Here is a 284,366-nt window from a genome sequence, read left to right as displayed (position 1 = left end):
ACACCAACCAGATTATTACAGGTATCTTCTCTTATGTAATGTTTACTACTCTCTTGCTATCTCCTTGATGATTAAAAAGAATCAGGCATTTTATCAGAATAATAATTATAACTTAACGTGTGCGAAATGTGTTCAGGCTTTTATAATCGACAAAAAGATTTATTCAAACAGCAAGAGCTTAACTAGATTATCCTTTATTTGTATTGTTGGATATTTTGATACTTTTTTTGGATAAAATTATGGTCAAATTTTATATATATTTGTTGAGCTTTTTTAAAGGAGTCTCGAGATCATGCTCAGTTTTTTTAGTTTATACCAGACGACATAATTAATAATCAAACTTTTCAAAGGTCGCTGCACTTAAATTGTGAGTATTCGAATTAAGTTCGACAAACTTTGACAGGAAATGTTCAACAAATTCGACCAAAACTCTGTTCAACAAAGTTTGACAACAAGAAATGTTTGACAAATTCGACAAAAATTCCGTTCAACAAAGTTCGACAGTTGAAAACAAAACCAATTCTTTCAACGGTCACACTCTCTAAGAGAAAACGCAAGTTCAGATTTATTATTTTATAGTAAGTGAGGACAGCGATAAATTCGAATTTCCCACTGTAAATTTTTTGTTCAATATACCGTGAAGTCTGGTAACTTGCATCAGTGGAGGCTAACATGCATAGCCCTCCAATGAATGACCTGTCTGGTCCTTAAAATACAAAGTTAAATCAAAACAAAAATGGTAGAGTAGAGCTGAGAGCGAAGCTGCGTAGTTCATTTGTTTTTAAATTTTGCTGCTTTAATTGGTCAGTCATTTGAGGGCTATGCATGTCAGCCTCCACTGATGCAAGTTACCCGATCTCATGGTAAGAGCAGTGCGTCACAAACAGCCATATAAACAAAACTCAACATTCTCACAAAAGTTGTCTTTTTGATTTCCCAAACATTCGTCTCAAGCGTTCCCTTCCACAATAATTTATGTAATTGCAATTGCGGTCAGTCCACAGTCGGGTTCAACATATACACGTGTTTTTATTTACGTGACCGAAGTGCCTACTAAAACAATCCGGGGGTAAATAGCGAAGCAACACAGCATATTATTCGTAAGTATCTTTTGGCATTGACAATCAAATACAATATATTATACTATATTTCCTTAATTCAAAAATCAAAAATTCATTTTTCATTCGCGAAAAATAAAAATAAAAGAATAATGAATTATATTACATACTTAGACGCCCCCGTCTTTTACTCTCATTTAATTTCCAATCTCGGCACGTGCAAACGCCGTCCGCCCATAAGCCACCCAATCAGCTTAAATCACTTTAATTTTAATTGTCCTTAACATTCAAAAAATATATTTAAAATTATGAGTTATAATAATTACAAAAACAAAAAGTTTGATACTTCATTAGTGAAATATTCAATAAATTCCTGGTTTCAATTTTCAGTGGGCGTTCTTCTAGGGGTTCGTTTATCGCGCAATTTTTGCGTCACACAAACTTCTCGGCGCTCGTAATAATTATACATTGCCAAATTTGGTTCTCCATTGTCGAGTCAGGATCGATGGTGACGTCACCTAAGCATAAAAAAAGGATTTCGTCAGTTTTATGCATAATTAATTTGCGAGATTCTATTCGCCGCGCGAGCGCACTTTTCGTAACTAGTCCGAGTACTTTCTTTTACCGCGGGATGATGGTAATTTTCATCTTCGTTATTTTTAAAATGAAGCACAACCGAAAAAAAACGAAACTTCAGAAAGTTGCGTATTTCCAGTGAGTAAACGACTCTGACAATTAACAAAATTGATGATGATGATTTTTTTTCGGTCAGGCCAATGTCTCGTATTGGGGGTTCTAGTCTTGAGCCCAAAGCCTACGCAGGATTGCAGCGTTTGGGTAAACGAGACAAAACTCTGAAAAAGCTGGTGTTTTGACGCGCTTCCGTGCTCTCGAAATATCGCGGTTTGAGACGCACTGAAGAGTAGGGGTTTGTAATTTCAAATTTTTGCAGCGGCTTGGTAGCACATGCCGGACTCAGAATCGCTGACAAATAACTTTGGTGGTTCAAGCCGGGCTAAAATCTACTATTTTGAAAAAGTTGTCGCAAGGCATTTTGAGCATTCTCCATGTTGCAGCTTGTATCTGGGTTTTGTCTGATTTTGCAATTTTCTTTTGCCTGTTCCTCCTGGTAAAATTGAGCTAAAAAACTCAAATTTTGTACACAATTTCAGAATATCATAATGATTAAAAAAATATACAATAAGACATTTTAGTACATTATCTATGAAAATTAAGCCATTTCAGTCCAAAACGTTTTAAAAAGGTTATCGGCACCACCTGTCAGGCACCATCTTGAAATAGCCTCATTTTGGGAAAAACAATTAATGAATTATGATCTGCATCTGAAAGTGAGTTACTGTACAAAATTTCAGCCAATAACTCTAAATTGTTCAGTTTTTATGGACATTTTTATATACAGATTTTGCATTTTTTGGGTGCTGCTGAGGCTGCAGCCGCTCTGGTTGCAGGGAAATTTTTTCGAGGCTGGTTTCTTTTTAATTGGACTTTTTATCATTTGTTTTTGCTCCCTTTTAGAGCTTTAACACATGTTTGTTAAAGATTTTTCAAAAGTTTTATTTTTACATAAATAAGTGTTAATATAAACAAAAATGTTTTTCTCTTTCTCTTTCTGACCAATCTTGCTCCACATTCGTGCCAATTCAATATAAAAAAGCTTGTAAATTAAAATAAACCAGCTGCGCTGGAAAGTCAGCCCAAAATGCTTAGAAGGCTTAGAATGATTAATAGGAAGTACAGATAAGAAATCTGGCTTTGTTAAAATCTGAGCAGCTTGAAAGAACGTATCTATTTGCTTGAAACGTTCAGAAGAAAACAGAGCATAGTGCATAGTGGAATCCGTATCCAATGCAGAAGTCGGTGAAAAAGATTTATTCCGGATAGAAGAAATAGTCTACAAGTAGTATATAACTTTTAACATTATTCGAAGGAAAAAAATTTCTTTGATATACTCACTTTCTCCATCTATGCTTTCTCTATAATTAGCTCTCTTTATTTACAATGCAAAAGCATCTTTTATTACCTATTGGATATGACGCAAAAAAGAATCTTTTTTCTCTTCTTTTTTTCTTATTATTAATTATAAGGCTTCTTTTTATGTTATGTGTTTTTTTTCTTTTCTTATTTTATCTTGCTAAGAAAAAATTATTTTCGCGCGCTAAATAATCCCGAAATCCTGTTTCCCGAAAATAATCCGAAATCGGAATTAAAAATGAAAGTCTTAACGACGACGACGACCAGCGGGAAAAAAATCGTCGAACCGATTTGAAGAGTCACCGGGGCTGACTAATTAATGAGTAAGCAAACGATTTCACTCTTATTTAGAAGCAAAACTTTTGATGCTGGGCCTTCATGCCCTTGGGCTTCTTGTGAGCTTTTAAACTCAAAATTCACTTTTCGGAAAGTGTAAAAAACAGGTAAAAAAGGGGTATCAAATTAGGTATTTTTAGACGTTTTTGATATACAGTTTTTGAGAAAATTCCTTGAAAGTGCCAATTTTGATAAAAACTAGTCTTGTTTTAAACAAAAACTACTTTCAAAGGTGTTTTTAATAATTATTAATGTCATAAAACTCGTTAAATAAGTCAATTTATAAGAGATTTTCTAATTGATTGCATTAATTTAATACCTCTTTTTTACGTGTTTTTTACACTTTCCGAAAAGTGAATTTTGAGTTTAAAAGGTCATAAGTAGAGAACTAGTTGGTCAAATTTAAAAAGTGATAGCTCAAATTTTAAGTTAGGATATCTACTTTTTAAATACCAAAACTCCGAGCACTTTGGGACATTTGTTCGGCCTCAAGACGCCGAGAAAGGTCCGAACTTTTTCGTGGGTCACCCGGTATTAAACTGTAAGAGTAGTATGGTTGAAAGTAACGGCCGGAATCTTTGAGTCAAGAAACTTGGAATTAGTTTTTTGTAATTTGAAATGTTAAGGTGTTTTGACATTAGCAGATGCTAAGGAGGCGCAACCATGGTTTGCGCCGACGGGCGAAAATTTCAATATTTTTCACCACTATTTTAGCTAAAAGACACTTTGTTTTGACAAATTTCTTTTAAGAAGTACTTTTTCAAACCACTCTGATGAGCTGTGAGAGCCACTAATCTACTTCCCTCACCTAGCTCAATGTTACAAACCAAAAGGGCAAGGCGATGATGCCCAAGTAATGCCAATATGAAATGTAAATATATCACATAAGATAAATTATGAGTTGTCGGCTGTAAGGCCGAAAAATTTTTGAAATCTTCAAACGTAAAACTATGAAATTAGAATTCCTACATTTTCTCTTGAGTTTCCCCAAAAAAATTGGAACCCCCCCCCCTAAACCCTCAAAAAAAGTTTGGAACCCCTCCCCTAAACCCTCGAAAAAAATTTCAAACCCCCCCCCCCCCCCTAGAATCCTCCACCCCCCTAGTAGATACTTTATGACCGCTCCCTAGCTTTCATCATCAGGTAGGTCCATTCAGCATCTAGCTTGTTCATTTTTCAGGAAGCTTATAGTCAGGTAAAAATTTAGTGGGAGAAGAAAATTTGGCTCCTCGGAGACGGTAAAGGCCCTGAATTTGGACTTATCTTCTTAGCTCTAACCCTATTTTTATCAGGGGGGGATGTTTTCCACCAGGCTGGTACTCTTTTGCTAATAGCTCACTGAAAAAAAATTTTAACACTCTGAAAGTTTTTGACTTTTAATATAATCCTATTAGCAGCATGTATACCAAATTTTACAATTATACACCGACCAGATCAGGTTTTATGACTTTTTTGTGCAGGCAGATCATAAAATCCAGCTAAAACCCTGTAAAATCCCCAAATCTTAAATTTAGCATAACTTTTGATCTAGGCATCCAACTGACTTCAAATTTTGACAGATTTTAGGTATCAATAATAAATATTAAAAAATATTTTAAAAATTTTCATAAACTGCTGACATCATCAAAAATGACGTCATTGTTTTTTGAAAAAATTTACTCATTTTCTGCATAGATTTTAAACGTCAATTTTATTAGTATGATAAAAACCGGCAAATATGTTAAAGATATTTATTTTGGCTTTTAGAAACTCCATTCGTTTAACTTTAATTGCTATTTTATTGAATAATACTTTTTCATTGGTCAGCGATAATTGTGAAACTTTGTGATGACGTCATCAACCCAAATTTTTTTCTATGAATTCCTTTTATGGTAGAGAACATTTCTGCCAAATTTCAAGTACACATCTTTTCTAGATCAAAAGTTATGCAAGGCTGGTGGAAAACACCCCCCCCCCCTTTAGAATACAAAATCCGAAAAAGCCTGATAATAATAGGGTTAAAACAAGCCTCTAATTTTTTGTCTCAAGTCTTTTTCTTTCTTTTTTCTAAAAAGGTTGCAAATATTCTGAAAAAAATCCTGCAAAACTTGTAAGTAATCGGAAGAGTCGATATTTTACCTGAATAGCCTGAATGTAGGACTTTTAGACAGTGTTTCGATTGTTTTAACACGGTCGAAATTTCATTCAAACAAAATAAGTGCTTCTTTCTTAGGATGTACAGTTTTTCTTTGAATTAAGGTATTTTTTTACAATCAAGGTCATAATATTTGAGAAAAAAGGAAATTCCCACGAAATCTTATAGCCACAAACAATTTGGAAGCGCTCTAACTAGAGTTTTAACGCTAGCCTTGAGATCCAAAATGTTCAAGAATAGTCCATTAAGGTCCCAAATTAGAATATTCAATTACATTTAACAAAACTTAAAAGCGACTTTGTCGCCAAAACTTCAAATTTCAAGAAACGAAGAAATAACCAAATTCTCAATATATTTTGACGCAGATATTAGGGGAGTACAAATTTCCCAGAGGGGTACAAATTTCCTGGAAAAAAAGGACCGGGAGTATTTATTTCCTGGGAAATAAGTACTCCGGGAGAACTTTTTCCGGGGAAGTACTTATTTTCTGTTACAGGTTTTAAAACTTAAGACTCCGGATTTTTTGCGTGTTTTGCGTCTTTTTTAGTTTCCAAGGCCTGGAGATCTATGGTTTTGGTAGGTCGCCGAAGTTTTGAAAATAGCTTTTCCATGTGATAGAGCTACTCAAACTGAGCGATAAAAAGCCTCCCTAGCTGGACTGTTTTGTAGTGATTGATAGACAGAGACAGTTTTACCACGATTCTGTTGATCTAGGAAAGTTGAGATGTATTTCTGCTAAGTTTGAAGGGCTTTATCATTTTGAAGACACCCAAAAAACTCATTGAATTTCAGACCTTGCAATTTAGATTGAAACCCAAAATGCGCGAAACTGCTGTTTCTCGAACTTGGTAACATTCAGGTTTTAATTTGGCATCCTCTAAATACACAAGTTGCAAAATTAAAGTCTGAAGACAAATCACGCTTTTACTCGAATTTTTTATGTGCTTGTTACATGACATATGTTTTTTATTGGTTCGAAGTTATTGACACTGATAAAGTTATCAGACGTAAGTTGTAAAGCAAGTAACATGGCAATAAAATCACGTGAACTTTTTTGAGTGATCACATATTTTGAGTGCCTTGATATAATTTTGCAACCCGTGTATTGCCATAAGTTGACCAATTTACTTAGTAAAGCTTGTTCCAGGGCGTCTACGAGACTTTGAAAACCACCTTGGAAACTATCAATTTTCTGGGGAAAAACCTTTGAAACCTTGAAAACTCGTTAAAAACCTTCAAAAACACTTCTTCATATTCAGTCTATTTATTTATCATGCACCCTTTTATGGATAGGGCAGTGGCTAGTCTAGGTGTTTTTCTCGAATGGAGAAGTATAATATAAGTTATTTTTTGCCCAGCAAAAAACACAAGTGGTCGAAAAGATCTGACTTTGTCGGGGCCTGTGTGCGCAATTAACAATTGACGAGAAAAGATTTGACTTTCTCGGGGCCTATATGCGCAATTAACAATTGACGAGTCCGGGCTAAAAATCGAATTATCTGACTTACTATTGTGTGCATGTGTAAGAAAAAACCACATATAATTGATACCTCCGAGTGATATGGTCAAATCTTTATTTATTTAACTCAAAAATCAGTACCTTATCGGCCCTTTTACGCCGGCCCTTATTGGCGTTATTTTTGGGCCCGTGGCGTAAAAAGGGCCAAGATTTTGCAATTTTTACCTAAAAGTGGCATTAATCTTTTACCATTCTTTCTCAATTTAAAGGATTTTAGGCATGATTAACGAATGAAAACTATCCATTTTTTTACTCTATATCCAAAACTTCACGAAAATCAATGATTTTCTACAGTTTAATACTGAAAGATGACAATTTAATTCAAAATTTTAGTTAATACTTACTGTTTTGAAGCCTGAATAGCGGTTTTTACAAGCTTTGGCGTTATTTACGGCCCTAATTGGCGTAAGCCCAAAATTAGGCTGTGGCGGAATAAGGGCCGATAAGGTAATTAATTCTTTGTTGCTCCCCCGACTCAAGTTGCTCTAAATATCGGAAAATTCACTCCTGTCTTGGATTTAATCCATGATCCATGCTCCTGTAAATTAAGTTGTATAGCGACTCTGCAACGGAAAAAATGTTGACACTATCAAGGGCATTTACGTTTACGTTTACGTTTACGGACATTTCTTTTTCTTATTTTTTTATTTTTCATCCACTGGCCACGGCCCACTACCACTAGGTGAAATCTCTAACTCAACAGTTAAGACATCTCAATCTTTATATTTTACAGGTTCCTTTCAAAGTATGAAAGTCATATTGCACAAGTGGCCATGTCCTCCTCCGAAGCTACCCTGGCTGCTGTGGACAGTTTGTTTGAATTTAACAACCAGTCCATGCTTAAAGATGATATCGATTTGTATGAAAGTGATGAGGAGACGATCATTATGGCTTCCAGTTAATCTTAATTCTTTTATGTCGTTCATTTTCTATGCTCTTGAAATTCATTCAATTTTGTTAACTATAGAAAGTTTTACATTTGTCGAAATTAATATTTGCGCCATTTTTAACTTATTAATATATATAAATATAAATATTTTCAAAGCTTGTCGCTCATCTTTTTTAAGAAAATCTATGGAAATGTATTGACAATATTTTATTTTATCTTCATAGTTTCAAATATTACGTATTATATATTTATTTCTGTTAACTAGAATAGTTCTGATAACATGTTGGTGTTGAGGCGGAATGAAATAATAATGAACGGGAATTTTTCCAACAAACCGAACCCGACTTTCCAAATCAGCCATTTGGTGGTTGTTGTATTTTGTTTACAGGTCAATTAGAATTGACAAGTTTTGTTTTTAAAACCCTTCTCAATTTGGGGAGGTCGTTGGGGACATCTGCAAATTAGACTATAATAGGGGTTTCTTGAGATAAAAATCTGTCCTTTTTTAGAGCAGAGTGAAAAGATACAGGTCTTTTAAAAAATCATATCCAAGTTAGGCCATAATCGGCTAGCATTTGCAGATGCTCTGACTGTTAAAAGAATGCAACTTTGAACACAATGTAGTTTATTAATTAAATACCTGAAATACCATTGCTAAGGTATAATCTGAAAATAGGCCTTAGGGTGTTAACGAAAATGCCTTTATTTGAAACCTTAATTTGGAAGGATCGTTCTCAAAGCTTTCCAATTTGTCAATGAAAGGATTTCTTGGCTCGTTTATTGACTTTTTGTTTGAAAATATTTCGCGGATAAGGCCTTTCCAAATTTCTATTGAGACTTAAGGGGTCTGACCATAGTGGGTTTTTAATATTTGCCACTTACAAAATAAAAAGTTCTACTTGATGTAGCCAACAAAACTGTGGCATGTTATACATATTCTGTTAGGCCAATTATCCGTGAGTCTGAAAATTTATTTATATTTATATTTATAAAGGCAATTCTTTGTTGAAAGTGTTAAAGAACCTAAAACATAACTTTTATGTTCAAATACTAAAATCAATTTTCCGACTATGGTCAGAGCCCTTAATTTCACGAATGATACCCAAAACTGCGAAATCCGCGAAATTTTACCCCATTAAATTATTCTGGCCTGTAAAATACACAAATAGTTGCCAATTTTTTCCCCTGAGATGTTAAATTGAATTTTAACCTATAAACTACCACTTTATAAACCTACCTTTAGATCTTTGTGTACAATCTTTGTACAGCTAGACCTAGACCGTCTCCTTCTTTGCACTATAGAAATCAATGGAAATAAAGTGCTTGTAAAAACACTTATCCGAATAATAGTGGATGGTCTAAAACACGAAAAGCTCTTCTGTTTTCCTTTCCATATACCTCGTTATTGTTGATAATGATTTAACGTATTTATTTCTATCGTATGTTATGCTAGTATTAATGTTTTTCCCAATAGTTGTAACGTGCATTTCAAAATTTACTTTCCTCGTGTTGATCCATTGACTTTAAAGCCCCGAAGGTGCTAGACCCGAAACTCCTGGATGGGAAATGAAGCCAAAACGCGTGACCCGCGTGCTTTTCACAAAAACGCCTTGTAAATTAGACTACTAGTAAACCACGTCGTTGTATTTTGCTGCAGCTTAAGCTTGCAATGGGATTCACTACTATGTCTATGTGTTCACTCATGGAGGTAATAAGAAATAGATGGAGATTGAACTCCTTTTATTTCATTGTACCTATCATCGGAAGCAAACGGCTCCTTGATGGGGCCCCTTGATTGCAATGGGAAAAAGTGATCAATTTTGTGTGCACTCATGGGAATATTTAAGTTCATAAAATACTGAATAAAAAGATTTTGGATTTTTAACAACTCAATATTGTGAGATAATTATATGGTTGGTTACATTTAGCTTAGATTTGCAAGGGACGAGCGGGCGATAAATACGATGGCCCAGAAGGCTCAAAACACGCACTTCTAGTTTTTACGCACTTCCAGTTCTTATAAAATTTGTGAACTAGAACTGCCTAGGGTCAATGGCCCAGAAGGCTCAAGTGACACTGCGCATTATCTGGCACCCGAGGTAGAAATTTTCTTCCGACACGCTAAAGCTCTGAAGGTCGGGAAAATTTATATTGGCCCGCTCCTTTAGAGCTTTAGCGTGGGCGGCCGCCAATACGCCATCGGAATATCAGATAACACTGCGCACTTCTGACTTTTTGTCAGGGCGGGAAATTTCCAAGCGAGCGGCCCGCGCGATGAAATTTTTTTCGGACTTTAAAATGAATGCCATTGGACCACCCTAGTGCATGAAAACTAGAAAGTGTGTGAGTGTGTTTTGAGTCTTCTGCTGTTAACGCCAAAATAACTCGAAAATCCGAGAATCTACAGGAAGGAAAATAACTCGATTCGAAAATTTAGAAGAAACGAAACCGAGTTAAAAAAAGAGAAATAATTCGAAAATTTAAATGAGTTAAGATACCATCAGAGATAACTCTTTTAAAGTCACGGAAAAATAACGAGCTACAAAATTGAGAATGACGTCATATGGAAGGTAACAAAATGACGTCAAAATTTCCGAAATATGACGTCATAGCTCGGTTTTTTCGTAACTCGTTTTTTTTAACTCGAGAAAAATAACTCGGGATTTCCGAGCCTCTTCGCTATTATCATCAACTCATTTATTACAATTCGGTATCTATTTTGCTGACCAGAACGGCTATCTTTCGAGGGGGGCTTTTGCGTCTCTAAAACATTTTTAGAAATGCGCAGTGCCGTCACAAAAAAACTCGGAAGTGCGCAGTGTCTTGTGAGCCTTCTGGGCCATGACCCTAGACAGTTCTAGTTCACAAATTTTATAAGAACTGGAAGTGCGTGGTGAGCCTTAGGGGCCATCGTAGATAAATAATAACCCCGCTTTTTTGTAATCGCCCTGATGTAAACAAGAATTTCTATTGGTTGAAAAGTATCGTACGACTACGTTTGGGCTATTTTGAAATGTTTTCAATGAACCTCGGGGTTATTAATCCCAAATCACCCTCTAAACCATGTTATTACTAGTACTAATAGCTTTGTTGATCAAAATAAGAAAAAGCTTGCCGTAACAATCACAAAATCCTGTATTTCTAAGGGTCCCCTCTCATAAAATCATCGATAAATTTCAAAAAGAATTCTATATTACGATTAGGTAACCTTTTAATTAATCATCCATCAGAATTTGAAAGCCTCCTCCCTTCTAGACCCTTCCTCCCTTCACGTCGTAATTTTCAAGGAAAATGTGCTGAAACTCTCAAAATTTGCACAGTGTTCGCCCAAAAATACATGGATATGAAATCATAGAACTATTGTAACCTTACTTTGAGAAAATTATTTACATTTAAAGGGACATAACAGTACTTGCGAAATTTGTAAACAAACTGTATGCAGCGGATACAAAATCAAAATAACAGTACTTGCGAAATTTGTAAACAAACTGTATGCAGCGGATACAAAATCAAAACAAATGTCACATGTCAAAATAAAAAATCAAACCAAATATGGCTAATTTTGATTGTTCAATTGTTTTACAAGTTTGTTTTGGACACGTGATTTTAATTGTTCTTTTTAATGACACGTGGTTCGCGCAATGTTTACATTTTACTACTGTAATGTCCCTTTAAGCTTCCAATAATGGTACATAAAAAAAGCCGCGCTTTGAATAGATTTATTATAATTATAAAAGATGTCAACGACCATTTAAGGTCATTACTGAGACGTTTTCTCTCCATCTTTATTACCTTCATGGTTCACTGAACCACTCTCTCCCGTGGCAATTTCTATTTTTTATAAGAACTCTTTATAAAGCACTATTCCCGCGTTCCTGTATATAAGACAGACGCTTGCTGGTCTAACCATTGAGTTTAAAGCCCGAAGGGCTAGAGTTCAATCTCTAACCTTTCTCAGACAAGAAAAAGTGAAGCCTTAAAAAAAATGCGCCGTATTGAATCAGATTGAATCTAGCAATTCCTTTGATTACGATTGATATTTTTTTCGAAATTTAGCGGTAAATTTTAGTTTTAATCTGTGGCGAGCCGCTCAAGGAATTCTCGAGTAGTTATTTTATATGTGACGTCATAATTTCAGTTTTTATGACGTCATCACAAAAATGAAAACTCGAGTTTTTTGCGTGCCTTTAGCTTTTCGAGTTATTTGGTATTTTTTAACTCGGTTTTTTTTCGTGCCTTTAGCTTTTCGAGTTATTTGGTGTTTTTTAACTCGGGTTTTGTTGTGCCTTTAACTTGTCGAGTTATTTGTTGATATATTTATTTAAGCGAGACCCGGAAAACCCGAGTTATTTTTTCCGAGTTACGGAAAACCCGAGTTATGACGTCATTTGCAGAAAATTATGACGTCACACTCAAATTTATAACTCGGTTTTTTTTCCTTCCATTAAATTTTCGAGTTATTTCATGAATTTTAACTCGGTTTTTTTTCCTTCCGTTAAATTTTCGAGTTATTTCAAGAATTTTAACTCGGTTTTTTTTTCTTCCTTTAAATTTTCGAGTTATTTCCAGATTTTAACTCGGTTTTTTTTTTGTTCTATTAATTTTTCGAGTTATTTCAAGATTTTTAACTCGTTTTTTTTTCCTTCTTTTAAGATTTCGAGTTATTTTTCTTCCTTGTTGAAATTTTCGAGTTATTTCCTTAGAGATTTTAACACAAATCTGCCCCTCTCTTCAGGTAACAAGCCCATATAAACAAGTCGAGTTTTCCATAAATCGAATATCTACTATAAAAATATAATGTAAATAACTCAAAAACTTTGAGGCACGAAAAAAACCCGAGTTAAAATTTATCAAATAACTCGAAAAATTAAAGATTAAAGGCACGAAAAAAAACGGAGTTAATTTTTTTCAAATGACTCGATAAATTAAAGTCACAAAAAAAACCGAGTTAAAAAACACGAAATAACTCAAAAAGTTAAAAGCTAAAAAAAAATCGAGTTATCATTTTTGTGATGACGTCATAATGACGTCACAAAACTAAAATTATGACGTCATACGTAAAATAACTTGGAAAAAAATAACTCGGGAATTCCAGGCCCCCGAGCTGAGGGGTATTTGCCGCCCGACTTTCGACTATCGGATCCTTTAGCGGGACTAAAAACCGTACCTCTTGTCGGGTAGAATTTAACCGGAATTTAAATACTGTAACTGTAACTTCCAGGGCGAAAATTTTTTTTGAATAGAGAGAAAAGGGATCCGGGATCCAGACTACAAAAGCTAGTACACGTTTTTTTTCATAAGAACAACATCCAAAGCGGGTTGCATGGGGGGCGGGGCACTCCTGAGCGACCTACCGTACGTGACGACGTGGGGCCAGGATCCCTTTTCCCCAAGCTAAGCTGCTTTCCAAAGTGCATTGTAGGTGTAAAATTGGGAAAATCTAACCACTTTCAAAAATTTTCAAGATTTGGCTGTTTTCGAAATGTTCTTAACTTGTTGTAATATTCTCTTTAAAAAAGCGTGTGCTAAACACGGAGGAGAGTCTCTCTTCTCTGATTACAATAATTAAAACTTTTTAACTTTCACGACGGAGAGTGTCGTGATGTTTTTAAAAATAGATGATGTTATTCGCTGTATCTTGAATTGATAATCCTTTTGTTTTAAATGTTTGCATTTTGGCCAAACGTACTTAAATAAATCACATAGAGTCTGTAGGCATTTGACTTTCGGAAGTTCGGCCAAGGACATATTGGTTTTATCATAATGTTTTCGTGTTCATTTTGGGCGCGCCGATCATTCTTGATAGAAATAGTTCACATTCTTTGCGAAAACAAAAGTAAACTTTTCAAGCAAAGATTTTTGAAATATTTCTGTACGTTTCAAACATTTGGAATTCTTCTTATAATAAAATATGGTATGTTATTTCTTCATTTTACAACGGGTATAGAACTGTCAATGCGTCCTAAAAAATATGTTATTTTCTAAAACCTTTCTAAAAAAGACATCGGTTCCTTGATTCCTACTTTTTTAGTATATTTAATCGAAAGACTCTACTTTTTAGAATTTCTACATTGATGTTCATGAATTTTTAATGCTGTTCACACGATTTCTCTCTCCTTTCCATAGAAAAAAAGTAGCAATTTTAGTAAATGTACTGTAGATGAATCTTTAACAACCATAAACAAAGTCTAAAATCGAACCAAAATCTGATCACAAAACATGGCGGATGATAAATTGAGAGAACATTCAGTTAGAGATCTCAACCAGAAATGAAAGAGTATCAGCAAGTACTGACCCTGAATCCATGGCTTCTGATGCTGAGGGTGTTTGGAGTCCAGACATAGAACAAAGTTTTCAAGAAGCATTAGCAATCTACCCACCATGTGGTAGAAGAAAAATTATACTGTCAGACGAAGGGAAAATGTACGGTAAGTGAGTCACAACGATTTTGTTATTTTAGTGTTTTTCTTCTATAATCTTTTTTTCATGTCTTCTTAAAAAAGAAGACAAGACAAGTATTTGATAAATGTAATCTTAATAACTGAAATATTTTTGAATTAGTAGGAGCAATTAAAAGTCTTTATGACAGTTAGATTCCTTGCATTGTACTAAGTTTTGTCAAATTCTTTCAAAACTTGCAAGTGGTTATAAAAACAAAAGGAATTTGATCCATTTTATTTTTTTTGTATTAAGTTATGCTTGGCTTTTAAGGAATTCTTCATATATAAATGAACTTATAAAACCTTGATTTATTGTGTGTATTCTCATTTTGTTTACTCACTTTAGAAAATTTTACACAAATATTTTTTTAGCTTTTGGTGGGGTTGAATCACATAACCCACCTAGGACAGTCTGGCATATCTTTGCAATTGCCTGGGGTGTAACTAACCCATTTTAAATGTGCAAAACATAGGCAAAACATGCTAATTTGACCTTTAAATAGAAAATGTACCTTAAATACAAACTCAAATCAAAACAAAAATGGTAGAGTAGAGCTGTGAGCGGAGCTGCGTAGTTCATTTGTTTTGAAATTTTGCTGCTTTGATTGGTCAGTCATTTGAGTTACCCGAATTCACGGTATCTTATGTAAAATATTCTCCAAATATTTAAGAAAAAAAACCATTTACCCAGTGGAATTTTACATGGTATTAGCTACTTACATTTTCTAGCCATTGCATCAGATTGCATTTCAACCAATTGCAGTTTCAAACAGGGGGGGGGTCGGTAGTAAAATCTCAGACATATATGAGTAGTAAAAGGATCTTTACGAATTTTTACATACCACCACCCAGACTCTTGGAAGAAGTATTTTACTACCCTGGTAGTAAAAGTCTTTGGGACAATTTGTCATGGAGACCACCTATTTTTTGGTTGCTTTTCGGACTGATTTTACAAAAAAAATTAAAGTCTTTTTTACATTGACAAAAAAATTCGAGAATTTATTGTTTGCAGCAAACAACTTTCTAGACAGGAAACCCACCTATCGCTTCACTGCGTAAACCTCCAAAATGTCGAATTCCTTGTTCAGCAGCTATTTCCCTCATCACTTTGTCAGTCAGGAACAGTCGCCTTATTAGGAGACACCTCCTGATTAGGAGACCCGTCTCCTAATCAGGAGGTTCACGTTTCTTAATCAGGAGACGGGTGTAATTATCTCGTGAAAGAGCAAACATAGATGATGCGATAGCGTTCCCTTCTTCTTTGAAGGGAATAGATTTTGGATTGCTTGAGACACTCCCGTTAATTGTTTGAGGTGCCTTTTATCCTTCTTAGAAAGGATTTTTGAATGTCTCTCTGAAAGAGACCAACAGTATTTGGACTCCATAGAACGGATGACCGTGATGAAAACGTTTGCAGTATCCATGAAGTTAAACTTTTTGCTTTTTGAATGGTTGAAATTACTTGTTCTTTAAAACAAGCAATCGTTACTTATCAGGATTCCCAAATCTTTTATAACATTTTTGCTTTCAATGATATTGCCTGATGGTGATGTATAGTTTTTTTGGTCCTTGATAAATTGATTTTGACCATATCTCAACAGTTCAAATTTTATGTCGTTAAGTTTCATATTATTGTTGTCTGTCCATTTGTAAATTTTCTCTAAGTCAGATTGCAGTAAGGCAACATCTTCAATTGTCTTGACTTGTTTTGTTGCACGGGTGTCATCAGCAAAGGACTTCACAAAGCTGTTTAAGAGATCTTTGTCAATATCGCCAATGAGTATAAGTAAGATCAAAGGACCAAGGACACTTCCTTGAGGGACTCCTGATAAGACATCCTGTGGTTTTGAGGAAACCATTGTAGGAAACTTTGGCTATTCTTGTTTTCATTAGAAAACTGAAAGTCCATCATCACGATAAATATCAAAGTTCTTTATGTTGTACGTTTCGCTTAACTTATAATGAAGGTAAATGCTGACAAGCTTGCACACTTCCGCACCTTCGAACTCGCTCGTCATAATCAAACAGGCTACCTTTTTTTTTCCTTTTCTTTTCCTTTCTTTGTCCATGCCTTACAATTAATTTATTGGCCTTTTTTCAACTTTTTTGAAAAGTAATGTTTTTGCATTTAGACCATAACTTTTGATCTAGTTGACCTGATTTGACGAATGACTTCTCATAATTTGAGTTTATCCTTCCTCTTTCCAATGCAAAAATATTGATTCTTTGTTCATAGAACTCAAGAAAATTCACTTCATTTACTTTACTACTTTTTCTGGGACTCCCGGTACACAGTACAGAAAATGAGCCTTCAGGCCTGATGTTACTTAAATATTTGATAAATAGATAGTACACATCTCAAATGATGTACCGATAATGGACCTAAGACCTTTTGCTACTGAAATTTAAATTGAATGATAGATGTAGATTTCTAGCTGAAATCAGTAATATAACGGTTTGTGTAAACCGCAGGTTACAGGTCGGAGGTTACAGGTTACAGCTTACAGGTTACAGGTCAACAAAGTGCAGACCGGAAAAAAGATAATAAGATCATAACATATAACATCAATACATAACGCATTAAATTACAAAAAAGTAATTTTAGTTATTATAAAATGACAATTGAATAGAATAACAACATAGTGACACTTACTTACAAAAATAATGACAAAATCATAAAATATGATGCCTAACAAGACAAAAGCACGAAAAATATTTATGATGCAAAATGTGATGTGGATGGTGTGAATGGATAAAAAATGGCACCAAACAGAAGCTTGCAAGGTCCCTAAGAGAGTGGTTTTAGAAGGATGGAACTAATTAATTATTCAGTTATTATTTTAATGTCTTAATGACAATTTTTGACAAAAATATTAACAGAATCATAAAATCTTATACAAGAAAAGACAAAAACACGACAGAATACAGAATGTGATGTTTGTGTGAATGGATATAAAACGGAACCAATCAGAAGCTTGTGAGGTCCCTAAGAGATTGGTTTTAGAAGAATGAAACTAATTAATCATTCAATTGTTATTTTAATGACTTAATGACAATTTTTGACAAAAATATTGATAGAATCACAAAATATCATGTCTTACAAGAGAAAAACACCAAAAATATTCAGCATACCAAATGTGATGATAACAATTATGGCTGGATATAAAATTACACCAATCAGAAGCTCGTGAGTTCTCTGAGAAGGTAGTTTTAGAGCGATGTGTTTTAATATATGTAACCATCATATTACATTAAAAACATTACAATATGTAATATACCTGTTATACGTATAATATGGTTTCAAATATTTTCTGGTCTGCGTTATACACGGCGCAAACTGCGAAAGATCGATAAAAGCACATGGTTAAATTTTGATGTGTGAAATGGTTTTATATGAATGAAATTGCTTGAGAATTATGTTTTTGATAATTCTTGTGTTTTCCAAACATTTTCCTCTGCAATGACATTGATTAGAGTCAACCTGTCATCACTGACCTGTAACCTGTAACCTGAGATTTACACAAACCAGTGATATAACACTGGTAATAAATTTGTTGGCAATTTGTTGAATTCACTCAAAATAGTTGAAAAGGCTGATTCACAAAAATAATTCCTGTAAATTAAAGGGACATAAAAGTAGTAAAATGTAAACATTGCGCGAACCACATGTCATTAAAGAGAACAATTTAAAAATCACATGTCCAAAACAAACTTGTAAAACAATTGAACAATCAAAATTAGCCATATTTGGTTTGATTTTTTATTTTGACATGTGACATTTGTTTTGATTTTGTATCCGCTGCATACAGTTTGTTTACAAATTTCGCAAGTACTGTGTCCATTTACAGTAAAGGTTATGCTTTGATTGAAAGGTCTGACAATACTGAGCCGGCAATATTTCAGAAACACTCATGTATGTGCACTATCTCAGCATTAGTATGCACAGACGTATGTAAAAACAATTGCAACAAGATTAGAAAATGTTTTTGAAAGTATAAAATATATTTAATAAAGACACATTTCTCACACCAAGGTGCCTCTATATTGTTGATACTCTTTCGAATCTTTTTATGCATATTGTATATTAGATAGAACATTTTCTATATTTAGATCAAAACCTTTGATTGTAAGTTTGCGTGAAATTACTTTGTTAATTTTTTTCTAATTTTCTCAAGCCTAATTTTGATTCGAATATTCTGCTTGGTTTTAGCTTAACCAACAGGGATCAAATTAATGTATCACATTTTGCAATTTGCGATGCGTTTTTGGATTACTTACAAGCTAAAAGTTGAAAAGTGATCCATTTTAGGATGCCTAATTATGCTTACCAAAAAATTGCGATGCACTTTCTATCCCTTATCTTGATGCCTGACCAAGTTTTTAATTGAGAAATGTTATATTATCTTTTAGGACGTAATGAACTTATTGCACGATATATCAAACTTAGGACGGGCAAAACCAGAAGTCGAAAGCAGGTATGTAAGAAAACACAGATAATTTTTAGCCATGATTGATTTCAAAATAGCCAGAATTTGCAATATTCATCATTAATTAATTAACAAGCAGTTAGTTATATATGTAAGTCACAGGTCAACAGTTCAAGGACTGTTAGTGTAAAACACAGGTCACAGGTCACAGGTCACGGGTCAGTGTTGACAGGTCAGCTTCAATTACTGTAAAACACAAAGAAAATGTTTGAAAAACAGTTGTTAATGTCAAAAATATAATTCCAAAGGTATTTTATTGATCTAGAACTATTTTAAAGCTAAAAATCTACCCAAGTGCTTACCACGTGATTTTGCGTTTTATGCCGTGTATAACACGGACCTGTAATACTTGTATTATATATTACATCTATATCACACATGTAAACAAAATATCTTTTCAATGTTATACGCATGTTACGTATGTTATATAAAAAGAATAAAGAAATATTTGAATATCGATCTCACCTTTGCTTTAAACAGCCCCCTATCAGGAAAATAGCTATTTCACAATCACTATGTTATATCTCATTTTATCTCCTGCATCACCTTGGGTATGATAACAAGAATTGATGAAAATAGTGTCAATGAGAGTATATTTTATAAATGTTTCAACATTTTTATCCCCTGCTTTGTATTTTTGATAAAATGACGTCACTATTTTCATCTCTCTAAATCAGCTCTCTTGGAGTATTTCTTGTTTTCAAAACCTGTCAATCTATATCCACTTGCAATGTCAGCATCCTATTATGCATGAAGAATATTTTATTGTTAATTGGTGTAAAAAACCTCATACTTTTGAGATAACATCATTATTTACATAATTTAAGTGTCATTTGTTGTCAATATTTGGGGTTGATGATTTGTCATTTAAGTCTCCTAAATAACATATTTTGATATTACATTTGCATTACATATAATATTTTCAGGAGCTTATGTTATGAGTTGTATGTTAAGAGTGCGTTACAGTTTTCCGGTCTGTAATTTGTATGACCTGTGACCCATGACCTGTGACCTGTGACCTGCGTTTTACACTAACCGGTTCAAGGATCAGTGCTGACAGTGCTTTAACTACTGTAAAACACAAAGAAAACACTTGTTATTGTCAACAATATCCTTCTGCAAGTATTTTAATGATCTGTAACTTGTTGAAAGGTCAAAATCTATCTATGTGTCCACCACATAGTGGTGGAGTAGAGTATGGAAAGGGGCTCAATCCCATTTCTATCTTGGCATCCCCCGACTTTCAAAAGTGTCCATCCCAAGGTTTTTTAACTCAATTCTTTAAGATGTCAACTGGATTTTTACTCCTTATCTCCAATTTTGAATATTTTTTGCCAATTCCGAAATTCTGCGAAACTTTTTTGCTGAATTCAGTTTTTCTGCACTAAAATTGCCCAATTTTCCATCTCCAACTACCTTAAGACATGAACATATAAAAGACTGGATGTCTATCTTCTATTGTGTCTTTGAAGCAAGCGTAGTTGCCGCCTGTATTTCAAAATTGGTATAAAAAATCAGACAATATTCCGTCACAATTTTGTTTCTTAAAATTACTTAGGTAAAAGGATTGATAAAGCTTAAACATTAACTGTAATTCACAAAAGAATTATTCTAAATATTTTCATGAGTTTGCAGTATATTTTTTCAACATTTTTCAACGCAGAAATGCTGAATTTCAACTGCATGTATATTTTTTAATCACTTTTGTCACTCCAATAACTTTTTTTATGATATGAAAAAAATAATATGCCAAAGTTGAGAGCCTGTGTCATAAGATTATCATAATTTGAATCCCATACTCTCTAAAATTTTTGGGTCCAAATTTAAAGATATTAGATAGTAATTAATCTTGACAAGCTGGACGATGATTTTGCCTCTGTTATCTTTGTTATGATAGAGATAAATGACTTGAGAAGAGTAGAACAGCAGAAACTTTTGTTGAAGTTTAGGCATTGTAAGCGAGGTATTCCCAAGAGGTATATCATCAAAACTTATTGTTACATTTTATGACTTTAACGAGGTGGGAACGAAGCTAGCAGTGTTATCTTCGAAAATACAAAGGAGATGAATGTCCAGTCGTTTAAATGTTCATGCTTAAGAGTTAAGAGAACTAATTTTCGTGGGAACTAACTAGTTTTCGCGATTTTGAGTGTCTAAAGTGCAATTTTTTCTAAAAATGCTAAAAACTTCTAGGAATATGCAAAAAGTGGGTGTCAATCGTGAAGATTTAGTTCCGCAAATTGTGCCAATTTAGTACCCTCACATCGCGAAAATAAGTTCCGCAAGAAATTAGTTCCCTAAGTTAAGGTAGAGGGCTTTTTTCACATGTACAGAAAATTTTACTTAAGATTTCCAAGAATGGGGTAAGGTATTGTTTGAAGGCCTTAATAAGTGAACTTTGCTTACATTCATGCTATGTAATGTCGAGGAAGTTCCCAAAAGACAGCCTTACAAACGAATTTACATGATCAAACTTCTGAAAGTTCTTCAAAATTTTCGTTGAATTCTGCCACTTCGTTTGAAAAAAGGGCCAATTTCCCTCCAACCCTAACTAATAAAACTCCATCTGGTGGTAGGTATTTCAAAAATTTAGATTTGTTTGCCTAGCGATTTTTTCAATATATGGCAATACTTTTAAAAGTTCTGCCAAGTTTCTTCACATGTTTTTATAGAACCTGGAGAAATTAAAACTTTTGCCAATATAGTAACTCTGTTCTACTCTTTCAAACCATGCTTTTTTAAACTCAAAGTTCTCATCTCCTTTCTTTTTATTAGGTTTCAAGCCATATTCAAGTTCTTGCTCGCCGTAAGGCCAGGGACATACAAGTAGGTTTAAAGCATGTAATTTATTTATTAAATCAGTGCCAGAAATTTTATATTTATCTCAAAATTCATCCATTATCATTCATTTATATCAAGGCTCGTCTTTCCAAAAGGATTTTGGTCACCTCATCTTGTTCAAGCCAGTTTGAATGAATTTTAAATAACTAATTCCTTTTTTTGCATTATTAAGTTTTGGCAGAAAATTTTCCAGTTTTTTAGATTAGGTGCCACTTTTTGTGGTGGTTGACAGTTGATAGTAAATGCTCTATACAATTCAATGTAAAATCAAATCTGAAAACTGTATTTTTCAGGACTCTCAATCAAAAGACAAGGCACTTCAAGCAATGGCCAACCTAACTTCTTCACAGATAGTATCTGGAAACAGTTACATCCATCCAAATTGCTGGAGCCAGCGGTCAAGAGAGAACTCAATTTGAGCCCACAAAATGTAATACTTTTTGGATCTTTGAAAAAGTGAATGTTGAAAAATTGCAAAAATTCGGGTGTTCCTAAAAGGTAGGAAGTAGCCCAATTGGGCTACTTATTGGGGTACCCCTTTTTGTCCTAAATTTTACAAACTGATGCTTAGTTCATGATAAAATGATACTAAAACCTTCGATTGATCATTTACAAAAATCAGATTTAAGACTGCCATAAAACTTAGGTCGCAATAGTTATTTTCCCAAAGGTACTGAAATCTACAATTTTTTATCATGCCATGGTCAGAGACCATGTTGTCTTCCTTCTTCATATACTCGAAAAAATAGAGACCAGAATAATATTTCTGAAAAACGCAGAACAATGTAATATGTTCTGTTCGATAAAATGAAGGATGTCGCGAAAATATAATTTCCTTTTATTTTAATTTTAATTTTATAAGAGTCTCTAAATTTGGTGTTAAAAGTTATCAGTTTGCAATTTGATCATTTTGATCTTTTATCCTCTCTTTTCGATCTTTTGTGTTTTAATTTATTATGTACACAAGAACATATTGACTTACTTCAATAATCTGAGTAATGTTATTAAATTTGAAGTTGCTACCCATATACCCTGTCACAAAGCTCTATTTCATACACCATGTGCTTTGACCACATGGTAACATGTATCTTTGAATATCTTCTGCATCATGCAATAGTAATTGAATTATTTTTCAGATTCTTAACTCATGGCCTAGCAGATGACTTTCCTACACAAATTTTCCGTTATTTAATTCTGGTCTGTTGTAAATAAAATGGGTACCCCAATAAGTAGCCCAATTCGGGTACCCTACCTTTTAGGAACACCCAAAAAATTCTGAAAAAAAAACACGAAAAATGAAAAGATTTACTAAATAAATTCTCAAATTTTAGTCTGGATACCAACTTTTTGGTATTTAGGTACCCCGTGGTTTAAGTTTTTTGGGTATACCACCACGTCACTAAACATCATGATGTCCATGATGACCCCCCCTGATTCACGAACCAAAGTTTAGATTTTTAGATTGACAGCTAGACATATGTTAAGATTGTGAGCAGGAGCAAGGTTTTTAAGGGACGACAAAATCGACAATCCAACAAGTCTAGGTTAGCCAATGTTAACGATATTGATATAATCTCTTTTTAGATTTTGATAATGATAACAACTATTTTTTTATCAGTATTGGCCATCTCCTCAAAATGGTGTACCTCCTCCACCTGCACCGCCCATTGGATATCCGTTCACAACTGCAAGTGCTTTTTATGCCAGTACCATAACACAAGCTTCAACCACTTCCCACGCGCAAGGCATCAATTCCGACAGACATTCTTCCTCTCGTACTTTAAGTAATCCAACTTCACCAACTATTCATGATGGACCAGTATGTAATTTTTATTTATGGGATCCTTCTACAAAAATTAATTTTTCATTATTACATCACAAAAGGGCTGACTAAGCTGATTCGGATGTTACTTGAAAATAAAGACTTTGAACGATTTTAAAAATTTTAAACTGAAAATTAATTTTTGAAGTGATTTGCTTCATGTTATAAATTCATAGATTGCACCCCCACTTTTTTAATAGGGGGTGCCAAAAAATTTGGGAGCCTTTGTAGGGGGGGGGTACCAGGTGGGGATCAAATAAGAATGGGGGGGGCTGGAAATGTTGATCAACTCAATCATATACAAATTGTCACGGTCTGTTTTCAAGTAAAAATATGTACCATCAAAATACAAAAGTGTATCATGTTATTAAAAAACGCTAATTATATTTTTATATTGCTCAGATTTTCTGCATAAAAAGGAGGGTAAGGTTTCATTAAGATGGGGTATGGATATAGCTATAGGGGGATGAAATAAAGCTAGGGGGTTCTTACCCCTCTGTAGCCTAAATCTAGACTGATCCATTTAGAAATATTTTGCGTAATGGACTGTTCCATTAAATTTCCATACGAACTTTTCCATAGAAAAAAGAAGATTCTTAGAAATGTGTGGATAACCCCTGGAAAATGGCAAAATTTGCAAAAGAACCTTTGGAAAAATCATTTTCATACCTTGAAAAAGTGAGGGTGGATGAACTAATGTCAGTCTTTTATCCCTGGAAATCTCAGAATAACCTTTATATGAAAAATACTTTTTATACCCCTGGAAGTACTTTATACCCCTGGAAGTACTTTATACCCCTGGAAGTACTTTATACCCCTGGAAGTACTTTATACCCCTGGAAATGTTCGTCCATCCCCTGTTTGGATATATGGTGGAATGGCCCAATATGTTTAAAGGGACATAACAGTTCTTGCCAAATTTGTAAACAAACTGTATGCAGCGGATACAAAATCAAAACAAATGTCACATGTCAAAATCAAAAATCAAATCAAATATGGCTAATTTTGATAGTTCAATTGTTCAATTGTTCTACTACAAGTTTGTTTTGGACACGTGATTTTCATTGTTCTCTTTAATGACACGTGGTTCGCGCAATGTTTTACTACTTTTATGTCCCTTTAACGTGCACTGATATTTAAAAAGAAACAATTTTTTGTCGGATGCTGTTTTGAACAAATACCTGAAATTTCTTATTTTCTTTTAGCCGCCACCATTACCACACAGTTCCAGTCTGCAACCCAACAACACGACCTCTAGCCCACCATGGCAGACAAGACATTCCCAAAACCAAATGCCACTTCGCTTACTTGATTTTTCTGCATATATCGAAATTGACAAAACGGAAAGCGTAAGTATCTTATATATCTTATCATCTCCAAACTAATGACTCAAAGAAAAACATTAAATGAACTATTGAATGGCCTATTTACCTTAAGTTCATTACTCTTCTCTTTTTTAGTACCACAAGCATGTCTTTGTAAATTTGAATAACTATCGCATATTTGAAGATCCTGGAATCGAATCAATTGATATTCGACAAATTTATGACAAGTTTCCTGAAAAGAAAGGTGGTTTGAAAGAACTTTACGAAAAGGGACCTCAAAATCTCTTCTTCTTGGTCAAGTTTTGGGTAAGACTACTAAATTTTCTTAGGGTTAGAGCTTTACAAGATCTCTTAATAAAAGTGTTTTTTGACTTTTTTTTACAATCCACACAACATCCGCCTAAAATGTAGCAATAATCTTTCTTTGTAATTAATTTCTATTTCCTCAGCAGTAGTGTGGAATATAGTCCTTTCCTTTCTTTCCAAGGCTGATTTGAATACGAATATATCGGATGATGCAGCTGCTGCGTACAGAGTATCCAGCACGTAAGTCACCTTTCTTTAAACACATAATGCTCAACGTGATCTGTACAAGACCATAAAGAAGATAGAAAGAACCTCACTTACACGCTTTTTTAAAGAAATTTTGGCTTAACCTGAGATTCTTTTAAATTTTTATTATTTCAAGCAATAGAGCTATTGTTATGGGGCTAAAATCTGAGCATAGCTTCAGCCAGGTTTCTAGCTCCCCCCAACAAAGTAAGGTCCCCCCAACAATTTAGCTCCCCCCAAAAATTGCCTTGTGCTAGGTCCCCTAACACTTCAGGTCCCAAGATAAACTAAAACAAAAACATTGTGTTTGTTCTCCCGTCCCCGTAGAGAGAAGTCAATAAAAAATATATGCGAGTACAGTACTGATAAATGAAAACTAAATTTTACTTGTATTAATATTTATGTTTACAAATCTTTTGCTTTTTATATTTGATTTAATAGTAAGATAAGACATCTTTTGAAATTAGCTGAACAGCCCCCAGAGTCTCAGTCAGATCATCTAGGCTCCCCCCAACAATCTAGGTCCCCCCAAATATTTTGGTAATTTTAGCCCCCAGGCTCTTTAAAGGACAAAATCTGATCTCTGAGCCCTAATGCTCAAAGCTTCTATATCTTAAAACTCTTCACCTACTTTTTTTACCCTAGATATGAATCAACAGAAAATATGACGATCACTTGTTCTACCAAGGTTTGCTCTTTCGGTAAGCAAGTTGTGGAGAAAGTGGAAACGGAGTTCTCATCTTACGAAAATGGCCGCTACGTTTACAGAATTCATCGGTCAGCCATGTGCGAATACATGATCAATTTTATCCACAAGCTCAAACATTTACCAGAGAAATTCATGATGAATTCAGTCCTCGAAAACTTCACAATTTTACAAGTATGTGTTTTATTTATTGTCTTCGTCTTGTTTTGTAATCCCTCTTGGTTTGAACGTTTTCTTGACCCATTAGTCGGAAGTATTCCTGCAATTATGTTGATACGATATCGAAGTCAGATGTAAAAACGGAATGCGGTATACGTTAGAGTTTTTAAAAGTGAAACCTTTAAACCTCAAACGGTTTTCCCCTTACGTCTCTAATGGTCTCTATAACAGAAACGATTATTCCAGTGCGCCATGGCCATTGAATTATGAGAGCTTGACAGTAAACAGTTTTAGCAAAACTACAAAAGGATCTTAGGATCCAAAGTTCCAAAATGGTCCAGTAGGGCTTGAAATATAGCCTAGAAACCAATAAATCCCTCCCAGATCGAAATAATCGATGAAATCAAGTTGAAGGCATGGAATTGACATTCTTGCTCGAAAAATGGTAAATTAGCCAAAAGTGCCAATATATTATGACACTGATTGTAGATATAACGTTTCTGTAATGCCAACAAATCTGTTGTTCGAGTTATCAAAGCTATTTTGGATCAAGTTGATTGAGAAAGTGATTTCCGTAGATCCTCCGGTACAGAATTAAAAATTAGGTGACCGGCAGTTGCTTTACTTGCTGATGGGGAAAAGATTTTGAATGTTTTTTATCCATTTCAGGTGGTAACAAATCGACAAACTCAAGAGACGTTACTTTGTTTGGCTTTTGTTTTTGAAGTTTCTTCAAATGAACATGGTGCACAGCATAATGTTTTCAAATTAGTCAAAGATTAAATCTTAAATAGCTCTATTTTTAACTTTTACCATTATAAATCAGAATCAGTGTTGTGAAAAGTTGTTATTTTTTCTACGCGAGTAAATTTTACGCAAACATATATTTTTGGAAAAAGAAACTGTATAGATAATTAGTACCTACTTTTGTAAATATCTAGTGATGGAATATGTATTTTTCTCGTTATATTTTCCTCATTTTAAAAGAGGGTTAATGCTTTATTGATAAAATTTTATATTGAGTACGATTTTAGAGGTGCAAGTAATTCCGATCTCTTCTCTATGTTGGCTATTATTGAAGGTGCCTTAAGAGAAGAAATTTTAACAGGAAAATAAATCGACAGATGGGCCATTTCTTCAATTTCGGTGCAATTTGATGAAATGATTTTTGACGAATGACTTTTTATTTGTGGAGAGCAATAAGAGTTTTTTTCTATTTTTGCTATATTTGGTTGAGTTAGAGGAGGTTTAACGTCCATTAAGGTATATAAGTTATTATGACATAAAAGGCAAGCTACGGAAAATCCATTGTAGAGAATACACTTTTTCTAAATTTGAAAATTCATTTTCGTGGATAGGAGTTCCCGTATTTTTCCATAGTTTTCATAAATTTTTCGATAGACCCTTCCTGATAACACCAACAACAAATAAGAACGGGATGCTGATCTATTTTTTTAATGACTTTATCTTAGTGTTTTAGCTAAGTATAAAATTTTGTATCAGTTAGTTTTCAAAGAGAAATTTGTTAAAAGATGTACATTTGGAAAACTGAATTACTTGTTTTTAGAACTAAAGTTTTGTAGGAAAAAATTTGTCTACAACCTTAAAAATGATACGAATGAATCCAGACTTGAATTCAGATCTACGACGCTTAGAATAGTTCGAACCTGGAGATGAACTTTCAAGGGACTTCCAATCTCGTACTTAAAGCCAGGATCTCTGGCTGTCGCTCAAATTCGCCTGAAAAATAATTTAGGTATTTTTATCACTCATAAATATAAAGGTTGTCTGCTACATAAAGACCAATTTTTATTGAACTTTGACACAGTACCAAATTTTACTAGAAACTAAAAAAGATTTTCAATTATTTGTCTACTTTCAGTTCACTTTTGGAAAATCTTTCAATTTTTCGTTCTGACAGGGTCCCAAATTTACCACCGTCAAAGTCAGTGCTAATAGGTATGCAGGTATCTCGGCTCCACTTTGAAAGTGAATAACGGGCCATGATATATGTACTGACTTTAGACGATCCTATCGTCTACACATTATCACTGAAAGAAGGGAATAATTCAGGAGGCGGGATAAATTTGAAAACGATTTTAGTTTGGGGCGGAGTAAACAGTTGCAGAGGTGTCTACAACTTCCAAAACTCTGCCGCCACTATTTTTTGCGTAAACCGCCCTGACTCTGCGCATATCTTTCCCGCGTTTACTAGCGAGATTATGTATCGGAGATATTCTACGACTACGGTTGCGGGGCTGCCCGTACGGGTCGTCACCAAAGGCGACATGTCGTTGTCTACTTTGCTCTATACGGGAAAAACACCAAAACACCGTATTATAAGCAAGGTCGACATAATACCGTACACCAAATATCGAACTTGCTTTCACCCGCCATTACTTGCCTTACTCGCCACTTTAGCCGTAGCCGTAGAGAATTCCAGATACATAATCTCGCTACTGACCCTATCTAAACGGACGATAGCATCGTCTAGTACTGACTTTTAAAGGAGGCGCCACCGTAGTTCACGACGACGGGAAAATATTTTAACCAATTTCTGGTATATGAACAATAAAAACAATAACTCTTCTTTTCAACGATTTTCTTTTCTTTGTTTCAGGCTTCTGTTGTCGAACCATATCTTGTCAATTGTTAAAATTTCACCCTCTCACCTCTGTACTTTATCATCTCAGATATTTTTTCATCATTTAGTTCTTACAAGAACTCCACGGCACGCGATTTAAAAGGCTAACAAGACGACTTGAAGTCGAAAATTTCTCCTAGAATTTGAACTACATAGAAAAAACAAGAAGTAGAGACCGTCTGTCGAGAGTTATTGATTTGATTCTTATAAAGTATATGCTTATAAGAAAAATAAATAAGCTCATATTGTGCGCCATTCCTTGTTTACTTTGTAAGAACTAATATATCACCGTCTATTAAGAGTTATTGATTCGATTCTTAAAAGTATATGCTTATAAGAAAAATAAATATGCTCATATTGTGCGCCATCCCTTGTTTACTTTAGTAAGTTCGTCCACGGGTACTTACTTAAGTACTTTCGTTTTCTAATTTTTTTTCCGATTCCGCCATACCATGCCTATCGTAATACTTTCGCTAGGGCGAAATTAAAAAAAGCGACTGTATGGTTAGCTCAAAATTAGGCCTTTAAAATTTGGAGCCTTACAACAGTGCAGAGTGCACTTTTTCTCATCTTTTCTCATTTCTACCCTTACAGTTACAGTGTACTTTGAGAAGCTTGGAAAAAGGACCCTTAACCCTTGGAGGGTGGCCTATCCGAAATTAGAGTTTGGACACTATCCATCCGCGCCGGGACCTGGAAATCCCAATTTGAGTTATTTTGCACGTGACGTCATAATTTTAGTTTTTATGACGTCACCACAAAAATGACAACTTGAGTTTTTTCTTGAGCTTTACACTTCGAGTTATTTCGTGTTTTATTTTACTTTAGTTATTTGATCGATTTGATAGATTTTAACTTGGGTTTTTTTCTTGCCTCAATTCAAAGTTTTTGAGTTTTATACTTATAGTAAGTAGGTATTCAATTTTTTATGGAAAATTCGACTTTTATATGTGAAGCAATTCATAGAATTTCTGTCCAACTATCTTCTTCCTTCAGGAGATTTGGGTGACAAGGGCAGTATGTATATGCATTTCGTCCTTATTAGGCGAGACCAATTTGATTAGTTAGTTGTTTACGGGCCCGACTAATCCTGAAATTCCAAAAATCGAAATAAAAATAAAATTGATTCTAGAACGTAGTAGTACATTTTTATTTTCTTTGCTTTTAAGACTGCCGAATTTTCTTTTTCAAAATTTTTGGTAGTTTTCCCAGTGTTTTGAGAATTTTATGTTCAATTTTTTCATTTTTTCATCCATGAATTTTCGAGCTTTCAGGGTCTCTGTATTTCTGTAGTACTAGTAGTTTTTGCTGCCTTTTTAGTAGATTTTATAGGCGAAGTTCTACATTTATTTATTAAATTATTTTATTTTTTTCGCCGACCGACCGACTCTTTTTTTTGGGTAGCTTGGCCCGTTAAACAACAAATTAAATTGTTAATTTAATTGGCCTCGCCTTCCTTTAGAACTCGTCAGGCGGCAGATCGAATTGCCTAGCATCTCACGCTATAATATAAAACTAATTGTGGCGCAGACTAAAAGTTGGACCCACGAGGAATTTTGGACCCACGAGGAATTCTCAACTCACGGACCCACAAGCAATTTTGACCCACGAACCCAGCCACAAGCATTGATAACCCACGAACCCACGGGTCCCACGAGACATTTCGACCAACGACCATAATCGACCAATCTACAGAGGCCAAGTTCTCACCAGAGAAAATATTGATATCGATATTTATTCAATATTCGAGCTGTATATGTGGTATGTGAAACTCACGGTAAAAAAAACGAGTTAAAAACACCAACTCGAAAAGTTAAAACCTCAAAAAAAACTCATATAATTATGATGACGTCATAATGACGTCACAAAACTGAAAAATGATATCACATGCAAAACAACTCGGAAAAAAAAACTCATAAAAAAATAACTCGGGAATTCCAGGTCCCGTCCGCGCCAAATGAAAGTACGGAGCTCATCAATGCTCCGGATAGGGACTGATATTTAGATTAGCGAATCACTTTTTCTTCAGTTGCCAAAATTGTTTCCTTTTGGTAGGCTGGGGCTGGGGCTGTCGTGGGTCAATTAATCAACAAATTGAAATTTTACATTGTACTGCTTGCTACAAACCACCCTTGTTCATCCTACTGTACTCGGCTTGCGATATTTCAACGAGTGTAAACATTGTCTATGGCTACTGATTATCTACTTAGGGACCATCAAAGAGATGGGAAAGCACAACAAGTAAGAAGCCTTTTTCCAAAATTTTCATTGTTAAGTTTTGTCGTCTGCCTTTCTCCAAGCCATGTCAACCGAACCCTATCGAACTGATTTTCGTAATCGAATCATCGAATTCCATGAAACAAAATTGAACGATACAGAACGATAGGTGTTCGATTGCGGTTGCGGAACCTGATCGAACAGTAATCGGACTTTATCGGACGGAAAATCTCCATTTCAATTAAAGTTCGATTACTTATCGAAGTTCGATTAAGTTCGATCAGTGTTTTTGTAGCTCAAATGGTTCCAGTTATTGTTAGCGCAGCAGCTCTAGCCTAATAAACGATCCCCAGAAATCATTGGATTAGCACAAACAAAGGAGTTGTTCATAGACCTTTTCGCCTTTCCATCCGCCATCTTGAAATGTATGCATACAGGAACGAAAAAGCCGTGGTTGGATTTATTTGGAAAATATGCAAAACATCATATGCAAGTTTACACAGGCAGTCAGGCACATCCTGGCAAATGAACGGGGTATTTTTCACTTGCGACCATTGGCAAATGAACGGGGTCGAAAACGAAAGTGACGTAATAGCGCCGAATACCCAGTTTAATTGAACCGGGTTGGAAATATTTTGCTTCATTTCAAAGAACTGCATAGATGAAATTTTTTTTCCATGGGCCAATTTTGTCTTCGAAGATTGAAGAAACTTTTAACGAAAAAATAAAGTTCCCAGTTTTCTTCCTTTTTTCCCTTTTTCAGTTTGAAGTTCATTTTTATTCATTTTCACGCTTTTAGCCTGAGATGTCCTATCTCATTTACACTGGGTGACGAATACCCCATGCAAATGCTCACCCCGTTCATTTGCCAGGATGTGCCTGACTGACAGGACCCTGCCGACGCACCGGACTGTCCGGTGTATTTGTCCAGTGGCAAAAAGTATCCTTTCGCTACTGTACACCGGATGCAATAACCAGACGATCTCAATCGAACAGAATCAACGAACAAACCAGTCAAACCAAATCGAACGCAATCGAATCTCAATCGAACGTCAAAATTCTGGGTAATATTCGATTGGTTCGATTGTTGTTCGACTGGTTCGATCGTTGATTCCGTTCAATTGAGATCGTCTGGCTTTATTCTTGCAGCTTCCCAACATCCAAGAAAATTGCGGTACTGTAATATTCGATTGAGATTCGATTGCGTTTGACAATCGAATTTCAATCGGTCGATTGCCTTCAATTTGGTTCAACTGGTTCGATCGTCGATTCTGTTCGATTGAGATCGTCTGGCAATAAGTCTGGTGTCAGTCCGGTGTTGCATACAGGGAATTTTGGACGCCGGACATTTATGAAACAAAAAATTAAGAAACACCGGATGCACCGGACTGGTCATGTCCGGTGTTTTGATTGTCCGGTGGGAAAAAATATCCTTCTCCAACACCGGACATCCGACTTCCTTAAGTCCGGTGTAGAAATGGTCCATTGGGAAAAAAAATTGACATTGCATATTCTGTTTTCATGCCATTAAAAAATTCCACCAAGACGGAGTACACGTACATCAAACTTTCAAAACACGCAAACTGAAAGCAGTAATTATGACGTCACAAATTCAGCAGGTTCAGATCAATGTTTTGATTCGGTTCTATTTCCAGGAGAATAATTTACCGTCAGTCGAATAATTTACCGTCAGTCGAATAAGGATTATTTTTGTACCTTCGCGGGTGATTTTTCAGCTTGAGTTCATGTCTAATGTTATGGTTTTTTGAAGTGCTTATCAGTTAGACACACTAGCGTCCCGCCAAAATGCGTATCAAAGATTAATGCTGCAAAAGTGCAACATCATTTACTTGACTCGCAAGCAAAAAAATGCGCCGCAAAACTTCTAAGGGGATTTATGAAAAAATAACCCGGCGCTTTTAATGAAATTAATATTTTCGAAAACTATGAGAAATTGCCTAAAATTTGAGAAGATGAAATGATTTGAGCCAAGCCAACCTTGAAAACTAATTTGAAGATCAACTTCCCAAGAAAAAGATCTACGGGGGAGACGAAACCCACCTAGATCCAAGCACTGCCAGGTAGGCTATTTCCCAGAAATTTTGCCAGACCTCAAACATTGACCCATCTAAATGTCTGAAATTATTTTTACTTTATTGTGTAAACAAGGCCTTTAAAAATCGAAGTGCTGTCTCGGGAATTGAATGACAAAATTTTGTTGGTTGATATTCTGCACGTTCGAAATTGGTCATTTTGTCTCATTTTAAGTTTTCAAGTCTTAATTTTAATCGTCTTGGGAACTTGAACTTGATTCAGGTAACTCTCATCCTTGTTGCTTCAAATACATCCTGTAGATACTGATGTTGTTTTTTCTGAAAGCTTTATTTCCTAGTGTGACTAACTGCTTGTTCTAAGAGATGAGCGAATTTGATTATTTCTATTTTTCAAAAAAAGCAAATTTAATCTTTCTTCTACAAGAAAGATTACACTTTAATATAATGCCAATTATTCAAGTAAGTTTTATCTTGATACTTTCTAATTGCATATGTTTTGCATACTTTCAAAGGGAATTTAACCACGGCAATTCGGCCACCATAATTTTTGCATACAATTCAAAATGGCAGATGGAAAGGCAAAAAAGTCTATGCGCTCCATCCGACGCGAGAATAATTTGTGAACGAAAACCGTAAATCAAACACAAATTGAACACCAATCAAAAACTAATCGACATAATCAAACTTCACCAGATTCTCTCGGTTCAATGACTGTTCAATTTGCTAAGTAATGGAACACCTATCGTTCGATAAATTTGATTGAGTTAGATTAGTTTGGCAATTGAACAGTTCAATTGACATCACCTGGCTTTCTTTAGAGAAAGGAATAACAGGAAGGTCAGATAGCTTTTAGACCACAGTTTGACAGATAGAATAAGATTGTGGTTTGCTATTGTTGTTTCTGTCTGTCTTCAGTCGTTCATGTTCCTTCATCGCATGTACTGTACTGGTGATTGGCAGAGCAGTCAGGCAGTGTTTGTAAAAGCCATAGTAAATAAGGTTATCCTTTATTTGCCGCTGTAAATTTTTGACAAATATACTGTCAATTGCTCTAACTTGGGACTATCTGACAAAACATGGGACAACAATTTGGCCACCATTTCACCGAACCTCCAAAGTCATTTGATTTGAGTTAATGAACGGCGTATTAAAAAATACGCGATTTCTCTTTTGCACCAAGTAGGCTTTTAAATCGAAATATGAAAAAAACTCGTAGTGGAACACATGGGAATGTTTGGAACGAAGAAGACCATTTTAGTGGCAAAACAATGGAGCTCGGCGCTCGCGCGGCAGGTTACACACTTGTTATTTGTTAACCCCATCAGGCGATAGGCGGTTAGGTGACGAGCGAAATTCTCCAATCAGCGTCCGGTCATTTTGAATGAAAACAAAAAAGTTAAAATAAAAAGGGCGCGCTATCAGTGAAAGTTATCGTGACATATTATGACAGAAAGTATGATTGATGCAGCTATCAAAACAAATTTGTTGTCAAAGAGATTTAACAGTAAATGAAAATACAGGCCAGATATGTTTTGACCAATCATCCCAAGTTAGAGCAGTTGACGGTATACAAGTACTGTGAGATCGGGTAAAGGCAAACATGCATAGCCCTCAAATGAATGACCTGTCTGGTCATTAAAATACAAAGTAAAATCAAAAGAAAAATGGTAGAGTAGAGCAGCAAGCGGAGCTGCGTAGTTCATTTGTTTTTAAATTTTGCTGCTTTGAATGGTCAGTCATTTGATGATTATGAAAGTTTCCCTCCACTGATGCAAGTTACCCGACTTCACTGTTGTACTTCATTGATGTAAGTGACATTTAAGGTGGTGTCTTAGGTAGAAATCTAGGAAAACTCTTTTTTACCTTTTCTAGAAATAATTTTCAAAGTGAAAAGAAATCTTTTTCCTTTTGTAAGAGTAATCAAAGAACTAAGACATTTAATAATCTTTCCCTCTGGGTGTAGATACCTTACCTTTGAACCTTGTTAGTAGCTTCTATGTGATATTTACACACATCCGTCGTCCCTTTCAGGACCAATGTATGTTTCATGTTGATATTGCTGTTTGATTCTGATCTTCTCATTATGATGTATATACCTAGGCATGGGCAGGCTAGTTCTAAAGCTCTAAAGAAGCATCTAATAACATGAAAACCAGATTATGATTCTTCAATGGGAATCAAAACTATAAAGTACACTCACTAACATCAATTTTTCAGAAATTAATAAAGGCACTGTCATCACTGACAATCAAACAAAGGATTTTCTGTCAAGAACCTTGTCAGGCTAGCTATGAAGCTCTAAAACAGCATCTTAAAACATGAAAACCAAAACTTTAAAGTGCACTTACAAACATCAATTTGTCAGATCTAACAAAATTAATAATGGCACTGTCATTATCGACAATCAAACAAACTATTTTCTGTCAAGAGTCTTGTTAACATTCCAACAACTTCAATCGAAATGATCTGCCGCAGCTAAGGGATCTTCTCAAAAATATAATCGATTTTCGATTATTAAGTTCGATTAATGATTCGACTATTTAATCGAATAGCTGCCGTCGTTTAGTCGAATAGCTTGACTATTTAATCTCCTATATTCGATTATTTAATCTCCTTTATTCGATTATTTAATCCTTGTATTCGATTAATTAATCCTTTTTCGCTTATATCTTAGGGATCCTCTCAAAAATACCGAATTTCGGTAAAATGGTTTTCGGTTAAATTCGGCTGTTTGTTTTGGACAATTTTCCTACCCATCGCAAGTGAAAGAGGATAAAAAATGCTAAAAAATGATATATAAAAAAGTACAGGTTGTAATCCAATTTTTATCGATATTTTTGCCTTTAAGTTATATCTTTTTTCAAATGCTGTACTGTAACGTCAATTTTAACTTCACGTTTCAATGGAAGCGCAATTTCGAAAAAGAAATCCCTTTATTTTACAAATCACCGACACATATCTACTCATTCTCTTTAGCATTTTTTACCTCCAAAATAAATAAAACTTACTGGTTATCCTTGGGAGTTTTTGATATCCAAAAATGACTCACCATTAATAAAAACAAAGTTTAGATAAATAAAGTCTCCCATCGAAAACTGAAATTTCGAAGGGGAGGAGGAAAGTCTGTAGTGAAAACTGAAGCAAACAAAGCATTCCATTTCCATACATACATACGTCTTACAACCATATCTCAATGTAATAAATTTTATAACTTTCTGTTTTCAAAGTCTTTTCAAAATATGAATAAAATCACAATATTTTAGGTTTAATTTTTAGAAAATGTTTTCTTCTCAAAACCAAACTCACAAATGAATTCAATGTTTTGATTGCAACATTTTCGAATTTTTCGAATACGTGACGCAATTTGATTGGCAAAAAATAGAACTCGCGCGAAAAACAATGCAACGACTTTATTTTTTAGATGACAAAAAGTGCAATCATCTGCGCGATGATTCGATCTCTTATCTAGCCATTAAAAAAAACCTGGATGTAAAATTCGAATCCATTTTTGCAAACAGAATAATAGAGCATGACGTAACTTGTAAGAAAAAAATGTTGCATTGACCAATCAAAACGCCATGATTGACGTTTGCGAACAGAACAATAGAGTAAAAGATTGTTTTCTTCCTGCTTTTATATATGACATAATGACGTATTCTTGATCTTGTGAGCGCTCTCCCTTTTATCCTTTTATCTTTTTTTTTGTTTTGCCCTTTTTGATTTGAACATGAACACAACGATGGAGTGCTATTTTCGAATCGAAAAACAATAACAAAGAGATAAGAAGCAACTGTGTTGAGAGGTTGATTACAGAGGAAAGTGTGTGGAAATTAAAAAGATAAAAAAAGATGGAAGTACTTTATCGTGGAGAGATCGTGGAATTGTTATCCAAACATTAAGAAACTTAAAGATGATGCGATAATGTGATTCACAAAAGGATTATTCTATCATTTCATAATTTATGATGCCCCTTGGTAGATCAAAAATCCTTAAAGGTAAGAAGAATGATGCAGTCATTGGTTGATTTGACTACGGCTTTTTGAAAATATTTTTTTATCTGTCTTTCAAATCCACAGTAGACAAAGGCTTGTTTGCACTGTTTTCGATCTACGTAAGAAAAAATAACCGATATTCGACTATGTTTTGCAAAAAATTCGATTATATTTTCGAATCAAAAGGATTTAATTAATCGAATAATAAGATTAAATAGTCGAACCGAGGGGACTAAATAATCGAACTGAGGGGACTAAATAATCGAACTGAGGTGACTAAATAATCGAATTTCGATTGTTAAATAATCGAAGTACTTCGATTATTTAAGCGAATTTTTCGCTTAAATTCGATTATTTAAGCGAATTTATTTTTGAGAAGATCCCTAAGTTCTACCATTTTAGTGCACTGTCCGAGGAATGAGCCAAGAATGCTTGCAGAACGCTCACAGAATGCCGGCACGGGTGAAAATCTTTTAATTAGTCAATTATTTTTTCAAGCGAAGGGTACGCGAAACAATTCTAGCTTTACGATAGTGCCGGGGATCAGTGGATCTAGTATTCGATTATCATTATCCCTGATTATCCCTTTATTTTCATTTCTCGAACTTAAAGTTGTATTTTTTACTGCTCTATTCACATAATGAATTGAAACATCTTCTATGTGGCGTTTTTTTGCAAATTTCAAGAAACTGATTTTTGTCCCGCTAAGTGCTTGTTTGCAGCATTGGGTTCAAAGTCCAAATATGCATTTCCCATAACTTCTTTATGAACAGTTAGGGCTATACTGATGAATGGCTGGTCTGAAATCCTTTACTAATATTTGTCCAGTTCAGTTTTGAATCTCTTTTTGCCACATCCTGAAATATGACATTTTCTTTCTTGTCTGGTATTGTGAATTGTGATGACATGTAATTGTCCCAGTATTTTGGACCAAGTTTTCTATTATACAGCAGGGCTCGGTTGTTCAAAAGTGGATTATCAACCGTTTAGATTAACTTTTATATTCTTGACTTAGTTTACACATACACATAATAGTCTTTGTATTTCTAATTTCTAAAGCGACCATAGCATAAAGGAAGAGCATCCAGCTACGATGCGCAAGGTTGTGGGTTCGATCCCCGGCCAAGTCATACCAAAGATTCCCAAAATTGTACTTGATGCTTCTCTGCTTGATGCTCAGCAACTAAAGAGACGGATCTGTAATGTTTATTATGTTTCTAATATATATTTGAGATCTAGTCTAAAATAAAAGATAACAAAGTTGGATGTTACACATGCACACCGCTTGCGCTGGAGTGAGTGAACAGCTGGAAATGTATACGTGCAGTTATTCTATAAAACGAAAATCTAGGCAAAATAAAAAAAACTAGGAGAAAAAAACTAGAAATACGTTTTGTAAGCTGCATCGTATGATCAAAGTGAATGTTTCGAGGAGTATATGTATCTCCGTGTCTATAGTATAGATTTGCTTTCTATGTGTTTTGTCTTCAATCTTCAAGTGCTCATTACGTAGTCGTTGTATCGAGCTGGTGGTCGACGTGCCCTGTTTGGCCGTCCGATTGGAGGTTGCGCAGCTAGAGTAGAATGCCGACTTGTTGGTTTTCTTCAACGTTTGGCTGTTCGATTTGTTATTGAGCTTGTGGTGCTTGTTGTTCTGTTGTTTCCTCGTCTAACTCCCATGCATTGGCATCTTTGTCGGCCTGTCGCAGGTTCTTGTAGCCTGGTTTCTCTCGTTGTGTAAATTGTTTCCATTTATGGGCATCTCTGGTGAACGTCTTATGTCCTCTTGTTGCTGTTATCTGGTGTCCTGTGATGGATGTTACTGTGTAAGGTTCCGGATCATACGGAGGCTTGGTCTTTGTGCTGCGTTGCTTTAGGAGGACGTGATCATTGATTTTAATGTTGTGTGGCTTGACGTAACTCTTGCTGTCCTTCGCTTCCGTTTGTTTTCTCTTTGCCTCTTGGTCGTGTTGCTTTGCTTCTTTTACGTTCCCTCTTTGGTCTGTCTTTGGACCCCTTGGTAGTCGGCTTTGGAATTTGCGTCCAAAGAGCTGCTCTGCAGGTGCTTGGCCGGTCGTTGGGTGTGGTGTTGCGCGATAAAGTTGGAGCATCTTGTTTATCTCCGCCCTCGGGTTCTCCTTCTCTATGAGTGCTGTGTGCCAAACCTTGCGACAAATTTTCATGAACGCTTCTGCCAGTCCGTTGGCTACCTCTGCACTGTAGGTTGGTTTGTGGTCAATTCCTGCCCATCTGAAGTACTCTTGTAGGAGGTGGTTTTCGTTGCCATTGAATGGTGGTCCATTGTCAGTCTTGAGGCGTTTGCAGTATCCGTGTCTTGCAAAAATCGCATCGAATGCTTCAATGTTCTGTTCTGCGCCTGTTCCCTTGACGACGGCAACTTCAGGGTATCGGGACAGCTCGTCAATGACCACTAGCAGGTGGAATCCGTCAGGAGTTGGTCCCCAGTGGTCTGCCGAGAGCTTCTGCCATAGTTCTTCCGGTGGTGTAGATGCTGTGTTTGGGTCCCTGTGCTTGGTGTTGGTTGCGGCCTGGCATGCAAGACAACCTCTCACAACTTCTTCGATTCGTTTGTCCATGGATGGGAACCATATTCTTGTTTGAATAAACCTCTTCATCCTTGTTGCTCCCGGGTGTCCCTCGTGTGCAATGTCTAGTATCTTCATTCGATCGTTTGGGTGATCATCTGTTTCCTGTTTGTTTGGCAGCACGATCTGGTCTCCACGGTAGACAAGGCCGTCAACAATGCAAAGCTCTGAGTAGATAGTTTTGTTGATGGGTGTTTCTCGTGGCGGAATCTTCTCACCTTCTTTTAGTGCCCTGGTTATTCTCTGGTATTCTGGATCGTCTTGTGCTTCCTCTTTTATTGTTGCAATGTCGATGGCATTCGGAGAATTGTGTAGATTGATGATCTTTCTTACGTAAATTGTGTTCCCCACGTCGAATCCTTGGGATGTCTGCTCTTGTTTGGTCAGGTGGTCAATGCTATTTGGATGACGGCTGCCATAATCGCAGGGCATTTCTTTTCCTTTGAGGTATCGTAGTTGGTAGCACAGGTCTTGTACTCTGTCCCTGTGTTTTGAGATGCGTTTCGATGTCAGCTTCTGTTGGTTGTTGTAGATGGGAAGCAGTGGTTCGTGATCTGTCCATGCGGTAAAAGAGCTCCCAACCACGTAGTACCGAAATTGTTCAAACCCCCATTGTAAACCAAGGCTCTCCCTCTCAATTGTGCTGTAGTTTCTGTTCTTGTTGTGTTAGTGCACGGCTAACATGGTCGATTTGTACCCAGGTTTTGGTTCCTGTCTCCCGTGTCTTCTCTTGGTAGATGCTGCATTGGGTGCCAACTTCTGATGTGTCTGCCACTATGTGTGTCTTTCTTTGTGGGTTGTACGACTGTAGTGTTGCTGGGTTGTTCAGTATAGTCATTAGTTTTTGATATGCTTGTTCTTGTTCTATTCCCCATATGAATTTCTGATCCTTCTTGAGAAGTCGTCGAAATGGTGCGGTAACCTCTTCATAGCTGAGGTTTAGCGAATTGTCATACGTGAATTTTGCATTGTACTGACAAGCCATGAGCAGAGATCTCACATCTTCTGTGTTGTTCGGCCTTCCTCCTTCTTGGATGTTTCTGATCTTGTCTTGGTCCGCTGTGACACCGTTGGAGTGAAAGTCTCTTTCAAACCACTTGACTCGGGTTAGGCAGAAGTGAGATTTTGAGAGTTTGAGTATGATTCCAGCTTCGGCACATCTACTCAGCACTTGTTTCAGGTTGGTGTAGTGATCGTCGTAGTCCTTGCCATATACCAGTATGTTGTCATGGAGGGTGACGGCGCCTTTGAGTCCAGCGAAGCATTTTCTGACTTCGTTGTGGAATGTGCCACTTGATGCTGTCGGCCCGAAGTAGAGACGTTCCATTCGATGGAGGCCTTCATGGGTCTGGAAGATGCTCTTTTTCTTTGTGGCTTCGTCTAGTGGAAGTTGGTGGAATCCCCAACCCATGTCCATCTCACTGAACACGGTGGCTTCCTTCAATTCGTGACGTATCTCTTGGGGTGTTTGAACGTGGAATTTGGTCCGTTGCATTCCCGGGTTTCTGGGTGTGTTGTCGATGTTCATACGTATCTGCCCATGTTTCTTGGCTGTGATGACCACGTTCATTACGCAGTCGTAGCTGTTGCGTGGATCGACATCTGTTATGGCACCCTGTTCCCGAAGGAACTGGAGTAGCTTGCTTACGTCTTCTTGATAGTGGAATGGGATGTTTCTGAAAGGTTGTTGTTTTGGCTTGAAGTCTTTGGCGTACTCGAGGTGTATGGGTTCGTTCTTTAGACACCCAACCTTGTTGTCGTCGAAGACTAGATCTCTGAACTTTTCGACGAGTGTCTGCGCTTTAACTTGCTCTTGTGGAACGGCTGTGGTGTTTGGTGGGTGTGTTTCAGCATCTACTTCAAGGTTTCGTCTTATCTTGTATGGGATTCGTCTGATAGGTGTCCCTGTTGATTCTCTGCCGTCTTTGTTGAAAGTGATGATACCAAGTTTCTCTGCATCTGTGTCTCCAAGAAGAGGTTCTGGTTGGAAACCATCGATGCCATAGACTTTGCTGTACACATGGGCTCCTTTGTTGTTGTGTATTGTTGTGTTGACCATCCCCTTCACATCTAGGAGGTTGTTTCCACCCCATGGTCTGAAGTTGAGGTCTGACTCTTCTTGCTCACCCATCAAGGGGGAGTAGTGTTGCGGAGTTATGATGGTGAATTCGCTGCCGGTGTCAGCGTACAGCTTTTGTTCGATCCCTCCAATCTTCACGTCCACCCACTTGTTTGGTGTTGTGGTGGAGACCTTGTTGATGGTGGCTGACTCCATGGTTGTTGCTGTATGTGTTTTCTTCTCTTGTACTGACTTCTCTGGCTTCTTTTCCTCTCTGTGCTGACCCTCTTGATTGTCTTGGGGCAAGCAGGTGTCTTTGCAAAATGGTTTTTTCCTTGGCATACAAAACAGGACTTCCCATTGGCTGGGCAGCGCTCAGGTTGGTGTTCAGAGTTGCATCTGTTGCACTGTTGTTTCTAGTTTCTGTTGCTGTATCGTCCTGCTTTCTTTAGCTTCATGATCTGGAGTGTCTGCATCATCTTCTCAATGTCGTCTACAGTCATATTTTCGTTGACTGACTCTGGCTTGACTCTTTTGATTGTCTCTTTGTGTAGGTTTCGTGCATCTTCTTTGCCTGTTTCCTTGGCCTGACCCCATCTTGATAGTTTTTCTATGTCTGGATCTTCAGCCAAGGCTTTCTCTCTGAGTGATGCGTCATTCATCCCGAAGATTGCTGCGTCTTTTATGGCTTCTTCCGTTGTGTATGTTTTCTTTGCGAAATCCAGTGTTTTAGCTTTTCTTTCGAGGTCTCTGATAAACTCGCTCCAGCTCCTACTTCCTTGTTGTGTGCTGAGGAGTTGTCCTGTTGTCCATTTTGGACAAGTAAAGTCGCAGCTTGTCAATCAGGTCTTTGTTCAGGGGGGGCACGCAGTTACTACAAGACAGTATGACACTTACTACCGCGGTGGTACTGTATTCAGAAGTTATGAAAACAGTTACTACAGTGTAGTAACTGCTGCTTGGGGGTGGTGCCGAACACTAAAACTAGCACTTTTGGTGTAGTAAGTGCTTATATTTTAATTCTTTTTAAAGAACTTTCAAAATTTTTCACAAAAAATGATTTTTTTTGTGAAAAAATTCTTTGTTAAAAAAATATTTTTGTTATAAATGGACGAAAAAAATTTTTTCTCAGACCCAACTTTGAAATTATGCTTTCCCTAATTATCATTAAAATGTTCTCAACAGCTGTTAATCAAGTAAATTAAAAGAAAATTTAGCACAAAAATGGCTTTAAGTTGAAAAATAATCGCAATTTAGGGTAATTTCGAGCATGTTTTTGATGATATCACTCAAAAACAGGGGTGGTACCTGGAAATCTTTTCTGAAAACAGTTACTACGAAGATGTAGTAACTGCAAAGGGTGGTGGTCCTGAAAAAAAGTGTTGAAAAAGCACTTACTACACATCATGTCTTGTAGTAACTGCGTGCCCCCCCCCTGCTTTGTACGTTTGTTCTTGTTCTGCTTCTCCTTGTTGGGGGGTGTGCGCCCTGGCGTTGAGATGGGACTTTTCAAGGCGAATGAGCTCAACAATTTCTGGTCCACCCCATGTTTTAAGCAGTATTATCTTTTCTGTGTCGCTGGTGATGCCAATATATGACATTCTGTTGTCAGCATCTTCCAGCCATTCGTCGAAGATGTTGAGTTTCTTCATTTTGTCAGTTCCCATAGCACATTGTCGGATTGGACCTAGTGCTGCTGGATCATTGCGCGGAGCACTGACAGCTTGATTGACGTTCCCTCCTAACAGTGTTGTCAAAAGTTGATTAAATTGTTCGGCACTGAAGTTCATGATTGTATTGAGATAAAGAAAAGAACGGTCTCACCTATGATGTCTGGGACAAACCCGGTGTGAAAAGAGCTTGGTGAGAACCAGTTTCTCGTCCTTGAACAGGTCTGTATTTCGCCAGACGACAAACGTAGGTGGGACGTCAGAGAAAGGAAACAAAGGAAAGATCTCACCTGCACGGTCCAGGGCTAACCCGGTGTGACTTCGCTTGGTGAGACGGTTGGCTGTCTCAAGTTCTTTTGTCTTAGATCTTGAGTCTGTCTTGACCAGTTGATTGAGTGGGTGGTTGTTGCCAGTTTGAACCACAATTCGTTTGTGTGAAGCTGAGGAATTAACTCGTGGAGTTTGATTTCTGATGTTTGGATCAGACCATACATGTGTCTGTTGGAAACCAGTGATGTATGGTAACCAAGTTTCTGTGTCCGAGTATCAATTTGTTTCAGGTATCATTCAATATATTGCATGTATCATGTATCTGTGGCACTTCGTCGCCAGTGTAATGTTTATTATTTTACTTACTTACTTTGTATTTCAATTTTTTTTCAAGTATATTTTTCTAAATTCAGTTTATTTACTTCTTTTTTAACCTTTCTTCACGTTCTTCAAATCGAGAATAAACGCTTTTTTTATAAGAATACACTTTATATATTCTTATAAATTATATTATAACTTAAATTATAGTTCTACTTTATATGTCCATGATGAAAATGGCCAAAAAATTAAGAATATCGTAAGAATATTGTCATCGTGAAAATTTTCAAATTTGTTTTATGAATATTTTTAATGACTTCAATAACACCATTTGAATATCTAATAGTTTGTTTAAAATGTGCCGCAATATCTTTTCTAATGTATATTGCAACACCACCGCCAAATTTTCCAAATTTCGTATCCGTCAATGCTTAGCTCTGCATTTGTATGCTCTCTAAGCCAAGTTTTAGTTAAAATCATCAATAAAAAAAATTGTTTTCAATCAACTTATCTTCGATATATGGCACTGCTGATTTGTGGGTTCAATCCTTGGACATTGAGGTTGGGTCCTGGGTTGAATTCATGTTTCACATTGACTTGTTGTGAACTATCTGTTGGATTGCTGTTTGATTTTTGTCGTGATATCTTTTTTTTTAATTTGGAAAATTGCTCGTGTGATCTATTGTTGCGTTCTTAGGATGGCCATTGTTGTAGTTTTGCTGTTTTGTTTTGGTTGCTTTTACATGAACTGGGTTGAATTTTCATTTTCTTCCTTTGATCCCATGTATATACTTTCCTCTTACATAGAAGGGACATGTTATTTTCTTTCGATTGGTTAGTTGGGATTGGTCATTCGATCTATTTCTGGACTGTTCATCGATTTTTTTATTTCCCAAAATTGCTCAGCCCTTTTCACCACGCCCCTGGATAGGGGCCTCTGAAAAACTCTTCTTGGTGACCTTTAATACTATACCTTTTCCATTACATATTCTTCAACACGATAACATTGTATTAGATTAATTCCTACGCTTTTGAATTTTTAGTTTAACTGTTTTTATTAAACAAAAGTTTTATACACCAAAATTTAAGTCAGGCTTGCTATTGTATGAAAAAAAGAATCAACAGAAAATTCCCATTCGTAAATTCAAAATTCTCTACAAATCTGTATATAGATCAACAAGGGGGAGTGACACCCTCCCAAAAAACTGAAGAAAGGGATCAGTAGTTTTCCTAAAAAATGCGGAGTAGCAAATGAGGGGGGATCGTTCAAAAAAGGGGACTGATATGTATATTTTTTCATCTACATTACTGTACACCTAGAAAGACAAAACAAGGGGACTGATGCTAATAAGGGGATAACGAGGAGGGAATCCTCAGATCGCACTATACGCTATATATTTTTTAAAATTTAACCCACATAGGAATATTATGCTGATTGACCCCTAAAATGCCTATTTTTGCTGCTTGTCAAGCAGAGACAAACTTAGTTTCAATATCTTTTGATTGGATTTTTGAAAAATCATTTCTTCAGTGTTGGCGATCTAAGATTGAAATTTCATTTTTGTGAAAATTGTTATTATAGCGCTATTCTACAAGAGGTTAATTTTATTCTGCTTCATTTTTCTTTACTTTTTTGAACGAATTTTGAAAAACAAATAACAGGCAAAAATATTTACATTAAATATCTTCCCAACTATACCAAGCTTTTTATTATACGAAAATTGCTTGAAAAGTTTGGTCACAAATAAAACACTGCACATCTTTTTGACACAGACTTTGAGATGGACACTTTATTCTAATTCTAAAATTTACCAGAAAGCACTACAAATACATTGAAAGTCGGCAATGTTTTAAAAGTATCCTGTACCCCTTACGTGAATTTTACATTTTTCAATTCTCATGCCACTGAGCTTGGTGGCCACTTGAGAAAATGGACAGGGGCATCAATCACAAGGTTTTAAGATGTGTATACTATTGAAATATAGTAGACAAAACAGACGGCTAAAATAGGACAATGGTCCACCTCGATTATGTTTTCTCAGTGCAGTTTCAATTTGCATATCTTATGCAAAAAAATATGTACAGCATCATCATTCGATGAGGTTTTTTCTCTATCCAACATCAGTGCCTTGACTTCTCCATTCCAAATCCTGCGAAGTAATTGTTATTGTTCTTCTTCTCTCAAAAAAATATATAAACTTAAGGGTGTATATATTTGACTAAAATCTATTTTTCTTCTTTTAGATAATTGATTCATGGAATAACTTCGCCAGAAACTTGAAAAATGCCGCCAACCTTTATTACACAGAGAAAAAAGTAAGTTTTTAAATTCAGGTTAAACTTCAGTATTATTCAAAACTCTTAACCTTGGAGCTGTGCTACTAATTATGAGTTTAAGGAGATAGCTCAATATTTTTCCAATTACATAGAGGGAAACTTGACTGAAACTTTTATAAATTGAGACAAGGGTGTAATTATTTTATGAAACACCGATCTCTGATGGAATACTTCATTTTTTACTGCATCCAAGAAACGTTTTGATGACATGTTATGCACAACTTGCATTCTATTAAGTATTAGTCTGAAAAATGGTACTTCAACTTACATTTTGTATTAAGAATTTTCATTTTTTTGACGACTTCAAAATTTCATATCATGTTGATTGCTTTTCAAATAGAAAAGAAAAGCACTTTTTAAAGCTCTAACTGTATTGAACATGCTGACACCAGTGAAAATCATACATATATATTGAGAGTTATCAAAGTTTGAATCTTGTAATATTTTCACGTTTTAGGATGAATACTATTCGTTTGCTCACGATTACCTTCAAAAACTGCGTCGAAAACTTCCATTGAAGAGAGTTGTTTTGGCTTTCATGCCCTTCCTTTGCTATCTTGTCGTATATTCCAATTACAACCGAATTCGTCAGATGACTGGACTAGAAGAAACAAGGAAGCCCAGTGTTACTTTTTTACCCTGGTTGGAATATTTCGTATTCCGCTGCTACCCGCACAGATTGTTGTCAAAGTTTGCATCACCAATTTTGGATTTTCTTGCTGCTATTCCTTACCTTATTCACTTTCCACTGCCCTTCCTTTTTGCTGTCTACCTATTGACCAAAGACGAGCGACAGAAAAGCCTTCTGCCTTTCCTTTGGTGTGCAGGTTGGGTTAATCTGGTGGCTGTCTTTATTCAGTTTGTTTGTCCGACAGCACCACCTTGGTTCGTTGACAGTGTTGTTTATGATCACAATGGTAAATTCTTACAATCCGGCTTCAATGAGGCTGGTTTCGCTAGGCTAGATGCATTGATTGGACACAGTATATTTCATGGAATATATTCCAAATCACCATTGAAATTTGGTGCTTTTCCGTCACTTCACGTGGCATGGCCAGCTATTATTTTGGTCAATGAACCGTGGATCGGTAAACGCTTTGCATGGTTTCATGTCATTTGGATTGCTTGGGCCGCATTATACTCCAACCACCATTATGGAGTTGACGCCCTCGGTGGAATCATCCTTGTTTTCATCGTTAACTTTTCTATGATCAAAATATGGAGTCCCTTTCATTCAGCAACTCGTTTTCAACGATGGCTTTGTGAATCGAGAACGAAATCTTCAATCAGTAATGTTTAACTTTATTTAGTTTTTTTATGAGTTCAACTTTTCCGCTTTTCTTTTGAAATCTTCTTTTGAAGAACTACTAAGCAATTTCTTCCTTTGTGAATTTTTAACGAACTAATAGATCAAGTTACGGTGCCGAAAGAAGGCTTCTAATACTGCTAATACAAATCGTATGGATAAGAACATTTGAACACGACCCTCCTTTAAACGTTTTATCTCTTCTACCTCAAATCCTTCATTTACCAGTGGATACCCCTTAAAACCCACAATAAAAAGTGGTACCCTCTATCTCATTGTTTAGTTGGAGTGTAAGGCTGAAACTTTTTGTGTTGAAAGTACGTTGTCTATGATTGTCTTCCCTAGCAGTGATGTTTTGTAGAAAACAGTTTTCAGTTTTTCACGAGGAAGTGAAAAAGTGCAGTTTTAGCTATTTACCCCTTAAAACCTACAAAATGGTTTTTCTCGAATAACTTTTTACAAAAAAGTTCTTTTGACCTCAAATTTTGAACAGTGATTCACTGTAAAGTTACTAATGTTATGAATATACCATTAGTACCTAATGATCTCAAAATATGTGTTAAATCAAAATACCCCTTAAAACCTACAAAAATAAGGCTAAAAACCACAAAGTCCGACCCTTGCTAACGGGATACTCAAGCTGATGGATACAAATTTGGTGTTGCTTCGTGATTCAATGGTTCAAAACTTGCTAGAAATTCATTCCCACAACAATATTTTCATTTTTCAGGATTTCATGCCCATATGCAATTGTGTGTGGTTTTTTCGTCAAAAACGGCTACGAAAGGCCAAAACCTACATTCGCTTCATTTTTGACCTATGGTTCTAATGTTTTTCTAATCTCCATCAAATTTGTGACTTTTGGTATGCAACATGACCAGTTTTGAGAAAGTCGATTTTCAGATTTTATGGATCATCACCATAAAAGTGCTTTAAAGTAGAATTTTAAGGGCCTGTCATTTTCGTTGGGTCATTCACGAAGATGAAAATGATTTTTTCATACCTACCATAAGCATAGGTATCTAAAAAGTATAGGTTTTATGACCTTAAATTCAATTGTGTAATTTCTAGGTCCAAAAAACCTGATTTTTTGAAGGGATTTTTGATAAAATTTTGAATAACTTCGAATTTTAAGATACTTTAGCATCTTTAAAATCCTTAAAATTTGGTATTTTATGAAAGAACATTTATAAGAGGTTGTAAAAAAGTGAAACATACCACATAAAATTAAATCTGGTAGTTATGAAAGCCAAAAATGCAACATTGTGGGTTTTAAGGGGTATGTGGTTTTAAGGGGTATCCACTGGTACTTACGCAATGTAAAATATTGAAACATGGCTTTCCTATTTGAACCACTTAAAGAGTCGACAAATTTAATCATGTATAATTATTATTAGGCTAAATATTTTTCTATGTAGTTATCTTTCTACCAAGAATTGTAAGATACGATTTTTAGAATATAATGTACGATCAACTACACCATTACCTATTCGGTTTCGTTTGACGTCTATTGTATTCCAACTCACGTCACAGTTAATTTCTACGTCAGATGGTCTTAACGTTTAAAACAAAGAATAAAGGTTCGGGAAGGCAAATAAATGACATTAATGTCAACAAAATCTATATTTGTTGAAAAGGCTCCCTCCCAGCGGTTTGCAATGTATGAAGAAATGAAAGTAAAGTGAAATATTTTGCTGATAGACTTTATATGTGCTGTACTTAAAAAAGCACAGTCGATATTGGCATGTACAGTACCATTCAATTAGGACTATAACTTAAACGCCTATTGTCATAAGAGGATCTGTCGAAGGACTGTAAGGAGGACAGCTATATGAGTAAGTATCGAGGACGGCCTTTACTCCTCACCTTATACCGTCCGGGACGATCGCCTGATCTTAGTGCATCTCCTCGGAGAAAAGGGGTTGCATTGCAAGTAGTGCTGTGTGTACATTAGGCTGCGCGTATCCCTTGTGATGTGTTTTGGAATATATCAAAATAGAGGGGATGCGTGCAGCTTATTTGTACATGTAGGTGGTAGATTAGGTAGCCACTAGGCAGGTAAATTGGTTAAAGGGAGTAGGCCACCAAAACTAACCACGTAATACGTCCCAAAATAAACTTACTTAGCTTCTGTCGCTATACGATTGCAATCTACCCTACCAATCGATAACCCTACAAAATGTCATAAGGATCCTGGAGTCTAATTGTCACTGACCTCGATGTAAAGTACAAACTTTTTTCCTTATTACTTTTCTTAGTAAAATTGATCCACTTTTTGATTGCGTGAATCTTGGCTATTTTGTGCGTGAATTCGTGAAGTCCAGATGACGTTATATTTTTTTAACGGAAGCACTCGAAAAAAGCCACATTTTGACCTCCATATTTCTATTTTTAGTAACAGAGAGGGGTCAAATCCCGGATTTTTTCGGGTGTGTTTCCGCTAGAAAAATGACTTAAACTTACGCATATCAAGAATACATGAATTTTTCCTTTTTTCCACCGATTATTTGCAGTTTCCCACTGCTTTGGTGTGTTTTTCGGACAAATATGACGGTCTCAGGCAAAAATCATAGAGACCTGTTGTATATTTTTGGAAAGCTCTCAAAATAAATGAAACTGGGTTCCAATAAATACCGTCGTTTTGTATAAGTTTCTCATTTCCGATCCCGGAATAACCATGAGACTTGAAAGGGTTTGTTTCTAATGGAAAATCTTCTGTTTAACTTTTACGAAACACTCTAACTTTCTAAAGCGTATTTCAAAGTTACCTGAAGTCCTAGTCTTTATGCACTAGAAAAGTGGCAAAGGAAATGGGAAACTTTTATACAGAACGACAGTAAAAATAGTCTGAATAGTGTGTGGTGTGGAGAGCAGCCCCCGAGAGAAATTGGTCCACCGCCTTTAGAATTTTAAGTGTGTGGGCGGGGCGGGGCGGGCGGCCGCCGAACCACTATCCTCTATCAGCTTTGCTGCTTTGATTCGCGAAGTATCTTTATAAAGCTCAGTTGTGAACTTTACGTTTCCGACTATGACAGCAGTAGCTTGATTAAGGCATGGGGAGCTCAAGCATTTTTGAACTTAGATCACGAACCGTAAAGTTTTGAAAAGTGGCTTTTGTGTAACAAGGGCTGTACTGAAAAATCTTCAAATTAAACCAAGACTGCCAGAAACAAGAAATGGTGGCAAGCAGGAATAATAATCATTTATAAGGACTTTATAATCATTATAAAGACTTATGTAAGAGGCCAAAATGGAAGCAGAACCAAACTTGAAGCAGCTAATCGCCTCGATGAATTCTATTGTATTTAACAATAGAAGTTATTTACACGCACTTGAAGTGAGAAATTATTATGAAAGATCAAATAACGAATCAGGGGGTAATCATATATTTCTTAAAAATCAGAAATGAGACTAATATAATTTTTATAAGAACTTACAGTGAGCGTAAGTTTTGTGGATTGAAGAGAGAAGTTTAAGTCTTTTAAGCAATGTAAAGGCGTTATGTAATTAAAGATTCGGATTTAGGTTCTGCTTCCAGTTTGGTTTAGGTTTTGAATATCACGGAACCAAGATGGAAGCACTTGTGAAAACATTAAGAAAATTAAAACAATTAAAATTATTTTCGTTTTGATTTAATTTGAAGTGTTTTGGATGTCAATATCCCTCAGTATCTCCCTAACACATCTCATAGTATTCTAATTTAGAATCTGCTTCCATTTTGGTTCATGTGTTGAATATAGCAGAACCAAAATGGAAGCACTAGTAAAATCATAAGAAAAACTGATTCTATGTTATCTACTCATTTACATATTTTCATTTCGAAGTGTTTTGGGAGTCTAACGGTGTAATTCTTCTTTAGAAAGGTATTCCGAATTGCGATTTAGATCTGCTTCAATTTTGGTTCTGCTATATTCAACACCCGAACCAAAATGGAAGCAGATTCTAGATACGAATCTGGGACCTGTTTTAGGGAGATATTGAGATCCAACTACTTTGAAATAAAAATGAAAGGAGTTTATAAAACATAAAACCAGTTATCTTTATGTTTTTACGACTGCTTCCATTTTGGTTCTGCTATATTCAACACCCGAACCAAAATGGAAGCACATTCTAGATAAGAGTCTGGGAACTGTTTTACTTTAGGGAGATATTGAGATCCAAAGACTTTGAAATAAAAATGAAGGAGTTTATAAAACATAAAACCAGTTTTCCTTATGTTTTTACGACTGCTTCCATTTTGGTTCTGCCATATTCATCACCCGAACCAAAATGGAAGCACATTCTAGATAAGAGTCTGGGAACTGTTTTAGGGAGATATTGAGATCCAAAGACTTTGAAATAAAAATAAAGGAGTTTATAAAACATAAAACCAGTTTTCCTTATGTTTTTACAACTGCTTCCATTTTGGTTCTGCTACATTCAACACCTGAGCCAAAACGGAAGCAGATTCTAAATCTGAGATATTAACCAAGCAGATTAGCTGTAACAGTTCTTATAAAAAGATAAGATTTTCAACAGCTGATCTTTCGGCATTGTTAAAGTTACGTAAAGTTAGGAACATCTTTTATTAATAAGTTAAAACCTTTAAACAAGATCATAAAAAAGAGAAAGAGAAAAATGAATGTTTAAAACATAACCCCCCGTCCTATTCATCTTGCTTCGACTTTGGTTCTGTTTCCATTTTGGCCTCTTACAAGACTTATAAAACTGGAAATTTGATTGTAGTTATCTTTCTACCAGGCTGCCAGGAATTTTTATAATATAATATGTTATATTATACTACACTAGCCGTCATCCGGTGTCGCACCCACCGAGTAGATAGAGTGGTGCTTACGCCACGATAAAGCCCTTTGGATGGTGTGATGAGGGTAAAAATAAGCTTGAATTCTAAGCCAAAAGAACGAAATATTACCACTGATTGAAGCTCGAGAAATCGCATGTTTAATGTTTGGTGACGTGCGTCATTTGGGCCCTAAATGACAGTCTAGCAAAAAGTTAATTCTTCTTTCAGAAAAAAACTATAATTAGTTTACCTTTATTCTTGCAGTTTCCCAACATCCACAAAGCTCTCAAACAACATCATAAGTGAAATGAAATTACTTTCGATTTCCCGCTGAAATTAGGCGGCAATCACAAATATATCATCCATCGCTTTGCGTCGCCCGGTCAGAGGACCTCTTTGGTCTTTTTTAACATTAGTTCGGATAGAATAAAAACATACCGTAACCTGATCAACACCACCAAACCTTCTGTCTTACGTTTACTCTTTCCTTCCCAACAACTTCCGTTTTTGCTTATGTTGGTTTTAAAATCCGCCACAAGTAAGTAAAGTAAGTAAGTAATAGTTTATTTCATGTTGACGAAAAGGTTGCAACAAAGGCTAATAAAAGTCAACGCTACTTTACAATAGTAATGAACCTCTTATAGCTTTATCTGAATAAATCTGGTTGAAAACCTTCTGTCAGGTTTCATTCTGTACGTTTTTTATCCATGTGGTGAACCGGTTTCCCCGATTTCCCGATACTGTAATTAAAAATTGGAACTTTCCTGTGGGCGCGATTGGGCGTACCGCCATTGCAAAATATTTTTCGTGAAAATTTACTTTATTCTACCCAATAGGCTACCCTGCTCCAGGGAGGGGCGCTTATTCGAATATTGTTATTGATTAAATAAGATATTGAGTAGATACTTGTGTCTTAAAAAGAAAGAAAGCGATTAAGAATAAAATGATAGAAATTGTCTATTGGATTTTTCCAATTTATCTTTTATTCATCCTTTTTTGAACAATCAACACTTTGAAACAGTTAAGTTTAAGCAGATTCCGAATTTGTTGATATACGAATTTCTGAAATAAAAAAATAAGCGCCCCGCTCGAATAAGCGCCCCGCTTGAACAGTGCGTCTCAAACCGCAATATTTCGAGAGCACGGAAGCGCGTCAAAACACCAGCTTTTTTAGAGTTTTGTCTCGTTTACCCAAACGCTGCAATCCTGCGTAGGCTTTGGGCTCAAGACTAGAACCCCCAATACGAGACATTGGCCTGACCGAAAAAAAATCATCATCATCAATTTTGTTAATTGTCAGAGTCGTTTACTCACTGGAAATACGCAACTTTCTGAAGTTTCGTTTTTTTTCGGTTGTGCTTCATTTTAAAAATAACGAAGATGAAAAGTTACCATCAATCCCGCGAGTAAAAGAAAGTACTCCGACTAGTCTACGAAAAGTGCGCTCGCGCGGCGAATAGAATATCTCGCAAATTAATATATGCATAAAACTGACGAAATCCTTTCTTTTTTATGCTTAGGTGACGTCACCATCGATCCTGACTCGACAATGGAGAACCAAATTTGGCAATGTATAATTATTAGGAGCGGCCGAGAAAGTTTGCGTGAAGCAAAAATTGCGCGATAAACGAAGCCCTAGAAGAACGCCCACTGAAAATTGAAACCAGGAATTTATTGAATAATTCACTAATGAAGTATCAAACTTTTTGTTTTTTGTAATTATTATAAACTCATAATTTTTAAATACTATTTTTTGAATGTCAAAGGACAATTAAAGTGAATTTAAGCTGATTGGGTGGATATTGGGCGGACGGGCGTTTTGCACGTGCCGAGATTGGAAATTAAATGAGAGTAAAAGACAGGGGCGTCTTAGTATGTAATATTAATTCATTATTCTTTTATTTTTATTTTTCGCGAATGAAAAATGAATTTTTGATTTTTGAATTAAGGAAATATAGTATAATATATTGTATTTGATTGTATTTGAACGAATAATCTGCTGTGTTGCTTCGCTATTTACCCCCGGATTGTTTTAGTAGGCACTTCGGTCACGTAAATAAAAACACGTGTATGATATGTTGAAGCCGACTGTGGACTGACCGCAATTGCAATTACATAAATTATTGTGGAAGGGAACGCTTGAGACGAATGTTTGGGAAATCAAAAAGACAACTTTTGTGAGAATCTTGAGTTTTGTTTATATGGCTGTTTGTGACGCACTGTTGAATACTGTAAGCACGATCCGTAAGCGCCCCTTAGAGCCTGAAAAGGTGCTTATTCGAGGATTTACGGTATGTTTTGCATATTCTCCAACTAAATCCAACCACAGCTTTTTCGTTCTTCTATTTTTGCATACAATTCAAGATGGCGGATGGAAAGGCGAAAAGGTCTATATATTTGTTAAATATAATTTTTGATTACAAAAATACTTTACATTGTATTCAAAGTTTGAAAAAGTCGATTCTACTTTAGTTCTTTGTTTTCATGTCTAACCCCCGTCTCAAAAGAAGTCCCACAATCCTGAGATTTTAGCAGTCGGGCTGAAAAAACTTTCGGGTTCAAAACAAAGGCTTTTTTATTTTTCCGCCCACTTACAAATTTTTCTTTAAAATAGGCTTTTAAAATATCAAATTTAAAAATAATAGTATAAAACCTTTTTTTTTTACCATAAAGTCATTTTTCTAAAACGAAAAAACAAAATATAGTAGAAAAATAAAGAAAATTACGAGTGTTATCAAGCCACCCAAAATGAACTTTCATTCATCACGCGTCATCGTATTGTTGTATACGTCTCACAATCTATTGTCAACCATTGTCCAATCCCGTAAGCGAGTGAAGTCAGTAATAATCTGAGAAAGAGAACAATAACATTATGACATCACACAAATAAATTACGCTGGGAAAGTCCGCGAGGACAACACGCGTTCTTAACATTTTTCCCGTCGCAAGTTTGGGGGGAAAACAAAAGTACTCTATATTTTGCGTATGGGGAAGTGTAAGAAAGATTTACAAAATAGAAAAGTTTCGTTTTGGGGTAAGGAATCAGTATTGTGAATTTAAGCGAGTTTCTATTTTGCAATTTTTCTACAGATCCAAATAAAGATTTTTTGTTTTGTTCTTGCTCGATTGCCTCTAAGGATATAAGTTCTGTAGGAATGAGGCTATTGAGACATAATGTGACCAATTTGCGGGAAAACGAAATTTAACATTTCTCTAGGCTGAATGACGTCATCAAAAGGGTAATAAACTTTTCACTTCACTGAAAGTATTTTTTCATTGACCAAGTAGATTCTCTTAATGATTTCCGATCCAATGAGGGGTCATCCATTGCTTGAATCCTTCTCAAACTCAAGATATTGACATTGTATTTTTCGGATTTTGATGACGTCATCGGACCCAAAATGCATCAATTTGAACAGTGCATCACAAAGTGGGATATACACAAAACTCCTTACAAAAGTTGTCTTTGTGATTTCCCAAACATCCGTTTCAAGCGTTCACACTTCCACAATAATTTATGTAATTACTCTTTTGGTCAATCGGGTTCAACATACACGCATTTTTAGTTTACTTACGCTATGCACACTTGCCGCTTCAGGGCAGGATTTAGTGGCTCCTCACCAAAACTTCTAGAGGGATTTATGAAAAAATAAACCGGCGCTTTACAATGAAAGTAACATTTTATATAATAAACTATGAGAAATTACCTAAACTTTCAGTTATAGATGAAAAATTTTTAACTGAGCCAACCTTGAAAAGTTAAAGAATAACTTCCCAAAAAAAAGGTCTGCCGGGGAGAAGACACCAACCTAATTTTGCCGGACCTCAAACACTGGCCCATTTACATGTGCGGAATTATTTTTACTTTAGCGTATAATAAGCAAGGCCTAACAAATCAAAGCGATATCTTCACCACAAGCTCTGTACGACCAGCCTGTAATTTGTGAATAATTTTTGCACATAATCATGAATTTTGCCCTTACATGTATTACAATGAAGTGAATACAGTCGCTCTCGTCTTCTGACCAGCCACCAGAACCGTTGGAAAACCAACGGATCCGGCGAGACTCGGATGTGGAGATGGATTTCTCCCAATTCACCGTCTCTGTCCAGTCAGTAGACAAGAATTCACTTCTAGCTCTACCGAGTGGCAATTGAGTCCATGGGCTCCACATGGACTCGTAGCTCAATGGTAGAGCAATTGCCCACAAATGGCATGGTTGTGAGTTTCGAGTCTCACCGGATCCGTTGGTTTTCCAACGGTTCTGATGGCTGGTCAGAAGACAACATGACTGTATTCACTTTTGCACATAAATACACAGCCAGTACAAACAAGATAAATTATCTTGTCCCTAGGTAACTGCCAGTTTGTCACACTAGCGTCCCATCGAAATTCAAATCAAAATTAATGCTGCGAAAGCGCTAGATATCATTTGCTTTACAGCAAAAATTCTGATCCATAGATAAAGAAAATTTGAACCGAGCCAACGTTGAAAACTAATTTGAAGAAAAACTTCCTAAGAAAAAGATCTACAAGATCTATTTCCCGGAAGTTTTGCCAGACCACAAACACTGACCCAATTACATTTTTGAAATTATTTTTTCTTTGGCGTGTAGTCAAGGCCTAACGAATCGAAGCGCTGTCTCAAGAATTGAATGACAAAATATGGTTAGTTGATATTGGCTGCTGCACGTTTAGCAATTGGTTATTTTGTCTCATTTCAAGTTTTAATTAATTGTCTTGGGATCTTGAACTTGATTCAGGTAACTCTCACCCTTGTTGTTGCAAATACATCCTGTAGATAACTGATGTTGTTTTTTCTAAAAGCTTGATTTCCTAGTGTGCCTAACTGACTGCTGTGTTGTAAAAGAGAAATCAATAAGATGATGTTATCATGAAAAAAAATTCTGCTAGAGTAATTAGTAATTCAAAAGACCGTTGCATTCTTCCAAACGACTTCAGAAAAGGTCTATGCAAAGCATAGCTTCACTTTTACATTGATTTTTCAAAAAGCTTGTTACACTGAAAAATAATATTCAACATAAAAAAACTCTTGACTGTATATAGATTATTTTTAGCATATATAATTAGAAATGGAGGACTTGCTGTTGGACCCTGCTATCAGAGCTTGGGTCTTTGTGCCAATAGTGGTGATAACCTTTTTGGTTGGTGTAATTCGTCATCATGTTTCTGTTCTATTGACAAGCAGTAAAAAGTCTGATGTTGAGCAAGTCAAACAAAGGTAATTTTTTTTACTTTGATCCAGATTATGCACAAACTCTATTTGTTAAAGAAAATGTTTTTTCACGTTATTTCTTTTTTGAATAAACCTTTTATTAAAAAGATTTTCTGATTTTCAATTTGGAGAAGGGTCTGTAATAATGTCATTTAAATGATAGTTATCTTTTCTTGAGACTTTTGGTGATGAATAAATTTTATGTTTTAGTCACATTCTTATGAGAAGTAGAATGCTTCGAAGTCACGGAAAATATATCCCCATTGAGGTAAAATTCTTATTGTTTTTAAAATATTAATGAAGTGAAAAGATATTTCCACCATGTTATCCAAAATAATTCCTGAAAAGGCCAAGTCTTCTTTTAAAGAGCCATTTAAATCTTACAGCAATATACATTTCCTTTCTCACATTATTAAACTTGGATAATGTTTTCAAATCCTTTTTTTTTTGTAATCCAGGCATTCAATATGCGCAAGAAATTTTTTAATGACGAAACTGATGGTGTCTTAAAAGAAAAAAAACCTACCACTCCTCCAAAAAATCCCATGCAAGGTATCTCTTTGATTAAAGCCAATATGCAATTGCTATGAAAAGGTGTAGTTGAACATTAATCCTTTGCCTGGGCCAATCCATGCCCTGTGAGAGGGATTGGGTCCAACAAGAGTGTGGAAAAGTATGTTAGGATATGTATCAGGGGTTTTGATGTTACTCACATATATTCTAGCTATTGCAAGAGCAGTCCAAGCATCCCAAGCTTGTAGGCCATAGCTTCGTTTCTCATGAGCACACAGGTTCAATAATATCTGGAAAGGGCCATGATTTCTCTAGTAAGTAAGTCTGGAGGCAACCTGAAGGCTCCTCTTTCAATAGCTACTACCCGAAGGTAGGGGAGGGCGCCACTCTTTCTCCCTGGATTGCTCCACTTACCCTTGTTCCTTCCCTTATAATTGCTGAGCATCAAGCAGAGAGGCATCAAGTACCATTTTAAGAATCTTTGGTATGACTTGGCTGGGGGTTGAACCCACAACCTTGTGAACTGTAGCCAGATGCTCTACCACTGCACCACGGTCGCAACATATAAAAGGCAAAGATTGCAGGATAGGTTGTCTGTATATATTGGACTACCCATCAACCAAAAATCTCTCTAGTAGGCTAAAGCAGTGTTAACTTGCAAGTAGTATTGTATTTTATTTCGAGATCCTACAATGATGATGGACATGTTGAAGGGCAATTTAACAAACGTTTTACCGATGATTGTCATTGGTGGATGGATCAATTTGACATTCTCTGGATTTCTTACTAGTAAGGGAACAGTCATTATCATCCAATCGTTTCTCTTTTAATTTTTTTTCAACTTGATTGTTTGTAAACTATGAATACTCACTAATGATAATATACATTCGTTTCTCTGAGCTGAGAATTGAGAGTTTAAAATTTTTTGACCTAGTAGTGATTGATTTGCAGCAGTCATACTTTATACTATACTTTTATACTTTATATAATTTATAAGAATGTTCTTGTTATTTTCATCATTATTTTCGCTCCAACAGCAAAAGTTCCTTTTCCTTTGACCATGAGATTCAAGGCAATGTTGCAGCGTGGTATTGAATTAACCAGTTTAGATGCATCTTGGTAAGTGGATTAATAATAATAATAAAGTAGAGAAATACAGTTTTGCTTTGTGGACCAAAATAGAGGTCTTATAACTTAACCATTTGTTTGCTTTTCTCAGGATTGGCTCTTTAGTTTTTATCAATGATGCAAAATGAAAAATTTTAGATCAAAAACATAAGTTTTTTGATTTTCAGGAAAGTGTTCTGACCATTTTGTTAGCTGTAAATGCTATTAATTTTTTGAGGTTTTTAACTATTGACCCTTTGCGCTTTGGGCGTCTTCCTGTTTTTACTAGGAGAAGCATCTTTGGGGGGGGGGACACCTATTTGGTTGTTATTTTCTGGACCAGAATTCAGACTTGACTAAAATCATGTATTGGCTGATTGACTCTTTGGATTCGACTGAAGGGTGAATTGCAGAAAAATAGTACAATGTCCCGTCCGCATCAGGCACTTTTTGAGGACCCATAACTCAACTTGGGCAAATGCAATTTCTAAGAACTTCGCATTTTTGTGAACTCTACTAAATAGCCTTCCTTGGATTGTTATAGAATTTTTTTCCCTCGTAGCTAGTACATGTAAAGTCAAGAAAATGATACTGCTGCAAAAAGCATGTGGTTTCCTATAGTTCATTGGCTCAATACAGTTAGAACATTAAAGTTGTCTCAAAAAAGAGAAATTAAGACTTTTGTGCCGTTGCGGACGGGACAAATTTTTGGACCGTATTAGTTTTTACCAGTTAAAAAATTCTAAATAGATTATTTAAAGGCAATAAATGTCTTTAACGTAAGAAACCATTTAATATGTCACAACAAAACAGAAATGGGGGTCCTCTAGTTCCCAGATCTTTACTTGTAAGCATAAATGGAGCTTTTGTTGCGGATGGGACATTGTACTATTTTTCTGCAATTCACCCTGAAACTTGTTACTGTACATGTCACATGGAGCTACCTCACAAGAAAGTTAGAGGGGGTTCTATTTTGGGTATTTTCAAAGAATGATGAAGTCATCAGGTGGAAATGATTTTATCAGTGCTCTTTGCCCCTCCCCCCAAAGAAGCTGAAAGGGTTAATTTACCCCGTATTCCATTCATATGTTGTCAAATTAGGTGTTAGTAAAATTTTTGTATTGTTCCTTGAATTATCTTTAAAGTTACTGAAACATTAATTCATATTGCTTTTAGATTTTCTCAGGAACTTTCATATTGCTTTTAGATATTCTTACTTATATCCTGTTTTGTCAAACTTTCATCAGTTCTTTTTATTTTTTGACTTTTTGTTTAGGGTCAGCTCAGTTTCTTGGTATTTTCTGAATGTGTTTGGTCTTCGAAGCTTGTACTCGTTGATCCTGGGGCAGGATAATGGTATGCCATATCAAAGGAATTAATTTTGATTGATACTTTTATTAATAGGAGCTGTTTTGTTTTTGTTTGCATTCAACTTAGTTTGTCAAATCAATTTACAGTAGATTAAACCGCTATTGCAGTTTTACAAATACTATATGGTTTCCTTTCTATTCCGTGTACGATAGTGAACTTCTGGACTCATCATGCAGTCTATCTATTTACTATCCACTTACCGTATTACTCCAATTACCACCACGGATTTTATTTGTAAATGTTTATTTATATTTTTTTCACGCAATTTTCGACTCTTTGCTGCTCGCAAATAACAAACCAAACCTTTCAATAACATTTCAGCTGCCGATTCCGGTCGTTTGATGCAAGAGCAGATGGCAACTGGTGGTGGGATGATGGGACCTCAACCAGATGCGCAAAAAGCTTTTGAGGTAAATATTCTTACAATTATTATTCTTTTAATCATTTATGAGAAGGTTGTTGTATGAGGATGTTTTTACGAAGTTGTATATGTTTTGAATGTTCTACTGTTTTTTAAACTGTTTTTATATTTGAATATTCTTACATTTTTAATTTTTGGACCTACCTCGGAGGTCCTATAAATTAACCGATGTCCGTCCGTCCGTCTGTCTGTTACCAGCTTTTCTCAGGATTGGCTCATTAGTTTTTTCTGATTTTTGGCACAATGATGCAAAACGGCAATGCCCAAAATTCCGGAAAATTCTTTTTGGCATTTTTTCGAGATTTTATCATTAGTTTTTTCTGATTTTTTGCTCAAAGATGCGTATTATTAACAATGCCCAAAACATGGCCGAGTCCGATTTTTGAGAAAATTTTTTTTACGGCTGGAAATATGCCGGAAATCGCCGTTTTTCTGGATTTTTATTGGACTCTTTCGTTATAATTCGTTGTTTTTTCATTCAAGAACATTATTAATAGCAATGCCCACCATCAAGCATGTTTCAATTTTCAATAAAATTGATTTTGAAGCCGGATTTATTTAAAAATCGCCGGAACAACCTATTTTCGCCGGAAAGGCAGTATTTCTTGAATTTCTCGAGCTGTACTTTATATTTTTTCATGAAATTTTGCACACTGACGCAAAATGACAATACCTAAAATGTGACGGAGCCCGATTTTCAAAAAACATTTTTTTCGGCCGAAAATTGATTTTTTGCAGAAAGATGCGTATTCGCAATGCTCAAAACATGACCGAGTTCAATTTTTGAGAAAAAAATTTTTCCGGCCAAAAATGCCGGTAATTTCCGTTTTTGCAAATTTTCATTGTTTTTTTTCGATTTATGTCTTTGTTTTTTTCAAACAAAAACATTATTTATAAGAATGTCCATGATTAAGCATTACATCAATCTTCAGGTAGGTCCATTCAGCATGTATGTATATTCAGCATTCGGTTGTCGTCTGAAAAATGCACAAAGATGGCGGAAAAATTCAAGAAAATAATAAAAAATCACCATCAATAAACGACTTTTGCAGCCCGTCAAAGTGCATCATAAATGAAGAAAACGCACTAAAAGATACCCTACAATGCAGGAAGTGCCACCGTTTAGTCCATTATCTTTGTACAGAACTGCCACTTTACCAGATCCAGATATACTTGTCATACAAATCAAGAAGTGTCCAGCGTCAAAACTGTACCAAAATCGCACCGCAGGTAATGGAAAGGTATAATTCAAATAAAACATCAAAAATTGAAGGATTTAAAAACGAAATCAAAGCCTGTGAGAATATAATGAAAAGGCAGGACGAAGAAATAAACCATTTGAAAGCACAAGACGTCAATGTTATGGTCAACGAAATGAAAGAAACTATCGACACCAGAATAACCACGCTTGAAAAGAAGATTGAAAACATCATCGAAAGAAAGAAGAGAAAAGACCACCAATGAGCTACGCTAAAATCACATCCAAACACATCGAGAAAAACATTGGAGATGCGATTCGAAAAGAAAAGCAGGAGGAGCAGCTGATTCGATCTACAGCACGCAACCTAATTTTTCATGGGATTGATGAATCGGCAGATGAAACTGAAGAAGAAACAAAAATCGAGGACGAAGAATTTATCTATGACAAAATTATTGGTAAGCGGCTCCATCTGAGGAATATAAAGATTACCGAGACGCAGCGGATCGGGAAATTTACGAAAGAAAGAGAAGATAAAGCGAGATACCGACCAATTAAAGTCACATTTACGAACGAAGAGGACAAGAACACAGTGTTGCAAGCAATAACAAAAGAAAAAGGCTTTCCTTACCGAGTGACAGAGGATTTGACCAAAAATGAAAGACAGATAATTAAAGAATGGTGTAAGGAAGCCGAAAAAATGAATGCTAAAATCAAGGAAGACAACACAAAATGGAAAGTCCGGGGGAGCCTGCGAAAAAAACTCTATTTCAAAAAGATCATTGTAAAAAGTACGAGCGGTTTATAGAGGCCCATGTGTCTTCACGGTGGCCTGCAAACCTGTAAAGCTTTATTATTATTATTATTATTATTGTTATTATTATGTAGCTTGTTTTAATCATATCAGATCTTATCGTCCACCTCTAAGCAAAACGCACTGTCGTATGGCGCGCCAAAGCGGAAATAAATACTATCTCTTTAAAACGATACTATCTTCGTTTAAAACATACTATCTTTTTAAAAAAATACTATTTTCGATTAAAACATACTATTTTCGTTGAAAAAATACTATTTTCGTTGAAAAAAAACTATTTTCGTTGAAAAAATACTATTTCCGTTTGAAAAAATACTATTTCCGTTTGAAAAAATACTATTCTCGTTTAAAACATACTATCTTCGTTTAAAACATACTATCTTTTCGAAAACAGTCTGGAAACGAGGTTGGCACGTCTTGCCTCGCTCATTAAAGTTTGCATGCATGACCCGCGCATGGTGGGACGGCGGAATCATGCTTGCTGGATGGTCCAATAAGATCAGCAATTTCCTTCCATTTGAACCCTATTGTTTTTAGTGCAAGGACTTGGTCTTCGTTGATATCTTTCAATGGTCTGCCACGTGTAGCCATTTTACTGTCAGTCAGGTCAGATCTTGTAGGGAGCCGGACGCCATCTTGTTATGTTGGTCCCGGGGGGGGGGGGGTACTACCCTTGTCGACCAACGGGGGTGTTCCGCTGACGTTCGAAAAATGGACCCTACGTGGGACTCGAAATTTGCGAAAAAGTGACCCTGAATGGGACTGAAATTCCAAAATTTTCTCAAATTTTCTACTTTTTCCAACGCCCATTACACGCCCCTCAAAATGAAAATTACACAAATTTGAATAATCGAGGCAACCTATATTCGAAAAAAGATAGTATTTTTTTAAAAGATAGTATTTTTTAAACGAAGATAGTATGTTTACAACAAAGATAGATTGTTTTAAAAAGATAGTATGAAAGATAGTAAAAATAGTATTATTTTTTAAAGATACTATGTTTTAAACGAAAATATATTTTTTAAGCAAAAATAGTATTTTAAAAAAGATAGTAGTTTTAATCGAAGTAGTATGTTTTAAAAAAAGATAGTATGTTTTTAAACGAGATTGTTTACGTTCAAAAGATAGTATGTTTTAAACGAAGATAGTATGTTTTTAAAAAAAATTATGTTTTAAAAGATAGTATTTTTTTACGCTCATGTCCGCTTTGGCGCGCCATACTGTCGAATATTTTTAGATATCCGATAGTAAAATATCTCTTTTGTAGCAGCGAGCATAGAGAAAATAGTTTTTTGATATAATTATTTAAATGTCACATATATAAAAACAGATAAAAGAAAGTTCTTTTTAACAAAAGAGAAAGAAAGGAAATTCGAACGTTATGTAATTAAAGAATGAAAAACAATTGACATCCTTAATAAGATAGTAACACGTTCGAAAATGTCATACAAAGAGAGAAAGACTGAATGAAGTAGGGAAAATTACAATGCTTTTCTGCTAATTGGTGAACGATAAACCATATATTCAACGTGAAAAGTCGGATATCGAAATTATTCAGTCTCGTTTTAATAATATTCGACTCAGCTTCGCTTCGTCGAATATCATCAAGCTCGACTGAATAATTTTCGATATCCGATTTTTCTTGTCGAATATCTGCTTAATATTCTTAATTTCATATATGCCTACTTTCAATGTGCCCTCGTTAACCAAAGACAGGGAGCGTTTCATACATACATAATTTTCTTCTTTCAAAGGTTTTAAATTAATCATAGCATTGTTTCATTTCAGGCTGAATGGGAAGCACTTGAAATAACTGACCATAAGTGGACAATGAAAAATATCGAGGAAGATTTAATCAAACTTATGGCTGCCAGTTCTACAATGGCTTCTACGCAAAGGAAACTGAAAAGTTCTTGAAATGCTTTATTTTAACTAAGATTCAGGCTTCATCAAAATCACAGGTATTTTGAACAAGGGAATTCTACGTACATTCAAAATCAAAGAAAATATAGTATTTTAAAATATAACTTGATTTTACTGTTCATATTTTATTTTCTCTGAGTTAAAGTTGATCAAGATCAAACTAGACATGTGCTTTATATGGTATATCAGCAATGCTTTCGGTCTATACAATTCTATATTGATTTATTTTGATAACAATGCGTCAGATCTAGTCAAAATGAGCTGTAAGCTACAATCTTATTTAAAATAAATACTTGACAAGTCCTTTCGGCTACTAAAGTAATCTCTTTTCTTTTTAGTCATTCAATTGAAGTAGTGAATGGTATTGAGATCTATGAGAACATAAATGGAACTTTGACAACGAAATATCAGATATTCTTGCAATTTCCTTCAACCACTGTCATAGCCTTTTATTTTGTTTATTTGCTTAGGAGAGACTTCTTGTAAATTTTCAAATATATTGAAAAACAACAATTTCTCCCTTTTTTCATCTGAAGAGTTGTTTCTCCAGCCCCAAAGAGGAGATGCTTAGGCAAAGTAGCTTCTAGATATGTTGGTATTAAACCTTGGGTTTCCTAGATAGAGCAAATGTGCTACAATTAATTGGTATTTCATCAATTGTTATCTATGCTGATATCCTCACATTGTTTGGCATGTTGTGTTGATTTATCTTTTTGTCATATTTCTGTACAATTATTTCTGATTTATTGTATATTCACTTTTTTAATTTAGCGAAAATACATAAAATACAAAAGAGAAAGCATTAGAAAATCAAAAATGGATATACCCTTGCAGTTTCATGAATTCAGTCATTTGAACCATTTGGAAAGATGTTTAAAGTTTTCCGAAATCATACAACGAGCAGAGGTCAACTTGACCGACATTGATGCTCTTTACACTGACCTCGAAACACTTCAAGGTGCATCAAACATTCGATTACGAAGATTGGAAGATGAGATGAAAATATTAAACGAATGGTCTGATAAAAAGGATAGAGGGAAAGCTGAAATAGATTTGGAATTCATGAACACTGTTTCTTCGGGCAAAAGAGCAAGACAAGGTAATGAACGAATTTTCGGCAACCTACTTTAATCCTTCGTCTGAATCGAAGAGCTCTCCCTCCTTTATAAGAAACTTTTCCGTTCGAGCATGAGCAGAACCCTCAAAACGAAGCAATTGAGGTGAGGTTTGATGCTCAATAAACATCTATCAATTGTTTATCTATTATAATCTTAGAGCGAAGTGAAGACACAAGTAAGGTATCAAAGAAACAGAAAACGGACGAATCTTCGAAAACGAGTGGATCCAAGAATAAAAGCAAAGGTTTGATTCATATTTAGAACGCCCTCTCCCTATATTCTTGTCAATATTTTAGTCATTACATTTTTCATTCAATTTCTGATCAAACTTGGTGTATATTTCGCTTTGAAATGAATGCTATACATCTTCTCATACAAACAGGCAAGAACGAGACACACGAAGGAGGGGAGAGCAGCAACGTGTCAAAACCAAAGATCGCTTTCGATGTTTCCAATAAGTTTTGGAGTTACGTCGAACCTTATTGTGCTGACATCACACCTGAAAACATAACATTACTAGAAAATTCCCTATCCTGCAAATTAGATACGAACGATTATTTCAAGATTCCTCCTTTGGGGAAACATTACACTGAGATTTGGGCCAAAGAAGACATGGTTGAGGAGACTCAACAAGTGAGCAAATTGGAGAAGAAACGTACCACCAACACAAGCAGCAAGTCATCGTCCAGTGAGACTGAACACGAGGTAGATGTAGAAGAAGCTTCCCCTTATGGCTCTTTCACACAACGCTTAGTGTCTGCTTTAGTGGATGAAAATATCATGGCACCTATGACTGGCAACGAAATGCAAGACGTAAAAATCACTGACGTCAATGCGCCAAATTCAAAAACGGACGGGAAATCTACTAAAAAGAATCTTTGCTATAAATCACTCGAGAATGCGATAAAAGACCAATTATTTTCGTTGGGTTTGATTGATTCTCTTCACGAGGAAGAGCATGAATTGGACGCTGGTGACGAGATTCTGTCAGAACTTCAAAAATGCCAAGGTGAACTGCGAGCTCTCGTCAATCATAATAAAGTCATCGTAAATAAACTTACTGAATATGCAACTAATGCCATGAAGAAGCAAGAAGTTAAACAGAAAGCTAAAGAAATTGACGCAGAACTTGTTGACACTTTTCGAAGGTTTTCGTCCTCTAAGGCAAAAAAGAAAGGCGTATCCAGAAAAGATAAAGAACTGGCCTGGAAAACTTTACGGGAACGAGAAACGATATGGAAAATGGTTGATTCGAATGAAACTGAAACCGCATGAATTAAATTCAAATCTCTGTAACTAGCCCAGGTTTCTAAATAAGTAATTTTGAAGAGACCCTGTAGAATTGGATGTATATTTAGCACCATCCCTATTTCTTAAATAATGCAAGAGAATATTGAGCATTTTCAATAAAACTTTGATAATCTATCAAATTGAGTCGAAAAATATGTACAAAATAATTTTTTAAATATTTACATGCTTATTTATTCGTTTCCAAGCGGTATAGGTTATTTTTATAAATGACACCATTTTCTTTCTATCAATATATCGCATGAATACATAATCGAATTTTAAGTTCACTCAATTCTTGAGCTTTACTTTAAGAGAGAACTTACAATTTTGATGTGGAAGAGAAAAAAATCGATTCTGAAGGAAACTCAATTGATTTAGTCAAAAAGACGGTGTAAAATACTTTTTTTTATGGCGCTATGAGTAGCAATCGAAGATTTCTCAACTTGGTGTTGGATTCTCGTCCGTCAGAACAATTAACCAGCCGCAATGAACCATCCAAACAAACCAACAAAAACACTTCGAAGAAGCCAACCAGAAATAATCCATCCAAAGATGCCAGCGACAACAATCGGAGGGGCTCCAACGTTACCGATCACACCGCCAGCAACAACTCCAGTAGACGAACCTCTACCACCAGTTTTGCTTCTGATGAAATGAACCCTTTTAAACAACCAAAGGAAGATCGTGATAATTATGACGTATGTATATAAAGCCTCGCTATATTTTAAAAGCAAAAACATTGTTTGGCACAAGGATGCTTTGAAACTTCTTGATTTCATCTACAATCTCAATTTCACATTTTAAGCGATTTAAAGTTCGGGCGAGAAAGTCGTTTTTGGGCTAATTGATAAATTTATTCGAATATTTCAATTCGGGAGGGGTTTTTAGACTTCCAGGCTATATTCTGAGCCATATTGGACCATTCTTGAACTTTTGGATCCTCAGATCCTAAGGCCGTAAGTCTTAAGTTTAGCGTAAAAACTCAGAGCTAAAACTCTACCCTTCCAACCTAAATTAGAGCGCTTCCAAATCGTTTGTGGTTGTAAGTTTTAGTTGGAATTTCCCTTTTTTCTCAAATATTATGACTTTGATTGTATATAACATAACTTATTTCCGAAAGAATACTCTGGTCAGGCTCCAAGTTAAACAGCTCGTATTTCTCGGATATTATTTGACATTGTATTATTGTTATTTTCTCTCTACAGAAAAGTGGTATGACGGCCCTGATGAAAGCGTGTCGTAAGAATGATTACGAAATGGTCAACTCTCTCATCAAAAGAGGTGTCAACGTCGAAGAATACGACACGGTATGTCACCCATCCTCATTCTTCTGCTTTCTCAATTGTTCGAAGATTTAGTGTTTGAAATTCTCCTTTTGAGGAGGCCTGTTTATATTCCAAAAGGGTAAGGTAATGTATTAGATTTTATTGAGGCTTATTAATTTCCGTCTATAATTGCACGATGGGTTATTTTTCAAAGAGAGCTCCTTCAAAGAGAGCAATTAATCGTTAATTGCATTCGGCAGAGAGTAATTGATCGTTAATCACACTCTTCAATGATTGCGCCAATGTTTACAAACGATGAAAAATAGAGGTTAATGTTTTTTCATTCGTTTTTTTATCGAACGTTTTGATTTTATTCGAAATTCATTTTGTGAGAGAGAAAAACTATGAAGAACAATAAAAGAAAAACATAAAGAGAAGAGAAAAATAATACTTTCTGTAATTTCTGTAATTTTCTTTCACAACGGAAAAAAGCAGCAAAATGTCCATTGTGCGATTAGCTAGTAATCACATGATAACTTGTGCAATTCGAAAATTGCACTCGTAATCTTTGGACCTACCCCGGTGGGGTGGAGGTCCTATAAATTAACCTGTGTTTGTTCGTCCGTTCGTTCGTCTGTTACCAACTTTTCTCAGGATTGAATCATAGGAATCTTTTGGTTTTTGGTATAAAGGTGCAAAATGGTGGTGGCCAAAATGTGACGGAGCCCGATTTTCGAAAAAAAAAATTTTTGGGCAAATTTCAGCCAAAAAACGGCTAAAAAAAGGGTTTTTAAGACTTTGTGAAAAAGAGGATCATTAATTTATTCTGAAAGTAGGCTAACATCATTGGTAAAAGATGGCTGAAGCAGGTTTTCACCAAAAAAAATTTTCGGCTCAAAAAACGAATCTTTATCTATAAAAATCGCTATTTATAAGCATAGATCAATGTTCTTGTAGTCAAATTATTATTTTTATTAGTTTTTTTTTAAGATGAAAATGTCACGGTGGGGCAATGGTTTGAGTTTTCTAGAAACACTTATTATTTTTTTGGTTGAAAAACGAATCTTTATCTATAAGAATCACTATATATAAGCATAGATCAATATTATTTGTATTATTATTTTTTCTAAAAGAAGAAAATGTCACGGTAGAGCGCGATGGTTTGAGTTTTCTGGAAACTTTATTTATTAAGCTGTGCATTTTTCTGATAGTGGATTGTTTTATTAAAAAAAAGCGTTTTAATAACTCTTTTTCAATAGTGTTGATAGCTGATATGCTCTCATTATATTTTTTTATTTTGTCCAGTTATGTCTATATGTGTTTCATTGTTTCAATGTTCATTGATTAGTTTTGACAACCAGGTAGGTCCATAAAAGCATGGCTTGGCAGCAGGTTTTAGGTGCCCCCTAAGAATTCAGGTGACCCCTAAGAATTAGGTAACCTGGTTGCCAAATATTTTAGGAGACCCCTAATCCAATGACACGTCAAATTTTTTCGAAAATCCTTTTCAAACAATCAAACAAATACTGTCAACTGCTCTAACTTGGGACGATTGGTCAAAACATGGGACTGTTGCATATCTGGTCTGTATTTTTACTTGTACTGTAAAATCGAAAGAGAAATCGTGTATTTTTAACTACGCCGATTCCTTAACTCAAATCAAATGACTTTGTAGGTTCGGTGAAATGGTGAGCGAATTGCCGTCCTATGTTTTGTCAGATAGTCCCAAGTTAGAGTAGTTGATGGTACAACAGTTAGTTTAGCTTAATTGCTAAATATAATAAATGCCCTTAGAAATAAGAGATAAGCTAAGTACTGAAGGTCCATGCCAGATTATCAAGGTTTTGCAAGCCAGGGTGCCGATCCCTTGCCAGACAGATTTTTTATCTAAGTAAATGCAACAGGATTACAGAATTTTGATCAGTACCGTAGGAAGCATTTTCAACTGAAAACTGGGGCTGAAGTTTAGTTACACTGCGAAGGCCAACCATGGTTTGGCCCGAGGAAGGGAATTTTGAGAATTTGAGCTCTAGATTGCTTAAAAATGCACTCAAAACATGCACTTATAACATAGAATCTAGCCCCCAAGTCCATCTGAAAAAACTTAGGTGACCCCTAACATGGTTAGTCTCCCCTAGCCACAGGCTAAAATCAGGTACCAATTGCTGCTCGACCTTTTAGCCCCCCCCCCTCAGGCCAGGGGGGGGGGTTCCAGCCATGAAAAGTATCACTTTCAGAACTCAATTCAGAATTTTGATGCTAAAATGTTCATGGAATTTCGAGCGAATTTTGAGGGATTTACAATACCTGGTTTGTACAGATATCGATGTTGCCACTCTGAAATTTCTAATAGGTGTTTCTGTTTACCGACTTCGGCTGCAACAAATGAGATATTACTTCCTCTCAAAATAAAACATGTATCGCAAGAGGAGTTATTGTGTACTGGAGAAGTAGAACCTGAACATTTTTGTCATAACTCATTGTTCTCTTTTGATTATAGGAAGGGAGAACTGCATTGTTCCATGCAGCTACGTTTTCCACGACAGAAGTGATCTCGTTACTTTTCGAAGGTGGCGCCAACCCTTTCATCGTGGCTGGGGTATGAAGCTTCATTTTTCTTCTTTTGATCTCCACAAATACAATTCCAGTCCCCAGATTCCTAGGTAACCTAAGTATAGGCTTTATATGGGGCAATTTGTTTAATTTGACAGGATTGCTTGTTCTGATCAAGGACTACCGGTGAAGAAAAAGATATTTCTAATTCCAGAGACTGAGGAGTTCTCATTTCTTTGCAGAATCAGTTTGGAATATGCTCATTTGCAAAGGTGAACAATAATAATGATGTAAGTGGGGGTGTCGAAATAGTGGGCAGTGACGAAAAAGACTTTTCCGCGTGTTAATTGAACATAGTGAACGACATAAACATGATAACGATCAAATCTTTTATCCTTTTCTTTGTAGTATTATGAGAAGAATTGTTTACACAAAGCATGTTCGCGAACGGATGAAAGTGCACTGGCCGTCGTGCAACTTTTCTTGGAGAAGATGGGCAGCAATGCTAGATTGGAACAAGACAAAGTATTTATCCAAAATCTCAAACGTCTTTTTCTTATTTGATCTTAAATGCTTGTATGCTTCTTTCATTGTTCAAAAATATTTGCGAAGAAGTCACTGAATGTGTTTTTCTTCTTCTAGGTTGGTATGTTACCACTCCATATAGCCATCAGTAACGGTAAGATGGAACTCGTCAATTTGCTGTTAGAAAACAGTGTGGCGGATCAGATCAAAGCGGTGAATTACGAGCATGGTGACAGTGCACTTCACCTGGCTGCACGTAAATGCAACACTGAAGCTATCCGTTTGTTGGTCGAAAATGGGGCCTCTGTTAACACACAAAACGTAAGAACTTTGAATGATTTTTATGTGAGATCTTTAAAGCATCCGTTTCTGTTGGAATTTCTTGGTGTGATGAAGCAGTACTTTTCTTAAATTAATTTATCTCTATAACGTTCTTACCTTTAAACAGGCTGACGGGCAAACACCTCTTCATATTTCGGCGCACGAGCAAGACGTGAAGACAGTTCACTTCTTTAGTGAATGCAAAGCCGTCGTTGGATTGAAAGATAGTGTAAGTGCAAGCAGATCTCATAGTTCATTGAAATCTTACCACAGTTTTTGATGTGTTACTAGGTTTATCTCACAAAATCCCACCTAACCCTCTCGATCCGGATCTGTTGGCTAGAAAGGAGGGTAATAACTATTTATCTTTTTTTAATCTTCAGAATAATCGTACAGCAACGAACCTGGCAACAACAAGTGGCAACATGGAAATCGTCAAACTTCTAGTGGATGAATTTCACAGTGATCTTCAACAGCGATCACAGGTAAAACATAAAACGAATTCAGTGAGGCTTTTTTAAGCAAAAATGCAAGCTGTTAAGTGATTGCACAATGTTAGTGATTGGCTTTGACATGATGGGATGGTCAAGTGGATATGAGTGCTGATTTGTTATTATGAACTAGCTCCTCTATTCTCTCCACTAAAAAGAATCGCCTAGCTTATCCAACGAAATAGAATCCGATTGGAAAGGACACTAGGACTATGTAAAATAATTTTTCAAGTGCTGAAAATATCTGAATTAATATTTATTTAATGGTTGATTTCTCTTGTTTATTTACTGATATCATCTTGTTTTTATTCACCAATAGGACGGAAGTACGCTTCTCCACTTGGCAGCTAAATGTGGACACCCTGACATTTGTTTGTACCTTATCAGTAAAGGAGTTCTCGTCCAGATGCCCAACAAGGTACAAATATAAATATACTTATACTACAAGAGTCTCTATTCTTACTGAACTTTCACATTCATTCTTTAGAGCTGGGCACTAAATTATCTTGTGCATTGCCGCCTTCATAAAAAATAATAACAATGACGCTAGTTGTTCCCAGCTCAATGCATGAAAATTAGCCAAAGTTCAGATTTACTAAACACTGAGTCACTTACCACTGTGGAGAGTTAAAGTTGAAACTATAAAAAATATCTTCTCTGCCTTTTTAACATCAGCAGATTATTTGCGCCAGTCGATTTTCTCGAGGTGCTTAAGAATCGACTCATTTCGTTTTTAAATGTCCTCTACATCGTTTTTCGAGAGCCTTCGAATAGTATATAATGGGATAATGTAAAGTAATGGTTGCGGAATTAACAGACTTTTTCATCATATTTTCGGTGGCTTTGGGTTTTGCCTGGAAATTAGTGATTATAAGGCATCATCTTCGAAGGCTTGGTTATTCATTTATATAGGTTTTAATCTACACAACTTAAAATAACTTCCTGACTATATGATACTACCCACTTTCTTTAATTAAATCACAATTTTTCTTGTTCACAGGACGGAGCTTCGGCGTTGCATGAAGCAGCACGACAAGGGCATGCTCACGTCGTCAACACTTTGATTTCGAAAGGTGCTGCCATTGATACCGCAACTAAGGTAAACCATCTTATAAATTCTCAAATTTTTTCTTGAGGGAACTGATTTTGTTACTTCAGCATCTTTGTTTTTCTTAGGGGAATATCAAGTCACTTTTCGCAAAAATCTTTTTCATGTTTTTGGTGGAAATATGACTGTAAATGTATGATAGAATAAATGATATGTTCTTGTTGTTACTGCAATAGGATGGTTACACAGCACTACACGTTGCTGTTATGTATGGCAAACATAGTGTGGTTCAAGTACTGCTTGGTGAAGGTGCTACCGTCAATCAGCTCGGTGGAGAGGTACATCATTGAAATCTGTCTTTCACTTGTCAAAGAACATCCAACGCACATGATAAAAATTCTCTATCTCGAGAAATCTTTAGATACTGTTTTTAAAGGGCTTCTCTTAAAAATCGTTGTGGAACACCTTTACAATTCTTCTACGCGGACAGCTTTTTGTTTAAGGGGGAAAGCGCCTGCGAAAATATTTCTTATTAATCTTTTCTTTCCTTTTATTGAACAGAGACAAGAATCGCCGCTGCATTTGGCTGCCAAACTTCAACGACATTCTGAACAGGTGGTGCAGATGCTCGTCCGAAGTGGTATCAAAATTGATCAAAAGGACGGTGTAAGAACTTTTTTCAACTCTTCACTAATTATGTTGATTTCTTCCTTTTTTGCATGGATGAATACTTCCTCCTAAAAATCAACCTCGATATAACTGAGGTATAAGACAGTGGCAAAGACTGTGTTTTTGTAAAATGTTTTTAATGGATTTTTATACGGTTCCTTTCCATAGTAGCAGTAAAGCGTGAAAATCTTATCACAACGAAAGTAATACTTCCCTCCTCTCTTACATCCCTTTCAGCATGCAGACACACCACTTCACGTTGCAGTTCGCCACAACAATTATGCGATCGCTAAGATGTTGAGGAAAGAAGGCGTCAAAGTTGGCAACGTCAACGATGTTCGTACTTTTTCGTAACTTTTTTCGTAGCTTAACTTTTTCCCGATGATTAAAGAGCAAAATAGAAGCAAAGTTCAAGTTAGCTTTCAAATACGTCTTCTTTATCGACGACTGGAACAACGATAACAAGTTCTTTTTTTGTTTTTATAGAGTGGAGAGACTGCGTTACATGTGGCAGCCAAGAACCTCTCCATTGCTATTGCACTTGAATTGTTGGATGATATGAGAAGTCTAATGACCAAAGAGCAATTCACACAAACTGTCAACCAAAGAAATAAGGTAATTATCCACATTATCAAGTTTCTTGTTTCTTTGTTTATTTTTTTGGACCTACCTATAAGGTCCTTTAAATTAACCAATGTTCGTAAATCTTCTATATGTTGAAAATGTCCCCGACCTTCAGAGCTTTAGCGTGTCGGATGAAAATTTCTGGATCTGGGTGCCAGATAACCGGCTTTGCTCGAGATTGGCTTATTTGTTTTCCTGATTTTTCGCATAGTGATGCAAAATCACAGTATCCAAAAAGTGGTGATTTCTGAAAAAATAAAATTTGGGGCAAATTTGGGCAAAAACTGCCTAAAAGTAAGGTTTTTTTGGACTTTTTTTTCATGATTTTTTGCATAAAGTTAGAAGGCAAGGTTCTTTAAAAATTGGCTGAAGCTGTTTTTTCCGGAAATTCTTTTGGCTGTAAAACTCTGATTTCCTTATTTTGGGGGAGTTCCCTTTTGTCATTTTTAGGGAAAATGAGTATTTCTCGCGACTGTCTCGGTATCTTTTATTGATTTTTTGCACAATGATCTGAAATGATGTAAAATGGTGATGTTGGAAATCTGATGGAGCCCGATTTTCCAAAAAATAATTTTTGCGGCAAATTTGGGCCAAAAAGTGCCTAAAAAGGGGGTTTTTTGGACTTTGTGTGAAATCGCTTTTTCAGGTTTTTTGCATAAAAGTGGCTTAAGATCGTAATTTTTAAGATAGTATTCCCTTATTTGGGAAATTCCTTTTTGTTATTTTTAGGGAAAATGAGCATTTCTCGTGATTTCTGTGATTTTTTAGCTTGCATTTTGTTACTTTTGTTGCCATTTTCTCTATTTTCTTATCACATTAGCCTTCAGGTAGATCCATTCAGCATGTAGCTTGTTTACTTTTAACTGCATCATAATCAGATAATATCCAATAAATTGCAAGGAAAAAGTGAAAGCACTTGCAACAAAACCAGCTGAAACTTAACTTTCTGCAGTATTTTCATTCCGTTGCAAAAAGATAGCTTAGCTTTACCGATTATGGCTTGCTTTAATTTTTTTGTCTTTGGTCTCTTTTTGTAGAAAGGTGAGACAGTTTTACATTATTGCGGAAGCATCCAGCCATCGTTGTCAGCCCAAAAGACGTACACAGATTTCACCAAACTGGTTATCGATAACCATGCTGAACTCGATATACTCAACAACGAGGTTCGTCATTTTTACAAGTGTCATTCTGTAAACAAAGGATTGTTCGTCATCTCTCATTGTTTGAGCATTAGTTAGATAGGTTATATCTTTTTTTGAAATTTTATACATGTTCAGAAGTCGCTACACCATCTTTTAAAATAAACTTAGGTCCAACTTAGGTCCACTTTAAACCATGTAAATCTTGTTTAAAATCAAAAGTTTTACGGAAAATAGACGTGTTCTAATTTTACATTCCGTTCTTGTCGATTCAAAGACAGTCAACTCAACTATCATTTATCAATCATTTCAGTTGAAGTCAAAGGTAAGGGAACAGTTCTGTCAATTTGGTTTTAATCACATCTTCAATTTGATTTAGACTGAGGAGACACCTTTACATTATTGTTGCCATTCTGGTAACGCTGAAGTGATGCGCATGATTCTATCCTCCTTGACACCGAGCAATGCAAGCAAACTTGTCAACAAAATTAACAAGGTACCATCCATTCTTTCATTAGTACATTCATTTTACAGTAGTCTTGAAACAACTGCTGTTTTGCTATTTTGACCTTACAGTTTTTTTAATTAGATCATTTCATTTTCTTGAAACGTTATCATTTTGTAATATAGAACGGCTGGTCACCTATATTGATCGCCAGTAATGGTGGATTTGCAAGCGTCGTCAAACTGTTGCTGGAATATCAAGCAAGGATCGACCTTTTTGATGAGGTAAGACTTGCTGTATGCAAAATGTTTTATTCGTAGAATTACATTTTACAGCTCTATTGACCTCTATATAATTAATAATAATTTTGAAATTTAAAATATTTTGTCTAATTTTCGTTTGTCGTCCAGTCGCTAGGAGAGATGGACAGACTATAAGTTCCACTCGATGAAAAATCCGATCAGGTTTTTTTCGTTCGTGTCTATATCACTTTTCAAAAACTTCTCTGCTCATATAACTTACTGTTTTTATATAGAATGGTAAAAATGCTCTTCACATTTCTTGCGAAAATGGACATCTTCAAGTGGCTGAAATTCTACTCTCCAAACGAGCTTATGCGGATGCCAAGACGAAGGCGGGAGAAACTCCAGTCAGTCTGGCTGCATCCAAAGGCCACAATCAAATTGTTGAACGACTAGTGGCCAAATACAAAGCAAGCTATGAAATACCTTCGCTCGTAAGTTTTCTTCTTTTCAACATTGAAGGTGTGCCAAGGGCACTGTTGATAATTATTCTAGGTCAGCTTGTATAGTAAAAACCTGTACTAAACCGTACTGTTTTGATGTAGCTGGTAATAGTAGTTCCTAGTTTTAGCTCACTGTTTTTTGTTTACAGGAAAAACAAGTTTCGTTGCATAAAGCAGCAGAGAACGGACACATCCATGCTTGTAAAACGCTCCTCAATTTTGGTGCAAACGCTTACGCAAAAGACTTAGTAAGTCCTTCTTTTTAAAATGGTATTTTGTTCTCATAATTGATCAATTTAGATTTATGCTGTAGAGGGTTTGTCTGAGTTTTCAGCACCCAGTAAACTAGACACGAAATAATTTCTCAATAATGGCACGAGTCCATTATAATATTTCCTTATAGCAAGAGCAAACACCAATTCATGCAGCATGCGAGAATAACCATCCTTCAGTGGTACAAATGTTTCTGGATCGATACCCTGACCTTGGAGGTACCACTAACCAAGTAGGTGAACTTTTGAAATGAATTTATTAGTTACCTCAATATTTAGCGTCAACCACGGAGGAGGGATCAAGGTCTATGATACCAACCCCATCATACAAACCCCATGGCCCAAAAGCCTGTCTTTTCTAGGTATGATGATATTAGACGTACCAGAGCCCTTAAAATTGATATCGTTTCTAACTTGATAACCTCAATTTTCTTGATGATTTCAATTTCCCTAAATTGGTATTGATACCACAACACCCTCTACAAAAATTGAAAGAATTACCTGAAACAGTAAAAAAAGGAATTTTCAAAAAATGACAAAAAATTTGGATTTTTTTTTAATTCAAACCAAATAAAATCTTCCCAAAAACCGATATCAAACTCAACATTGATTAACTTCTATTCGGATACTGAATTATAGAAATGTTTTAATTGCCAAGAGTCCACTGTGTCATTCTTTTCTTGCAAATGCGGATACTAGACATATTGTTTAATTCATAGGAAGGGAATAATTGTGCTCACATCGCAGCATCCAAAGGAAGTCTCGAAGTCATGAAAATGTTGGTCAAAAGTGATCGAAACATGATTTCCAAATTGAATAAGGTAAAATATAAAACATTCTTCCAACGAAGGATTCTTCGACGAACACCAGATTGTGTTTCTCTGATCTACAAAATTTTCATTCTTACTTTCTTCATCATAGTTGACAGGTCAACAGCCGATCCACGTCGCCAGTGGACTTGGTCATCTTGAGCTGGTGGAATTACTTCTGGAAGAAGGAGCTTCGGTGCAAGAAGAAGACAAGGAAGGCTATACACCTATGCACCTCGCTGCGAAGTTCGGTCACACTCCAATCATTGAAGTCCTCAAATCAAAAATTAGTCTCTCTGTTGTCAGTGCCAAGGTGACCTTTTAAAAAAATTAACTTTAAATGCTTTTGTACGATCGTAGATCTATGATTAAAATATCGTCGAAGGTGAACGAGCACGAATTTGGAAAATTTTTTTTTGGCAAATTTCAACAACAAAAAGGCAGAAATTTTATTAAACACATTTAAAACACATGTCAAGCATTTTACTTTTTTTGTAAAAGTTTTTGTTTTTTCAATTCTACATTTAATGTTGTGTGGGTGCAAGTTTGTTGTTGGGTGGTATATGTTTTGATGGTTGACAACAAAGTATAACTTTTCCTTATGTTTCACTCGCCAACCAATAGAATCTCGTTCTTTATTATGTTACCTTTTCTCCTTAGAATGGTCTTTCACCGATTCATTCAGCTGCAGAATTTGACCAAGAAGCAGTATTGGCGTTACTTTTGCTGAAAATACCTTCTCATGCTCTAAGCGAGGTAAGCTGCAAAAGATAATTCTTTCTTGGAAATAAATTTTCACATCGACATCATATCATCTTCGCTTAAAACGTTCATAGGCATATCAACATCAATGAATTCACTAAGCATCGAACGTATTAATCTTACTTTTATGGTAACAATGTCATAATTTCAAGAGGGGCAACCTCCCTCACGAAAGTTCGAAAACGACCCACCTTGTAGCAGCTGCAATTAAGAATTTGACAGTTTCAAGATCTCCTTTCTTGAGGTTCAACAACTTTGAATTATAACTGATCACCCTTTTTTTTCTTTCAGTGTCCAACCAATAAGAATCCTGAAGAAACTGAGGTAAAAAACTCTTTTTGTAACAAACGTTTATAAAAATCTTAAGAAAAGTGAATTGGTTGACTAAGTATTAACAATCCAACTTTCTGATATTGGTTTTGGTAGGGCAGGGAAAATGTTAAGAGGGGAAAGATTACACTGGTTAGAAATGTTATAATGTTACAGTAATATCTTTCTTTCCAGCACGGTTTGACTCCACTTCATTTGGCGTCATATCAAGGTAACGAAGGAATTGTTCGTAAACTCATACAAACCGAAGAGTGCGTTCTTGATCAGAAGACTTCCAATGATGTAAGTTCGATCATTTCTTCATATTTGGTTTAACACAAAAACTCTAAACCATACTTTCTGGATGACAGTTCCAGTGATAAATGGTCAAGAAACGATGCGATGATGTCGATGCCATTTGATGTCATTTATATGGTATGAATCTCCTTGATTGCTATCTAGCTACAAAACATTCCCCCTCGTTGTCAGGTCAAGTCACACTTTTCTTACTTTCAGGGTTTAACAGCTTTGCATTGCGCAATCAAAGAGGGTCGAACGGAGGTTGCAAGTTTGCTGTTATCTCGCTCAGCAGACCTCATCAGTCTGACAGATGCCAATGGGCGAAGTCCTCTACACATTGCAGCATCCAGTGGACATGTGAAACTTGTGCAACTACTTCTTGGCCAAGGTGCTCTCGTTGATGATGAAGACAAGGTAGGTTTCCTCTCCACCTCATAGTCAAAGATATTTTGACCCTTTTACGGCTTTTGAAGAAGGATACGTTATTTAGTCCGTAAATTTTACAATAACTACCACAGAAACCGTTGACCAATAAAGGGTACAAAAATTATGTTATAAAATATGTTAGGCTACTTACTTTTTATTATTATCGAACTTCGGTATGTACTAAGGGTATGCATTGAAAACTAAATTGTTATCTCAAAAAATCGATACACGTCACCGCCTTTATAAACAAGAATAAGTTTTATAAATTGTAAGGGTGAAAATTGTCCAAACTATACCCCAGTGAGTTTGAAGACCGATTTTGATAAGAATATAACCTGCACCTGCATTATTGCGAGTAAGTTTATTGGACCTTCCCCGTGGAGGTCCTATAAATTAACCTCGTTCGTCCGCTCGTCCGTTCGTTACCAACTTTTCTGGAGTTTAGCTCATTAGTTTTTTCTGATTTTTTGCACAAAGATGTGTAACTATAAGCCCTCGAATGTGACGGAGCCCGATTTTCGATAAAAAAAATTTTTGGCCAAATTTGGGCCAATAAACGGCTAAAAAACGGGTTTTTTTAGACTTTTTGGAAAATTGGTTCATTAATTTTTTCTGATTTTTTGCATGAAATTAGGGTACCATCATAGTTAAAAGATGGTTCAAGCAGATTTTTGCAAAAAAATTTTGTTGGCTCAAAAAACGCATGTTTCTACCGGGTACGCCACAAAAAAGTTACTGTCTTTAAAATTAATTTTCTAAAAGCTAAAAAAGTGAAAAGAACTGTTTCTATTTCATTGGAAAGAAGAAAGATAAACTTAAATTTTGATGGGTCATTTATTAAATTCGATTCATTAGATCAAAGGTTATGCTCAATTAAATAAAAAAGTTACTTTCAGTTCAGAAAGTGCTCAAAAATGTTAAAAATCGACCTATCAAATTAAACAGAAGCATAATCACATCAGTGATTTCATTTCAGTCATTAAAAATGATAATTAGCTGTCTAAATGACCTTTTGTTATAGAAAGGAAGGTTAAATTTCAATAAAAGGCAGGAAATTCGTCGAAAAAGGCCAAAAATCTGGTAAAATTCATAAAAATACATCAAATATGAGTCTGTTAAATGACGCGCCCACGCGCCTTCCATTTATTGACGCGCCCACGCGCCCTACGTGCCCACGCGCCTGAATTTTGACGCGCCCTCTTATTATCAACGCACCCTAAATTTTTGACGTGCCTTACAGTATTACTACCTTAAATTTTTGTAAATTTTGACGTGATTTTTATTGCCCCCCGGCACGTGAAAGGCGAATGTTCTGCAAAAAATTATTCAGAAAAAAAGACGACAACAACGGCGGTTCATTTCATTTTTTCTGATTTCTAATCCAAATTTTTTAGCATTCTCTATGAGACAGACGTGATTTTATTTCTTTATCATTTATCATATTTATCAAAAACACTTCGTAAAAATCTATTTATAGACTCAATGACACATGGATTTATCAATATTTCATTTTCTGGTTGAATTCTCAGTGGGTTATTTTCTTGCGAGTTCATACTTAATTGATTATGCCTTCTTATTTTCCAAATTTTAGCTAAATTGTGCTTATAAGCGTTATGCTTATAAATAAATAAGAGTGTAACGGTAGGGCGATTACTCAGGCTAAAAGTAGCATTCCTTATTAAATTATCATAAAGTTTTGTTACGAAAATGATGCTTGTAAAAACAAGTATGCTATGTTTTGATTTATGAAAAAAGTTATTACCGAAAGCCAAATTCCCTTAAATCAAAAGTTATTGATTGGTTTCTTATAAAGACGATGCCTATAAGAAAAATAAATATGCTGACATTAAACACAATTCCTTACTTGCTTTGAAAAGAACTAATAGCGAGGTTAAATATCGGGTTTGCTCTACAACACGTTTCCGTTCAGTTTCTCGTTCTAGAGCAAATCCGATATTTTTGCCCGGGGTATGTCTGCCTAGCTTTCGGGTTAGCCTGTAGAAAAGTGCCGTAGCGCGAACGAAGGCTTCAAAAATTCGTCCGTCGTCCTGAGTTATCTACTGATACTTAACCTCAGGGCGCGTCGGTAATAAGGCAAGTAAGTAAGGCGCGTCAAAAAAATAGGGTACATCGATAATAAGGCGCGTAAGAAGGTGCGTCAAAACTTAAAGGCGCGTCAAAACTTAAAGGCGCGTCGAAATTCAGGCGCGTAAGGCGCTTCATTTAACAGACTCATCAAATATGGGTTTCGAGGCACACCCAGCCTTACACAGACTTTATCCAAACTAAAACCAAAAATCTGTGAAAAATTTCGGTAAAAGTAAATTAAAGTGATTTTAATTAAGATTTTAAACCCTTTCGACCCTTTAGTTCCAAAATTTATGTGTTTAATTACTGAAAAATGCTTTTAATCATGTAAAGGTTATTGCGATTGCAAATTTGGAATAAAGATTTGATAGGTCGAATTTCAACGTTTTAGAGCACTTTCTGAAAGTAACTTTTTTATTCAATTGAGCACAACTTTTGATCTAATGAATCGAATTTAATAAATGAGCCATCAAAATTTAAGTTTATCTTTCTTCTTTCCAATGAAGTTGGAATGGTTCTTTTGAAATTTTCAGATTTGGAGAAAATTAATTTTAAAGAGAGAAACTTTTTTGTGGCGCACCCGGTATATAAGAATCACTAATAATAAGCATACGTCAATGTTCTTAGCCATATCATTATTTTTATTAGTTTTTTAAAAACAAAAAACAAAAGTTGGTGTCGAAAAAAAAAAGTTGGTGTCGAAAAAAAAGTTAGACTGGAGTCGTTTATAATGCGTGTAATACTAATAATACCAATACTAATAATAATACGGGATTTAGTTTGTATAAACGACTGGAAGAATCCGGTGTTCCAGCCTTATAGATACCCTGGCTAGCTACGCAGAAACTTGCGTAGCGAGAAAACAATTTATCAAGCAACAACAAACTCTCAAAACGAAATCAACTCAAATGAAAAACTTTCAATACACAAATCCACACATATTTTTTTTCTCAAGAATTATTTTGAGCAGGAAAAAATTATAATTGCAATATTGACACTTTCTTTTGTTTGGAGTTAGTGCACAAAGGTTTCTAGACGACTAAAATTGTTCCATTCATTACTTTTTGCTTTATTTCTACTATGTATAAATTAGTCGTCTAGCTTGCTAGACTAAAAAAAGTTGGTAATAAAATGTAATTCGGCGCGCGATAGTAGAGCGCGATGGTTTGAGTTTTCTGGAAACCTTATTTATTAAGCTGTGCATTTTTCTGATAGTGGATTGTTTTTACAAAGAAAAGCGTTTAATAGCTTTTTTATTTCTTTTTCAAAAGTCCTTTTCAATAGTGTTGATAGTTTCTCCCAATAGATATGCTTTCAGTTTTGTTTTGTTTTTGTATTTTGACCAGTTATGTCTTATGTGTTTCATTGTTTCAATAAAAGTATCACTTGTTACGTTCACAATTGGATTATTTCTTCAGAACAATTGGACACCATTACACCATGCAGCAAATGCGGGACATTTAGAAGTGACTCAATTTCTGGTGGAACAAGATGGCAGCACCATAGCCACCAATGCGGTCAGTGATACCTCCCTCTCCTTCTCTCAGTAATGTGGATTTCAAGGATTATTTTATTCGAACTGCATTATACCGGGTGACCCACGAAAAGGTTCAGACGTTTCCCGACGTCTTGAGGCCGAACAAATGTCCCAAAGTGCTTGGAGTTTTGATATTTAGAAAGTAGATATCCTAACTTAAAATTTGAGCCATCACTTTTTAAATTTGACCAACTTGTTCTCTACTTATGAGCTTTTAAAGTCAAAATTCACTATTCGAAAAGTGTAAAAAACACGTAAAAAAGAGGTATTAAATTCATGCAATCAATTAGAAAATCACTTACAAATTGACTTATTTTTAAACGAGTTTTATGACATTATAATTAATAAAAACACCTTTCAAAGTAATTTTTGTTTAAAACAAGACTAGTTTTTATAAAAATTGGCGCTTTCATAAATTTTTTTCAAAAACTGTGTATCAAAAACGTCTAAAAATACCAAATTTGATACCCCTTTTTACGTGTTTTTCACACTTTCCGTAAAGTGAATTTTGACTTAAAAAGCTCATAAGCAGAGAGCAAGTTGGTCAAATTTAAAAAGTGATAGCTCAAATTTTAAGTTAGAATATCTTCTTTCTAGATATCAAAACTCCAAGCACTTTGGGACATTTGTTCGGCCTCAAGACGTCGGGAAACGTCTGAACTTTTTCGTGGGTCACCCGGTAGATTCAAATCATAAAAACTATATGCAATTACAGAAAGAGATTAAAAAACTTACTGAAAAAAGGGATTTAACGTGTTTGAAAAAAATAAGAGACCAATAAGTTTCAAGTTTCATGACACAGAAGGTATCATAAAATGTTAAAAAGCAGATATTCAATAGGTAAAAGTTGGTTAGCGAGATTATTATGGCGAAGCCAATGAAAACCTATTGGATATGTTTTATTATATACCTATAGGCAAAAATAAAACATACATTATATAAACAGCCGAACGATTCACATAAAACACTCCCATAATCGAACGTTCGAATGTTTTTCTTTTTTAATGATTTTCTTAATTACTTTGAGTCATAAAATTTGCTCATGAAATCGACAATAGATTTATTTTATAAATTTCTTCGATAAACAACAAGAGCAACAAAAAATCAAACTTTGGAAGCAAAATTTGAAACAAAAATTCTACCGTGGTATAATAGGCGTTTTATATAGGAATTATTCAATGGCTATTTTTGCCTCACGGTATATAATTATGCTATTATGAAATGTTTTGCTATAGGACGAAAAAATGCCAATAATCTATGCTGCACGAAATCTTCACTTGGACACGTTGAAATTTCTTTGTCAGAGAGAGTATGATGTGGAGAATGTACTGGATGATGCTAAGGTATATTCTCTCAACCGATCACGTCAATGTTGTTTGCAAAATACCGGTATCGTTTTTGTCAATTAGGTTTACTGTTGAAAAAGTTGACACGGGGAAAAATTTCTAATGGTTACTTATTATATATGTAGGCTCACTTAAACAAGTATGACCTAGATCCGAAGCTGAATTGCCTTTTCCTTTTTTACATATCAACGTACTATTGATTTTATTCTTTTTGGACCTACCCCGGTGGGGTAGAGGTCCTATAAATTAACCGATGTCCGTCTGTCCGTTCGTTCGTCCGTTCGTTCGTCCGTTCGTCCGTCTGTTACCAGCTTTTCTCAGGATTGGCTCATTAGTTTTTTCTGATTTTTGGCACAATGATGCAAAATGGCAATGCCCAAAATGTGACGGAGCCCGATTTTGAAAAAAAAATTTTCTCCGGCCGAAAATGCCGGAAATATGCCGGAAAAACTGTTTTTTTGGCATTTTCTCGAGATTTTATCATTAGTTTTTTCTGATTTTTTGCTCAAAGATGCGTATTAACAATGCCTAAAACATGGCCGAGTCCGATTTTTTGAGAAAAATTTTTTTCCGGCTTAAAATGCCGGTAATATGCCGGAAATCGCCGTTTTTGCAGATTTTCATTGGCTTTTTTCCTTATAATTGATTGTTTTTTCATTCAAAAACATTATTAATAGCAATGCCCACCATCAAGCATGTTTTAATTTTCAATAAAATTGATTTTTGAAGCCGGAACTATTTAAAAATCGCCGGAACAGCCTATTTTCGCCGGGAAACCGTTATTTTTTGAATTTCTCGAGCTGTACTTTATATTTTTTTTCATGAAATTTTGCACACTGATGCAAAATGACAATACCTAAAATGTGACGGAGCCCGATTTTCGAAAAACATTTTTTCCGGCCGAAAATGCCGGAAATATGCCGGAAAAACCGTTTTTTTGGCAATTTCTCGAGATTTCATCATTAGTTTTTTCTGATTTTTGCATGAAGATGTGTCCTAAGTGTGGCCGATTCGGATTTTTGAGAATCATGTTTTTCCGGCTGAAAGCGGAAGTGTGCCGGAAATCGCCGTTTTTGCAGATTTGAATTGGGCTTTTTCCATATATTTCTTTGTTTTTTCACTTAAAAAAATTATTGATAACAATGCCAACCATCAAGCATGGTTCAATTGTCAACAAAACTTTAGCAAATTTGCAACCAGAACTTTCTATTTCTTTTTTCCCTAAACCCCTCCCCCCCCCCATCAAATATCAATGATGAAATTTAATGCATTTTCGCTAACTGCTATATTTTCTTAATGATTGTTTTTCTTCTTATTGCTATCTAAGTTTCATCATCAGGTAGGTCCATTCAGCATATTGCTTGTATTTTTTTAGTTCTTGGCCGATTTGACGGCCTGCTCAAAAAGGAACAACAATCAAAGTGTTTTGGACTTCATCCTTTACTCTCCTGCTCCAATATACACTTCTATCATGCTACGTGTTAAATTTTCTGACCTTGCAGACGTACACAAGGACAAAAGTGCTGACTTCATTCATATCTCTAATTATTGCGAGGTGAGCGATCATGATTTTTCTGTAGTAAAACGAAAGTCTGTTGTGATGAAACTGCATGTAACAATAGAAATCCTTCGAACCTGAAAAAGTTTTGGGCCTACCACGGATTCCTTTCAATTAACGTTCGCTCGTTTGTTCTTTCGTCTGTTACCAGATGGGTTCATTAGTTTTTTATTATTTTTGGGCAAAGATGCGTATTAGCTATACCCAAAACAAAGCCGATTCGGATTTTTGAGAAAAAATTTTTTCCGGCCAAAAATGCCAGAAATATAGCGGAAATGTGCGGATACTTTAAAGGACGCGTGTCGCCGACCAATACAGTTGTTGCCCATTTTTTAAATTTTTGTATGTTTATGATGTGTTTTTTTTTTCATAAGCAAGTTTCTATTGTCTTAAACAATAGAGCCATTACTTAGATATCAAAAACTGAGCCTGTATATGCTTATAAACGTTATACTTATAGAAAAAAAATATGTACTCATTTTAGGAGGTGACTTACAAGCTTCTCAACTTGGCCGCACCTTATGGTAAAGAAGCACTTCTGAACGCGGTGGATGACATCAGCAAGAAAGCACTACTCGATCTCTTGGTTGATTACGAGTTCAAAGATTCCGTGTCACATCCCAGCATTCAGAGTTATGTCTCCGAAATTTGGTCAGGTAAATGAAAATCTCGTCTTTTCCAAATTACCACATGACAATTTTAGTACATCCCAACAAAGAAATAACCTCTAAGGCTGCAACCAAAGTATGCAATAATATGAATGGGAACCTTTTTGCCCTTATTGCTTTTCTTCGAATACAAACATGTAAAAATAAGGCTAAAATTTGGTTGAATACTTAAAGAATCTAACCGGGTACACCAAAAAAAAGTATACAGGTTTGTCGAGAAATTGTGAGCTTCAGGATTTAAATTTTTTGTTCATTCTTTTTTTTATTGTATAGAGGATGCTTTAACTTGAATTTTGAGCTATCATACATTAGGTTTGAAAAAGTAGTTCGAAAGTTGTTTAAAAAAAACTGACTTTTTTTTAAAGCCGAAATTTCAAAAAATCATCAAAAACACCGAGCAAACTTTTCTCTTGACACTTACCACCTTTTTTGGTGCACCCGGTATATCTAAGTTTCCATTCAATTGATGCATTCTCAAGGGGGGGGGGGGGGGGGCGTTTATTCCAAGTAATACGGTATAGTCTGTTTCAATGTAATCAGCAGCAGAGAGACAAATGGCTATAACTTTGGGTATGATTTGCATTAAATTGCGGTTTTGTCCTTTTTGAAAAGATATTTGAAATATTATCATAAAGAGAAGATTAAAAAAAAAACAGGAATCAAAGATGAAAAATGAAGGAGACAAATCAACTTCTTCTACCATTTTCACACGAGTGATTCACACGCACTGTTAAAAGTGTTTACAAAAATATTTATTCAATCGAAAGATATAACCCAAAATTTATCTCTGATTAATTTAAAGAATCATTAAAAACAACAAAAAGAGCCTTTTTCTAGGCAACCATACTGTATTTTTTGAAAATAATTTCACAGTGAATATGAAAATGGCAAATTTAGCATTAAAAAATTTTATTTTTAATTTAATTCAAATCTTGTTAAAAGGTATGGTAAATTTTGTCCGCGCTGCTGATTATATTGTGACATAGAGCACTGTCAAGTCCCTGGTAATAATAACCAGTTGAAAATGAAGATTTGCGTTTTCTTTTCTTCCAGGGGATGTTGATTTACAAGGGAACAAAGGAACGTATTTGGCAGCAGCCATGTTTCTTTTCCCTCCTCTTTGGTTCTTCTTATGTTTACCAGTGCACAAATGGAACAAGATACCGACAGTGAAATTCATCTGCCATCTCATCTCTCATCTGTACTTTATTTTCATCTTAAGCATCGCTATCATCGTTCCATGGGATCGATCTGGCAGAGAAGTGAGTACTTTCCTCTGTCACTTTGAACATTTAAAATTTCCCCTGTACTTGGCTCAATATTACGTTAGAAATGTTTGGATTTAGTCATTTAGTTTTTTGATGTATGCCTTATATTTTGATGGTTTCAGTCTTGTTACTTAAACAAAAACTACGTTGAGTCTCCTCAAATTTGATTCTATTCTATCTGATTTTATTTGGTTTTTACGCAGGTTTTTATACATGCCTGTAGAATTATTAAAAGAGATTCCTTGATCAAAAGAATTAACACACTTAAACATTCTTCTTTTTAGATATACCCTTTACCATGGGATTGCTTGTTATTGATTTGGTTAGTTGCCCTTTATCTTGCGCAGCTGACGGAAGAAGAATCCACTCCTATCCGGCTTTTTGTTTGCATCACGTCAGCTATTGCCATCGGTGTTAACATATGGGCTGTTTTCGAAAGTGGTCATGATCGAGCGACTTTGATGTATTATCGCGATAACATCTTCGCTTTCACATTTCTTGCACTTGTTGTCCAATTGTTCGAATTTCTTCAAATGCACGAGATTTTTGGGCCTTGGATCGTCATTATTTACGCTCTTATTATAGATGTGTTGAAATTTCTGGTCGTGCTATTCACCGTTATCGGTGCATTCTCCTTGCATATGGTGGTGATCTATAAGCCGGCTTACGACAAAGAACAAATCGATTTCCCAACCAAAGTAGTGGAGAACTTAAATGTGTTCAACGATATCAACACCATTTTCAAAGATCTGTTTTTTGCAATGTTTGGATTATCGTCTCTTCCACCTGCAGAGTTGACAGCCGTCCAAAAGAATTGGAATCCAGCGGAAACGGCAACCATTGGTGTTGTGGTGTTTGCTATGTATCAAATTGTAGCTATCATTATTCTGGTCAACCTTCTCATCGCTATGATGGGAAACACTTACGCCATCATCGATGAACGTTCGGAAACCGAATGGAAGTATGGACGAGCACGCATCATTTGGAATATGACCAAAACAACATCAGTACCCGTCCCCATAAACATCTTCGTCCTCTCCATCACCTTCTTCCAAGTCTTGTTCTTGTCGCGATTTGTATGTTGCACTGCCAACGTGTCCAAGGTTCACAAAGATATGTTGAAGTATGGAGGCTTGCACGAATCTGATGATGAGGAAGGCTCCGATCACGAGAACGAGTCGCCCAGAAAAGAAGGTGCCGATGAAACGCAAAAAATATTAACCGATGTCGTCCCATGGCCTGAAATTACAGAACAGTATCTCGAAATCGAGGAATAGTTGCGCTTCGTTGAAGTATTTCAATTTCGTTTTCGGCTCCATAAAAAAATGTTTTCTATTATTTTCTCTTATCATTCAAAAGAGACTCAAGAACTGAATCGTAGACAACAATCTCCATTTAGGTCTCTAAAACAAGCGTTAAATGTTCTGAAAATGTGAAAAGTGTTCTTTTCCATAAAGACATTGAATTGTTAACGCCATACAATAAGAGATCTGGTTTGGTCATGAAGATGAAAATGTTTTGTAGTATGACCATTACTCATAATCGATTATTCAATAATAAATATCAAAGTGTTAAAGAACCTTCATCTTTTTGAATTCCTTATTTGGAGAAAAAACAACAGAAAATGGTAATCAATCGTGATTACAGTAGACTTGATAACCATTCAAATGAATCCTGGCGTCCTTAGATGGGCCAGACATGTTTGGTTATCGGTATTTTACAGACCAGGATTTTAAATCCCTTGAAAAAGATTATTTGAAGAACTACATATGTTTCAAAAAAGTCTTACATGTTTTTTTTTTATAAGCATACAAAAATCTGAAAACAGGCTCAGAGATGCTTAGTTCGAAAGCTTAATAAGGCTGAAAAATGCTTCAGGGGATGCTTAAATCTAAAGCATAAATTTAGGGAAATACTGAAAACCGTGAAATTCCAGCCAAAAAAAGCCAAAATCAGGGAAAAAATATTTTTTGTAGGCTCAAGCAATGCTTTGCAATATGCTTAATTTTTCCCCATATCTGAGCCTAGATATGCTTATAAGTGCAATGCTTATAAAAAAAAACATGTATATGTAGTTTCTAAGCCCTTAGCCCGACTAGATGTTTGAGCCCTATTTTTATTTCTCATTATGTTGCCCACAAAGACAATGGTTTCTAAGATTTAGACGGCTCACCCCAGGAAAAAATCAGATAAGAGAAGTGAATTTTTCAAGATATGTTCTTGCATGCGATCGGGATATGATCACTTGAAGAGTTTCTCTTTAAGATGACCGGAAACATCCAGCGAGGACCTTTTTTCAAACATCTGTCTCCCTACCCTAGAATCCCAGAAATACTGATCTGTTTCCCAATCTCCTGGAAAAGAGAAACATATATTTTGGGGAAACAGGCTCACATATATATATATACACGTTTTTTTTTTTTTAAGAAACACACTTTTAAGAAACACGAGGCTCAGAATGCCTAAAAACTAAGAAACATCTAAGAAACATGCTGAGGCTGGGAATGAGAAAATAACATGTAAAAAAGTTTAGAAACATGTAAGAAACATTTAAGGCTCAAAAGGCTGATTTCTTAAGAAACATTGAGGCTGCTTGGTAAAACTAGTTTCTTAAAAAAAAAACGTGTATATATCCACCTCCTTGATATATATATATTTTTTGTTCAGCGTCAATCTTTGTCAGGATGGAGATTAAAAGAGCATTCGATTCGAGTATTCTTTTTTACCAAAAAACAGTCGATTTGACTAAATTTGAGAATGTTTTGTCAAACAAACAGCATTTTCAAGATCCCTGGTGCCGGGGGAGGGTACCTAGGCAAAAGGAGGGTACGGCGGGTGGGCCGCAAATTGTTTTTCCGTACATGGACGGTAGTATCATCGACGGTCGGGAGTATCTCATCTTGACGGTCGGGAGTATCATCGACAGTCGGGAGTATCTCATCTTGACGGTCAGGAGTATCATCGACGGGCGGGAGTATCTTAAACCTCGAAATATCGACCCGACCGGGGTTCGAACCCACCAAATGAAAGAGTTTCTGATCAGAAACCCAGCCACACTCGCACAGCAGAACACAAAATTTGGAAATACTTATAGAATGACAAAAAAGACGGGGGTAATGTTATTATTATAATATGGGTAAAATTCCCCCTTTTTAACCTGACTGAAATTCGAGCCGTTACTAGCAACCCTGCGGGCCCAAAGCGCCGAGTATGCACCGGACAGTAACAAGCCGTTACTAGCAACCCTGACCTAAGCAATTCCAAACAACAAAACCAAACAACAAAGATGGGATCAAGGATTTGTTATACACTGGATATAAAAGTAACAGACTTTTGCCGATTTCTCGTGTACTAGCTATGTCCGCAGTAATGATATTATTGCTCACTCTCCTTCCCTCATTAAATGATTTTTCGAAGCATTTTTATTGCATTTCTTATCGAAAATCACTCATCCAATTCCCAAAAGAGACTTAAAACTTTCCTGTGAGAGTCAGATTATTCTACTTATTTGATAATTATAAGTCGTTATGTACGATGGCCCAGAAGGCTCAAAACACGCACTTCTAGTTTTTACGCACTTCCAGTTCTTATAAAATTTGTGAACTAGAACTGCCTAATGACGTTATAACTCGTTTTTTTCGTAACTCAGTTTTTTTAACTCGAGAAAAATAACTCGGGATTTCCGAGCCTCTTCGCTATTATCATCAACTCATTTATTACAACTCGGTATCTATTTTGCTGACCAGAACGGCTTTCTTTCGAAGGGGCATTTTGCGTCTTTAAAATATGTTTAGAAGTGCGCAGTGTCGTCAAAAAAAACTGGGAAGTGCGCAGTGTCTTGTGAGCCTTCTGGGCCATGACCCTAGACAGTTCTAGTTCACAAATTTTATAAGAACTGGAAGTGCGTGGTGAGCCTTAGGGGCCATCGTAGTTATGACGTTTCAAGCTGTAAGAAAGATGCAAAAAAACGTGTTGTGTATAAGAAATTTAATGTTGACACCGGAAATTTTCAAACTTCAACCTCAAAAAAAACCACCTTGCCACCACGTGCTTCCAACGGATTTTCATACCACAGTGGAGCCAAGAGACTCAAGTCTTATTTATGTCAATTTCAGCTCTTCTGGGGAAAGTCTTGGAAAGATATCTCCAATTGAAAATTTTGTGTCACTATAAGCATTTTGTCTGAATTTCTTGTCTAATGATGTTTTTCTCACATTAGATTTCACAAATGTATCCGGCTTGGAATGCTAGCCTTACTTTCAAACTTTTTTTCTGCAAATGTACAAAAAGAAAGAGCTAGAGAACTTTTTAAAAATAAGACTGATATTCATTTTAAAAAATCAGACATCTTCGAGCCGCCATGACAGCTGTCCTTTGCGGAAAAAGCTTGAACATCAATTGTTTTCTGAAACAATGAAATTTAATGATCGCTCTCCATCTTTTTCCTCGACACCGTTCCAGAGTGATCAAAAAATCGCGTGTTGGGATAGATAGGCTAAGCTTTAGCGTGTCGGAAGAAAATTTCTACATCGGATGCGCCAGATAAATAGCTGCAAAAAAGATAAAGTAGATAAGCGACCGCACGCTTGAAACGTTCAAATCATAAAGAGAATAGTTGGAAATTCAGTTTCCATACTAGAAAAACATTCGATAGAAAGCACATGGCATTTTACAGGTTGTGTAGAAAAACTAAACATATTTGTAATGTAAGTTAATTTTACAAGTTTCCTTAAAATATATTACTATGGAAATATTAAAATGTTTTACTTGATCTTGTTTCTCTTTCTAGGGAAACAGTAAAGAAAAGTGTCCTGTAGATAATGCCACTTTTTGGTAAAAATATATACAGCTTAAGAACTTTAGCTAGTCGCATTTAGCCCCTGTCCTAATCTCAGTATACTAAGACATAACATCTTTTTTACATTCAATTCATGTACAAAAGTTTCTCAGAGACTCCTCAACAATGGAAAATACAAGATTGGGGATTTTGTATTAAAACGCTCCCAAAGTGAAAGTAGATATATTTCATTAAGTTGAACTTGAAGTTGGTTTGATATTCTACGTTTGACATTTGATATTCGTTTGATATTCATTCTGTCGTTTGACATTCTTTCTGTCGTTTGATATTCTCAAATTTGGTTTTTCAAGTTCATGTATTACTTTTGGGATACACCTTTCCCGTAATTTGTAAAACTAGTGGTGAGTCGTGCGCATTATTTTGATGCTCTCCATTGTTGGTCTCTGTATGTAAACAAACCCGTTTTTGTCTGCGTTTCCTTATAGGGAAAGTTGGTTTTTAGAGCTTTTCTTAAGTTCTGTCAAAACCCCTTCAAATTTTAGTATGTTCAATCTAATTCATGATATTATACCACCCTGAAAATCTCTTGCCAAAAGAAGATCGCTATCAAAAGTTAAGAAGCTGAAAACCCCTTGCAGGCAAAAACGTGTTCGTTTACCTCTTAAACAATTTTATACACAACGGTGGAGTGCACATTTTCTCGTGCAATTTTTGAGAAGTTTGAATCACAGGAAAGGTGTATTGGAAACTATTCATGATATGCACCACTTCAATGACTTCACAAAGCTATGCAACTTTTCTGTTTTTGTTCCACCAAATACGTCACTTTTTCTTTGTTTAAGTGACGTATTGGGTGGAAATTTTCTCTGAAAAGTTATCAGAAGACTCTCCAGTGGTGCATATCATGAATTGGAAGTCAATAGAGTTTATTCTCAAGGGTGTCTGTGCCGAATTTCACTGCTCTGTCGCAGTGTCCTCCCTCTATCTAAAAATTGGCAACCATGTCAAACCTCAGTTAGGCCAAAATGACAAAATGGATGACAAGATGACAAAACATCTTTGGAATTGGAAACTATTGGAAATCAATAGAGTTTATTCTCAAGGGTGTCTGTGCCAAATATCACCACTCTCCGTCTCAGTGCGCTCCCTCTTGGGTGTTCTTGGCACAGACACCCTTGAGAATAAACTCTATTGACTTCCAATAGTTTCCAATTCCAAAGATGACTGCTCTCCCCCACAGTAGCCCATTTTGTCATTTTGGCCTAACTGAGGTTTGTCGGTTACCAATTTTTAGAGGGAGCGCACTGCGACGAGGAGCGGTAAAATTTGGCACAGACACCTTTGAGAATAAGCTCTACTTTGACTTCTAATACAGAGTTTACAATTTCAATTAAAGTAATCACAGGAACCCGTCTTTTAGCCGTTTTTTGGCCCAAATTTGCCCCCCAATTTTTTTTTCTCGAAAATCGGGCTCCGTCACATTTTGGCAACTACCGTTTTGCACCTTTGTACCAAAAATCTAAAGATTCCTATGATTCAATACTGAGAAAAGTTGGTAACAGACGAACGAACGGACGGACGGACGGACTAACACAGGTTAATTTATAGGACCTCCACCCCACCGGGGTAGGTCCAAAAAATTTAAATTCTGAAGCTCACAATTTCTCGAGAAACCTGTATACTTTATTTTGGTGCACCCGGTATATTTCCGCAATTTCCACATACTGGAATCTTTCGCGTGTACTAGATTTCGCGATTTGCGTCATTCAATATTTTCAAAGAAAAAGGTTAAAGCAAGAAAAAGATTAATTTTGCTTGAAACACAACATAGTAGGTGCAAGAATAGTATCAAAAGTGTATCAAAATATCACTGATCCCTTAAAAAATTCATTCTCCTTTCTATTTTTGAAAAACTTATAGTACTAAATTTTGCGAAATTTTGCCTAAAAACTCGTGAACTTTAAGTACAAGCAAAAATTTAGTACCCGCGAAAATATTGAAAGGTAAGGTATGTTCCAATATATATCTTTATTCTCAAGCAGTGCGCATGCGACTTTATTGGCTCTCCAGTAAAGTCCATTTGTTGCAGCTTTTGCTAAACCATGAAAGTTGATTATAAATGGGGAACTAAGTTTTAATGAAATCACGTCCATTTACGTCCATTGTTGATTTGACAATCTGGCCATTGATTTACGACTGAACTGTTCACCAAGTCTATTTAATACAAGAATTATTTTCTCCCATGGATAAATCGATCTGGGAGGTTGTTTGATTGATGCGACAAATTGCAAAGTATGGTGCTGGGTGTAATACTTGGATGTGATCACCAATCTCAGGAGGGTTTCTGGTGCAAGGTACCAGGATCTTGGGGTGGTTATCATTATTGCTTGTTAAGAGTGCGAGAAGAAGACCAAGCAAATATCTACTTCTTTAAAGTGTCAATCTTTTCCATGCTTCATATTTCCTTCTCCCGTTAAGAAAGGGATTAGTTTTAGGCGTGAAAGGTGTGAAACTATCGATGATTGTTTTATATAATTTTATAATAATGTTGTAGATTGCCACAATGGAAACAAGGTCAAAGTATTTTCAACAGAAGTCTGATTTCACAACAAACACCGCCGCTACAAAACGACCGAAAAAGAAAACTTTGAAAATGGAATATGACAATCGAACAGAGATCAAGCAGGAAGTAGCCACGCCTTCAAAACAAATCAAAATTGAGCCAAAAGATGAGGATGTGGAAGGTATCTCTATTCTTCATTATAAGTTTCTTCCTTTAATTTCATCTACATACCACCTTGCTTTTGTTCCCCCACTTTTTAAATAATCTAGGTTTCGAGCTGGAATAATTTTTATTTATCAAATCAAAACGCAACAGCATGAAAACGGATTTTCTCAGTAACTGTATGATATTAGTTTAGGAGACAGTAGCATAATCAAATACTCCTCAGTTTGAGAAATGTCCTTTTATCGTTTTTATCGTAAGGTGGGGATTTATGGTACCCAGACTACTGGCGTTTGCAGTTGAATAACATCCAGGCAATGAGAGAAGATCGAAGTGCAGTTGTTGATTCGCAAGGTTGTGAAAGGACTGCAGATAAAAACGAAACGCCAGAGGTATATTTTAACCTGTAATATAACGTGAGGCTTCAAAATACTGAAGCATTCTTCTAGCCCTCATTTTTGGACCTACCCCGGTGGAGGTCCTATAAATTAACCGTTGTATGTTCGTCTGTTCGTCCGTTCGTTCCTTAGTTCGTTAGTTACCAGCTTTTCTCGAGAATTGCTCATTAGTTTTTTCTGATTTTTTGCACAAAGATGCATAACTATAAACCCTCGAATGTGACGGAGCCCGATTTTCGAAAAAAAAATTTTGGGGGCAAATTTGGGCCAAAAAACGGCTAAAAAACGGGTTTTTTGGACTTCATGAAAAATTTGATCATTAATTTTTTCTGATTTTTTGCATGAAAGTAGGGTACCATCATAGGTAAAAGATGGTTCAAGCAGATTTTTGCAAAAAAAATTTGTTTGGCTCAAAAAACGCATGTTTATCTATAAGAATCACTATTAATAAGCATACATCAATGTTCTTAGCCAAATTACTCAATTTATTTATGAGATAGATGTTTTTTTTTGCTCATTAGGGCTTACTTTTGAAGAATATGTGTGTTTAGACATGAAATTTTGGCTGCTTGGCGTGTTTTTATAGAAAAACTGGCCGAATTCGATATTTTTTTATAAGCACATTATCAATTACTTAGGTGTTAGCTTTTCTCGAGGTTGGCGCTTTCATTCTTTATGATTTTTTGCACAAAGATGCATAACTATACCCCCTCGAATGTGACAGAGCCCGATTTTCGAAAAGAAAATTTTTTTGGGGCAAATTTGGGCCGAAAAAAATATATTTGGCCAAATTTGGGCCAAAAAGACGGCTAAAAAACGGGTTTTTAGGACTTTGTGAAAAATTGGATCATTAATCTTTTCTAATTTTTAGAATGAAAGTAGGTAAAAGATGACTCAAGCAGACTTTTGTAAAAAACGAATTTTTCAGCTCAAAAAACGCATCTTTATCTATAAGAATCACTATTAATAAGCATACATCAATGTTCTTAGCCAAATTACTCAATATTTTGATGAGATCGATGTTTTTTTGCTCACGAAGTCTTGAGTATGAAAGAATATTTAAAGAGCATGAAATTTTGGTTTTTAAACGGTTTTTATAAGAAACAAACGACTAATTTTAATAGATCGTCACTATTTGTGTTCTGAATGATTGTTTAATGGTCACGCTCACGTATATCAATTATATATGTGTTAAATGCGTAACCAGGTAGGTCCATAAAAGTATCACTTGTTTCTAAAAGAAACGGTAAACTAAAACCATCGTGAATGATTGTTTCGAGAAAATGGTATGACTTTTCTTCATAATAGATTCAACGATTCCAAACACTGGTTTCCTTAATGTTGTCAAGTCAAACGAAGGATCAAGTCACGTTTGCTGCAATGGGGAGGCTGAAAGAGTACGGTTGCACACCACAAAAACTCATGAATTCTACACAAGAAAAAATTGGCCGGCTTATTTACCCTGTTGGCTTTTGGAAGGTATTCTTTTATATGTAAAGGAGAAAATGAACTTAGACATAAAATACTCCAATTCAGTGCTTTATATCATTGACTAGGTAACAAAACCGTTTCAAGAATAGGTTATGAAGTCCTAAAAACCTTAATTTTACCCTAAAAGTAAGAATTGGATTCAGGATATAAGAACAAATTGAGGATTAAAGTGCCAAAACAAAGAACAACCTCAACAAAAATTTATTTTTTATTAATTTAGATTTGAATTTTATTATTTATTTACTTGTCTTTTTCAAATTTAGAGGAAATCCAAGTATTTACAAGAAACAGCCACAATTTGTAACAATGAGTTCTCTGGCGATATTCCAAATTCTATCAAAACTTTGACATCTTTACCTGGTGTTGGACCAAAAATGGCGTATATTTGCATGACGGCGGCATGGGGCCAAGTTGATGGAATCGGTGTTGATACACACGTTCATAGGATCTGCAACAGATTGCAATGGGTTCAAAAGCCGACCAAAACTCCCGAACAAACACGTAAAGCGCTAGAAGCATGGTTACCAAGGTTTGTATGCAAATACTTTTCATGTGGTTTATCTCAAAATCATTCAAAATCGTCCTTTTTTCTCACTTTAAACTCTGGTCGAAATTTGAAGTAATTCCTAATATGATATATGAATGTGCCGAATTAGGGGTTCAATGTTTGAAAATCAATTTTAAATTTCTATCAGATTCAGCTGTTGACCCAATGACAAAAAGGGTTTGTTAAATAGTTTTTGACCATCTGCACCCACGTTACGGCCCTTTTTACCCAAAAATGCTCATTTTTAGCAATTTTTTCATCGCGTCAAAACTTTTTTTATTTCATGATAATTTTTTAGAGATTTAGAAAGTACTGCTACCTGAAATAAATAAAAAGCTTATGTTGTGCCGTTACCTAGATGTTGATTAAGATATTGTGGTTTAAAGTCTCAAATAATTGGTATGGTCCATAAATTGTTCTAATTCTAAACTCATGTAGCATAACTAACTAATAACGAACAACTTTTTTGTTTTCAGGGATGAATGGAAGGACATCAACATATTACTGGTTGGTTTTGGTCAACAAACCTGTCTACCTGTGCACCCAAGGTGTGTTGGTTGTTTGAATAAAGATATTTGTCCTGCATCAACCGCTCATGTCGAAATGAAAACTCGAAACCCAAAACCTAAAATCAAGAAAGAAACGAAATAATACTCGACAATGGAGCGTTTTCTACCACACAAAGATGAGCCTACAAGATAATGCAGTATCACTTTATAATTTAGCGTACATTTTGTAAATAGTGTAAATAAATAAAAAAGAAAGATCAAAACTTAACACGGTTGAATTAAAACCTTTCATAGACTTCATATTGTAGTAATAATACAAAATTTGTAATAACGCTGACTTGTCATTGCGACCACAGACCGTGTACTCTCAACATTGTTCATGTTTCAATTACACTGATTTTCCGATTTTACTGCTAGGTGCATTGCCATCTTTTTTATCCAGTTCAGGTTCCTCGTGGAATTTCTTTTGTTTTTTATCAAAAAGAAAGTTACTTTCAATGGTTCTCTCGTTTCACGTTTAGGCTCTAAAACATCGAACCCCAGTAAACATCCAATAAGAAGAAAGCGATCATTACATATAGCACAGTCAGGAACTATTGCAAATTAGGCTATGTTCGCCGATTCTGGCCTAACTTGGATACGATGGCTTAATTAAGCCAGAAATTGTAGCCTAATTAGGCTGGAAGGAACAAAATTCCAATTTTTGACTTGGATTTCAAAATCCGCGTCAATATTTAGCTTAAAATGTCAAATTCTTATTTATTTGAATGAGTTCCGAATGTTTTTTGGGTAAAATTTGAGCGGGCTGAGAAAATATTCAGTTTTTAAATATTATGCTGTTTCAGCAAAATTATGTTTACATATATACAGCAGTACAGTCGAAATTATTTCAAGATTAATGTAAACAAACGTAATCCGAACTTTGCTTTAGAAACATGTTTTATCTATCTATTTTTTATCTTCATAATAAACTTGTTTTGTACACTTTTAGATTTTATGAACAAGCTTGTCAGCTATAGTATATAAAAAACGTAAAAACGACCTTCCTCAATTTAAATATTTAATCAATCTATCAAGTGTAACTTTATCTTAATAACATATCTTTAAGACCAGCAAAACCAAAAAACTATACTTTTAAAGCCCACAATAACAACAATATATTATGATACTAAGTTTTCATTTTTCAGACAAAAAATGGCGCGCTGCATGTAGAACTTAAATCGGCTTAATTTGGCTATCATGGCCAAATTAAGCTAAATTTTAATAAGATAATCACATCTTTTCACTCCGCTCTAAAAAGAGAAAAGTTTTTCGCTTTAAATACTCTTCTTAGTACAAGTAACAAGTCCATGTAGTAAGATTGACGCGGATTTTACTTGTTCTCAAGATATTTAGGTTATTGAATATTTCATATATCCAAATTAAGTCATTAATATCCTAACTAGGATATAAATCCTAGCCTAATTAGGCGAACATCCTAGTTTGGCCATCATAGCCTAATTTGCAATAGTTCCTGACTGTAGCACGTACATGGTACCAGTGTGAAAGGGATTTGAATGTTTCTGAAAATGCAACGAATGACTAGAGACGATGACTTAAATATAGCTTTCAAATTCAAGAATCTGACGTTTTGTTTTTGGATTACGTAATCATCTTACTCACGCTTTCTCGATCTCAAAAAACAGACGGGATGGTAAAGCTCCCCGCATTTTCCCGGTTATCGCTTTGAGCCGGATAGTCCCTGGCGCAATGCATTTCAATCGTTTCAAAATGGCGGACAAAAACGGTTGTGAAACGAGCGAGCTGGACAAAATTCCATCAACTCGAAATGCGATAGAAAGGTTTGCCAAGGAATGGGTTTCTTTTAGGAAAATCCTTAATGAAGTAGAATAAATGAAAAGCAATCTTTACAAGTACCAGCCGATTTTAAAAACATGGAGACAAGATGAGCATGCATGTATAAACTATCTATCTTTTATTATGTCGTTTTTTAAAAATACTTTTGCCTTCTTGTGTCAATGGGCTATTTACATCAGATTCCATTTCATTTTTAAACCATATAGGTGTATTGACGAACTGTTTCAGGGGGTGGGGTAAAATCTTTGGGGAAGATTTTGTTAATTTTCAGATTTGCTATCTAAGGGGGCAGATTCATGGGAAATAGTGTGTTGTTTTTATGACGGTGTTGTTGCGTTGACGTCAAACCGAATGTTTTATTTTTTCGTGAACTTTGAACCCTTCTAGCCTTTTTTCTATGTATGCTACCGTCAACTGTTCTAACTTGATTGGGGCGATTGGTCAAAAGGTCGTGCACTGCTGTTCCCATCAGGCAAAATCGTCAATTCTGTATAGAGGTCACGAAATTGCTGAGTACAGACGTCGAAAAAAAAATTCAAAATGGCTGCCGAGCGAGCACTGACAAAAACAAAAAATCAGGAGTTTTCAATTGCCTAACTACAGCAGAATAAGACAGAGAAATGCAGTAAAATAAAAAGTAAACAAACCTTGAACCTTACGACCCTCGACATGGCCCGAGAATTCTCGGGCCAAAACTTTTATTGGGATTCGCATAAAGCCCGAGTATGGCCCGAGCTGGCCCGAGAATTCACCCGAGCGGGCCATGCACGGGCCACACTCGGGCCAATTTTTGAAAACATGATTTTAAACAGGCGTGTAATTTCAGGACTGAATTTTTTTAACATTTTCTTTGAGAAAAACTTTGTTTCTCTTAATTATATTAAATATATGAATGTTGTAAATACTAAATGTCTTATTTGGTATGAAAACATAGTTATAAATATACTTAGGGTGGAAATATTTGCTAGTAAACTGGTCCTGGTTTTAAACTGAAGCGTGTCCACGGGAAGCTCGTAAAGTTTTTTTGAGCGATATAAACAAAACAGACAAATCTTATTTTGTACCGTGAGATTGGGTAACTTGCATCAGTGGAGGCTAACATGCATAGCCCTCAAATGAAAGACCTGGCTGGTCATTAAAATACAAAATTAAATCAAAACAAAAATGGTAGAGTAGAGCTGCAAGCGGAGCTGCGTATCTAGTTGTATTTTAATGACCAGACAGGCCTCCACTGATGCAAGTTACCCAATCTCACGGTACGTAACCACACCCAAACCGCACCCATACCCAACCCTACCAGGTCGCCTGCAGGTCCTGACACTATTTCCCGCATACCGGATCCGAAAAATAGATACATGTCTTTCGTCTTTATGAAGAAGCCTTCACCTCGTCAAAACATGGGACTGTTTATAATCTGGCGTGAATTTTCAATTATACTGTTAAATCTCTTTGACAACAAATTTGTTTTGATAAGGGGTCACTTACATATCAATTCTTCCTACGACTAATGTCAAACTGACGCTAATTTGAAACCCCCCACCTCCACCTCTTAACGTCGTTTGAAAATTATCAAAAAATCAATGAAACTCTAAATTTTCTCCTTCACTTTCATTGTTGTTTTGTCAGCCATTTTTAATTTCGCTACGGCTTGCTCAGGCATTTCACATTTTAAATATAATGGAAATAATTTCTAAACTTTTTTCGGAAAGTTGTCCGGAATTAATTATCTCCATAACCAATCAACAGAAAAGCGACATTTCACAAAAAAAGACCGACCATTGGCAAAATTCAACGGTCGCGCGAATCGTCTATACAAAAGGAACTCGAGACATAAAACATCGGGTCGTTTGTTTTGGTTAAAATTGCTCTGTAAAATAGCGAAGCAAACAAATACTTGGGTATATAAAATGAGGAAAAGAAATATGGAAAGTAACATTTGTCGAGGAATAAACGTATTAAAAATCAATGTTTCTGGTGAAATTTCTTAGCCTCACAGACTCTAACCCACCCACCCCTTCGCGTCAATTTGACATTAGTCGAGGGAAGAATCGATATGTGAGTGACCCCTAACTCACCAAGTTTATCAATCATACTTTCGATCATAACAAGTCACGATAACTTTCACTGATAGTGCGCCCTTTTTACAGTTTTTAACTTTTTTTGTTTTCATTCAAAATGTCCGGATGCGATTGGGAAATTAGAGAACTAACCGCCTATCGCCCGATGGGATTAACAAATAACGAGTGTGTAACTTACCACGCGAGTGACTTGAAACACTCCATCGTTTTGCAACTAATTTTTTTTTATCGTCTCTTTTATCACCAAACAGTATGGTATATAATCATAAAAGTATGTAATCATAAAATAGTCTCTAAGTAGTATTTACATTTAAAAAAAAAATAATAAAGAGCCCTAATTTATCTAAGTTTTCATTTTTCAAATATGTACAAGTGGAGTGACTGGTATAGATCACAGGGACACAAGCGGTCAAGGGGGAAACAACACTCATCTGTTAACCCTATTCGCAGGTGACTTCTTCTTTGTTCTAGACTATCAGGTGTGTTCCACTACGGATTTTTTTCATATTTCGATTTAAAAGCCTACTTGGTATGAAAGGGAAATATTGTATTTTTTAATATGCCGTTCATTAACTCAAATCAAATGACTTTGGAGGTTCGGTGAAATGGTGGCCAAATTGCCGTCCCATGTTTGTCAGATAGTTCCAAGTTAGAGCAGTTGGCGGTATGTTTATCTACTTCACTGCAAAACTTATTCTAAAGGGATTAGTGAAAATTCGGCCACCATTTCACCGAACCTCCGAAGTCATTTGATTTTAGTTAATGAACCACATATTAAAAAATACACAATTTCTCTTTCACACCAAGTAGGCTTTTAAATTGAAATATGAAAAAATCTGTAGTGGAACACACTCGAATGTCTGGAACGAAGAAGACCAAATTAGTGAATGAAAACAAAGAATTAAAAAGGGCACGCTATCAGTAAAAGTTATTGTGACATGTTATGGCAGAAAGTATGATTGATAAACTTGGTGGAGTTATCAAAACAAATTTGTTGTCAAAGAGATTTAACAGTAAGTGAAAATACAGGCTAGATATCAAACAGTCCCATGTTTCGATAGGCTATGTCATATCTTCCTTCGTTTCGAGCGTAAAACTCCTACTCCTCGGGCTATGAGCACTGCTCTTGTTTTGAATATTGAAATTCTCCAGATAAATGGGATGCGCACTGAGGTTTTATTGAAACAATAGAGAGTTTCGAAACCTCAGCCAATCAGCTGTGTTTTAAACATTCTTTTATTTAAAATCTCTATTGATAAACATCTTTTGTGAATGTTGTCTATTATGTTTATGTTTAAACCTATTAATAAGCAATTCCCGGTGGGGGTCACTAGTGGTCGCCATAGCAGTGCCTATAGACCAAGGAGTAAGGCCTAAAAGCCTGGATCTGTCTATTGTGTAGACTAATGTTTCGACCAATCGTCCCAAGTTAGAGCAGTTGACGGTACGGCACTTTGTTGACAATCTAACTCTCGCATCAAATTCCCGCTTTCTTCAGCAAATTGAAGATGAGAAAAAACCTAAGCCACAGATCACGGATTGATACAAATATATGAAGGGTGGGATTTTACAGCTGCCTGCCGTACAAGGCACTGAGAGGCCACGGGTGGGACTTGTCAATGTGCACAATCTGTTGTGTCAACTTGTCAGCATTGTATTGTTGTAAAGGGAAAGATAAAAGAGGTAAGACTAGCCTAGTTTCTGATCCTGATATAGGAGTTAAGCTTAGACTGTTACATACATATGTGCGGAATTATTTTTACTTTAGTCTATAATCAAGGCCTAACAAATTGAAGCACTGCTTGGGAACTGAATGACAAAATTTGGTTGGTTGATTGGTGTTGTAAGGTTGAAAGGTTGAACAAAAAAATCTTTTTCAATAGTGTTATAATTTCTCCCAATAGATATGCTTTCATTTTTCTTTATTTTTTTTGTATTTTGACCAGTTATGTCTCATGTGTTTCATTGTTTCAATGTCCATTGATTAGTTTGATAACCAGGTAGGTCCATTAAAATATCACTTGTTTTTAAACAATTGCACAGCAATTTTTTGGATAGCAAAATATTTGGCACTTTCATGAAAGTTTGAGATTGAGCAAAATAAAGCAATCTAAATATTTTCCAGGGGGTGAATTTTTATCTTTTAGCAAGGGAAAAATTTTTGATTGGCTTTCGAAGGTTGTTCGCTAAGAGGCGAGGGAGGATTTGGTCAAACCCTTTCAACTTTTGAGAATTTTCCCTGCAGTAAGCCAAGAATATATTTTTAATGGTCATCATTCTTGACCATACAAGTGATTAAAATTTTTGCCATTAATAAGCTGGCCTTGTTTTTGCTGGCAATCAGCCAGTTATTTGTTTGGAATAAAATCGCCAGCTTACATCAGATAGAAAAGTGCTGGCAAAAACAGTTAACCTTTTTTTTGTTGCTGGCAAATTGCTGGCAATTGTTCTTTATTACCAAAGAATTGCCAGAAAATGCCTCCCTTTAAGCTAAATCCTTTTCTAAAAATAGAATTGACACAAATGTTACTGACAAACTGTCTTCCGACTTATTACTGGTTGTGATTGATAGATTACTGGACTCGACAGGAGTGTTGCCAGCAAGACGTCCATAGATGTGCCGGTGTAAAGCCAGATGAATTTAATGTACTCGAATTCGCTGGGTCCAAGGAAACCAAGACAAGGAGACAATCTCCAATGTAGACTCACATTTAACGTATCTCCTTTCATTTGAATACACAGCATTATTTAAAAAAAAGAAAGAACATCATTCTCCCTTTTTAGCGCTGTTTGAGCATAAATTTTGATAAATTCTGTTGTTTATTTACTCTGCTTTGTCAACATGGGGACACCTCTTTCTATATCATTAAAAAAATATCTTAGATCACATCTAAAAGTGAAACAGCAAGGTATTAAATTCTTTGCAGAAATACACTGAAAGCTCCCTTAGTGCTGTTTTTATCACTATCTGCAAAAATTGGAGTTGTAAAGAACGATTTTAAAAATCTCCAAAGTAATGACTGTCATTTTAGTAAAAACTAGCAACAACTAACATGCTTCAAAAATTTTCATCTCGTTTAGTAAATACAGAAAAAACTTCTTTATCAAAATATTTCTTGTACTGAGGAAAGTGAATCATGATAATTGAAAGTGTGGATTCATTGAAAACATGGCTCGTCAAAGAATTGGAACCAATGTAAGTTCTTACTCAATGTGAATTTTGGATCCCTTTTTTTTCTCCAATTTTCTTATCAAACATTTTCTCCAAAGTGACTTTATGTGTGTGTTTGCAATGTTGTTTACGTGAATTGGAGTTTTAACATTGGTTTCAATTTTTTTGGGCGTTTGCTCGCATCTTTTTTTATTCTACTCTATTTTCATATAAAAAAATCATGAGAATGCCAAAAAAATTGAATTACCTAATAACCTGTTTATTTTAGTTGTGATGCTGACCCTGCAGCATTGGCAAAATATGTTATTGCTTTGGTAAAAAAGGAGAAGTCAGAAGCTGACCTCAAAGCTCTGTGTGAAGATCAGCTTGATGTATTCCTTGGAGAAGGTAAATGTGACTGTGATTGATAATTGATCATTATATTTTAAAACTCAAGCTAATCTCTTCATTCTGTAAGCTGTTAGTTAACTAAAAGAACTCTTTGTATTTTTCTCTTGTTTTAGAAACCAGACAATTTGTTGGTAATCTATTTAAGGCACTGGGAGATAACTCCTATCTCCCTCCTGCACCACTGCTCACCCAACCCACTGTTGAGGTAATGGTTTTACTCAAATCTTACAAGGCTCAGAATAAGGCAGCTTCAAGCATTAAGACAAAAGCTTCCACCACCCAGACCAGACTGGCTTTGCCCTCTATACGATATCCATATAAATGTTGGCAAATGCTGACATTAGTATCGAAAGGGTTGAAAATGCCTATGATAATATGATTAATCCCTTAACTCTCTTATTTATGATATGTGCCATTGCAATGTCTTCTGACATTACATCACGGACCCAACAGCTGATTGGTTGTAAGTGACCTAAAATCAGTCAATAGGTCACTTACAACCAATCAGCTATTGGGTCTGTGGAAGACAATGCAATGGTGCATATCATGAATACTCCTACGTCAAACAATTTTGTGCCAATTTAACATTTCTAGGAGCCCATCAAAGAGGTGGAACAGAAAGGTACCAAGCGCAAATCTTTTGAAGAAACACCAAAAGATGACTTTGAGAAACTTGCTAAAACTGAAAAGAACACTGATGTTGGTAAAGTTGTCAGTGATAAAGAAAACATAGACAATGTAGATAACAGTAACAACGACGGAAGTAAAAACGAAAATAATATTTCGGAAGGGAATGCAACAGAAAATAATAGACTTCAAGTTGAGAGAAGTGATGATGTGCGCATGCGTAGTGTATCTAAAGATCGCTCAATGAAGAGTATGTCACCAAGAGCTCGACATCGAACTCGTCGCTCGTCACGATCACCCAACAGGAGCAGCCGACATTCTAGACACATGCCAAGTGGTAGTGGTAGTAGTAGGAGCACACGTAGTGACAAATCACGAGATTCGCGAAGCAACAGAGATAATGGTAGAAGAACCAAATCAAGCCGAAGAGAGGCAACTAGAGAAAGATGCAGAGACTACGAAGGTTTGTTATTTGAAAAAATGGCCATCCAAATTAATTCAAAAGAGAAAACATTCTTTTGGATATACCTATATAAATTTTAAAAGCTACGTAAACTAAAATAACTTAACTTGGATTGAATATTGTCAAAGATTTATCGCGTTTTATGCAGCCCTATAAGCCTGAAACCAAATCCCTTGTGATGTTAGGGTTGATAGGTGCTGACATTGAGATTGTGTTTATTTTCATTGCCCACTGATTCCCTGTGAACACCCTCTTTCTGTTATCATTATTCTTGAAATTTACTTCCTTTTTGCTTTGACTGTTTGATTTTAGAAAAGGGTGAAATGTCAAAAATATTGAATCCCTGCAAATAATGTTTTGTGTTTGTTTTAGAGAAGGGATATTGTATGCTTGGCGAGACATGCCGTTTTGATCATGGACGCGATCCTGTGGAGGTGGACGATCGCAATCTTCCACATATGCTTTCCCTAGCCACTGCAAATACCTTCCCTCCTTCCTCTCAACCCAACAACGCAGCTACCATGGCAAACCCATCTGTCCCAGTCTTCCAAAATGTCATTGGTCAACGCCCAATGGTGCCACCTATAGGAACGGCCAATCTCAACACCTCTCTGACAACAGTGCAAGTTCAAAACACGCGACCCTCGCCCGTTGAGATTAACACGCAAGTCCCTATCTTTCGACCACGCAACCCAATGGCTTTGTTCAGAAATATTTCTCCAACAGGTAAGAGAAATAAAAACACCAGAGGTTGAGCAGTTAACCTTACTAAAAATGGTCTCCACTTCTTATTAGGTCGAGGAATATCCAGAAATTTCAAAATATAACAATAGGTGGCTTACTCCTAGTATTGTTAACAACATGGGACGAAACTTTGGCATTAAGAATTCAAAACGCCATGGTGGCAACCACATATGACTAGTTCAGTCGAAAGTAGATTGACTTTTGAGATTTTCTTTTGAGGGGAGCTTGCGATTGGATCCTGCCAATTGTTTCATGGTGAAAAAGCTAACGTCATAGGCAAAAGTTGTACAGTATACCTAAAGATTCTTTTCAATGTTGAGTTTTATCGAAATAATTGATGCCATTTAACGTCATGAAATTTTGACCAAAAAGGTGTGTTAGTCAACAAGTCTTAACGTACAAAGAAATCAAACAAATTTAACACGGTCATTGGTCATTCGCACTTATCTGACAGAATTTCAAGCTTTATAAAATGCATGTATTTCTTTATGTTTTTTTTGTATATCTGTAGAAGTTGCCCCAAAAATAGTAGTTTATACAAAATTCAGTATCATTGAACAGCTCAACGTGGCTCATTTGTTAGCATTACTACTATTTACCTATAGCCTGAGGTGCCTTTATGCAAAGGTTGTGTGATGAAGGTTGTATTGGTTCAAGATTACCCTTGGATAGATTCTTAAATATTTTTACCTTATCTAAAACATTTTTTATTAAAAATTGTGACTCGACCTATGAATCACTAGGTACAGAGGAAAACCATTGCTATTTGTCCATGTTGTAAAAATGACAAATCCATGCATAATAAGGACAAATAATTTTCTTTATTTCAAACCAGGTGTTCCACCAGCGATTCCAGGTCAACCAACACCACCACAAGCGGCTATTCCACACCAACAACCACCCATCAGTGAAACGTACAACCCTGAACAACCTTCTATTCTTGAAACGGATGAAGTGCTGAAAGAAACCAAGATCTCTGTTGACAAAGTGAAAGAAGACGCAGATCGTTCACAAGACGAGCTCGTCCAAATCGCGATGGGAAACGTCCCGCTCACACCTATCCTCGGCCAACAACCGACATTTCCAATCAACGGCGCTCAAACTATGAACTTTCCTGATCTGATACAACCTCAGCATATCATGCGACCTGCAGAGCCCATGAAACAGGTGGTCCGAGTGACTGGCAACAAACCTTATCACGGTGGTAAGAACACCTGCTTGGAGATTCGAAAGATTCCAGGAGAACTTAACAACATGGTCAAGTTAAGCGAACATTTCCAAAAATTTGGTACCATCACCAAATTACAGGTATGTCGTCACCTACTAATGAATTGACAAATGTTATGAACTTTGCTTGGCTATATCAAAACAGCTGTCCATTTTCTAGCTCTTTCTATGCCCCTTTTTCAGTTACGAAATTTTGTTTTGTTTTAAATTACAGAGTCCATTCGATGCAGACCCTCAAGGAGCTTTGATTGAGTTTGCGACAAATCGTGAAGCTTATGCTGCTTATAGTTCGCCTGAAGCTATCCTTGGCAATCGGTTCATCAAGATGTTCTGGCATAAACCGGCAAAAGACGCAAATAACCCTCACAACGGTGGTAAAGATAATGTGAGTATCAGATTCCTGTCATCTCATTTTTTGTATCAGCTCGCTTCTTTTTTTCTATATATTCTCTGTTTGGAATTTGATAAGTTGTTGTTTATTCGATATCTATAGGTGAAATGTTTTAAAGATTTGAACAGGCATACCTGACATTTGATGTGACGTATCATTCTTTTTTCTCTTTTTTAATAATCTGTGATTAAAGTCGTTCTCTTGACGACAGGCAGACAGAAATGTTTCGTATATAAGTTGAGAGAAACTTGTTCTATGCTATAGGTTCGAGGTATAGGAGCAACATCTACTACAAGTGAAATCAAAACGGAAACATCTGCACCCTTACCTCCACCAGAACCAAAGAAAGTGGCAAAAGCTGGTGAATTATATTTCCGAAACCCTAAATCCGATCCTAAACTCATTCAAATGGAGAAGAAAAAGGTTTGTCGTTTTCTACTTACATTTGAACAGGTTAACTAACTCGACCGGTTCGTTATTCTTACTTGATTGCTTCCTATTTTTATAGACCAAGACTTTATATAGTATTTCACACTAAATAATCTTATGTTTCTTTCAGGAACTCGAACAATTGAAGAATGAACTGAGGAAGAAAAAGCAAAAAAGTTATGAAGATTTGGTTGAAAAACAGAAACAAATCTTGAGCAAACTTCAAGAAAAAGGACTTTCTAAAGAAGAAAAAACCAAACTGATGAAAGTGAGTTATTCATATTGGTATCAAATAATTTTTTATTGGTATCAAGATTTTTTCACTGTTTTATGTTGATACAGCTTCAAGATTTCTTCAACTCGGAGATGAAGCGTTCATTTTGCATTGGAAACAAAAAATATTGAAGCATAATCAAGATCTTTTTGAATATGTTTAAAAATTACTTCTCATTGTGACTTTCTTCTTAGACTTTCAGTACTTGTGATACAACTATTAAGAAGCTGAAACATGAAATTCAAAGAAGAAACTGTCCAAGCAAGGGCTGCACAAAATCTTCATCAAGCCAAACCGTACAAAAATGTAGGTTGTTTTTCCTTCTTTTAGTGAAGCATCATCTCAAGGCATCATTAGAAAATAATGGAAATATTATTACACAGTTTGTTATCATTATTTTTTGTATTTCTTTATAGACGAAGAAAGAGATTCTTGACAAAGAAATAGATATTATTCATGGCAACTTACAAGGAGAAGAACTGGTAGAAGCCAAGAAAGACCTGGAAATGCTTAAAGAAGAGGTAAATTATTTTCAGGGAATGATGTGTATAAGAAAGGCCAAACAATACAGGCTTTTAGAATGAAAGTCGTCGATTTTCTAGTTACGTTTCTCTCTGGAATGGTATTTCCTGTAATTATGTCCCTAATCGTTTATTATTTTCTTTCACCAGATGGGCTACGATCCCTCCGCCAGAGGTGGTCGAGGTGGATATCGAGGGCGTGGTCGAGGAGGTGCCTGGTGGAAAACACGTGGACGAGGGCGTGGCTCAGCAAGAGCTATGAGCACTGTTGACAATCGACCCAAGAAAATACTGGTGGCAGGTTATACAGTTGATGAAAAAGATAGTGTCCTTGCACATTTTAACGTAAGTCAAAAATCGCGGAACTGGTAAAATATTTCTCATATTGTACTCGCAAATGTCCGATAACTATTACTTAGAGAGTTGGTGGAATCTTCTAAGGAACTTTTTTGCAGGCATTAATCCAGCAGATTTAGATGTTATTAAAGTAAGAGTCAATCTGCCCTAACCGTTTCAACACAAAGCAAACTATGAATATAGACAAATTGTTTTTCTTGTTTCATATAGTTTTGACACGTGGTTTGCCCTTTAAAGCAGACCGTGTCTTTGTTGAATTTTTCTGTTCGCATATTGTAATGGAACATTGAAGCATTTTGTTTTACCGTTAGGGGTCCTTTAAGAGCCCCAGATTAGTAACCGAGTCCAAGTTACCCATATTTCATCGCTCATCAGTCCTTATAGCTGTTTACCCTCTTTATTTACAGACAATCAGTCACGTTGATCAAATCGAAGAAATTTCAACCGAGAAAATGGTCATTACGTTTCCAAATCGTAAAGGCGCGGAAATAGCAGCCATTCAGGGCATCGACTTCAACGGTAAACAACTGCAATTATCGTGGTTCACTGGACAAATCAACAAACCCACCAACACTTCGACGACGGGTGCAACGGACCGACCCAAGATACAACGAAGAATGACGCGTTCGCTCAGTCAAAGTCTGATGGAGAAAGACTTGGAAGACGACTTATTGGTATATATTACATAATCTCTCTATTCTTCAAGTCAATTCAGGTGAACCCTGAGAATCGAAAATATTTAATCATTCATCTGTTGCACAGTTTGTTTTGTTTTTTCTTAGGATTGGGGTCGATTAACATTTCAGACGAAAGAACACTGATATTGTTTGTTATTTTAAATTTCGTTTCGTTTCGTTTGTTTCAGGAGGACGTGGACAAAGAAGAAGAAGACATGTTGTTGGCTGGTGTGGATGATGAGGATGATGAGGATGATACTGAATCCATCACTGATCGATCCTGGAAAAGATGATTTGTTTGTTTGTTCCTTTGTTTGTTTGTTCAGATGTTTTATTTTCCTAGCACAATTATTCCAATTGTATTTTAACCATTTTAGTATTGATATATGTAATAATGTTTTTCTTATTATACTTTATAATGTGTTTTGAACACAGGGGTCGAGTGTTTCCATTGGGACTAATTGTATGGTTGTTTTTTTGGTCTTCTCTTTTGGTGGTTTTCTCTGCTTTGTAATCGAACTTTTCCTTTATCTTGCAGCTCTTTGATTTTTGTTTTGCCTAAGGATCATAAACTACATTGATGTAAATACTTTCTAGGTAATAATTTATCATTTTTGATGAAATTTTATGACATGAAGGGTTGCCTGTCCTAAAAAAAGACAAAAGAACAACTACTCAAAAAGAAAAGAGAAAAGAATTGAACTAAAAGAAAAATATGGCAAAGGCAGGCACCTCCATCATATTGTATATTTTGTTGTTTGTTTTAAAACAAAAAAATGAAAAGAAAAGGCAAGGTGTTGAAAAAAGAACAGAAACAGAAAAAATATAAAAAAGAAAAAGACTCAGAAAAGCCTTCAACACCAAACACCCCCAAAACAACCCATATCTATTGAAAAACAATTTATCTTGAAATATCTTGGCCAAGACTGCTGGAAGAATGTCACACATCATCGTTGAAGAACCGCCGCAAAACTTCGTTTCACTGCACAAAAGGTATATCAATTTGCAAAATCCTGTGTAACATTGTATCTGTAGTTTTATTTTTTAGCCTCCCAAATAGAGATATTGATTTGGAAGATCTTTCCAGGTTGGTGGTTGCATTGTACTTGATGAAAGAAGTCAGACACGTGCTAAGCGCCCCAAGCCTGTATGAGAGTGTTATGATGTGGAAGCACGCAAGGTAATTTTCGTTGCAAACAATGATCTGATGTACACCATCCTTAAATTCCTTCCTTAACTTTTCAAGTTTTAGCATAATATTACTGGATTGACCAATTTTTTTCATTTCCTGCCTATCCTACATGTTTTTTTCTTTATAAGCATTGCGTTTATAAGCATAAATAGGCTCATATATGGCAAAAATTTAAGCATTATGCTAAACATCACTTTGAGTCTTCATTTTCAGAATTTGTTTGTTTTTGGCTGGAATTTCGACATTTCTCTAAAATTTTGCTTAAGATATAAGCATCCCTTAAAGCATTTTTCAGCTTTGTAAATCTCTCGATCTAAGCATTTCCGAGCCAGCTTTTGGATTTTTGTATGCTTATTAAAAAAAACATGTATCTTTCTGGACGAATAACAAAAACAGGTCAGTGGACTTTGCAACCTTGTTTGATATTCCACATAATATGGTTGAGTCTTCTTAACTCGAACAAGATTTCTGGTCCATTCAAGTATCAAATCCTTATTATAAAGTCGAAAAATATTGAATTCCCCTGGCTTGTTCGAGTTACGGAGATGTTATGTTTAGGACTAATGAACTAAAGAGACTTACACATTAACTGGCTAAAATGTGACCTGTTGCTGTATTTGCATTCATAGAATAAAATGTTGTTATTATGGCTGACTATTCTTGTTTTTAAAAGACCAGTAAAACTTTTGTAAAGGCTTTGGTGTCATTATTTTTAGGGAAAATAGAGGTATTTTAGACTTTATACACAATTCTTGTTATACGGTAATCCAGGCTCTGTTTTTCCTGCTTTTTCGAGCCTCATTTGTGTTATATTTCATACAGCCCCTGACCCCGAGAATGTAGGTGAATTTTGAATCAGACCTGAAAGATGTAGATTTGCATTTCAAAAAATATTGAATGTTTTCAATGAAATTTTGAACTCCCAAAATCCTTTCCGCCAGAGGTTAGTTTCATTACTTTTGATAGATAGGCTAATTCTTTTGGTCTTTGAAGTTGACTTCCATTTTCGTTATAACCCCTCAGAATGTAAAAGTAAAATGTTGATATTTTTTCAATTGGATTAATCATAACAGCAAATTTTAGAAATATTTTGTGCCAAAACAACTTTCTAAAGAGCATTTTGTTATTCTGAAAATTGGATTTTTTCGCTTTTTAACCCTCAGATCGAAGGTGAAAAGATTCGGTTGTTGAGAGCGGAATTTCAGTATTCATCGGAAATAATTGTTCTCTAAGTGAAATTCATACTTTAGAAATATACTCTGGCAAAAATTATGTTAGTTTTATCGTGTTACAAATGAGGAAAAGTAAAAGAAAGGACGAAAAGAAGAGACAAGAAAGTTGTTTTCATTTTTTAGGTTGAAAATTTTGTGGTAAAATATGTGAATGATGTAACAACACCCCTGCCTCACAGCCCGGGTGGTATCCAGTATATCTTTTGAGGTATCCTGCACAGATAAGGGACCGATAATGGACTGAGTTGTCAGACATCGATTGGTTTGTGTGTTTTTTGTGGATGGTTTGTTTACATCCTGCTAGTCTTCTGTCCGTCTAGGTCCGAAACTATCTAACTCCTAAGTTCTGGCTCTTCTTAGTGGCCAGCTCGGCTATATCGGGAGGTCCGCAACTTTGGCTCTTTTGGAGGATGGACCGGTTCCGAACACCGGATAGGCCCCGCTTAGTAAGACCGGTCCTTCTCCACAGAGGGCAAGCGGACATCTCATTCTTCAATTTCAGTGAGATCTTATTACTGCTACTCTCTGTTTTTAAATGAAATTTTTAATCAAAAACGAAAATATATATTTGTTTATTAATTTCGCTTAGCGAAGTATTACGATAGCCTTTCGCGGTGGCGGCGGCGGTGTCCTCGGAAAAAAAATTAGAAATCGAAAGTACTCAATACGGTGGATGAACTCACTAAGTTTAATTTAAACTTGCACGCTCCGTTTAACCACGGCAATTTTCGCGGTTTTTTTAAAGATTACGTCATATCTTTCATATTAGCTCATACTAGTTTGGTATTGTGGAGGTAATGAGATGATCAGGTTCATTTTGTCTATTGTATCATTAGCTCCACAGTCTGACGCGTACGGCACCATATTTCTGGAAGAAGGGAAGGCAAGGAGGAATTTCAATTTTTAGAAGCGTTTGCAGTTTTGCAGCCATCGATTTTTAGCAAATTCCTTGTGTTTACACTTCTTCTCAAAGCAAAAATTATTAACTAAGAAATAGTAAGTATAGAGTTTCAACTTTGCTTTTCCAGTTCCACATAGAGTTATTTTTCTAGTGGATCTGTTTAAAGCACCTTTTTCGCCTCTTCACCTAAAAAGTGATTGAGGCATCTTTTCTTTTTTTTTTGCCACTTTTTTTCAGATTCATTCACTGCACTGAATCTGATTGTGGTTTTTTTTCCCGCCCTTCAGATTCAAGGTCGAGACTCACCTGTGAATCTGATTGCGGCAACCCGTGGCCAGGACAGGTGTGGATTCTGTGCCTGCGACCGATCGAGCTTGTGCGTATCGACAGCTCATAAAAAATTCAACTGCATTGTCAGTTAAGAAATACACAAAGCTGCGTTGTCAGCTCAAAAATAATTCAACTGCGTTGTCAGTTATCAAATACATAAAGCTGCATTATTGTCATTAAGTACTAGTATATACTAGAATATTTTATTTTACCAGATATACTTTGTCATATATTTAGTTAGAGTTAGTTTTTCTATCTGTGACTGTACTTTGTACTTAATTGAAGATGATATCTGTTGCATTATATCGTGCACGCATAGGAAGTTTTGCTTTTACAGCTCAGAGAAACGTTAAATGTGTCGCTAAATCTATTATTGTTGGTTCAGACCTTTCCAATAATGCATTCTCAAAACTTTTTAAACCTGTACGTTTCATAGCACTTTTTACCCTCCTATGTTTTGCAATTCCAAAATCGTTTGAGCTAACAGAGCTTTACACACCTCTAGATTTTCTCAATCTTTCAAGAAATGGAATTTTCGTTCAATATCCCAATGTAGCGGGAGATCCAAACCTTACTTTTTTCAAAGTTAATTACACACTCTTATTATCAGGCGATGTACTTAACCCAGGCCCAACTGTTCAAGGTTCTTTCACAGGGCAACAGTAAATTTGGCAAGACGGCAGTATACAATGTTCCTCAAATTGTTTTTTTGCTATTTGCTATGCTCAGTTGAGAAAATATCGCTATGAAGACTCATGATTTGGATTAGTTTTAGATCAGGCGATTTTGAATTTCAAAAAGTTGGGAATCACAGGACAGTCTCCATTTGTTGAAGAGTTTTCTAAGTCAATTGACATAGGAGGTAGCACTTGTGCACTGAATTTCAACATTTTTGAAGGCTATTTTGAGACTGGTAATATTTCAGTAAATTTTGTTCAGGAGGAACTCTTATTACAACATTCTGGTGCAGTTTTAGTGATAGCTGGAAATTGCTTAGCTGTGATGCATTATAACAAAAATTACTTTTTTTTTGACTCGCATAGCAGAGACTCCGAAGGCCATCAAGTTGAAGGCAGTATTGGAACTTCAGTTCTTTTAAAGTTTGACAACTTACAAGAAATTAAACAGTATATAAGATCTGAGTATAAGAACGTAAATCTTTTCAATATCATTATCTCAAAAACTGATTTTCATGATCAGGAAGTATAAAAATACTGTATCAAGGCAAGTATCACGCAGACAAAAATTGTTCATATAAGAGATCAGTTGAAAAGATTAAAAGTACTGATCAATATAAAGATTTATTGGAAAAACAAAACGCTTCTAAGAAAAGATCACGTGAAAAAATCCAAGGCCGGAAACTTAAACACAGGTCAAAAGAAAGAACAACGTAAGCATCGGGAATTAAATAAGTCAGAAAAATGATCAGAAAAAGAACTAAAACGTAAGCATCGGGAATTAAATAAAGGATCAGAAAAACATAATCAAGAAAAAGAACGAAAACGTAAGCATTGGGAATTAAATAAAGGATCAGAAAAACATGATCAAGAAAAAGAACTAAAACGTAGACATCGGGAATTAAATAAAGGATCAGAAAAACATAAGAAAGAAAAAGAAAAAAAGCGTAGAGTCTACAAAGCTAACAAGAAACTTAATGTAGAAAAAGGGGTTTGACACTTCAGGCAGAAAAAACAAGAGGCCCTTCCTACATTCTGTGTAATGTGTAACCGCTGTATGTTTAAAAATCTGTGTTTGGTTTTGATGACAAAAGTTCTCATTGATCAACTTTGAAGAAATAGCAAATTTTAATCCTGTAACCTCGTTTGATGGTAATTTCTACGTATGCACAACCTGTCATAAAAATTATGAAGGGAGAAATCCCATGCCAGTCTGTTACCAACAAGCTTCAAATTTTTGATCTCCCAGATAATCTAAATGAATACGAAAACTGGAAAGAATTTTAGTGGCTCAAGAATTTTATTTTCTAAAGTTATGATAATGCGTAAAGGCGAATTCCCTAAATTGCAAGGTGCAATATGCAATGTTCCCATTGAAACACCAGGTGTATGCAAGTAACTTCCTAGAGGAAGTGATAGTAGTGGGGTAATAATGTTGAATTAAAAAGAAAGTATCCTACAAAAACCCTGTTATTTCACAGCAAGTAGACGACAAAAAGTTTTTTGAAACTTTGGACTTTTTAGTGAATAATAATCCTTTGTATCATGATATACATTGTATGTCAATCATCGACCAAGTAAACTAATGATGAATATGTTGAAAGGGTTTTATCAAATAATGATTCCGTATCAAGCGCTTCTTCCAATGATATAAGATTTGTAGATGATACAACAGTTACGTTAATTAAGCCTTTTGAAGAGCAATTAGAAATGAATTTGATTCTGATGATCCACTCAGTGCGTATCGGACACCAACATAGTGAACAGTTATATGTATCAGAAGTGCCAAACATATTTAGATGATGAAAATGCAATTTTAGCTCCAGGTGAAGGTCAAATCCCCAATTCATTAACACAAGATGAGTTCTGTGAAGAGCTAGCCCATCCTCATCTTTTTTCCTACTGGGAAATTTGGGTTTTAACGTAGAGCGAGATATAAATTGTCGCCAACAAAGTACTTTAATCAGCGTCTTTTAAATTACACTCAAAAGTTTGCTTCGGATTCAGATTACATTTTTTTTGCTCACAAAACTCTACTACAGCTTAACCTTAGAAGTAAGATCAATATCGCAATGAGAATTTCAAATTCCAACTTGACTGCGGGACTATTAGCTAATAATTTTAATGATACAATTCAAAATTGTGTAGCATCTGATAAGGCATAAGTTTATGAGTACTATAAAAGGAACCCCTGCATACTGGCAACATATGTTATCTGATGTTCTTGCAATGGTTAAACAACTTGGTGTCCAACATACTTTATGACTCTCTCTGTGCAGATTTACGGTGGGAGGAATTTGTTACCATTATCAGACAATTAAAGCGGGGATGCTGATACTGATCATGAACTTCTTGATTACCAATCTAGATGTGGCCCTACTTAATAGCAATCCTATTGGCTTGTGCGTCAATATCAATATAGAAAGAGTTGTTTTTCAAGAGATAATATGGATGGCCAACTTGGAAAAATTACATACTATGCTCTAGAGTAGAATTTACTTTCAGGGGTAGTCCACATATCATTGTTGCTTTGGGCTAAAGATGTCCCAAAACTTGAAGATGGAAAAGAAAAGTATATTGAACACATAGATAGTGTTATTTCTGCTAATGTTCCTGATAGGGAAGAAAGTCCTGAATTATGGAATTTAGTCACTAAGTATCAAATACACTCCCATTCTAGAACGTGTAGTAAATATCGCAAAAATGAATGCCGATTTCAATTTGGAAAACTTTTCTGCAAGCGCACTATTTTGTCTGAACCGCTTCCTGAAGGGTTACCTGAAACTGAAAAACATGATATTTTGGTTGCTAGAAATAATGTGATCCAAACTGTTCAAGAGTATATAGATACAAATTTGCATCCTAAAAAGAGAAACATTCTGGATCCTGATAAGCCTGAGTATATTGAAATTGGATCTATTGATACAATTTTGGATTCTTTGGGGTTAAAATATGAAACGTATGAATATTACTTATCAATCTCACCAGACAAAGATCAGCATTTGTTTCTAAAACGTGACCCATATTCTTGTTTTGTCAACAATTATTTTGCAGAAGGCCTCCTAGCATGGGAGGCCAATATCGATATTCAGCCAGTTTTTAATGCATACAAGGCAGTTACATACATGTGTGCCTATTTTTCAAAAAGTGAAGATAAGTGTTCAACTGCAATGCAAGAAGCATTAAAACAGGCCAAAGATTCAAATGACAGCCAGTTTGAGAAAATGTCTAAAATCGCCAAAGTTTACAATTCTAATAGAGAATGCTCAATCCAGGAAGCAGTTTACTTAACAATGCCTGAACTGTGGCTTAGAAAATGCTTTCCTGCTATTTCATATTCGTTAACACTACTTACCTGATCAAAGGTACAGAATTTTCAAGTCAAAAGAAGAAATTGAGGAATTGCCTGAGGATTCTGATGATCTTTTCAAACGAAATATGTTAAACAGATATATTGACCGCCCAAACACAGGGCAATTCAATACTATGTGTTATGCCACATTCTGTGCAAACTATACATTAGACACAAAAAAAATACAAATGATGAAAATGATTGGCAGCCTACTGTATTAGATGACTCAACAAGTGCAGTGAATCATCAAGAACCCCAAACACTTCCAAAATCAGCCCAAATTACTCACAGTAAGGAAAAAACTTAAGCTTCGTAAAGTTCCAAAAGTTTTGAGGTACTACACTCCTAACAAAACAAACATCCAGATAAATTTTCCCACCATATTCTAATGTTGTATTCCATTTAGATCAGAGAGAATGTTTGAAACTTGATGGCTCATATGTGTTGAAGCTCAATTTAGATGAAGTCAATGCAGTTGTTAACGAGAACAAGCAAATTTTTGAACCTGATGGTCATTGTTGATTTAGTACTCAAAACTATCGCAATGACCTTATGCATAATCAAGATGCCTTTGCTCAACAAGAAAATGATGAAGTACAAGACCTAATGAGCAACTCATCAGACAGTGAAAATGATGATGAAAGTCATGATATCGAACAGAATTTTGCACCATTTACTCAAACAGTTCATGGCTTGCAAACTGATGCCCAAATCAATTCCCATATAAGATCTTTAAATTCTAAGCAAAGAGATATTTTTGATATAGTACTAAATTGGGGAAAAATGTATGTGCAAAATTCCAAGTCCAATAATCCTGTACTACTAGAACCATTAGAATATTTTAACAGGTGGTGCGGGCGAGAAAATCTCACTTAATTAAATGTTTACAATTGTTTGTCAAAAGTCCTAGCATAAAAGTGATGAGCTAGAGAAGCCACGTATTATTAAATTGGCCCCAACTGGTATACAGCTATAATATCGCACACAGTACACACAGGATGAGTATTCCGTTGGAATCAGAAATATGGCTGAAAACAAGACTGCATTAGAATAAATTACATCATGTAAAGTTGATAATAATTGATGAAATCTATGATTTCGTCGCAACAGCTTTGAACATCCATACAATATTATGGGAAATTTTTTGGTGTAATGACAACACACCTTGCGGGAAAGTATCATTGTTTGTGAGACCTCTTTCAATTACCTCCAATTTTTCAAAGTCCAGTATTTTCAACTGAGGGACCTATTATGTGCTTCAAATTAGCACCATTCAACTAGCTGAATTAGATGAGATTATGCGTCAAAGGAGACTCTGACTTCATTGATCTCTTGAACAATTAAGAGTAGGTGAATTGAATAGTAATGATGAAAGTATGATTAAATCTAGACTGATAACACGAGAACACCCTGATTATCCAATAGAATCATTGCATTTGTTTGCAGAAAATGCTTCAGTCCATCTTCACAATATTCAAAGATTAGATACTCTGCCCTCGGAAACAATAAATGTAGAAGCTATGGACGTTTGAAAATATGTGCAAGAGTAATGCTAATTAGTAATATTGATATAGAGGATAGGTTAATCAATGGTCAACTTGGAACCGTCACTGAGGTAAAATTCAGAAACAATAAAGCAGAGCTAATTTATGTTAAACTAGACGATAGACGGCTGGATAAAAGCTCAAAGAAGACCAATGCTAAGGCCACTTAAACTGTTCCCATTGAAAGAGTGAAGTAAATTTTCCCTTTGACAAAAACCCTACACTTCACCTATCATTTCTCGGACCAATTTCCTCTTAAGCTAGATTTCTTTTAACGTGCACAGTTCAGGATTGACTTTGGATTCAGTAGTCGTTAGTTTGACCTTGCAAGGCAAAGATTCAATGCTGGTCAATGATATTTGACAATGAGCAGAGTGAAAAATTTAAATGGTTTGTACTTTACTGGTCAATATCGCGTAATGCTTTTGTCTGTAGTGATAAAGTTAGTGAAGAATACACACGATTGCGTCAGAACAAAGTTGAAAGAGTTGCAGATATATGAGGTGCAGTTCTATTTAAATGTTTGCCTATTGAATGTAAGATCTTTTAAAACGACTGCAGTTGATTCAAAAGGACAGATTTTTGTATGAAATTTGTTATGTCTGACAGAGACACAGATGAGTTATGAAGCGGCTGAGGAAGACAAACAAGTTTGCATGAAAAACTTCCTTATTATATTTAAAGAATATTTGACCAGCAAATTCCAGTGTTACTGTCTGTCTTCCCTTCTTTTATTGACATTGTGAGTATGATCATCATCATGGCTTTTTCTCTTTAAAATTAGAAAGCTGAATTTACTGAAAAGAATTTTGTGTTTTGGTTCTCATAAAAGTCAAGAATTCAACGTGATGTGTTCTGTTACAATCTTGCTCAATTTATTGAAAGATACCAATTATATCATTTAGGAGACTTCAACATGGCGGCTTTAAATGGAGCTGATCAATTGTTGGCTGACATTCTCCAAGATTATGATTTAGTTCCGAACTTCCACACATATCGAGGGAAATGCTTGATCAAATTTGGACACATAAGGAATTGGTGCGAGTATGGTATTGAAGTTATTCGTAAATGTGTGAACCTTATCCGATCTGATGGAATCAAATTATCGCTGACTTTGCTAGCTTAGAATACCCGTCAGAGGCGATTCCCGCGGGCCAAGGGGGGGGGATGGAAACTGGGGTGGTGGATGATCTCAACTCTGATGATTAGTTTGATGTCAAAATTGAAGGAAGTAAAAAAATATCTCAATACAAGGGTATAGTATCCTTTTCCTTATGCAATTCTACGAACTTAATTAATCATCAGAAAATTAGCCACGTTCGATACATTTGTTATGTTTCATAGGTGCTTCTTTATAACGTTGAATTGATCGAAGGATTTTTGTGATAGACGAGTACCAGGAATACTCGATAAAGCAATGATGTTATCGAACATCTTTAATATCATATCAGTAATGTTTGCTTCTCTAATAAAATTAACTTGTAATTAAGGATTGAAGCTTAACTCTGTTGGAATAGCAATTAAGGTCATCCCCACCCCGTCATTCTTATGTAGTTTTCTGACGTTTAAAGACTATCTTAAAAAATATTATTTTCTTGGGAGGACCTTTTTTCTGCATTACCAAAGAGGGCTCTGTTGAATTTGACATTGAAGAGGAAGTTGGGGAGGGCTGATAAATGGGTCAAAATGTGAGTGTCTTTATGGATGGTCTCTGTAGAAAAATCTATAGACAAAGGAAATAGTTAAGATGCCTTTCATTAATTCCTTTTGATTACTATCTCGTCAGAACTTACAGCCTATGGATGGCATTAATGTATTATTTATTTTTGTATTATTATCCTATTTTTTATATTTTATTATTTATCATTTTTCCTTCTGTTTTTCATAATTATTGTTTTTTTTAATTATATATTCGACAAGTATATTTCTACCATTTTTTAATAGCTTTGGTAATTGTTTTATTATTTTTGTACTCTTTGGTTATCTTTGCCTACTCAAAAATCAAAAGACTGTCACAGAGTTAAAAATAGACGATATGGCAAAATAGGGAATGAAAAATATGGCAGTACATTGCAAGTGAATTGATTCATCTAATATGTATGCATTTGTTGATATTATAAGAAATTATTGAAGTGATATTGTATCAGTGGATATATTTTCTTTTGGAATTATTACAATGATGAATCGCTATCCTATGCAGCGTGATTCATGATCTCAAAATATCCTAATGTGTCATTTTCAGTCTTAATTAACAAAGGTCGAATGGTTTCGAAATGTTCATACAACACCAACATTCGTACAATCGCAACAGCGATCCTGCAATTGCGCTTAGTCATTGTAATCTATTATCGTTCATCCGATTTCCACAATATGCTGTATTTGCTATTGGAAACATAAAAATTTCATGATTTTCACATTCGAAGTAAATAACTGTCGCGCTCAGCCACACCGCCATTGATAGACAAAAATACATTTATCGCGATTTCCATGATTCCACGTGACTTCTTCGACGTACGTATCCCTGACTTACCTCAATCTGCGAAATGTCTGATGATTTGTTCCTGTTGGAAAAAACGTTTTGATGTAAACTTTGTATGTTGATTATCGAAATTGACTTGTGTAAACGAAACTGAAGACTATTTTTATTATTTTGGAAGCCAAATCACCGATGTGAAAAAAAGCCAATTTGCACATACTTGAATTTGTAAATTGTAGCTATTTTCTAGGAGCGATTACTATCGAAATTTTGGAATTAGATATTGGAAAAATAATTTTTAGATCTGAAATCCAACTCAAGTTTCCCTTTTGCCCTGTACGACCTGTATTGCCCGTCATTAAAAACGAAGCAATTTGGTATAAGGAAAGAAAACTTTTCTACGAATTGCTTGGAATCTCGAATCTTGTCTTTTCAAGTTCAAAATATTGGATATTTTCGACCGGAAATGACGTAAAATTTTACCTTGCCTTTCGTTCTAAACTCACTCAAATTAATCTTATTAATTTTCCGCATTCCTCTTCAAGTTTTAATTCTGTGTATTGTTCTCCAAGGATTTCAATGTTCTTTTCTTCTTCGTCTTATTTAAGGCGAAATTTTCGACTTCTAGTCGTCTTGTTATATATAGCAGAGTAGAGGAACTTGTAAAATATATACCAACTGTTTTTTGGTGATAAAAGAGAATTAAAAAAAAAAAAAAAGATTGATTTATTGGTACAAACAATGAATATGGCAACAGTTTTTTCCATTCACAGCTCATGTAAGCTATTTTCAGTTCCTCTTATACAAAGCCTTCGTTTGTCGTTACATCTTCTTTTAGATGAGCTCAATTAAAATCCCATTTTGTACCACGATTAATTACTTCAAAATGGAAATTTTTTCTTTGCTTCAGCATAGAGGTATAAAGAAAACAGGAGTTGAATGTGTCGGTAATTGGTCGTTAAAGTCTTTTGATTTCTTTTATAAAATGTATCAAAGAATTCTAAGCTCGCCCGATGAAATAAGACTTTTTAGTAGAACTCAAGTTTGCTCTGAACATTCTAATAATCAGTATTGAAGATTCTATCCTTTTAATATACGAAAATTAGATAAAAGTTCGTCCACGAAACAAATTTATGTTCCATTTCGCTATCCGTTCAATTTGTTTGAAAAGATATTTATCAAGCCAGAAATGAAAAGTTCTTTATAAGCACACCCGATTCAGACTCAATTTGAGAATAAAGTCGCTGGAGAATTTAGGAAAGTATAGCAATAGAGTTCACCTGCAGAAAACATTGATCGAAAATCTTTCATTTGATGAAGGATTGCAAAGTTTTTTTTTAGGCAATATTTTCTTACACTGAGGTCAACAATGAATCTCGTCTCATCTAATTTCTCAAGCTTAAATGAGCCAATAAGATTTAACCTATGGATGAAAGAGCTCAATAAAAATGCACGATATATGAGATTATGAGCATGCATACATCGTAACTTTTTTAATCGTAGGGCGAGCTTGGTTACAATAGCATACTTCTCCTGTCTTTCTTTATACCTCCATGGCTTCAGTTAGGTGAACAAGCGTTGGGCTTCCTTGAGCATTTTTCACATGTGTGTACTGCATTTTTGCTAAGCAGCTTGCGTAGTTTTCAAAACGGTTTTCGATAGGTCTGAAGTAAAACTTTTCGTAAATTAGGTTCACGTTTTTTGCATAATGCATAACCAAGACACGAAGCTCTTAGAATATTTGTCGTTTTTAGCGGTTTAGTGGTGCCAACCTACTTCTTTTCGTAAATAAACACATTGGAATTTGATCAGTTATATCTTACACTATACTCTGTAGTTTACACAGCCTTTTTATTCGATTATTAGGCGTAGCTTGGATGACGAAAACATGGAAAGATCCAGATTTCCGTAATTTTTATTTGTTTGTTTGTTTGTTTCGAAGAAGGATTAAAATGAGGATTACAGAAACCCGAACGATCTGAAAGAGTTATTCCGACGCTGGATATTCTTTTGTTCGCATCGCTTGGTGAGACTAATTGATTACTTACAAAGACAAACTGTCCCTACCGCATGGGAAATGAACTCAAACTATGAGCCATATCATATTAATCGATATTAATCTACCAATGATCCCTCCTTTATCATCATGGCGTCTTCAGTTGGTCTAACTTTAGATTATTACATCAAGTTTCAAAGCCAAGGTTTGATGTTCTATTACTGCTATTCACTCATTTTTAGCTGATGTAGTTTTCGGGGAATTACATTCAACAAATTTTCCTTAAAATCCTGATAAGAAATTGTCATCGTATGTCATAGCTCAAAACTTACATGAATTATTTGACCCTTTTTCACTCATCATTATAGGTATTTTCCTTATCTCATTAAGATAATATTATTTTTCAGAGAGAAATTGTCCATCTCAGCCAAAGAAAGACCTTTTGAAATTTGGTTTGTCTATTCGTCACTTGCTGGTCATGCTCCCTCGCATCCCCATTACGTCATCTTTCAACATCGTGACCACTCAGAATAAAAGCATAATTTATGTTCAATCATATAATTGGAAACGCCACTTTGACATCTTTTTGCCACTCATGTTTTGATTGACGTTTGGCGCGTCAACGAGATTGCTTTTGTTATTGTTTGAAGATTGTCTATTGACGTCAGCATGTGATGGTATGTTTGTTGAATAAATTATCCTGCAAAGTATCCACCACTTTCATATATAAGCAAGCAATGCACACAGACACATCTCGTTATTTAGTAAACTCTTCACACCATATCAACACGGAGCAAAATGCATGGTGAGTAACATGATTTTCATTAATATAAAGGTTGGATCCTACTCGAACCTTCGTCTCAAATTGACCACTTGATAACTGTGACCACTGACTTTGAGTCATCCTACCATCATATAGTATTCTAATAATAGATTACTTTGATCTTTCTTTTTCAGACATCTATGGTTACGAATCGTGCACGGATGAACTGCTTCATCCACAAATCGTCACCCCTTTACCATTGAGTGTTCATAAGAATGCGGGCGCTGAACTTCATCTCCTATGTCTGTTGACTGGTTACCCTCCCATGGAAATCGAATGGTATCTGGCAGGGGAAAAATTGGACACTCTTGATGAGAGAATTACTTTGACTAACAATAAACGAGAATTGGTTGTTAAAGGTTTACGGAAAGAAGATTGTGGCCCCATCATGTTTCGTGCTGTCAATAAATACGGTGAAGTAACCAGCTCTTGTTTACTTCAAGTCAATGCTTCTTCAGTCAGCGCACGTACCAGTTTCAAGAAAAGAAGTTACAAATTGTTATCTACACCTTCCATGAAAAATAAATTGAACAAAGTATTCGGCAAAACTTAAAATACACGTTTTTTTTTATAAGAACGTCAAAAATTTTCGAAGCCTTCGGATGTTCTTAGTTTTTTGGATTTGAAGCCTAAAAATGTTCTTAAAATGTTCTTATTTTCGGCATTTTTTGAGCATTTTGATGTAATTTCTTAAGAAATTGCATGTTTTTAAGTCTCCAAAGCCTTAGTATGTTCTTAGAATGTTCTTAAATTTTTGGGCCTTGAAGCCTTATGTTCTTATATAGTTTGTTCTTATAAAAAAAAACGTGTAGATCGCTAAGTTTACTTTACATTTGTAGTTGAAACTACAATGGTTGTTGTCAAAACTTGATGGTCGCAGAGACTATCTTGCTTTGGAAAGCAATGAGCTGACATTAGATTACTCAATTTTTGCGTGATTAATTTTCGCGTTTTCATCTCGAGAACCACTTTAATGTTCTCTTTTATGAAAATGGCGTTTTCAAGGTTATTTTCAGCTGATTCCAAGTTCATTCGATTTAAGAAGAGTGTATAAATATTTCTTAATCTGTATATATTCCTTGTAAATATCGCTTAGCTTTTAAGTTATTGTTTTGTAAATTTTTACCCACTTTTTAATAATTTGGATTTTTAAACATCTTTTTCATTGAAGATATTCTTTCACGCGAATCTTATCATCTTAGTATTTACAATTTTTTGGGGAAGGGGTTTCAAAAACAGGAAAATTGTTAAATAAAGAAATAGATAAAAGTTCTGTCCAACTCAATAATACCGAAACACTGGTACAGTGAGTTTTACACCATTGTACATTGTACATAAACAGTTTGAAAAGTCAACAATCAGTGGTCGAAAGTCATCTTATCATAAAATGCTAATTCGTCGTTTTCATAAACACAAATAACGCAACATCCTACGCGCTCAATTGTCTCCCTTTGTTTATTCCAAACGCGTAAGTTTTGCAATGTTTTCGAAAGGATCGAACTTCCACAGGATATTGGGCAATGAAAATATACAGGAAAGTTAAAAGTATATTTTAAAGAGAGCAATAAATTCTTCTCCTCCCTTTGATTGTCTTGGTTTGCCACATACACTTTCAGTCGAAAAATCTTTTCAACGGTATATCATTATGTTGGAATTGAAAGGTTTGTTTGAAAAATGGCAAGCAAAAAAAAGATTAGTGCACATTTAAAGCGAATGAAATTTAACCTATGGAGAGCAAACACTGATTTGATTTTTGGAATGTTACATGAAATCCAAAGTAATGCCAGAGGAGATCGAGACATTATGAAATCAAAACTCTAGATCAACAATTTCAGCTCCTCAATTATCGATATTACATAATTCTATCGAGATAAGTGTAAGAGGACAGCGATATTACTTAATTTTATTGAGATAAGTTGGAAAAAACAGCTAAAAAAACTGTCCGCTACCCTGACGCTCCACACAACGCTTCTCCTTATAAGGCTCCCAGAGTGATATGTCTCGTACCCGCAAAATTTTCATCATGTAATGCTAATTAGTTCTAATTGGATGGCAATGATCAGGTTTATGCAATTAGAAATTGCTTCATCATATATTTTGTGGAAAGTTGTCGATATAAAGCTTATTATATTAGGTAAAACAAAACTTACAGAGAACCAATTTTTATTCTAGATTGAACTTATTTGTTGATTTGTAAACTTTCAGGATGTGACTCGATATGAAGACTCATCGTAAGTTTTCAAAAAGCAATTTCCTTTGTTGTTCTGCCTGTAATATATCCCTATGGTGATTTGGCAAGAGTTCTGAAATACCTTCTCGTGCTGTTCAGCAGACACCATGTCGTTCAAGTTAAGTGTTTTCCATTGCTTTTTAATGACTAACCCCCAACCTAACCAAATACATTTTTGTGTACACGCTGTTATATCAAGTGATATGACCCCTGCTGAGGAAAATTTAGTAAAAGCAATTTGTAAATTTTTCTATTTTTAAAAAAATTGGCGAAATTTCAATTGTATTATACAGTGAATCATCACTTTAATGGATGCTGGTAGGCGGAAACGAAAGTCGTAGAAGATTCAGCTACTTGTGGCTGAGAGTGTGAGACCTCTAACGACTTCTTTCAAACGATGATCTAACCTCAAAGTGTAGGACGGTCGAGAACACATGCCCTCTTTCACTTATCAATATCAAGGAAGTCTGGAAAATGCACGGATAAATATAATTTTCAAAAAACAACACGAAGAAAATCCTCAACTTTAGCCTAAATTTCCCTATTAGAGGCTATAAAGTTTTGAACCATCAGAAACTCCTTGATGGGAAATGAAGCCACTTATTTCCCATCCAGGAAAACGTGACCCGTGTATTTTTCAAACAAAAATTATAAATACGGGGCAAACTTAAAAGAGGCTTCAATTTTTCTTCCTTGAAAAAGGTTGAAGAATACCTCTCTCAAACTCAATCTTTTTGATATTATGAACAAGAAATAAGGATTAAAAGATTCAACTTAATTTGAAAAGTGTTCAGCAAAGTTCGAGAGAGTTTCTCGTGCTTTCCTGATTGTTTGCGAGTTCAAAAGAAAGTATCTTTTGATCTCCAATAAAGGATATCTTATTCTTTACCCATTGTCTACCGGTCTGTGTTTGAGATGGTTTAATCCAACGGGAATCCAACACTCATCTAATATCAGGAAATAAAGAACTAAGAAACCCAAAAAAAACCTTGTAGAATCCATTTTCACAGGAGTGAATATTCAACTTTCTCGAACTTTAGAGCGTTGTTACTGTAAAGGAATGTATGCTTTCCTATAAGCATATGCAGGTATAAATTAAACTAATTAAATATAAAAGTATAAATTAAACTAATAAATTAAACAATGGGTCAATAGAATGCCAAGCATAATGCGAGCCTGATATAGGGATAGACACTGCCTATCAAAAAAATTAATATCCAGGGTATCAAATGCAAATTGTTATTGTTAGTGTAAACATGGGATTAGCGCAACGACTCCAATTAATTAGCGAACCACTGAGCTAAGACGTATTGCTACCGACTGAGCTATCAAATGGTAATAATGCTAGTATAATAATGCTAATGCTTTAATGTTGCAAATAAATTAGTCATTTGTTTAAAATATTTTGAAAAATGGCACTGAATATGCTGATATTTGCCAAGAAAAGAACAATTAGAGTAGACTTTGCATCATTTTATAGAATTTCACAAGGATTTTTTTTCGCAAGTCAACCATTTCATTCATTTATTTATTCATGATATTCATGACGTAATGTTTTCTACGGAAAGACCCCGGTTTTTGCCAGTAGTGGCAAATTTTATACAACTTTTGTCCAGTGTAAATTTGCCACTACTGGCTAAAACCGGGGTCTTTCCGTAGAAAACATTACTTCATGAATATCATGAATTCAACTCGCCAAAATGCGAAATTTCATCAGACAAGACTACATCCGATTAAAACACCCCCTTCTCACAGACCCACTGAAAACCCTTCCCACTGGAAAAAATTGGCCAAAATATCGTAAACTTATACTCTAGTTTTTGTCCCAGCTGAAAATGGCCAGATCATCAAATCCTCACTGCAAAATATTGTGCTATTTTTTCCATCCCCACTAAATTTTCAGGCTAGAAAACAATGGAATTTAAATCCCCAGTCAAAAAAAGATCAGAAAAGATCAATCCCCATCGAGTTTTAGTCCATTTATTTTATCCCCACTGGCTGATGAAATCTAAAATCCCACCGGGTCTGTGAGAAGGGGGTGTATTGAAGTATCAATTAATTATGTTTTCTCTTATTTACCCCCCCCCCTTGCGAATATCTTTTCAACTCACACAAACCGCAATTTAATACCAATTCTATCGGTCACAATTCTTCGAGTGGTAGGTTCCCTGCAGCCTTAATTGTACAATGACACTTTTCTATAGGTTAAGCGGGAAGCAAGGCAGAAATGCGTCACGGAATATCGAATTTGTTTCTCGGACAAGAAATCAAGCGCAAGTTATGTGGATGTTTGTTTTCACTACTAAAGAAATTAAGGTACAGATTTTTGAAGAATTTTACGTTCTAGAATTTACAAATTATTCATAATATTCAGTATATCACAATATAAGTATGTACGTGAAATAATCCAAAAGAAAAAAGTTAAATTCCAACTATTTACACTATCTAAGAGAAAAAGACTAAAAAAGTTATAAGAATTAAGATAAGAAAATTATAAAAAGATAAATTTGCATGATAGTGAATAAGAAAATAATAATAAAGAAAAATTCAAGTAAAATTCACTAAAGAAATTCAAGATTTCATCCAAGGCGAATAACCAATGGAATCATAACCAATGGAATCGCTCTTAATTTTCAAGGTCTTCATTTTGGATGATTTTTAGTTAAAAAAGAAATTTAATCCTTTTGGAATATTGGGTAATTTTGCTGGATAGCTTGGTGGTTTGGTTCCTAGACAATGGTCAAATCAGTTTTTTTCTGTGAGACGGAAAATTTCTTGATAGAGATATTTTGGTATGGAGTGACACCCACAGGCCCCGCCATGGTTGGGGCCGAGGGCCAGAAAATTTTCAGATTTTTTACCCCCTACATTGGCTAGAAAGGGACTAAAATTTGTTAATTATTTTAGTGCCTGTTGTTTTAAAACAACTCAGAATGTTTTGAAAATCCCTATCATACAGCGAAAATATATATCTATCTAAAACCAAAATGTAAAATCAGTTTCAATACGAGATTTATTTCTGATGGAATTATTTTAGAGAATAAAATCACTATTTCTTGCTAAATAACCATTGCTAACTGAGACGGAAAACTTTGACAAAAATTTCTGCGAGTCAGAAGTCCGTCTGAGACGGAAGAACTTTGATCACTCATGGCGTCCTCCAGCTTTTTGGTCCCCCCTAATAAGAGCTAAAATCCCCCATCTGGCCTTTTCCCCCCACCTGTCTTTAAAATTTGTACCCCCCCCAATTGGGAAATCCCCCTAGCCGTATTGTATAAGGGTTGCGAAGTGATGATCCAGACTTGCCTCAATTCGCAAGCTACTGTAGCAAAAAAAAGACTCTCAAAATCCCTAGAAAGACAGGCTCATAAGCCTGAATGCCCAAACACCAGGAAGGTCTGTATTTATCCTATTACTCCCTCCCACTAGGTAGAGGACTGAATATACCCCCTATTCGCCTTTCCCCCCCATCAAACTTGAAAATTTCACTTCCCCCCTGGCACCAAAATCTGATTCCCCCCCATCTTCCTGGGGGGGGGATGATCCCATGTCACTGCATAGATCTTTAAAAAAGTACAACACAGTCTACACAAAGATCAACGTAGCAAGAGTTTTGCTGAACACCAACACCATTAGTAAGATTTGAAAGTAAGATTGAAGTACACTCCCTTTGTTATATGTGATCGTCTTTTGATGGAGTGCACGTTTGACACGGTTCACGTCGTCCGTCACGATACGTGTCACGCCGTACTCGTCAATTGTTTCCATCAACGCGACGTCTTCTTTTTCCGTTGACGTAGTAGTATCGTTGACTGTAAAAACATCAAAAGTACCGACAGTCGTTCCTCGCCCATAATTCTTGGAAACTACTTCGCGTAAAGAGGAGTGTCCAGGGATTTCATAGAAGAGTTTTTGGTTAAAGATATCAATGGCGAAATCGACGAAGGAGGAGTTGACAGCTTTGGAAATATATCCAGTGGAGATCAAATACTTGGTGAAGGAGAATCCATTGGCTCCTGTTTTGTTCAAACAATTTGTCTTTAATGAGAACACACGTGGGATATCGTTGAATTTGACTTTCATGGTTTCTGCCGTTTTCTTTTCGTAAAGGGAAGGGTCAATCAACCAACCAAACGATACGCCCCCGTACACTGAATTGACGCCCACCAATTTGACAGGGTCACGTGACACAATGAGGACTTGTCTTTCCATTTGTAGTTGTTGAACTAGTTTGGTGGCCAGTTCACCTACTCTCAACGCAATGTAACGATCGATGGGTTGCTCACCAACGTTCTCTGGCATCAACTGAAGAAAGAAAAAAAAACTTTTTAACTTAAAAAAAAGAAATTATTGGATCAATTGATATAAAGTCAGCTTTTACAAAATTTAATACCCGCAGTTGACAGTTGCTCTCTAATACATATTATTTTTCAAAAGCTTTATTTTTCGATAAATTCATCCCCTTGAAGATTTATTCTCCCGCTTGTTAAAGCTGGCGATTGGATTTTATTTTGTTTGAATCGCCTGAATTTCAAAATTGGCAAGGGTTTTCAGAAATATCTTAATTTTGTCGTAATTCACGCGTTCGAAAACCAATCGAGACTTATTTATATCTTCTTCTAAAGCTCTTTAATGTAATGTTTATTGTTTATCGAACGAGGGACACTACTCGCTATTCGATACGCTCAGATAAAAATCCGATTCCCCTTAATATCGAGAGTGTATATAATATAGAGAGCGTCAACTGAATAAAAGCCAACTATAGTGACCAACAATATTTTTACTGAGAATAGATAATAATTCGGTAAAAATAAAGACGAGAATCTCTACCTCAATATAGACCAGCAAATTAGTTGTTTTCAATTCTTTGAGAGCGTCAGATAAGAGAGGGATTTTGGAAGTTGATCGATAAGTGAACGTCTTTATCGCATCAGTGTAATCGCCTGAAAAAAAAACATTAAAAAAGTTACCTTTGCTTTCCTGATATCTTCAATAAGCAAGTAGAACATTGTTAGACACTTGGCTCAAACCTTTCACTGAGAATCTTAGTGACTTGCTTTAATAGATTTACTACCGGATGAAACTAAATTGAAAAACACACAAGGATGCACATTACCTTCATGTTTGTAGTAAGAGATCTTGTCCATCAAATCCATTTTCAACAGTTCGTTGTAAGGAAGTTTTGTAAGTTCGAAATCTTCACCTGTCATTCTCTGAAAAGAGAAAAATGTTTATTGAAATAAAGAATAACGATTCTCTTAGAAGTTAAGTGAAAACCAATGGAGCAGAGAATTAGAAGAAACGGGTACAATTTGTAGCAAAAAGTACAAGGAGAATATTTTTGAAAATGCAAATTGTATATTGCAACAATTCTTTTTTGATTTAATGTACTTTCAAGGTATTTTAAAAATTGTGGACTTTTAAACAGGTTCACTGTAAAGTTTGATCTTAATCATTATTAGCCTTACATATAGGTTTCTATCTTGGAAGAGAACCAGCTGATCATCTTCAGTCAACTGAACATGCAAGTGAACTCCATCTGCTTTGATTTCGATCAAACTTCGAATTCCCTCCAAAGTGTTTTCTTGGAACTCCTGTACATTTCCCATGTGACCAATAACACAAGGATGTTTCAATTGAAAGTAAACATGATCTGATCTAATGCTTCTCAGTTTTTCGTTTTCTAAGCAATCTTCCGCACAAAGACCTGAAAACAATTAAAAGATGTTGCTTTTTTACACCTTTCTTTCGCACATAAGCATCTCTTTCTTCTAAAACGTTTCCTGGGTACCTACAGCAAAGAAAACAATATCATTATTGCAAAACAAAGACACAATAGAATTGTAGAAATGTACGAAAGTATACCTGCAGTGAAGAGAAGCGTGAATACCAGCCAAGTCTTCCTCATTTTGAATTATATTTTATCTCTATCGTTTTTCTACATCTTAAAGAGAAACAAGACGAGTAAAGAAAAGATGAATAGAAGCATTGAAGGAAAGTTCAACTTTATCAGAAGGTTTGCTATTCACAAGATTCAGTTAGAAAAGTTTAAAAAAAATAAGATGAATCATTTGTTTAATTTTGTTTAGTTTGGTTTTTATTTTTGAGCTTAAAAATAATTACATTAATGATAAAAGAGGTGTGGAGAATTAACGTTTGGATTGCAGTAACATGGGTAAGTATTGAACGATGGTATCGGCTTGACAAAACAATCCCTGTTTGGAATCAACATAACTTGTAGGAGGTTGTGGCATCACTAAATTACTGTCGATTCGTGTCGTTAAGAACTCTGAAAGTATAGACCAACACACGGAAGCATCGTGACACGGCATATATTCAATTTCCAAAGATAAACATTTGAAATTGGACATTTGTGTGATATTCCCAATTCGTACATTGATATCTCCAAGTCTATATTTGGCCCCTTTTACTTCTATCTTACCTCCTTTTCGGGGGACGTAAAAAGCTTTCAACTTATCTATAATCAAATCAAAACCACTTTCAGAAACCATGCACATATTGTTATCTAAGACAGAGAAAGTCAAATGAGGGTGTTCGCTGAAATGTAATAAATGAATCAATTTCAAATTACTATCAGGTCCTGCTTGAGCACTTTGATAAGTTTCACAATCGATTGTCCAATTAGGTTGTTTTTCTGCACCAAGTTGTTCAAGTTTGACTTGTATAATGTCCACTACTTGCTTAGCACTCCTTCCTTCATTTAGAGGGACAGGAATAACACAAGTCACACCCATTCTGATTATTTCACTAGAAGTATATAAATTTATCATTATGATTCATGACATTGTTTAGTCTTGACAATAGCAACCAATTCCAGGATAAGTTTTAAATGGGATACGGTTCATTTTACAAAAACTCGGGCTGTTTGTAGGAAAGAAATATGAATCTGAAATTATCTTTAAATCTTCTCTTTATGATGCATCAGGCCTAAGGAAAAACCCCCTAATGTAATTTTCAACTTGTGGAACATCCAATTGATCAATTATTTTCCGCAAAATAAATTTCAAACTTATTTTCCGACCAAATTATGAATACTTTAGGTACAAAAACTTCCAGGCAGTGGAAAAATCGTGAAACTTACAACCATAAACTTTGAATTTCTTTAAGATCAATGAACAAAATAAAAACGAAACTATTCACTATCTTAGTATAACCTAAGTAACTTAAATCATAAATCTTTATATTTAAAATAGATAGAGATACTTTTTGGTTTGTGGCCAGTAGGTCGTAAAGTCTGAAAATATCTATAACCTAATGATTGTGCATGTACTTTGAAGCTCAGCCTGCAAACACATTATAGAAAAGGTACAACCACGTAGAACAGTTTTAATGATTTTGGCGCTTGATAGAAAGTTATATCAGAACCCCTATAAATTCAAGATGACAGAACATTTTTGGTGAGTTTTAAAGATTTCTTTAAGCTTATCTTATTTCTTTAAGACTCTTAGACCATGTTCACACGTTAATGTTCCGTTTCACTCTGGTATGATTTTCGTTACGGATCGAGTGTGTTCATATTGGTTTCGGAACGTTTTGGAGCAAGAAAACGGAGCAGTTCCGTTGCGATGAAAATAGTGGAGTGAAAATTTTTCGATCTGTTTTGCTTTGTAACGTCTTCTTTTTTGACGTTTCGAATTTCGATGTTCACACTTGTTTCGGAGCCGTTTCGTTTTGGAACGATACGGAACCTAAACGTCTGAACATTGTCTTAAAAATCGAATCTTCTTCATTTTTCTAAATATTTTCAATTATCATGGTAAGGTGTCCTTTTCAAATGATGATTCTAAAAAATTGCCCTTTTTTATCTTGTTCTCAGACAAAAGCAAGAACTCAAAGCGAGCATCAGATTGTCAAAAAATCCTTTCTGATTGGATGAAAGTGCTCAAGCTTCATTTGATTGGATGTTATTTCTTAAACAATCACACAGCACTTTTTTGATTGGACAAAATAAAACAAGTCTAGTGATAAAAGTGAAAACTAAAAATTTAATTTCATTCATTTTTTACGTTTCAGTGTCTTCTTTGCACTACGATCACAAATACAGCAAAAAGATTCTAAATCGAATTTCAATTTAGAGCATTCAAAAAAATCGAAAAATCAAAAAATTACTACCAGGTAAATACAAGTCATTAAATTTCACAAAGGAACACATACATCTTAAAAGAGCTCAAGAGGGTTTGAGCTTCCTTATAATCAGCGTTTCTTTTATATAAGGCTCTTCATCAATCAGATAATTATTATTTTTTCAAATATAATACTGTATATACTATTTTTTGGGGATGTTCTGGAGTTTTTATAAGATACTTCACTAATTGGTCATTAAAAGTAACAGAGATGACGCGTTCTTTAGAAAAAGTAACAAAATTGTTTTATTACAGGTTAACGACCAACCAAATCAAATAAGAGCTTGTAAAAACTCCAGCTTGTCCCATTTTTTGAAGTATAATACCATTTTTCATTTTGTATCCAATTTTTCTTCTATCTGTCCCGTGTTAATTTTTCAAGCCAAATTAAACATAGCCGAAGGCAATTGAACGCATTCAAACATAATTGAACATAATAATCGTCGAATGCAATTGAATCTCAATTGAACACAATTGAATCTCAATTGAACACAATTGAATATCAAACAAATCTAGAAATTGCTGTAATATTCGATTGAGAGTCGATCCCGTTGGACAATTGAATTTCAATCAGTAGATTGCGTTCAATTTGGTCTGACTGCTTCCATCGTCAATTCTGCCGTTCGATTAAGATCGTTGAGTTGGATTGATTCCCAGGCTAACAAACATTAGGTCACAAAGTTTAAAACTGTCAAATAGCCTAGGGGTTACACTGGTTTATAGCAAATTCAGTAGATTTAAGTGCTACCAGTGGATACCGCTTAAAACCAAATACCCCATAAAACCTACAAAAGTTGCACTTTGGGCTCTTTTAGCCACCAAACTAATATTGTATAATTCACTTTTTTACAACCTCTAATAAAATGTAGTTTCATTAACACATTAACTGCCGTGCATATTTTTTAAGGTTTGACCAGGCAAGTCATTCATTTGAGGGCTATAGCCTCCACTGATGCAAGTTACCCACCACTTCAAGGTAAATGTGCATTTTTTCACTTCCTTGTGAAAAACTGAATTCTGGTTTCTACAAAACATAACTGTTAGGGAAGAAAACCATAGACAGGATACTTTCAACACAAAAAGTTTCAGTCACAAATTTAGGTGGCTAAATTTCCAGATTGAGGGTATTATCTCTATTTTTTGTAGGTTTTAATAATGGGTATCCACTGGCACTGGTAAGAAGTGGAAGAACTATCAGTTCATTATGTGTATATAATTTTCTCATCACTAATTATAACTGCATATAAGTTAGTATCGCGTCTAGTGAAAGGTCTATTAAAACACCAAACAAAGCAAAAGTCGAAAACAGTAGAGCAGGGTCTGCATCTAGCCTGCAGATATCCATGCTATGATTTCTAAATGGTTTCAAACCCAGGAACATATGAAATCAGACGTTTTTTTTTTTAATTACGTAATCTTACGCGTTAAAAAAACAGACAATGCCCCAGCAGGGTATTATCTAGCACTAGCGCTATTAGTTAAGCATAAAAAATACACAGGGAAGGAGGTTGAAGTTATAGCACATGACAACCTCGTTCCCTGCGTATTATCAGCTTTTTTATGTAAGCATATTATAATAATAATAATAAAAGTTTATAATCTAAACCCTACAAGGATTGGATTGGCCACAGAGCTTCAAAAAAAACTTGACAACTAAGCGTATTATCTAGCGCTATCAGTAAGGGGAGCCGTCCATATTCATTTGACAACGCAAAACGTCAAAATGACGTTTGAGGGGGGGGGTTTTAAAGTTAGTTTGCGTATAAGAAATCAAAGGTATATCCTTGTGAAATTGCGAATATGTTAATACCAACTACACTATACTTTTTAAGCGTCGAAAATTTGTATCTTACATGAAAATTTGCTGCTCCCAAATCTATTTATGCATGAATATGGGTCCCTAAGCTGATAGTGTTAGATAATACCCCTGCATTGTCTGTTTCGACGCGACTAAGTACGTTTCAAAGAGAACCCATGGTTAACCTGATAACCAGGAACAGCTGTTATAATTTTTTTACGGCACGGTAAACCTCTGAGGTATTACTTGAAAATTATACATCTGAGGAAAATAGTCCTCCCGCGCAAAATTTACACAATAATCTTTGTTAGTTAGTCACACTAGGAAATCTAGCTTTCAGAAAAAACAAATAAGTCATCTATAGGATACATTTTCAACACAAGATGAGAGTACCTGAATCTTTTTTCTGGGAAGTTATCTTTCAAATTAGTCTCAAGGTTGGCTTGGCTCAAATTACTATGCTCAAATTTTAGGCAATTTCTCATAGTTTTTGAACCTAATTTCATTTAAAAGCGCTGGGTTATTTTTCTATAAATCCCTTTAGAGTTTGCGCCGCATTTTTTGCTAGAGCGAAAACGATATAGCGCTTTCACACATTTTTACCCATTTGGCGGGCGCTAGTGTGACTAACTGTTGTTGTGGTCAAATTAAAAAACTGATACGGCGCCCTATTCATAAACACAATCACGCATCTTTGTTGTCATTCCATCCCAGTCCTTTTAGACAAACGCGGTCCTTACTATTTCGAAATTGCATATTTGTCAGATTGTTATGTTTTCACCCATCCCGGCAGAAAACAACCACAATCTGATTTCAGGTTAACACCAGGGTATTCTCTGCACTCTGGCGTCAATCAGTAACGTAAATAAAGCCTGAGGGATACTTGAGGACGAGGTTGAGCACATGAAACATTGAAAATAAGAGAACACCTGAATGAAGAAGGCTTGACGATGGTTTTTGTTTGGTTTTGTTTCGTTTTTCCTGTCTTACCTGTCATCCTTTTTTTGCAGTCACTTTCACTTTATAGTTTATTGCATATTTGTTTTATTTTTATTTTAGTCAATGAGTTATATATTTCAATTGTACTTTAGTGAAAATTTTAAAATACAAAAAAAAAATGTATGTGTTGACAATGGTTCAAAGAATTTCATATAAGAAGCTAAAAAACCTTTAAAACTTACTAAAAAAATATTCCGCCATCTTGATTTGTTTGATTTTTGAGGTCGTGACTTCTTCATAAAGACGAAAGACATATCTGGACTTTTATCTGGACCTGATGGGCCGGACAGTATCCGACCCAAATTGCGACTTGTATCTTTCCGCTTTTCGTTACTCTGAAGAGCTAATATGAATGAAGGATCAATTCAATCTATGCTGTCGATCACACGGAGCGTCATTCCAAAATGAAGAGACTCTGAAAGTCAAATTCTGGTTTGAAAGCCAACCACGTAAAGATGTTTTTATTACCTGAAACAGAGCATAAACAAAAAAAAATCGTCACCAAAATTGACAATTTTATGCTTTACCGATCTGATGACAAAAATAAAATCTTTTTTGGTTTCATTTTTTATCCTAAACGTGGCACAAGTAAGGATGAGTGAGTATGTTGAGCTCTATTTGTAAGTTATAGCTAGTGCCACATTAAAAGTAATTCCACCTGTCAGCCTGCTTAGCTAGTTATTTTAGAGGTAAAAGATTCATTCATTTTTTTACGGTTTCCTCCAATGCAATGTGCAATGAAGTATAAGCCTGAAGGGCTAGAATCGAATCTCCTTGGGCGGCAATCACAAATATCTTTGTTTCGCGTCACCTGACCGACTCTAAAAGATTGAGTAGAATTGAGTCGGTGAGTCGGTAAATTTGTCGGACTTTTTCTGTCGATGTGATGATGTTTCCTTCGTTCAAAAATTTTATTATTGCCGATTTTTTGTGGGCAATTTCTAGTGCATTAGAGCAACATTTTGACTTTGTTTATCATTACATGCGTCATTTATGGTCGGAGCACAGGAGGTCACAGTGTTCAAAGGTCCTAATTTGAAACCACCAATGACACGCGGTTGTTTTGGCTGCTGGCTGGCTGGCAGTTTCCTTCAAGAAAACCCGAAAATTTTTACGATCGACCGACCGACCGACTCACTTTTTAGACCCAACGAGGACGCGAAATGAAGATATTTATGATTGTCGCCTTGGTAGGATTTGAAGCCAACAAATCCTACCAAAGTTGTGCTGCGCGGCATGGTTTTTACACAAATGACAGATTGAAACTAAAATTTACCGCTAAATTTCGATCGAAAAATATCAATCGTAGATAAAAGAATTGCTAGATTCAATCTGTCATTTTTTAAGGCTTCACTGTTTCTGCCTGAGAAAGGTTAGAGATTCTACTCTAGCCATTCGGGCTTTAAACTCAATGGTTTCCTCTCCTCAGTTACAGTTCCAGACGTTTTTACTAATCGCTAAAATCGATAGCTAATCGATAATTAATCGATTGATTAAATATCGATTAAAAACGATAATCGATAGCTAATCGATACTCACAATTTTTTAGCACTCAATTAAATTATCACCATAGATTTTTAATCGATAATATCCTATCCATTACAGTGTTAATAGTTGATAATATTGATTAATATCGATATAAGGCGGCAATCAAAAATATGTTCCATTCGGGTCCTAAAACATCTTCAAATCCAGTCGGTAGTAAATTTTTGTCGGATTTTTAAGATCTAGTAATCAACAGAATCTTATGCCGCCATCTTTAATTTGCCAAACTAAATGTGCGCGCGCATGTGTTAACCTTAAAGCGGCCCTTATTTTCGGCCCCCAGGGTATTGGCCCTACCGCGTTGCTGAATTTTGACATGAAAGTTTCAATAAGGGTACATGAAAAAACTTGAACAGGGCTCAATGTGGGTTAAGGGGCGACGTTCAAAGTCGCCACGCGTAACGGGAAAAGACGGTTACTTTCAAAACATACCTACCCACCTCCTTAACGGTCTTCATGATTTGACCAAAATTTTACCAAAGCTTTCATTCCCGCTAAAATCAAAACAAACGGCCCGCTACAAAGGTCGCCATTTTCGGAGGTTTACAACAACCGAATTCCATCACAATTTTAAACGGCCTTTTTGTTTTTAAAACTCCTTAAGGCAAGAATGTTATACTCTGAAACCACCCCTAAATTGCTCAAGGAAAGGATTTTGGATAGCGTGCTAAAGGGTCAGGGTCCAGGATACCAACCCAGGGCCCGAAAACCTGACTTTTCGAGATTTGAAAGTAGTAATCACTTGTAATCACTTATATTATGTACCACACTTTAGACTCCTGAGAATGACAACAAGTTTTTCTCATTCTAACACAATGTAAATTAAGTTTCTTGAACTAAATTGGCAAAATGTTTCAAATTCATAAAACTAGTTGATAAACTAGACTAGATAAAAAACTCATTGTATTAGGCACGCCTAGAGTCAACATAGCCTATATGATGAACGTCATGCACAGAAAAGATTTATCACAACTAAAAAAGTTATAAGATCTGCTAAGACTTGATTCAGTTTGTTCAACTCTAGTTTTGAATGAATTTTGGTTGATTGAAAGGATTGAGAGCAGCAAAAGTTAAATAAAAATTTAATTTCAATTATAGAATGAAGAATGCTTTTATATGGAATCAGGGTATAGTGTAAACGATTCAAATAAGTTTTTATACTTACATTATACAACATTTTTTAAGTCAGATACCAATTTCAAATTCAGCATACAGCAAAAATTAAAAAAAGGGGAACCCACCCCCTCATTTTGGTATCGATACCAACTTAAAGATTCCCTAATTTTCAAAAAAAGGGGGACCCACCCCCTCATTTTGGTATCAATACCAACTTGACTTTTTGAAATTTGAAAAAAAAAATTGACATCACCCCATGGGTTTGGTATCTGGATCCTGACCCCCCTCTGAGAAGTGAGCGCTACGATAAGCGGTCTTTGATTTTTCCCTTGGAATTTTTAGTGGAATTTCATTTTGGTCATCAATGCCACAGCTAGCTCTCAACTTTCCGATATACCTACCACCCACTAACGGTCTTTTTCCATTACGCGTGGCGACTATGAATATGGACGTTCAAAGACAATCTTCGTTCGCCCGTGCCCGCCATTATGGGAAAGATCCGAACCTGCGAACAGCGCCCAAAAAAACCCTGACAATTTTACCGACTTTCCGAATTGAGTTTTCTTGTAAATAAACAGTCGGTCGGACGACCCGAACGCAACATATTTTTGATTGCCGCCTAATCGATACCTTGCGACCCTATCGATTTTTAATCGATAATATCGATGAAACTTAGATCGATATCTAATTGGATCGATATCTAATTGATATAATTGATATCTTATATCTGATCAATACGTAGTAATTTCTGCAAAAATGTTGCTCGAAAATTCAACGATTCTGACTCAAATGGTTCGTACAAAACACCTTCTGAATCAATCAGAACGATATGCCAGCAATCCCTTCCAAATAAAACTAAAAATCAACCAGGATGGTTTCAAGCAAACTCAGCTAATTTATTACCTTTAATTCAATCACGAAACCAAGCTATGAAAAGTTACTTCCAACGCTCTACACGCTCCTCTTTGAACCGTCTCCGTTCAGCAAGAAAGAAACTGAAAGCACTAATAACCAAATCGAAAAACGATTGGATTTCAAATCACTGTTCAAGACTCAACCGTCATCATGGTACGAAACCAGCTTGGGAGTCCCTCAAAGCTCTAAATCACGGACTCTCAAAACCAAACATTCAGTTTCCGACAATGAAAAAACCAAATGGTGCCTTGTTCCACTCCTCAAGAAAATGCAACTGTCTTTTATGAACATTTCAACAATCTCTACAATAGAGAAAAAACTTTAATGGTATCCGTTCTCGACCCATCCCTCATCACGAATTGTTCAAGGATGCGATCATGATCCAACTGAGGATGAAATCAGAAAAGCTATACAAAAATTAAAGAACACTTCTCCAGGAGACTCTGGTATACAACCACAAATATGGAAATGTTTGATTGATCATCCAGAAACAAGTCAAGCTCTTACCCAACATATACTTTCAATTTGGCAAACTGAAAAATACCTAATGACTGGAATGTAGGACGTTTGACGATTCTAAAAGAAAGGCGATCTTGGTTTACCAAAGAATTATCGTGGGATCATGTTACTTGAGACTGCTTACAAGATAATTGCAATCATTTTACATTCTCGCCTATTACCCAATCGAAGAAAATCTTGACCAGAACCGCAATGTGGGTTTAGACCTGATTGAGGCTGCATTGATGCCATTTTTACAGTTAAAACAGCCCTTCGCAAACGACGAGAACACGGAAAAAATCCTGGGTATTTTTTCTTGACCTAGTCAAGGCTTTCGATCGCGTACCCAGGCAGTTACTATGGCTTATCTTAGAGAAAATTTGGAGTTCCACCTAAATTAACCAGTCTTCTTAAATCCTTACATGAAAACTTCACCGTTAAATTCACCGTAGACGAAGTCACGCATGTAATGTCATGTACCATTGGCGTGAAGCAAGGGGATATTCTCGGCCCCATACTGTTCACGTTTTTTCTTGCAGCTGTAATGATCACCTGGAGAGCAACCACCAGCCTACCATTGTGCATTTTTAGATCAAAACAGGATGCCAAAATGACCGGTCGGAGCTACCGTTGCTACGGCGAGGAGTATGAATTTCAGGACTCTGAGTATGCCGACGACACAGCCCTCGTTTTCGACTCAAGACAAGACGCTAGTGTTGGTATACCGCTCTGTATGACCCATTTCGACTGTTTTGGAATGGAGATCCATTCGGGGCCACCTGATTCGAAATCTGTCGTTCTTTTCTGCTCGAAACCACCATGTATGTATGACGATCCTGCAACCTTTGATCAAGCTGACCTATCGAATATAGTTTGTGGTGACAGATTTATTCCTGTTGAGCGAGAGTTTATTTATCTTGGTAGCGTCATAAGTTCCGATTCCTCAGATGATCTTGATGTTGATCGTAGAATACAGAAAGCATGTAATGCATTCGGTATGATGAAAAGTTCATTATTTTCCCGCACTAAGATAAAGCTTTTCAAGCAAAAGTTTATCAAGCATTTATTTCTACCCATCTTATTGTATGGTGTTGAGTGTTGGAGCTTGACGGAAAAGCTTCTTATAAATTGAAGAGCATTCACACCATCGGTGTGTAAGAAGTATTTGTCGTGTTACTTTACTCGATCGTAAACGTACATCTGATCTTCTCGATAAACTTTCTATGGCAATCGATAGACACCTACATTTGTCGTCAACAGCTCAGATGTGGCTGGGCATGTAATGCGCATGCCTTGGAATTGCCTTCCACGGAAAATGTTGTCGTGCTGGGTCCGTTCTAAACGTCCTCGTGGTGCTCCGAGATACACATTGGTCGATCTCTATTAAATGTTTGAAAAAATCTGGCATTGATACTAATGTTTGGCATGATTTGGCTTTGAATAAATTAGAATGGAGAAATTTGATTCACTCTGTGAAAATTGATCCTTGATGATAATTACTTGACTAGTGTATTTCTTTTTACTAAGACAATACTATTTTATTTTCCGAATAGCATAGTGTTTTATTAGTTTTTGAAATTTATTTTATGCGCTGTGATCCTCATGCTTTAGGGCATGTGGCCTATGCCCTTATTTTTGGGTAGGTTTAGTCTCTCATATCTGATCAATATAATCGATACTCACAATTTTTTAGGCGCCAATTATTTATCGATTATCGTTTTTAATCGATATTTAATCAATCGATTAATTATCGATTTTACCTATCGATTTTATCGATTAGGATCGTCTGGACAGTTCCAGCTCGGCAGGCAAGAGGTATATAGTGACTCCAAAAGTATTTGTACTATTTGTTGACTTCAAACCAAACGTTTCATTTGTCTGTGAACTTGGAACCCTTCTAACTATGTCCCTTTGGGTCAATGTTGATTGCAACTACCGTCAACTGCTCTAACTTGGGACGATTGGTCGAAACATGGGACTGGTTGATATCTGGTCAGTATTTTCACTTACTGTTAAATCTCTTTGACAACAAATCTGTTTTGATAACTCCACCAAGTTTATCAATCATACTTCTTCGTTTCTCTTGGAGTGCACAGACACTCGCGTTCCACTACGATTTTTTTTCATATTTTGAGGAGATAAAGTGGTATTGTGAATAGCAATTATAGGTCTACACTGATTATTTACCCTAAAAAACATTTCTAATTTTGTAAATCTATGTTCCACTTCCCAACAGAGAAAACATATATGGAATACTTTCGTTTTCCCCCTAAATTAAGTGAAAATAAACCACCAAAACATTTTTGGTTGGCAAGAAAAAGGGCGATTATAATTTCTCAGTATCCAACAATGCTCAGGAAAACTTTTTATATTTTTAAAGGGAAGTAAAAATGTAAGACAATTTTGGTACTGAGCTCTCTTTCAGAAGAATCCATGTACCAATATGTATGTACAAAATATACTTTGTACTTTGCTTTCCAGTCAAAATATCAGGATTTTACTGGTGGTTTCCAGGTAATTTAGGGGTGGTCTACCTTACATCATTTATTCCCAAAACAAGTTAGTACACATTTTAGGCACTGATTCAAACTATGCAATAAAAAATAAAGTTGAATTTCGAACGTCTTTACGATAGAGAATGATTTAGTCTAATAAATTTTTATATATGGAGGTATTTGTTTTTAGAATGACTTTATTTATGTTTTAATTACATTTTACTTTAGAATAAAAATAAAAGTGAATGAGAAATAATTTTGCTCAATATTTTGTCAAATACCTTGGCAAAATAAGAATATCACATGGGCAGAATCAACACAACCTTTGTCACTTGTAAGTACAATTACAGTTTACTGATCGATTGATTAATTTCAAATTTGATATCCTAAAAGAAATTTTTTTGGCAGTCTCAAATCAATGAGAACTGAGAATTTATTTCTATGAAATATGGACGAAAACATAGGAAACTGTTTTTAGAACGATTCTATCTTTTGTAAATGTTTTTAATAAAACCCTAAAAGACTTTCTTCCTTGAAGTAATAATATTTCCTTGATACATGTTCTGAAAAGTTAGCATCTCCCTCAATTATAAAAAGTGAGGAGTCTCTCATTAATTAATGAACTGCTCGAACATATAAACCTTAGTCTTGGTTAATAATTGATTTTTCTTTTATGTATGATGTTGTCATGACATTACCAATGTAGAATCAAAACTTGAATCTTTTATCTCTCCATTGATAAGGGATCACTGATTCAATCTCACTGATTATCTGTTAGCTATAAAAATCATTTATGATAACATGGAAATTAGCTAGAAGTAGTAGGTTTGTTTTTAGCTAAACTTTCTGTTTCAAAATGGTTTTTAATGAGAGCATCAGTAATGGGAATTTTTCTAATCACACTTTCCCTCAAAGTATGTGTTCAAAATATTTTATTTCAAAACTTACTTCCTGCACCTATTCATTGTTGTTACTCAAATTCCTCACAAAATATTTTGTCATATTTGATAGAATCAAATCATTCTCTCCAAGTCATATTTAAACAAAGTACCGATTTATGCAACTTGTATACAATCCATGTGGAAGAAAATGCTAATTTTATTCTGCAATGATATTTCCTGTTTTATTTCTCAGCAAGGTCACAAAATTAAAAAGGATTTTGGTGCTTTCTAGTCTAATATTGTCTTCACTATGTAAGAAATGAAAGGTTGGAACTGTTTTTCACTACTTACAGCATAGGATTTGACACTTATGTTGTTAATCAAAAGTTTCAACATACAGCAATCACCAAATTTCTATTTTTTTCATTTTGACAGACCTTTCCTCAAGCACTAACCTTTCTTCCACCCTTGCCACCACCACCATGAGCACACAAGATGACGAAGATAATGGAGACTATTACAAAGGACTGGGACTGGCTTTGAGTTCTTGTATTTTCATTGGCACTAGTTTCATCGTGAAGAAAAAAGGACTTCTTAAAGTTGCACGAACATCTTCGTCCAGAGCAGGTAAGTCATCATTGAATACACATTTGAAAAAGAATTCTGCCATTACTGGCCCCTAAGGGCATGAAGAAAAATTTGCCCAAACTCTTTATTTCCAACCTCCTAGTCTCTCAGGATCAAAAACCTACGTGACCATTAATTTTTCATCTCGATTTAAAAATCTTCTTAACATTGCTCATAAATGAGGAAAATTTACGATATTTGTCCAGTCAAGGTCACTAAATTCGTTGTAATATTATTCGTGTTATGAGAAACCTTATTTGTGACAATATATAATTGGCATTGAACTTGTATCTTATCATAATTCCGTATTTTTCAAAGGTGAAGGAGGATATGCATATTTGAAAGAATGGATGTGGTGGGCTGGTTTGCTTACAAGTAAGTATTCTTCTCTTGTTGTCTATTTAAAAAGAGTCTTTTGTATTTGGCTAGACTTGGTTCTACTTCTGCACGTCATTAGGATCGATTTACTGCACAAAGCTGTTTTCTCTCCACACCATTCAACAAGGTGATAAAAAGTGGATTTGCTCTACTGACTCTACTCTATTTATCTACAATTTAAATCATCAATTTCTTTTTCTCCACTTTCAGTGGTGGTTGGTGAAGCAGCCAATTTCACGGCGTACGCGTTCGCACCTGCCATTCTCGTCACCCCTCTTGGTGCTCTGAGTGTCCTTGTCAGGTAAATTCACTAAACAAACAGTCGTCTTCATTATCATCTTACACATATTCTATACTGAATAACTTGAATTGTATTTAAACTGAATAATGGGATTGGCAATTTTCTTTCCAATCTCCCTTTTGACCTGAAAAACCCCCCATGAATTTAGAAACAACGAGAAACTGGACATTGAACCAAATGTTGAACTTTGTTCTCAGCTTCTATGTAAACGATTGAATCCATTCGATTTCCATCTTCTTCTTTTTTAACAGTGCTGTGTTGGCATCAATTATGTTGAAAGAACGGTTGAATTTGCACGGAAAAGTAGGTTGTCTACTGTGCATCCTGGGATCGACCATCCTCATCATTCATGCACCGGAGGAAGAACAGGTCACCGAAATGGAAAGTCTCTCGCCCAAACTCAAAGATCCATGTACGTTGTATCATTTTATCATTTATTAGTGAGGCGTTTTTCCTATTTCTGGCATCCTTTTTTAACTCGCTGATTCTATATTACCTTAAGGGAAGAAATTTTACAAATTTGATGAACCGCGAAATTAAATTACCGCGAAATTTTTCAAAAAAGGTGAACCGCGAAATTTTTCATAATTTTTAATAACATTTCTTTGAAATACGTGTATAGTTTGTGAGTTTTCATAAGATTTACTGTCAAATGTCAGCCTCAGGTTCCTTATAAAGGTGTTTCTTATAAAAAACAACGTGTAGTCAAATAAAAAAAAATCAAATATTTCAGTGATCCGCGAAATTTAATTCCCTCGAAATTTTTAAATACCGATGAACTGCGAAATTAAATTCCCGCGAAATTTTTAGAAATCGATGAACCGCGAAATTAAATTCCCGCGAAAAAAAAAACAATTTGACCAACCGCGAAATTAAGTTCCCGCGAAAATTTCTTCCCTTAAGGTATGGTTATTTGTATCTTGAGCTGCATTCTTTTCTTGTTCTTCCCTGAAGAGGAACGAAGTAAATTTAAGAGGAGCATTTATTTATGAAGTAAGCTTTTTCATTACTCACATTGAATTCGATTACTTTCATTTTCCTTTTAGTATTTGTAGCCTATGTTGTTGCCGTATTTCTAGCCGCTGGTTTTCTCATATTTTACGTCGCTCCCAAGAAAGGAACGAAAAATGTGTTGGTTTATGTTTGCATTTGTTCTGTAACGGGTTCTCTTACTGTGATGGGATGTAAAGGACTTGGCATAGCTATCAAACAGACATTAGCTGGAGACAGCCAATTGGGTAATCCTGTTGTGTGGATGTTACTGATAGGTGGTGCGTTCTGTATTATCATACAAATGAACTATTTAAATAAAGCATTAGACATTTTTAACACATCCATCGTGACTCCTATATATTACGTCATGTTTACGACATTTACAATTATTGCATCTGCCATTTTATATAAAGAATGGGCCATGCTGAATGCCAAAGATGCGCTGGGATCAGTATGTGGTTTCATGACCATTATTTGTGGCGTCTTTTTATTGCACGCTTTCCGTGACATTCGATTCACGCTGAAAGATCTGTACGGTCAGGTAAGCGGAGGAGGATCGGCGACTGTGAAAAACGATCGCAATGGGGTGGCTGGGATGTTGATGGGTGACTCCGATGAAGATGAGACACTTGATGATGAGGAGGCGTATATGGCCATGTCCAACTCCCGATCTGATCTTATCGCTAGCAAATTTTAGCACTCGTTTTAAACGCTTTTTTATAAAAATGTAAGATTATATTTGTTTCATCGTGAAGATTTTATTTAGCTTGACTAACTAGGTTAATCTAACTCAAGTAGTCTGTTACGTTGAACGTTTTATTTTTTTCGAAATAGTTGAACATTTTGTTTGTTTGTAACTTTTATATGATTTCTCCAAGGTAGATCTTTTATATTTTTGTCCGTATTATTTATTGCATAGAAAGTGTTTTCATAATCCATAGTTGGTGAAAAGGATCTTCCTCGATTTATCTTTTACAACACTTTTTTACAACTTGCTAAATGAAGGCAAATTTTTAGTTCTGTCAAACTGTGTGAATTTTTGGGAGAGAGTTTAGTATAACATTATTTGTAATATAATTGAATATTTTGTTTCAGATTAATATTTTTTGTTATTAGGTGAAGAATCAAGTTTAAAAAACTGACTCCTTTTTTTGACCTACCTGGAAGTCCAGTAGGACATCCAACATGTGGGTTGATTCATAATAATAAATCAAATCAGGTTTTGTTGGTTATAAATTCTGCAGATATTCAGATTTTTAGCTTCATGAGCTCATCATTTGTGAAATCATAAACCAGTTATTCAAATAAATAGGCAAAAAAACTGCTTTATTTAACAATGTTATCCGTGGACATGTCGTACGTTACTCTTAGGTGCCAAATAAACGCCCCCCCCCGCTTGTTAATTTTTCGATTTTTTTCCAACCCCCCGGATGTTATTAGGACCCCCCCCGTTTATTAATTTTTGAAAAAATACCTAGCTACCAAAAGCAAAGTTTCTTGATTTACTCTAAAAAGCCTAAATTTAGTCTATTTTGACCCTTTTTAGGATTTTTGAAAGTCCATATCAACCCCCCCCCCCCGGTAATTAGGCCCCCCGTTTATTTGATTTGAAAATTTTTTCCAGTAGACCAATAAAAAACTTCAAACAATTATGATTTTCTCAAAAAATAGAAACTGTACAACTCTCTGCCGCACCGATTGATATGTCTTTATTAATAGGTATAATTTTTTTGAAAACAAAGGGAAATTATGTCTAAAATAACTTAATTTTCGCGAGGATTATGTTTTGCGAATTTCGCGAATCCAAAGGTTTTTAAAATTTTCGCGAATTTCTGAAAAAATCGCGAAATTCGCGAAATATAATCCCTGCGAAAATTAATCCCCTTAATGGGAAAAAAAGCTCACAAGAGCCCAATAGGATTCAATGTCGACTGCCATACTCATTTACAAAAAAATGCTTATTTTCCATCGGTAACTTACAATCAGTGATGTCTTTTTAAGGACTCGACTACCTTATCGGCCCTTTTAACGCCACGAGCCCAAAAATCAACACCAATACGGGCCGGTGTAAAACGCCGATAAGGTATTTGAATTTATTTTGAAAGTTTTAGAGAGTGCTTAATTTGTGAAGTAAGTCCGCTGCTAAGATATATATCAATTTCAAGGCTAGATGGTCGCAACGTTTATAATAAAGGCATACGATTAAGGGCATTCTGTTTTAGGTTACGAAATGTACATTTGTTGAAATGAGTGAAATATAGTACCTGAAATAAGATAAAATTGGCTGAAATGTGCGAGATGAAATTATTCTTCAAGCGACAGCCTTTACTTCTAACCTTATACCGTCCGGGACGGTAGCCTGAAATTTGCCCTCGGAGAGCAGGAGTTCACATTGTAAGTATGTTTGTGTACGTAAATAGTAGATAATCTAACCAATATGTAGGTAAATGGGGTTACGAACCACACCCTAAGTCACTCAGCAGTCAAACACTGTCGTAAAAAATTGCAAAGAGCCTAAACGTAAACCTTAATGTCACAGGGAGATGACTACCTGAGCCTAAATGTCATATGATGAGGATTTCAGTCACAGTGAGGACACCCCCTTTTCACAGACCCACTGGGATCCCACTGAGTTTTCAGGCTCGAAGACAAGTGAATTGAAATTCCAAGCCATAACAACATGGGAATATAAATCCCTATCGAGTTTTGGTCCGTGACCCCTACTGGCTGAAAAAACCCTACAAAGTCTGTGTTATGGCTATGGGCCTTAACAGCCGCAAGCAAAGCGTGTTGTATACCGTGAAAAGCACAGCTCAAAATCATATATTTACGCTGTGCCGACGAATCGAGATTCTATTCATCGCGCAATCTGCGAAGACAAAAGTAACCATGACGACCATCCAAGATCTTGGATGAGCGTCATAGTCGATATTTTTATTCCCGTCGTTGAAAACACAACTTACAAAAAGTCATCAATGCTTTCTAAAAAGACTCAGTGATAGAGAATCATAACATAAAGTCTGTCTATTATTTCGATTCAATTAAAGTGACATTTCCATAATTAAAAGTTTAGTAATTACTGTTATACATTTGGGGATCATGTAAAAGATTTCTTTCGAAATAAACTCATTTCAACTACACTTGAAGGTTTCTGGGGAATTCGTAAATAGTAAACTGCATACTGATACAGTCTGCTAGACATTAATATGGTAATACTTGCTCTTCATCTTTGATTTTTTCTACAGTGATTAGATTGACACATGCGCGATAAAATTTCTATTATTTGTCTTCAGAGGTTACTATTTTCTTTGAAAACTTAACCTCTGATACTCAGGGTACGTGTTGTAGCGTACCAAAGTCTTGATAATTATGGGGATTAAGAAAACAATCATTCTGAATTCTTTATTCAATGACACGTGCAGATCTTCTAGAAAACATGAGCACGAAAATTACAAAAATTAAAAATCACACTTTTTGAAAGTACATATAAGACGATCGGCCTATAGTAAGTAGTACCAAATTCTAAGCTGAGGCTAAAAGTACGAAAGGGCGGTAGGATGTATTGCGGGCAACACACCGTCTTTTTCGAACTTAACCTAGAGTTCTCAGCAAAGTTTTACTACATCTCAAGTCTTAAATTGAAATCACGGACATTTGTTTTTGAGATGCTGTCAGCTTTAATACGATTGACGTCAAGACGTGTTTACCGAATAATGTATATTCAGGTGCCTCATAAAGTTCACCCGGATCTTATTTGGACTCAACGTTTAATAATTTTTTGAAAGTAGTTTAGCATAACTAAAGATTAGTCCATTACTTTGCTCTATATCGTCTGATCTTATACAATATTTACCTTATTTTTAGACATTCAGAAGTACAATTTCCAACCCCTGGTAAATAGAGATGCAGATATCTCTATTTGATTTCTTAGCTTATCAAGACTATTTTTCGTTTTTTAGACGTTCCATGTTTAAATCAAATATAGAAAATTAAAAAATTATCCACAACAATTAATACAAATGGAAGATGACCGAGTTGAAAGACCATTGCATCCCGAGTGAAAACATCCATTCTTAGACTTCAACTTCAACAGCTCGAAATGGTTAGTTAGCGGTGAGTTGGTGTTGACTCGATGAGAATATTCTGTCGACGATCTTCATAATTCGGTTTTCCTCGATTCAATTATCAAACTGCTGCTGTTACTACCCTGAAAAAGGAAAAAACAATTTTACTTAAATTTTTAAAATTTGAAAGATCTTTCAGAAAAATATTTGAAGTTTTATACAAATCAAGATCGGTGCGGTTCAATTTATTGATGGAAGAGAAGGAGTCATTTAGACATAATCATTTGAAGCTACATTCTTCACACTACCGCACTTCAGAGACAGATATGTAGAAATATACTTTAGGGATAGATTTATCGAGTACAGAAAAAAGACCCCTTCAAATATAACATCTTTGCGATTATGAAAAGATCCAAAATAACTATTTTGTTGATATTGTAAAAAAATTGTTGATATTTCGCAAAATTGACATTGAATTTACGTCGATAGGTGACAGTTGGGATTTATGGAAGAAGAAACAAACAAACAAACAACTGTGAGAAGAATGTTCTGTACAGTGAGGATACCATCTTTGCAAGGTATCATTTTGTTGACTCAAAGTATTAGTAAGTCGAACCGTGGTAGCACTTCATTTCATGCGATATCTTTTAAGTAAATTTGATTTTGAACTATAAACAACCTAGAGAGAACGCAATATATTTTTACGAGTTTCTGATATTTTAGCGATTGAATGATTGATTAAGGTAAGGCAAAACTTTTTTACGTAATCATTTTTGTAGGTGGCGTTTTGTAGGGGCGTCAACTAGCTTGAATAAATCACTTGAGATATCTCTGTGATCCCAAGGCAAGTAGGGGAAATAATTATACACCTGAAGCTGGATTCAAACTCCCCGAACATTACGATGTGCCCATATCTGTAATAGGACCAAAACTGTATTTATCATTAGTAGTTTGACCAGGAATTATAAGTCATCATTAGCCTAGATTGCTAGATCACTAATCAGACTTAGCAGAAACTAAGCAAAAAATAATGCGAATGACGAATTGTACCTTAAAGGAATTTTAGCGGGCAGGTAAACTAAGTTCCCACCCGTTCAAACAGAAGATTTTCCATTCCATCGATATTCAACTCCTTCACAACAAGCTTTCAAATTCTCACCGGATCGCTGGGACAGGAAATAGATTTGATTGTCAAAATTGATATCTAAAGTATTGTTAATTGAATTGGAAGCAAGCGTTTCAAATTTCTAAGAACCAGGGCTGAATCCGTTCAAGTCCGTTGAATCATGGAATACAAAATGTTCTTTACTTTTTAAAGAGATTCACTTTAGAGAATGAGAAGTTTAGATTTTCTTCCTTCCTTTCATTAATTCGCAATTTCCCTTTATTTTGTTCATCGTCTCTCTAGCACAGTGGGACGTCTAAAGAATTCTGGAGAGGAGCCTGCTATATAAAAAGGATTCAAGATATATTTTTCTTGAATGAAAAATACGACATGTTCCACTAAATTATATTTTGCACAGACCATGTATCACTATTAGCCAGCTTTCTATTCTAATCATATTATAATCATAAAATAATATTTTTCGAACGGGGGAGGAAAACCTACTTTAAAATGGTGTTTGTTGTAAAATGGATTGTCTTGAGATTTTATTGCTAGTTCATTCATTCTTGAAAATCTTATTTTGTTTCGTTGAGTTAGAATCAGTACTGCAGTCTTCCAGAAAGATTAGAGAGAAAACATTTTTGTAAAGTCAAAATCGACGCTGCACTTCAAAGAACTTAGGTAGCTAGGTATGAATTGTCAAGACAAGTCGATTGCGAAAGTTCAGATGAAACGTTTAAAGACTAGTGCAAAGCTTTAGTTTGAATGATGCTTTCAAAGGGACAGAACTAAGATTGGTTCAGAATATGATTTATTGAAGGTCAGATGAGTTTTTTCTTGATTCAGAGAAGTCTAACTTATTCTCTTCCATCTCTTTTCAGAAAATAATGGAAAAGACAAAGGGAGAAAACAAAACACGAAAATTGTTGACAATGTTGGTTTTGTTTTTCGTCCTTATCAACACCGCCTTCTCCGCCCCAGTCAAAAAAGATAACGTTAACAAAGCACTTTGTGTCGAGTACGTCTGCCAATCAAAATACAAGACGTGTCTTGGGTACTCACAGACAAGCGACCTGGCTCGATTCCAACAAGAATCTATGATTTGTCGACAAGCTATATGTCTGTGTAAAAGAGAGAAGTGTCAAGTCGATGAATCGGACAATTGTATTTTCGAAGGTTGAAAAAGCAACAGAAGCAACATTACAGTATATCACATAAAAATAATATTTAGTCACAATTTCACCATGTAAATATTTTCTATATTTTTCCCATTTTATGAGACGAAACTAATCTTAACTTGACCCATCAATGTCTTTTCTTTGGGCCACTTTCTGTAATTGTAATTGATGTAGAAATTTACTTCAGACAAGCTAAAGCTCTGTAGGTCGGAAAGATTTCCAAGGAAACTCAGCCAAACCTTGAAGTCTAGAGATGCTTCGATAATTTTTTAAAGTTTAACATTAAGCATGAAGAAACATTAGGGTCTCTTTAACTCGAACCTCTATAACTCGAATGTTTTCTTAGCTCTGAGTCTTCTGGTCCCTTAAGTTAAGGATGCCTTATAAAAATTACTCCATATCTCGAAATTTCCATGACTCGAATAATTTTGTGTGTTCGATATATGAAGACTCACTTACGAAATTCATGATTCATGGGGAAATTTTGATTTTCGCAACCTTTGAAGGACTTTCGGACTCTTGAAGTCTATACATGAGACTTCTTACTGTTTTATATTATTGGGAACCTTTGAGAGATTCGAAAGTGTGAATTATTTTTAAAATACAATTCTATTCAAAGAATATTTTGAATTTAGAGAATCAGCTTCACTGACGTGAATGTGTAAGCAAGAAAATCAAAAAGTTGGTCGGATATTAATCCCTTTAACATCGTGAGGGATAAGGATGTGTTAGTATGTCGGCGCAAAGTAAAAGAAAGCGGCGGATTTCTTATACTATGGCAGGCGTGTATGTATTATTAGCGAAGATTTGCTATTATTTTCCAAATTGACTGCTAAATAAAAGTTCAATAATACCTATCAATTTTATTTTTAGTTGATTTATTTTGAATTCCTTGCTTGAATCAGGGATATGTTATAGCAGAGCTGGATAACGCACATTTGAAAAAGCCTTGTTCTATCTCTGTCCCTGACATTAAAATTTGATATGAAATTAAACTTTTTTAATTACAAATTCGTGAAATTTGGATTTCTTTTTAGCCAATGATTCTGCTGCTGCATTTATTGTTCACGATTAAAAACTTTTAATTATCAAGAGGGTCTGTAAAACATTGGTGAATGACAATTTAAAAAAATGAAAAACATAACACACGCTGATAGATTTCATTTACAAAGAAGCTTTTGGGGTACCTTTTGCAAATAAATGTTATAAAAGCAAAGAATGATTTGTCTGCTTCATTTCTCTTATAAAAACAGAACACTCAAGGGTATTTCTATTATCAAATTTACCGAAGCCTCCGCTAAGGAATTCTCCTTCATCCATCCGCTTTTTGCTTGAAATACTTGCGCGCTTACACCGCGAACTGAAATAAGGATTTGCCACTCACTTTCTAACTGCAGATATTTTCAGATAGCAAGTCGGTTATGTTGATTATGGAAAAAATTTCAAGTCATATTGAATACAATACATTTGTCAAAATTTACATCCGAACATCGCTTTTAAACGAAGAAATATGAACGACCTCTTCAAATTGTTAGCATAAACATTTCAAACGCGTTAGATTGAAAATATCAATAGATTTCATTTACAAAGAAGCAAAGTAGTGCAAAATGAGGAGGGATTTTGGATGTGACAGTTCAAGCGAGGAGGTGATGGCTGATGTGTGGTCCCTGTCGAAAACGAAACTGTATTTAATGATCGACATACATTAAATCTTTTTTTATACCAAAAATATATCTTTACCCTGAAATGTTACTACGTTTTTCAGGAAAAAAATGCCCTGCTTTAGTTGAGCGCGATTTCGTGTGTGATTTCTGACGTGGAAATAACCAAAAATCTAATTTTTTTTATGAAGATTTACAGTCCAGGCACACAAGGGCCTCTAAACCGATCTATCATCTACAATTACAAAGATCTTGATTCGTAGCGCGATGGATGTTCCATCCATGCCTTGGTTAGTTCTTCCTTGAACGCTTTGATGCTAGTAGCGTTAACAGTCTCTTTTGGTAGCTGGTTCCATGCTGTCACACTTCGATAATAAAACGACTTGGTCTGGACACCTCTGAATCCATCGTCTGCAAAGTTTGGTATCAGTTCGTAATCGTGAATTCGAGATAGATGGACGCACCCTGCGAATAAACTTTCCAACTGTGGTGCCCTTATCGTAGAAGTGCAAGTGTTTGTAGATCTGAAGCATGTCTCCGAAGTCTCTTCTGAATTCGAGAGAAGGCAAGTCGAGTTTTCGTAAGCGCTGCTCGTATGATAGATTACTTAACCTTCTGACCATCCTAGTGGCACGTCGTTGAACGCCCTCAATTAAGTTGATGTCCTTACGTAGTTTTGGTGACCATACAGATTGGGCATACTCGAGATGAGGCCGGACAAAGGTTGTGTACAAAGTGAAGAAAGTCTTAAGGCTTAGGTCTTCGAAACCTCTTCTGATGACTCCTAGAATGGAATTTGCTTTTTTCACTTGTTTTGATATATGTTCTTCAAAGGATAAGTCAGAGTCTATCAGAACACCGAGATCTTTTTCAACAAAAACATGTTCAAGTTGTTCACCTCTAAGTGAATAAGGGTGTGCGTGGACAATATTCCAATATTTACCGAAAGTGAGAACGTGGCACATCTGGGTGAAATCTTAATAGCCAGTCATTTGACCACTTTTCAAGTTTGTGTATGTCTTGTTGGATAGCCAATAAGTCCTCAATAGAGTTGACTTCTTTGAAAATCTTCGTGTCGTCAGCAAATAGGAGAATTGAAGACAGCACATTGTCAGGGAGGTCGTTGATGTAGATAACAAAGAGAAGTGGTCCCAAAACACCTCCTTGGGGAATACCACTGATAACATCATCTGTCTTAGATCGAGTTTGGTTAACCTTAACCAATTGTTTTCTGTCAGTCAGAAAAGACTCTACCCATCTCAAGATGTTTCCAGATATTCCATATCCTTTCAGCTTTTTAAGCAGACGGTGATAGGGAACAGTATCAAAAGCTTTTGAAAAATCGAAATATATAGTATCAACAACACTTCCGTTAGCTATACTTTCACAGCACTCGTCCAAATAATTTAGGAGTTGTGTGACGGTGGAGCGGCGACTAATGAAACCGTATTGCTTGTTGGTTAGAAGCTTTTCGTCAGTTAGATGCTTCATAATGTGCTTTCTTATAAATGATTCCATTAACATACAGACTACTGAAGTCAAACTAACAGGTCTATAATTTATCGCAAGGTTGGCACGGTTCGGCTAGATGGTCAATCAGTTCAACTAACATTTTCGGGTGTATATCATCCGGACCGAAGGATTTACTGACGTCCAGCAATTTTATCTGTTTTCTCATCATATCTTCTGTTGTAATGATGTTCTCAACTTGATTCTCCGTTAGTGCAGGAAAGTTCTCCTTAAATATTTGATGTGGAATCACTTACTTTTGACAATCAAGACATAGCGACCAGTTCGACTGTAATTTGCAATGTTAGTGTAGATTTGCAGGTTGGACGCGTCTAAGTAGAAGAGTTTTGTAATTTCGAAGTGGTAATCCCCATCAGTGAGTGCACTCTAAATGATCAAAGGGAGAAAGTTTTGTGATCTTTGCGTTGTTGTTTTGTTGTTGTTTTGTTGTTGTTTTTGTTGTTACATGATATACCGAAAACATAAGGACTCTGTTTTACTTTTCACTGTAGTTGCACTTGAATAAATCTGTACTAAAAAGTGAAAATGGTGATCACGAATAAGATAAAGTGAGAAGAAACGTTCAAAGAATAGATAAATTCTCTTGTTCCCCGAATAGACAACAGCCCATAGTACTAGTGATTAGCTGGGGATCCCTCTCCAGGACACAAAAACAGTACAGAAGGACACTAATATGGTTTACCTTGAAAAGGGAAATTTTAAAATATGTTTACTTTAGTCTCACGATTTATTTCCTTTTGTACAGAGGCGATTCTATAGCCTCTGTACTACGCCCAGAAACCACCTTCCACGCCCGTAACGCCCTCGTTACGGTTGAATGAACTTGAAAGTGTTTTACTCTGCTCAGATCGCCTGATCTGGGAGTCTAGTTTCGGACCTGAAATGGAGTGGTGGGTTTCTGTGGCGTGTGTATAAGGTAAGACTTTTATGTAAATGTAAGATATAGCCAGTACAGAAATACGTACAGTCTCCCCTTCTCTGTTTAATGTTCGAACTAGTCCTCCACCCGTTAATAATGTGGTGTCGACTTAGGCCTGGGCCGGCATCGCATTATTACAAATGGCGCCCAACGTAATTAAAGATCCCGGAGCTTATTTAGAAATTTTTTTTACAGGGTTTTATTTTTGAAAGACGTAATTTTTCGGCTCCTTAATAAAACAGAAAAAATAATAATAAAACCGACTTCCTTAAGTACTAATGGAAGGGGTTTTTGTTTGGTTTCATCGATCTTCTGGGTCTGTATCTACATAACGTAGCGATATAGTATCTGGAGCGCACTATATCGGTGTCATCCGACTTTTTTTATCCTCAAAGAATTTGAAAAAAATTAGTAAGAAAAAAACACTTTTAATGTGCGCACGGGTTATAGACTACTCCAACAAGGTCGAGGCAATGACGGGCGTCTTGTATATAAGGAGAACTACCCAAGGGACACACTACCCGTTCCAGTGTAACTATAACATGTTGATTGAATAGGAGGTTAGATGGTTGTGTGAGAGAGTAGAGAGAGTTATTTAGGTGTTACATGTACAAATATAAATTAACGATTATTTTTTCTTTCAGCAGACAGTGGGGCAGTCTAGAAAGTTGTGTGAATGTGAGAAGCGCGCGCTATATAAGTTTAAAGCTCAGAATGATGTCTCGAGGCAATGAGAGTTATGACGAGCGTGGGGGATTATTGAGTTATTTGGAAATATTGAATTGAGTTATGAATTACAGAGTTATATAGAAGATTATTTGAGTTATGAATAGAGTATTGCGATTTTTTTGGACCACGTGTGACCATAGCTTAGCGCCCGAGCGTGGAACAGTCACGTTGGGGGATAATAGAAGTTTAATGAGATATATCGGAATCATGATGGGGGTTTAGTAGATATACGTATTTAGGTTTTCGAGAAATTTCGGAGAAAATCGAATTGCAAATTTGCAGAGAAAATTAGTTGTACAGAATATGCGCAGTTCTGTACATGAAAATAGAAACACTGTTTGGTATGATAAACAAGCTAAGAATAGAATTGATGAAAGTTGAACAAGATTAGCTCATGACCAAACAAAGTAACAGAAGATTGTTGAGATCGTTTCGCAGCGATCCCTTTAATTTTTGTTTATGCGATTATAGTAGGTTTACGTTGTTGAGATTAGGGCCAAAGGTGATTCACAAAAGCAACCGCTTCCTCGTAATAAAAAAAAGTGAGACAGGGGTGCCTGCCACGCATCTTATAAAAAAGATTAAGAAACTGTTTTGTTACAGCGTCCCATGAACGACGATCTTAGCTTTTCTCCCTTGCTAGGTTTTGAACGGTCCAGCTCCCCCAACAGCTTAGAAGAGGACCACTATATAATGGCGAATACTGAAGGGATTGCGCCCCGCGAAGACGCTACACCTGAACTCCCAAACGATGAGGTTCTTAGGAGCCTTACTAACGCGTTAAAATATGTTTCAAAAAGTAAACGGCCAGCGGCCCCTAAGTTTAGCGTTGCTATTTTTTCGGGAAACGATAACGAGGACCCAGTGGCTTTTGTGAAACGGTTTTAGGCTTCTAGCTAAGGCTCAGATATGGGACGATAATGAGTCCCTTGAATATCTCTCGGTATACGTGGCGGGAAGGGCCGCGCGTTGGCTCGAGGACCTTCCGGCTACGGATAAAAAAACAAGCTTGGAGAACGTTTTGAAGCTTTTCCTCGAAAAGTTCAAAACCGTTTTTACCCTTTCGAGCCTAGAAAGGATAAAGATGTTAGAGAAAGAGTCGGTAGGGGACTACGCCGACAGATTTTGGACTCAGTTCTCCAACGGGGATTCACACGATGGCACGTTTCTCATGGATCTTTTCATATCAGGACTGACTGAAAAGATGAGGAACATGGTTGTGTGTGGATCGCCGAAGACGGCCAGGGAAGCAGAGGATCTCGCGAGAAGGTGCTATCTGACGGCTTACAAGCCCTCAGATGCTGCTACTGCGAGATCGGATGTAACGATGGACACGCTGAAAGACATTGTTACAAAACTTTCGGAGGCTCAGATCAGGGCTGAAGATCGACGAAATAGCGGCCATAGCAAGTTTCGACCAAGTGGTCGGCAGTTTAGAAGTTATGGGAGAGGAGGCGGCCATGACCGTCAGTGGAATGGACAAGGTCCAACTAACGGTGGGAGAATGAATGAGAGGCGAGGAGAGTCGAATGGGAGAAGTGTGGAGTGCTACAATTGCCATAAATTGGGCCACTTTTCAAGGGAATGTCCAGAACCTAGGAGAGAAAGGGGTTCACTCCGAACATTGACGACCAATGACGAGACAACTCCGCTGGAGGCTGATCAAGGAATTCAGTCCTCCAACAAAAACCAACTTAGAATAAGTATTCCATTCATTGCAAATGAAAAACTTTCTGTCCTGAACCTAAACGTCAATTTCGGGGGAGCCTCTGTCTCAGCTTTGGTGGACACGGGAGCCACAGCCTCCTGTATTAGTGAGGACTTTGGTAAGACATTACCCAAGGAAAACAAATTTGTTACGGACGTCCCCACACACTTGAGTCTCGCGACTGACAAAAGTGTCACCACAAATCTCAAAGCGATTTTTGAATTAGGATTAGGGCCAGGAGATCATTCCACAAAGATGGAATTTCTGATCGTCAAAGGACTCTCTTGTCCCATAATTTTGGGGAATGATTTTTTACGCCGATATGGCGCTATAATAAATTACGATTTGAACAGTTTGGAGATCTCGAAACATGCGAAAAACGATGACGAACAGGAACTTAAGATTAGTAAAATAACTTTTGAGTCAAATCCGGCCATGACACCGAAAAAACCAAAAACTGTGAATCATGAAGATTACGTTGAAGATCAAGTGAAGAATGTTAATGTCCCAGAGGACATGAAAAATAATTTCCGAAGATTTTTATTTAAATACTCGTCAGTTTTTTGTCATGACCCGGATAGCCTAACACCAGCCAATGTAGAGCCGTTTGAGATAAAACTTAAGGACAAATCTCCTATCCAGTTGCGAGCGTATAAGGCTTCACCAAAAGTGAAAGGAGTGATCGAGGATCACATTGACAACCTTTTGAGAACCGGGGTCATCGAACCCTCCCGGTCAGATTTCAGTTCTCCAGTCGTTAGTTATTACTCCAAAAAAGGGTGGCACCTTTCGCTTTTGCGTGGACTATAGAAAATTGAACAAACAGATAGTAACGGAGGCCTACCCCCTGCCATTGATCGAAGACAATTTAGCCGATTTTAACGGTTCCCTGTTTTTTACGATAATTGACATGAGATCGGGTTACCATCAAGTCCCTTTGGAGAAAAACTCACGAGCGTGCACGGCTTTCATTTGCCATATCGGGTCGTTTCAGTTTAAAACGACCCCTTTTGGTCTCGTGCACGCTCCTGCAGGTTTTCAGAGAAGAATTATGAAAGCTTTTGGCCAACCCCTACCCGAGTTTGTGAAGATTTACTTGGACGACATCGTCGTCAAATCGAAATCCGCCCATGAACACCTAACCCACCTTGAACTTGTTTTTAATGTCCTAGCTCATAAGAACCTCCAAATTAAACCAACCAAGTGTGAATTTTTCCAGACCTCCATTACATATTTAGGCCACGTAGTCTCACGCAAAGGTATTGAGACTGATCCTGATAAGGTCAAAGCGATTCGCGATTTTCCAACACCTACTTCAACAAAGCAGGTAAGGAGTTTTGTTGGTCTAGCCACATATTACAAAAAATTTATAGTTAACTTTTCGAATTTAACCCGGCCGTTACATGCTCTTACTGGTGCGAATGTACGTTTCGTATGGAATGAAGCAGCTGAAAACAAGTTTTAAAATCTTAAAGGAGAAGTTGACTAGTACCCCTGTTCTAGCGCATCCTGACTTTTCACTTCCTTTTATCATCCATACAGATGCCTCTGACACAGCAGTGGGAGCAACCCTATCTCAGGAGATAGATGGCGTCGAAAGACCTATCTCGTTTCAAGGGAGAGCACTTACAGGTGCAGAAACGAGATATAGCGTAACTGAAAAAGAGTTCCTAGGCATAATCTTCGCTTTAAAGAAATATCGTCCGTTCGTATTTGGATCAAAATTTACGGTGGTCACCGACCACCAGCCAATCGTAGCACTAGTCAGATCACCGAACCCAAGCAATAGGGTCGCGCGGTGGATCATGACTCTCCAAGAGTTCGAATTATCATTAGTTTACCGCCCGGGTAAACTAAACGCAAACGCAGATGCTCTCAGCAGAAGAGAGTATCACACATTGAATATGCTTACAACGGTGTCTCAGAATGAGATCGCACAGTTGCAGAGACAGGACATACAACTGGCCGATCTCATTAGATATATAGAATGTAAGACGATCCCCGAGGATGAAAAGTCGGCGAAGAGTGTTATATTACTTTCCGACCAATTCTTTCTCAGCGGGGAAGGGGTCTTATTTAAAATGGGTATCCCCAGGGTGGACAAATCAAAACTTGTAGTCCCCTCTCAGCTGAAAGAGGAAGTTCTGATTTGGTCCCATGATACCTCACATTTTGGGGTCAATAAAACGTTTGATCGAATCCGATCGAAATATTATTGGCAAGGATTCTATAAAGAAATTCAGAATTGGGTCTTGAGCTGTGAGGGTTGCAACAGAAAAAAGAATCCCAAGAAGAGTAACCTTCAACTCATGACCATCCCCTGTTCGGAACCACTGTCGGCGTGGGCCATCGACGTTTTGGGTCCCTTCAAGCGCACAGTCAGGGAAAACAGATATATAGTAGTATTCACAGAAACGTATACAAAGTGGCCAGAGGCCGTCGCGACTAGTCACACCAGAGCTCCTCTAATAGCGGAAATAATATTAGAGCGCATCGTTTATAGGTTTGGCGCCCCGAGGCAGCTTCTTTCGGATCGCGGAAAGAATTTCCTGGCAAGGCTCGTTGCCGAACTCAGCACTGCTTTGCGAATTAAGAGGGTTCATACCACAGCATATCACCCAGCGACAAACGGACTCGTAGAGCGGTATAATGGAACTTTAGCACGTACACTCGCCCAGTTCACTGACGCATTTCAGGACGACTGGGATACCCACATTAACTCCGCCCTATTTGCTTATAGAGTTACCCCACATTCCACTACCAGAGAAACTCCCTTTTTCTTACTCCACGGCCGCGACCCCAGAATGCCCTTAGACGTAGCACTTATACCACCAACCGAATTAGAGGGAGAGTTAGCCGAACAGAAGGAACAGCTGATAACCTCCCTTCGTTTGGCCCAAGAGACTGCGAAAGAAAATATGCAACGATCCCAGCAAGCGAACGAAGAAAGAAAAACACCAGTGGACGCGCCTTTTCTTGTAGGAGACTTGGTATGGCTACACGTGCCGGACTCTATAAAGGGCCTTTCTAATAAACTAAGATTCCGTTGGCATGGACCATATCGTATTGTTGAGCAAATTTCGCCTGTCAATTTTAAACTCGAAATAGAGGGGAGGAGAGTCCCAGTAAATGTCCACGCTTCCAGAATAAAGAAGTACACCCCCAGGGAAAGACCGGACAATGAGGTCGAAGGAGAGGACGAATTTTGTGACGTCCCGTTAGATTGCATCCCCTTAGATTCTATGCCGCACGTCCCAGATCCGACAGTGGAAATCGAACAGGAAGACCAGGTTTATAGGGTGGAAAGAATTCTGAAATCCAGAAAACGATCTGGAATCACGAGTTATCTTGTGAAGTGGCAAGGATATCCCTTGTCGCAGGCTACTTGGGAGCCTAGTGAAAATATTTTAGACCCAAACCTCATTGTAGACTTCAATCGCAGAACAAAACAAAAGAAGGCTAATAAGGCCAAAGCTAAGGAAAAGAAAGAAGGAGAAAATAAAAGAACTCGAAAAGAAAGCCTGAACATGATCGTCGTTAAGGAACCAGAGAACCATTCTAACTTCTCAATTTCTAACTCTATCATCACGGTCTTAGTTTTTATAATGCTGTTCACGTTGGGGTCTGCAGCGAGGTTGGGGCCCAGAGAATTAGGCTATTTATATGACTGCACCACACTCCAACGAAATGGACGTTAGTCGTTGCCTTCGTTTCATCGGTTACCTGAACAATAAAATAAAATGAAAACAACATCAGTAAATACAGAGCAATCATTGCCTATAAATGTATTAATAATCACAATTACTTGCAGTTTTCGAAGCACAAAGGTAGACCTACAGAAGGGACACAGAGGTGTAAGTATAGCTATTTCTGTAATCCAATTTGAATTTTTTTGAGTTTTTTAATTTTGCGTTAGATAGTCGTAATACGGACACGCACCCTCAGCCTTCACACGCCGTGTGTTCTTATCCCAAAGAGAAATTTTTATTGGAATTGAGAAATTTTGCACTAGTGCTAGAAATATTTTTGAGACTTAAAAATTCGATTTTTTTCCTACGCGTCTAATAGGAAACGAGGGTATAATCGGGACAGGAACACAGGCACTAGGTAATAGATTTTTTTATATAACGGCATTTTGAATTATTTTATATACGTAGACAGTAACGGAGAGAGACCTATTTTGTGGGAAGTTTTGTGTGCCTCCAAAACATCGAAAATCTTACCTTGAGGTGAAAATTCCAAGTGTGAAACTCGTCATCGATTTAAAAATTGGTGTGCCTGAAAAAAAAAAAAAAAAAAAAAAATAATGAGATAGGTTCTACATAAATAGAATAAAGCCTGACTGGGAATTCACAAGACGAGCGATAGCTATGAGACACGTACTTTTTCTATCAGCCGCGACTAAATCTCACCTAGAGGGGGGAGGGAAGTCTATTGATATAGGTAAAAAGGAGGAGGGCCGTGAAAGTAATTGAAATAGTGTGGAAATGGAGTTGGATGCCAGGCTGGGAAACAGAAATACCAAGACGAAGACTAAACCTTAAACCAACCCAGAAGGACCGACGATGGACGAAAACCCTGAAAGAAGAGAGGGGAAAAGAAACCACTTACTTGAATGCAATAGCAGCAGACGATGTCTTCGCAGCCGCGCCAAACTCGGCCACAACACCTGGTGGCCAAGACGGACCCATTCCGATCTTCAAATTCCTTGGTAGTTAAACAGCCAGGACATATGGCTATATTCGTCAAGTTACATGTGGTACATGACCACACGGCATTCCAACGCCCGTTAATTGGAATTAAAATTAGTGTAAAACGTCGATCCATCTTCACGGGTATCCAAGAAACAATGAAAAAATATTACTGCTAAAAGAAACTATACTCTCCGTACAGCCACAACGATTGGTTGAAAAGAATCTACCAATCAGATACCGCCAAGCAACATTCAAAAATAATACCGAGCAACACAACAAAATGAACTGTTTTGAAAACAAAAACGAAGAACTTTCCCACGAGAAAACACAGTTGCTGCCATGGTTTCCACCCTCCCTTCAAATCAACCATCACCATAGACAACAGACAATTTCTATCCTAGCCTTGGCACGAAAAGAGAACACTATTCTGGGGTCATTTAGACCCCGTAGAGTAGGAATGATATGGTTCATGTTATGTTGATTGGGAAATGTCCACCCTCCTCCCTTATTATACCTCATATTACTTATGTCATAAGATAAATATGTTCTTGGAAAAAATTATTATTTAAACAGTTAACCTTATATTTTGTGGATTATAGGAATAGTATTTATCATTAGAGTTTAGATTATTTAATGTTTATTTTCATAGTATTTTTAGGATTATTATATAGGATTTGCTATTGTACTGGTTCAGTCGGAAACGCCCTGGTCATCCCAGGTATTTATTTGAATTGTAGTAGGGGAAACCGCTCCCAACCTGTTTAACAGGGCGGGGAGGGGTGTACAGAGGCGATTCTATAGCCTCTGTACTACGCCCAGAAACCACCTTCCACGCCCGTAACGCCCTCGTTACGGTTGAATGAACTTGAAAGTGTTTTACTCTGCTCAGATCGCCTGATCTGGGAGTCTAGTTTCGGACCTGAAATGGAGTGGTGGGTTTCTGTGGCGTGTGTATAAGGTAAGACTTTTATGTAAATGTAAGATATAGCCAGTACAGAAATACGTACAGTCTCCCCTTCTCTGTTTAATGTTCGAACTAGTCCTCCACCCGTTAATAATGTGGTGTCGACTTAGGCCTGGGCCGGCATCGCATTATTACACTTTGATTAGAAAAAATGGGCGGAACTCACCACACCACCACGTATGCAATAGTTCTTGTAAGAAACAAAGTGAAAGTAGTCGATTTTGGCGTGCACCAAATGAACATACGCTCCTTTTTTGTGGACACCAAAACCAATTGAAATGTATTGGAATGTTTGGGCTGAAACAAGAGGTGCATAATTCAATACTTTATATTCTCTGTATGTCAAAGATACAACAAAGCAAGGGCGGCAAAGGTGCAATCGTATTGAAATCGTGCGGAAGATCACATTCCCATGAAAAAAAATAATGAGCTGACCATAGCAGTTCCAAAGTCTCTTGAAAATCTTTACACGATACCTACCCGACCTTTCAAATCGAAATTTGGCTTATTGAGGTTTCTACCAAGGTATAGTTATAGGTTCCTGTCAGAAGATGAATACATACATTGGCAAACAAGGACAACGGTTGAACCATATTTTCCCATTGTGATCACAACTATTGACTCGATATCCTCAATTTTCAAATGACTCTTGTTATTGGTGCTAGTGTAATAGTCTTGATGTCCCAAAACTTCGATCCCTTCAGATATCTCTTTCACCAGGGCTAAATAATCCAGATTTTGAAATGGAAGGTTTTTCTTGACGATAATACACTGTTCCACCTCGATTGATATATGTAGGAACCCAGAAAGCAGACTTAAGTAATAACCTTTGGTGACAGTTTGTGGACAGCTGGTAGCTTGATGATAAATATTACGTGAAATCAATCCATTCTCAAAATCTACATAAAGGAAAATAAAAAAATAAAAAATACCAGTTATGTAAAATGGACCTAGTTTCTGCAACAAAGACTAAGTCAATCACCTAATTCCCTATTTGAGCCATTTTGTTATTCTGGTCTGTAAAATACCAAATAAATAGCTTTTAGTCCCTCGAGATGCTCTTCTTATAAACAATGGGAAGGTGCTTGAAGATTGAAGGTCTATTTAAGTAAGGGTGTCTGCAAAATTTAAATTATCTTACTTTAATTTTGCTAAGCTCAGCTCCGTCAAACCATTTGATATTTTGATCGAAATGAAAAATTGTACTTTCTGCTGATCCGTCATTTACTGAGCTGACCGTCGCTTTGTCCATGTATTTGTCCCCTTTCTCTCTCCCATACGGCCATAAAGTGGTTTCAGCTCGAGATATAAGCGATAACACAATGAAAAAGTATTCCATTTTCAGCGCCAGGCGTGTACGGTTTTTTATGGGAGATGGAAATGTGTTTTTGTTTCGGTTACATAAGTCTTTACATAGCGCGGAAGAATCAATTTTCCATCAAAAATATTAAGTTTTGAGCAAGGTTGGGTGGATAAAAGATTGAAAATAAATATGATAGTTGCATTTTCGTTCTTTGACACCTAAATTATTGGCTTTCTTGACGGCGACGTTATCGCGTAAAAAACTCCTGCATGTTAATCTGATTATCGGGGTAGCACCACTTCGGAAACGTGAATACGTTCGGTTCTGTTTCCTATTTTGTTTCTCTGATTTTCTTTTCAAGCATTTTGTGTGCATGCAATGTGTAATAATAAAATAAAGAATAATAAAGAAACTTTGGGTATTTTTGAGTCACAGTGGCACAGCATTATTTAACAGAAATTTGAAATAGTGCAAGAAATTATTGCTAACAACTTAATGCGGACAACCAGTTACCTTTGAATAGAGCTGAATAGCCAATATAACATTGAGATATCAAAAAAAGAAAATCAATAAAACGCAGAAATCCTTAATTGCTATATATTTTGAAGTAATAAAATTGGTTGGAATATCCTCCTTGAAGCCTCAGCCAGCCAGTAGATTACTCTCTCTCCTTGAAGCCTCAGACAATGAGTAGATTACTCTCGGAATTTATGTTGGTCAAAATAAAACTTCTTGTGGCATGAGTTTGGAAATTCAAAATTTTAATAAATACAATTTTCAGTTTGATGCATACCAATACAATAATCGAATTTTTTTATCACCGCTTCAAAACTGGTCAGGAAAATGTTAACTACATTAATCGACAGATCTTTATTTTCTTTTTCATTTGTTACTTAAAACAGAAAGAAGACAATATCTTTAATATGAGGGATGACGTAATCCAACGATTCCGTGCATCCGTTACACAGAATACCGCAATCAATTCATTCACACCGTAAATGTAACTCTCGTCATTTTTATTTGTTCAAAATTGAAAAATTGATGAATTGTATTACGAAAGTAATAAATGCTCCCTTTAATTAATTAGTCCAAATGGTTGATAAGTGAGTTTGGTACAAGCTTGATATGACATATATTTTGATCTTCTCTAAATAAAACATTTAGCTTATAAACGATGAATTGTTTTTCAACATACAGCCAACTCTCTCTAATTCGAACCTTTACTACCCCGAAAAGTGGACACAGATCCTTGACCCTGCCAGTTAAACTATTTGCCCCGTGCTACTACATATGGCCTGGGCGACTCAGAGGAGGGGTATCAACAAATACCAAATGAAGTAATTAAGGCTTTGTTGTGATGAGATATATTACTTAGGAATAATTTTCATTCCAATAAGTGCAGTTGTTTGAGACATTCTAGCCAAATTGTAAAAGTAAATTCTGAGAACAATCAGGCTTTTCTTTAGGTTCAGCCGTTACGATTTCAAGGTTTTAAAACTTCAAGACCGAGACAACGATGTTGTGGTCATTCTTCGTGTACACTTGATTTTGACGTAAAACTAAACTAAAGAAAATGACGTCAAATATTTGACGTCAGATAAGATTGAAAACCTAGATAGATGAGAACCATCACAACAATAAGTCTTCATTTGTTTAGCGAACTTGTCTTCGCACCTTCTTTTGAACCCCCATTTGCCATCTAATGAAAACATGGCAATGGCGGTGCAACAACATCTCGTCTCCTGTTAATCACCAACAACACCAGCAACCACCGAGTGGAGAAGCATCGTCATCACGATGACAGAGACAACAGAGACAAGAGAAGGTTCCAGAACCACTTTATATCCTGATGTTCCAACTTGTAAAACAGTCAGCTGTAAGTCAACTTTCAAACATTTCTCACAATTTCTTGCAAAATTTCTATATCCACTTTGATAAACAGTCTTTAGATGTAAACATTACGGAAAGTTGAAACTATCTTGGATCACCTTAAACTCAAAACCTCGGCGTCAAAAGACTAGAGAAAGTTATTCGTTAAACAGTTTGTTTCACCAACATTTCATTCTTCTTCCCTTTTAGTGGCCACGTGTCCAGTGACGCACGGTTTGGTACCCGTTGTTCCCGTCGAAACACGCGAGAACTCCGATTACGGATCGGCCAGTAACGTCAGTAGTTCGACATCCGTTGAACATTCTATCGATCCAAGCAAATTCTCCGTCTTCTACAGCCAATTTCGACGAGCTATCAAGATCAAAAAACATTTCTTGCCTGCTAAAGCAGCTTATTTCTTCTTTTACATGGCCCGATCGTTGTTCGCTGCTTATTTCATCTTGTTTTTGACGAGCACGGGTTTGGACCCAGAACAAGCAGGAACCATCCACGGCATTCGGATGGTGGTTGTGATATCATTAAGTGCTTTCTTTTGGGGCTTCTTGACAGATAAATCAAGAAAAGACCTGTTAATTATTTGCATCAAATTCATCAGTTTTGCCATCATAGTATTTCTGAAGCCCTGGGTGGCGTATTGGATCACTCGTCCGGAGAGTGAAGAAGAGCATAGAGCACACATTCAAGAAGCTGTTCGCCAAACATTGCACCATCTAAACACAACACAAAACTTGACTGAAATCATGAAAGAGAGTGATGAAGCGATCACTAAAGCTTTTGGGTTAACGTGGACAGTCAATCACTACACAGCGGGAGACACACCGCTTTATCTCTTGTTACTTATTCTGGGAGTCTTTTCAGCTTTCGCTGGAGGCGCTCTTCATGTCTTGCTTGATTCCAAAGTCCAAGCAATGACCAAAGAATATTCATCAAGCGCCAGTGCATTTGGTAGACAACGTCTGTGGGGATCACTGTCTTACTCTGTGGGACCTGTCTTCTGCGGTGCTGTCTTGGAGTCCTTACCCACCAACAAAGTCAATAAATACATGCCTGTCTTTTATCTGCACTTCATCTTCATGATGCTCGGACTGATATGCTGCATCATTCTATTCAAACAAAAGCCTAAGCCACGACAAGGTCAAACGACAGAAAAACCAACTGAACCAACCGACGACACCATCAATTACGAACCAATCGGAAAACTCGTTAAAAGAATGTTGAAGAACTCTCACATGACAATTTTCTTCATCAATGTGCTCTTCATGGGTGTGGCGAACGGCTTACAATGGTCATTCCAATTCTTATTGATGGAAGAACTTCAAGTCAAGAAAACATTCATGGGCACTTGTACTTTGACACAATGTCTAATGGAAAGTCTTCTTTTCCCGATCGGCTTACGTTTGATCAAAGCGATCGGGGGAAATGAAGTGGCTCGTACGATCGGCTTGTTCGCGTACTTCCTCTTGTTCATCACTTTCGCTCTGTGCCCGAATCCTTTACTTTTCCCCGTCGGTACATTATTCGCTGGTTTTGGTTTCACGATATACTTTGTAGCCACAATGGATGAGCTCTATTACATCGGCAATCCACGATGCAGGACCTCACTTTACGCGCTTTACAACAGCATCAGTGTGGGCCTTGGTAGCGGTGTCGCTGGTGTGGTCGGTGGTTTCATTTACAAAACCAAAGGTGGACGAGCATTGTATTTCATGGGAGCAATGCTATACCTGGCTCTCACTATACTGAGTGCTATTTACACTATCTTGTACAAGAAGTCCATTGTTAAAGGCTGGGATAGAACAAGCGTTTACACAAAGTTCAGTAACAGCGCCGCTTACAGTGTCAAATCAAAAGACACACAACAGACAATCGTAACATCTTCGAGAAGTGATGAAGCAATTTCACTTACCATGGTGGCTGAAACATCTGTGTGACGGCCACATATACTTGATGACGTCATCATTTCTTTGTTTTCTTTTCTTCAACGAAACATTGTAGCTATATAAGTAAAATAGAAATAAAATTGAGCAGCTAAAATTACTTAGCAGATACAAATCAAAAATATGATAACAATCACTGTTATTTCTTACACCAATTACACTTAAGCTTTCTGATTTTTGCATCCCCAGGGAGGGGGATTGATAACGTCATTCAAAAAGCGTCATCACAAACTTTCCACCTGTCGGAGAAAAGCCCAAAAATGTCTGTCACAGTCCCGGCGGAACAATCGTAAAAGTGGGGAGGCTGAAGGCGCAAAATGAGATAGGATTCGCTAGGAATTTAAGAAAAATATCACATTTGCTCAAAAGTGGGGAGGTTGAAGTCTCCCCAGTCTCCCCGCTTCCGCCGGGCTTGTGTCACAGTCGAACCAATAAAGATATTTAGATTCTGTTTGAAGATTCTGAAAGATAAAAGGCTGCCCTTTAACATAATTGCCGGTTTTGCATTTTCCATGAAGACTTTTTCTAAAAATCTATGCTGAGGATGAGTAAAATTTTCAAAATTTGATGACGTCATAAATGATGACTACTAATCATTTTAAATTTTTTCTTAATTTTTCAACTCCACATTGTTAATGCCTATCACGTGTCAAAATTTAAAAGCGATTGAATGCACAAGTACTCTTAATAAGATTTTATTCAAAGTCAGAAAGTTTCAAGTCACTTAAAAAAATTTTCTCCGAGATATACACAAAAGAACTCCAGCGTTGTAGATTCTACTTTCCCCCTGGGGCTAACAGGGTTAAGGATGGGTTTGTCAAACTAAATCATTCTCTTTTTCGTGTGTGATGCAAACTCCTTACTCTCCACTAAGTGGAAATAGAAATATTTTCTTACAACGAAAGCTTGTGTGGAACAGGACCGGATCGGGATGATGACCGGTTCGTCTTTCCCTTGTTGACTTTTATTCGTATTCTCTGAACGTATCCATGGAAAGTCCTGTCAAAAATGTTGAATAAATTAAACGTTAGAGTAGATTAGAAAAGCCTGTGTGTCGAAAATACAGAAAAATACCATGAATTCGTTTGAAATAAAAGACTATTTGTTTACCATAAATGTGGAGCTTTCTTGCATTTGCGATAATGTCAATCGTTTTGTGTGAACCAAAACTTGGAAAGAACATTCTAAATGAGATTAAAACAAATTCTTGACTGTTAAAACTGCTTTAATTGTTTTCACTAATTCCGATAGCAATTTGAATTCATTGTTTTTGATACTAGAAAAGCTTCGTTCATGCCATTCAAAATCAGGATTTTATCAGATCTAGTATGCCATGATTTTATAGGTTTTCTTACTTGTGACAACCACAATCTGCCCATATATTGAAAATTGGAAACAGCCCTACATCTCGAAATTGGCCATTTTCAAACCTGGCTGAATTTAGTTAAAGACTCAGAGGGAAATACGTTCAGAGAATACGAAAGAAAGTCATCAAGGGAAAGACGAACCGGTCATCATCCCGATCCAGTCCTGTTCCACACAAGCTTTCGTTGTAAGAAAATATTTCCATTTCGACTTGGCGGAAAGTAAGGAGTTAACCCAAATGATTCTATTCAGCTCCACAGGACCCTAAAATTACTTCCAAACTCCTCTAATTGGTCATTTTATATAGTTTTCAGAAAAAAATCCTCAACAGCTACTTTTAAACTCAGTTTTTTTTCAGCCTGGGTGCATTGTACGGGCATGAAAGTAATAAATATTTTGGTAAAATTGGACAGACTACAAACTAGCCTCAATAATGCTCTAGGGTTTCCACCTTTTAAATATCGATGTAACCTCATAAAGTTTCAAAAAATCTCAGTCTCAGCATATTAACCTATGATAACAAATGGTAATAATTTTTTTCCACGCACGGTGAATATTAACCATCTGTGGAAAAAAATCCTCTATTGGAAAATTCTACAACAAGAATCGGAAAGTCAAAAACTAAATTTTCAAACACAATCACGCAACTATGTTGTCATTCCTTGAAACGAGCGCGTTCCTCCTGAAATCGAGATTGTATATTCGTCAGATCATTTTGTTTTCACCCCTCTAGAGCTTCAGCGTGGTGGGCAGAAAACAATTACGATCTGATCTCAGGTTACACTGGCTCAACTTATCTTTTAAATTAATTGTAAGCCCAATTGTAAACATCAACAGAAAATTTTTGATATATAAGATAACTTTTCTCTAAGTAGACCAAAAATCTAAACTTTAATAAATGAGAAAAACACCCCCACATATCTACCAAGGGACGAGTGTACAAAATTCCAGCCAAATCAGACCATTTTTGAAGTCTCCGGTAGTGGCGTTGTGGGAGGGGGGCCGGGGGCCATGCCCCCCACCAGCGAAACTTTTTTAAAGGGGCGCCGAAGAGCAAGGGGCGCCAAAAGAGATTTTCTTAAACGCCCCAATCTTCAGAATCATACTTTATGCGCCTTAAATTGCCCCCCAAGACCAATTTTACTGAGATAATTTTGAATTACTTGCAATTTTTTTTCGCTAGCTTCGCTCACAATAAAGTTAATTGGTAACTTCTTTGCAATCTAGCTAATTTACAAGTTTTTTTTGTGTACAATATAGCATTATTAAATGACTGCGCCCCAAGACCAATTTGCTGACAACAATATTGACATCATAAAACATCAATTTTTTCGCTCGCATTACACATTGTTTCTTTAAGTTTCTTTTCACTCTAGCAAGTGTCAAATTTGTCTATTCTTATTTAGTGATTTAGGGTATCTTAGCAGTACTCTTGTCCACTAAATATTTCCTTCCTCATCATGCCTAGGCAAATGAATTAGTAAAAGTTTAGAAACTGGTAGGTGGGGCGCCACTTTGGAAAATTGGGGGAGCCATTTAAAAAAGAATTGACTTTGGCCCCTCCAGAAAAATCTTCCCACAACGCCACTGGTCTCCGGTCTGCCCCAAAGTTTCCAGGTGACATACAGACATACATACAGACATTCTCAGAATATATATTTTGAGCAAGCACAAAAGCAGTTTCAATTCCATCTTTGTTTTCACTGCAGATTATTATAGTAAGACCTTATATTAGGAGAAATGGAAACTAGAGGTTATCCCTCAATGAATCACGGTGATGCTTAAATCAAGTAGTTTTTTAGCAACCATCTTTTCAAGACAATATAAAATATACCTAGACATCTAGATGTGGTCCCTTAGATCAAAGCTATTACCGTTTGGAAGAGGCTGGAGCATTGATTCACAAGTGTTGATTTTCAAAAGCAATGCACGAAGATGTGTTTCCATGTCCAGAAAGCATTGTTTGCTGTAAAGAGTAGAATATCACAGTAAACAGCAGTAACATACAGTAAGATCTTAGGTAAGAACTAAAAGGATTTCCAGGAACCTTTCTCATCCATGACCACCTACGAAGTGTACATGTATTACAATGTTGTGGGAACTGCAAACTGCAAAAAAAGATCATCCTAGAACCCTTCCTATATGATGTAAGAAATTCAAATTGAAAAAAAATATTTTCATGCTTTCAAATTTTAAAATGTTGATAACTGTAAAGAGAATCAATTTGAATTAGTGTTCAAGTTCTCTTAACACTCCAATCAACCCAATGTGGCAAATGACTAGCCACCTGGGGCCCTTCATATCTTTTCTTTTTCAACTGCTATAGTTCATGTATGGTTATCAAATAAAATTAAATGAAATATTTACCTTTGGTTTTCTAGTAACTTCATTTCAAAGCAAAATTTCTCCAAGGGTTGGTTATCCTGAAACAAACAAATGGCTGTAAAAACAAAACTCCTAGTAAAAACAATGAAAATAACATTATTTCTGTATAGAAGACCTTGGAGCTAGTTTTGACTAAGGTTTATCAATGCTACTATATTATTTGATTTTTTTACTGGAGAAGAAATAGAAGATCAATATAATTTGAATTCGTAGAAGAAAGTGTAGCACTCACATTATTTGTAATTTGGAAGCACCAACATATAAATTTCCCCCTAAGATGAAAAACATAGGCTCATTATATTATCATTGCAGCCTAAAAAAGTACAAAACCAGTCCTAATTTGAATCAATTTATTGTGTATGCATTTTATGTATGCATTCTGATACATTTTATGTAATTCTAGCTTCTTTTGGTAAAAGATTTAAAAAATACCTTATTCACAAATTGTTGTATTGTAGACAAAACATCTTTGATATATTCATTGACATCTGGGTGTTGACTCATCTAATATGAAGTTAAATATATATTGTTTTCTCTTCAAAATAATTTTTGAAATTTCGTAGACTAAGGAGAACCTTGGACTGATAAAATTATATCTATGATTTGTATTTATACTCATCAGCTCCCGAGTGGGGTATAATAATGCAGTTATCTTTGTTAGTTTATGAATGTAATTGTCAACCTAACATGATAAAACTGATAAAATAAAAATAAAGATAAAATAAAATTCTGATTTGTCAAGGGGATTTTGAGAAATACAATTTATCATTGATTGTACTCACATTGAGCACTTTAAGGTTCCATTTGTACTTTAAAATGTGTAATTACTAGTATATACTAACTAAAAGATCAAGGAAAATTTGAAATTTTCCTACTTTGTAATTAACAAGAAATCAACTTGTGTGAATTCAGTCTCTGTGAATTGAGTGTCAATATCATTACAGACCAAATATATCAAGCAAACAATTTAAAGAGAAGACACTCAGACTGAGTGACTTTGTAAATTAGAAAAATTGAAGATTGCAAAATTTATATGTAGTATGAATGCATACAAGGAGTTTTTTCTTTTAACACTCAAAGAAAAAGGTCATAAAAAGATATAATAGAGAAATATCAGATGATATTCCCTCATAATTAGAATCCAAGTGGAAATAAACCAGCTGCGCTGGAAGGTCAGCCCAATAAGCTTAAAACGATCAGAAGGAAGTACAATCAAGAAACCTAATTCGCTGTTAAAGTCAAAGAGGTTGAAAAGCTCATTTTGGCTGAAACTTCAGACGAAAAAATGTTTAACACAAAGTTGGATTTGTCCAAAGTGGACATAGGATAGATGTTGGAATTTCACCAGGGGGGTACTAGGTTTACGAGGTGACGGGTGTCCGAGCCGAAAATCGACCCTTTGAGAGACAAAATTTTGATGATTTTTTTCCAAATTTCAGTTTGATTTTCACCAAATTTTGGTCAAAATTTCTGGAAATCGTGTCCTTTTTAGAGAAAAATTTTCAATTTTCGTGATTTTGGGACCCTTTTAGAGACTAACTCATGAATTTGTACCCCTCTGAGAGACTTGCGAGGCCTGAAAAAAGGTACCCTTATGGTTTGCATCCATTTTGCCTAAGTAAACCCCCGGGAAATTTCACCTAAATCTGTTCGTTAGAATGTCTTAAACCTGTTCGTTATTCTCTGAGAAAGTATATCCGAGGCGGTCGCTTTAGATGTTCACTGTTCACTGTTCACTGCAGCTTTCGTCACATTTGTCAGATTGATTTAAATGATGTGTTGAACCAAGTAGGCCCCTAGTATAATGTGAATGAGTAGGGGCATTTTATATTGAGGAAGCTGCGTCGAAAATTCCGTCCAGTTTCGATAACTCAATCAAAAGTTATGATGATTCCAAGTTTCTGTAAATGTTACGCCACACTTTGGACAAGAAAGCCTCAAAACTAACCATAAAGAACTTTCTTTTATACTCTCTATTTATTTACAATGCATTAGCTTCTTTCAATTTATTGAATAAACAAAAAATTTTCATTTTTACTACTTTCTTCTTTTATATAGTGTTCTTTTATTATTCTTATATTATGCGCAAATCTTAATAAATGAAGTGACGTGTTTCTTTTCTCTTCCAATAGAAAATATTTTTCGCGCCAAAGTTTTACCGATAACTTGTTTTCCGAAAATAATCCGAAATCGGATTTAAAAAACAAGTCCAAATGCGCTGTGGATGCTGCTGCTGGAAAAAAATCGCGGGACCGATTTGAAGGGTCACCGGGGCTGACCAATAAACCTATAATTTCTAAAGTCTTATTCTACAAATTTCAAGTTCTGCAAGTTTCCAAGTGGCATTGATTGACTCGATAACTGAATAAAAAAGAATCTTACCATAACTGAAATACCATACTTTTGTACTTTCTTAAAGATTCCATCAGGGTAAATACTTCTTACATACAAAATCAAATTAATTGAAACCTCCAAAAATTCTATCAGGACATCACCAAAGCTGAAATCTAAATAAGAAACAGATTAAACAAATAATCAGAAAATAAATTACTATTTGAAGCAAAAACCTTTGAATCCTTAAATTTGAAAGGTTTAATAGATCCCACAATTACCCATCATAGATTTCTAATCAAGATATCATGAAGTTTGATTAAAAAAATTAATTGAACCTAATCGAACACTCTTTAAGCAATAGGAGTTCGATTAGTTTGGTCAGTAAAAAGTTTGATTAGTTCAATGGCCATGATATTAAATCCTCATATCTTCCCTTACTTGTAAAAACTTTATTGTGGCATGTGATGTGCATTTTGACAGTTCCCAGACTTAAGATTTATTGTAATATCTAAATAAAGTTCATAGCCGTCTGTTGCGATTTTGCTGAGTGGGAGAATACTATGTCCCAACAAACCACTTCTGGGATTAAAAGGATACAGGAAAATCGTGAAATCCGTTATCAGAAGCAATTTTCCGATTTACATTCCAAATTTGGCTTTGAAAAGAAGCTAATATATGGTGACGGAGCAGCACAAACAAAAATTGCTTTATCCAACTGATCGAACCGCAACCCATTGATTGAACTTAATCGAACACTCACTGTTTTGATTCAAAATGACTGGACACCAATTAGAAAATTAGAGAACGTCCCCCGTCTAACCGCCCGATGGGGATTAACAAATAACGAGTATGTAACTTGCTGTGCGAGTGATGTCAAACGCTCCATCGTATTGCCACTAATTTGGTCTTCTTCGTTCCAGACATTCGCGTGTGTTCCATTCCACTACGGATTTTTTCATATTTCGATTTAAAAGGTTACTCGGTGCGAAAGAGAAATCATGTATATTTTAATATGCCGTTCATTAACTCAAATTAAATGACTTGGGTGAAATGGTGGCCGAATTGCCGTCCCATGTTTTGTCAGATAGTCCCAAGTTAGAGCAGTTGACGGTAAGGGGTCAGTTACTTCTGATTCCAAAAGTGAGCCGAAAGGAAACTTTCTGAAAATTAACCCACTCTACACTTTTGAGAATAGCCGCAATTGACAGTAATATTTAAAGAGTTGAAATTTCATAATATCACTCTATTAACCATGATTAATACCAATTGGGCTATTCCATAAAAAATTTATACAGGGGGCATTTTCGACCTTTTTTCACCACCCCCTAGAAATTTTGAATGACAAATTATCCCCTGGAAATCTTGGGTTGAAGCCCCTGGAAGTTGAAGCCCCTGGAAGTTGAAGTTTTGTGAAAAGGAGCTGGAAAGCATCTGTTATTATCGATGTCATTTTATGAACTTCTTTGGGCCATTCCAGAAAATGTTTGTTACCCCCCGTCGGACGACATGCATTTTTTAATTTTTTCTAGCCTCGGAAATAATTTTTCTTTTCCAGTGGTGGTCCGAAATTCCGATAAAAATCCATGTACTTTTGCAAAATGCATCGGAAATTCCACTCTTTTTTGCCTTTTTTAATTAAATTGCCTTAGAAATTCATACATTTTCTTCTCTCGCTTTGGAAATTTCGAATTTTGGTGAAAACTTTTGCCCTCGGAAATCCTGTGTCGTCCGCCCCCTGTTACAGTTTAATTCTGGAATGGCCCTTTAATGACTCCCTTGGAATATATGAAAAATGAGCAAAATCCCCCTGGGAAATCCAGGATTTACCCCCCACCTGGAAAAGTTGGTCAATACCCCTGTATGGTTTAATAATTGAATGACCCATTAAAATCAGCTGATAAACTGATAAAAAATTGAAGCTGAGATAACCAGACGATCTCAACCGAACGGAATCGACGATTGAACCAGTCTAACCAAATTGAACGCAATCAACCCATTGAAATTCGATTGTCGAACGCAATCGAATCTCAATAGACGTCAAAATTCTGGGTAATATTCGATTGGTTTGATTGCTGTTCGACTGGTTCGATTGTCTTTCTTAAAATACAACCAACCATACAACCTGTGTTTTGGTTTTGAATAGGGTCCTCGAATCAGACTAGAACTTTAACGTGTGTGTTTGGAAGAAAATTTTTACATCGGTGGTTGCCAAATAAGGAAAAGTCCAATTAAACATATACAAACCCAATCGAACGCAATCGAACATCAATCGAACACAATCGAATATCAATCGAATCTGAAAATTGCGCTAATATTCGGTTGAGATTCTATTGCGTTTGACAACTCTACCATTTTGTTTTGATTTAACTTTGTATTTTAATAACCAGGCAGGTCATTCATTTGAGGGGTATGCAAGTTTCCCTCCACTGATGCAAGTTATACCCGACTTCACGACAGGACAGAAGGATTTGAATTGAGACATAAATGTAAATATAAGCTACAAATTACCTTCCTTGGACTCGGCCTTTTCTTCCTGCATAGTGAAAAAATGACTATAACACTCAGAGAATTATGAAAAATCTTCAGTTCAGGCACCACATCACATCCACCGACCAGGCACTGTTTTCATTTGTTTTCCCGCGTGTTTATTTTCGCGGTATTTTTTCGCTTAGCTTTAGCTTTGTGCTGAAATATCTGCCAACAGTAAATGGGAAATCGAGACAAATTTGTCAAAACAAAATGGTAACCTTTTAGAGCGATTTGAACAAAAAGAAGCGGTTTTCGTGCGAAACTGACTGACTGAGGAGATTGCTTTTCATTTTTATACCATTAGCTATATAAACAGACTGAAATATATTAACGAACATAAAGAACAATAGAGATATTCATTCAATGAGGTATATTTAACTGTTTATTCTTAAGTAAATAGGCTTTTCCAGTTAAAGTTAAGACTCACAGACTATATTATACCCCCCCTCACCACACCTACTCTACTGCTCCGCAGAGTGCTGACTCCTTTGTACAGGTCCAGACGGTGTCAATCGAATAACTTCGAACAAAAATCGTAATCGAACCAATGGAACGTAATCGTAATTGCGATTCGATTGAATTGAATTGAATATATTTTCGCTGCAACACAGCAGGATAACCCCTTACAAAAAAAAATAGATTTCTCTAATACAATGGGGAACCTAGAAAAAACTGAAAAATTATTACAGAACTAAAGAACAAATGAATAAACGATTATCATAATATTAATAGTGACACAAAATAATGAATATAAGAAATATTTTTACTTTTATTTTATGAAAATTTCTTTGAGTAGTTTTATCTATAAAAAAGTTCTTCCTGTTACACGACCCACCCCCTCCCACCCTGGGAAAACACACTAAGCTCAAGCACACACACACACACACACACACACACAAAGATTATTCGTTTTCAGCTTTGTATTTGTCAAGGAATTGTTGTCGAACATAATCGAATCTCAATCGAACGGCCGATTCCTGGGTAATATTCGATTGTGTTCGATTGCGTTAGAGCAAGGGTAGATTGGTTCGATTGATAGTTGACTATGTTCCATTGGTTCGATTGATTGTCAATTACATTGGATTAATCTTCGATTTCGTTCGATTACGATTATGTTCGATGAGTTTGATTTAAAATTAAATTGGATCACTCTGTTAGAGCTTTTTAGCGTGGGCGGCCGAGTGCTTGATGTACCATACCAAAGCGAATAAAATCTAATATAATTGAATCAATCAAACGTAATCGAACGTAATCGAATACAATCGAACGTAATCGAATACAATCGAACGTAATCGAATACAATCGAACGTAATCGAATACAATCAAACGTAATCGAATCAATCGAACAGCCAACCCTGGGTAATATTCGATTGCGTTCGACAATCGAATTGCAATTATTCGATTGCGTTCAATTGCGTTCGATTGATTCGGCGTTCGATTCGTTCGTTTGACACCGTCTGGACAGGTGAAAGTAGATTTTTTGTTATTCAATCCGTATAGGTGAAAATCGTTTATATCGGTTTAGGGTCAGGGTTGGAGTTCGAGAGTTAAAATACCCCTATAGAGTTGGGCTAACTCTGGCAGTTAGAGTCACACTAGGAAATCAAGCTTTCAGAAAAAAACAACATCAGTCATCTACAGGATGTAATTGCAACAACAAGGATGAGAGTTACCTGAATCAAGTTCAAGTTCCCAAGACTATTTATAATTAAAAATTGAAAACTTAAAATGAGACAAAATGACCAATTGCGAAAGTGCTGCAGCCAGAATATCAACCGGAACCAAATTTTGTTATTCAATTCCCGAGACAGCGCTTTGATTTTTAAGGCCTTGTTTATGCGCTAAAGTAAAAATAATTCTGCACATGTAAATGGGTCAGTGTTTGAAGTCTGGCAAAATTTCTGGGAAACAGACTATCTGGCAGTGCGCAGATCTATCTAGGTGGGTTCCGTAGATCTTTTTCTTGGGAAGTTGATCTTCAAATTAGTTTTCAAGGTTGGATTGGCTCAAATTTTTTCATCTATGGCTCAAATTTTAGGCAATTTCTCATAGTTTTTGAAAATGTTAATTTCATTAAAAAAGCGCTGGGTTATTTTTTCATGAATCCCTTTAGAAGTTTTGCGGCATATTTTTTTGCTTGTGAGTCAAGTAAACGATATAGCGCTTTGGCAGCATTAATCTTTAATACCCATTTCGGCGAGACGCTACCGTAACTTGGTCTAATGTCGACATCCCTCCTCTAATTCCGACACCCTTTTTATCACCTGAAATTGATAGAAAGGTTGTTTTTCTTTGCTTAGTGGTCAGAGAAGAATAATCCTTTTTCAATCAGTGATTCAAGCTTTCATATTATTCCTGTCTCGAAAGAAGGGTGTCGGAATTAGACGAGGGATGTCGATATTAGACCAACTTACGGTAGTGTGACTAACTGCCTAGTATGTCAATATATATAGGTCTGTAAAATACACACTATAAATAGATTGTGAATTCGAATTTATACTGTGGCTTTGTGGTCTAGTGGTAGTGTAAGGAGCTTCTAAACCAAAAGTTTTTTTTTTTCATGTGTGGGTGTTCGAATCTAAATAATAACCACAGGAGGTTTTTCTACTTTAGTAATATCTACGTTAGTGAATGTTTGACTGAAACGATATAAAGAATATATACAATGAAGGTGATATATCTCTATCTCCCCCCTAGGTTCAAAATGTCCAACATAAAGATAAAATATAGGATCGTCTTATCAGTTCTTTCTGTTATGATCCATCAAAAAGAAAAAAATTAAATAAGGCTGGATCACTCTTTCAGTCCCTTTCTATTATGATCCAGCAGATGTCATAGGGCCAGAGGCAACTTCTGAGCGGTGGTGGGCAAAGACAGCTCTCTGGCTGGACTCGTGTCTCCAGGGTCGCCAGACGTTGGAGGTGGAGGCGGAGTTTGTACGGGCAAGTCATGAACAATGGAATCCCTTGAAGGATTAACAATGGGTGTCGTTGGGGCGTCAGGTGTCGTTGGGATGTCCCTTGGAGTGGATTGAGGTGTTCCCTTTGGGCCATCAAGTTTAGTTGGTTGAATGTATTTGAAGTCTTGAATTGGGCGACGGTGCGCAGTCTTCTGGACAGCTGGGATGAATTTGCGTAAGAACCGTCGATTGCGATTTGTTGGCAGACCAGAGCCGTCCATTCGAACTGTGTATTTGTCAAATTGATGAACTTCAACAACTTCAGCGTCCAGGTTGAATTGGGATGAAATCCTTGACAGGTTTCCCAAAGATGCACATCGCAGGTGAAAGACCGGTCGATGGATCTGGGCAGTTGCGGTATTGTAGTAGTGCTCTTTGTAATTTATCTGTGTCCAAATTACCATTTGGCCAGTGTTTTCAGTGATCAGTCGTTACGCTGTCATGACACCAATTTTGGCTCTGCAATTCGAATGTGGGAAAGCTACCGAAGAAAATCGTTGATGCTGATGGACTCCCCAGTTCTTCAAGAATGTGGTGGTAGCGTGTGATTTGAACTCTGGTCCTTCATCTGATGCTAGCTCCTCAGGGATACCAAAAGTGGAGAACTGTTTGCGAAGACAATCTATCAGGCCTCTCGATCCTTCTTGAGCGAGATCAATGGTTGGCCAATTTGAGTATCTGTCTACTGTTATCAGGTAATGTTGGCCTTCATGTTGAAAGAAGTCGGCACAGATAAGTTGAAATGGATATTCTGGAGATGGTGCTGGATATGGAGGTGAGCTTGGTTGCGATGGAGCGTTTCTGTTGCAGGCATTACAATTATCGTGTTGTTGTTGGATATCTTTGGTGATGCCTGGCCAGAATACTGACGACTTAGCACGGGATAGCATCATACCAGTGCTTTGGTGGGCTGCATGAAGGGAATCCAGGGTCTGGGCTCTAAGTGACGGTGGGATGATAATCCTGTGGTTGTATATACGACTCCGTCAACATAATGGAGATCATTTCTGTATTGATGGTATTCTTGGATGGTGGAAGGTCCTCTTTCTTGTTTGGGAATCCATCTTCCAGTGCTTTGATGAGGTACATCATGGATACACTGCTTTGTGTAGCAACCTTCACCATGTTCCATGTAATTGCTTGAAAGGTGGATCCAATGGACAAGATTTCATCAAAAGAATTGAGCTGCTTGAAGCCAAAGGTTAGTTTGGGAACAATTATGGAGGAAACACCAGATCATCTCCCTGATATAGCACTTTTCAATTTAGAGGATATCATAGCAGGGCCCATCACAGCATTGCCCTTGAAGAGCAAAAAATGGGATATATGCCATGATCACCAGATCACATCTATTTATGAAGAAGTCTGGAAGATGGACAGACTTGCTTTGAAAGAGCTTGAACTTTGAACATATCAACAGTTTGTTAAAAAAATTTTGGATATAGATTTGACTAGCTGTGTTACATTTGTTAGTTATTTTAGGATGCTGTTTTAATATTTTTTAATATTTTGTTTTTCAAAACCTTGTACCCCTTAAAAACCACAAAAATTGACTGCTACTTTGAGGGCTTATTACTTTCTTTGGTGACTGTATTTAAAAGAAATTATTTTATTTTCAGATGTGCCTTTGGTAAAGCTACTTAAAAAGTATAGCTTGTATGAACTAAGTCTCAAGCGTTTTTGCATGAAGTCTTTAAAACTGATTTTTTCAGACAAAAAAATACGGCATTTTTCATTATGAAGGGTTGGTCTAAAAAGCAGGGTAGCCAATTGGGGTAGCCAATTGGGCTAGGTTATGGGGTACCTAAATATTTTACAGACCAGAATAGAAATACCGAAAATGAATGCATAGAACCATATTTTACTGACCAGGGGGCATGAATCTGATTGATAATTAGATTGATCATGTATGATTCCAAAGATAAACAAAGATATAAATTACCACGTGTTAATGCACGAGGAGTAAGAAATAGAGCTTCATGATAATAGAGCTATTTCAAAAGACTTTTTGTACCTATTATAAGCTGCCATATTTAAAATTTTTGAAAGGAATTAATTGTTTGAAACATCTAAACATGATTTAAATTAAACAATAGATTCAATAACAAAGGATTGTTAAGATATGACAAGATTAGAGATCATATGGCCCAAAGGCGATTCTCATCAAATTACAGCTTCACAGAAATAACAATTAAAAACATAAGTAAAATCTAAATCTAAAATATTAAAAACTGTTTTGTATATATTTCTTATTCGGGTCTGTAAATTTTCAAACAAAGCCAAGAAGGAAGACAAAATGGCGCCAGGTCTCTTGAGAAGTAACAAAGTTCAGTACCTTTGGAAAAAAGGCTATTGTGGCTGAAGTTCGAAAGGAATCTTAAATTTTATTACATGGAATCATTAACAAGATGTTGTAATAGTATTTCCACATGAAAACAGGTTTCAGATTTCAAAAGTTCAGGCAAAAAGAGGTACCCCAAAACCTAGCCCAATTGGCTACCCCATTGGCTACCCTGCTTTTTAGACCAACCCCATTATGAAGTAGATTTTTCATGTATTTTCTAAATAGGAATTTCTGTGGAATTTTGTTATTTTATGAGGTCTCAAAAAGATGTATTCTTGAACATTTGAATACAAAAAAAATTGCCTGGGCCATCAAAAAACAATTTTGTAGTTTTTAAGGGGTATGTGTTTTTAAGGGGTATCCACTGGTACCGTAATTCAGTACCATTCAGTTCAAAAAAAAAGAAGAAACTACAGGTAAAAATAATCAGGAAATAGCTCTATCTCAGATTTATTTCAGTGAATTCTGCGTGCGGGCCACTCGCTGTATGATAAAATTACTGCGTTACTGGCAAAGGAGTTTTAGCCTAGCAGATAAGCCTTACCTAGCCTAGCAACAAACTTGCATCCCGACCCTCCAAATGCTATTTCTGATTAAAAATTAGGGTGGGCCAGGTGAACCAAATGATTTCTTACGACGAAGGGCCCTCTTTTAGAGATAAGAATAGTTCTTTCTAGTTCTATTAATTAATCACATAATACGCTAACGTACATTATCATGATATTAATAATAGGAATAAATAATGAAAAATAATGATAGGAAGGTCGGAATCACTGATGGACTCCTCATGATTGCTAAGCAAAGAAAATCAGTTTCAATCAGCGATTCGGACCTTCCTATTATTCCTATCTCTAAAGAAGGGTGATAAAATTAGAAGAAGAGGGATGTCAACATTAGACCACCTAAAAGGGCAATTTGTAAGAAATTGTTGGGTTCTCCGTCACCAGGCCAACCCTAATTGTTTTGATTATAGGGCAAAGTTAGCGCAGACTTTCATACATCTTTCTGTGTATTTTGATTGAACCCTATGTCCAAGAAAGGAACTGGTCCATACGGCGTAATGATGACTTTTAAGAATTCTAAATAATGTGTGAAAAAAGTCAGAAGTATGGTAAGGGCTTTCTTTCTCTTTTCAGTTCATGTGTAAGATCTTTTGAGCGAGAGGTGACATTCATGCTAATACTAACTTGCCATGGCAAACATCACTGCAAACATCATTATGATGTTAAGAGAGGTTTTTTACCTTGATGTTTGTTCTACCGTCAGCTTGGTAAAATCTGTGTGTTTCCATTTCAAGAAACTTCGCGCAAGTCATCAATGACGCAAGAAATCAACAAAAGAAACCAATAAAAGATCAAAGAGAAAAGCCATAAGTGGGAAAAAATGATTGTTTGCCAATCTTGGGGACTTCCCAAACTCAAGATTAAGTTGGTGGGTTTCATGAGTTTTCCTGTGGTATATATATGAAGATTCCCCAGATTGGCGAACATGAAGAAATAGAAGAAAAACTTAAAACTCACCCCCTGGAAAATATTTAGATTGTATTATTTTGTTAATCGCAAACGCTTGTGAAAGCACCAAATATTTTATTATGCAATCCTGGTGATATTGATTGTTTTATTTTGTCCAAGCAAAAAATTGCAGTACGATTGTTTAAAAAGAAGTATCCAATCAAATGAAGGTAAAGCGCTTTCATCCAATCAGAAAAGATTCTTTAAAAAAAATAACGCTTGCATCAAATTCCCGCTTTTGTTTGAGAACTAAAGATATAAAAAAAAATTCATCCCTTAGAATCAACAATTGAAACAAATAAAGTTAAATGACTACTCGTTATCCAAGGTGCCGAAAAGCCATTAGCGCCAAAAAGTAGGGCCAGTCATTAATCTTCATCATACACGGCAATCTCATTGGTTGAAATTTAAAAAGACACTCCCATTACAGAAGCCACTGAGAAGAAGAGACCACTCTCGTTTTTATTGCAGATTTCAATATAAAAATTGCATGGGGAATACTTCTGTCAATGTGTATTCAGGGGGGGGGGTCAGTGTACCAGAAGGTGGCATGTATCCTGGGGTGGCTGGGTGTTTGAGGAAAAAATTTGTCATGTACTACCTTTGTACTATAATTGGGGTGTTGGGTACAAATTCAATTTTGATTTTTACTACCTGTGTACAATCAGGGACAAAATACTTGGCACAAAAGGGAAATTCACCGGGGTGTTTTGAAACCACAATCGATTTGTAAGTGCTCTAAAGTAGGTTCGAAGGGTAGAGTTTTAACTCTGAGTTTTAACGCTAGACTTAGGACTTCAAAATGGTCTAGTAGGGCTTGAAATATAGCCTAGAAACCAATAAATCCCTCCCAGATCGAAATAATCGATGAAATCAAGTTCAGGGCCTGAAATTGACATTCTCGCTTGACCTTCAATTTTCGAAAAATGGTAAATTAGCCAAAAGTGCAAATATATTATGGCACGGATTGTACCAAAATAGGGGTGTTGGGTCCAAAATCGATGTTAACAGTATGGAAACAAAAAGGTTCAGAAATTATCTGCTAAAATAGAAATGTAAAGTTGTTGTTGAAATTGATCAAGCCAAGTTAGTTAGAAGTTGTCCAAGATATCATTCTTCCAAACTTCTTGGAATGAATTGAAATCCTACCATATCCCACTGAAATGAAGGTTTATCGAGTCAATGTAAATATTCGAACATTCGAATTCGAACATCAGAGGTGCCAACTCTCACGCATGGGGTGTGAGACTCACGCATTTCCACATGGTCTCACGCAATTTTTGAAAAGTTTGATTTCTAGCGCATTTTGGATTTTTGAGAAAAATTCTCCTGTTTTTCCAATTTTTGGAAAATGATTTCCCGATTTCCCGATTTTTGTAAAAATGTTTACCCGATTTTCCGATTTTTTCCAGTAGTACCCAGTAGTAAATGGGGGGTATGGGGTGGTTTTGGTTTCTTTCCAGGTACTACTCGGTAGTAAATAGGGGGTATGGGGCTTTAGGATTTTTCGATGTAGTATGGTGTACTTCAGGGGTGGGTGGGTGTCAGGTTTTGAAAAATACCTTGTAGTACACATACATGCCGCCTTCTAGTATACACTGACCCCCCTGGTGTATTATGTGTCAACTATGTAAGCATTTTATTGTTGGAATAGAAAAGAGATAAGAGGTAAGTCTAGCCTAGCCTAATTATCAGCGTCAGGGGGCGTAAAAAGAATGCGAGAGTTTTTTTGTATCAATCAATTTGTATCAAAAGCAAAACACACAGATTTTACCAAGCTGACCGTAAGTTGGTCTAATGTTGACGTACCTTATAAACTACTTTGTCATCCCCAGAATTTTACATTGTGTCAGAAATTTCTTTTCAGAAAAATCAGTCAATTTACTTGTCTCAATCTACATTCTGTTGAATATTGCAAATTTCAAAACATATTTCCTAGTAAAAGTATATATTTTTGAAATCGCCAAGCTTTAAGCTTTCCAAAGATGTAAAAATAACGTTTATACGACCTATCTATAAAAAGTTTAGTTTTTTCTTCTTCATTTTTCTTCATGTTCTTTTTTAATCTCATGGAAAAAACTAACAGTAAATTAATAAGCTCCTTCCTCAATTTTCAATATGCACCTTTTTTAAAACTTAAAAAAAAATCATCTTGATTCAGGAAATGTAATCTTTAAATTGGTCAAGTACTTTAAAATCAAGACGACTATCTAGCTTAATAAAAAGTTTTTGTACAGTGTGTTTTTCAAACTTCTTTAGCAATATTTTGAATTGTATTTGTTTTTGAATCAATTGTCAGGTGGAATGTTTCTGATAACATTCTTCCTCCATGGTTCTTTGTCTTGCTTTGTTGTTGTAGAAAGATCCAACAGGTTCATTGGGTCTTGTTGACGTCCAATGCATTTGTAGGCTGGCCCTTTCATGAAAGATCATTATCAAATTGCTGATTTGTGCTGTTTATTTTATGAGTTTTTGTCAAGAATCTCATTCTCTTTATTTAGTAGAAATAACGAAAGATGAACTTGAATGAACTTGGGTTGACTCCCAAAACTTTCCAAATGAATTTGGAGGTTAATCGCGTTGCTAGTTTTGCAGATTGGCCTTTTGACAACGATTGTGAATGCACGTCTAAAAAACTTGCAGAGGCTGGATTTTATCACATACCAACTGACAAAGAACCTGACCTTGTCAGATGTTATGTCTGTTTGAAAGAGTTAGAGGGTTGGGAACCAGAAGACGATCCAAAGATGGAACACAAAAAGCATGCACCCAAATGTCCCTTTGTGAAGTTGAACAAAAAAGAAGATGAACTCAAGATTGAAGACTTGATCAAGATGGAGGTTGAACGTCAAAAAGCAATCATCGAAAAAGCATACAATATGCAAATCGACAAATTCAGAGAAGGAGCTGAAAAAGCTAGAGACAATCTCGAGGAATTAATGCTAGCCTAAATTTTTTTTGTGATAATTTTTTTGTATATATCCAATTATCTCTATTTTAACATCATTTAACGCTTTACAACTATGTGTACTTTATTTCCCTATTTTCTCAAGAATGTTATTTCATTTAAGATTTTATTTTGGAAATATGAAACACTTTTCTTTTGATCTGGATAGACTTTGATTTTTCTGATTAACAAAAGTTAATGAATATGTTTCTCGTTTGACTGGTAATCTAATTCTCAACATTGAAATAGACACTCGTCATCTTTTAATTTTCTTTATCTACATTCATTTTGTTATATTTCAGTGTAAATACAAAACAAAAAAGATTAAAATGGTTGATTACACAAAGTGGGATCATATTGAGGTATGTTCTGTTGTAAGAAGCTTAATCTTTGCTGTTTAAACTGTCTTTTTTGATTTAAACAAATATGAATTTCTTTATTGTAGTTTTTTCGGTACTTATTAAACTTTGAATATTTTTGTACAAGGGTAGATATCAAATTATCTACTATTTCAAATTTACCGGAGACTTTTTTTTGGACAGGTCAGTGACGATGAAGATGAGACTCACCCCAACATCGACACAAGAAGTCTTTACAAATGGCGTCATGAAGCACGCGTTCAACGAATGGACGAAATGTCTACCAAGAAGGAAAAAAATCAAAAACTCATCGATGAGTAAGTATCATCAAAATTATCCTTATTATTGTCCCCAATAACATCATAGTTTCACCCCTATACGTTCAGAGGACTGACAGTTAACTTTTTCATCATTTTTTGTTTTAGAAATATGTCCAAATTGAAAAAGTTGTCAGGCAATTTGGAAAAAGCACGCAAAAGTAAAGACGATAAAGAAATCAAAGCGCTTGAAAAATCAATGAAAGACCTCAAAACACAGGTTTGCATTACTTTTGTTATTCGTGTGTTTCCTGATTACTACTCGCACCCCTGTCTCGCAGCCCCGGTGGAACATTTTATTCAGTGGGGATGAAAATTCCTATTGAAATCCCAATGGGGATAGCACTTCTATTGTTCCAAGCTTTAAAAGTCCAGTGGGGCTGGTTTTGGAGTGTAGTTTTTAAACATTGAATTTCAGTTGGGGATGCAATCAAAGTCAATATCCCAGTGGGGCTGAAATTCTAGGGAATTTTCCCACCGGGGACTAAATTTTTGCCAGATTTTCTAGTGGGGCTGAGGTCCCACCGGGTCTGTGACAAAGGGGTATCTACTCTAAAGGCCTTCTTGATATGTTGTTCAACTTTACTGAAGAATTATCAGCTTGTGATTTATTGTTTTTCCGCCCTTTCATCTTCAGGAAGAAAAGTTGCTGGACGAGAAAAACTTCCTTATAAAAGAAGAACAGGTTTGTGGTCTTTTACTTTTCTCTTCAACCCTACTCACGCTCGCGAGCACCTCACCAAAAACTGGGATTTTTCATCCCGTTATTGCGTAGAGAAAAAGCCTATAGCCTTTAGGCTATATCTACGCAGATGTAGAAAGTAAGTTCCTCGTTCACTTTCGCCATCTTTTCTCTTTCTTCTAGGCCCAACCATTAAACGTCGACACTCTCAGCCAACCCGGATTCTCAAAAACGGTGAGTCATATCTACTGGATGTTTATTAATATTGTATTGAAGCAATTGTAAAGTTTTGTTATTATTCTTGTTTTAGCTCTTGTCTTTACAACCTCCCTTTAACTCGTTTAAATCGAATGGAGCCTAATCACAAGACATTTTACCTTTTGTCTTTATTCAAATGTCTATCATGTAATGCTTGATTTGGAATTGGACAAGTCGTTAAAATATAATTTCAACCATTGTTTATCCAGCTAATAAACAATCCACAAAAGAAGAAGAGCGATAATTTGAGTGAAGAAGAACAACTAGAGCAATCGGTAATGAGTACATATATTCATTTTTTATCGATAATCTGTTTTATACGCTAATCAATGCTCGCCAGCTATATTCTAACGCAATTTATTAACTTTCCTAAAATTTGGGTCCATTGTTCTATCAAAAGAAGTATCCAACATAATTTTCGGTGTGGTAAAAAGCCCAGTTTTTCCTTGGCTTTAACAAAAATTTACCGCAATCAAATCTCCGTCAATTAATTAAGGTTTGCTATGTACAAAACCAGTCAAGTGTCGCCATGTGATGTTGCGACCAAACTTATGCCAACTTATGCCGAACTACAAAGGTTATCCAAATAGTTTTTCCCTGACAACATTTTAGAAAAAGTTTATGGACAAGCACAAAGAAGACATCAAGAAATACGGAATGCTTCGCGAATACCACGACAGTGAGACTTTCTTGATGAAGAACCCTCACCTAACGTGCGAAGACACTGCCAACTATCTGGTCGTCTGGTGTATTGACCTTGAAGTGGAAGAGGTATGCAGTACTTTTTTGCTGATTCAAAAGGATTGAGCTTGTGTGAAATAAGCTTTCCACTGTTTGAAATCATCTATCCTATGGTTTTGACTCATAAGATAGATCATTACAGGAAAATGTGAAACACTTCACGGGCCTCAGTTTTGACATCTTGTAAGTATTTTAACTGAAAAAAGGAGGAATAAGAAGTTAAAATCTGAACCAAAGTTAATTAAATTCTGTGAGAGTTACTTTTGGACCAAACAATTTAAATTTAACGAGCGGGAAGTATTACGGAAATTTGGAATTTTTTAGACAAATTGCTTAAATCGCCGAAGTTTCTCCGCATAATAAGGCATCTGGTGTCATCTTAATACCTTCTTTACTTTACTCTTTAGAAACATGCATTAATGGAACGCGTTGCTCACCAAACAATTTGTATGCAATTTTTGTTGGAACTCTCCAAACAACTGGAGATGGATCCTCGAAGTACCATCCGCCCCTTCTTTCAAAAGTAAGACCCTTTAAATTGATTGAACACTTTTCCAATTTTGAAATTTCTGTAAAATTGGTTCTCAAGTATTTAAGTTTTATTGTTGTATTGCTAATAAATAGGCGCAAAGTCGTACCTTGAATATCTCAACTTTTGAAAGTAGTCTGAAGATCTCAAACCACCTTTGCTTTAACATTTAAATCTTTTCAGAACGTTTAACGTTCCTATGTATGCGAAGAAGATTACAGAGTTAGAATAATCAGAAGGAAAGCTTAGCCATTGTACTTTACTTATCTTTCAGAATGCGGAAGAACGACGTGCAATACGTTGACGGGTTCAACGACGAATTACAATCGTTCATCGGACGTGTCAAAGAGCGAGCACAAGCAAGAATCGATAAAGCCATGAAGGAATATGAAGAGGTAAGAGAGAAAAAAACAACATTTTTAACTTCAAACCTGAACACTTAACTCGTCTTCCTTTCTTGAAAGTGGTGAGCCTTGAAGGCTTTTTACGGATTTGAATAGACTGAATCTTTTAATATCTATTCTTTTGTTTGCAGGAGGAACGTCAAAAACGAATTGGACCTGGTGGTTTAGATCCTGTTGAAGTTTTCGAATCTTTACCGAAGGTACGTCTGCTCTTCACCTCTCCCAAATTGCCATCGCTTTTGAACGCAAAACGAGGGTTAAAATGAATATCTAGGGGGTTAAACTTTCAAACTTTGAAATGTTGGAACTAGTGGTCAAAGGTACAGTTAGATTACAGTTGGAATGTTTGGGAAAGTACCATAGTTGAGCGTATTATGGGCCACATGCTCGATGTGTATTGTGTCTATTTTTTGTTGTTTCCCTTGTAGGAACTTCAAGACTGTTTCGACAAAAAAGACATTCAATTATTACAAGACACTATGACCACGATGCCAGAAGAAGAGGCGCGATATCATTTAAAACGATGCATCGATTCTGGTCTTTGGGTACCTGATGCAGGTAAAGGGGCGGCTGCTAAAGGAGGGGCGACTGCTGAAGGAGAGGCGGCAACTGCTGAAGGCGGGGAGCCAAAAGAACCGACTGAAGATGATGAAGAAGAAACTTTCGACGAACCTTCTCATTAATGATGTCATCCAGTTCTGACGTAATTGATTGTTTTAAAACAACTGGAACGGGGGGGTTGAATTCTACGTAATGGTTAACCTGAAGAAGCCTGTGACTGAATATGAATTTCTTACCAGTGACTTAATGAGCAAAAAACAAAGCGAAATGAAATTCTTTTCTCCAAGCGAATTTATGTTTATGTATAAATATTTTTGTTTGTACATACGGTTTTTCACAAATTGAATGAAATTTAAATCTCATAAAATCGAATTATAATGAAATAAAAGTTTGATTACAAATTTTACAAGTTTTCCATATTTCCTTCAAGACGCTCAATTTTGGAAACAATTTTAGATCTTATCACTTCTGGAGATCGACCTTGTTTTACATAGAGATGAGATTCAGACATTTGTCATACCTACCTGGTCCGTTTGTCTGTCTTTGTCCCACCGGGTCTTTCAGAAGGGGGTATGTTAAACTCTTCACAAAGATGCAAAGATGTGTCAAATCAAGGCTGAAAACGTGGAGGAGTCTGACCTTCAAAATACTGTCTGCTTGTCTGTATGTCTTTACTGAATTCATTTTGCACTTTATTTATTTACAGTAATATATTTCCGTCCGAGGTCTGTCGACCTCTATGAAATAACCATGCTTAACATTTAACAATTTATGGAGATCTTTTCCCGATGCTGTGAGCAATTTTTGGCGACAGATATTGCAGCAACAACATCAACTCCAAGACCATTCCGTATGTCAATACTTCCGTAGAACAACGAATCTGTTTGATACCCTCTGACACCATCATTTGCAAAGTTTCTTTGTATTTCGTTATCGTGCTGACGTTTCGAGCGCTAGCGAAGGACAAACTTAACATGCCGATTATTTAACATAAACACGAAGATGCTTATATACTTCAACCATATTAATCTTACGGAGACGGTATTCGTAAGAGTTGTCCTTGTACTTATCTGGCACCCATATGGTGAAATTTTCATCCAACACGCTAAAGCTCTGGAGGTCGGGAAAATTTTCGGGAAATTGACCCGCTCCTTCCGAGCTTTAGCGTGGGCGGCCGCCAATCCGCCATCGGAATATCAGATAATTCTTGTACTCGCTTACCAGTGTCGCGGCTCTTCGCTGAACACGCTCGATGGCATCGATGTGTTTGATGGGTCGTAGAGACCAAACGGCTTGAGCGTACTCAAGATGAGGTCGGGCGAACACCATAAAAAGAGTGCGAAGCATTTCTGGTGAAAGAAAGGTCATAACTTCTGCTGATCAGACCATCGATTGAGTTGGCTTTCTTGACTTTACCAAAAATATGTTCTTCAAAATTCGATTCCTCGACATTTTCATTTTCTTGTTCCACGTGCTCCATGTTTAACCCGCCTATGTTATATGGATGGGAATGTTTGATGCCGACAGAAAGGATTTGATTCAGTCTAATGTGAATCCTAGCTTTGATACCGTATGCCTCGAGTTTTTTGAGTAACCTGCGGTATAGAACTGTATCGAAGGCCTTGGCAAAGTCGAATAAATAGATAACATTTACCACTTTACTTCCTGATATTGAGTCTGCACATTTATTAAGATACACTCATTTTGTTTTATAAGCATAACGTTTATAAGCATACTGAAGCTCAAATTTCCAGAAAAATTAAGCATATGCTGAGCATAACTTGAGGCTCAGCCAAGGAAATTTTTAGAATCATAATTTCCAAAACTTCAGAAAATAACAGAAGAATGAAGAAGAGAATTACAAACAAAATTGAGGCTCAAAATTGAGCTTTACTTAAGCATAGTGAGCTTCAGCCGAAATTTACCGTATGCTTACAAAGCGAAATGAGTGTAACTCAATAATTGTGTGGTCGATCTTTTTCCCAAGAATTAGTGTTGCTTGTCAGATAGTAACTTTTTATCTACTAGGAACTTAATCATTTTGATCTTTAACAATTTTTCCATTAATCTACATGCAATAGATGCCAAGCTAACTGGCCTTTAGTTTTCCTCCAAATTATTTTTCCCTTTTTATATATCGGAGATACTTTACTAAAATACGGGTCTATAGCTATAATCCGTACAACTAGATCCAGTTCTTTTTTGAAGAAAAACAAACAGGAAACCATGACCAATAGACCATTTTTTCAAATTTTGGAGGTATTTTCTTGTTTTTATCGACCGCCGGAGGCGGTTTCTTTCATAGTGGTACGCTAATCTCGTTTTGCCTTGGCTCACTACTTTGTCTACCATTTACTTTCGGTTTTTTTAACTAGATTACCCAGATGTTTCTCTTTTTTTTCCCTGAATGTCTTTTATTCGGAATTGAATAATCGAGACATGAAAAATGACTATATTGTAATCTGTTTTCAATGAATAATCTAAAATGTACTGGAGATGACATGTAGGCGTTAATAATGTGCGCGCGCTCTTATTTCACGAGCGTGATGGAAGGCGGTCGTTTCAGTGTGGTTTACATCCACACTGTGACCTAGTCATAGTTTCATAAACTTTGATGGAATTTTAGAAAACATTTTATTGTTTTGATGTTTTCATATAATTTTTGAAAACGAAAGTGAAAAAATTCAAGATGGCGAAATTCTCTAGTCAACGGTCGTCGTACCCGCCGGAGTAGATAAGTTGAACGCATCATAAGCCCTTTGGATTGTGGAGAGGGTAAAAAAAGACCAATATTTTTGGAGATCAAGGAAATAATGTTAAAAAAATGATCTGATTTGTCAACCATCTCCTAACTCCTTTCCAATCTCGAGATATCGCATTTTTCCTTAAAGTTCAGGGGCAAAACTTTGAGTTTTTCTTAGCAAAATGGATTTTCGTCAGATGCGTTATTAATCCCGTTGGCCTTATCGCAGTAAAAATCAGGAAGAATTCATCCCCTGATTCATAGCTTTATTCTGGGCATGGTGTATGGGAGATTATTTCTTGGCGCCTTCGATCCAAAAGCCCAAAGATTACTTCGTCCCATGGCGTTCTAAATCCATTTATCTAAAACGCCATGCTTCGTCCCCAAATGTTAATTAACGGTCAATGAAGTTGGTTAATTTTCAACTGGTCTCCACCAGAGACTTATTAATTTCTCTTCATTTTTTCGTTAAAATCTATGGTACAAAGATCTAGGACTTGATAATCAAGTTCGTATAATATATTGAAATATTCTATAGATTTAATTATTTCAACTGCGAGAAAGACGCTTAAGCATGTAAAAACAAAAGGTCTTCAAATATTCTCATTTTATTATGTAATCATATCGTTAAATTGTGATTTGGGTATCATTTTTCTCACGGTAAAAATTTTAGACATGACTTGATAATTTACAAAAGAAACATTTAAAAATAGTAAGTATAAAAAGAATTAGCTATATGTACAATATCATTTCATTAAATTCGTAAAAAAATATTTTGGAAAGCGAATATTCTTTTTAAGAAACGCTTGTTTTGAATTATTATTTTCGAACCGCTTCGGGTTCCGCCCTGTTGTCTATGCATATTTATCTGTTTGTGTATCCGTAGCAACACTGTGTGCATGCACAAATTGTAAGTCGGATCTTCAGTTTCGAAAAAGTTTCTTATACTGTAAGATTCGAATGTGAATGCCAATCGAAATCGAAGTTTTGAGCGTACTCAAGGTTAGTTTTGGCATTTCAACATTACGAAGAAAAAGTTTCGCAAATAAGAAATTTCAATAATAGTTTTTCATTAGCAGCATAACTGAAGACCAATCGAGAAGATGAGTAACCGTCTGAACAATCTTCTCTGAAAAGCGTACTCGTGTCGTGTGGTTCTGAACGTAACATGCCAATGGAAACCTATCCATTACACATCGTTTTTATCTTCTTCTGTCAAGAAAGAACTGTCTGCACCTCCATTTCACGTATTCTTATAACTAACGATGCAATTATCATTAATTTCATCTTTAGGTCCGTTCCGCCTCAAGTCAACGTAGTGGTTATCACCGATACCGGAATCTTCACAACCACCTTCTACCTCCTCCTCCTTTGATTGCTCCTTGGGGAGGTTGACGATGAGCGCCTGTTGTGCAGGCGGGAAGTGTTGCAGCACGTCCACTGATTGTTTGCGCGGTAAGAATGGTGAAGGAAGTCTGTGGTTGAAAGAATAAGAGCATCGTCAATTATCAGGCTCATTTTCAATGGATAGTAATTTATCTTACTCTCGGGTACCTAATAGCCGGGGGGGGGGTTGGAATAAGCAGGGGGGTTGGAAAAAATCTCAAAATTTAATAAGCGGGGGGGTTGGAATAAAAATGTCCTGGGTGGAAAATGTTTGAAAAGGAGGCTAATACAGCAGAATTAAGACAAAAAAGGGAACTTTCAAAAACATTTTCCCAATAATTAATAAGCGGGGGGGTTGGAATAAGAATGTCCTGGGTGGAAAATTTTCGTAAAATTAATTAGCGGGGGGGACGGCTATTAGGTACCCGAGAGTAATTGTTTATTTTTCCTTATGGCAATGTAGGACCAATATATTGTTTTAGAACTGAAAGAAAATAATGATGTTCGGGAGGGTTGAGTGGAGCAAATGTATCCATGAAATTGAGAACTAATAAAAATGAGGTTGTCTATAAACAGACCCAATATCTACGGAGATTTCAGGATTTCAGAAAGAGTAAGCAGAGTAAAAATGAGGGAGCTTACTTGGGTTGCATGCGAAGAATAGTGTCCAGTGATCCTTTCTTTTTGAGTGGAGATCTGGGTACTAGGTAGTCATTTTCGGATGAAGTGCTTTGTAAGCGTTCGAATTCCGCTAAATTGTTCGTCATCTGAAAGGTAAATTGGAATGCGAGATCAGAAGATGACCGACGATGGATCACATTAATGTTAACAAGCACCATATTGTTAGTATCCAAACTTCTACGAAAGTCTTTTGAAGAAAGTACTCTTTTCGAATGAAATTTGTGATAGCTACACTAGTAGAGGTACTCTTTCCACCAGAAAATCAAAACTAGTCCAAACCTTATTATCAAAAATAAACTTACTACGAGTTTAGTGCTCAGGATTCTTTCTAGCTGTGAAACCAACTCGTGGAAATGTGGACGTTCGTAGAGACTGTCTTCCCAGCATTGCACCATAACTTGGTACAACTCATCAGGGCATGTAGCTGGTTGCTGCATCCGCCCTCCATTCTTCAAGAAATCGAACAAATTTTCCATGGGAAGGCCAGGGTAAGGCGATCCCCCCATGGTGAATATCTCCCATAGTACAACACCGAAAGACCATCTATCAAAGATAAATAGAAAGTATTAGACCATTTAAAGATAATTACCACCTACGTTGGCTAGATTACCATAAGAAACGATTTCATCAGAGAAGAAGAGAGCATTTCGTCATTCGACGTCAATTAGCGGAAGTAGTTCAGACAGTGCCAAAACCTCGCTCCGTTTTTTTCTTCTCGCTATCCTTTCTTTCGATCGACACCAAATCAATATTTCTAAAGTTCCGATAGCGGCTCCTTTCTTTCGAAAAATTGTGACGCGAAACGACAATGATAAGCCTGCCCTAGGTAATTGAACGTCCTAATTGAACGTGAAAACCGTTGACATATTTATACCGCTACCGGATATGTTTTAAAAAGAATCAACAGATAACAGATATCAAATATTGCAACTAACCACCTGGCTTAAATGATTAATCATTATCCAATAATTTGGATAGGTAATAGTGGAGGGTTTTCTCTTCCTGGAGATTCCAATGCCGTTTATAAACTTTTCAACAGTTTAATAGTTAGGAACAAAAAACTTACACATCGCTTTGTGTGGTGTAGACTTTATCAAACAATGATTCGATAGCCATCCATTTGACAGGTAGCATACCGACGCTGTTCTTGTAGTAAAAGTTCGTCGCGTTGACGTCACGTGCAAGTCCAAAGTCCGCAATCTTCATGACGTAATCATTTCCAACCAAAATATTTCTAGCCGCAAGATCTCGATGCACCAACTGTGGGAAAGAAAATAAGGTAAAATATATGCACAACCTTACTCTATCAAAGTATCACACATTTGCGTCTTTATCCTAGACACCCTTTTTTGTATAAAAAGCCCGTTCTCTCGTATGAAACAGTTTCTATCCAACACATCTTACGAAGCTAAACGGAACCTTACCTTCTTTTTAGCTAGAAAACACATTCCTTTAGCAATATCGAGAGCAGTGCGCGTTGCATCATAAAGTGTGAACTGTTCACCCAAATCATCCGTCTCTTTACACCATTGGTTCACGAAAACGGGGCGCCGTGGTCGCAAAAAGTCGACCAGATTGCCATGTGGACAGTATTCCATGATGGCGTAGAGTGTACCACCCTTGGTGCATGCACCCAACAAGTTGACGATGTTGTCATGGGAACCCAGATGTATGAGGATTTTGATTTCAGAAGCCAAGTCCATGTATTCAACGTCTGTGTGCGTCTCTGAAAAGTTGATAAGCAATGTGGTTTATTATGATTTCATTCGGTTAGAATATATCACTTATATACAGTCTTAAGGCAAAAACTAAATACAATATCGCACAGAAAGAAGGCGTAGTGAAAATGCACTTTTAACTCTGTATGGGCAGATGTTGAATTTGCTGTGACCGATGATTGTCGATAAGAGTACGAAGCAAGGGTTAATGAACACTAATGAAGCTCAATCCTTTGAGTCTCTTTCTCTTAATCTCTCACGAGACATTATCACAACATAAAAAGCGTTATTAACAAAACCAACCTTTCAGACTTTTGACAGCCACAAAAATATTCTGTTCACATAAATCGTCGTCCAAAAAGCAACTCAGTAATGATTTCGGCACTCGTTTATGAAGACGTAATTGAGCTCGTCTACGGATCGCTGCAGTATCTCGATCTCTCGGGCTCAATGCGTAGATACCACGTGCTGTTGCCAAGGAAACGATGCCAAAAGCACCGGACCCGATTTGTCGCATGACAGTGATGCGTTCGCGGGGGAATTCCCATTCTGGATCGTATGGAAGTTCTATACTTTGGTCGAACAATGAACGGTCTGGATCGAGCTGAAATAAAGAGAAAAGTATGGAATTTCACCAATCAAATATTTCACCTCACTCTTGCAAAGTCTGAAGGCATTTAAAAAGCCCTATAGCAGCTATGACGTTCGAAGGCGGAACATAAAATACGTCAGAAACTGTAACGAAAACATAACATTGTGTGACATATGACTTTACATACCCTATATTTTGCTATGACTGTCAACGCTTTGACAAGTTATGAAAAATAACATCGTTTATGTATAGGAAAGCTGTCTTGTTCACGATTAGGTTTTAGGTTCATCAGAGGATATCAAAAGAGAAAGGTTAAAGCATGTTAAGACAGAGAGATAACAGTTCATAGAATGAGAAGGACTTTAAAAATCTGTTATATCTCTGCAATAAAAAAAGAAAGAAAACAACCCCGCTGAAAGATCTTAAGAAGCTGCCAAATGCAAAATATACTACATTCACATTTTAGAAAATAGAAATAATTTTGATGGGAAAGTTCATCGACAATAATGACGCAAGGCTCCATTTCTTAAGAGCTGTATAAAAGGGCACTTTTGGTGTACGTTATCAGAAAAATCAATCTCCTTCCAAAAGTAAAAGCATTTCATTGACATTTTTTTGGTTTAAAATCTCCGTCCTCTTGCGGCTTTCATCTTATCATAACGTTAAATTCTTTTAGATATTATGAATTTGTGACGCATGTATTAGAAAAGTAGGAAGAAAGACAATTTTTGCTGTTTCATGATAATATAACGCACGTAGAACGTCTCTCTTTACCCACTGAATCGATCAATAAGAACTCTATTGTAGGAAAGGAAAATAACATTGATGCATCCATACCCCTCAGGCATCGATTACCCCTTTCTGTCACAAAATGATGTTACACTTCAAGAGCGCGGTGGAGAGTGCTGAATTCTATTATTGGAAAAGGTAAAATATTTAGAATAGATTTAGACTAGAAAATGAAATCAACTTACCTTGAATTTGGGATCGGGTTTCAAATGGAGAGCATATTTCTGTTTTATGTATTTGGAGTAACAGAACACGAAGACAGCCATGAAGAAAACGAAACTAAAAACAACACCGCATGCGATGCCTGTTATTGTACCCACATCCAAGCCACTGTTATACTGCAACACTATCTGCGTGCTGTAATGCAGGCCATATTTATTGAACGCAAAACATCGGTATGTGCCATGATCGGTACTGCTTTTATACGAGTATGCCTCGACATTGCCCATTCTCTGAAAGCGAAAGTATTTAACCATAAATATTGTTGAGAGGTCGAACGAATATCTTCAGGCTGGCATACAATTGTCCAAGTTGTTCATTAAATTTCACATATTTCTAATTTACCTTTAAAAAACCTTAAAAACCGTCCCGTTCTTTTTATAGATTTGGTGTGAGAAAATAAATTGTAACAAGCCTCTTTTTGCTTAGCATCAAACACAAGAGGGTGAAAGATATGTAGGATACCTGTAAAGTAGCAGTGATATTGAGCCATGTTTTATTACACCTTGTGTTTTGCGCACCTTCACATGTCTTGAGTTTCTGGAGCACAATACTAGGGAAGGGAAATCCTTCACGGACATCACACTTCAATTGATTTCGATCATTGTCGTTGTTGATATGCACATTTGGTGCCACTATGGTACGAAAAGATAAATCATTTAATTAGTTAATTACGCTTATTATCCATCCTTGGGGTTTTATGGTTCGATAATTATCAGTTACCGTATTTTTTTACCCGGTTTTTTTGGAGAGACGTTTAAAAGGTAATTTGGTGGGAACCTTATTTCACCGTTTCATTGTTTGTATACGAATATGTTTGAATTTTTATGTAGACTCCTTCAGAAATTGTCAATATACTTAAAACAATGAAATTAACAAAATCTTTTTACCTCCAATCAATATTTCTGTAGACTTAATATCTTCTCCTTTGAGGTTAGAGGCTTGACATGTGTATATTCCTTGTTCTTTCAATGATGCTTGGTCAATCTTCAAATAGCACGACTTTTCTCTTTTGCATTTTTTGACCACGTGACCTTTAGGATGGGACCACGTGATGGTGGATTTGGGAGAAGAAGAAACAGTACACTCAAGTAAAAGTTGTTTGTTGAATGGAATGGTGGCGTCTTTGGAAATAGAAGTGATGTTGGGCTTGAACGGTTCTAAAAATAATAAATAAAAGTACACTTTTAGTACAAATGATTTAGACAAAAATAAATGGCAGACTTCCCCCTTAAAACTGGTAAATTTAAGTTCATTCGCGGAAAATGATGACTGTACTCGAACGTGCGTGCTTTAAAACCAGAACCAGAAAATGGAGTTCTGGGATTTTTTCCTTATGGGCCTGGACACGTGTAGGTCAAGCATGATTCAAAATTGAAAAAAAAATCATTGCTAGAATAAACTTTACAGTAGCACATGAAAAATCACCTTTGTAGACGAGATTGATGGACCTTTGTCTGAAAGTAGATGGTTGACAGCCCTGGTAAGCACGGTAACATGTGTACACACCGGCATCTGAACGAGAAGGCTTCTCCAATAGCAATAAAAAGATATCATAAAATATTTCCTTCTTGAAACCACGAGTGTAAATTTTGTCATGCATTAGAACCTTGATCACATTTTTGGTGACATTCTGGCCTTCTTTTCTCCAGACCATTAGATTTTCAACAGCAGGGTCTTTATATAACCCATAGGAATAGCAAGAAACGTTCATCATTTCGCCTTCTTCAATGGTCATGTTGACGAGTGAATGAAAGTTTTTAGCTGTTGGGTCAGTCAACCCATGGTGTATGAATACTTCGTCATTGCAATATCCTATGATGTACAAAGAAAATACACCGATTAGATATGTAAAAGAGGGGCATCTATGCCAAAGCTGGTAAATCGAGTTATTCAAGTCCATTGTAAAAACAGAATTTCTCAGTTGACTAAAGGTATATGTATTTTGAAATCTACAAAGGACAAACTTACTCTCAACAAGACGAAACTCTCCAACACGAAAAGGTTCGGGAAGTTGCTGGTTTGGGTCATTTGATGTGGCAACACAATCGATGAAAAAGTTCGTTTCATCATGTGTCACTGCTTTGTCCACTTTGAATGTGAAATGCTGCACGCCTGTTTCTGGTATCTTAGCTATCCTTTCAACGCCAGATACAGATATTTTGATCTTGAGTTGCACTTTAATACTGGGATCACTCATTTTGCACGAAATGTTCAAAACACCGTCTTCGATCGGCACAGGGATGAATTTTTTGCCACTTGGAAGCAAACTACGCGTCTCCCAAGTTGGTACATCTATCGAGAAATAAAATCAAGGTCAAAACTATACAATGTACTAAGTGTTTGGTTCAAACGAATGCTTTTCTTCAATACTTTGTAGGGTGCTCTTTCTTGCACCCAGTATTGTAGAGAAAGAAAGGTATAGGCCAAGCAATGGCCATTTGCGATAGAGAATTTCGACCTTATTAATCTCAGAGCATCAAAATATTATATACAATACCATTAGTGAATGCGGATGAAAACCAACAAACGACTTGAAATATCAGAAAGGTGTGAGACCAAGTCACCGCCATCTTGTTGTATGGTGTGGAATGAAATATTTTATTAATACAGCAGTTTCATCTTTTATTTAGTTTAATACCTAAAAGAATTAGGGTAAAAATATGATAAAATAATTTAGCTCGTCATTTCATGACTTTACTACTTTTTATAAACATCTATCCTATAAAAGGACACTCAACTATTCTCTGCACATAAAACAGAAACTATTTTCTCGATACATAACATCCTTCAAAACTATAAACCATAAGTATCAAATGACATACTAGACACAGTTCCTTTTTGTAAGATAAGAGAGAAAAAAACCATTAAGATAAAAATGCAAACATCAACATTTCAATAAGTCTCCTTAGCATACACACAAAAGGGGAGAATGTTTGTAAAGTATTATTCCTTACCACATAAAATAAAAGAACTTTCAGAGAGAATCAATTCATAAAAAGCAATTATAAAAGTAAAACACAACATAAAACACACAAGAAGCAAGTTTTCAAGCAGTGTTCTCAAAAAAAAGTTCAACACCAAGCTGATTGATTTATAGAAATTGATTGTTAATGAAACGAATAAAAGAAAGCTCATTAACTCACTAATTATAGAGTTAATGAAAAGACAATGAGATAGCATCTAGTGAACAAAAAAGCTTGTCTGTGAAATCCCTCTTTTGTAACTTGATATCAAATTATAATAGACATCCTGCTATAAGCAAACTTCTAATCTTTGTCACTACAAAACGTTACAAGACAAATACCATCTGCAAATCGATTGGAAATTGAATTCACCCATTACATCCTCAAATTGATTGGCTTGTGACTTTCTTGTACAAATTATATTGACTTGAAAACTCCAAAAATAAAATGTAGTAGAAAAATCGAGTGAGCCCAAAACAAATAGACATAAAGATTGTCTAAAGTACAAATATCATATCATGTCATAACATCCACATCTTAAACTAAATTACAAAATGTAACAACAAAAGACGTTTCTTTTTAATTAGGATTAGTCTGAGTGATTCACTTTTGAACGCCACCATTCAGCACTATTAATGATAAACTCCCCTATCACATTCGAGTTGAGGAGTAAATCTTATCTCCAGTACAAACATTTCAGTTCTTCTTTATCAGTAAAAGAGTTTCAGGTCCCTCTTCATTTGGTGGGGGTTCTCATGTTGAATTATTGAACAAGGTCCATTATGAACATGTTTGCTTAGATTAGTTCTCTTGTTTTCATTTTGAAAAGAGGAAGAAGGCTAGTTTACATTGTACTAGAAGGCTTTTTCTCACTCTATCCAATTTTTTACAATCTAACAGGACTAGATAAGACAATTTTGTTTATAACATATTTTTAAAGACATCGTTAAAAGCTTTTCTTCAATTTCTTCCTCCCTCACAGTTTTACTCAAAACATTATTTTCACGTGAAAAAAAAGTTATTTTCAAATAAAATTGAAAATTTTGAGAGCACAACTATTAAGCCCACTTTTCAATACCTTTCCATCTTGAAAGAGTAAACATCAAATTTTATATTGCAATTCAATTACAAACTACTATCCAGTTACATAAAGTGTAGCCTTAAAAATAACAAAAATATTCGAAAAGGAAATTGAATATTCTTCTAATACAATGATACAACGAAACCAGCAATGATGTTCATTTTTTTCTTCTATAAAAATGCATTGATGTATAAGAAAGGAAACCTTGAATGTCGTAAACTAAATTTAAGCAGCCCACAACAATATCAATTTTAATGACAACTCATTATCGACAATATGGATGCGAAAGGGTTAACGACCTGTCTCATTAACTCAAAAAATTTTTGAAACTGTCATCAACATTCTAAATTACAATAAAATAAATTAATATAATAAGAACTCAACTAGGCACACATTGTATCTGCGAGAAAAGCAGAAGAGAACTTAAAGCTAAAATAATCATCCCAATATAATTAATGTCTTTTATTTTGATGTAATTTTTAGAGTTAGATTTTCAATCGAAGAAGAAACACTTTTCGTTTTGAACTTCAGTCCCACTTTAATGGTGATTTTTAAATATCATTGCAAGAAGGTAATTTCATAAAAACTGTAACAGCCAAAATGTAAACGCTTTCGATTTATGCGATGAAATATTCTTGGTTAAAAAAATAATTTAATTTCAAAAAGCTCTCTATCAAGTGGATATCATTGGAGGGTGCTAAGATAAGGATCTCAACCAAATTTGAAATATACTGAAAGTTAATTTCAGGAAACAGATAAAACAAAATCAAGATAAAAGAGAATAATAACCATGATAATGCAGTGTATGATAAAATAGTGTCCTAAAATTCCCTTTTTAGTTTTGATGTGCATAACTTTCCCAAACTTTATTAATTCATTGTGTGCACAGAATTTCCAGAGGGCTTACCACAAAAACTTTTGAATTCTTTTCACCATCCATTCAAAACTTACAGTACTTTCTACTTCATAATAATCATTATTAACTCTTATACCTTATAAAATGGGTAACCAATGTCAAAACAACAAACTTTTTGCAGGAACCTAGTACTTTTTGGATTTGCGTTTTGCTTTGTATACATCTTTTAGCAACACCCCTCTCAATATCATCTTAATAATTAACCCTTTAGGTGCCTTGTCGGGCCTTAAAAAGCTCCATACAGTCTATTACGATTGGAAAAATATCAAGATCCTGATATTTTCACCAGTGATAGGTTTCAGGCTACTCATTTAAAAATTCCAGATGACAATCACACATACCTAAAACCTAAATTTTACTGATTTAGCCTGCGATGATGAATACTTTCAGAGAAATGGAAAGGAATAGATAAAGCGGTTCTCTTCTCTGTTTCAATTATGTTCTCCTTTATTCTGAGTAAGAAAATATAGGTATCTTTTGGTCTGAGCGAGGGTGTTCCCTAAATATAAGCCCCTAAAGTTTACACATAATTAGACTCAAAACAAAAGAATCTTGTCACATCACGTTATCAACAACAAAAGAGATCCATTAACAGAAACAAATTCCCCCAAAGCCAAAGGAATTGGTACACGACGAGCCTTTTTCCCATTGTTTTCAAAAAGCTGTTTTTCTATCCCTTTACACTTCTCTGATACTATGCACAAAGTTCAGAAGTGAAAAAACTTATGCCGTGTGCCTTGTTTGCATTCTTCAGAGTTATTAGTTGGGCTGCTGGTTGGTGACAGGTAGTCACATTTGGGCTGTTCTAATAAACACATACTGGACAGGTGGTAATGATTGACCGCGTGCATATAAAGCTTATATCGTAATTATTTAAAAAAACACCTTTGTTTTTCAATTTTTGAAAAACAAACTAACTAAATTTTCAGGAAAGATTCTAAAACTAATTTTCTACCCTAGGTATAATTGGTACATTTTTTTCTGAGGACCAAACCGTATTTTTTCTGAATTACGCCAATTTTTCATTTTTCAACACCTTTTCCAAGTTAATTTTTTGGCACTAAACAATCAAAGTAAACTTCAATTTTATCTTTTTGTTATGTCCCAAGTTTTTTCTACAGGTACAGATAGTGGGCGACCCCAAGATTCTTGACTCTCAAGCTCCAACCTTCATCCACTTGAGTCACAAATACCAACACTTGAAGATATCAATCTGACTATCGAGGAATTTGTCAAAGAAATCGGTACACTGTCACCAACTTTAGCACCTGGACCTGATGGTTTTCCAGCTATTCTTCTGCTAAAAACTAGAGATAACATTGCTCTACCACTTTCAATCATCTGGAGAAACATACTTAACCAAAGGAATCACCCCAAAACTTTTAAAAACTGGACATATATCCCCAGTTTAGTTTACAAGAAAGGGAACCAAGGACTTGCTGAAAACTAGACCCGTTGCCCTCACATCCCACGTTTCAAAGGTCTTTGAAAAGATTGTATGAGCCAAGATACAGAATCATCTAGAAGAAAACAATCTGTATAACAATAATCGACATGGCTTTAGGAAAGGCCCCTTATGTCTAGGTCAATTGCTTCAACACACCAAAAGACTGATCCATTACCTAGAGAATGAAAACAACATTGACGTTATCTATTTAGACTTTAGTAAAGCTTTTGATAGAGTAGACCATATCACTTTGTTACACAAGCTTCAGAAAAATGGCATAAACTCCTGATGAAAGAAATATCCAAACTGGGGGATGTATATCATCTACAAAATGATCTAGAGACTGTTTATAAATGGATAAAAGACAACAACATGCAGCTGAATGGTCTTAAATTTGAGCACCTTGCCTACAGGAAAAACGACGCTCTGAAGCAAAGTTCTTGCTATTTTTCTGACACAGCAACATTAATCGAAAATAAGGACGAAGTTAAAAACCTTAGAGTCACCCTAGACACTCAGTTGACTTATGAGAGGCATATCCAGGAATAAATCAAAGAAGTAAAAAATTTAAGTGCATGGATATACCGCACATTCAAATCAAGGAAAATTGAAACCATGTTAACTTTATGGAAAGCACTAGCCATCCCTCATTTGGACTACTGTTCACCCTGGAAACGTGGTCTTGTCCAGCAACTGGAAGAAGTTCAGAAACCATTTTTACATGGAATTCCATCCCTCAGGCATCTTAATTATTGGGAAAACTAAAATCAGTACAATTGTATAGCCTTGAAAGACGGGGAGAGCGCTATCAAATAATTTACACCTGGAACGTCATTGAAGGCAACGTCATTGAAGGCAACGTCCCGAATTATAATTATGACCAAAGAAAAGGAAGCACTTCCTGCCACAAAAGTCAGAGATTGGGGAGAATTTGCAATTTAAAAGCTGTCAATATTAAACACAAAAATATCTGGAGGGAAGTCTTTCCCAAGAGGGCCCTCGTTTGTTCAACACCCTTCCCAGACCAATAAGAGATTTGACAAACTGCCCCAAAGAAGTATTCAAAAAACACCTAGACACCTTCCTCACAACTGTTCTGGACAGGTCAAGACTTCCTTTCAGGCGGCTTTTAAACCCCACCCTTCTTATACTTTTTTTAATCCATGATCAGTGGCTTAGCGTTTTTCCCATCTTCAATTTACTGAAGAAAGCGAGAGTTAGATTGTCAACAAAGTGCCTCAAAAAATCATTGAATAAAAGAAGAACTTTTAAAAATCTTAAATATTTTCATTTTGAAGAATTGGTACAAAAAAATGAAACATAGAAAAGTTTCATTTTTTATTACATTAATCGAAATGGGGGATTTGGTAAACTTTCTATGTTTGTTTTTTTGCACAAACTCCTGTAACTATGGGCAAGCACCCCGTTGCTAAGATGTTGGCTTGAAATCAAAAGTGAAAACACTGAAAACGAAAGTAAAATCGGCCCGCACTCCAAATCCTGTAATTTTGATATAGGAGTTTTAGTCTATACTGCCAGGTAGGCTTTCACACCAGAAAAGGAACAAATCTTTGTGACGAGAAACGTGTAAATGCAAGCGTCCAAAACAGATATAAAAAAGTATGTTCTTCCGCAGAAAATTGTGAGATCTGTTTGGTATTGTTTGAAAGATAGTCAAATGTGTTTATATTTTCCCCTCATTTATTTTTCAATTTTTTTTCTCAAGAAAATGAATAAAATGAAAAAGAAAAAATGAGACTCATGAAGAATAGGGATATAATTACCATTTCACAAGAATTAGCCAAAATATTGAGCTCTCTTTTCTACTATACTGTTAGCGAGAGAGCCAGATTACACCTACACAACCCTTCTCATAATAATATGAAGCGACACTGTAGACCAGCGGCCGAGGCAGTGGATTGTGTCACTTCGTAGGGCACCCCTTAGATCAGGGCAAATTTTTGATATTATGCTCCTAATAGGGTGTAGAATTGACAAAAAAAATTTGCCCTTCGAATCTCCTGCAGTTTTCGAGTGAATCGATTCTTAGTTAATCGATAGAACTTATCAAGGGTCCCCCCTTTACTAACGGTTTTTTCGAAGTCTGAAAATCAAATATCTGAGGCTACCAACGGATTCAGCGTGAAAAGTAGATAAAGAAAATGGGGTTATTTGTTAAGTTTCGGCCACCTGTTGCCGAGAAATGGCATTTTTAAGGCGAAAAATCGACCTTTTTGGCGTTTTCCGATGACGTCAGCATTTTCCTATGAGCATTTTCAGAAAAAGTCATTCCCACAGCTGGATAGCCCTGAATTAGTAGTATCCAAAAATGGTATGGTTTGTCAACTTTCAATGTATAGATCTCGAGATAATTCATTTTTAAGGTGGATAATTATGCTGAAAAACTGCTGACTCAGCAAAAAATATCGATAATTCCAATATTTAAACCAAAATATCTCGAGATCTAGACATCGAAAGTTAACAAACCATACCATTTTTGGATACTACTAATTCAGGGCTATCCAGCTGTGGGAATGACTTTTTCTGAAAATGCTCATAGGAAAATGCTGACGTCATCGGAAAACGCCAAAAAGGTCGATTTTTCGCCTTAAAAATGCCATTTCTCGGCAACAGGTGGCCGAAACTTAACAAATAACCCCATTTTCTTTATCTACTTTTCACGCTGAATCCGTTGGTAGTCTCAGATATTTGATTTTCAGACTTCGAAAAACCGTTAGTAAAGGGGGGGACCCTTGATAAGTTCTATCGATTAACTAAAAATCGATTCACTCGAAAACTGCAGGAGATTCGAAGGGCAAATTTTTTTTGTCGATTCTACACCCTATTAGGAGCATAATATCAAAAATTTGCCCTGATCTAAGGGGTGCCCTACGAAAACCATTTTTAAAGCCTTTTTTGAATCTCGGACGCTGGTCTACTGTCTTTTGTTGAAAAATGTTCATCTTTTCTTCTCTGTTGATTAAATTATATTAGACAATGGAACAGCATATTTTGGGTAATATCTGTTATCAACACTCGGTTACTTTGACAGTTAGTCACACTAGCGTCTCGCCAAAATGCATATCAAAGATTAATGCTGCGAAAGCGCTATATCGTTTACTTGACTCTCAAGCAAAAAAATGCAACGCAAAACTTCTAAAGGGATTCATGAAAAAATAACCCGGCGCTTTTTAATGAAATTAACATTTTCAAAATCTAAAATTGGAGCCATAGATGAAAAAATTGGAGCCAAGCCAACCTTGAAAACTAATTTGAAGATCAACTTCACAAGAAAAAGATCTACGGGGGAGGCGGAACCCACCTAGATCAGCGCACCGCCGGGTAGGCTGTTTCCCGGAAATTTTGCTGGACCTCAAACAATGACCCATTTACATGTGCGGAATTATTTTTACTTTAGCGTATAAACAAGGCCTTAAAAATCAAAGCGCTGTCTCGGGAATTGAATGACAAAATTTTGTTGGTTGATATTTGGCTGCTGCACATTCACAATCTGTCATTTTGTCTCATTTTAGGTTTTCAAGTTTTAATTGATTGTCTTGGGATCTTGAACTTGATTCAGGTAACTCTCATCCTTGTTGTTAAAAAACATCCTGTAGATGACTGATGTTGTTTTTTCTGAAAGCTTAATTTTCTAGTGTGACTAACTGTTTGACAAGTCATTCAATCGCGCACGCTGGAAAAAAGTCTCTATAGAGAAAAACAACACGAAAAAATGGCTGATTAAATTGTTAATTACTTCTTCAAATTATGTACTTTAAAAATGCTTTAAAAACACATTTGGTTGTGATAATGAGATGGTGAAAGTTTGATTGATAAACTTGGTTATCAAAACAAAAGTATCAAAACAAAATTATTGTCAAAGACAGTGTAGCTGGAACCTCGATATTCCAGGATTAGAAAAAGCTATACCTGTTATCTTTTTTCTTTAAAGAATCAACAAGCCATCAACATCGATAAATTACACACATTCCCTCAGAAAATTTTAAAATTATCTGCCATTATGACTTTTATGAAGCCGTTCCAAAATTAACCAATCGGGTTAGGTATCGGAATTCCTATGGGAGTTCTTTTCCGAGATTTGTAAAATAGCTAAGTCAGCAAAAAATCTTTTCCCGGAGGTTTGAGGAATAAACAGAACTGTTATCATTCGTTTTTTATTTAACCGTATATTTAAATTTGCGCTCAAAAATACTTTAATAAATAAGTTAATAATATTCAAATATACTATTTGTATCTCTCAGAAAATAAACACTTACAGGACGACTTAGTTTATCATTTGAACTACCCCCGTGTTTGGACCATTCTATCGTGGGCGCAAAATAGGGCGGAAACTAAGTAGCGCCCTCAGTGCAAGATTGCCGTCTCATCTTTATTCGCCCGCACGAAAACGAGCTAGTCATTTTTTTCTCGCGCGCTCAAGGGGAAAAGGAAAGTGGTCAAAACGAAAAAAACGTCAGAAACAAACCCAAAGACTAAAAGATGTATTTTGTTGTTGAGAATCGATCCTGTGAAGATGAAAAAATTTCTGCTATGCGTTTTTTTTGGAACGGTGAAAAACTCTAATTTTGATCTTCCTTAAGGTAAAGAGGTTGCGAGATTTGGGCTAGCGAGGCAAAAATCGCTAAAAAACTGGTAAAATTGTAATCCTCAAAAATTGAAGTTCCAGCCTCACTGAAAGAGATTTAAACAGTAAGTGGAAAAAACAGTCTAGAAATCAAGTACTCCAGCATAAAAACAATGATACAGCCATGCATAATTACTGTATATCATGCATATTTTAAAAATTATGCATGGCTGTATCATTGTTTTTATGCTGGAGTACATAATTATTCAACATGGCCGCCTCTTTAAAAAAAGGTCTATTGATTTGACCAATCGTCCCAAGTTAGAGGAGTTGACAGTATATTTTAGTGGTATTTACCCAATGAAAAGGGTTGACAAAATATGCACGGCACTGAAACGGAATGCAACCTGACAAAAGGATTTTAACAAGGTTTATTCAGATAAAGCTATAAGGGAGGTTAATTACTTGTGAATTTTAAAACCAAAGCGCTGTGGTATAGTGGTCAATGACTTTGGTTGCTGCACAGGCGACTAAGGTTCGATTCCCACTCACAGCGGCTCACTTGGCAAGTGAATGAACTTCGCCTGGGTCAACCCATGCCATGTGAGGGGAATTGGGTAGTCAGTCCAAGGTGCTGACGGGGCGCTCATTGAAAGTGTCTATAGTTGCGAAAATAGGCCTCAAAGCCTCCTGCAACTCAACCAAATAGAAATAGAATACAAGCAAAAGCGAAAGTTGGTTGGGCATTGGGAAGGAAAGAGTAAACACAGTAAATGCAAGGCAGAAGAGGCTTGGTTGTGTTGAGTTGATCAGGTATGTTTTTATTCTACCCAAAATAATGTTAGAAAAGACCAAGGAAGCCCTGACTGTTCCGGACAAACTACTGCTTGCCCACTATTTCACTGTTAAGCAAGCTGACTCCAACAGCCTCAAGGAAATGTGGAAGCATGCATCAGACTCAACGAGTTGGATGAGCTGTTCAAGCAGAAGCCACACAGAGGCACAAAGAGGTAGGCAACCCTAACCCTAACTGGTAAAGATCCAATATCCACCCAATACTCCTTGAAAGGCGGAATGGCAGATAGAAAAAAATCAAAATTTGGAGGTTTGTTGATGCTAAATACTTTTTCCAAAAATAAAATAAATCTTTTTTTAATAAGTAAAAACAAAAACAAATCTTCTTTATCATAGGCTAGCATTTATTTCATCCCCTTTGTCAAACTAATTATAATTATTCAATTCTTACTGGTTAGCAGTGAGTGGAAGGCCTCCTGTTTTTGTGGTTTTTTGTGCCTGTTCGTACTGTACTGTACTGGTCAGTCATTCAGTCAGTGGTACTGGTTCGTCGAAGTTTTTCTTTTCGACCATTATCAAGACACTCAATGACGGTATATATAAACAAAAAATTGACTCGGAGTGGGTGGATGTTGTCTGTACACAAACCCAATATCTACGGCTAATTTCAAAATTCAATGCCGTAGATACGATAATCGTGAGATACACTCTGGTACAGAGTAGGGTGGATGTAGCGCCCTTTGATTACGAAAATGAGGTGATTTTTTACCTTCCCCAAGTCTCTCTCTTCGCTAAGGAGTACAAAAAAGAGTCAAAAGGGTCTAACTAAAGGGTTGTGGGATTTTTTGAAAATTGTCTCTCTAAGGGCATTTTTTCGCTGAATCTGTCTCACCATTGAATGGAAAAGAGACTGGTCAACAATGTAATGTCTTAAAGAGAATATTTCTAACAATAGAACACTTAGGCACAGTAGGCAAAATTGGGTACGGGACGTGCCGCTGCTATCTGAAGATAGCTGACAGGGTCCTAGTTTTCAAAATGTGTATCTGACAGGGTCCACTTATGGTTATTTGGACAATTTTTTTTCAGGGTAAAATTTTTTTCAGTTTCTCGTCTTCTTTTAGTCATTTTTGCCTTTTGTCAGGGTGAGAATTATAGGGTCACCTTTTTACCAAAAATTCATATCTGACAGGGTCAACTTTTCGAACTCCAGCGGCACGTCCCCGTTGGCTGTATGCCAAGGTTAGTGCCCCCCCAGGAGAACTACCTGCTAAAATAACATGGATGTTTCTAGCCTATATGTGAAAAACGAAAAAGATATTATTCTTTCTGTTTTATTAAAGTTCCTTGGTAAAATTTACGCATAACAAACAAACGAAATACATTTGAAGAACTCGACTACAGTATCTAGAATTACAAAAGTTTCATCCGACCAGTTGTCGGGCTGTCGAGTACGTCTCTACAGTATGGACCCTGTCAGAAATCAACTATAAACACACCAACATGAGTGTTCAGCGGAAAACGGCGTGTTAAAATTTCAACCAGCAGAGCTATGAAGCTTTTCTCCATCAGTGACTAGACACAATTATTTGGAAAACGGTGCCCAATTACAACAATTGGCCGAAGCATGTTTCCTTTCCTTTCCTTCTCTGATTCACAAATTCAAATGGAAAAACTTCAACCAAATCCAAGCCACGTACAAAACTCACTCATCAGTTTTCAAATGACAAACACGACATATTTCTGAACACCTTATCACAAACATCAGTCAAATAGATACCATTAGTATGTTTCGAAACTGCAAGGACGTCAGCGAATGACAATCAAAACAAACAGTCCCCCTTACTACAACAATTTGGTAAATAATGCAAATTTAGATTGGTTAGAGCAAACTTTTTTTGGGTGTAAAAAGGACTCATGTCTCTTCGCACCAAAACTATTTGCAACTACACTAGGTTGTACATCTTCGAACTGGCAGAGGATTAATTTTAAACAATATTATGCTGTTCTTATTCTATAAGCATTTTGACGAAAAAATAAACTTGTGGAAATGGACTTTGTTTATTTGCTACGGATTTCCGTCTTATCAGTGTTAAGAGCACACAAAGAAAACATTTTCAAACAAGTGTCTAATTTCCTTCCATTTATCTCACCATGTACATAAAATTTAGTACAGCAGAAAATATGGCTATTTCAGTTTGCCAAAACAAACTGTTACCGGGAATCGACGAGAAACTGACGAAGCACCAATTCGGCACATTCCCAGTAAGAATGATGATTGTTTCGGTGCCTAAAATCTAATTATAGTAGCAACCGAAATTTAATAAAGGATCGGATTTTCAAAAAGAGAATGAACCCAAACTAGGTCCAGGATCAAAAGAGTTCCGCGAGGCGGATTTAAAGTTCAATTCAGTAAATCATCACGATCTAAAAAGGTATAACGGCACACACCGTGTATTCTCAACAAAGTCAGAAGGAAGGTCTATGCGTTATCTGCATTTTAAAGCTAGAAATCATTGATGGGTTTATTGACCAGGTGGAGAAGACAAATTATAGTGATTAACGTCATTAACATGATGTGTCAATATCAAATCGTATATGCATCGAATCCAATCGCAGAGAGCACAACACGGAAAATACATAGTAAAAGAGCAGGCTATCTTTGCGAATTCAAAAATGACCGCAGATAATGCTGGGAGTAAGCGACAGCTTGTCAATTAGTCGCCATTCGGAGGAATAAGAACGTTGTTTTGAAATAAGATAAAATTTGACAGGGATTAAAATTCGCCCATTTTGTGGTAGTCATCTGCTGTAAAAATAAGTCCAATGTAATGATGGCAACTCAAAAGTGACTCAAAAATACTTTGTTTTTCTTTACACATTAAAATATATATAAATATTGAACAACGAAACATACAGTGCACACTACGGTTTGAAAATATATAAGAATAACGCTTGATAAAAAACCGGTTTTCTATTAATGGAGAAACTTGTTCAGTCGGTCAAGTATCAGTACTTAAGTATTGCGAAAACGTTTTTAGGAGATGTTGCAAGCACACTTTTTCGTCTTTTCTGACTTTGAATGGATATTGAAGTGAATGACGGTCGAGTGCACATCTTTTAATTTTGTCGATGACACAAAGCCTTCTCGATTGTCAAGTTCCATCACTTTTCGCGAAAACAATGGTCGCTGTTGCAATATACTTCGCAAAGTTTCGACGGTATCACGGTCATAATTTTCAATCGCGTAATACTCGGTGGTCATCTTTTCCTCTTCGATGATGGAAAAGGATATTTTCTTTGTTAGAAATAATTCGTCTCCATTCAAGGTCCAAATACGAGCGTCATCATTCACTTCTATGTTGGAACCAGAGCGGCGGACAAACATCGATTCATGCGACACACCCGATAAAGCTTCAATTTTCTTTTTGATGTCGAACACCGAGTCTGTCTCCTTCATTTTAAGCGGCTTTCGTGAACATTCAAAGAAGGTAATGGACAACCTCACTATCACAATATTTGCTTCTTTCAGTAAAAGATTCAATTCAACTGGTGGTTGAAATTGAGCAAGCTTGACACGATCTGCCAATTCCTCCTTCTCGTGCAACAAAGTTTGCAAATGAGGAGGAATATTTTTGGCTTTCGAAATCTCGCGCTTAACATTGTTAATGTCATGAGTTTTACTACCAGCCTCTTTGTTAAGATAGATAGTAAATTGACCACCTAAAAAGTTAATTTTGATTTCTTCAGATGACTCTTCCAAAGAAATGTCGAAACTATAATGACTGATTGCCATTGTTAGTACTAGATCCTCACCATCATTGGCGAGCAAGCATTGCTCTAAACCATGATTCCCCTTGATAGATTGGCCTTGATGGATCAAGGTGATTGCATTTGGAGAGATCTTAGGATGCTGTTGAACTATTCGTTTGCATAGCCATTGGTACTGCTCTGTCTGCTTTCGAGGGACCTCAGAAAAAGGAAATTCACATAAAACTTCCATATCACCATCATGGCGAATAACAATAGACCGAAAGTGACGGATACCGAGTTCTCGGATGGCTTCCATCAAATCAAAATCAACATCATTTGCTTGGGAGGCAAGAACAAGTTCATAAGTTTTGCCTCGATTATTCGATTGAGACGGAGAGAGAAAGTGTTCCCATGAAGCTTTAATCTGAAGAACCATGAGGTCGTCGTGCTCAACACGTCTGCTCTGGTAAAATAAACACTGTTTATTCTGCGGGATTTTAAAGTTTTGTTCGATGTAAGACTCAATAGTTTCATTATCATTTAAAACTCCAGAGTGATTGAAATCTTCCCCGCCGCTTAAAACAAAAGAGAAATTCCCTGGAAATCGTTCACTATGCGACTTGCTATCGAATGGTTCAAACTGTTCAGTTTCATTTCCAATGATGACGAAGAATAAATATGAGATGGCGGTGGTTTGCCAATCATTCAACAGAATATCACTGGGTATTGTGATAGTACGCCGACCATGGTGACGATAGATAAATTGCTTTTCGCATGGAATACCAAAAGTGTCCTCTATCCAACATTTCATATCCGTGACGTCAAAGGAGCCAATTTCCAGCAGAGGGTAGCGTACTTTCGTATACCCGACCTTAAAGAATTCATTCTCTGGCAACCCACTGAAACTGACTTCATTTTTTGGTGGTATAACACTCAAGTGATGTTCTTTCTTTTCATCAACCAATGATGTTTTCATGCCAGGAAAAATGATGGAAATATGAGGCGACAACCAGTATAAGTTGTTGGTGCTGGAAGCAGCTGCCTCTTTATCGCAATTCAAACGATTTTTTAACATGAATCGGAGTTTGAAGGAAAATTCGTGCTTCTCAACATCGTCCAAATATAAATCAGCGAATAATTGTTCATCCGCCAAAATGATGTGCTGCTTATAAACAAAGTAGCATTCTTCCTTGAAATAGAATCGTCCTCCTTGATTGGAAGCCTTCAAGTCAGAAATGGTGGAGTCGATGTTCATGATATCAAAATCAATGTCTAAACTCTCTGGTCTGGTGGAATCGTGAAAAGAGATTTCCAGCCTGTCCAGCATCTTTGCAGCGAAACCTCTTCGCTTTTTAACCATATCCCTGTCAATACCACCTCCTGAAAACTCAACATCTAAGTCGATGTTTTTGACAAAGCGTCCCTTGTACAACTGTTCGTAAGATACTTCATCTAATATATTCCCATTGCACGATATATTTTGTATACTGGTAGGGATATGGAAACGAATTTCAATTCTTTCTTTCAATTTTTCCAAAGAATTGACATTACACCAATAAAACACCGATTTGTAAAGTCCACCGATGGTTGCAATCAAGTGATTCTTCATTTTAAAAACACCCGAGAATATTTTTCAGATGAACTCTCTCTACTACAAGTTTCATAAATGTTCACTTCAAAGCCAATCTCAAATCATTTCGAATGCAAAGAAATTATAGATAGGGGAAATTCTAAGCCATAAGCTAGGTGTCTTTCAATAATCTTTGTTTTATTTGCTAAAGATAAATATTTATTCAAACTTTCATAAAAGATTTCAATTGGAGAAAAGGTTGGATTAGAAACGAATAAAACATGAATAATTTATTACAAACTGGAACCCAGGGTTTATTAATTACTAATTCTTCCAAAAGCTTCAAACCCTCCGTCGTTCGTCTAGCCATTCTACAGTTCGCCGAATAGACAAGGACCCGTTCGGAAATCGTTGAAAAAATATGTCAACCATGGGTTTTCTAAAATGAAGCTTTACATTTGCATAACCTCCTTGCCCTTGCGACAAAACGACAAGAGAAAAAGAGAATAAAACAGATAATACTATCACACTTCTACAAAGAGGACGAGGAAAATATTGTACAAAAATATTCACGCTTTCTCGAGATAAAGCTCTAATTAAAAAATAATGTTGAAAATTGAAGAAAGCAAAACCCATTCTTACTACGTGAGACTTTTTGCCAGAATCTGAGAACTTGTGAAAAAAGCTCCATGGTCGCATACATACATAAAGAATATCGTTCGTAAAACAAGGATTCAAAAACGCCGTACACCAGTAAACTTTTGTACCATTAAATAATACTCCTCATTGGGCACGGATGAAGCCGAGAAGACCCCGACGTATTACACCGAAACACAATACATGGGTTTCGGATAAGCTTTTAATTTTGTGCATCATTTCGCAGAAAGTACAAAGTAAGCAAAACGGAAATTACGCCAATGATATCAGCCTGCTAGGGAAAGAAGCACAAAAAGTTCAACAACAACTCGACACAAACAAGCAAGAAGAAACAGCCAAAGGATAAGGACTATTTATAAAGCCCAATTGTAGACCCATAGATATTCACCCAAGAAACAAGTGTGCCAAATTTCAGCCAAATTCAACAATTTTTGTCAAATTTGTCAATTTGTCAAAAAAAATCAAAGTCTTCAGGCAGGCTGTTCCAAAGTTTTAGCCTCCTTTTGGCGAAAAACTCGTCCCCAGGCCCCAAAAATCAAAATTTTTGAAAAATGAAAAAATTGCCCCCAGATATTCACCCAAGGAACAAGTGTTCAAAATTTCAGCCAAATCGAACAATTTTTGAAGTCTCATGGCTGCCCCAAAGTTTTCGGACGGACATACAGACTTACATACAGACATTGTCAGATTCTAGCTCAACTGAAGTTGAGAATAAGCAAGAGCTCAGGCAGCTTTCTGGAAGTTGAAAAGGCTCTGAACCAACAACTGACCTCAAAGCTTATTTTTCTAAACATCAATACCGTCTTTATGCCACGCGGGAACTTCAGTAATACATGCAACAATGCAAAAGAAAATCAACATACTCTAATCATCATTAATTTAAGAGGAGGTGATTGTGTTAGAAATAATCTTATACAACACTACGAAGAGAAAGCTTTTAACCTCCAACGTATAAAGTAATCGAGACTCAATCTCATCAGTCAATCAACCAGAAGAGATGCTAATACTCAAAGCTTAGTCCGGTACGATTAGGATTTAACTTTAAAAAAAATAATATGTGGCTTAAATTCGACACAGAGGTTCCTTATGGGTCTAAGAACCACAAAAACCCCAAAGTCGATTCGAACAGTTTTGGACCCTATTCGGGACATTTTCTGATGAAGTCAATTTTCATGTAAACAAGATTTTTGATAGTTTTCAAAAATTAATTTCGACTGTTCTAGTCGAAAGATCATGAAAAGTAGATAACAAAAATGTTGTTTTTGTCCTGTTAAACATTGTTTATATTCCAATTGAGGAGGAGTATAGACGCATTCTAACCAAAACATTTTGCTAAAACCCTTTAAGATGACGCAGACGTGGGTGAGAAGACCATACGAAAATTCTACCATGCCGTTAAAATGTTTCATCGAGACTGAATGAATTGGAACTTAACTCCACCAAATTATTGATAACTTTCAATGAGTTCAACAAATCCCACCGGATTATACGGAAATGATACACACTCGAGCCATCACAAAATAACATAAGATATCAAAGACACTGTAGAAAGAGTATTTTTAGGTTATCGTACTGGCAATAATCTTTATCATAAAGAAACAATACCGATCCATTATTTGGAACAGTAGCGTAGTGGGTTCCACCAAAACTGGGAAAGGATTTTTGAAAAATTAAATTTTGGTGCCCCCTATTAAAAAATCTTTGGAAAGATGATGCGAGCGAAGCGAGGACGAAAGTTTACGGAGTATTTTTTTCTTTTTTTTTTTGACTGAAAACTGCTTGTGCTAAGGTGTAAAAAAGCAAAGGAGCGCCAGAATTAGAAATTCCTTTTTGCACCTTTTTGTCTTTTGGCGTCCCCCAAAAAAAATCGGCTGCTGGGGAAAGTTGTCCCTCTTGAACTAGCCCGGGGGCCACTTAAAACTTTTTGATAGACTGGATGGGTGGCACTGATAAGTCGCCCGATGTAATTTTGCCAGACTCCATTTTTTGGCTTTGCTTAAGTTGATAGCAAATCCACACCACTTGATCCAGTTCCTTTTCTGGAGAAAAACAAACAGAAAACCATAACAATTGACCAATTTTGAAGGTATTTTTATGTTTTTGTTATAGTTTTTTGTTATAGTCGAACGTGCGCACCGCACTGGGCTCAACTTCAGATTTTCCCGTTATTAGAAGGCCCAATTGTAACATTTCAAATATTTAGTATTAGGTAGCAAATATACTTTGTCCGTTTTGGCTGAAACTCGTCCCGAGGCCCCAAAAATCAAAATTTTCAAAAAATGAAAAAAACACCCCCAGATATTCACCCAAGGAACAAGTGTGCCAAATTTCAGTCAAATCCGACCTTTTTTGAAGTGTCCAGGTTGCCCCAAAGTTTTAGCCTCGTTTTGGCGAAAAACTCGTCCCCAGGCCCCAAAAATCAAAATTTTCAAAAAATGAAAAAAACACCCCCAGATATTCACCCAAGGAACAAGTGTGCCAAATTTCAGCCAAATCCGACCTTTTTTGAAGTGTCCAGGCTGCCCTAAAGTTTTAGCCTCGTTTTGGCGAAAAACTCGTCCCCAGGCCCCAAAAATCAAAATTTTCAAAAAATGAAAAAAAACACCCCCAGATATTCACCCAAGGAACAAGTGTGCCAAATTTCAGCCAAATCCGACCTTTTTTGAAGTGTCCAGGCTGCCCTAAAGTTTTCGGACGGACATACATACATACATACATACATACATACATACATACATACATACAGACATTCTCAGATTATAGCTCAACTGAAGTTGAGAATAGTTTAGAATATATAGAATATATTCCATTGTTTTAGCGTTTTATATAATACTTGAAAACGAAAGTGCAAAATTCCAAGATGGTGAAATCCTCTAGTCTACCCCTGCCACTACACTACTGATCGGGAACTTCCTTCAGTAAACTCAATTGAAGATTACCGATGAGCTGTAAATGCATTCCTTTACTTTCCTCGATGATACCGGGTGTGCCACAAATAAGTTACCCTCTTTGAATTTATATTGCAGGCACTAGCAGGAAGATTTTTCAAAGATTGTTTCGGAATCATTCAGAAGAAAGCCTTACTTAAAATTTGGTGTATTATTTTTTAATTTTACTTCATTGGTTCAAAAGTTATGCTCAAAAACCTGAAATGTCAATTTAAAAAAATGTCAAAAAAGGCTAAAGACAAGGGTATCAATTTATGAGAGAAAGGACTTCTTTTACCAAGTCTTACTCCTTGTCACACTCTCTATGTATTCTTTATCTAAGTTGTTTTGTTTTTTTATTATTTCTGTTTTCCCTTGGGCATAAACAAGATGCAGAATGCTTCAACCCCCACAAAATTTTCAACATCTTTCCAAGAGTTTCCGAAAGTTTTTCTGTATGTGCATTATCGTTGAGAAAGATGGAGAAGGTGAAAGTTGTGAGAAAAATGCCTTGTTTGAGCTCATATCGATTCACAGGTGATGGAATGTTTTTACAAGGATGCCTTAAACCTTGTAAATAAGTGCTTTTTACATAATGGAAATACATTTCCTGATGCATAAAATGGCTTTGTGTCTCTATTCATTACAACCAATTTATTACTCTCGTTTTCGCCTTTTTCTCCAGACATTCTCTATAGGATGCTTATGCCTCAGGAAAAAATCTCTTAAAATCCCACTGGTGGAACATCCCTTTTTTGGGCAATTTCTTTTTTCCCCAGGAAAAACCCTAAGGAATTTTTTGAAAATTTTAAACTCATTTTCGGACAATATCATGTATACAATTCGAAAGCTCTCAAAAAACTATGTAGAACCAGAGGAATGTAAAGAGATGGAAAACAGCTTCTTGAAAACAATGGAAAAAAGGTCTCTTGCCCTTAAGGGAGTTTATGTCGAGTAAATAGGTCTCTTTTGTTGTCGCTATAAAAAATCTGCAAGTGTTGTGACAAAATTCTTTTGTTTCAAGCCTGATTATGCGCAAACTTTTAGGGCTTATATTTTGGGTACACCTCTCCTATACGAAAAGGTACCTATATCTTCTTGCTCAGAATTTCCTAGCGTTTCTACTGATATAACCGCATCATGACCGCACCATAATATGAAAAAGCTAGAGCTCGAGAAAATTATAACTTCATCTTGATTTTACTCGAATTCTGGCAGTTTTACAAGAACCAATTTAATATCCTTGCGTTAAGAATTTCTTTTGCTATACATTGGCAAAAATATTGCTCCTTATTCTTAAAAATTGAACTAGTAATCGGCAAAAAAGGAAAAACAAATTTTCATTTTTATCGTCAAATCATGTAGAAACCGTCCGATTTGTATGGCGAGCCGTCTTTTCTGGACTTTCATTCAATGACCTAATCAACGTTTTTACAATAGAATTTTCAATAGAAGTGATCGTTGAACCTTGAGTAATCAGAAAAGCTGTTTTTTCCATCTCTTTACATTCCTCTGGTAGAACACTTTTAAACGGTTATAGCCAATTTTCTTAAGATATTTCATGCGCAAGTTCCACTTTTCGCCACATTTTGGTCTAAAATTGACCATAAATTGTATCTTTTGCGTGAATTATCTTGAGTTAGGTAATGAAATCGGCTATACCCGTTTAAAATTGTTCTTTATAGTTTTTTGAAAATGGGGAAAATGAAATTGTTCGCTAATCAGAGGTGTCCGCCTTTTAATTTGTCCATTAATTAGAGGTTTTACTGTACATAAGGTCAGATCCGACCTTCAAAACATCAGAATCAAAGGGTCAAGCGGAAGCTAAACTTGCAAATCCGTTTTGAGCCAAATTCCCATAACTCGAAACTGCGACTAAACGAGGTGCGAGACTGGATAATTTAGACTTGGCTTCTACAAATACTATCAAAATCGATCAAAATCGAACGGTGTCTGAGTAGAACATCAAATCAACATTTTCTGTACAATACTTTTAATGATGATGCTGAATTATCCATTTCACTGGACTTTTTTAAGAATTTTTTTTTGGTTGATTTATATTTTAGGCAACGACGGGTTATGTAGTTTATAAATTTTCTTAAAGATAATTTTTCTACATTTAACAGGGCAATTTCGAAAAATTAAGAAACCCCTCACTAGGTGCCTAAGATTTTTGCCACTCCTTGCTTTTATTAGTACCTTTTGACTCACCGTTCTTTAATACTTGATTTCTTTTCGAACTATGCTTGATTCTTCTCTTCTTGCTGACTGAATTTTATGCTTCCAATTTTAGCCGCCACAAATATGAGACCGCCAAATACGACGAACGATGAAGCAAAAATCGGAAATGAAGATGTGAGCGAAAAAGGAAGAGATCGTGCAGCCAAAAAAGGAGGAGAGAAAACAAGGAAAAAAGGAGGAGAGCAGACAAGAAAGGAAGAGATTGATAAAGACACTGGTCAACAAAGAGAACGATCGAGAAGAACAAGTTGAGAAGATGGAGGTTGATTAGGAGTTGAGCTACAAGCTTGGTATGTCTTCGTTTTCTTTCTTTGCTCTTTCTGCGGTGGTGGTAGCAGTAGCGGTATCAAGACAGACGATGAGTCGAAAAACGGGCATAAAGATGTAAACAAGGAAGGAAAAGAACATATAAGGAAAGAAGGAGGAGAGACAAGGGAAGAAGGAGGAAAGACAAGGAAACAAGGAAAAGAGAAAAGGAAACTTCAAAAGCTCAAAAACTGGACAAAACAGCTGTTTCTGGCTGAAAACACAGCTTAAGGGTTAATATCACGAGTTAGGTACATAAATCACCTATACTTGCACTATATCTCTTAATCTTAATTTCTTGAGAGCTTTCCAAAAATATACAACAGGTCTCTGTTTTCAAGCTAAAATTTTCATTACTTTTTGACCCTATGATTTTTGCCTGAGACCGTCATATTTGTCCAACAATCACACCAAAGTGTCCGAAAAAAAATTAGAAACCTAAGTAATTTTTGATTCCCCTACCCCTTGGCTTTCCAAAAATGTATAACAAGTGCTTTGACCAAAACAATTGAGCGATTTTACAAAAATGCCCTCTACTATAATATTATTCTTACAGCACACGAAGAAAAAGAACTCATTTTTGTTAAGAAAACAAGAACTTCATCACTTCCAAAACTGATAAATATGGTCGATATCAATGATTCTGACGAGGAAGTATAGATAGTTAAAACAATCGGTAAGAGATAGTTAAAACAATCGGTAAGTTGATAAGACCTCGATAATTTTCAATATCGTTCAAGTTACTGCTTAAGCTTTGTGAAAAGAATTCTATAATTCGTCGCAATGGTTCCTTGTATTTAAGTAGTACGCAAGTCTGCGACCACAGTCGGAGGCTCCTCTTTCGTACCCGAAGGTAGGGGAGGATACCATTCTTTTTCCCTGGATTGCTCCACTTACCCTTGATCCTTCTCTTTAATAGCTGCGTATTAAAAGGCATCAAGTACCATTTTAGATATCTTTGGTATGACTCGGCCAGGTATTGAAACCTAAACCACGACTTCGCACACCGTAGCCGAATGCTCTACCCTCACACCACGGCTATGCCTTGGTATTTAGGCAAATATACGGCAGTTGTGAGATTTGTTAAAAAAAACAAGTTGCCTAAATCTGGAAAAACGTGGAAAATTAAATCAAAGTTTAGCTAAGAACATTGAACAATACATATAAATAGTAATTTTTACAAGCTTTAGAGGGAAAAATGAATTTGAAAAGCTAAACAATATTATGATCATGGTATATATCCATATAACCTCCCTTTACCTAAGCTGGTTATTTCAGAAAAATAAAGTAATAATCAATTGCTCAGGCACGACGGAAGCTTTTTATATCTGGTACGGCGAATGAGGAAATTTAAGCAATTTTGTAGCGATTTTACCGACGAAGAGGAAAACTTCGGGTATTTTTGTGAAAATCTGGTACGGCGGCCGCCGTACCTGCCGTACCCGTTGCGTAGTGCCTGATTGCTTTATAGATCCATTAGTGAAAACTGTAGAACAACATGGAATGGAGGACAAGATCGACAGTCCAAGCTCTTCTCCACACCCGTTTGAGCAGCAATTTTCACCAGCAACATGCTTTTCGGAAGAAGAAAACATCAATGTGGAAAATATTTTACGCTCGGGTCATCAAAGAGGTGACAATCAACAGGGATACCCAGAGAAACTTGGGATCATGTCGCAACCCAAGAATGTGAGAATGTTCCTCATAACGTTGATGACATGTGAAGACTTCAGATAAACAAGCCTTGTCTCAGAAATTGAGAGATGGCAGAAACTGGGGAAAAGATTGCAGGACAACGTGGAGTGACTATAAAACAGTGAGGTACCGTTGTTCAGGTGGAAGAACTTGTCCAAATGATCAATGTCCTTACTTAGTTCAGTTTAAAAATACAAACGAAGTTGATTTCGATAAAAATGGTTATTGCTAATTTTGTCAAGCAACTGGTATATTTGAAAAGTGCTTTAGTTGGAAATACGTAGCTTATTCCAACAATCCAAACGAAGCCTACGTTTATTATTATGGCAGCGAAACAAATTCATCAACCACCCATTCTTCAAGTCACAAAAACAGTCGAGAGTAATCCCTATGTGCGACCAACTGAAATCCAAAGGAATGCAATCGTATCCACACTTCTAAACCACACCCCTAGAGAAGTATTCACCACACTCGACTTCCTTACAGCTATGTATTTCAAATAAGCACCCCTCCTAGGAGAGGCGGTTAAAAAAAATTAAGAATCGCTTGTTTGAAGGTTGAAGTAGGAAGATTAAGTAGATCATCAAAGTTATTCAATTTAATAATACACACAAAAGAGAAAGAAAGACGAACGAACTATTTTCGAATTTCGCTAAATATTAGTTGTAAACGAAGGTTCGTTAGTCTTACATTCCTGTCTCATGCGATTAAATGGTGAAATGGCTTCAAAATTTATTCATATGAGACGGAATTTCGCTAAATATGAATTTTATAACGAAAGGTTCATTAGTCTTACTTCTCTGTCTCATTCTATGAAATAGTGAAATGCTTATTGCTATAACTTGTAATTTGAAAATTCATAGCTTTCTTTCGATAATTTTTTTTTTAATTCTTTGGAATACAGATAAAAAAGTCTTTCAGGAGAAGTCTGGAATCTTAATCCATTGATTTTTTATATCTTATGTCTAAAAATCTTTTTAACATTGTTAAACAATTTTTGTAGATATACATTACCCCCTGATTTAAGAAAAAGAGAAAAGAGAAAAAGACGCAACGAAATTCCGTTACTAATAACCAGTACAGGTCGAAAATACCTTGGCGGCACGATCAGTACCGATGCATTTAAAATTGAATATTTCGAATCAAAGGTATCTGAATGGGTTGACCAAATCACCTCGCTGAGTGAAATCGCCAAGTCACAGCCTCAATGCGCTTACACAGCTTTTATTGGAGGATTAGTACATAAGTTCAATTACCACCTTCGTGTCCTAAGTGAAACCTCGGACCTACTTCAACCCTTAGATGAAGCCATCGACACGCTATTCGTTCCGGTCCTCACAGAAGAATATCATTGCAGCCCCCTGGAACGAAAACTTCTCGCCTTGCCGGTCAAAATTGGGGGAATTGGGATACCAATATTGTCGGTTATTACTGATGTAGAACACCAGAATTCAAAACGGATGAGTGAAAGCCTTAAAAAGGACATCATTGAACAGAGAAAGGAACTGAATGACAAGTCCGACGACAAAGGACTAAAATAGAACTTGTCACGTGAGAGATATCAGGAGCAAACAAATCCTTGAAGATATCAGACTACAGATGTCCCTTTTGAACAACAAAAAGTAAACGAACTTGCACAGGCTACAGGAGCCTCGAACTGGTTGTCTGCCCTTCCACTCAGGTCTGAAAACTCAGTATTGAGCAAAAGGGAGTTTTTTGATGCAGTTGCTTTACGTTACAGATGGCCACTGAAAAACTTACCGACCCATTTTGCTTGTGGTAAATCTTTCAGAATTGAGCATGATGCTCTATCATGTGAAAAAGTTGGCTTCGTTTACATACTTCACAATAAACTTCGTGACACAATTGCCAATCTCGTAGGAGATGTAAGAAAGGATGTTCTAATAGAGCCACCATTAGAACCACTGACAGGAGAGGAGTTACCCAAAGGATCTATGAAAGAATCAGGAGCAAGAGCTGATATAAGCGCCATGGGGTTTTGGACTAGAGGCTAGCAAGCATTTTTTGATGTACGGGTATTTAATGCCTATGCTCAACGGTACTCTAGGAAGAGCCTCAGAAACGCTTTTGAAGCTAACGAAAAAGAAAAGAAGAACCAGTACAACAGGTGGATAATTGAAATAGAACAGAGTTCGTTCACACCATTGATCTTCACAACAAACGGCGGTTCTGGAAGGGAAGCCAGCAATTTCATCAAAAATCCGTTATCATGTGCAAACCACAACCACTGATATCAGTGTGTAGGAGAATTAGCCGCCGACTTCTACCGTACTGTTAAGTATCACCTAGGAAAAGAACATTGAACACCTCATCCTACAAATAGAAATAAAAATTCATCAATCGGCAGCGGGACTTTCGGAAATGTCGAACTTCGATCTTTTAGAGGTAAAACTGTCGCAGCCAAATTGTTAGTCAATAAGAATTATACATTAGAAGAACACCGCAATATGCTTCTTAAAGAAGCAAAAATAATCGCAAATCTTCGTTTCCACATTGGTCTGCCGTCTTTAGTTGGCGTTTGTATTGGTGAGTCACCTGGAAAATTAGTAATGCAATTTTACTCCTTTGAAATGGTTGCTAAATCCATGTATGCGTTTTTAAAGGATAAAATCTGTGTTGACATCAGACAGATGCATTTTGTATTTCAACAAATTGCATAAGCATTGAAGATTGTTCATGTGGGTATCTACACAATAACTTAAAACTTGACAACGTTGTTTTATACGGCAACCGAAACTTGATGCAACCGGTTATAATAGATTTCAACTGTGGTTGTAGAATTGGAAAAGGAAGAGTTTTCAAACTTAGCGCTAGTGAAAGAGAAAAATATAGGCCAGGTCGGCACGTTGCCCCGGAACTATTCGAGGGACAGAAGGAACAGTCAATATTAAGCGACATATTTTCGTATGGATACATGGTTCAACAAACAGGTGTGGTTACATATCTGACAAATTTCAGAAAATCATAAAGAACACATTGTTGTACAAAAATTGGAAATTCCGTTCATCTCTAACGGCCATTTCCCAAGATTTGTCAGCATAAATGTTTGATGATAAACTTTCGTATGTTATATTTTTTTTCTAAAAATATTGCTTAAGTACTATATAAAGTACATTTCATTATACTGTTCTGCAATTGTCAATATTTCTTTTAATTTTAAACTAATATTATTAAAATATTATTCAATAAACGATTTACAAGCATTTTAGCAAGAGACTTTACCGTTGTTGTGTTTTTTGTGTTTTACATATAAAGGTACTAATTTTCGTGTGTATTAATTTTCCCGCACCAGCCAATTGTTTTCAAATTAGACGGTCATCAGAAAATTTCCTGAATAGCGTCAGAAATCCCGAAAAAAGTAAGTCGGCCGGTCGGGAGGCAAAAAAATTGGGGCTTTTTCAAAGGCTTAAGCTAAGGCTACACCGATAGTTTTTTCAGGCGGATGCAATGCAATTGTTGCATTGCAGCCGCCTGAAAATTGTTGCTGTCTAGCCATCTAAGAAAAGGAACCAGGAAAAACGTCAAAAAAACATTCGAATTACAAAACATTCGAAATACAAAACATTCGAATTACAAAATATTCGAATTACAAAACATTCCATTTTATCAAAAATATTCGATTTTCGAAGGTCCGACGTTCGAATGACGTAATAAGATTGGAATGTCAGATACATCGTCAAAAAAATTGCAGATTCTTCTGCAACAAAATCAGTTCAAACTGATTTTGTTGCAGACACTTGCAATTTGTTCTGCAATATTTTTATTGCGTTGCAGAGCAATTGCAGAAAAAATTGACGTGCTACAATTTGCAATTTCTCGCGCGCTTGCAACGCAACGCTAATTGCATTGCAGCCGCCTGAAAAAACTATCAGTGTAGCCTTAGCTTTAAAATCGTAGTAAATATGAGAAAAGATCTTTTTAACTGAACATGAACATGATAACTAATTTCAAATTGAGCTTGTTTGAAATCACGAAATGGACTAAATGGTGAAAACTCCTGAACAATCACGAAATAAATGATAAGAGCCTTCTTGTCGAATACGTTTAGTTCCATAGAGCACAATCGAGGTCTCACTTCAGAGGATGAATCAGCACCTTTAAGGTTGAACGCCCAAGACACGCCCACCAACGCCAATAAAGAAAAGGTCGCGCGAATAGAGAAAAATCGCACGGAAAAAAATATTATCAACAGTGTCTATGAAACACTCACGATCATGTCTATGGGAAGAGCTAATGCCTATTTGGACCTCCGTGGGTCTTGTTCGAGAGATTTTAATCAAGACCTTTAAGGTTCTAAAACGGAAATCACATTTAGAAGAGACTTCTAAGGTCTCGTTTCAAAAATAAAACGAGACCTTCTAAGGTCTGAAAAAAAACAGCTCTTGAAAAGAAACCTTGAGGTCGCGGTAAGGTAAGGTTTCGTTTCAGACCTTTTACGATGTGTTTATCAAAACTAGACCCTCTAAAGTCTCGAACTGGAACATGAAAGGTACCGTTTTAGACTATAAGAGCGATTCATAGAGGCCCAGTGTCCGCACGGTGGCCTGCGAATTTGTAAAACTACATTAAAATTATTAAAAGACAGCAATGATTGCGACTTTACGCCAGGCCACGTCATCCAAAGTTGGAGGAACCGACAGAAAGCCTTGGTCTAAGTGATATGATATAATTACTGGTTGGCTCTTTACAAGAAATCATGTGGGTCAATTTTATATGTCTGTCTGAAAGAAAATATGATCAGCCTAGCTTTCACAGAACTCCAGTGATTGGTGCGCAGGAGCCACAAAATTCTTACATAACATATCTTTTGTTTACTCAAAAAAACCCAGAGTGAAAGTGGTGAAACGATGACCATAGAAATCGAGGCAACTAATGAGATACTTCAATAAGAGGTTTATCAACATAAAATAGGATTGTGAGGACAAGCAGATCAAATTTGCCTGCCACCCGCATGGCAAAAAACATCTTTAAGAAATTTCACCAAAACATGGAACTTTTAAGCGGTCAATGGATAATTGTGGGAGATTATTATCAAGAGCTACAACACTTCACACCAGTCCCACGTAGGGTCACAAAAACACCAAAATAGAAAAATCAGTCCCTCGTAGGGTACTTTTTTTTGGAGATTTTGAGAAAAAAGTAGGAAATTTTGAGAAAATTTGCGAGTTTTAGTCCAATTCAGGGAACCTTCTTTTTTTGAAAATTTTGGCAAAATCTTTCAAAAAATGAGTCCCACGTAGGGACCATTTTTTGGACCTCAGCAGAACAGCCCCTTCAGTCGGCAAGGGTAGTAACCCCCCCTCCCCTGGACAGCGTGATAATTCTATGAGAGACCACAGCGATTTCTTAAACCAAAAGGACGCAGTTATATTTATGTACGGGGATATTTTCTTCAACTAAACGAATTGTTGTTAATGCAATCTTGCTGCAAAACACAACATTGAAATTAAAATCTTCTATAGCAATGCTTTCTCTCAAATCGTCAGTAACCTGGGAGCAGAATGATGATATGGCTGCTAATTTTGTGTCAGTAACTGGAAAAACAAATGGAAGTAATTGATTTCCTCGAGACTGAAATGGCTGTCCATCAACAAGAGGCTGTCGTACAAATTACATCCAAGAAAGTTCCAAAGCAATCCTCCAAAAAACATCATCCTTTGGAATCATTCAAAACTCGTGGTCAATCTAATGGCCAGCATGTTGACCTGCTCGTCAATCAAAAGGAAAATCTAGTAGTCAATCGAATGACCAATCTCTGGTGGTCAATCAAGCAGTCAATCTAAATGAATGCGACTACGTTTGCGATTCGTGAATGGCACCGATTGAAATCATAGAAATTGTGAAAGCTAGTTATTGTTGGAATTTCAAAAAGCAACAATACCACAGGTGGGGGTAAAAAATGGTGAAGACTAATAACAACTTTCTGGGATGGCTGATTTGAACCAAACTGATAAACAGCAATCATATCAAGGGCTGTAAGTATATGTGACTAGAAACATGAATTCTTTAGAAAGGTTTTAATAAGAGAGTTTCATTTTTGGTGGAGGAGCGGAATCGACCCTTTTATCGAACGGGGTAGCAGAAGTTGACGAAAATTCAGACGGAATTTCGGAAATTGGGTCATTGAAATTGGGAGAAGAAAAATTGAGCAATTTTAGTGTGGGAAAACGGGATTTAGCAAAAAAAATTTGCGAAATTTCGGAATTACAAAAAATGTTCGAATTTCGGAATTTTTGACAAAAACCTTGAGTTTCAAAGGAATTTTCGATGGCGGAATTCTGGTCCTTTTTTAGAAAGTTTGAGGGAACATGCGAATTCAGGTACCCACGGAACCCCTATTTTAGATGGGATAGAAATTTTTTTCCAGGGTGCTCTGCTGAATACCTGACAGTTGCATTGGCTAATGTTACAGGTATGTTACAGGTATGTTGCAGGCAAAGTAAAAAGGCAAAAAAGGTTAAAATGGGTTAATCCAAATCGATGCTTTCTATCGGGTGGAGCACGAGTGTATTGTAGATACAAAGTCCCTTCGCCAAACACACAACAGAATATCATAAAGAAGAAATATTATCAGCTCATTGATCGTGCTCACTTTTCTATCTGGAAGCACGCAGAGGAATGACAATGCTGTGAAAATCATATATGAAGCCATCGATTTTCTTTTACAAAAATACAAAGGAAGGTTTACGAGTAGTGAAAGGGATCAAATACGAGGGGATGCGTCAGTAATGCGACACAATGCGGCGGGGGGGGGGTCGTTATGATAGTCCTTGCATAAAAAAAACAGTAATTGCTTATTTAGGTCTATGCTGCATAAAATCTTGCTTTCTAAACGTAAGTGGGGAATAGGGATAGGAGAGAACAGGGAATAGGGCTGGCTATGAGGGAAATGGGGAATAAGGTGGATGTAGGGAAGCTGAATAGTGGTGAAAGATTCCCACGAAAGCATAATTTATGTTTGACAATTATGTTTATCTATTCTCCATGTCGGAATCTACCCGATGGTCCGGTTAAACAAACAGATGTGGAGAGGCAGAGGAGTATATTACCTGAGAACAATCACAATACACTTAAAGCTACAATCTCCCGATTTATATCTTCAGATGGTGCCTCCATTCCCAACTGTCAGCGTTGAGTTCTCGGCCATTTCCGAACTCAACCTTGATAGTTGGGTCCGGGAGACTGTTCTTATCTTACAAAAATGTTTACAATTCATGTGTCTCAAGATATTTGTTGAGTGGTTGTAGACACAAATGACACTTTGAAACCCTTAATAGAAATGTTTGGTCAAAGAAAAAAAAAACTTTTCTAATGCTACCTATTCCAAGATGCAAAATCGACCGCTCTCAGCCCTTGAAAATCTTTGTAATATATTGCTTCTTCATATACTAAACTTAAATACATGATATTGTGTGACAGGTGAAGTGTCTTTAGGTTTGTAATAGTTCAACCAGTGACCAGCAAACATAACCCCAACCATAAAGAACATTTGCAATACCCAACCATCAAGAACATTTGCAACATCCAAACCCCAACCACCAATCACCAGTATGTGGAGGAATATTCTATCAGTTCATAATAATTATGTGAAGAGCGGAATGAAGTAAGTTATCGATATTTCAGCGATGTAGTTCGTGATCACCAAAAACATCATCCAAAAGTGTGATACAGTAAATAACAAAGGACGAACCAAACATTTCTGTTCATTTTCGTTTTCAGTTTAACGTAACGATTAGATTGATCAAATTGACGTATTATTGATATTTTCTGTCAAACCTTCTTTATATCAGGTCATGTTATCCAGGTTTAAAACGACCAGCAGCGTGTATTAGAAGCATGCATCAATAATGTTTTCTAGGAGTATTGTTAACTTGTTACTCTTCTCTCGATATTATCACATGTTTCGTTTACAGTAAAACAGTATTCAGTTTTATTTTGATAAAGAATACTTTTCTGTGACGTTTTGTCCGTTTAGAAAAACGATTGGTAAGCGCTCAATATATCCCCCTCTTGACGTGCAGGGGCGAGTCGAATTTATCAGGAAATCAACAGAATATTCAAACAATTCAATGATCATCCAGCCAAAGTACCGTCTCAATGTCCTTTGTGTACCTTTTGTCACAACACCCATCAATAAAAACTAAATAAACTAAAAAATGATTGTCCTTTTGTCTTTTTTTTTTCTTTTGTGTCTTTTTTTGTCTTTGTTTTATTCTTTTCTTTTGATTCTTTTTTTGTCTTTTTTTTATCTTGTGTGTCTTTTTTTGTCTTTGTTTTATTTTTGGTTTTCTTGTTTTGTTTTGTATTTTGTTTTTCTTAATTTTTTTATTTATTGTTTTTAAAAAATGTTACAAAGCTTGACTAAGACACCCCTGTGTCACAGACCTGCTGGGACCCAACCCCAGTGGAAAATGTGACAAACATTCCGTCTACCCTGAAATTCCAACCTCGCTGGGAGATTGACTTTGATTTCATCCCCATTCGAAATTCAATGTTTAAAAATTGCACTCCAAAACTATCCCTATTAGATTTTCTAGCCTTGGAACAATGAAATTTCTATCCCCACTGAGGGAAAAAGTTCCCCGGGGCTGTGAGACAGGGGTGTACTAAGCAAAGTAAAATAAACATTCCTAGCTTTATATGCTTTCCTATAAACAAAAATATTACATTGTTTTTTTCTTTTTCTTTTTTTATTTACAATGTCTTTCTCGATTCTTTGCTTTTTTTGTTGTTTTTTTAATTATTTTTTTGTTTATTGTTTTTTTTTATAGGTTGTTTTTTTTTTAACTTCATTTTGTTACAAAAGTACTTATAAATAAGACTGGGGCGAGCTGAGGCAGTTGATGGTTGCAAATGGAAAAAAATTGGGTCATGCGGCTTACGATTATTTTGATAAAAAACTTTCGGCAAGATTTCATTGATACATAAAATGATGAACCATGATGAAGAATCACAGCACATCAAATAACAAATGGAGAATGTGAGAAGATTAGGTCATTTTGTGAATGCACTCAAGCTCTCCATCTCCTTCTTATACCTCTTAACCAACCCCATCGAATTAACAAATCTTTGTTTGCAAGATTCGAGGCGGAAAAAAATCTTCTGCTTCGTGGGTTTCTTTTTTGGGCTGTTCCATCGAAAATTCATCATGCAGGGGGTGGGGGTGGGGTTGGTGAACCTTTTCGCATCTTGCTGTTCAATACCGGTGTTGACCTTTCGAAAAACAAATATATAAATTTTCTTGGCATATTTGAGGGTAAAACAGCTCCATATAATTAATCTTTTTTTTTTCGCAATATGGCAGCCGAATAGTGCAGATGCGTCTCGAGAGTGAATACGAAACTTCGAATTTTTCATGAAGTAAATCTACTACTAGGTCACAGTGTGGTTTACATCCACACTGAAACGACCGCCTTCCATCACGCATCATGCTCGCGAAAGAGCGCGCGCTCATTATCAACGCCTACATGTCATATCCAGTACACTTTAGATTATTCATTGAAAACAGATAACAATATAGTCATTTTTCATGTCTCGATTATTCAATTCCGAATAAAAGACAACCAGGGAAAAAAAAGAGAAGCACCTGGGTAATCTAGTTAAAAAAACCGAAAGTAAATGGTAGACAAAGTAATGAGCCAAGGCAAAACGAGATTAGCGTACCACTATGAAAGAAACCGGCTCCGGCGGTCGAAAATCTTGCAAATCAAACGCCCACAAACATTAACATCACATTTACTAAAGTGGTGAACAATTGTAATTCAACATAGCTGTTCATTTTTCATTTCTGTCATTGAAATCAACTATGGTAAGCAATTTTCCTGCATCACCTCTGACATCAAAAACACCAACACAAACGAACCAATCACAGTCAACAACTCCAGTCAAAAAGTTAACAAAAACACAACTGGACAAAATGAAAAAAATAAAGTTGTGAAGCTGCTGCAACAAACAGAAAAGGAGAGAGACAAATCTTGTTCAGAAAGAGACAGACTTCTTCAACAACTCAAAACCATTTCAACCCAATACCAACATACCAACAAGTAGAGCAAGAAAACAGAAATCTAAAAGAAGACATAGCTCAACTAAGAAACCAAAACTAGATGGGGATTTGAATTCCATTGTTTTCGAGCCAGAAATTCAGTGAGGATGGGGAAAATAGCACAATATTCGGCAGTGAGGATTATTTTCTGTTGGGACAAAAATTTGTGTATAATATTCCACTGGGGATGATATTTTTGCCAATTTTTCCAGTGGGAAGGGCTCCTAGTGGGTCTGTGAGAAGGGGGTGTAAAGAAGGAGTTGTTTTGTGGAAAAGGAACAAGTTCGAGGAAAAGGAGTTCTTCTGAACAAAAGGGATTTTTTTGAGAAAGAGGGAATGTTATGAGAAATGAGCTGTTTTGAAAATAAGGGTTATCATTTGGAGACTAAAAGGGATTATTGCGCCCGTCAAGGGCGCCTTAATGAGAAGTAGCTAGGCAAGATCTCACGATTTTTTTTTACGGAATTACAGACTCGATTATTCATATAAAAACTCGATTGTTCATGCTTTTAATTTCAAATTCTTTTGCTACGGATAATGTTAACTGAGACAAGCGGAAGTCTCGATGATGTTATCTGGTTAACCGAGGTAAGTTCACTGGTTAATTGAGGCAAGTCGAACTCCATTTCCACAATTTGACCACAAGATCCTTCCTTTTTGGAAAGTAGATTGGAAAGTAGATTGTTGGTTCTAGAAGAATCTTGTCAATCTAAGTGGTAAGAAATATTTAATGACTTGAAATAATGTAAATGATGATTGCACTGTTTTTTCAAGGCTTCATTTCATGAAAAATAATTCTCATTAAGGGTTTCAGCTTGCCTTGAAAATTTCCTGACTTCTCATTTCATAGGGTTTGAGCTTGCTTTACTAAAAACTTTTTGCAACACTTGACAAAATTTTTAATTTTTTTAAAGTCTAAATACAATGAGGCCAAAAAAATCGGTTTAAAGTAATGAAAGGCAAGTTATGAATTGCTCTGTTACCTCATCAGTGAAATTTCACTTCTTGAATTCTATAAGGCATTTTACTGATGCATATTCCTGTGCTGTTGACTCTTTCCTGGAAGTTTGGATTGCTTGTATTGGTAATTTACGAGGTGTTCATAACACAAACTGTAATGAATTTTTTGAGCGAATGTCATGGGTTAATAATCATTATAAAGCAATTAAACATGATTTTGAAATTGATAGTTTATCTTTTGACACAGCCACGAGAAATCTTATTCGTGTCCGTGAACATATTTGGACTTACTTGAGGAGGAAGTGTGTGTCATTAGCTCGAATGAATTGTGATGCTGTGTTCTCTGAAATTTTTAGATTGGTAGTTTTTGGTTCATTTCCATCAAATATGAAAGATATTTTTATATGTACTTTCACATATCGAGGTGAATGTTCCAATTCTAACTGCTTAAGACCTGGTTTTAAAACATGTGAGGTATTTGTACATTTTATTTCTTCTAGAATGCTTAATCAGTTACCTGATTGGGAAACTATTTTGGTTCATCAAAATGACATTCATTCCTTTCAATGTGAATTTTGCAATGAAGGCCAATGCATTGTTTCAGACACACAAATCACTTCACCCTCTTGCCTTTTTATAGAATTCAGTGCTAATGAAATGTCCATTGAAAGGTTAAAGGAAAATTTATTATTTGGTGATAACATTTACAAATTACGCGCTATGGTGAAGAGTCGCAATACACACTTTTCATCTGCTGTTTCTGGAAATAATAAATGGGAACTCATTGACGACTTAAATGATGAAATTTTTTCATTCACATCATTATATGATCTTTATAATCTTTCTCCTGAGGGCTGGTTTTTTTTTGTTTACATTAAATCAACATCATGTTTTGTCAATACTGAATGTTTCAATGCGTCGTTAAGAAACGACCATAACTATACTGAATGTTTCAACGCGTCGTTAAGAAGTGACCATAACTATTGTTCTCATGAATTTCTAAATAGTAATGAAAATGGCCATGAACAAAATTTTCACAACAGCACTAAAAATGATATCAAAATTGCTAAATCTCCAGTCAAAAAAGGTTGTCATTCAAGAAAAATAAAAGTAGCATACAATGAAAATTTTAAGCAGCAACAAAAAAGTGAAAACATCCAAACAGATTCTGTGTCTTCGATGAATGAAAAATTTCAAACGGGTTCTGGATCTTCATCTGCTACAAAACATTCACAAAATCCACCTGAAAACTTAATTCATGCTCAAAAGTTTCATGATTCTCTTAAAATGACAATTAAACAATGCAAAGTTTGTTTTGAAGCTTGGCCTTTGAAGAACAGTAGCAAAAAACTAAATGATGAAAACTATAAATGTACAAGATGCACAAGGGATAAGGGTTCACCAAAAAAAATTAGCCGAGAAAACAGGATGATTCCTAGTGTTGTGCCTCCAGAATTACAAAGTTTAACGCAGTGTGAGGAAATGTTGATCTCGCGTGCACTTCCAATAATGTCAGTTTACACAAAGCCAGGTGGTGGGTATTTTGGATATAAAGGTCATGTTATAACCTTACCACATAACGTTCAATACATTGCTTCAACCCTTCCAAACTTAACAAAAGATTTACCTATCATAAAACTGAATGACCATCCTAATAGCAGGCAATTTCATGTGAGACGAGTAAAAGTTCTCGAAGCTTTAATTTGGCTTATTGAAAATAATCCACATTACAGTACTATTCAAATTGATTATGACAGAATTAGTAATTTGCCTGCAGATGGGTATTTAGACATTGAAAGTTTAAAAGTAGAATACCCATCTGAAAGAATTGATGAAGGTCCTGAAATGGAAATTCCAGAAAAAGAGAATATTGAAAGTACCAGCTTTTTTCCTAGCAACATAGCTATGCCCACCGAGAAGGAACGTTTGAACAATACTCTTGATGAAATAACATTGGAGATAAATCAGAACGAGCCAATTAATGAGTTTAATACACCTAATTTTGGAACATTAGCCTTTCCTACTCTCTTTCCAACTGGGGAAGGTGACCTGTTTTTAAATGACACAATTAGGAATGTGGCTGATAATGAATTGGAATCTCTCTCTCAAAAATTAAAGCATCTTATAAAATTTGCTGAGGAAAAGAATGGTAAATGGCATTATCGCTTTGCTTCACATCCTCGTTTTGCTTACTGGGCTTACAATATTTTGTACCGAAGAAGAATTCTTTCGCAAGGTTCTTACTATATAAAGCAAAACCCAGGAGATGCAAACTTAACAATGGATGATCTAAGGGAAATGGCATCAGAAAACAATTATAATCTTTTGATGAATAAAATTATTTACTGTGCTAAAAATATTGGGGGTTCTAACAGTTTCTGGCAACAGCAAAAAAATAATCTGAAAGCTACAATCACTCAGGTTGGAGCGCCCACTATTTTTTGGACGCTTTCTTGTGCTGAATTCCACTGGCCTGACCCTACACTATCTTTTGTCTCAAACTGATGTATTAGAGCTTTCCAGTAATGAGATAAGAGAGAATGTTATAATGAATCATCACTTAGTTGACTGGTATTTTACTGAGCGGGTTGAATCATTTGTTAAAAATTGGCTATATGAAAATTTGAAGGCAAAATGGCATTGGTTTCGATATGAATTTGCTATTAATCGAGGGGCTATACACTGTCATGGTGTGGCAAAATTAAGTGATGATCCTGGTCTGTGTGAATTGTCTAAAGAAGCAGTTAAGGGTTACAAATCTCAAATTCTTTTAAATGAAAATTCTAAGGGACTTGATATAGATACTCTCAGGGCTAATGTAGTTAATGGCCTGGCTGCTGAAAAGGCCATCTGTCAATATCATGACTTTCTTCTCACAACAATGAATCCTACTGATCCAAATGAATGGGTTAAGCCATCAATTCATCCTTGTAAAGTTAAGTTTGAAGATGCAATGAAGAATGTTGATGATGATTATGTAGATCTTGTTAATTCAATTCAGCGTCACACAAAATGTAATTCTGGATATTGTTTGAGACATGATAAATTTGGCAATCAATTTTGTAGATTCAAATTTCCATTTGAGCTAGCAGGAAATACAAGTATTGAATATCAAAAACTTGAAAAGTCAGATGATTATAGAGCCATTATCAAAAGTGAAAGGAATGATAGCCGTATAAACAAGCACCAACAATTTATGATCCAAACATGGCGTGCTAATTGTGATATTCAATTGATCATAGATTATCATGCCTGTGTGGAATATCTAGCAAAATATGCCTCCAAAGCTGAAAAAATGTCAGCTATTTCCAAAGATAGCTTTACTTCTATTGTATCCAAAGTCAATGATGACTGCAATATACAGTCCATTATTAAAAGGCTGATGATGAAAAGTGTTGGATGTCGGGACATGGGTGTTCAAGAAGTGATGCACAATATTCTTTCACTAAAATTGTGCAGTTCCTCCTTTCAAGTGTTTACTGTTTCTTTAGATGGATCTAGAAAATTTAAAGTGCAAGAAAATGAAATTACAACTGAAATGTCCTACTTAGATTGCTATGCAAACCGAATGAATCTTAAACCAGAATGTGCTCGTTTGAACTTTTTAAATTTTTGTGCAAGTTATGTGGTAGTTAAGGAGAAGATTTCTAAAAGAAAAAAGTTTGTCGTTGTTAAAACATTTCCAACTTTTAGCGCAAACCCACAAGGAAAAAATTATGGTTCGTACTGTAAGTATCAGCTGCTAAAGTACAAAATATGGTTTGATTTCCCTTCAAATGCATGGAATCGTTTAGAAGAAAGCGATGAAAATTTTGTTCAACAGTGGCTAGAATTTCTTCAAAGTACAGAGGCTAGAGATTCTTTCCCAGACTGGGAAAGTGAGATAGCTAATGCTGAACAGTATGTCTCTGATTTAGATGATTTTGTTGAAACTACAGGGCAAGGATTTGAAAAAGAAGAATGGATGTATTTTGCTGAACTACGTAGTCAGAAAAATCAAAATGAAACTTTTTCCTGTGGTGTAACTGAGGAATATCTTAGAACATTTCTCTCTCTCTATTCTAATGAACAAATTTTGGCAATGCCTTTTTGGCTTGAAAGAATGAAAAGTGAATTTGAAATTCCAGATAGACAATCAACGTTCATATTTGAAAGAAACAGTTTAAATGATGAACAAATGCTGGCTTTTCGTATTGTTGAAAACAATTTCAATAGTCCTTCCCCTAAACAATTAAAGATGATATTGACTGGTCAAGGGGGTTCAGGGAAAAGTTATTTGATTGGTGGTTTGAGAAATTTACTTGGTAGGTCATGTGTTGTACTTTCCTATTTTGGTATTGCTGCTTTTAATGTTCAAGGTCAAACTCTTCACAGTTTTTTTCAACTACCAATAAAGGGGAAAAATACAGGAATATTGAAAGGAAATAGTCTAGCTAAACTTCAGCATAAAATCACAGACATCAAGTGTGTCATAATTGATGAATATTCAGTAATTGGTCAAAGAATGATGGGTTGTATTGATAGCAGGTGTCGAAAGGCGACAGGTTTACAAAATGAATTGTTTGGTGGGTTGTCTGTAATTTTAACTGGGGATGTTGCACAATTGCCCCCTGTAACTGACAAAGCATTGTATTTTCCATTCCCAAAAGATGATTTAAGCTTACAAGGCTATTTTGCTTATATGTCATTTGATTTAGTTGTTATGCTGAAACATAATGTAAGAGCATCTTCTGACATCCAGTATAACAGTCTGCTTTCACGTTTGAGGAATGGAGATAATACTAAAGAGGATTGGGAGTTGCTCAGAACTCGAAATTTAAACAATTTTCCAGATGATTTTATCAGTGGCTTTTCTCCAAATCTTGCTTATACTAATGATGTGGTAGCAGAAATTAATTACAAGAAATTAAAAGAGATGGGTTCCCCTTTACTTACAATAAATGCAAAACACAATTGTTACAAAGCAAAATCAATATCAAGTGTGGACTTAGGACTAGAACCTGTATTGAATATTTGTGAGGGTGCTAGGGTAATGTTAACTAGAAACTTGTGGACTGAAGCTGGACTTTGTAATGGCTCAATGGGCTATGTTAAGCACATCATTTATAAAGAATCCGAATTACCACCAATTCTGCCAATAGCAGTAATAGTTGAGTTTGAAAATTATTCAGGGCCTACTTTTGATCTTAGATTTCCAGATTGTGTTCCAGTTGTACCTGTTACTTCAGAAATAATTGAAAGGTCAACCTCCTTGGAAAGAATTCAGATACCTTTGAAATTGAGTTGGGCTATTTCAATTCATAAATCTCAAGGACTAACTTTAAATAAAGCTATTGTTGATATAGGCAACACAGAAAAAGTTTGTGGGCTTGCATATGTTGCATTATCTCGTTTAAAGAAATTGGAAAACGTTTTGGTAAAACCCTTTTCATTTGAAAGATTAAAAGCAGTAAAGCAATCTAAACTTTATGAAATGAGGCAAGCAGAACAAGATAGGCTTGAGCAATTACAAATAATAACAAAAGAACACTATCAAAGCTTGACAACCAGCTAATTTTGTAAATGATTTATTGTATATATTGTAAATTTATGTATAACCTTTGTTTAATTGTCAGATACGATATGGTTAGTCCAAAGACTAGTGATATGGAATCAACTTCTCCTGCTGATTTGGGATCTACCTGTACCAATGAATCTACAAATCCATTATGTAGTTTGGAAAATACTCCTACAAAAGCCACCGCAAAGTCATCGTTTCTGAACACCGCTCTTGAATTTGACACTCCTACTAAAGCCACTAAAAGGTCATTGTTAATGAATGTCACTCCTTCAAAAACTCCACCTGCTACCCCTTCAAAGGATTTGGCAGCCACTCCAACTTCTTCGGAATCGGATCGTGAAAAACAAGGTACTAATTTCTTATATTTAAAGTTTAATGCTTTGTGCTCAATGATGTTCATTCAATCAATTTGATTTTTGTTCTTTGTGAATTCTGAAGAAAAATTATTAACTACACTTGATTGTACATTTTCACTTAGCCATCATTCACATGAATTTTCCCATGGCACTAAAATAACTTCACTTCTTTTTATAAGTAAAATATACTATTTTTCTATTTTCAGATCTTCTTGGATACGTGGTGGAGATCGGTGATGAATGCACAAGCAAAAGTGATAAGAAGAATATTTATTTCGACATTGATTTCCAAAGATCCTCAACTGTCACCTCTAAAATCAGGATCATGAAGTCCAAAAAGTATGATCTTGGATATTTTAACAACCTTGTGACGAAAAAGCTACCCGTTTACCTCCAGGCACTTTCACCAACAAAGAATGGAAAAATCTTTTTTAATGAGCTTCTGGGCAGTAGTGCTACTCTGCTTCATGAAAATTTGCCATTTGACCATTCCGTATTCACTTCTATTTCTGTAAGCGACATATTAAACGAAGAGCCAGATGGAACATTTACCGTGAAAGGTCAAATCAAGTGGATTGGTGAAGCACGTTCTATAATGAGAAATGGTTACAACAAATCTGTGCGTCATGCGAAATTGGTGGATCAAGCTGGAGATGCAATCAACATATCTATTTGGGGTGGACTTATCGAGAAAGCTGTCACCATGAAAACTTTCAAGTTCACAAAAGTAGCTGTCTCGCACTTTAGAGGAGTTAATTTGACGACCACATGGGATTCAGATATAACTGAAGACAGTGATGAGGATGGTGTAAGCTATGCATGGGAGAACATTCCTATTAATGAAAACAAATCTATGTGCCCGGGGGGGTACTAAGGCAAAATGGGTTACGGGGATGATCCGCTGGTCAGGGTACCTTTTTTAACCTCCACGAGTCCCTGGTAGGGTCGCAAAAACACGAAAATAGAAAAATCAGTCCCTCGTCGGGTGCCTATTTTTGGAAAATTTGGGGAAAAAGTAGAAAATTTGAGAAAATTTTGGAATTTCAGTCCCATTCAGGGTCTCTTTTTTCGCAAATTTCGAGTCCCACGTAGGGTCCATTTTTCGAACCTCGGCGGAGCACCCCCGTCGGTCGACAAGGGTAGTACCCCCCCCCCCGGGTCTATGTGCTGCCCAACTGTATTAGCTGCCAAAGTTGAGCAGTATTTCATCTGTATATTCTGCAAGAAGAAACTAGAAAGACCTTCCAATAGCAAGATTTCTAAAGTTTCATGTGGGCCGTGCGAACGTTCTATGCCCTTAAAAAGGTGCAAACTTGCCACCATCTGCGAAATAACCTTTGATTATGCACACAACCAAACTACCTTAACAGCCTTTAATGATGTGGTTGTCAACTTTTTTGGTGAGAATCTAAATGTTGATCAGTTAGAGGATTGTATATTACAGATGGACCAACCCTTACGGAAACTAAATGCTCGTATTCCATTGAAAACGAATATAGAATGCATTAAAATAGAATAAAATTCTAGGTTCAAAACTTTGATGAATTTCTAATTCATTGGGTATCAAAATGTATTTAAATTCTAGACTTTAAATTACATATAAATGTATAATAAAAGATTGCGTTGAACTTGAGCAAAGAAAATACAATTCAAATGTTGTTTCAATTAAATTCATTTCCATTAACTTTTTTAAACGTAGTAAAATTATATTTTTAATGTGAACCACGGATTCACTAAAATAAAATGCAATTCAGATGCTCTCACAAATAAAATGCATTTTTTATTCCATTTTTTAAACGCATTGAAACTAAATTTTTCGATATGCTGATGAATTGACAAAAAAAATGCAGTTCAAATATTTTTAGAAATAAAATGCACTTTTCATTCGATTTTTTAAACGCATTGAAACTAAATTTTTCGATATGGTCATGAATTCGATAAAGTAAAATGCAGTTCAAATAGTTTTACAAATAAAATGCACTTTCCATTCGATATTTAAACGTATTGAAACTAAATTTTTCGATATGGTCACGAATTTGATAAAATAAAATGCAGTTCAAATAGTTTTACAAATAAAATGCACTTTCCATTCCATGCTGTTTTAATTTTTTTTGCTGAAATTCATTTTTTTCTAATTTTTTAAAATCAAAAAATAAGTAAAAAGATAAATTAGTAAAGATTAATACCAGAGTAATTAGTCACGAGACTAAATGCAACCTAATATATTTTAAGTAAAACCAGTCTATTCGGTATTCAGAAAAGAGATAGAATGATTAATGGTACAGGGATTACCAAAAATTTCCATTTTCACCTATTTGAATTCATTGCAGAATGGAGATTTTTCGCAAGCTTTCAAATAAAATGTTACCAAAATTCTTTAAACTTAATTGAAATCCCATGTTCTTTCTTTCAGTGTAACATTCTATTTCAAGCTAACCTTTTCCGTGGTGAAGTGAAAGACCCAGCGTTTTTGTAATCTTAAAACCATATTTACCACAAAAGAATGCGGCTATCGCGAAATCGCACCCTTACAATGAAGATCGTAATCGTCAAAAATAAGGCACGCTGATGACAGTACAGTATTTCGCCATCAATTTTAAATCTTTAATCCATGTTTATCATGTTTTGTTAAATCTCCTCCTTGATTAACTCTCTCGCAGCTGTTCACAAGCTATAATGAAGATCGTAATCGTCAAAAATAAGGCACGCTGATGACAGTACAGTATTTCGCCATCAATTTTAAATCTTTAATCCATGTTTATCATGTTTTGTTAAATCTCCTCCTTGATTAACTCTCTCGCAGCTGTTCACAAGCTAGAGGAAACAGCCCCTAGAAACAGACTCGGTGGGACCCCTCCTCACTGGAAAAAACCGCCAAAAATGGTCCCGGTGATAAAAATACCCTGAAATTTCACTAAATTTCATCCCCATTGAAAAGCTACAAGAGCTCTCATTGCCGCTCGGAAAAAAACACTGAGGCCATCCTCACTGGATTTTTGAGCTGTAAACATTAGAATTTGAAATCCCCACTCATTTAAAAACAAGCGGTTTTCCACTCCCATTGGCATAGCTCATTTTATCTTCACTGGCTAAATAACTTTAACAGGGTCACTGAGACAGGGGTGTCAGGAAATGGATCTGAAAATAATATATAATGTTATATTTCATTGAATATGCTATTTTTCATGAGTTAAAAATTACAGTTCATTATGGTAGGTTTCAAAATTAAATGATGTCAGAAAGTACTTTTTAGGAGTTCTGTCTTTTTGAGAGCACGACCAGTGCACGAGTTTTAAAAAAATCAAATACAGCTTTTTGTGCACAATCCAGGGCGGGTCGGAAAATCATTTAAAATTTTTAAATTTTAGTGACCCAGCCGCCCTCACGATTCATAACGAAACTTTTTTTCTCTGAACCAGATAAACTTTCGATGAGTTTTTTATCGGATAAAAAGTGAATATTTGTCTAACAACAAATACTTTTAATATTCGAAAAAAACTTGGAAAAGCGAGCGCGTAGCAGCCATTCTAGAAGCTCTGCGCGCAAGATAACAGAATATGTTAGCTTTTAGTTGCAAGTAGCGCATGATCCTGAAGTAGGATGAATTCTTCCGCAAATTATGAACAAAAGTTTTTGATGTTATTATTATCACATATCATAGTATTTCAAAAGAAATGGCGCAACTTTTTTTCTGATTTTAATCATAAGTTTTTTGTCTGACAAAAAAAATGAAAATCTAGGGTCAAATTTTCTGTCTTACTTGTAAAAACGAGACTAGCACAGTATTTCCATGGATTTGTAAGTTGAGTTAGTTCACAATAATAAGGACAGAAATTTGTTTTTATCACAAAAAAATGATCGTTTTTGATGTTTGATTTATTCTTCAATGCAGAAGAAACTTAATCAAAATTGTAAAAATTTGTGACAATTTTTTTACGTTTAAAATTCTTAGATACGTTTAAAATACATTTATTTTTTTCGAATAATTTGCGTAAATTGCTCTGCTCCATTGAGAATTGTAGCAAATTAGTTAGCGAAATTGTATTGGCGGTTTAGTTTGATTAAATTACGAGCAATTAGAACACAAAAGATTTGAGAAAATTGATGTTTAAAAGTTTTATTTTAACAAGCCAAGTTGTCAGTTGTGTCAGTCACATGTCCGTCAGGCCATGAGCTATGTTTAGAAATGATGTTAAGGAAGAGTCTCTTCTTGGCTTAAATTTAACAACTCCAATCTTATTTCCAAAATTTATTCATTAATATTTATTTTCTTTCTAACTTTCAGGTAAAACCATAATATACCGACGGAATACTGACACACAATTGAAGGATGATTAAAATCACGATACCAAACAAAAGACGAAGACGCCATCTTATTTTTCAGTTTTTTAATTTTTAATCTTTTATTAGAATTTTCTTTGTAAATTTTAACTTTAACTTCTGTTTATTCTACTAAATAAAAAATTCCATTTGCAACTCAAACGATTAGACTTGTATCCTGTATCTCAAAACGCAGTTAATCTGAGTGAATATTAGCCAATAACCCATCGAATACAGCTCAACAATGTATACCCCTTAAAAAGCATCGATAAACCTCGGAAAATAATCAGAAAATGCCCCGATAAAATCCCTATAAGGACCCGAATACTGGTAGTGGTATTCTTACAAATAAAAGAGAAAAATAATGCATTACAAATTCTCAATTCTTATGAAAAATCTTTCCTATAAGAAATATTTCGGATATTGAAAAGGCATTTTAAATTTGGATTTTCAATTCATTTGAAATCTTGTCCGCTATTTAAATTGCATTTTAATTTTGACGCCGTTCATTAAAAATGTATTTATAATTCTCCTCAATTCTCTTTTTCATGTTAAAAATGTATTTGTAATTGTGAAGTATCAAAAAATTATAAAATTGTTCAAAAAATTAAATGCATTTTAAAAGAAATCCTAATGAATTATATATCCTATTTTTTCAAATGTTATTTCAATGCAATTAAAGTGCATACTGTATGCTATTCCATAATGCATTTTATTTGCAAAGTTTTTACTCTAGCAATGCGATTTAAATTCGTTTAACATTTTTGTCCAGGTCCAGGTTTCACTACATTTAAATTGCAATTAAACTCAAATTTCAATGAAAAATTCGATGCATTTAAAACGCGTGGAAGTTCCGTAAGGGAAGTTGACATTTTCTACGACAAAAGGAGAGTTATACAAAAGTTACAAAATCATGATGACTCCAAGGACATCTAAAGGTTCACTCATGAAATCATGTCATTACTTTGTTTTGGATAATGGCATATTGCATTGTTTTATTGTCTTTTAGAGAGGGAAAGTTTGTTACTATTAAAGACTTGTTATTTTAAACCATATTTATGGTCTTTTTTTGTTACTATTAAAGACTTGTTATTTTAAAGCATATTTTTGGACTTTTTTTGGTCAATTCAGCCATGTATTTCATCGAGAATTATTCTTTCAAAACAATACTATAGGAGTCTTAAGTTAACCCTATATTCCTGATAAATCAAAACTCGAAGCATTGCAGGAACCTATTTTTAACTTGTTATTGACAAAAAGGTTTTTATCATCCTGCACATTCTACTAAAAAATCAATTATTTGATATTTAGAAAAAGGAACCTCATTTGGAAAACACTATATATGCATTCGCTTTGAAGGACTATATGAACCCTTTTTGATAGCACTTTATTTGCTTTTGAAAAAACATTTTTTAGCCATTTTAGTTTGTAGGAACATTGATTTTTAAGACCATTTTATAGATAGGAAAAAATTTTAACTGTGTATATTTTATTGACAAAGGAAACCTTTTGTAAATAACAGTTTTTATTTTGTTAACACAAACTCATTTCATTAAAGTTGGTAATTCTAAGATAAAAAGTTTTCATAGGATGAAAATCTTCATTTTCAATTTCTTTTCTTATACATTCCTCTAAGATTTCAAATAATATGAAAAAGGAATTTCTTGGTTGTGAATTTCTAAAACATTTGTGTCCTAGCCTTACATACCTAGCCTAAAGTAATTATTTTTATCACAGTAGCAGTGGTTTCGTTCGTATTAATCGTATTAATTCCTATTTAGTCTTAAAATGATGTCCTAAAAAGCACCCAAAACTTTGGAAATCATACATCCTATTTGTCAAAACTTCTACTATGCCGGCCTAAGCAAAGTTTTGAATCAAAAGTTGTTTTGACATTTTCACATTTTATTTGAAACATTCGAATCCCGTGTTACACATTTCCGATAATAGTATCCCGGAATACATAGGAACGGGCGCACCATAGCCTTGGCTATTAGCTAGTTATAAATGATGGGCCAAAGAGATTTTCAATGCCATCACAATGCTATATAGCCTGCTAGAAGAAAACCACTTTTTTAGCGCATTTCAACGTATGTTACTTTTTACCACGACAAACACTTTAAGATGTAACTGACCATAAAACAAATAAAAGATTTGTGGGAAGGTACTGTCTAGATGCTATACAAACCTACAAAGACGCCCAATGGATTTCAATCAAGCAAACAATATTATGATATAAGGATGTTGACAGCTTTATATAACTCGGAAGTGGGATTTAACCACGGAAAAATATATCAAAATCAGAATTGGTAAAGCATGGACTACACTGATATGATGCAAGCTATATGAAATACAAACCTTTGTAACGAATCAAAATGTGATTTCTTCAGAATCCATCTTACTTCATGGCTCAGCCGCATGGACTTATCAAAGCACGAAAATATGCTAGATGGGACATACAGACAAACCCTGCGTGCAGCTCCAAGCACATCGTGGAAACAACAACCGACGAAAGAACTTGGGAACAAACCCACAATCTCCACGTTAATCCGTGAAAGACGATCGCGTCTTGCAGGCCGCTGTTTCCGAAGCAAATATTATTAGTGAGCTGGTTCTCTGGAAACCAAGACACGGTCATCATTATGCTGAACGTCTGAAAATCATGCACCTGGACGTTATCCCCCAGAAGGCCTCAAGACAGCTATGATGGATAGAAATGGCTGGAAAAACCGAGCAATATTGGCCCGGGTAACCTGATCGTCTCGGTAAGTTGTTATGGATAATGTAACTGCAATAACAGAATTATTGCGTATTAACAAAAGAAAAAAGGAGACACACAAAGTTGCTACAATCATGGTCGAAATATATTGAGAATTTAGTGTATTTTAACGTTATTCAGAATTTAAAGTTCGGGTGAGAATTGCTATTTTAGCACTCAAACTTTCTTTCATTGAATATTTCGATTTTGGAGGGTTTGGTGGCTTCTAGGCTATATTCCAAGCCTTACTGGAGAAAATTCGAGCTTTTAAATCCTGAGAGCCTAAGTTATAAGTCTCATGTTAAAACTCAAGAGTTAAAACTCTACTTTCCAACTGTAGTTTAACGCGCTTAAAAATCATGCGTGGTGTTTGAAATTTCGCAGGGAAATCCCCTTTGTCTCAAATATTTTGTCCATGATTGTACTTTTGTATCCGTTTCAGTCTTCTCCTGCACTTACGAGTATTATTGTAATTTCCCTATGAATTATTGTCGATGCGACTCCGAAAGATTGACAGAATTTCTAGAATCTGCGTAATTTCGATAATTTCTTTCAACACTGTCACCGTCACTGACAACGGCCTGGGCCAAGCTAACCACGGACTGAAAACATGAAAAGGTTTAGTTTGCAAATTCATCTGGCAGACTAGATTTGACATGGTGTTAGTAGTAAAGCTTTAAATCAAGTCATTAGAGTACAAAATCTTTTAAGACATACTAAAAAAATTTGGAGGTCTTTTGTCTACTCAAAGACGAAATCAGTGTACCAGGAACATAACACTTTTCTGTTGTAATAACGCCACATCTTGTAATACCTAACACACTTTGTAATACACCTTGACGCACTTTGTAATACACCTTGAAGCACCTTGTAATACCTAACGCACTTTGTAATACACCTTGACGCACCTTGTAATACCTAACGCACTTTGTAATACACCTTGTAATACCTAACACACTTTGTAATACACCTTGACGCACTTTGTAATACCTAGCACACTTTGTAATAATTGACCTACCACACTTTGTAATAAAAATCAACACACTTTGTAAATAACATCTGACGCACTTTGTAGTAAAAGAAATATTCCATCCAAAACAAAACTTAGAAACTTTTCTTAAGATTTTAAAACCGTAAAAACAATAATAGCAGACATTTCAGAATAATTGCAATAATTCCACTTTCAAATGGTATATCCATAACTCTCTTCGAGTGTAACTTTTAATCTGGCATCTGTGTGAAAACAACTTAGGAAAAAAGTAGCCTCAAATTAAGCTAATCCAAAGATATTATTTGTTGATGGCATAGCTTCCAGCCCCAGATGGTTCAGGCTTATACTTCATTGCTTAATCCCATCTCAAAAGTTGAGAACATTTCAAACCACTCCATAGTCCCAAATTTTGAGAGGCCCGAAACCGTTAGCTTACTCCTGGGGGAATGAGGATATGGAATATTTCCCTAGCAACCATTGTATGTGGCAAATGTACCGTTAAGCCCCAAAGACACCGAGCAGCCTAAATCTATGAGGATTATTAGGAACAGCGGCCTTTTTTTTGCAAAGAAAAACGTTTTTTGGGTTTTGAAGACCCTTTTCTACCGTCGAGATTAAGAAGTGTTAATGCTCAGGGTTTAAATATCCCTCCCCTTGACAATTAAAGCCTCAGTATTTTGTACTTAAGTTATGTAAATAAGGGACATCCATAAAATAATTTCCGGGGGAGGGGGCACTCGAGGTAAACCAAGCTTCCCAAAGTGCACTTTATAGGTCGAAATAAGCAAAGATGAGAAAAGTGCACTCTAAGGGTGTAAAATTTGTCTGAACCTATTTTGCCTTAAAACGGTCAAAGATGAAAAAAACGCACGAAGGGTTAATTTTTAGCCCAAAATTACTCAAATTCGGCTAAATTTTCTCTGCATTGTAAGGGTCCGATTTTTTTTCAAAGCCCTACTTTTGGGGCGCACATACGGCCGTTTTTGAATCGAGTCCCCCCCCCCACCCGGGAAAAATTTCCTTTAAGCAAACTTTCTTACGGTCTTACATATTACTATATTTCGCAATGCATGAAAGGTTTTATTGAAAAAAAGAGTTTTGTAGTTTGCAGCAGATAAAAAATGACACTTTTTCATTCATACTGTTAAAAACATTATTCAAAATCTTATGAAAAACGTAAAAAATCATTACAAAATTAGTCCATAAAACATTCTTCAATTAATGAAATAAAAATATCTAGTCTCCAATAAAAAAGTACACAATTATTAATTTGCTTTTTTCATATATTAAAAAATAGTTTACAAAGTTATAGTTACATCATTTCATATAATATAATATATCGTGATGTCAAACACATACAGCGTTAGTAGGCTCATCACATCCAATAAAAATTTCTCTTTTATATTAAAAAATCGTACTTACAAAGAATTTTCTTTTAAAATGTTAAAGGTACCAAATGTGCCTCAGTCTTGAGCGTCTATTTACATAAAAAATATGACAAAAATGAAAAGTCTTTAAAAATTGTTTAGGCAGATTCCAGATCACCTAAACAGGTTGGGATTGGGTCTTGAGTCTTGAAGTGGGTCCATTCGATAATCTTGAGTCTTGAGTCGGGTCCATAGATAAGTCTTGAGTCTTGAGTTGGGTCCAATTGATTCCAGTGGTTGCGTCAGAACCGTCTTGAGTCTTCTTCAGTCTTGAGTTGATTCCAATGTCCATCTTGATTCCAGTAGCAGCTTTGTAGGGTGTTTCCAAGGGGCGGTCAGCGTCACATGATTCATTCAATTGATTCAAAACCAGCAATTTCCATCAGCAAATAATTCGAGTGGTGAAACTTATGCTGCATATTGTGGATAAGGGATCAACATGGATGGGCGCTGAGCTGGATAGTAAGGGTGGTGCTGGGTGTAAGGTGTGTAATGAGGGGCGTGTTTTTGTTCGAAGATGGGCGAAGACCATTCGGGAGGGCTTGGCGTGTATGAAATCGTGTTCGGGTGGTAGTTGGGTGGACTGCATGACGGAAAGTCGTGTGGAAACTAAAAAAGAAAAAGGGAAATGTTATCAATGAGGAATTATGCAATGATTGTTTTGCATGAGAAGAGGATGGGTGAGTCATCGCGTATTTTCAAACATTCAAAGTCAATTAGAAAGTGAAGAACAAAACAAGTCTACAGGTGACCACTGTCTTTTTGTTCATCAAAATGTCATCAGTTTATTAAAGATTTTTATGAAAAAGAAAAAGCGCTTTTGAAACATCAAATCAGATTGTCTACTTCGAAACAAAAGAAAATTGAAATACAATGAAATCGTTTACTTTTGGATTATTTTTCACAAATCACATCATGGTTTTTTTTCTTGAAAAAGTCTTAAAAGATCATAAAAATCTCTCCATTTCAATTTATCTGTAAATCTCATTTCCCGGGCACGCGTCGTGCGCATAATTTTGATAAGTTATAATCTGACCTTAAATCGAATTTAAAATCAGTTATTTCAAGGAATTAAAGGTGAAAAACTATTTAGTTGATCAAATAATGAAAAAGCTCCCTTTGCAAAGGGCCAGCTAATTTTTCGCGTTGGTACACATCTTTAATTAGAACATTACTGCGATGATTGATTTTTTTCTTTCGTTTTCTTTGAAAACCACAACAAAGTTTGTGTAGAGAGCTAATTACCCCGGCAATTTTCTTAATTATTTTCTGTAGAAATTAGTGTCTTTATATTTTCCCATAGGTCAATTACTACAAGTGTGAAAGTTTATGAATCCTTTACAAATCCTGTCATCAGATGTTTGTGTTAGCATTTGAAAAACGCGCCATTTTTTGTAAAAGAGCGCATAAGTAAGTAAATAAGCGCCAAAAATTCGCGGGAAATGTTTCTCGAAAGTCCCCAGTAAAAACTTTTGAAAAGAGCTCTAAAATATCTAAAACATATATTTACCTGATTTCTTTCCTGTTTGATAAAGGCCATCCCGTTGAAGGAGTGGTCGTATCTGCCATTGTTTTGAGCATCCAAGATCTCCGATAAGCTCGACATATAATCAAGAGCTCTTCGAAGGGTATCCAATTTACTGAGCTTTTTATAATTCCCTGGCACAACTTCACGGAGCTTTTTGAAACCGTCAGCAAGTCTGCGAACACGGCGTCTTTCTCGTTCGTTTCGTTTGACTTTGCATTCCATTTTGCGTTGAAGTTTGAGATCGGAATCAGCATTGTCTTCATGCTTGGGGAAAACGAAGTATTCGTCATCGCACGATGATTCGTTGGGTGTGGGTGAAAGGGAGCCTTCGGAGCTTCGGTTGGGCGAATCACAACAACTTCCCATGGAATCTGTTTCATCAGGTGAGCCATCGAACCTCACTTCTGCAAACTCGTAATTTCCGGTGGGAAGACTTTCCAAAGCATTGATCAAAGTTTGCGTATTCATGATGTAAGTGAAGCCTGAATTTGCAAAAGGAAGACATTTTGTTGAATTTGAGCGTCTTCTTCTTCCACACGTAGCAAAATAAAATGTTTGGAAAATATGGCTTTTTCTTTCCCTTTAAACGCTTCTTAGAATTGAACTTGGAAGTGAGGTAGAAAAAGAACCTCGGTGTCAGGAAATGAAAGAAAAACTTAACCTCGACATGAATATGAGGTAGGCGAAAGCAAACCTCGACATCAAGATGAGAATTTTCACCGAAGTGAGATTGATACAAAAAAATACTTACGTGAAAACGAGATAGGATTGCGCCTTCTTCTTGAAAACGAGATGAACCTCTTCTTGAAAGCGAGTCACTCACTATTTTGATTGATCTCGAGGCTAGCACGAGCATTTATATACGGCGCGTGCGCCTATTGTTCTATTCTCATTAAATTTCCTGTGTAATCATAAAGCGAACGAATTTGATTGGTCGATGAATTGAATTAATGGAATGTAAACGAGGCGCCCTTTCTCCCTGGGATCATTAAATGGAAGCGCTATTATGTTTTATTAACACTTAAGATGACAAATTTGAAAAATGTCGTTTAGAACTAATTAGTTTTCTATGGAAACCATAGTTACAAAGTCGTTATTTGGCGAAAGTTTTTCAAACAGCCCAAACTCCAACTTTTTATACAAAACGAGGCTAACAAAGTAATCTATCGGTGACAAGAAGCTTCTTAACTTTGATTTTTTTTCATCTCAGCTCGTTAAGATTACGGTCAAAATAAATCTTATAAGAGTAAAAAAAACCTTTATTATTCAAAGCAAGTCTATTAGACTTTCGAGAAATCTTTATCACTTCTCATTTGCACTGATTTCAACTTGTCTCCTTCGAACTGTTCACAACTTCAACTCAAACCTTTATTCTTAATTGGCCGTCTCGCTGCGTGTTTACCGCTCTCGTTTACCTTGTATTCCCCGCCAACTACTTAACGTTATCAGTGCATCGTACCGCCGCCATTTCATGCAAAACAATTTCGATAGCACCCTAGTCAAGTAATACCGCAAGACTACTTCGGTCAGTTCAAGATAATGTATTTTCAACGAATTATCAAATTTTGACAAACAAGGCGAAAAAAATCTTAATGAAAACCCCTTTAGTTCTCAACAATGACGCAAAATAGAATATTCCTATTTTTGAAAAATTTTCGAAACCTGTTAGCCCCCAAATTTCATGGAATTTTGATTGAAAATTCGAAAATTTTAGTCACAAAATTGGGTATTGTCTAAAAAAAGGTGAAACTTTTACAACTGAATATGAGTTAACTCCCGTTTTTATGATTCTGAGTATGACATTGAAAAAAGGACAAATTTACCTTAAAGTGCACGAAATAATAGGGCTGTAGAGGCCTCAATTGGTCCCACCGAGGAACTTTGCCTGACTACCTAGTCGGCCTTGAGCAAGGTATAAATAGGTACAGTATATTTCATTGATTTAAAGCCTAAAAATCTTTCCTCCTACATATTTTCTGGTTGGCATCTAATTTGCCCCCTTTTTACCTTACCTTTCGACGACAGTATATAAAGTATATAATTATTCGGGTAATCAGTACGCCAGACTTTGTTTTGATTCGTGCGGTAGTGTATTTTATTGTATATAAACAGACCCAATATCTACAGAATTTTCTAAATTTACCGGCACGAAAATATATTGGTATTGTACGAACTTTTGTCTGATTACTGGTTGGTCGCTGGCCCAAAATATACCTTTTGTCCCATTTTAACAAATTGCAAGAGTGTAAGATGTAATTTTAGGAAGTTTATAAGAAGTTTTATACTTTTAGAAATACTATTGGACCTTTACAAGTCGTTTTGAAAAGCTCTGTGCTGTTTTTAAAGCGTCATAGCAAGGAATTCTTTGATCAAAGTGAGCTGACAGAGTCGGAAGCTAGTAAGAGCTCATCAGCAAGTAAATTTGATTTGCGTAAGGTGAAAGAGGGTAGAGTGAGAGACGTACGAGACTTCGTAATACCGACACTTTCTACCCTAAGTACCCTTTTTCGCTCAAATATCGATACCGATCGATTTCAATATCTTGTACCCACCCAAGGCTTGACTTTCCTTTCTCATTGAAAATCTCGATATTTTGTACCAGCATTTCTATGTAGATTTTCTAGACTCCCCTTACCTTGTATCTCTTAAAAATTTCAATGATGAAAAACATGATTTCTTGATTTCACATGATATTTGATACCGAAAATACCGAAATACCGACATAAAAAGTTACAAATACCCAGATGCGCATGAAATACCGATTATCCATTTATTTTTTTCCCTACTACCGATGTACCGATCTAAAAAAATGCCAATACGGATCATCAACTTCACACAATGAGAATTACACATCCCCGTACTCACCGGGAAAAATATGCGGTGTAAAAACACGTTTATGAGTATTTTAAAACACATTCAATAGTTCAATAATTCTCTAACATAAATGTGCAATATTCACAATCTGTGTTATAAGGGCCCATAAAAAGACTGATAAAATACACGTTTCTTCCATTTCATCATGGGTATTCTCAACTTTCTCAGAAAATTCAACTTAAAATATTTTTAAGGCATTTCTAGGTTAGGATCCAAACCCAATCTAAATTTACCATGTAATACACACCTCAAGAAAAAGTGTTTTTTGTGGAAGTCTTGAACATTTCTGGCAGAAAATTGGCAATTTACTGGGGGTAAAAAAGCTGTGCAAAATCATTGTGCAAAAAATCATAGGACCTCCGGGTAGGTCCAAAAATAATGTAAGGGGTATAAGGAGTTAGCAGGTTCAATATGAAGGTGTGCAATAAAATGAGGAGTAGACAAGACTAATATTTGTTAAGGCTTCATCAATAATCAAGAGACAAGACGAATTGACACTCAAAACACCAAGGTTTTCCAATCAAACTCAAAATTATGTCATTTTCCTTTGGAATCATAAGGGATTATCAAACTTTCTGACTGAAAGTCAAGCAACAAAGACGATCAATGTAAGACGTTAATGGAATTTATAAGACAAAATCTTCAATGATATAGTTACTTTCTATGCCCGAGAATAAAACCCTAGACTGTTGCAAACGTTAATTCAACGATAACACCCTTCTTTTAATTAACATGAACTTCACAAATCGCATTTAGTAAGAAGCTTAAGAAAATTTGACAAAATGATGGGCACGTGTCAAAAGGACCATCTCTCTTTTCTTCTTTGAACCATTAAAATTGTAAATATTCAATTTAGAATTTACAACGAGGCTCAAATCGAATTTAAGTTGACTTTAAACCAAATTGAAATAAACACGGGTCCTTGTCGTTTACTGCACGAAAAGTGAAACATGAATAATAGCTGACACCTATGCCGAGCTGCAGATGCAAATGTTTGGAGAAAAGTTGAGTCGAGAAAGAAAAAAGAAAACAATTCTTATTGAAAATACTGCAAACAAAAAACAACATTTTCACGTATTCATAAATATAATATTCCCTCAGCAGAAATGACCCCAAATATCTCGGGAATTCCCTTAAGGGAACCAATCTTGACAAAACAAGTAAATTCTCACCAAAATAATAATAATCTAGTATTTTGAGTAGCTCCCCAAAATAAGTTTCCTTACGGTTGGGTATTTTCAAAAAGATTTCCTCGGAGCCTAACGACTAGAGAAGGTTTTTTTACGGAACCACCACCATCATGCATCCATAGATATTTTTTGGAATGGGCCAATATAAATATTCACGTCAGCAATGACAAAGAAGTTCCCTGCAGGAAAGATATGAACACACATGACATGGGCCGAACAAAACAATTAGCAACACATTATTTTAGAATAAACTAGAAATAAAGTGCCAATATATTTTCCTTGAAGAAGTAAACATTCTTTGATCGGAAATTATGGAAAATCGGGACGTTTGATTAACCCCTCTTATAATAATTGTGAATGAAAATTAGACAGGATAATGGCATCATTTCGAATTTCCCTCGTCAAGTCGCTATACAGTTTCCTGCATTGAGGACAGTTGATTGAATTTAAAGAGGTTCATAAGTGACATAGAACATTAAAAATCGATCACTAGATGACATTGTATTTCCCAATAGCTCTACACGACTTCCTCCATTCGAAAAGTGCCGACATCTTGATTGGAATATGTGCATAAAGGAAAAGACTTTTTAATATATTCGCCTGTCTGGGTCTACTTTTACTGTTACTTTGCGCCGTGTCTACTGCTGTATAGGAGATACCAAGGAAATACAAACATGAAAATAATTGACCACCTTTCATTCATCGGGAAAATATTCTTCCCGAAGGGCCTTTGAATCATCCATTTGAAAAAATAATAGGCTTTTCTACAAAAAAAAAGCAGTTCAACCGTAACGAGGAGCTTTTTTTGTGAGCTTACCCTTGGGATTCCAACTACAAATATCGTAACCCCCTCCCCTTGGAACTCAAGGCAATTTAGGGACAAAATTGTCTGGAGCTCAGATTTTCAAGCAATATAGAATTCTGCTTATAGGTTTCTATAAATCATTAAGGAAATCTGCAGCTTTTTAAACCTCCCCCTCTCAGTCTGGGAACGGATTCCGACTTCAATCAATAAGATGTGTACATTTATTTAAGTCAAATGGAAGTCTTGCCTGTACACCAGGAATACTTGCTAGATTAATGTAACCATGATTTGGCTGCGTGATTACCTTTTGAACATTTTGGGAAAAGATTCCAAAGGCAAGAAATATAAGTCCATGCTAATGGAAGAAAGCTTTATTTTGCAATTGAAAGACCACGAAACTTGCACATATCACAAAAACTTTTTGAAAATTAAATTTGTTAAAATTTCCTACACAATAAATTGAAGTTGAGATAAGAATTGTTTGATACTTAAAGTTTCACGCAACTTTTCGTCACGATCTTCAGTCAAAAATTCTATACAAAAATTCGTTTCAAGTTTACAAAAATATACTGTGCACTGTAGAGTCTTCGTCAAAGCAATTGACGTCATTTCAGTCTTTGGTGTCGTGGAGTTTGAGGGTGAACTTATTCACATGCCGACATTTCGAGATCAGTTCATTCCTTGAATTTAACAGTTTCTCGGGTTGGTCGAATGTGGCAATTTCTAATTTTTCGCTAAGGCAAATTTCCTATAAAATTTCCTATAAATTTTCCGACGACAAAATTTATCTTTCAAAACGTTGGGTTTGTGGTTTGCAAAGTTTGTAAATTATTTGTGGTTTCGTGAAAATCAAAATCAAATTAAGGAACATTAGTACAGGTCATAGCTCACTTTTCAAAACGATTAGACTAAAAGTAATTATTGTAAACCGCGATGTTTCCGGAGTGAATTTCACTCCGTTAAAAATTTTTAAATTGAAAGAGTTGTCATGACTCATTATGAATTTATAGAAATTGTTTACAAAACTTGCAAATTCTGTTAAAAGGATAACTCAGCTGCAATGGGAGTGATGTACACTTTTACTTAACCAGCGAAACATATATGATTTGATTAGAAATTAATTGGCTTAACGTCTGACTGAGAGTGAAGAAGGCTGTGCAGCTCCTTGAAAACAATATCATTTAGGATGAGGATGTGAAAATTCCCCTTCAGAGAGCCCAACAAAATAAAGAAGCAAAAGAAATACATTTTTTCGAATAGTAAAATCCCTCAAAGGATAAAGGACTTCAGAGAAAGATTTTTAATCCCTTAAAGGTACCCTTGACTTTTCCATATTGACTAAATTTTTCTGCAATTTCATTTTCTTAAAAACAAAATGTTTCATATAGATGTATTTAACATGTAGATGACACTCCTTGTGTACGTTGCAACATGAGTCCTAAACATGTGTTCCAATAAAGGGGTAGTAGGGTCAAGTTTCAATGAAAAGAAGTTTGTCACAAAAGCTGACAAAAAGTTTAAATATTGACTTTGACTGACGGAATCATTTTGTCATTCAATCCGCCCATATGCATCTCCTCAGGAAAATGACCCTCCGGGAGAAATTTCTTTTGTGTCTTTTAGTAAATAAAATAGTACATAACCTTTTATGCTTTAATAAATAAGTTTCAAGTCAGGGAAGGAACCCTTCTGTCCATCCCCCTTTTGAACCGGGAAAATCACCTAATTATAAGGTGGATCTTCTTTGGTAAACGAAATAGAGAGAGTGATTCAATTCTAAATATATCTCAAATGTATATTATAGACCTCTCAAGATTATTTTCTTAAAGTAAAAATCGAATAAGTTATTCAGTTAAAGTAAGATCTTATAAAATTTTATTATTTTTTAGTTATCAACAACAGTGTCGACTTTTATAATAGAGGCAACAGTCTTGATACCACATCCTCATTATCAACAAAATAGGAAAATCATTAAAATATCAGCAGAAATAAATGAATATATATTCAATAATGTTGCCACAGATCTTTGCATCATTAAGTAGGATTAGAGAGTTTATAAGAACTGTACACAAAATTTGACACATTACAGATATAGATTGATAAAAACGAACGCTTGAATTAAAAACGGATTTACGGATAAAAATGTCGAATCTATTTTTGATAAATCTTGTAATTTTCGACTTAGCAGAGTGGTTACCTGGAAACTAAAGCCTATTACCCGATTTCCGGTATCAACTGATTAAATTACTTTCCATGCTCTAGGTATAATAGCAGACTAAAATGCTACATTAATTAAGATGATTGTCATTACTTAATTAGTCATTAATATAAACGACCCAGTTTAGCTAGCAATGTTTTTTTGATTTCTCTGTGCCGACCGGATGCCTTGTAATGAAGAAGGTGACCGCAGGAGGGGTTTTTCAAATTCCTCTATTACAATCCTTTTGTTCGAATAAACAAGGTACGTTCTTGTTCGACCATTGCATGTACTTAAAGAAGATTAGCCAAGAAAATCACAAGTTAACTAAAAGAAGCTTATCATTTCTTCTGATCAGAAATTTGAATGTTTAATTATATGGTGGAACAAATGAAATGAGGCTGCGAGCTGCTTGTGCCTACTTGCTTGCAAATATTTGTACAAACAACTAATGCATTCGTAATGATTTACAAACGCGTGCCATGTTTGACACCTGAAGTTTTACATTAATCACCATTAAACGACCATAAAGTTTTACGACATCAAATTACTAAATAATATATTACACAACTCCTATGCACTGGCGCTAATCTCACTGGCCCTCCCAAATAATTTCCAAAATGAAACAAAAGAAAATCCTGAAATCTTCATTCATTCTTCGTGTCAGCTTTCTACCAATCAGAAATGGCTTCCTCAACACAAACAGATAATTCAAAACCATTACTAATAAAGCGAACATGGGTTTAATTTCTTTGCTGTACACCCCCAATTTGATCCAGTGAAATCCAAACAGCTGATCACTCCTAAATAATAATCTAATTCGTTTTCTCAAGAATCATTTTTGAAATGTTAGAAAGTAAGGTTTACCAGGGTTTTGACACCCATTGAAGCACATAGACAGTATAGACAGGGGTATTTAAATTTCCTATGGTGACCATTGTCGGGAGGACTACTACTGTACCCAGATATAACTATCTTCGGACCAATTATCTAGGGGCGATCGTTCCGAGGGTAATTTGTATGGTGGAAATGGTTGTGTTACGAATCATTTCAACTAGTGATTAAGTACAGTGTGTCGGAACAGATTTTAAAATGAGGTCAAATTAATTTCACTCTTAAGTTTGGAGAGGTCCTACGCGTCCCCTACAAAATTCACGAATAAAATTATTCTTAACAACGTTAGCAATTTATGAAAATCAGTATTGGTTACACGTTCCTTTGCAGGGAGTGATAACATTAGGGAGTCGTAACGTAGTTGTAAGATTTTGGTTGATGTTTTTTATATCATAAAAGTTTGCTGCTTTTTTCTGTCCGTGCAGATTGATTATCAGCTTAATAGTTTTATTTGGAGACGACTTGAAGCGATGTATACGGATTTACTGTGTTACAACCATTTTTGCAGGGTATCGAACTATTTGACTTTTTAAAGATTGGAACGCAGCCAGAGCGCTACTTCCCCAGCTTTCTCGTAATAAATCTAGAAGCATTGTTTGTAAGTTTAAAGACCATATTATAGAAAGAACATAAGTTTCTAAGTTTCAATTCACTCATATCAAGATTTAACACATTTTTAAACTCTATCGTGGTCATTTATAATCACATCAGAATGTTAACATACCAAAAGTATTAAATGTCCAGCTCAGATCCTCATCATAACAAATTGTCGTAAAAAACAAGTACTTGAAAATTGTTATTTGTTCAAGATTATACGGCGTAAGATGACAGGGGATTGACGTTTACAGCGGTACTTCAAAAGCCCTGCTGTGTATCTCGTCAAAAAAAAGTGAAATCAAAAAGACTTTATTCACTGGCTGATAGTGAAGAAAAAAATAGTGGAAATGATATGTTGATTTGATATTATTTTGATGAGCATAGCACGCGCTGTTTTTTTCGCTCTCGGCGACAAATGAGCTTTCAAAAGATGTTCTTGAAAATAATGGCACGTGTGCAAGCAACTGGTCAAAATGACAATCAGAAAACAAATCAGAAAATAAATCTGCAAGACAGATAACACTTGACTACCCAGGGGGGGGTCAGTGTACTAGAAGGCGGCATGTATGTGTACTACAAGGTATTTTTCAAAACTTGACACCCACCCACCCCTGAAGTACACCATACTACATGGAAAAATCCCAAAACCACCCCATACCCCCTATTTACTACCCAGGTAGTACCTGGTAAAAAACCAAAACCAACCCATACCCCCCATTTACTACCGGGTACTACCTTGAAAAATCCGGAAAATAGAGAAACTTTTTTCCGAAAATCGGAAAATCGGGTAAACATTTTTCCAAAAATCGGGAAATCGGGAAAACTATTTTTCGGAAAATTGGGAAATCGGGAAATTGGGAAAACTTTTTTCCAAAAATCGGAAAAACAGTAAAATTTTTCTAAAAAATCCAAAATGGGTGAGAAATCAAACTTTTCAAAAATTACGTGAGACCATGTAGAAATGCATGAGTCTCACACCCAATGCGTGAAAGTTGGCACCTCTAATGTACGAATGTTGAATGTTTGAATTCAAATGTTCAAATGTTTACATTGACTCGATAAACCTTCATTTCAGTGGGATCTGGTAGGATTTCAATTCATTCCAAGAAGTTTGGAAGAATGATCTTGGACAAACTTGGCTTGATCAATTTATAATAGAACAACTTTACATTTCTATTTTAGCAGATAATTTCTTAACCTTTTTGTTTCCACACTGTTAACATCGATTTTGGACCCAACACCCCTATTTTGGAACACAGGTAGTAAAAATCAAAATCGATTTTGGACCCAACACCCCTATTTTGGTACACAGGTAGTAAAAATCAAAATCAATTTTGGACCTAACACCCCTATTTTGGTACACAGGTAGTAAAAATCAAAATCGAGTTTGGACCCAACACCCCAATTATAGTACACAGGTAGTACATGACAAATTTTTTTCTCAAACACCCACCCACCCCAGGATACATGCCACCTTCTGGTACACTGACCCCCCCCTGGACTACCTTGAAATTGTACAGGTATCAAAATATCTTCTAAACGACCATCAAATTTGTATCTTTAAGAATGGCTCAGGTCAAAGGGAGGGGGTGGAAGGCATTCGGAGAACAAAAGTATTTTTCAGATAAAAGCGAACCAATTTAGTCTACAGACCCAACTTAACGTCTTTTGGGCAAATAGACAAACAAGGGGACAGAACATTTTCTAGAACAGTATTCTTCTCTCAATGTGAAACAGATTGAGGAACCAAACCAACCAACTGAGAAAAGCAGGAGAGAAAGACACATACAGGGGGTACTTAAAGCTTAAACTGATCATAATGCCCATTCTTGAATGGACGTGATAGTTGGCGGATGAGGGGTTTATATTAGTCTTACTGCACGAATATTTTTAAGGTGGTATTGTAACTTCAAATCTATTCACAAAGAGGGCAGTTCTACTGACGACCAAAAAACCGTTGGTCTTTCTTGCCCACTCGTTGACGTTTCATTGTCGAAAAATTAAAATCTCAAAGAAGTCCATTACTTAGCATTTTCTAACATTTTGGCCCTCAGCTCGAACGCGGTACGTGGAACGCTTAAGTTTCTTAAAAATGAGAAAGGAAATTTTAATTTGACAGGTTAAAACGCATCCTTGTGAACGAAGACCACAGGATGAGTCAGTTGGATTTCATTATTCAATTTTTTCGAATTTTCTCAGACTAATAAATTAAATTGGTGACGATGATTAGAAATTAGTGTTTGTTATTGAGCAAAAACTAATGAAGTTTGAGGGTGATTTGTTTAATTGATATGTGCCTCGGCCTTCAAACCGCATAACTAAATCATCCATCAAAACGATGAAAATTTATTTAAAATCACCGCTCGCACAATATCAAAAACACGAACCATAAAATAACAGTCGTGGTGAAGTACCTTTCTAAATATGAAGAAGGAGTCAATTATAAATATTTTCACGTCCACGATTCAATACGCTTTCATATGTTGATGTTGCAAAATTTGTTTCATGCAGTGAAAAAATTCCAATCCCGGATCATCAATGAGGAAATCAAACCACAATCAGACCTCAAAGGAAAAAGTTGAGGTCACCTGATGACAAATGATGGATGATACTTCGGACGTTGATCTGTTTCACGCATAACAAGAACGGAAAAAACAAAAACAATTCTTCCTTGCATCATGTACATTAAACTCACACAAATTAGTTTTCTAATGATCGCGAAAATTAAATTTGTCACTTTTCAACATTCAGAAAATTAATTTTCAACAAAAAATGTTTGAAGCATTTTTTCCAAACAGAGATAACCATATTGCAATCGCATCTACTACCTTCACCCCACCAGAAACGTCTGAGCCATAAAGTAATTTGAGCCGAGGCTAGGAAACAGTATTGTTCCAACTTCATGTTCCAGCATGATTATAGGCCATCTTACGGTATGATGAATTACATGCAGTCAGAACTGACTGCATCTTTAACGGCTTCCCGTTGGTTAGATATACCCAAAATTTCAGTCAGATCAACAGAAAGTTGTCATCGAAGCGCGGTGGTCCTGGTTAGGCGCGATTGCCAATGACCGTGAAATGGTCTATGCTTATGCATGGCATTCTGTGCTCACTAGCACAAATATTTATTTGACTTTGATGTTATCAAAATCAAAGGCGACGGATAATAATTTATTTTCGATCCTAAAATCGTAAATAAACGAAAGGCCGTGGTCAATTGAGTTTTATAAAGGGGCACATATTTAACCCAGCCGTCAGCGTAATTAGTGTTCTGTTCGTAGTATTTTAACAAGTTTCTCACTGTATGAACTAAATTGTGCGCTCATCGGGGTTTCCTGGCGACCGATTAGCCGAATTAGTTACTCGGGTGATCTTGACAAGCAACCAAATCAGTCGTTTGACATAATATAAACAGCACAGAAAAGACAGTTGGTTGAACACAAAAAAAGTCCCATAAAAACTTATTGAAAAGTGGTGATGGAGTGATTCAAATTGATCACAAAGCCATTCCATGACTTGCTTCACTTAGCCCTCAATGTTTCAAGTTTTTTTTGAATCAGTTTGCGATTACCTCACCAAAAGAATTTCTTGGTGAGTTCTACTTTTGATTTTATGATGATATGATTTTCGGGGAAAAAGAAGACTTTCACTAGAGTGTTGACGCAAATCTGATTTTTTTCGCTTCAAGAGCTCCGAAATTTTAAAGTGATGTCAAAAAGTTGAAAATTTAGGCCCCAAAACCTGGGCTCCAAACATTCGAAAAAGTCGTAGAATAGACGTTACCGTGACGTCTGGTGTAAGCTATCCGATCAAAAGCTTTTCGAAAACTTGTTAACTATACCTCATAACTCATTAAGAATCCCAAATAGTTAGTATTACAAAGAAAACTTATATTCAATATCTTTGAGTTTTTTAAGCAAAGTTAAGAAGATAGCTTGGGACAATTTCAAAGAGGTTTCATTTTTGCGTCATGTTTGAAGTATGTAAAGTCCTTTCAATGTTTTTTGACAAAAAGAAAAAGAGGGAAATAAATGCAACAACAAACGCGGTTGCAAAAGGTACTTTCACTAAACGGCGGAGAGAGTTTCTTTTGTCATTATTTCTTTTATGGGAATAATTGCTCTCCATAAAATTTTTTTGAGCACCTTCTGTAACCGTTGATGAAACCGATGAAACTAGTCGTCATGTGATCAAATTGTCCAATGGAAAGCCATTAAAAGCATGTTCAATTTGATACTGGAGCAGCAAAATTAGAGCTGCATTTTTGCATTTTAGTAAAAGTTTGGCATTTTTTTGCTAATGATTATAAATGCGCTTTAATGTGCAGTATACTTAAAAGTGTAATGACTTAATGACCATGAATTTGGCAATGTGACCAACTTTTCAATCCAATTAGCAAAAAAGCAATTTTCAACAATACCTTGAAATGCTTAATTCAATTTGCTGTGATAATCACCTACCTATTATAAATTAATAACATTATTATCCAAGCATTTTTGGTACCAAAGTAATTCGCAAAGATTCAATTGGTATTTTTTCATAACAAAGGGAAAATTAACGATCAACTTTATCATTTGACCGCGAAGGTCTATATTACGAAATTGTAAGATCTCAATCGGGATCTCAATAATAATTTGCAAAGTCAACCCTTGAAATGGTCATACGAGGAAAGTCGGTCTTGAATAGCAATACAAAGAAACTCTCTTTTTGAAAAAAGACAAAAATGTCATAACGTTACAGCATTTTTGCACAGTACAGAGGAGGACCAAAAACTGTAGAGAAGCTTTATGAATCTCGTAACTGAAATATAATGTTTCCCGAATTTCCCTAAATGTTTGTTTTCACAGACCACCGTTTATGCAAAAATAGATTATTGGCATATCTTGCTGAATTATTTTTCGTCAGTCCAATATACAGAACAGAAATACCGTTCATTAAAATAAATTGATGTAAATATTCGTCTCCCCACCAATAAATAGTTATTATTCTGAGGTATTTATGGTAAATTTTGTGGAAAGGTTATATTATGCAAGGAGAAGGAAGGGATTGAGTTGGCGTGTATTGCGCAAGAAATGATCAGCCACCCAATACTCCAATAAAACGAAAGCCGTTGTGCTATAGCAACTAAAATGACTACTAAATGAATCATTGACGCAAATACTCGTAAAATTTAGTAAAACCCACCCACTTAAAAGATAAAATCGAATTAATCATTGATTTTTACTCTTGATTGTAATAGTTTCGTTATAGTTTTTATTACAATTTGATTGAAAGCATAATGGGATTATTAAAGCTCTATCATTAAGTCATTAAGGGTGAACTACATCATCAATCATTCAGGTATGTAGCTTTCCCTACGATGCGGGACGGAACGCCCACCTCCTACTGTTTCGACTTAAGAAGAAGAAAAACCTATCTTTCTCATATCCATCATTTTGACGAACAGAGACAAAACTTTAAATGCAAACTTTAATGCCCTTATTGTATCTAAAATAAGGTATATTGAAATGCGAGCAACAACAATGTTGTTTATTTCAATTCGTACCCCAAAAAAAGATCTATTAGTGAACAGTGGATAGCAGTTCAACCTTGTCAAGAAAAACCAATTCAATGCCGAATAAGACACAAAAACATCATGACCATTACTATAACGGAAGGGGGGGTGGTTTTAAGAGGTACCCGATTCCACCATACCCTCAATCTTTTCCTTAAATTCCGTCAAACCGTCTGAATTAGCACAAAAATTCCGCAATCGAAAATTACTTTAAAGTTATCGATTTCAGTCAAAAAATTCCACAATTCTAGAATATTTTTTTTCCAAATTCCGAAACTCCGATCGCCTAATGTCGTTTTTCCCGAATGAAACAGACCAATTTTCCGTCGACATAGGACCTAATTTCCAGAATCCCGTCCAAATTTTCGTCAATTTCAGCCACTCCGCCCGAAAAAAGGCATGATTCTGCTCCTCCGCAAAACGTGAAACCGCCCCTTATACCTTAAGGGAACTAATTTTCGCGTTTTTGGGTGTCTACCGCGAAAATTAGGAGCGATGATTCATAAAACGTACAAATAATCTGCCCTGAAATTGCGACCTTCATCAGTAACACCTTTTTTGTCAAATTCGTCAAATTCGCGACTCTTCATCACTGGTGGCTATGAAATTTCAAGAGGACCCAGTAGCAATACCGCTCTACGCTCTCATCCCCTTGCTAGAAAGCATCAGTTCGAAGGACGCCAACCAAGTCGCGTATGATGAAGATTTTAGTGCAGCTGGTCAACTTGAATCTCTTCTGGAATGGTGGGCAAAGAATCAGAGAATCGGTCCATACCTCGGATATTTCCCTAAAGGCTCAAAATCCTAGTTGGTCGTAAAATCCGATAAATACGAACTATCTAAATTGATCTTCAAGGATACCAACAAAATGCAGTACACAGAAACCGCTTTATCAACAAATCTTAAAAAACCCTCAAAAAGTATTAAAAGAACAAAACAGTGAGTTTAACTTGGGTAATGGACAGTTTTATAACAATCCAATCAAAGCCGCTGATCATCTTCTCGAACGAGATTATGCTTCGACTCTACCAAAATGCAGTACACAGAAACCGCTTTATCAACAAATCTTAAAAAATCCTCAAAAAGTATTATAATAACAAAACAGTGAGTTTAACTTGGGTAATGGACAGTTTTATAACAATCCAATCAAAGCCGCTGATCATCTTCTCGAACGAGGTTATGCTTCGACTCTACCAAAATGCAGTACACAGAAACCGCTTTATCAACAAATCTTAAAAAACCCTCAAAAAGTATTGGAAGAACAAAACAGTAAGTTTAACTTGGGTAATGGACAGTTTTATAACAATCCAATCAAAGCCGCTGATCAGCTTCTCGAACGAGATTATGCTTCGACTCTACCAAAATGCAGTACACAGAAACCGCTTTATCAACAAATCTTAAAAAATCCTCAAAAAGTATTAAAAGAACAAAACAGTGAGTTTAACTTGGGTAATGGACAGTTTTATAACAATCCAATCAAATCCACTGATCAGCTTCTCGAACGAGATTATGCTTCGACTCTACCAAAATGCAGTACACAGAAACCGTTCTATCAACAAATCTTAAAAAATCCTCAAAAAGTATTGAAAGAACAAAACAGTAAGTTTAACTTGGGTAATGGACAGTTTTATAAAAATCCAATCAAATCCGCTGATCAGCTTCTCGAACGAGATTATGCTTCGACTCTACCAAAATGCAGTACACAGAAACCGTTCTATCAACAAATCTTAAAAAATCCTCAAAAAGTATTAAAAAAAATAACAAAACAGTGAGTTTAACTTGGGTAATGGACAGTTTTATAACAATCCAATCAAAGCCGCTGATCAGCTTCTCGAACGAGATTATGCTTCGACTCTACCAAAATGCAGTACACAGAAACCGTTTTATCAACAAATCTTAAAAAATCCTCAAAAAGAATTAAAAGAACAAAACAGTGAGTTTAACTTGGGTAATGGACAGTTTTATAACTTTCCAATCAAATCCGCTGATCAGCTTCTCGAACAAGATTATGCTTCGACTCTACCAAAATGCAGTACACAGAAACCGCTTTATCAACAAATCTTAAAAAATCCTCAAAAAGTATTAAAAAAAATAACAAAACAGTGAGTTTAATTTGGGTAATGGACAGTTTTATAACAATCCAATCAAAGCCGCTGATCAGCTTCTCGAACGAGATTATGCTTCGACTCTACCAAAATGCAGTACACAGAAACCGTTTTATCAACAAATCTTAAAAAATCCTCAAAAAGAATTAAAAGAACAAAACAGTGAGTTTAACTTGGGTAATGGACAGTTTTATAACAATCCAATCAAATCCGCTGATCAGCTTCTCGAACAAGATTATGCTTCGACTCTACCAAAATGCAGTACACAGAAACTGTTTTATCAACAAATCTTAAAAAATCCTCAAAAAGTATTGAAAGAACAAAACAGTAAGTTTAACTTGGGTAATGGACAGTTTTATAACAATCCAATCAAAGCCGCTGATCATCTTCTCGAACGAGATTATGCTTCGACTCTACCAAAATGCAGTACAGAAACCGCTTTATCAACAAATCTTAAAAAATCCTCAAAAAGTATTAAAAGAACAAAACAGTGAGTTTGACTTGGGTAATGGACAGTTTTATAACAATCCAATCAAAGCCGCTGATCAGCTTCTCGAACGAATTGCTCTATAATATTCCCATGACAGACAATATATGATGTTAAAGACCTAAAAGCAGCCCAGCTGAGAAATACCAACATGTCAGTCTATGAAACAGTACAACAAGGAATCAACCCAAGAGTAAAGATCACGGAGCAATGGCCCAAAAAGTGCAGAGGGCTGATGCCGGTATTTTCACAGACTAAAGATCAACGAGAAAGGAATCCTGTTGAAGAAAACAAAGAATACAGATCAGATTGTGCCTCCGACAGAGTTATACAAGATCATGTATGAGCATAGTGGGCAACACCCCTCCAACCCCCACCTAAAAAAGTCACCCTCAACTGCATAGGCTTACCCCTACCTGAAAATTGAGGACTACTCAACCCCCACCTTCTTGGGCAACCCCCACCTGAATTTATAAAACCTTCCAACTCCCACCTGAAAAATCCAATTTCATCTTTCTCTCAAATTTTAAGAGTTTTCATTGATAGATCTGATTGAAACACCCTCACCAGTGTTATATTAAATTCAAAAGTTGTATACAGTATACTACAAATTGGGATATTTTTCTTTTAGGTTTGGATTCTTTCTTTTTTGCCTGATCTTTTAGCCATTAATGATCCTATTAGTAAATGTGAGGCTGTTATCTGCTGATAAGTGTAAAATGTAAGTTAAACTTTATATTCTTTAATTATGGACCATCTCAAGTCAAAACCCCCAAAAATCGCCTAACTTTTTCAAAATAACTTTTTTGACTTTAACAAAGGATAAATAAATGAGGTTAACTTATTTTTATTTGCTACTTTACTCAAAATTTATTCAGGTTCACAATGATATATACATTATAGAGGTTAAGTGTTGAATTTAAAGAGATATTCTTGGTTAAAGTAGGGTTAAGAATATGAGGTTAACTTGCACTGAGGTTAACCTAATGGTCCTTAAAGATAGACCAAAATTGGTATGAAATGTGAGGTTAAAGTAAAAATAAATGATTGGGTTTTACTATTTAATGATTGGGCAACAAGGTAGGCTAGAAAAAATGAGGTTAACATTTCAAGTAGGGTGTAAAATTTGAGGTTATTTCACAAAAACACCCTAATTGTGAGGTTAGCAATGATATTTCAGTCTAATTTTGGATATCAGACAAACAGTAGCCTATTATCAAAAACAACTAAACATGAAAAATTATATTTTGGTATAAAAAGTGAGGTTAACTCGTATCTATCTATCTATAATATTTAAGTAACATTTGGCCCGTAGGCCCATTTTCGCTACATATAAAATACAAGATTGTTTAATAAAATAATTTTATTCATAAATATCAATAAATATTAAAATCATTCTAAAAGTCAAGGGGCTAACAAGAAAAGGGGGGTGATAAGTGTGTCCAAGCTTGGAAAGTGTAAGACTTAAGACTAAGAGATTAAAGTTATGAGATTATTTATGAGTTTGGTTGAATTGAATGCTAAGAAAGTAATATAGTTGTGAATTTTAGGTGGGTAATGATAAAATACTATAAAATATTATAATGTATCTTCATTAATTAACGTTATTAGAAATATTAAATAATTTATTTTTAGCATTATACAATCAAAGTTTATTTTTCAACAACTCTTCTAACAATTTTGATTTAATTGAATCTTCAGATGTTATAGTTCGAATTTGTTTTGGTAATTTATTCCAATATTTGGTCACAGTGGGAACAAATGAGTTTGAGTAAGCAAGAATTCTCCCTAATTTTTGTTGGAAATTGTTTCCATCTCTTGAATGCTTTGGCAAAATTGTCATAGGAATTGCAATGTTTTTGTTGATAATTTTGTGAAGCATCATAATGCTGGCAATTTTGCGATGTTGTTCAGTTGATATCCATTCAAGTTTTTTGATCATTGCTGTAGGGCTGGACTCGTAGGACCAATCACTATTCACAAAACGAGCTGCTTTTCTTTGGACTGATTCAAGCTCCTCTCGCAGACCAGAGTTGGATGGACCTGTAGGATTCCATACACTAGATGCGTACATTATCATTGGCAGAACATACGTCTTGTAAGCTTGAATTTTTGCTTTCTTTGAACAACGACGAAGTGTTCGCTGTAAGAAACATCTCTTCTGGTGAGCTTTGGTACATATTGATGAAACGTGCTTGTTCCACCTCAACTTTTTGTGGAGTGTAAGACCAAGATACTTTGCCGATTCGACGGATTCAAGCTCCTCACCGTGAATTGTGTACGAGGTTGAAATGGGCTTCAGTTTGTTTGTGATTGATAACAATTTACACTTTTGAGGGTGGAATTCCATGTCCCAGTTTCGTTCCCAAGTTTGCAGTTTATCAAGATCTTCTTGGAGATGGTACATATCTGAAATTGATTTAATACATCTATACAAGTATGCGTCATCTGCAAATAATCTCAGTAACGACTGTAGGAGAGCTGGCATGTCGTTTACATAAATTAGAAAAAGAAGGGGCCCCAGAACAGTTCCCTGGGGTACGCCAGACAGAACATCAGCTGGTTGAGAAAATGATCCGTTTAGGACAACTTGTTGTGTTCTATCTTTGAGAAATGAAACGATCCATTTCAAGCAATTCCCTTTGATTCCATAATGCTTGAGCTTGAGACCAAGTTTGTAGTGGTTTACCTTATCAAAGGCTTTTGAAAAGTCTAACAAAATTGAGTCAATTTGTTGTTTATCATTCAAGCCTACTGTAAAGTCGTTGACTGTGATAAGGAGTTGCGATTCACAAGATCTGTTGTTTCGGAAACCGTGTTGCTCGTCAGATAGGATGTTGTTCTTGTTTAGGTGTTTCATGATACTACTGTAGATAATATGCTCCATTACTTTGCAACAGATTGATGTAAGCGATATTGGACGATAGCTCTCAGGTGAACTTCTTACTTTGTTACTCCCTTTATAGACTGGTACAATAAATGCATGACGCCAATCAGATGGCAGATCTCCTTGGCTTAATGAGTTTACAAAGAACAATGTCAATGCTGGTGTGAGTTCAAGAGCAAATTCTTTTAGAAATCGAGATGGTATCTTGTCAGGGCCAGTGGCTTTCGATGGGTCTCGTATATTAACTTGAGAGACACAAGTACCTGAGAAAGGGGTTGATTTTAAGCTTTCAGATAACCTCATAAAAAGGGAAAATTGTGTGATAAAAATAGTGGGATCCATTATTCAATGGTTGAGGAACAAGGTAAAGTAGAAAAAATGAGGTTAATATCTTAGTTTGGGTACCAAAAGTGAGGTTATTTGTGAATTGGGCTTATAGGGTTTTTTAATTCTTTGTTGTATACTTTAATGACTTATAAATCTGTTTTTGATATCAATACTGAGCTTAAAAGTAAAGCTTAAGTCTTAATTAAGTCTGAATTAAAAATCTTTGAGGTTAACTTTTTATCGTAGTATACCTCAAACGTTTTTCGTTCAGTTGTTTAAGTTTGAAGGTATAAGCTAAAACATCCTACTTTTTCAGGTTGTTTAACCTCATTTTAAGAACCTATTTGGTCTATTTCATATTTTTTTAGCTTAGTTACTTTATGAAAACTTTTAAAAAGTAATTTTGTTCCTGTAGCTTTAATAGAATAGAACTATTTAGGTCAATTAGAGAAGCAAATTTCTCCACTGCAAAAACCTATTTTTTAAGTAATATTGAAGATTACTTATTTTAAGTAAATTTCCTCTTAATTCAAGAAATAATTTCAAAATGCAATAATTTAGTTACTTGAATCAAGGAAATAAATCCTTCAATACTTAACTGACTTATTCGATTCCTCATTTTAAAAAAAATTATTTTTTGGAATATTTTAGACCGCGGGGTTTTAGCCAATCAAGTTTTTTGACATCTGTTTTCCCAGGTTTAGCGCACCTAAAGTTTTTAATGAAGAAAGGGTCAATAACTCACGTTCTAAGTGGAATATGATCATATTTATTTTTTCTATAGGCACTTTCTTTATAAGAAAAAAAATCAATAACTCTAATTTTAAGGTATATTGGGGGGTCGGCATTTTTCAAGGTTGGGGGATACAAGAAGAGGGATCAGGCCCCCTTCCGCACAATGGTCTTATTGATTTCTCTTAACATATTCTCGGATACCTAACAATTTAGTTCCCAGTAATTGATTTATTGAAAATTTCCACCCAGGTATAAGCCTTTACTCGCCTAGAGCATTTTTATTTCAACCTGCTTATGAAGATTTCTTCTAACATCTATTAGGTACCCAAGAGTATTTGGCATATTTCAAACTGTGGGGATTATTTATGCGTTATCAATTCTTAAACAAATTTCGATAAATGATTAAGAAAAACTTTGTATTGATATATAAACTTTCATTTATCTGTAAATTATTTTATTTTTTCAGCTGAAGAGATTGGTGATGTAGCTGAGGATAATTCCGTGCAGGAAAGATACTTCTCTTACCTGGATAAACTTCAGAAGAAAAAGAATCCAAAACAAGAATCCTTGTTCATGTACTTAGACTTGGATTTTAAAAGTCGCAGAGAATTTTTACGAAAACTGAAAAAGGATCGAACCCAACTTTTTGTTCGACAAATACCCAATATTTCTAACCAGTCACATTCAGGTTAGTTTTGTTTGTTAAATTTTTTAAGGTGGTTTATTAACCAAAAGTGCCTGAAAAAAAATTAATTATTGAATTTGCCAGCCAACTTTATTTTTTGTCAGCAAAAGCTATTTTTCTGTGCTATCCTATACAACGAATAAAATGAAATGATTTTAAAAGCTTCATAGCGTCCCTGAGGGATTTTATTTTGGTATGATCTGTAATTTGGTCCTGGGACTGAATAAAAGGCTCTTCCAGTTTGTTACTTTTTACTAGAATTTTTCTCAGGAAAAGTCTCATTCTTCCCTAACAAACCTATTTCAGACCATATGATTTGCCCATGTTTCAGTTTTTCATTGAATTAAGTTTTCTTTTCCCTTTTTAATTTTCTTTAATTAATCCAAGTTCGAATTGTATTATGTTTGCTCTTTATTCTTCTGTTTAGATATCAAAAGCAACTTGTACATAGATTGTGTTATTTATTTAGATTATTGAGGAAGCTCACAGAGTTATTGGATCAAACAAAGAACCTCCACTTACATATATGCAAGGATGTGTTGACCGACTCAACAATAAGGTGGAGCCGATACTTTTCCAAGCAGTAGAGGAAGGCCTCTTATCTGCTGCTACAGTGGTGAAGCACAGTAGGTTTATTTTAGACAATTTCAGCACTATTTTCGTTATGACCGTATGTCTCTACTCTAGTGTATTTTTTGAAAATCAATTGAATATCTGCACCTGGTACTACTCTTTTAAAACGGCAATTGAAGCAATTTAAGGGACTGGACCTAGTATGAACCAAGTTGGCCAAAGAACTAAAATTGACAGAAATGGTCAAATACTGGAAATTTTGGCTTCGTATTGGATTGTTGCTTTGTGTAAAGAGAAACGAAATGTTTTCCTAAGATCCTACAGTGTAAACTTATAATTCAGGGTTTGACCTTTGAAGGCATATGTAATGCACCAATATCCAATGCAAAGCCAAATTCTCCAATATTTGACCATTTCTGCCATTTTTAGTACTTTGGACATAGTAGTTCCAGTCCTCTGAATTGACCAAATGCTTCAATTGCTGTTCTGAAAGAGTATTACCAGGTGCAGATATTCCATCAAATACCCTAGAGTAGAGACGTACAGTCATAACGAAAATGCTGCAAAAAATTGCCAAAATTGTCTTTATTCTAGTATTATAGCCAGCTTGAGAACGAGAGAAGGGATTACAACTCTCCCCCTCTCAAACATTCCTTGGAGTCCATTACATAGGTATTGTTTTTTAGAAGTATCAAGATATCGGTGTTAGGGATTTTAAATTTTCTTTGCCCCAAATGTCTTGGTAATAGAGGGATAGAGGTAATCCTTTTTTACATAGCTATTTATAATTTTGAGTACTAAGAACATGCCATCGCCTAACTAATTTTCTAAAAGGGGTAGGTAATGTTTATAATGGTTTAATGCCCTGTAAGATGTGATTTTCCAAATATGATTGTCATGGAGGTAAAACTCTTCCAACATGAGATTTTAATCTTATTTTTTAGGTAACAAACTGGCATGTCTAATTGAACACATGGAAATGATATTTCCTGAAAAGAAAGGCAAAGGCAAAAAGAAAGCTCCCGCCGCCACTCAAATTGTCTTTCAAGTTGAGGTAATAATTTATTTTTGTTGAAAATTTTGCTCAGACACTCAGATTAGTACTAGTAATAGCATGGTTTGGAGTGTAATAAACTATTATTCGCTAGTAACAAAGGAGAAAAGGGAATTTTCACGAGTTCAAAGAACGAGTGCAAATTATGTCAAAATATGTATTCAGATTTTTCAGATCTTTTGCAATTTGAACCATTTTTAAATTAGTTTTTCGCTCTCTTCTCTTCTACAGGATTGTGAGGATGCAAAGCTTACGAAACGTATCAAGTGTGATTATCTGGTCTTCTTACATGATACACATCATGTGTATCTTTACAAAGATGGAATTATTATTTCCAGATTTCAACTCAAAGATTACGATCTTGCTGTTATTTCTTACATCTCATTGTTTTACGTCTTGGACCAATACTACCCCAATTCTCACAAGATTGGGCTAGAAGTTTTGCAACGGTTGGTCCTCATGGATAGTGCATCCACAATCACCGAACAGACCAAAGAACGTATTGAAAAACTAGAAAAGTTCCTAGAATGACTCTTTAAAAACATCCATTAAAACAGGAGTGAAAACTCTTTGTGCCACTGTATAGTTATTTCTGTTTCCAAGTCACCTTTTCTTTTGATCATATTTTAGCCTTTAGATATTGTCGCATCAAAACTAAAAAGACTTCACATTTTATCAAAAATGGGCTGCTGGTGGATTCACATTCAAGGGGACATTCTTCAGGTCTAGAAAGCCTTATCTACCAAAATTTGACCTCTTTTGCCTTGCCTGTAACCTTTTTTAAAAATTGAGTTGTACTTTTAAAGCCTTATCCACTAGGAAATTCTCAAATCTAAAAAGCCTTAAATGCCTTAAATGCATTTTACTATACAAAAAAAATGAAAGATTCTGAGTTAAAAAGACTGAAATCACATTTTTGTTGCTAGGCTTTTTAGCTCTAAAAACCTTTGCATTTATTTGCATTTTTCTCAAAATAGAAAAATGTGACTAATGTCTTTTTTGTTTTGATGCGATGATATGTTTTTTAACTGTAAATAGCAACACCACCTGAAAGAAACTTTTACTAACCATTCAATATCGTTGACATAATTCTGAAAAATCAAATAACGATGCAATAATTGTCAATTAATAAAATGAAGAGATTCACATAGCTGACTAAAATGTTCACCGAAATATTATGTGAGATTAAAGCTCTGGTAATAGATTAGTTCGAAAAGTCTTCGAATTGTGCGTCGATAATTAGTATAAAATTATTAAGAAACTATTGTTGACATTTATATCGTTTTATTTTCATGTTTCATATTATAGTAAGTCATATATTTACATTTATATTTACATTTACAGATTCGTTATATACCAAAGTAGAAAGATAAAAACTGATGTATAAAAAAATATAAAATATATTGATTATTCAATGATTTATCAAGCCCAATTTTTGATATTCATGACATAATCTTTCATACGGAAACACCCGAAAAAGACCGGGCGTTTGCCACCGATTTTATTGTTCAAAATCCAAACCGGTCTTTTTAGGGTGTTTCCGTTTGAAAGATTACGTCATGAATATTAAGAATTACCCAATTACAATATTCCTATCCTTCTTCGACGATTTCTTGAATCAAAAAATAATTTTCTTAAATGGTTTCTTAATCTAAGTAATTTTTTCCTAGCCATATGGACAAAATTTGATTTCTAAATGTAAGAAATATATTTCCTAAAACAAGTAATTTTTTTCTTAAAATAAAAATTAGGTTTTTGCAGTGTCACATTCCTTAACATAGAGTTCTAATTTTAACCTCAATTTTTAACCCTACGTTAGAGCAAAGATTGTCAATTTCATAAAAACCCTATTGATCTAAACTTCTAGTATCATTCTACTTTTGTCCCATAACTTTAATACACATGCTAGCAGAAGATATGGTTAAGAATGTGAGGTTACTTGTTACCATTTTTTTAACCTCATGAATTGCACCTTCCTTGTGGGAAATCTCTAACCTTTTTTAAACAAGCTTGATATTTGAAGCCTTTTTGATGACTCCCTAATAATTTTTTCCCCAATAATTCAATAAGCGTCTCTATATTTTGAGGTTAACAAAAGTCTATAAATTGTCATATTAACCTCAAATAACAAACCTTTTTCAAGTTTTTTTTTTCATTTTTGGGTATAAGCCATCAATTATGACCAACCCTCAAAATTTCAACCTTTTTAGATAAAAAATGAAGATTATATGGCCAATTATGTAAATTTTCCACTTTTTCCTCAAAAAAATTAACTTTTTCTTAGGCGACATTGATTTGAGATTGTCCTTATCTTTGTAACTTTTTTTGATGGGATTAGCAATGACTTGATTATTAATGGAAGGAAAATAATTTCCAATCATCCAGTCTTTGAATGATTATTAACATATTACAAACTTATTTAAGAGCTTCATCATTCCTTTTAGCCATAATGTCATCCCCACTAAAATCAAGGAAAAGATTGGTGAATTGATGACAAAAGAGAATTATGACATCAATGACTGGAAGATTACTATCCAAAACACTGGAAAGTTATAGTTATCATTTATACTGTTTACATTGCAAAAAGACTTTGATGCCAGCATTATTTCTGAAATACAAAGAAAGGCTTGGTCCAAATCCCATTCATATTTCCAGGGGTTTTCTGCTACCGGATAACGGTAGCAGAAACTGAATCTTTAATTGAGTTTTGGAACTCAATCTTTATGAAAAATAAAATTAGCTATGGAAAAAGGTAAATTAGTGAAAAATGTCTTCAAATATTTGATATTGTAGCACTTAATTCCACAAAAAGGCATAATTTTCTTGGGGCTTTGCCCCATAGACCACACGAGGACTGTCCTGGACCAGTTGGTTGGGCTGTTTACAAGGCCCCAGACCTCCTGTCTGCTTTTTTCGAGCCTAAGGCACATTCTGAAACTCAATCAGCTCCAAATCCTGGAAATTCGCCTGAATCCTGATGTCGTTACCTTTGCCTCAAAATGGGAACCTTTGAAAATTCCAGATCAGTATCTAGATTATGTTGGATGTTTTCTACCTCGGAACAAATCTCATTATGCAGGCCCCAATAATAGAAGATTTCATTTTACTCTAGATTGGACTGATGATGTTGTGATAACTGGTGATCTTAATATCGACCTTTTAACTCCCAATTCAAAGACTCTTACCTTGAAACCCTTCGTTCATTCGACCTAACCCAACATATCAACTCTCCATCTCGCAAAGGAGTATCCCTCATCGATCACATCTCAACGAACTCCTCGTGCAAAGTGAAGTTCTGTAACGTCCTTCCGACTCCGGAAATCAGCGACCACGATGCTGTATACGCCTGCATGAACACCCGTGTTGCGAGATTCGAACCTCGGCATAAGATAATCCGTGACATGAGAAACTTTGATTAACCTGCGTATGTTGCTGATACCGCCACCGTTCCTTTCAACCTCGTTTATGCGACAAATTGCGCTGATGATACTTTAAACACACTGAACTATTTACTACTTAACTGCATCGAACGCCATGCACCTCTGAAAAGAATAAAAGTCACTCGTCCACAAGCACCCTGGATGAAGAACTTAATGATCAGTAACTTACAAAAAGCCTGTCAAGAAAAGCTCATCAGACGAAATCAGATTCCGACTGGATAGAATTCCAAGAAGCTCGAAATACTCTAAAAAGACACGTCAAACACACCAAAAAAACTTTCTATCATAAACTCATCTAAAAAACCGAAAGAAGTCTGGAAGCTAATTCACCGAATCCTCCACCCAAAGAAAAGTGTTATCAATATTCAACCCTCCGAATCAAACAATCACTACATTTCCACAGCTCCTAGAATCCTTGGATCACAGCCAACTTCAATCGAGGAAATCCAGCTCCTTCTTCAAGATCTTGCTACAGATGTCGAGCATGAATTCGAATTGCAACCCGTCACATATGAACAAGTAGTCAAAGAAATCAAGAATCTCCGAACTGACTGCTCTTCTGGATACGACAATCTTCCAGTTTCACTCATCAAACCTATTGCTGATCATCTCGCATCTCCACTCACGCATATAATCAACACAGGTATTGCCGAAAACACCTTTCATCAACAGTGGAAAATCGGCAAAGTAACACCTATTCCGAAAACAGAACAATCCACCACTCCAGATCAATTTAGACCTGTTAATGTGTTACCCATACTCTCCAAACTTTTTGAACGTTTAATGGCAAAACAAATCGTAGACTACATCGACCAACATCAGATATATAAGCAAACCCAATCTGGCTTTCGCAAACGTCACTCGACCGAAACGTTGCTTATGAAAATTCAAGATGATATCGTTGGTGCAATGAACAAAGGGGAAATCAAAAAAAAGTCCAGTAGGGCTTGAAATATAGCCTAGAAACCAATAAATCCCACCCAGATAGAAATAATCGATGAAATCAAGTTGAAGGCCTGACATTCTCGCTTGAACTTCAATTTTCGAAAAATGGTAAATTAGCCAAAAGAGCCAATATATTATGGCACTGATTGTAGCGGAAAGATCTATTTTTTTGTCAGTAGTGTGTCGTCTTATTTATTTGTTAGAGTACCATGTAACCCATGTTATAAAGAAATAAAATCCGTTAGTCAAAAAGCAATCTTGCCTTGACAAACAAATATCAACAG

The 284,366-nt window shown here is 35.8% G+C and overlaps 20 protein-coding genes and 1 long non-coding RNA gene across 24 annotated transcripts in view; 16 read left to right on the top strand and 5 right to left on the bottom strand.

The window, feature by feature from the left end:
* Positions 1–8,267, top strand: part of LOC136820555 (SWI/SNF nucleosome remodeling complex component-like) — a 28,096-nt gene extending 19,829 nt beyond the window's left edge. Inside the window, exon 19 of the mRNA XM_067076744.1 lies at positions 7,773–8,267. Within this exon, the coding sequence (XP_066932845.1) occupies positions 7,773–7,941 (169 nt within the window). The 3' untranslated portion in view covers positions 7,942–8,267. The remainder of the gene's footprint in view (positions 1–7,772) is intronic.
* A 5,459-nt stretch (positions 8,268–13,726) lies between these two features.
* Positions 13,727–27,813, top strand: LOC136820572 (transcriptional enhancer factor TEF-1-like). Its single transcript, XM_067076760.1, is given in 12 exon segments — positions 13,727–13,842; positions 14,055–14,356; positions 18,779–18,843; positions 21,631–21,681; positions 21,990–22,031; positions 22,034–22,126; positions 23,315–23,515; positions 24,724–24,867; positions 24,979–25,149; positions 25,331–25,389; positions 26,041–26,275; positions 26,930–27,813. Coding segments are annotated over 11 exon segments (1,299 nt in total). The 5' UTR covers positions 13,727–13,842; positions 14,055–14,232; the 3' UTR covers positions 27,044–27,813.
* A 3,101-nt stretch (positions 27,814–30,914) lies between these two features.
* On the top strand, positions 30,915–48,015 carry LOC136820526 (uncharacterized). Its single transcript, XM_067076711.1, has 3 exons — positions 30,915–31,145; positions 46,335–46,406; positions 46,885–48,015. Exons 1-3 carry the CDS (start codon positions 31,092–31,094, stop codon positions 47,725–47,727), a joined length of 969 nt encoding a protein of 322 aa, XP_066932812.1. The 5' UTR covers positions 30,915–31,091; the 3' UTR covers positions 47,728–48,015.
* Positions 48,016–57,562: 9,547 nt separating this feature from the next.
* Positions 57,563–65,613, top strand: LOC136820567 (ER membrane protein complex subunit 3-like). The gene is made up of 9 exons (XM_067076756.1): positions 57,563–57,759; positions 57,964–58,021; positions 58,212–58,305; positions 58,951–59,055; positions 59,304–59,385; positions 60,650–60,729; positions 61,066–61,154; positions 64,966–65,138; positions 65,439–65,613. The coding sequence occupies exons 1-8, from the start codon at positions 57,611–57,613 to the stop codon at positions 65,092–65,094; spliced, it is 786 nt and encodes a 261-aa protein (XP_066932857.1). The 5' UTR covers positions 57,563–57,610; the 3' UTR covers positions 65,095–65,138; positions 65,439–65,613.
* A 259-nt stretch (positions 65,614–65,872) lies between these two features.
* On the top strand, positions 65,873–67,684 carry LOC136820554 (transcriptional adapter 3-like). Its single transcript, XM_067076743.1, has 3 exons — positions 65,873–66,199; positions 66,376–66,462; positions 66,601–67,684. Exons 1-3 carry the CDS (start codon positions 65,917–65,919, stop codon positions 67,491–67,493), a joined length of 1,263 nt encoding a protein of 420 aa, XP_066932844.1. The 5' UTR covers positions 65,873–65,916; the 3' UTR covers positions 67,494–67,684.
* Positions 67,685–67,840: 156 nt separating this feature from the next.
* LOC136820553 (serine/threonine-protein phosphatase 6 regulatory ankyrin repeat subunit B-like) lies at positions 67,841–90,255 on the top strand. Its single transcript, XM_067076742.1, has 31 exons — positions 67,841–68,206; positions 68,714–68,815; positions 71,274–71,372; positions 71,735–71,851; positions 71,969–72,172; positions 72,300–72,401; positions 72,556–72,657; positions 72,983–73,081; positions 73,664–73,762; positions 73,948–74,049; positions 74,273–74,377; positions 74,618–74,716; positions 74,867–74,995; positions 76,042–76,167; positions 76,523–76,639; positions 76,774–76,872; positions 77,124–77,324; positions 77,483–77,581; positions 77,737–77,838; positions 78,325–78,426; positions 78,527–78,727; positions 79,075–79,170; positions 79,468–79,500; positions 79,681–79,788; positions 80,002–80,199; positions 83,718–83,816; positions 85,072–85,179; positions 86,558–86,737; positions 87,225–87,396; positions 88,462–88,670; positions 88,961–90,255. The coding sequence occupies exons 1-31, from the start codon at positions 67,925–67,927 to the stop codon at positions 89,951–89,953; spliced, it is 4,884 nt and encodes a 1,627-aa protein (XP_066932843.1). The 5' UTR covers positions 67,841–67,924; the 3' UTR covers positions 89,954–90,255.
* Positions 90,256–93,274: 3,019 nt separating this feature from the next.
* On the top strand, positions 93,275–99,428 carry LOC136820536 (endonuclease III-like protein 1). The gene is made up of 6 exons (XM_067076724.1): positions 93,275–93,382; positions 96,029–96,218; positions 96,461–96,591; positions 97,906–98,076; positions 98,352–98,617; positions 99,112–99,428. Exons 1-6 carry the CDS (start codon positions 93,338–93,340, stop codon positions 99,284–99,286), a joined length of 978 nt encoding a protein of 325 aa, XP_066932825.1. The 5' UTR covers positions 93,275–93,337; the 3' UTR covers positions 99,287–99,428.
* Positions 99,429–106,161: 6,733 nt separating this feature from the next.
* LOC136820552 (RNA-binding protein 26-like) lies at positions 106,162–113,234 on the top strand. Its single transcript, XM_067076741.1, has 14 exons — positions 106,162–106,275; positions 106,520–106,638; positions 106,755–106,846; positions 107,236–107,731; positions 108,104–108,457; positions 109,311–109,783; positions 109,917–110,087; positions 110,358–110,516; positions 110,653–110,790; positions 110,991–111,102; positions 111,213–111,317; positions 111,468–111,662; positions 112,082–112,348; positions 112,540–113,234. Exons 1-11 carry the CDS (start codon positions 106,217–106,219, stop codon positions 111,230–111,232), a joined length of 2,193 nt encoding a protein of 730 aa, XP_066932842.1. The 5' UTR covers positions 106,162–106,216; the 3' UTR covers positions 111,233–111,317; positions 111,468–111,662; positions 112,082–112,348; positions 112,540–113,234.
* On the top strand, positions 111,303–112,644 carry LOC136820563 (RNA-binding protein 26-like). The gene is made up of 4 exons (XM_067076751.1): positions 111,303–111,317; positions 111,468–111,662; positions 112,082–112,348; positions 112,540–112,644. Exons 1-4 carry the CDS (start codon positions 111,303–111,305, stop codon positions 112,642–112,644), a joined length of 582 nt encoding a protein of 193 aa, XP_066932852.1.
* A 13,512-nt stretch (positions 113,235–126,746) lies between the features above and the next one.
* On the top strand, positions 126,747–128,067 carry LOC136820551 (interference hedgehog-like). Its single transcript, XM_067076740.1, has 2 exons — positions 126,747–126,856; positions 127,009–128,067. Exons 1-2 carry the CDS (start codon positions 126,850–126,852, stop codon positions 127,425–127,427), a joined length of 426 nt encoding a protein of 141 aa, XP_066932841.1. The 5' UTR covers positions 126,747–126,849; the 3' UTR covers positions 127,428–128,067.
* A 3,315-nt stretch (positions 128,068–131,382) lies between these two features.
* On the bottom strand, positions 131,383–135,054 carry LOC136820569 (uncharacterized). The gene is made up of 5 exons (XM_067076758.1): positions 134,970–135,054; positions 134,573–134,811; positions 134,221–134,317; positions 133,935–134,047; positions 131,383–133,409 (listed from the first exon to the last, which is right to left on the bottom strand). Exons 1-5 carry the CDS (start codon positions 135,010–135,012, stop codon positions 132,690–132,692), a joined length of 1,212 nt encoding a protein of 403 aa, XP_066932859.1. The 5' UTR covers positions 135,013–135,054; the 3' UTR covers positions 131,383–132,689.
* A 108-nt stretch (positions 135,055–135,162) lies between these two features.
* Positions 135,163–136,138, bottom strand: LOC136820568 (mediator of RNA polymerase II transcription subunit 20-like). The gene has a single exon (XM_067076757.1). The coding sequence runs from the start codon at positions 135,893–135,895 to the stop codon at positions 135,254–135,256; it is 642 nt and encodes a 213-aa protein (XP_066932858.1). The 5' UTR covers positions 135,896–136,138; the 3' UTR covers positions 135,163–135,253.
* A 10,705-nt stretch (positions 136,139–146,843) lies between these two features.
* On the top strand, positions 146,844–150,936 carry LOC136820523 (magnesium transporter NIPA2-like). Of its 2 annotated transcripts, none has more exons than XM_067076709.1 (6): positions 146,844–146,948; positions 147,931–148,122; positions 148,441–148,497; positions 148,711–148,801; positions 149,053–149,213; positions 149,848–150,936. In XM_067076709.1, the coding sequence occupies exons 1-6, from the start codon at positions 146,918–146,920 to the stop codon at positions 150,489–150,491; spliced, it is 1,176 nt and encodes a 391-aa protein (XP_066932810.1). In that variant the 5' UTR covers positions 146,844–146,917; the 3' UTR covers positions 150,492–150,936. The 2 variants fall into 2 exon arrangements, with proteins under 2 accessions (XP_066932810.1, XP_066932809.1); XM_067076708.1 differs by lacking the exon at positions 146,844–146,948 and adding an exon at positions 147,432–147,528 and having other exon boundaries at positions 149,848–150,584.
* Positions 150,937–153,708: 2,772 nt separating this feature from the next.
* Positions 153,709–182,263, bottom strand: LOC136820545 (mitotic spindle assembly checkpoint protein MAD2B-like). 3 transcript variants are annotated; one of them, XM_067076733.1, is made up of 10 exons: positions 182,069–182,255; positions 179,609–179,733; positions 177,659–177,730; positions 177,459–177,498; positions 177,209–177,264; positions 176,716–176,807; positions 174,587–174,660; positions 174,374–174,475; positions 173,446–173,534; positions 153,709–154,001 (listed from the first exon to the last, which is right to left on the bottom strand). In XM_067076733.1, the coding sequence occupies exons 5-9, from the start codon at positions 177,229–177,231 to the stop codon at positions 173,496–173,498; spliced, it is 330 nt and encodes a 109-aa protein (XP_066932834.1). In that variant the 5' UTR covers positions 177,232–177,264; positions 177,459–177,498; positions 177,659–177,730; positions 179,609–179,733; positions 182,069–182,255; the 3' UTR covers positions 153,709–154,001; positions 173,446–173,495. The 3 variants fall into 3 exon arrangements, with proteins under 3 accessions (XP_066932834.1, XP_066932837.1, XP_066932836.1); XM_067076736.1 differs by lacking the exons at positions 174,374–174,475; positions 174,587–174,660 and having other exon boundaries at positions 182,069–182,263; XM_067076735.1 differs by lacking the exons at positions 173,446–173,534; positions 174,374–174,475; positions 174,587–174,660; ... (4 more) ...; positions 179,609–179,733; positions 182,069–182,255 and adding exons at positions 159,569–159,698; positions 168,513–168,643; positions 168,910–170,721.
* LOC136820547 (uncharacterized) lies at positions 154,309–156,264 on the top strand. Its single transcript, XR_010848609.1, has 2 exons — positions 154,309–154,601; positions 155,845–156,264. It is a non-coding gene; the product is annotated as an uncharacterized lncRNA (long non-coding RNA).
* Positions 171,276–173,470, top strand: LOC136820539 (major facilitator superfamily domain-containing protein 6-like). Its single transcript, XM_067076727.1, has 2 exons — positions 171,276–171,525; positions 171,729–173,470. Exons 1-2 carry the CDS (start codon positions 171,447–171,449, stop codon positions 173,468–173,470), a joined length of 1,821 nt encoding a protein of 606 aa, XP_066932828.1. The 5' UTR covers positions 171,276–171,446.
* A 9,156-nt stretch (positions 182,264–191,419) lies between the features above and the next one.
* Positions 191,420–191,854, top strand: LOC136820562 (baculoviral IAP repeat-containing protein 5.2-A-like). The gene has a single exon (XM_067076750.1). The coding sequence runs from the start codon at positions 191,420–191,422 to the stop codon at positions 191,852–191,854; it is 435 nt and encodes a 144-aa protein (XP_066932851.1).
* On the top strand, positions 191,481–196,102 carry LOC136820544 (hsp90 co-chaperone Cdc37-like). Its single transcript, XM_067076732.1, has 11 exons — positions 191,481–192,212; positions 192,393–192,526; positions 192,635–192,746; positions 193,164–193,211; positions 193,392–193,442; positions 193,676–193,741; positions 194,079–194,237; positions 194,615–194,730; positions 195,011–195,131; positions 195,272–195,340; positions 195,569–196,102. Exons 1-11 carry the CDS (start codon positions 192,180–192,182, stop codon positions 195,821–195,823), a joined length of 1,164 nt encoding a protein of 387 aa, XP_066932833.1. The 5' UTR covers positions 191,481–192,179; the 3' UTR covers positions 195,824–196,102.
* A 2,756-nt stretch (positions 196,103–198,858) lies between these two features.
* On the bottom strand, positions 198,859–206,470 carry LOC136820557 (fibroblast growth factor receptor 3-like). Its single transcript, XM_067076745.1, has 12 exons — positions 206,330–206,470; positions 205,801–206,124; positions 205,258–205,644; positions 204,720–204,989; positions 204,295–204,464; positions 203,796–204,062; positions 202,533–202,833; positions 201,936–202,237; positions 201,578–201,771; positions 200,814–201,054; positions 200,473–200,597; positions 198,859–199,919 (listed from the first exon to the last, which is right to left on the bottom strand). The coding sequence occupies exons 1-12, from the start codon at positions 206,400–206,402 to the stop codon at positions 199,688–199,690; spliced, it is 2,886 nt and encodes a 961-aa protein (XP_066932846.1). The 5' UTR covers positions 206,403–206,470; the 3' UTR covers positions 198,859–199,687.
* Positions 206,471–254,913: 48,443 nt separating this feature from the next.
* Positions 254,914–257,564, bottom strand: LOC136820540 (helix-loop-helix protein 3-like). The gene is made up of 3 exons (XM_067076728.1): positions 257,483–257,564; positions 256,714–257,213; positions 254,914–255,812 (listed from the first exon to the last, which is right to left on the bottom strand). Exons 2-3 carry the CDS (start codon positions 257,197–257,199, stop codon positions 255,612–255,614), a joined length of 687 nt encoding a protein of 228 aa, XP_066932829.1. The 5' UTR covers positions 257,200–257,213; positions 257,483–257,564; the 3' UTR covers positions 254,914–255,611.
* A 16,351-nt stretch (positions 257,565–273,915) lies between these two features.
* LOC136820531 (uncharacterized) lies at positions 273,916–280,460 on the top strand. The gene is made up of 5 exons (XM_067076718.1): positions 273,916–274,157; positions 277,852–278,073; positions 278,540–278,696; positions 279,588–279,697; positions 279,929–280,460. Exons 3-5 carry the CDS (start codon positions 278,597–278,599, stop codon positions 280,226–280,228), a joined length of 510 nt encoding a protein of 169 aa, XP_066932819.1. The 5' UTR covers positions 273,916–274,157; positions 277,852–278,073; positions 278,540–278,596; the 3' UTR covers positions 280,229–280,460.
* The last annotated feature ends 3,906 nt before the right edge of the window (positions 280,461–284,366 follow it).

Source organism: Clytia hemisphaerica, unplaced genomic scaffold (genome assembly GCF_902728285.1).
Source record: "Clytia hemisphaerica strain Z4C2 unplaced genomic scaffold, Clytia hemisphaerica genome assembly, whole genome shotgun sequence".
NCBI classification, from domain to species: Eukaryota; Metazoa; Cnidaria; class Hydrozoa; order Leptothecata; family Clytiidae; genus Clytia; species Clytia hemisphaerica.
The sequence above is the reverse complement of the archived record's forward strand: the minus strand, read 5'-3'. Positions and strand labels throughout refer to the sequence as shown.

Coding starts and splice junctions, on each gene's coding strand:
- LOC136820526 (XM_067076711.1), top strand. CDS start 31,092: ATGGCTACTGATTATCTACTTAGGGACCATCAAAGAGATGGGAAAGCA. Junction 31,146..46,334: donor GAGATGGGAAAGCACAACAA/GTAAGAAGCCTT, acceptor TTCTTCTTTTAG/ATAATTGATTCATGGAATAA. Junction 46,407..46,884: donor TTTATTACACAGAGAAAAAA/GTAAGTTTTTAA, acceptor TTCACGTTTTAG/GATGAATACTATTCGTTTGC.
- LOC136820567 (XM_067076756.1), top strand. CDS start 57,611: ATGGAGGACTTGCTGTTGGACCCTGCTATCAGAGCTTGGGTCTTTGTG. Junction 58,022..58,211: donor GAAAATATATCCCCATTGAG/GTAAAATTCTTA, acceptor TTTGTAATCCAG/GCATTCAATATGCGCAAGAA. Junction 58,306..58,950: donor TCCAAAAAATCCCATGCAAG/GTATCTCTTTGA, acceptor TTTTATTTCGAG/ATCCTACAATGATGATGGAC.
- LOC136820554 (XM_067076743.1), top strand. CDS start 65,917: ATGGATATACCCTTGCAGTTTCATGAATTCAGTCATTTGAACCATTTG. Junction 66,200..66,375: donor GGGCAAAAGAGCAAGACAAG/GTAATGAACGAA, acceptor TTATAATCTTAG/AGCGAAGTGAAGACACAAGT. Junction 66,463..66,600: donor ATCCAAGAATAAAAGCAAAG/GTTTGATTCATA, acceptor TCATACAAACAG/GCAAGAACGAGACACACGAA.
- LOC136820553 (XM_067076742.1), top strand. CDS start 67,925: ATGAGTAGCAATCGAAGATTTCTCAACTTGGTGTTGGATTCTCGTCCG. Junction 79,789..80,001: donor ATCAGAAGACTTCCAATGAT/GTAAGTTCGATC, acceptor TCTTACTTTCAG/GGTTTAACAGCTTTGCATTG. Junction 86,738..87,224: donor ATATCTCTAATTATTGCGAG/GTGAGCGATCAT, acceptor TACTCATTTTAG/GAGGTGACTTACAAGCTTCT.
- LOC136820536 (XM_067076724.1), top strand. CDS start 93,338: ATGGCATTTTACAGGTTGTGTAGAAAAACTAAACATATTTGTAAT. Junction 96,592..97,905: donor ATAAAAACGAAACGCCAGAG/GTATATTTTAAC, acceptor TCTTCATAATAG/ATTCAACGATTCCAAACACT. Junction 98,077..98,351: donor ACCCTGTTGGCTTTTGGAAG/GTATTCTTTTAT, acceptor TTTCAAATTTAG/AGGAAATCCAAGTATTTACA.
- LOC136820552 (XM_067076741.1), top strand. CDS start 106,217: ATGATAATTGAAAGTGTGGATTCATTGAAAACATGGCTCGTCAAAGAA. Junction 107,732..108,103: donor AAGATGCAGAGACTACGAAG/GTTTGTTATTTG, acceptor TGTTTGTTTTAG/AGAAGGGATATTGTATGCTT. Junction 109,784..109,916: donor GTACCATCACCAAATTACAG/GTATGTCGTCAC, acceptor TTTAAATTACAG/AGTCCATTCGATGCAGACCC.
- LOC136820563 (XM_067076751.1), top strand. Junction 111,663..112,081: donor GTGTCCTTGCACATTTTAAC/GTAAGTCAAAAA, acceptor CTTTATTTACAG/ACAATCAGTCACGTTGATCA. Junction 112,349..112,539: donor ACTTGGAAGACGACTTATTG/GTATATATTACA, acceptor CGTTTGTTTCAG/GAGGACGTGGACAAAGAAGA.
- LOC136820569 (XM_067076758.1), bottom strand. CDS start 135,012: ATGAGGAAGACTTGGCTGGTATTCACGCTTCTCTTCACTGCAG. Junction 134,812..134,969: donor CACGCTTCTCTTCACTGCAG/GTATACTTTCGT, acceptor AATTGTTTTCAG/GTCTTTGTGCGGAAGATTGC. Junction 133,410..133,934: donor ATTTGCTGGTCTATATTGAG/GTAGAGATTCTC, acceptor TTCTTTCTTCAG/TTGATGCCAGAGAACGTTGG.
- LOC136820568 (XM_067076757.1), bottom strand. CDS start 135,895: ATGATAAATTTATATACTTCTAGTGAAATAATCAGAATGGGTGTGACT.
- LOC136820523 (XM_067076708.1), top strand. CDS start 147,471: ATGGTTTTTAATGAGAGCATCAGTAATGGGAATTTTTCTAATCACACT. Junction 147,529..147,930: donor TAATCACACTTTCCCTCAAA/GTATGTGTTCAA, acceptor TCATTTTGACAG/ACCTTTCCTCAAGCACTAAC. Junction 148,123..148,440: donor AACATCTTCGTCCAGAGCAG/GTAAGTCATCAT, acceptor TATTTTTCAAAG/GTGAAGGAGGATATGCATAT.
- LOC136820539 (XM_067076727.1), top strand. CDS start 171,447: ATGACAGAGACAACAGAGACAAGAGAAGGTTCCAGAACCACTTTATAT. Junction 171,526..171,728: donor AACTTGTAAAACAGTCAGCT/GTAAGTCAACTT, acceptor CTTCCCTTTTAG/TGGCCACGTGTCCAGTGACG.
- LOC136820545 (XM_067076733.1), bottom strand. CDS start 177,231: ATGAAGTTACTAGAAAACCAAAG. Junction 174,661..176,715: donor GCTCCAGCCTCTTCCAAACG/GTAATAGCTTTG, acceptor AATCTCATTTAG/AATGTTCTTTCCAAGTTTTG. Junction 173,535..174,373: donor GTTCCACACAAGCTTTCGTT/GTAAGAAAATAT, acceptor TTACTTATATAG/CTACAATGTTTCGTTGAAGA.
- LOC136820562 (XM_067076750.1), top strand. CDS start 191,420: ATGAACTTGAATGAACTTGGGTTGACTCCCAAAACTTTCCAAATGAAT.
- LOC136820544 (XM_067076732.1), top strand. CDS start 192,180: ATGGTTGATTACACAAAGTGGGATCATATTGAG. Junction 193,742..194,078: donor AAGAACAACTAGAGCAATCG/GTAATGAGTACA, acceptor ACAACATTTTAG/AAAAAGTTTATGGACAAGCA. Junction 194,731..195,010: donor ATCCGCCCCTTCTTTCAAAA/GTAAGACCCTTT, acceptor CTTATCTTTCAG/AATGCGGAAGAACGACGTGC.
- LOC136820557 (XM_067076745.1), bottom strand. CDS start 206,402: ATGGCGGTGACTTGGTCTCACACCTTTCTGATATTTCAAGTCGTTTGT. Junction 205,645..205,800: donor AGAGTTTCGTCTTGTTGAGA/GTAAGTTTGTCC, acceptor TGTACATCATAG/GATATTGCAATGACGAAGTA. Junction 201,772..201,935: donor GTTTTCTAGCTAAAAAGAAG/GTAAGGTTCCGT, acceptor TCTTTCCCACAG/TTGGTGCATCGAGATCTTGC.
- LOC136820540 (XM_067076728.1), bottom strand. CDS start 257,199: ATGAATACGCAAACTTTGATCAATGCTTTGGAAAGTCTTCCCACCGGA. Junction 255,813..256,713: donor TCAAACAGGAAAGAAATCAG/GTAAATATATGT, acceptor TTTCTTTTTTAG/TTTCCACACGACTTTCCGTC.
- LOC136820531 (XM_067076718.1), top strand. CDS start 278,597: ATGCAAGGATGTGTTGACCGACTCAACAATAAGGTGGAGCCGATACTT. Junction 278,697..279,587: donor TGCTACAGTGGTGAAGCACA/GTAGGTTTATTT, acceptor CTTATTTTTTAG/GTAACAAACTGGCATGTCTA. Junction 279,698..279,928: donor AAATTGTCTTTCAAGTTGAG/GTAATAATTTAT, acceptor TCTCTTCTACAG/GATTGTGAGGATGCAAAGCT.